Source organism: Anser anser (assembly GCF_964211835.1).
Source record: "Anser anser genome assembly, chromosome: 3".
NCBI lineage: Eukaryota > Metazoa > Chordata > Aves > Anseriformes > Anatidae > Anser > Anser anser.
In genome coordinates this window covers 76,997,923-77,286,280 of record NC_139722.1, presented here as the reverse complement: position 1 = coordinate 77,286,280, position 288,358 = coordinate 76,997,923, and the positions used below count along the sequence as shown (strand labels likewise).

Below are 288,358 nucleotides of genomic sequence, written 5' to 3'. Positions count from 1 at the left end.
GGACTTGTTAGTGTTAGGTCAGAGGTTGGACTAGGTGGTCTTGGAGGTCTCTTCCAGCCTAGACGATTCTGTGATTCTGTGATAACTTCCAGCTCTTTAAATGCCATGAATGTGCACCCACATTCTTTTAACGATGTATCAGAAGTAGGTCAAAGTTAAAGCTGATCTGAGTACTAAAAAAAAATAAAAAAATCTGCATTTATTTTTCAGTGGCCTACTTTAAATTTCTGACTTTGAATAAAAACAAACTCTTTACAAACTGTAGTAAATGAATAAGAAGAAAATCAGAACACCTTTCCTTAAAATTCAACTGTTAGGCTGTAGAATTTCAAGGGAAATGTGAGACAGTTCAAACTCAGTCACTTACCTCAACCAAAAGAAGTTTGCAGGCCCTGAGAAACTAATTTTGTGGGTTTTATTCAGACAGCTAAACTGGAAATCTAAGAGACTATTTAACTCCTCAAATCTGTTTTTGTGATAAAAGTTCAGACCTGAAAAATGGCCAGACCACAGGCTGTTTCTGTGAGGTGACCTGTGCATACAGGAGATAAAACTGGAAAAGAGATATCTGAGGAGTCTAGGAAGTGTGTTTAAAACATGAATATAAAATAAAATAATTCACTTTTTTTTTTTTAATGGCAGATAAATAATAAAAGCTTTTTTGTATATGGGCAGCATGGGATATGAGGCTTTTTTTTTTTTTTTATGTTATGTTTTGCCTGGGGACCTCTCACTTCTGGAGAAAAATCAAGGTTGTTATAGAAAATATGGAAGGAAAGAGAGTGATTGTTGTTAAAGCAATGATCCTTTTAATGATTTCTCTCTTAGCTGAAGTATTTTGATCTGTGCTTCATTTGTTCCAGTTTTGCACATAAAGAAGAAATCTGAGTTGGGATGTTGGGGGGTGAAATCACTGGAGTGAAAATAAAAATAGAATCTTTTGCAACTTTGCATGCTGACTTTTATTTTAGCAAGATGCCAGAAACAGTGGCTTCTGAAGACATTCCAGAAGAATGGCCTTTTAATTATCCTACTGTTATATTGCTCAGTTATGAATCTTTTTGACAGAATAAGTGCAAAAAGCTAAGAAAATACATTTATAATCTTTCCCTACTGTCTTCTCTCTTTTCCTTCTCTAAAGCACGTGTGGTTTTTTTTTGTTGTTGTTGTTATTTTTTTCTCCCACATTGGAATAATAAGCATTGGTATAATAATAAGGCGCACAGAATGGTTCACTAATGAGATGAGGGAGTTGAAGGCAAAGACTGCATCCAGCAGTAAGGGGTGCCTGTGAATTGAAATAGTGACTTGAAAGCAGGAGTAAGACTACTTGGTTGTTTTTCCTTTTTTAGTACAGATTCTCTTCTGCCTCCCGGCACAATTATTTCAGTGGGATTCAACTACCTGTGCAGGCTCTCTGGACAGAGTTTGTCATTGCATTGTAGAGCTTCTGAATGTCCCGCTCCAGAGGGAGAACAGCAGTGTGTGCATTGCAAGTACCACACAAGGACAAGGTAGTGCTCTTCCAAACTTCAACAGCAAATCCAGTGTGTGTCTAGAATATGGCCTTGCACACCCATGTAGGTCAGCTGTACAGGACAATTTTGTTGAACCAGAGTAGGAGAAACAGAGAGGATTGCACATGACCTGGTGTCTCCACCATGCTCACCTCAATTAGTCTTGTTTTACCTGCTCTGTATAACTGAGTGGTACCAGGGCAGAAGCTCCAGAGAGCTGTACTGGACTGACTTCAGTGAGGGGCTAGGTGTATTATGGCACCACAGCCAAAGATGAAGTTTAGGTTAATACACACATGTGCTTCCCATTTATTCCTCATGGGGGGGGACAAAATACCCTTAAACTCTTCTGCTAAGATTTTTTTTCATAGTATTACTCATGTTTGAGTTGTACAGACACACAGGCATTATATTTGTGGTCTGGACTACCGACTACAACATGAGCCATTGCAATCAGCTGAAAACTTCTTTGGAATTTTCTTCACATGGTTTATGTGTTTATTCCAACAATCAATTTAATTTTAAGCATTACAGTTGCTTTTGACAACCCCATTACCTCAATCAAAATTGCATCAGAGAGTGCTAGGATTATTTCAGACAGAATTAAAAAACTAAACAAACAAACAACAAAAAAAAACACACTCAAACAACAACAAACAGAAGGAAAACTCATATCTTATAAGCACTATTCACATTGATGAATTATTACTCTTGTTCTGGGAGTTACCTTTTAATTTTCTATCTCTTTACTCAGTAAAATATTAATCAAGCATATTCAAGTAATTATTACAACAAATAAATAAATAAACAAGTAGCATTTAAACCAAATATGGTGGCTTATCGCATTAGCAGAGGCTCCTCTGCATTTCATAAAGGGCAGAAGATTAAACATTAGTGTGTCTCATACAAATATATATTTTTTCCTTTCAGCTGGAACAGAACCATGTGTTTAGGGTTATATATATGTGTAGATTGAATGTGTGCAATTATATATAAAATGCTGATTTACCAAATGAATAAAGTATTCATTGATATGCAGCATATATATTTTTCACATTGCTGTAGATTTAACAAAAGATTAATTGCAACTCTAGCATTTTGCTTAATCAACCTGGATTTAGGAAAGAATCTGAAGAGGATATAACTAAATGTTTCTGTACCAATATTTAAAATATTTCTACAGCCACTTATACAAACTCTGCTGTAAGGATGGAGATCTGTCATATTATTGCTTGAATCTCTTTTGTTCAGTGAACTCCCTTGAACTTTAAATGCCTAATGACCTTACAAATATTTAAACACAAGCATGATCTTGACAGGGTTTGCCTGTATCCTGTCTTATGTGTCAGTATAATAAGAGAATAAAAAATAACCCCTTTCCCCCAAAATCTGAGCTTTAGACAAGTTGACATTGTTTTCCTCCAACACCAGAGATTTTTTCCTGTTTTGTTTTATGGTAAAAATCATTGTTTTCCTCTTTGCTTTCATAAGAATGGTTGGAATCAGTTAGTTCATCTCTGAAGCCAGAGATAGGCCGTTCATTTTATGTATTTATCAGCTTAGGACATATTTTTTTCCAGTTTGCTTGCCAGCAAATTTCATTCAAATTCATCAGTGAAATAGGTTACAAGTCAGTGAATAACTTTACAGATCCTGACCAGATTCTGTCCTTGCCTTAGATTCTGCCCTTGTCTCACAGATGGGATGTAGGAAATTTTAAAAAAAAAAAAAATTGTCTGAAGCAAAAACGTCTTTGTTAAAAAGAGAGGGTTTTTTTTTTTAATTTTTTTTTTTAAGTGTTCTGAAAGTCTGATGGGACCTGGAACACAGCCTGTTTCATCTTGTAACTTATACTGGATTCAGCTGGAGTTTTCTTCACATTTATATAAGATAAAAGCTTTGGCTCAGGAGTTGGACATTATAACGTTTGTAAGCTTTCAGGTTATTCTTCTCCAGGGAGTCCTTCACAAATCCCAGCCTTCAGTTTCTATTTTTGCCTTTGAGGTAATTTCTTTAAAGCTTATCAGTCCATGAAGTTCTGGATAAAGGTCATTATGCAAGACAATTTCTTCATCTTCAGCTTTTTTTTTTTTTTTTTTGCTTAACAAAATCTCCATTAAAGCTACTGTAAAGACTTCTATACACCTTCCCAAGTCCTGAGGCCTGATATTTTATCTTTTTCAATACGGAATTTATGGCAAATTATATGCCTGATAAAATTTAACATTTTTCAGCTTTTGCTTTAAAAGAATGTTCAAAGCACTGATAAACTTGACTAGCAGCTTAGGAAGTTTCTGTAGGTGCTAAAAGCCTAGAAATAAAGATGTAGTTTCTCCCTGATTTTCTTGTAAAAATAATTGTTAAAACTAGTTCTGATTTTGTTTCATGTACTTCTTTGGATCTTTCATGATGGACAATATTAGCTACTATTATTATTGAATAATAATAATCATGGAATCACAGAATGGTTTGGGTTGGAAGGGACCTTAAGAGTCATCATTTTCCAACCCTCTTGCCATGGACAAGAAGACCTTCCACTACACTATGTTGCTCGAAGTCCAATCTAACCTGGTCTTAAACGCTTCCCCACAGGGATGAGACATCCATATCTTCTCCGGGCAACCTGTTCCAGTGCTTCACCACCCTCTGAGTGAAGAATTTCTTCCTTATATCTAATCTAAATCTACCCATCTTTTAGTTTAGAACCATTACTCTTTGTGATAGTGTAGTGACTATTGCTACACTCCTTGGCAGAGTCCCTCTCCAGCTTTCTTGTAGGCCCCTTTTAAGTACTGGAAGGCTGCTATAAGGTCTCCCTGGAGCCTCCTCTTCTCCAGGGAGAGCCTACAGTCTCCATATAATATATTATATTCAAATAATAATAAAAGCCTCAGAAATATACAGAAAGACTTAAAAAAAAACAAACAAACAAAAAAAACTTTTCCTGAAATTCATTTAATTCTGTAGTCCCCATCTGTAGAGCAGGTTTTGACTGAATGTGGAGACATCAAGGGGAAAATTAAGGAAATAGCAAAAAATTAAGAAATAACTCATTCTTGTGATATTTTCATTTCAGTACCATGAAATACTGGAGAAGCAACCATATTTTTGAAAGTTTAGCAAGATCAAATCTCTGACTGTTTTGCAGTGTTTTCCTTACATGTAGTAGGTTCTTGCCCTGATGAAGAAAAGTAAAGCAAAGATATACTATAAATTGTAGTACCCTTCAGTCTTTTGGAGCTGCAATGTACTGAAACTAGGGTATTGCAAATATTACCTTGTCTTTGCATTGTGACTTGGGAACACCTAGCTGCAGCCTCCTGTTACCTATGAAGTGGTGGTCATCATGGTAACATGGAGCCACCATTGCATGGTGGAAGGACAAGAGACAGCACACATGCTGAAAGGAGAAATTCATACTGTATATAAGGGAAAACTTTCGTACCATGTGGATGGTAAGAAGTGGAGGAGGTTGCCCAAAGAGGCTGTATAGTCTCCATCCTTGGAGGTTTTCAAGACCTGACTTGCAACTGGCAACGCAACTGGCAAGACCCTAAACAACATACTCTAACCTCAGAGCTGACTGTGTTTTAAGCAGGGGTTTGGACTAGAGAAATTGTGAGGTCCTTTCTAACTCAAATTGGCCTATGATCCTACAAAGACAGGCCACAAGAAGAATTAACAGTCACCTAGTCCAGTCTGTTCCTTGGAAGGGCGCATGCAAGATCTTAAAAATACAAAATAAGTTAGATTCTTTTCTTATGGCCTAGAAACAGGTGATGACCAGTATATTAGTGGACAGCATACAAATCTCTTGCAATATGGATTACAACAGAGTTGAAATCAGAGAAAATAGTGCCTTCTGGCACCATTTCTTATTAGACTGCCCAGATCTCCAGATGCTTCACTCTTCCTTCACCCCTGCTCACCCCACTTCCCTTCCAGCTATGGTCCTTTCCATCAATCCCTGCCCAGAGCAGATTCCTTTCAGAAAAGAATTCCACTTCTGAATTCTGTTTACTTTCCTCTTATTTCAAATAATTGTAGCATTGTCTTTACTTCCATCAGTATTCTCCCCTAGGGGAATTTTTCTAGTCTTAACTCCCATACCAAATTCTTTCAAATAGCTTAAGGTTTAATGCAAAAAACCTGTTCATCAGCTTATGTTTCCAGCTACAGTTATTTCTAGACAGGGTGTTTAGGAAGTCTTATATCTCCCCTTGCAGATAATAAAGTTGTGGGTTTGACCTCCATGAAATATTCTTAGTGCCACTTCTGCTTTGCCTAGAACTGCCCTTGACTGATCCCTATGAGTTTATCTTGGAAAACACAAAGTTGTGTTTTACCTTTCTGAACCCCTACAGCTACTTCTCTGAAGTTCCAAGTGCTAAGAAAATCATCCTGACCTATTCAATTCAATATGCTTGTTGCTGGTGTTTCTGATTTATGAATCCTATTTTTATTGGACTTTTCATACTTTTTTCCTGACTTTCTCCAGCCTGTCTTTGTAGGAGCTGTTTGGTAGATACTTTTGCAATGAACAGGGATGGGGCCTTCTGCCCAGTGTTTTGCACCAGAATAAAATCAAGCAAAAACTTTAAATTAAAGTGTGACTAAGATTTATTCACTGAGCAAACTAGCAATTCGAGTAGCCTTGCACCACAGCCTATTTTCAGATCCCAGGTTTCCTTACATCAAATTTCAGGCAGATCTCTGAAATTGGATTGCTTTCTGCTGCTGTAAACTGGACAGAATAGATTTCAAACTAGTGTTCAAATAACCCCGAGTAATTTTGTATTTGTTTTTATGGGCCAAGCTTGTCAGCAAGCTTGAAGAAAAGAGATAAACAGCCCCTGTCAAGCACCACATTCCCTTTGGGTCATCAGACTCTCCTTTTTGTCTTTGAGCCTCAGCAAAAGCCAACAGCTTGAGATGACACAAACCAATATGATGTCAGGACAATTTTGCCCCAGCTACTGAAGTCTGATTACTTTCAGACGTTATTGAAGAAGCAAATTCCAAAATAACCTCTCATAAGCAACCAGTTAGCCTAGACTTTGCTTAAAATTCAGTCTGTACAGGTGCTGAAAATGCTGAAGGACTTCTAATATATTAGAGCCATCCTCTAGGTTTTAGGCTAAAATCTTCCCCATCCTTCAAGTCTCATGTTTCATGATAGTGAGTTGTTGGTACAATTCCATGGTTCAGAGTATTCCTACCTTCAGAGGGAGCAAAACACATGTATGTGCTTCAGTCCCTCTACGTAGCCATGAACCACTGCTCTTGTGTATGTGCAGGCCATCAATGTAGTTATTCCTGTTGCCAGCCAGGCATTGGTGTGCAGAGATGTCCTCTCTGAGGACACAGGAGGCACTAGTTGTCAGCACTACCTCAAAGTATACTTACTTGCAGCAAGTATATCTAGCTCTACTACACCCCAGCTCTGTTCTTCCCTTTTTCTTCACAGGGAAGAAGCAGATAACCTCCAAACAGACTTCAGCCCTTCAATCTGGGCAGCAAACTGCATCTCTACCTGTGTGGCTTAGAAATCTTTCCCACCTTCTCCACCATTTAGTGGCACTCACATTAGCAAACAGACTTTCAAATAAAGAAATTGTCAGAATAGTTGTCTTTCTTGCTTCCCCATACAGCACAGATTATATCCTTTCACACCACAGTTTCTGGATTCAAAAAATCTTTTTGATTCCTCATATTTGTGAGTCTAAAGATGTAAATGCACTGAAGTGAAATATCTGCTAAATGTTTTTAATGGGTAGGCTGTTAGTCCCTTCTACACATGTATGAATTCATTAACTTCCCATTAATGTCTTCCTTCTTGCAAATACTTAAAACTCAGTCTGCAGTACTTAGGAAGCAGATTAGAAACACTATTTGGCACCTGCGTCATGATCAGCCTATTGAAGAGTTATATATGTCAGTGTGAAGGTACACCTTGAAATGCAATGTAGTTCAGCCCTGAGCATATGGTAGAAATGGAAAGGAGAAAAAGCAATCTCATATATTTCCTGTGGAAGGAATCCCCTACTATTTGACTGCTGTAGAATGGAGAACATTCACTTGGGATAAACACTGTTCAATATGAAATACTTCTTAAATAATATTTACTCTGAATATTGCAGTGAGAAGCAGCTGAAGGAAAGAAAAGGTACTAGAAGAGGTAGGGCATATGATGCTTATTACAAAAATGACCACTTCAGGACTGCAGAAAAAGACCTGGGGCTCTTGGTGGACACCTGGGCACTGGCACAGGTTGACCAGAAATGTGTTGGAGTCTCTGTCCTTAGTGATCTTCAAAAAGTGTCTGGACACTGTTCTGGGCAACCATCTACAGGCGTCCATGCTTGAGCAGGGGGGCTGGACCAGATGATTTCCAGAGATCCCTTGTAACCTCAAACATTCTGTGATTCTGTAGTTAGTATCTGCAATTAGATTAAGTTGCAGTAAATGAATACTGTACTCAGAAACTCTTTGAGCTAAGAAATTACTTCTAGCTCAGGCATTGCTTTAACATGCAATATCTTTAATTTATCTATTATACAGATGTGACCAAAACAAGAATTGCCCCTCTGGTGACAGAAGAGCAATCTTTGTCTTGTTTTCCTTACTGCTCATATTACTCCATGTTGTGCCGTCAAAAACAGATGTGTTTTGCATCTGTCACTGAAAGCTAAGTTGAATAAAAATGAAATTCTTATAAATTTATCAAAGGAAAAAAGACCATTATTCCTGACTATTTCTCTGCAATCTGTTTAATTCTTTCTGTCCATGCATATCCATAAATCTGCACGGCGTATTGACAGCCAAATGTTTTCTGACCTGTACCAAACAATGTCAAATAAATTATAACTCTTTTGATGCACTACTTTACCAAAACTGAAGACAGGTGTTTCTCAGGTGACCTGACAGAATACCATTTCTTCCCAATTGCCATAAATAAAAGGCAAAGCTGTCACAAAGACTGTGCAAAGATATATCATTCCAACATTCCTGAAGATTTAACCCTTCTTGACCAGTCACAAATTGACCATCTGAGAGATACTCCTGGGTTCAATAATTAGGAAAAAAGATCCTGAATTTACTACTCTTCACTTTTCTCAATATTTAGATACTTCAAATTGAGGTATATAGAGGCATTCCTGTCTTTTCAGAAGCTACAGCTGTCAAATACAGACAGGTAGACAGACCTGCAGCAACACTTCAAATCTATGTAGAAGGTAAAATTTTACATCCTACTAGGCTCAATGAGAAGGTAAACAGGTAGAAAAGTATAGCCATTGTTACATGAGTAATGATCCAGAAGTCTTTCCTACTACAGGTTTTTCCTGAGTCAATGTGATATTTAGTATAATAAAAGCTCTAAGGGCTTGCACTTTGTATTGTTCTCTGTCGCATAAGCTAGGATCTACAAGTATTTTCCAAAAAGATAGTTTCACCCTCAGGCATGGGTTTTACATGTTAGCACAATCTATTTCTCAGCTTATCTGTGCTCATTACATACACATTTCTGGTAGTGTAGGTGCTCTCAATGGTGGGACAATACACTAAATTAATCCTAACTCTAATAAAAATGTTCATACATTTTGCAAAAATAAACTCTTACCCTATGATGGTGGAAAAAATGTTTCCAGAGACCACTGAAGTCATGGATTACCTCTTACTTCCACGGACTTCCAACTAGATGCAGCATACCCAAAATATTGAAGGAATATCACACCCTAAGAGACACTTTGGAGTGTTTATACTGAGCCTACAAGATTCTGCAACTCTTTGAAGGGTGAGTTCTGTATAAATAATCATAGAATAAAGACATGAGCAGGAAAATATATAATTATGTATCACCCAGGCAATTCAGTTTTAACAGTATACAAGGAACATGAGAAGCAGATTTCTGAGGAGTACCCAGATTTAGTGTTTAAGAGTCAGATGATAAAATTTGGTGAGTAGGGTAGCACCAGCTGGTGGAAAGGCAATGATTAGCTCCATTGATGACAACTAGAATACCATCTGCGATGGATCTTTCAGCTTTCCCAAGGTAAATTCCCAAGGTAAACAGGTGCATTGTTGAAATGTTAGATGCATATGACCAACATATAATTCCACCAAGGAAAACAAAGGTCCCTCCTCTCTGTGAAAGTATCAAAGTTCCCAAGGCCAACAGATGTTCATACTTTTCCTATTGGACATCAGTAAAGCTGCACCTATCCTGAGGGAAGGAAATGAAATAGCAACTGATCCCCAGACTGCCAAAAGAGATTCACATCTACAGTCCTCTTTGGTTACCCTGACCAAGGACTTACATGAAAGATGAAGCTGGGCATACCTGCATTTTTGTCAGACACATTTAAGAAGAGCCAATGCCCTCCTACACACTATCTGTAAGAACACTCACGAGTCGTTGGAATATCAAATCTTTTTGTACAGAAGGAAATTTAAGCTTCACATCTCTCAGCAATATAATCCAACTGTAGGGTACCAGCTTCCTCATCTGGAACTTGTTCTAGTTTGTATATATAAGTCTTTTGGCACAAGGACTTGAACTTCGCTGTCAGACATCTCAGACAAGTTTTCTAACTGCTGGGATACCACATTAGTAACTTGCTCTTATATAACTAACTGTATATTTATACATTTTACAGAAAAGTGGAACAGCTTCTGACATCTGGATGAGGGTGGACCACTCAACATACAGCAGCACCCAACAATTGAGAAAGTAAAAGATCTGGTTTCAAACCAAACAGAGGAAGAAAGAGGATCTTTTCCTTCTCAAACACATGTAAAGGCTCTGGGTAGGTGGTGAAACGGGGGAAACAAGAGAGATATCACCTTTACCTCCTTTGCCCTGGAAAGGTTTGTTCAGACTTCCAGTTTTACGCTAGGAGAAAGAGCACATCTGTGAACTCTGAGCAAATATTGGCACTTGTTTTTCATAGAGAGTGGAAGGGAGACTTTCAGCCTCATACTTACCCCCAGCTTTTCTTCCCGTCTATTTAGACACCTCCCCACTTACTGTGCTTCTTTTCAGCAATGTTATTGTGGAACACTTTGTTGCCCGTAAATTTTTAGGATAGCTGGGTGACTAAATGTATTGCAGTGACCAATAGTGTACAGATACCTAGATGTTAGGCACAGCTTTGGTGAGTTCAGTCCCATATTTTATTGTAGTCTTCCCTTACTAGTCCCTACTCAGACTGATGGACAGGTCTGTACTTTCTAGAACACACATATCCATTTTCTACACTGAGCTTTTAATAAGTAGCTAAAAATAACTGCATTTTTAGCAAGAGATGTAATAGACTTAGACCATGGAAAAGTTCTGAGCCCTGTAATCCCCCTTTTGAATTGAAACATGAGCGGTCATGAAGTGACATGCCACTCTGCTCCCCAGAAACACACAGCTTCAACGCAGGCACAAATGTCCTTGAAAAAATACCCTTAATGACTATGAAATGTCAATATTCACTGCCATCAGTATTAATGCCCTGCATTTAAAAATAAAAAGGCTATTTGGAGCAAATCATGTAGCCACAGGAAAAGGATTCTGCCTGTGTCTACCGGCTTTGAGATGCATTAGGCACGGAGGACAATTCACACATAGACAGAAGTACTCTGTTACTAGGTTTATCAGGTATTGTTCATGAAATAGGAGACTCCTTTATGGCTTGCTAGCAGTGAAGAAAAAATAGTCCAGGATTAGTTGCAACTGACTGGATATAAACCAGAACAGGCATAATAACAATAAAAACAACAACAACAACAAACCTTCCTTTTCAGTCCAAATGCTTGATTAGCTTCAGAAATACCTGCAGCTTTTCTGTCACCAGAGGGGGACAAAGAACCATAAAGCAGAAGACTTGCTTATGTTTTAATTTCCCTAAATCCACAAAACTTTCACTTCACTGTCCTGTTTTTGTCAAATTCTGACTCACATTCCTGCTCCTAAACAATCTATTTCTGTCATCTTTTCTGTCTTTGTATATCCTTCTTTTAACTGCTGCTAGTTACAGGGATATAGACTAATTTTCAGGAATGCACAAAGCCAATAAAATAAAATCTTCAGAAGGAATAGGAATTTGAGATTTCCCATTTTGTTCCCACTAACGCCATATGATATTCCTGACGATTTTTTCTTTCTAGATGGAAATAATGCTATCCAACTGCTCAAACAACTCACGCAAATTTTTGCCACGTTCACTAACATTTCTTGAAAATTTCAGGTATTGGCAAGAAAAGAACTAACATCATGAGGCAAAGAGTGCACGATGCTCTACTAGTATCTCTTGCAGAGTTTCAAGGAAAAGAAATTGTTATCAGAAAACCCTACTGATCCTGAAAATTATGAAAGAAAAGATCCTCATGCAGGAGAATATGAAGTGTATGTATTAATGTATGCCATGCAATTGTAATAGTCCCTGGGAGTACAGCTGGAAACTTACAGCTGTGCCCTTCAGGGAGGTATGCCTTAATTCCACACCACTAGGTGAAAATAACAACCACAGCATGGAACAATGCTTAGCACTTAATTTTTATTTTTTTATCTTTTTTTTTGGGGGGGGGGGTAAATATACAGGGTCCAGCTTTCCTCTCATTCTCATGTCCTCTTTTTCTAGGGAATGAAGCATACAGACAGAACACAGAACAAACGTTGAGCTTCTAGAGGACACAGGAGATGGCTCTGTGCAACCAAATAACCAAGGGTTTTTTGGCTCTTTGAAGCTTCTTATAGGAAAAGCTAGGGAAGGTGTTCCTCCCACTAAACAACAACAACAAAAACATATGTTTCTACTTTTCAGTAGATTAAAGCCTATGACTATCTTGTTTGGTATCATGCATGCATCAATTGAGGAGAATGACTGTCAAATTGTCTTTCTGTCTTAATATATATTTATCAGAAGAAAGGACAGCATCATCATCATGCCACCTGTTATCTTCAGACTTATATCAACTGTACTGCATAGCCTAGTATTTAGGATAATGCATCATGAATCATTTAGTATCTCTTTTATTTGTATGTCATTACCTAAAGTACACATATTAAATTCTCAGTGTTTTTCAGACTCTCAGAGATGCAATTTCATGCCTGACAACTTCATAAAATGTATTAGATATTTTCATTTCTTTTAAATTTAAACCAGAAATCTGGCTTCAGTGGATATTTCAACTGTTTTTTTAAATCTGTTCAAGCTTGTGACATTTGTAACTGTTCAGATGTTAACCCAAACCATTCACCCATTCACCTTGGTAACAGCATACTTTTGGTTTTTATGTACTGGGCTAGACATCAAAGACATGTTTTTATTGCAAAGGTTTTACTAGCCAAGTCTGGATTCATAACAGACCCCATTCAGCAACAGCTGAATTGTATAGACAGTTTTTGGGGGGAGATAAAAACAGGTAAACTGTGATCAATCACTTCCTAAATTGAAATCTTCCCTCCGTCTTTGTTCCCCCCACTCAGATTTTGGCTGGGGTGGTAAACTCTCTGGAAATAAATGCTTTATTTGTTGCACATCTTACCATAAGCAGCCTCAGTCTTTTATGTTTCTGTAGGAAGACCAATACATACACATGCACGCACAGCCTTAACTGTATTTTTCCAGTGAAGACACTCAGGGGTTCTATAGCTACCTTATCCAAAAAGAACGTACATAATGACGGACGCATCAAACAATTTATTTATTTATTTATTCATTCATTAAATTATAGAAACAATTTATATGGTATCTGCCATCTCAGAGCAATTTACAAATGATACTCATGAAAAAGTTACTCTACCCATCCCTGAAATGCTTCAATCTCTCAACTAGTGGTTAGATCTGAACAGTCAATTGTCACACAGCAGAAAGGAGATCAGTCGGGGTAGAATTTTGGCTGAAAATTAATGGACTTAGGAAACAGCATCTCATATGGAAACAAACAAACAACAACAAAATAACTGCTATGGGATCATTAAGCTCTCCATATGACAGAGGACTTTGGTAATGTCAAAGAAAACTGGTTGTACAGAAAGCTTCTTAGGACTTCATTATCTCCCACTGAAAGATGAGAGAGCAAATTTAGCCAGATTGTGAGAATACTTTGCCAAAGAATATCTGTAAGCCAAATATATGTCATGCCTTTAAGGTTAAAGGCAGGACACTAATGTACTTGAGAAGGCTGGCCATTTGTATATGGATCTGTTTTTACTTGCATGCATTTTCAGTGCAGCACACACAATTGTGAGCACACTCCCTTCTCAGATGATGATGCCCAATTACAATGTAGGCCAACATGCTGCAGTGCCTGCTCTGAAGTTTATGATGGAAGCTCTCATAGAAATACCTCTTCCAACATTTGGGTCTATCATTTGAGTATATCAAAGGAAAAATGAAAGCTGTACTCTCCCAGATAGAGCTGTTCAATATCTTTTTACTTTGTCATTGTTTTGGTGACTCAAGCTAGATCTAGGTTGTTTGCAGCACATCAGTGATTTGCTGAAGAACTGGGGAATTCTTTTTACTATTTTTCATCTATAAATTTAAAATTTACTACCAGCAGATTAAAGACAAACAACTATGTGCTTTTTTCACTCAGTGTTAGGGGAGATGCAGACTTATAGTGTGGACAAAAAATTCATTCAAGAGTCTGTCAAACCATTAAGAAGGTATACTCTGTAACTCCCTTCTCAGTTTTCCACCTCGCAGATGAGTAGCTTAATCACTGCTTTTTGGATGGTTAAGACACTTTCATCTGAAGCTAAAGCATGGTACACAACCATCTCAACTGCATTATAATTTGATGAAAAATGACAACATTGCCAAACAGACACTAGTAAGTGTCTAAACCCAAAGCATTTAACTACAATGGGCCTTTAATTTTGCTTCAAACCTGACTTTTCCCCCCAGTTTCACCCATTAGTAATTTTCCCAATGCTGAATTTTCCCACTAGCCTTCAGGCTCTGGGAAAGTATTCAAGAAAGAGAGGTGATAAGGGAAGAATGATTTGAGAATAAAATATCTGCAGCAGAAAGAAACGTAGCTGTGCTTCAGTGTGTACACTAGCTTTGGCTTTGAAGCAAACTCATTAGAGCAGGTTGACAGTCCAAATGACAAGTGAGGGAACTCCCCACAGGAACATTTCTCATGGTTAGAAACAGGGCAGCAGGTTAACCCTTTACTGAAGGATTAACTGTTCATCAGTTATGTGCTGACGTGTCTGAAAAACATTTGGCCCCTCTGTCTATGATTCACTTGAATTCTGCCAGCCCTTTATAACCCTGAAACGCCTAAGATTTCTGTCCTTTCAGATCTCTTCAGACATGACAGATGATTTGAGAAGTACTGTGGCACTAAGCTTCTCTATGGAATTTACTGTGGGTTTTGGTAGAATATCAGCTTGAAAAGTAAATTTTCTCTCAGTTTGTAAAATAGCTCAGTCTTACCTGTTCTACTGAAATCTGCTCTGAGGGACCACTTCTGAAAAAACATATCAGAGTAATCATGAACTAATGCACTTGAGAAGGAAGCCAACCAGTTGTATGCTGAATTCTGATACTGAGGGGAAAAAAAAGAATATTTAATTCTCTCTGATCTAAAGTGGTAGCAAAAAATAATGGAGAATGGAGATTATAGATCCCATTCCTCCTCATCCATGCCCTGAAGAAAAGACATATAGGAAAGGACTGCTATAGTATATCACTTTGGTCAGTTCTGAGTACTTAATAGTGGAGATCATTTTCTCTTTTTCTTTACTTCTCTAGTTTTATTTATTGGCATGCTTGCCTTTTACTTCTTGGTTGGGGTTTTCTTGTTTGTTTGGCTGCTTGGTTGATTGGTCTGAGGCTTTTTTGTTTTGTTTTGTTTTGTAACTTTCTTTTTAAAAGGTGAAATATGAGATAAAATATAGGAAATATGATTCAAATTATGAACTTTACCGAAAGTTATTTCCTATAAAGATTACAAAACAGTCAGTACCGTGAAAGACACAGGCCTTTCTCATTTATGAGGAGCTGGAACCTTTATAGCTCTGTATGCTGAAACAGAGCGTGGAGGAGATCAGACCAGAATTCATACTGGTCAAGGACTTTCTAAATAACACTAGCTTTTTAATCAGACAACTAGACTCCCTTTTCCCCCACGTCCTGAAAAATTACCTTACATTTTGCAGTGTCTAGAAATTACTCATATGAGCAGAACTGAGACAGACTAAATCTGATGAGCATGGTAACCAACTTGCTCAGAACCGATCACTTATTATCTGGTTTTGACTGACACTCTTGCAAGATTTCTCCGATCTAAATATTGTTAACAGTCAAATAAAATGTGTAGTGCAAGACAGGTAGTCGAGGCTCATCCTGTTGTTGCTTTAGGAGTGTAACAAGTTTCCTGGCAAGCTTACATTTGCTGGGTATGGGCCGTCAGTGTAAATATGGTTAATTTGAGGGATGCTGTTTCACTGGAAAGATAATTTTCTGCTCAAAATAAAACAACAACAACAACAAAAAGAGAGAGAGAGATTATTTGCTGAAGATGTTTTGTGAGTCATGCAAACATGCAGGTCTGCTGCTATCTAACAGGGTGGCCACTTCAGCAGAGATAACAAACTTTATCTGAACTCAAGCATGCTTGTTGATGAAGTGGTCAGTAAAGCTGTTAGGTGATATTTAAAACAGATTTAATACAAAAATAAAAGATTTTTTTTTATTATTATTATTTGGGTTGGAAACCTGAGAATGACTTCAAGCCAAAGACTCTCAGTTTCTTGGGATATTTAATTAGAACCATGAATATTCACAAGTATTTTCTGCTAATATTATCTCCAGATTCCCAGTGTATTAATTCACCAATTCAATTAAAATGCATGCACATTCTGATTTCAATATTATAGCTGCTAGAACATTGACCAGTTTTGTTTCATTGGTTGGCTTTGTGTGGAATTTTTTTGTTTGTTTGTTTTTGAAAGGGCAAAAATTAAACTATTTTCCACAATGCTTCTGCTCATCTCAATATTCAATATACTTCTTTTATAAGGAACCTGTGATAAATTTGTTTCAAGATATTCCCTCCTAGATTTACTGCCTTTCCAAGTGTGTAAATTAAAGAATGGGTGCAATAATCAAATATTTAAAAGATGTGTTCCTGCATGAGGAAAACCTTCTTTTGTTATAAATATGCTTAGCAAAGAGTAAAGACTCCTTCATTTTTACTGATGACAGGGAGAGGTATTGTTAACTATGCCTATATGAATTTGTATATATATAATATGTTAGGACGCAGATTTACAGCCATTTCTATCCCCTAAATTCTTTCATTCGATCTGTATAATGGATGATGCTTTGCTCCACAGTGATGGAAAGTAAGCTGAAGGAATACATTACCTATTCCTCTTGTCTGACTTCCATGCACAACACAACACTATATCAGAGCATTGAAAGATATGAGTCCTTCTTTGGTTGCTACAGATTTTGAGTAAAGACCTGGATAAGTAATAGAAACTTCTCTTAAATCTTCATCATCAACAGAATATTTATTCCTATTAAACCACTAGTACCTATACAACAATGTCATTCTCTTAATGAAGATGCCCTCCAATAGGCTAGAGTAGTATTGACTTGACTTAGTAGTTTCCATCCCACCCCCAACCCCCTTACCCAGTGCCCAAGCAGCTTTAACTATCTGCATTAAGATAAATTCCTCACAATTTGCAGTACAGTACCTCTACATAATGTTCCTTTCTTATATTTCTGCTTTAAGCAGCTAGGACTGGTTGTCATCAGAAACTGCTTTGTCTGTGCTGTGAACTTGAAGGTAGTGGTAGGATTTGGGCGCTCTTCCTTCTACTTGACCCTCTTAAAGGGATAACCAACCCTTGTTCTTTCCTGTTATTCCTTCCTTTTTCTTTCCTCTACGTTCCACTAGCAAGTGGACCTCCAAGTGAGTATAAAGGTTGAAGGAGTTACTTATACATGATCTGTCATTCTTCCCAGAAAGAGTTCTCCTGTGAATAGTGTACAATTCTGCTAATTAGTGTACAGTTTCTGCTAATATTAAAGTGTTATTAAAGTGTTATCAGTGCTATTACTGTCAGTGTACAGCTCTGCGAATATATTTTAATTCAACAAGAAGTCAGAGCCTCTATCACTTTTAAACGGTGAAGATTTCACTGGATTCCAGAAGTATTGAGGCCAGATATAGACTGAATTTTAAAATTATATGGTCGGTGCTCTAAATTTCACATTTATTCAGTCCTGTGCTACTCTAGATACTACCCTACATGTATCAAAGCATGTAGCTACAAATAAAAAGGGCAGTTTTTTATTTGACGCTGGATTACCCTTTTTTACATAAAAATTACACCGATCTTTCAGGTTCGTTTATTTTAATTGATGTGTTTTTTTATTCCTCCTACACACTTTATGACTTTTAAAAAGTTAATGCTAAACCTTTCTTATCAAAGACTCAAATTATTCCTGGTCTTCTGTTATTTCTTCACAGAATATCAGTTTTCTGTGTTACACTTCTTGTTCTTTACCCCTCACAAAATCTACACTATTCTGGCCATGTCAAGTTGCATAGATCTGGTGGTGTTTTGTTTGTTTGCTTCCATTTGCTTGTGCTTCTTGTTTTCATTTTTGTTTGTTTGTTTGTTTCCCTCCTCTCACCCCTTGAATAGATATAACTTTTTATTTTCTTTGTGACTGGTCCTGAAAATGGCTATATACCACAGGCTTCCTTTTAACCTTACATTTCTGGGGCTTTCCAAAAGGTACTTCAAAATCCAGTTTGCAATTCAACTCCAAAAACATACATCTACATCTTAAATTGCTTAGAAATCAGCTATACATGCTCTAGCCAGTGTTTATGCTAAGCCTTTTCTTTCTGTGTTTTGTTACTAGGAAGAAAATAAACATAAAGAAGTTATCTTAAAGTGATCTGCTGCAATTCATCAAAGTAGTCTTTTCTTGAAGGACTCTGTCATGAAAATCACAAACAGCTTCCGTGCACTAAACAACACCAAATGCTAGCCCTGAAGCTCTGAGGAATCATGGAAACAGTTCCTTAGTGCATTTCCCATTATTGATCCATATGAATTTTCATGCTCCCGATTTTGTATAATTCTCAGGTTGAAATAAACTCAGAGCATGCAATGTGAAACACAGCCAAGCATTCTGCTTCCCATAATTCCAGCTCAAAGTCATAACATTGCCCTGACTTTCCCTCAAAGCAATGTTCACAAAAGGCATGCAAGCATTGACCAACACCATGCTGTATTCCAAGTTTGTAATATGTTTTTGGTTTCATTATAAGTATTTTGTATATGTTTGGTTTTCTATATTAAAGTGTTTTGTGCAATCTTCAGAAGGGCTTGAATAGGGAAAGAAAAAATAAACTCTAGTATCAATAAGTCCACTACTTTATTTCTAGACTTTGGACCCTGAACTCACACTAGATCCATAGCTCAATTCATATATTGAGGAATAGTTGATCTTTTTTTTTTTTTGATCTTGCAGTTGATCTTTCAGGTTTTGCAGCAAGCATTGCACACCTCCTCCACAACAAATGAGCTTCTAGCACTATTCACATAATTATCTACCTCACAAGTGGTTCTGCATTGTCCTATCATTATAGCACTATCATTACAGCACTGAGCCCACAGCTGCCCAAGTATTCATTGCAGAAAAGGTCCAGAGAAAGAGTATCTTCCTCGTGGACTACGGTTTAAGGACCTCTTAAGATAAATTTTTATACTCAAACCATATGGATGTAGAAAGAGCAAAATCACCTTCTAGTTCAGAAATTTATAACCAAAAAGTTATTAGAGAGGCTGTTCCTTTCCTACAGTTTTAGCCAAGCTGCTTAACAGCTTGCAGCTGCACCTACAAGTATCCTAAAGAACTGAGAGCTACTTAGACTCTTTTTGCTGTATCTGCTGTTTGCAACACTTAGAAAACACATTAAAGACTATTTTCTTTGACGTATACCAGGAGCGTTCAGACTTTGGGTAAAGGGGATCTCTTTAGCCATGTTTACGAGCAACCCTACATTTCTGAGAGCAAATTAAAGAGGTTTGCTTGACCTCTTACTGGTTTTAAATGGATTGTTTCTCTTTTCAGTGGAGAGAATAGAGAAAGTCTCAGATAAAGCCTCACCCTGAGTCTGTTTAAGAAGCTATCATATCTCAGCTATTAGTTATAACTTTCCATGAAATGGTAGTGCTGGACTACAATATACTTGCAGGTTCACCAAAGTAAGATTAAGGTTAGGCCTTACCGATATATTTATGTGGATACCTTTGCTACTGTCATTTCTGTGAAATGTGAGTATGAGTACAGATCAGCATGAAAACCATGAACAGTAACTGCTTGTGAATTTTGTATTAGAATATCCAAGACTCATTACAGCATTCAGAAAATTACTACTGTTTTTTTGAAAAGGGAGGAGGAGGAGACAGAACAACTGTGATGCAGGAGGACCACAGAGGACCACAGGTAGCATTGTGGAACACAGTCATCACCCCTGTACTGGGGGTTTGTGGAGCTTTGAATGCATTTAGGAGCTGCTGCCTCTCAAGAAAGATGATTTTAGCAATCCTCACCCTAGAGCTAAGCACATGGGTCTTGCTAGAAAGTCACGGTCTAATTCTCTATCCTGTGCTGTCCTGCCATTTAAGTACTGACACACTGTTCAGCCAAGCTTTGCTGCATTTCTGCCTGCTGTGGAATGTAGATTCAACTGTTCAGGTGGAAAAGTGATACCGTGAGGTCTGACTGAAATTTGTCCCAGTGTTTTACTATTGATAAGTGGTGTCACAGGAGTGTGAAGTGGAGCTAGATGTAACTCTTATACACCTCTTCAGAACTGGAGGGGTGTTTGGGGCTAGATATCTCTAGCTATCTATTAGCTCTTCAGTATTTATTCAAGACAGAATTAATGACTCAAGGTTTTAAAACAAACTTTAGAAGAAGAAATTGGACTAAGACAAATAAGCAAATGTATTTAAAATTCCCAGAGTGAAGGTATTAAGGAGCAAAAGTTGCTGAGAAGGAAGTCTCTTTCTCCCAGCTGTGCATTCTCATGTCAGGTGAATTCACACTTTGGTTTGACTTTAAGTGATCATAAAACATCTTTAACATAAACAGTATATTTAACAAAGATAGAAGTGGTCTCATTAGAAGTGCAGTAGTTTCTCACACCTCATCTCATCTCAGGGAATGACTGGTAAGTTTTTGCAGTAGATGTGCTGCAGACACATTCCAACTCTCTGATGTCAGCAGCAGCAGCACCGAGAGCTTTGCTGTTGTATGGCACTGCTAATTTGCCGGGGCTTGTAAAACAGGGAATTAAACATACTTCAACAAGTGTGAATTATTCTCATCTGAAGAAAATCCTCTTGTAGTTTTATGTAAGAATTCTGTTGAATTATTTTTTTCTTGGTTCTCTTTGCATACATTAGGCTAGTTTTACTTCAGAGTTGTATAGGCAGTGATGCTATGCCTGTGTAGCTGAGAGAATTGAGTTTAGAAGATTTACCGTTTTTTTGCCAATTTTCCTCTAAGAAGTGACTTATTCAGTGGTTTGCACAGAACTGCAGACCAAGCTATATTCTGTTATGTTTTCAGATGAATTCTGCACGCACACTGAGACTAAGCGCTTTCAGATTTTTCACTATTCAGTTATGTAACCATGGTACTTTCACATGTAAATCTACAGTATATTTTAATGCTTCCTGTCAGTTCTCAAATGGTTATTTTTTTGATGAAGAAATCCCTATCTTGGTCTTCAGAGCTCTGGTTGTTCAAAGTTTTCTCCAGCCACTGTCCTCTTTTCTAATTATGTCAGGATTAGATGTCTTGTGGTCTTCTTTCAAGCTGTCCCTAAATAAACATCAGCCTCCATGGTCCAAACTGTCGATTGACTCCTTGTCAATCAATGCCTTTTCTCTCTTTCTGCCATGTTAGGTTTGTGAGCACTTCCAGTTCTTTTACACTACATTAAAACATGGAGTTTTCATCTTTACTTTTAGCATTTTGTTGTTTTCCATAAACTGCAGATGTTTCAAAGAAAGAGAATGAAATGAGGAAGGGAAAAAAAAAAACTGAAAACAAGCATACTTAAATTCATTCTTTTAACAATTTGGGATAAAAAGGAGGTAAGTAAACAGACAAAACTCTCAGAACCTAAGAAAATTTTGAGACAGGATCAACTTTCAACATTTCAATCATTTTTAATCTCAGATGTAAAGCAAAATCCACCTGAACTCCCAGACTTCAATCTGCAGACCCTACCCATCCAAGTCATGTTTTTCTAAAGGGTCCCAGTTCTTCAGAGATATGTTCCAGCAGGTTAAACCTTAGTTGATCCATTGCTAGCTTTCCAGTAAGCATGTTGTTTGAGCAAAACCTGCAGGAGTACTTCGATATTGAAGTTGATGTACAGTTTGTCTCAGACAGCATAGAATATCCCTTTTTTATTTTTTAAAAGAGAATACTGAGATGAAAAGCAATAAGTCTATTTGAACTCAAATCAACAAAAATTCTTATGCATGATCATAGAATATCCCAATGAAGCTATCCTTGTTGTGATTGCTTCCCTATGCCTGTTTTAGTGTGCAGTCTCATGGCAGAGGGAAGGGTTAATCTTAGACACTTCATGGTTAATAAGGAATGGGCAAGAAATGGGAACCATGTACCAGGACCATCCCCCTGCCTTGGGGCACTAGCTCCTCCTCACCCATTTGTGAGTGGAGAGAAGGGCAAAGAGGAATTGGAAGTGTCAGAAAGAGAAAGAGAGAGGGCATGAGTTTGGGAAGGTGTCTGAGGAGTGGTTCCCCTCCCTGAGGAGTGGCTGACCTGAATTTGTAAGATTCTAAGCCCTAGGCTTTCTGAGTTTGAGAATTAGTTTATTGTACCTGTAACCCAAATAAAACTAACCTACCATTGCAAGAGCTGACTTGCCTTCTCCCCCCCCTGGATTTCTGTTTGGCAAAAGATCTCACCTGCAAGTGCTTGAAGGTGCACTGCTGAGACCATGGAGAGTGTCTGGGATTCTCTAATGCCCCAAACCCACTCTGTGGGTACTCAAGAGCCCCAGATTTATCTTGCTGTAGGACTCAGGCAGGAAAGCCCCTCACTATCTGAGGATGAACGAACACTTGAGAAGCAGCCCAGCATCACACAGCAAGATCCTTAGCCACAAGGATAACTGATGATTTGAAGCTAGCGTTTTATTTCAGCCATCACTTTTCTCTTGTTTTTTGTGACTCCAGTCCCTACTGGCCAGACATAAAAATAAATTTTTTTGGCCCTGAAAAAATTGATGACATTCCTGTGAAAGCAGGTTGGTTGAAAGAAACACTATCAACTCCAAGAAATAAACATAAAAGTATTATTAAGAGAAAAATAGTCTTTAAGAGAAACAGGTTTAATGATTAACAGCTTTACTTTACCACAGACAGAATACTGCAGTGATATATGGAAACCCTCTGGGACTCTCAATTTTAACTAGATAATCCAGCCTGAATGTTAAAATACTGCTTTATCCTCTGCACATCACCTTTTGAACTACTCAGGCATTTTACTAATTGACCTCAAGAATAACGCTGGCCCAGATTGCCTGACATACATTGCTGCTGACTCCCAACAACAAAATAAAAATTTGGAGTTTTCTTTTCAGTTTTTGATTTGTTTTAAATTTGTCTTGGAGGAAACAAAGAACGAAAGGAAGAAAGAAGCTGAGAATTACTGTCTGTGTACCATAAATATTCCATTACTCTCAGTTGTGATATTGCACATTGTATTATGTATTTTCATAGTCACACAATTACCATTTATTCAGAAATTTATTTCAGAATCAAAGGAAATCTAGACATTTTAAATAGCATGAATTGTTATCAATTACAGAAGGTCTTTTATAGTTAAGGGAAAAAAACCCCATACTTGCTTGTATACCCACTTCTAGAATTAAGATTCTTACAATAAACAGATTCAAGCAGTGGTAGCTGTTAAAGAACCTTTACTCCTTGGTACTTCTTAGCATAGCTCTGTGAAGTTTTCCTTAACAGAAATGAAAGTTTATGAAGCTTCACATTTAAGTATCTTGAATCAGCACAAAATTATTCACAGGAGAGAGGCTGAAAAATTGCTGTCAATACTTATGAGAGCCACTATATGATTAAAGGAGGTTATCATGTTCCTGGAACAGGGAGATAAATGTGCTATCCCCCTCCTCCTAGGAGAGTGAGAATAAAACACTCCGGTTTATTCAGTTAAGCTAATTAGTTAAAGCCAGACAGTAAAATTAAGTCAGATGCCTTCTCCTGTGTATAGTTGTGGTTGACATTTGTATAGGTGAAGTTATTTACACTCCTAACACAACTGTGGACCCAAACTGGGCCAGGCACTCTACAGAGCAGAAGAGAGTCTGTGTCTCAATGAATTTGGAGGGGGGGGGGGGGGGGAGAGGGTGAAGGAACAGAAACAGCAAAGGTTAATGCCAATAACCATTATATTTTTGGTTCATAACTCAGGTGCAGAAGTCATCCCTTCTGCTTATATATGCACCCTGTTTTCAGGAATCCCTTATAACAACAAATCTAACAGAATTACCACCAAATTTCTTTACTTTTTTTTTTTTTTTTTTGGCTCTTCAAAATATATCCTCCAGAAGGAGGATATACAAGGAGGATATACGACGAGGATACAAATAAATTGGAACTACATGATGAAACCACAGCACATGGAGCCCAGCTGAGGGTTTGTGTCCATCAGAGTGGGTCATGGCTGAACAGGACTGGTCAGGCAGCAGGGCAGATGCCATACAGGGTTGGTCGGGATCACTAAGCCACAAAACACCCATTTTTCTGCAACCTATTATTGCCATCTGCTTTTCATCTTACTGATGATAAACAAAACATAACATGAAAAACGTAAGCTGGTTGGTGCTATTGCTAAATCTTTGTCACATTTAGACTTCCAGAGTTCACATCTTTGCCTGCAGCATTTTGGATGACTGCCTTCTAAACTACTGTCAAAATACTTCTTATGACCCTGCTTCCTATTTGTTTTTGTTTTTCTTCTGAACTCATTGGAGGAATACACTACCACTACACAGAAAAGCAGAGCAATAAGCGTGAGACTGTCAAAGCTGTCATGTACACAGTAGAACAAGTGCATATGGTCAACATGTGACCTGAAGATGTTTTATAAAGGTGCCAATTCATACTTTTCTCTGATGGCAGGGGAGTGATTAGTAACTCTGATATCTGACCGGTGTCTGATGTGAAAAAACAAGGATGTACCTAATGGCAAGTTGTCAGCAAAATAAACAGCCATCTATGTATGTACCCCTTATAAATACTGTCAAAAATGCCCAAAGAATTCAAGGAATGAGTTGATAAGTGTGTTGCTCTGACCCTTAGTCTTCAAGACTGATCCAGTACCAGGGCATTCAGCCCAGAAGTCTGCAATAGTCAATAGTTCCGATGTTAAGAGAAAAAAGAATCTATTTGATTTGTCCCTAATCCCACACAGCAGAGCTCAAAGATATGGAGGAGCTCTCTGCTTGTTTGGAAGATCTCTTACCTGTATGTATCCTACAGGGACAAGAAAATCCTGTCAGACTCAACCACAGCTAATTTAATCCTGCCTGGGAAGAGGCAGAGAGGTTATAAAGGAAAGGCATTTTCTCAATTTAATGACAATCAAGTACACTTGTGCCTGTGTAGAGCACAGCTGTTTGCTGCAGAGCACACTGATCCTCATAACCTTTTCACAGGTTGTATTTTAGAGTGTTTCTATTAGTATGCTGACAGCATCTGAGCCCTGGCTGCTATTTTGTGGCTTGCAGATTTATGTGCATGTGCCTGCACTGCAGCATGCCCTGCCATCCATGTTGCAGCTGAATTACTAACCTGTCAAACAGGAAGCCATCTGATTGCTAATCCTGGATATTTTAATCTTCTTTCTCCCATGTACTTCTTGTCTCTTGAAGGGTGCTCTTCTCAGAAGGTGATTCAAGCTGTGATCAGTGCTGTCTTCTTCAAAACACAGCAGCCCTCATCTTTGGTGTTTGTCCATTTATTCTTCATCTTCACTGAGAAGAAATGTGTTGCAAATTTGTGCTGGGCAGCTTCACTTTCTGATTCAAACCAAGTGTTCATGTTTCAAATGTCCCATGTCTAGGGTTGCATTTTCATTGATTGTACAAGGCACTGCAGAGGCAGTAGCCTCAACCTGTGGAGCTGTGTACTTTCCAGCTCCAGCTGCCCTGCCTGAAGAGGCTACTGCCCTTGGCTCCCTTTGTGGCCACTCAGTAATTCCTACTGTGGACTTCTGCTCTCTGTGATCTGCCTAGTGAGCTGCTTGTGTGAGTGCTTTCTGACATGCCTAAATCCAAAACAGGCTAGTCTATAACCCATGTCTCTATAAACACATCATCTTCTGTCTACAACAGGTTAAAGGATGCTGATGCAACAATATTACTTGAATTTGGGTGGTTGTAAAGGCACAAGGATAAGTAAAGATGGGTAGATTAATTCATCTGCTGACACAGTCAGTCCTGAGATAGTTCTTGTGCTCTTCAGAGGTCAGAAAGCTCTGTGGTTTAATAGTGATTTTTCTTGTTCATTTAAACTGACCTTTCGTCTTTTTGTGGGCAAAGATAAAGGAATCTGCTGCCTGGGTCATGTAATTAGAGGTGCATTTCTACACACAGTTGTGTGTCAGGTAATGTAATGCCTGCATGCTTGGTATGAAAAGCCTTCAGTATGTAGCTGTAGATGTATGGTTTCTAACAAAAATTGCCTGAGCCCCTTACTTTCTTTGTTAAACAATGCATTTATACTCTGCCATCAGCAGCCACATGGTATGACATCCTCTTTTCCATACTATGACCCTGCATGTCAGGTAAACCCAAGCTGCACAGCTTGATCAGTAGTCCCACCCAGAGCACAAAGAGGCTATAGCTCAGCAGTTGCAGTGTCTAAAGTGGTAGAGCTGAGAAGGAAATATGGGATATTTCCTCAGAGCTTGAGTCTTGATAAGCCTACTTGCAGATCCCGAGGTGGTTGTCTGACTTCTCTTCATGCACGGAAGAAAAATATCAGTGTTTTTCTGCATTGGTGCTTCAGGAGCCATCAAAATTTTAGATGCATTGAGATAAATAACGCACTGATAAAGACCATACTATGAGAAGCATAGAAAAAAAAAGTCCTTGTTTCTAAGGGTGCAGTTGCCCTTTTCAATTAGATACAGAAAAATCCTTTGTGTTACTGACAGACTGAGGAAAATCTTCCTATCTGGAGGTGTCTCAGTAGAAGCTCATAGGATAAATAGAAGCTATCTACCTTGGTATGTAAATATGGATTTACAGTAATGAAAAGCAGTATGTGTGGTTGCCTATGCCAGTGACACCTAACTTGAAGGATTCTTTTAAAGTATTAGGTGAAAGAAAAACTCTAATAGACATACATTTTGACCTGGCCAAAATACAGATCTTGAGAAATGTTACTAGATATCATTAGCAAAGAAAAAGTAGATTATGAACTAAGTTTCTGTTTCCAAACAGAGAACAGAGTTACTAATTCAGAGCAAACATTCTCACAGAAAGAGGGCAAAATGACTTCATGATCCAAGTCATGAAATTCTGATTCAGGCTTGAGTATTCAATGGCCAGAGAATTCAGATCAGTGATCTTTGTTATAGAGATACTAATATATACAAAACTTTGTCTGGTTGTACCTTAAAATATTGATATTATTTATGTTATAAAGGCTTGTTTCATCAGTTTTTGTTAGCAGCCAAAATATTTCATTTGATTTGGAAGGGCTTTGCATCAGATTCAAACACAAACAAACAAAAAAACAGGCATGAGGTTCCTTATATGATCTGTTTTTTGATCATCATAAACTTACATCTTACTGTGAGGGTTTTTGTTTGTTTGTTTTTTTGTTTTGTTTGCGTTTTTTTGTTTGTTTTGTGTTTTTTTTTTGGGGGGGTTGTCTTTCAGGTTCAGACTAGTTACTGGACATAATGTGATTAAAAAATAAGGTATTATTTTGCATTACTTAATCTGTCAAACTCTTTAATGTAATCTGAGCAACTACTTCTCAAAGTGAAAAGACTTTTTGTCTTTCAGTTAGAAGTTCAAAGTATGTAGAAGGATTTTAAACTTCTATACACCCTGTCAAATGCTAAATCAAATGGAATAACCTTATGTATACATTCTTTACAATCCTCAACAGCTTTCTGATCTCTTTCAGGATAAAGTCATAAAGCAAACAAAAGTTGCTTTCTCATCAGAGACACTTTCTAGTTTGAAGAGTTTCAACTCTGAATTCTTTTAAACACCTGTCTCCATCCTTCTGTAGTTATTTATACCTTGAAGGTAAAAACCTGGTTGTTGAAAGTTTCAAAGCAAACAACGAAATATTAGAGGACTGCAAATCCTCTTGTATGGTCTTATAGGATTAGGAAGTTGTATAGAAATATAAAATATGTTTCTGTTCATTTCTCTATTCAATTTATATATGCAGAAAGCAATTAATACAAATCTTTAATATTCTATTTTATTCTGTATGTAGCACTTCTATATGAAGAAAATACCCATATTTGCCTTCTGGCTCATGACAAGCTAGCTTTTAGAGCTTGCTCCATAAAGTCAGCTCATTCCCCAGTCATCTCAGACTAACATTTCTTCATTTTCCTCATCCACTTCTTGTACCATGTTATAAACTTGTACATTTCCATAAATGTTTATCTTTAGGGACCATTTTAGTATTTCATTTCTGTCTAGCTCAGGGGTAGCATGGCTTTCTCCACAAGTGAGGACAGAAGCACTGCTATTAGCAGTCTGTATCAGTAATCTTAATTTTGTTACTGGCAATAGAAGGAACAGCTCCTGCTGATGCATGTCTTCATTGGCTAAGGACAGCTCACAGGTGCGGTGCCCTGGTGTGCTCTAGGAGTACTGCCTTGTGGAGAGATGAAGGAAAAAAAAAAATGATGAGAAGATGTAGATAATTTTCATGACTGTCATGACAGAAGTGAGATGTTTTGATGACTGAGCACTCAGCTCTTAGAGGTCCATCCCCCATGGAACAGTTGCTTTCTTGCACTGCTGGTGCAGAAGATTCAGGGATCCCTCTACCTACCCAGCAGCTGGGGCTTTACACATTTACTCCCATTTTGGTGGCCCTACCACCTCTCCACTCTGTTCTGCTCTGCTTTGGTCATTGCACATGGTTTCAGCACGTGAAGAAATGACAATCTGATGGTACCCATAATGGAGTGACCTGCAAGGCTGCAAGGCTGCAGCAGGGCTACGGAGAGAGAACACCTCCAGACTACCTCTCTTTTCCTCAGCCACAAGACCATCTTAACCTCATAAAACATATATATTCTAGTTTAAGCTGTCTATATTTTCCTAAGTAATATTTAGAATATATGTGTTTTTCTTGTCCCCAGTGTTTTATTTGCAGATTTTAATGATTTTCAAGTCTGTGAATATAATGTGTGTATAAATATGACAATCAGCCCTGACTTCAGAATCATGACCAGTAATTTCATAATATTCTACATCAAATATTGAATTAATTTGGAATTAACATGGTACGTCTCACCAACATTTGGCTGCACAGTTGATGAAAGCTGGAGTCTTTCCCACACTGTGGGAGGTTTTGCTCTTTTGAAGTTCATTTCCATTCATATATCACCTGTGTTAAAATGTAAATGGCTTAAACATAATTCAAGCAGTGAATGTTGTATGATAGAAAAAGAAAAGCTGTTTCAATCATCATGAAACAGCAACCCTGTGAAACTGAAATGAAAGATTTCAACAGCCATGTCTTGTTACAGTATGTCAGCATCATGCAATGCCACTACTTCTGACATGTCTTCTTAAATAGTAGTGAAATAATACTGTCTCAAAAAAATTCATGAGCTCCTGAATCAATAGCAAGTTTAAAAAACAATCAGGCATAGTTTTTCTTATTTGAAAATGGTCTTTGGGGATTTTCAGTGAAGTTAATTGAATTTCATGAAAAAGATATTTCATCAAAATACATTTTTCTGAGAAAAACTAAAACTCGCAATACCACTATACTGACTAAGGTATAAGTTACTCAAAGAAAAGAATTATCAGCATGTAATTAAAAATGCCATCTCCAATGTAATCACAATTCTCAGCTTAATGCATCTTGTAATTTTCAAATATCTACATCCTTACCCAGGATAGTCTTAACCTTTTCCATGTGTCTTAGTTTGATGCGCTTTGGCAATGTAAAAATTGCCTTTTTTTAATTATTATTATTATTTTTAAAGAGTTTTGGGGGCAAAGTTGAAAACTTACTTTTGCTCAAATGCTGATTTTTATTCAAAAATGTCATCAAATTGGACTTTTTTTTTTTTTATATAGGCTTGTTGTGTTGTTTTATAGGTCGTTTTTGCTTTAGTCAGTATTGTTGAACTGGTTTATGTAACTCAGTAAAAGATTATTCATAGCTTTATTTGATTTACCAGAAAAATTATCAAAATGTTTCATATCGTGTGAAATAAATATATCATTACCTATCTTAACAATCTTTCAGTCACATAATATACGGTAAGGGCAACAATGTTATGAGCTTTGAGAGGTTTGCAGAATAATGACAATGTTCTGTATGTTTTGAAAGGTCCCTTTAGCCCTCTAGTTCTGGAAAATATAAAACAAAGAAAGAAAAAAGCCCATGATTTGTAGTACTAATATTTCATATTTCCACCATACAGAAACAAAAAGTGGTTTCCACAGGGAATGCCTCTGTTTTAACTAGAGAAATATAAACCTACGTGAGAAAAGTTGACAGAATTATATATATTAAAAAAAAAAGTACATTTAATAAATTTCAATATAGAAACTTTGCAGAGAAATTAAATCAGTCAAAGAATTATATTTATTGTGTTAAGTGTGGAAATAAACTACATTTGAAAATGCAAAAGACAGAGATTTTTATGCAACTGTAATTATTATGTTGCCATTTAAAAGTCAGTGCAACCTATAGCAGAAGCATAAAAGACCAGTATCTGGCTTATAGAAGTCATTTTGCATTCATTAAGTAAATTGGAAAGAGTAAACTGTTTTTCATATATGATATACATAACATGCATTTTCTATGAAATTTTATATATCTGGTCTCACAATTATGCATGGCCACGCATGCAAGTAATCATCAAAGTCATTGTCCCCTGCCTAATCCCAGAGGGGGAAACTGTGGAACTGTCAAGGGCAAGGCACTGCCCTTACAAGTAGCAGGGATGGTGGTCCAGTCATGAGAGCCAAAGGAGGGACACGGGAAATTAAGGCAGAAGTAGGGGGGTTACTGTTAACTACTGTTAACTACCATTAACTATTACTTTACATCATTAATAAGATGTGTTTGATTTGTGGGGTAAGAAAGCAAGACTTCTGGCATAGAATTCTCTTATCAGGCCTGAAACAGAAGCAGTAGTCTTCAAACCAAGAAGTACACTAAATAAAAGGAGGGTTGTCTGATGCTGCAGGTATCTCAGACAGACTTAATTTGTGGGTGGTTTTTATACTAGCAGAGTGAAGGACGTATGGAAACAAAAACTCTCATAAAGTAGAACGCCATCTTTGCAGATGTATCTCATTAGTTACAGGTACTGATAGCTGAAATTAATCAACTAGGATTAAAATTTTGAAATCAATCTTTTACCCAAACCTCAAGCCAAATGAGAATGGTGGTCACATTAGAGTAATTCCACTGACTTCAGTGGAACTATGCTGATTAACACAAGTTGATTTCTTGACCCTTGGGTCTTTTTTGTGTGTGTGTGTGTGTCTTTTTTTTGGGGGGGAAGGGGGGGAGGAGTAGGGAGTTTCATTTGCATTTCTCTTTGTAAGGGCTACTGAAATGTATATTCTGTGGATTTCAGTAACTTGTAGCAGACTTCTAACTAAGAAACCCTAAAATCATACAAGCAAACTTTCCATTGTCTTGCATGTCACATTGTCATATATGCTTATATAACATGAATAAAATATTATCATAAATAAGCATTAAATTCAAATCGTATCTAGTTTGTATGTTTATGTGTGAATATGTACAAAAGGAACCTAGATGAAAAACATTTCCTTTAAAAAAGTGTGAGTGAAAACACGGCCAATTCTAAGTACTTTTGGAGCTACAGTGTGTGCAGATGTCTGTGAACAGATGTCCAGAGGTTAAACCGGATGTGGACCCTTTGGGTATGGATGGCTGCTAATAGCAAAGTGATATGGTTGTGGTGAAGGCTTTTTCATCTGGCACGTGTAGGAGGCACTGGAGATACTAAAGAGACTTGGCAAGTGTAGCAAAAAAATCAGTGGTGGGGTGGATTGAAATAAACACCTAGCCTCAGCCACTTATGCTTTTAGGCTGACTAAATGTGATTATTTAGCTGAATTTGAAATATTGAACCTAAGCTAGTCAACTGGGTTCTCCCTGTGACCGAGGAGAAAAAAGCATTTTGTCAGGGTCCACCCATTTAAACATACAAAAGGCTAGATTCCATGAAATGACATGTAATTTTTTGGAAAGGTTTCTTTTTTTTTTTTTTTTAATTTGGTTCAAGTATCTTAGGAAAAAGAAGAGGGTCAAATCCTACAGTCCTTGAAATGACGCAGGCAAAATTCCCATTGAATTCAGGCAGGTTGAGGACAGACTGTGGGATCTGGTGAAAGTAACAGTCATTCAAGGAATTGTTACTGATGAAAATATTTGCAAACACCATCCCCATGGCTTGATTTATTTGTTTTTGCATATTGTAAATTGTAACCATAAGAATGAGAAACTTGCTGAGAAAAGAAAAGCAGTGTGATATTTTGCTTTGTAGACTCTTCTGAGCCCCTTGCAGATACAATGACCACTGACTTTCCCTTAGAATTCCTTTATTCATGAATTTATCTGACTGATTCCATTATTGGCAATATGAAAATTGGAAAGAAAAAAAAAAAAAAAGAAAAAAAAAGAGCTATAAACTGTAAGTTTATTAATATCCAAGATAACTTTTTCAAGCTGAATTATTCTGCCCTGTATCTGAAATAAAAGGCACTTGCAATCTTTAAAAATATTACTACAGGCTGGCCATTTTCATTAAGCTGAATTCACAATACACAAGATGCAAAGCATAGAAACACATTAAAATATATTTGCTAAACTATTCACCTGTTCCAAGAGATCAAGCCACTTCTCAAGCTTAAATTTTCGTTTGCACTCTCCTAAAAAAGAGATGCAGATATGGAAGTGACTGTTGTATCACTTCATGTGGGAATTCAGGAGTTGGTGTCAGAGATGAAAAATGCTCAGTTATGTATATCAACAGAGTTTTTTCACAGATTTAAGTGAGATTTATAAGAAAAAATAAGTTCTGGAGTTTCTATTTAATGCAGCTTTTTCAGATACAACATATCTTCATGCCTTTAACTACGTGACATTAGTCGCATTATTTAGATTACATATAGATTAGGAAAAATGTACAGTATTTTTTTTTCTCTCTCTCTCTCTCTCTTTTTTTTTTTTTTTTTAATTAAGTGTAAATAGTTGAATGGTACATATACAGGGAGTCATGACCAAATCATGACATCTTTTCCCAAAGCAATGTGACAGTTCACGGCTTTTAAAACATGGTGTAATTCTCTCAACATGAATATTTTTGGTGCTGTAATATCATTCTTTTTCATCAAAGCTCTGAAGATTTTGGCAGTTTGGAATCCCCAAAGTTCAATATATTTTCCAGTTTTGTTTGTGTATGTGTATTATTTAATGTGGGTTCACACACTCACTGAGTTCAACTTTGAGTTTCTGGGTTCGTGCAAACCCAAAAACTCTAAGCAATACTCAACCATAATCATGAGTTTTGTATGGTTTGGAACAAAACAGTAAACTTTCCATGCAATTTAAAGAGACAATTAACTTGACAGTCAGTCTATACTTTGTAAATTCAGCCTGAGTTCACTTGAAGGGTTCGCAAAACTTGGAAAATCTTTTTGACAAATCTGGGACAAATTGAGGATTATAAAGACAACTCAAAACATACCCGCCTCAAAAAAAAACAAATAATCCCTCCTGCGTTTCCTTTGCCCCCCAAAAGCCTCTGACAAACCAGTTGCTATAGAAAGATGGAAATTTCACATGGTTGTGAACTTCATAAAAAAATGAAAAAGGCTAAATTATTTTTGTGCTTTTTACAGTTTAATTGTTGCATCTGTCCTAAATTCAGCTTAAATAATTTTAATTTATATTAACTTACATTAAAAGAAATTCAGGCTTATAATTCAATGCTAATAAAATTCTATAAAATCTCTCAAGCAAACAAATGCGTCCATTTTTTTTTTTCCATGTCTGAAGGCACCTACCTACATTTGACCCTATTCAAGTCATTTTATATTTAAGTCCAGATCTCTGAATAATTACCCTAAGTTAAGGAAAAAAAAAAAAAAAAGGAAAGAAATATCCAGTCTTTCATTATTTACATACTTAATGTTGTTTGATTCAGAAACCACAAAATAAATATTTTCTTTTAAAAAATCTGTAAGTATCAAGCCATATATAGATACTCCACAAAACGATCAGTGTGCTCTCACCAAAAACAGATGCCTTGAAAACATTTGGCCTGTTTTTAAGAAAAACACTTAAATCATTTTTTGAGGTCTAGCCATCTACACATTCAAAGAGCAAGTGCTTTCAGAAGAAATACTTCTAAAATATGTATTTATATACATTTCATATGTCTGTATGAAATAGCAAGTCTTTTACTTAGTACTTAGAAAATCCACTGTAGTGCAGGTGTATAGGGCTTTCCAAAAAAGAATTTTTAACGAATTTTCCCAAATGGCCCCTTTTACAGTGAAATTCATTTTGCTGTTTGCAGTGTACCGGAAGCACAATGAATGCCTTCGAGTTCCCAGCTCCTTCCAAGAAACGAAATATCCCCAAAACCGCAGGTCTGGCCATGCCCACAGCCTCCTGTGGTAGGAAGGGGACATGAGGAGATGCCGGCAGTGCTCAATTTCACCTCAGGAGACGAGGCTGGGACTGTGCCAGAAAGAGGTCATCCCAAATTGCAGTTGATCCTTCCCCATCTGGGGAAGAAGCGGGGTTTGTTGCAGTGCTTGGCCAGCATAGCAGGTGCCAGAAAATAAAAATGTGTATATGCAAGCCCTCTGATTGGTAATTGTTTATCTGGGTCAGCTGCTAGATGAGGAGTCCAGACTTGGACTTGGCACCTGTCATTAGAGCAGCGTGAGTCTGTTCCATGCAGCTTTGCTCTTACTGGGAAAAAATACAATTCCAGTAATTTAACTGTGTTATTTTTTTTCTACCTCTGGCTTAGCTTTCCCTATTTTCCTTAGTTTTCCCTGTGCTAGGAGTACTCGCTGATCTACACTGGAATGTGTAATTTTTTTTTTATTATCTATTATGTTTGTTTTTGAGGTAGCCATTTCAGGTCACTTGTCACTAAGCTACAGCACAACCAACAGGCTCCTTATCCAGAAACACTCACTGTCTGAGTTAAGAAACAAGGGCAAAAATCACAACTAAGTAATTGTAAACAGATGAGGTGGGATCCATCCCTCCTTAATCTGACAGTTTAAAATTTAGATGTCTGGTCTAAACTAGTTCAGCCAGGGTCCTTCTTCCGTCAGAGGAGAGAGTTATACTTCTCAAGTGAACAGCTTAAACTCACTGTAAGTTGGGCATCTAAAATACAGGGTCCTTGTAAGATGTCTCTATCCATTTTCACAGGAAGCTGAAACGACTAACTGAAATTAGATGTGTCTTCTGTGTGAACCTAAGCCCACCTTTGGTATCTGCATCTAAGATGAACCTGGCACATTCAACATTGTTTAACTGGATGGTTTCTTAATAGCTCTGCAAGGGACAAATACTCATAGCTGGCTAACAGCAAGCAGCCCCCACCACACAGATTTTCAGCATATTTTCAATCACACATCTCCTCGGCTGTTGTGAAATATATGACTATACAACAGAGCAATTATAAAATGGCTTCCATGCACAAATACAAATGTGTAAAGAAGAGATGTTAAAAGGAAACACAAATGGATTCCTCATTAAATAATTAGAAGCAGATCATGCTACAGTGTTGTTTGGAAGGAATGTTTTTTCACTTGGTTCTATTGACGTATTGAGGCCCACAAAGCTCTTAAACATGGAAGAAGCTTCCTAACACATACTAAGTTTCAGAAAAGAAACAAATAATAATAAAAAATCTACTGCTGTTTCAACTGAGTACACTGTTCTTTTTCAGTATTTCTCCAAACTTAAATCAAATTATGAAGCATAAACAATACATTTTACATAAAAACCTAATGTGTATGCAGAATTATTTTTACTGTAAAAGGCACTGTGCCAGTACTTTCAGTGTAAGAATCAGAAGGTCTCTCATCTAGTTTTGTCAGCAAAAGTAGTTTTAAACATATATGAGGATTTAACCACATTAAGTTAAAACAGTCTTTGGCCCAACTGCACTAAAGTCAATGGAGATTATACTTCAGTTCCTTTATTCTCACACTTCTTTGATATTCCAGAGGATAGTTTATTCCTTAGATCTCCTCTTCTGGAAATCAAAATTGTATTTTACTGCTTCTCTCTCCAACATGACAGTACTGGATTGCCTTTTGTCAGCACTCAGTTATATGTGAGGCAGGACCCTGTGCAAGAGCCTTTGTCTATGGCTGATTTTGCCCAGTGTGTTTTATAAGTCTTTCATTCCTAAACATTACACAATTATGTACACTTAATTCCAGCCTTTGGGTAGAAGTCAAACGTGAGAGTTTCTGGTCAGAAAACAGGCGGGATGGTTTCCTGGCAACTTAATGCCATTTGGCTTTGTACTTAAAGTTCATAATATGTAAAAAGACTCTTCAGTAGTTTTAATTATGTTCTTAGCAAGGAAAAAAAAAAAAAAAACTTAAATACTTGGGTTAAATCCAGGAAGTGGACAGTTCTAGCAAATGTGCTATATAATCTCCCAAAAGAAGGTGAACAGTGGAACAGAACAGTGTAAGGAATATTATCATTTATTTGGACATGGTTCCTTACCAGAATTTGTGATGTGTTACATGAAGAGCCCAAACCGCACAGCACACACAGTCATTTGTAGAAAACTTTCCACTTCTTTGTGCTCTGAAATTAATGGTGGGCTGAATTCTCATGGATTTCAAAAGGAAGTGACAGCTGACCACAGATTTGGCACAGAGATCAGCTCTGTTTTTACATCAGGGGCCATTCTCTTCTAGAGGGCAAGTAAACAGTTTCACTGGCATGAATGGAAATGGACACAAGAATATCTGGGCTATCACTCAAAACTGATTATCTGTTAAGTGAGGATTGGAAAGAAGAAAGGCTATTTTCCTCATTGCTAATATGATTGTGTATTCTTATATAACTGAAAGGATTTCTTTGCACTAGGGAAAGACCATCCTGCAGACAACTTTCAAGCTAAGTGAGAAGAAAGACTAAAACAGAAAAACTGATTTTATTCCCCAGTGTCAGCTGCAATAGGAATGATGGCCAGTCAAAACTAAATTGTTTTATATTATGTATGACTCAGGTGAAGTCACCACCTCATTCTCCTCAAACAAGTTTGAAAAAGTCTTCTTCCTTGTTGACCACGAACTTCTCCAGCCTTTCCCCAAAATGAGAGTTTACTATGATCAGAAGATTATTATGAAACAGCAGTACCATGAGTATTTAAGTATCTTTAAGTGTTTTGTTAATATCAATCTAGTTAAAACAGTAGTTATTTGAAAATTATAAAGATAGGTGGCTATACTGAAACCTAAGATGGATACAGTTAATAAGCAATTAGCTGAACTGATATTAAAGTATTAACTCAATGTTTGTATCAACATTTTGTACTACGTAGATCTGCTTGTTTTAGGCTTTTCTGCCTCTTTTGGCAAGTCTGGTAATTGAGAATCTTTTAAGTAAAATCGGTAGCAGTAGTGACATTCCTAATTGTTTGACGTTTGTATTTGCAGACTCAGACATGGTCAGAAGATATACATGTTGGTCACTCATTTAGCAATTAATAGCAAAGGCAACTACCAAACATGAAGTTTGTATTTATTTTCTTATAGAATATACTGTTTCTTAAGGTCCAGATCCTGAAACCTTTATCTAGACAAATTGCTATATAAATTAAAGGTAATTTTGGTCTTGTTTTGCCAATAAGAAAAAACGAGAAGTTTATCTGGGACTTTTTAAGTGCGGTATTAAAACATAAATACATTGCAAGATGTAATCCTTCTATCTTGCTTTTAACCCAAATTTATACAGCAAAAAGTATTTCATGGTTTTGTAAGTATGTATGTGATTCAGTCTTAATAGCTTTTAAACTCACAGAATGACTTAATAGCTTGTAAACACACTTGCTGATTTCAGTCAATTTTGTCAGAAAAGTTTGTATCCTACCCAGAGACTAATGCAATCCTACAAGTTCTTTGAAATTGGTGTCTTTGTAAATATTTAAGGAATCATTAATTTAGCCAAGAGAGAGACAGGAGACAGAAGATATGATTCAAGCAATGATAGTGCCCCTCAAGATAGCATATAGATGTCAAATAGCTTGAATACTGCCGAAACTACTGGGGTTCATTTGAACTGTCATGTGTAAGTTGAAAACCAAGAGATGGCTTTAAATGGTCACTTCTTTGATCTTGAGGTTCTGACTTTACTGATGCCTGTTTCTCACTATCACATCTAGTGTCTATGGTTTGTTGTTCAAGCAGTGAGGCTTCTTAATACAGACTTCACCCAGCTCAGCAAACAGAGAAAAGTCAGCCCAGACCGAAAGGCTCCGCAGGCTGGGTGCTCTTATAACTGTGAGTATGATAATTTCATGCTAAGCATAAGGAAATTTTACTTCACCTATTTTTTGCTTGAAGACGTTTTCTCTTCTGGGAGCACAGGAGGAGACAACATAGAACAATGTCTCCTGGAAAAAAATCTCTATAACTGAGGTCGAATTTGCAGGCCTTACAGCTGCTAGGAACCATCAGATTCAAGCCATGTTCTTAAAACATGGTAGAAAAAGTCCTCTTCTTATACTACACAGTTTATACAACGTCCCTCCCCTCTTGTTTGTGTGATTCAGACTCGGTTGCTGCCTTTATGGGTGGCATATCCATGAATTCTGTGGGAAACAATCCCACGCAAGCAGAGGATAGACAAGATGACCTAGTACTTTTAGTGTTTTTTTTACTTCTAGCAGTGCTGGCTGACATCATTTGTGGTATGACTCTGAATTCCAGACTCTCGATATACGAGAAATAAATGACTGTACAAAATGTTTGGTGGACAAACCACAAAGGCTAACAGCAGCTAAAGACTGTCACCTTAGGATCCCTCTGTAGTACATGGAAAGAAAAAGGCACCTTTGGGGGTTTTTTGAAGTAAACAGGTGCCCTCTGAATGTGACATTGCCCTCAGGGAATGGATCTAGGGAGAAAAGCTTCCCAGGGCTAACATTAGGCTTTAATCATTGTTTTAAGTTCTTTCAAGACACGGGAATATTTTACTCCAAAGAAAACTAGGGTCATCTGACCTTCTAAAAACTGCTGGTTGAAGGACTGTGGGTGAGTGCAGCCAGAGTGCCCCGAAGTTAAAAGTGTGGCTCTCTGGCAGACAAATGCTTTATGTCCCATGGAAATTCCCAGAGCAGCATACAGAAATGTATTCATCATAAAAACCTGAAAAATAGATTTTTAAAAAGCAAATGGTTTAAAACTAGTTAGATATTTCATTCTTTAAAAGAAATAAACACTGAAACATGCTAATGCAGACTGACTTCATCAGTAGATTTTCTGGAGGATCAGGAAATGGTCATAACTCAGAAATTTCAATGTCCATTGTGACAATTCACTGCAGGAACTGTGAAGAGGTAGGGAATTACAGTCATCCCTAGTCTAACAGGACTCAGATAAGGAGCATCACATGTCATTAGACTGGCCAGCCTGGTGCCAGACAGCATCATCAATTATAACTTTCTAAAAAAGGCAATTGAGTTCAACCAAATGTTTTCATTGGTTCATGCACGCAAATTGTAATGCAATATTTAAGTCCCATTAGCATAACTTGGCAGACTCTGGGCAGTTCTGAATGAAACTCTTCATCACCATTCATTTTTTCATGACACCATGTAAGGTAGGTGTATCACTGCCTCAGCAAACATAAAGTCAGAGTTGCACAGAGGCACATGGCTCAGTGTTTCTCTCATGCACACACAGGCAAACTAGGTGTCACAATATTAAATCCAGTGGAGTAGTACATGTAAAAAAATTCCCCTCTTCTGTAGTGGGAGGAGGATCAAGCCTTGGATAAATGCTCCAATACATCTGAAACATGCAAACTAATTCACAGAGCTGTATCTGTGTATGTAGTCATCTGAATATGCTTACCATGTGCAGCTCTGTGCTGTCAGGGTGGGAAAGCTCAGGAGAATTAGCTGTGTTAAATGATTGCCATTCTTTCTTCCTTCTCAGCACATCTGAGCTTTTCAGAGTTACAAATAACAGCAGTAAAAGTCTTCCCTGTAATGAAAAATAAAATACTGTTTTGGAAGAAAAGTGACTAGTTTTTGTTTGGGTTTTGGATTTTATTTTATTTTATTTTATTTTATTTTATTTTATTTTATTTTATTTTATTTTATTTTATGGTCAAAAGTGTACTTCCTTTATTCCTTTTATCTAAATCCATCTCAAACACAAATCAGAGCAAAAGGAAACAAGAAAATGTATTTTACTATCTGCACATCTTTAGTCTTATATTTTGAATGTATTTCACTGTACTGTGGCCTGCTTGAACAAGTACTCTTCATTGTAAACACTTTTGATTGTTTATGCAAGCTAAATGTCAGACAGTGCTAAATGCAATTGCAACAAGAAATATACCAACTCAAAATAACAGCAGATGTATCTCAGGCAATATTAAAGGACTTTAAACTGCAACTGTATCCAAACCAAAAAATCTACATCAAAGATAGAAACACATGGTTAATCTGTCACATCTGTTTAGTTAAGTGATAGCCTTAATTACTTTTAGTCACCCATGACTCTCATGGACAGACTATTTTAAATTTAGATTCAGACATTTTTCCATTTCTCTAATTAGGATTTATTCATGTGTAAACAAGCTCAACACTGACTTACCCCACACATTTACATTTTTAACTGTGTGGCCTTGAAGAGAATATCTTGCATGTTTTATTCATATACGTACAGCCGGCCTCATCAACCCCCGTATAAATTGTAGCAATAACTCAATAGCTTGTTGACTAGTGATTATTATTTTTTTTTTCCATAGATAGGCTTCAAAAGGAATATCTGTAACTGAAACTTTGGTTTGCAGAACCATCTTTCCAGTAGATAGAGAGTTGTTCTTTCTCACGCATCTCTTCTTGTGAGTATCTGGGACAGAAATGTCTGGGTTATTTTTTCCCTCCCCCTCTTTTCCACATCGTACTAGTAATGGATGGAGCATGAAGAGATTTCAGCAGGCAAAAGAAACTTCCAAACAAAGTGTCCCATGTGACTGTGGCTGGCTGCTGACATAATAATCAGCATGAATTTCATTAAGGGTTACACATTTGTGGATATGGTCTTTTATTCAGCTATCTCCGGAATGATTTCTCTTAAGCAGAGAATAAAGCAGGCTGAGCACATTCCTCCAGGTTTAACCCTTAAACAATCTAGATTAGACACCAAATGATTATTTGGTGGAGTTAATGCTACCAAGAGTCCTTCAAGATAAACTTTTCCAGGACATGAAAAAGAGGTTTAATCATGCTGTCAGAGTTTCTCCCCTTATACTGTTATCTCAGTGCCCTTTGTTAGCAGGCAGAAAAGATTTTCATGAACATTCACATTTTCTAAGTGTCCCAGAAATGTGATTTACCATGTGCTCATGAGTGCCATTACTGAATTATAGAGGAAAGAATTAAAAAAATTAAATGATTGTCCTGTAAGCTCTTGGCTGTGTCAAGGACTCTAAGATATTCCCTTACAATGGTGAAAGCTGATGGAAGCATATTCATTAAGGCTGGTGCCACACCTCATATGGCACTTTGCAGTTATAGGCAAATGTTGTAAGCAAATAAGTCTGAACATTTTGTGGAATTTTTCTCATCTATTGTTATAAAAGTCAAAATCTTTTTACATTTGCTGTCACATTAGCTACATTTATCTACACATTTTCAGTATAATGGAGTATTATCTATAATATATACAGCATACCTATTGTAGAAACTGTACCATTACATGCTGTTTCAAGTAAACTAACAAATCATAATAAGAATGATTTTCCTGATAACGTGTTTAAAAGTTACTATAATAAAAGAACAAGAACAACAAAAGCTTTATCCCATGCTAAATAATATCTCCTCCTTTCTGTCTTTTGAATAGAACCTTACTTAAGGGCTACCTGTAACTGTAGTTTAAACAGGTGGCATCTGGTTGCTAGAGCCAAACATTATTTCAACACAATTAGAAGGGTTCAAATTTAATTACATTGACAATAACTGTATTATATGCAAGACAAACTGATATGAACAGATTGAGACAGTTTTCTTTATAAAACACCTATTTACACCTGTAATTCCTCTACTGTCACGAGACTTAGACCATGTCTGTAAAGCTGAAATTTACAATTTAAATTCAGCTACTACATTATTTTTTTAACTACTGCTAACAAATAATGTTTTCCACATCATCACCATCTGTTCATATAGCTCTTAAATCAGACCTAGGTCCATCAGCCTGTACTAAGCATTTTCAAATTCAGCTGTATATTTGCTGAATATACAGCTGAACTTGAACAGTCTACTAATATTGTGTCCTCTGAAACTCCACTGACTGAAGACAGTCATTTTAGTCAGACATTAGTTTATGAGTTAAGAACAAACCCAGGCTATAAGAAAAATATACATTAAATGTAACACGTGGTGGGCATTTTATCTGAGTACAATCCCTTTAAAGTTTGCTTAAGGAATGTAAATGAAGTGATAATATAAATCTTAATAGCTCTTCTCAAAGTATTACCAAAAAGCTCTTGGTAAGAGAAAGGAGAAGCAAAGACAGTTGTGGTTACCTTAGCATCATGATCTGTTATGCAAGAGCTTAGCAGAAAAAGTAGTTCAGGAGGGCTTCTGAAAACATACATTTTAAAAGGTGTTAGGAAAAATAAAAGAAGATAAAGCATTTAAAGATCTGAGGGTCATTAAAAGAAATGTCAGTAGGGTCTAACTCAAACATTTTACTTTTTGGCAAAGGAGAGGACAGAGGCCTTTCTCTTGACGTTGTGACAGAAGATTTTAAAGTAATTTATAAACTAGCTTAGCCCATATCAAACCAGGACTGCTTGCAAATTATAATCTTTGTACTCCACCAGAGTCTTTCTTAACCCAGGGAGAAAAGACTGCTTAGAAACAGCAAGCGGTCACAATATGCATTGCACCACAGAAGGAACAGAAAGCAAATACCTGGGTTTTGACTGGGGGGGGAAGTATGACCACATTATTGTCAGAAAATCACTTATCAAATATGAAAATAAATTTAAAAAAAAGAGGGGGGGGGCATTTAGATTTTTTATTTTTTTTTTCTGTCAGTCACAGCTAATACTGACCTCTTATTTCAAAACTAAAGAAAAATCCCTTTCTCCACCCTATGGCTATGACCAAACTCAACGTCCCTTTTAAGCAAAGAAGTCAAAGCTATGTTTTCTGGGGAATGATTAACAGACTTTATTTCACAGTGTCTTTTGGTGATCTGTGAACATTAACACAGGACATTTTTGCACATTAGCTCTCAGAAGACTGGTTCCTTCCACATGTTCCAACAGAGGTATGTGATGATCCTTTCAATCTTTCTGTGATTTTCCTGTGCATGTAAATTATTCCTCCATGTTTCTTCTTTCTCTGAAATGAGATTTATACTATGGGAGGGGATTTTTGGTTTTGGTCTCTTGTGGTTTTTTGTTGTTGGTGGTGGTTTTTTTGCTTATGTTAGGCCACAAGTCTGACTCCTCCAAAAGTGGCTCTGAGCATCTGGCTTGCTTTTCTACCATTTTTCTCCTGATCAAATCATCATGTATATAGGCCTGAGTGTACTCTATACAATCAAAAATGTGTTTCATTTTCTGGTGAATCACTGTGCCTGCCAAACACAATCCAAATGGCAGTCTGAGGAACAGTGTCTCCTAACAGGAACAGAGAACATGCAGAAATGTTTCCTTAAGGCACCTGCCAGAAACCTGCTGATGCAGCAAGTGTAGGAAAATATTTGGCACCAGTCATTTCTTGGGTAGTGAGAAATGTTGCCTTTATAGATATTTAATTTCTTTAGCCTGTCCATAAAAATGCATCAGTTTTTCTTTATATCATGACCAGTTAGTTTACCTACTCTGCTGATTCTTCTAGTCATTTTAATGACTTAAGTTTGCCTATTTATATTGCCTCTGCTTTAAAATATAAGAATGTTATACAAGGCAGGAGTCATGGGCTCCTAGTAAAGACTTTGCTGAAATCTTCCTTCGTACCTCACAGACATCCTGGCATTTATAATTGTTTTTTTTTTTTCCTGCCCCTTTCAGTGAGTGTACCTTTTGATACGATCATCAGATTAATGAATTAATGGACATCTGTTTCCTTAATAACTATCAGTGAAGACAAAACAAAATGCAAAATACCAAAGAATGGTTCTTTAGGTGACAACAGTCTATCCTAAACAGGCAGGACTTGTTAGCATAGTTACAGGCTGTGCAGCACTCCTGGCACGACCCACCTGGCTGGTTAAATACGCCAGTAGTGTCTGTCAGGCTCTGGTTGCCTACTGCACCTTCTAGAGAACACCTAACAGCAAACCTAGGCCAACACCTCCTCTCTCACCCACCCATTCAAATTCGTTGCCCATAATGCAGTGTGATAAGGGTGGCCTAGTGCAAAATGTCTTGAGTTACATTGGGTGAAATGTAGGTAGGGACAGTAGCAAATGATAGCATAACTGATATTTAGTTAATATCTCTCTGCAGATAAATTTAGTTTCACATAAGGAGAGAATCTGCATCTTCAGCTCATGGATGGGTATTGTTAGGATGTGTTTCTAATATGCTGCCACTTAAGGTCACAGATTGGTATGAAGAAAAGCACTAACAAAGGTTCAGAGGATTATCCATAGATCTGAATAAGAATGGCATTTGCAATTACTCAGGCTGGGACAAAAATCACAAGAACCATTACTCCTCATGCTTCGGGACATAATTGAGCAAGAGTTGGAGTCAGGAATAATTTTCCTCTATGACAGAGCATTGCACAATTTTGTGTTTGGGGTTTTTCTTTTTCTTTTTCATTTTTATTTGACTTCATTTCAGATGGCTGGCACCAGCTCAGTTGAAGACAGAAGGTCAGATTAGATGGTCCTCCAGTTAGCTGTGCAGCAATTATTATGTCCATACACTCATACAGTTGCTGTAACAATCCCAAGCTGTCTCAGGCGTCATGTGGGTGTTAATGGCTGCTTCTTCATTCTCTGTTTTCCATCTGGTTTGGATAGCCTGGAAATTAATACCAGTCAAGTCTGTGGCTGAATCCTGTACTAGCAAGTGGCAAAATAAGGAGATTATGGAAGTGCAGGAGGCTATTTAACAAATAAACATCTTCCACATCAGCATGTTTACCTTTGCCAGTATTCACTAATTAGCAAACATCCTCTATTAGGAAGATGACACCCCCCCCACCCCTCCCTGGAAAATAATAATAAAAATGTTTCAATGGCTTTAGCATCACTTGAGTTTCTGACTGTGAATAGATGTATTTCTATGATTAGCCCTCAGATGAAGTGCAAATCAGAATTTTCATGAACCACAAAATGGACAAAACAATGGGAATGATAGAAATGACAATTTAGACAAGAATGAGTGAATATCTTAAATATAACAGTTAGGAAGGTTCAGTTGTGCACTCTGCTTTTCTCAAAAGAAACCCTTGATACTTTTGGTTATTCAGCTAATTCAGTATACAACCTTCTGTGAGTTAGAGATGCAAATTCATCACAAGGTAATTTTACTAATATTGATAATGCACAGAAATCTGGAAAATAAGTAGAGAGATAAATAATTCAGTCTCCCCCGCGTATTTTCAAGTTTTGTAAAAGTGCATGGCTTTAGGATTTATATTGCCACTCTTTCTATTACAGGGGAGATACAGCCTATGCTGAACACTAGCAGAGTAGGGAAATTTTCAAATTCTGTCTAATTTCAGGATCATCTGTTGAACACCTCCTTTAGCCTAAGCCTGTCTTCTTTTCTGTCTAGTCTGAGCAGTAGCAACTGGACTCACTCATTGCCCAGTGTAAGTGCTGAAAACCTCAATGAAGTCAGAGAAAAGCTCTGTAATCATCTAGTATAACAGCTGCCGAGACAGTCTTCTCAGAGTTTATAGTTTCATTCTCTACTGTTGCTTAACTGTTTGGCTTTCATTCTGCTTCGTAGAGATAAAATTCAACTCTGTGTAGATGGTAGGATATCTCTAATAATAATAATAATAAAATGCCTCCAAAGCTATTTATTCTTTTTATAGAATATTTACACAGAGGATGACGTTGTTATTACTGAAGAGGTGAATTTTAACATCTATGAAATAGCTATAGCTATGCAGAATATACTTCCTGATGTCATAGTACCAGAGGTGAAAGGAATCTTATACTATGGAATGTTACTTACTGATAATTTTCTGAGTAACAAAGCAATTTTCCTGAGACAGAATACCATGACAAACTGTTTGTTGGTTTTTTTTTCCCCTTTTATTTGACTATTTCTTTCCAGTGGCTGTAGTGAACAGAAATGGAAGCAAAGAAATTCAAGGAAATTGCAAATACCATAGATAGTTCTGTCATAAATAAAGTCACTTTGCATTTACATAAGGCAGTTTGGTCAGAATATTTCCAGTAATGCTGTTGTTCATATCTGCAGGTTGAGGCTTAATTTATTTGCTATTCTTCATGTTTCCAGGTTTATGTATTTCAGAAGTAAATAGTTGATTGCTGGAAGAAACCAGTGGGAATTGAATTACAGTAACCTTTAACATACCTCACAGAAGACATTTAATATGCATTTTAAAATTATCTATGTTGTAAATTACAATATCCAAGTAAGCAAGCTGTAAAGAAGGACTGACCGGATGTGATAATGTTTAAATGATAAAATTATCCTCATTTCCTTCTGTGTATCCAATAAAGAGAAAAGAAAATTAGAGCAAGAAACCTCACTACTAAAATTTTGCCTTTTCTCCCTCCTCCTTTTTTTTTTTTTTTTTTCCTGCTATGGATATTCATGTCATCTGTTCTACATTAGATGCACACCTCTTATTATGTTCTCTAACCTGTTCTTTTGAGAGATAGAGGGAGATTGCAAAGGAATTGAGAAACAAAAAAGCACTTGGAGGGTCATGAAGTGAAAGATAGACACATCATAAATCAGAAATGATAAGAGGTTTTGGAGTTGTGGGAACACTGGCTCAATACATGCAAGATGGATTCTAACTGAAGTCTTGCTGTTTAATATCCACACTGTCTTCTGTAAAAAGTGGCATACCAAAGTCAAGACAAGCTAATACCCCACTGATTTTTTTTAGTTTTTCTTACACTTTGTCATTTACATATGTTGACTTTGAAGCACCATGCTGCATAAGCATCCACACTTTCCATAGTTCTTGATTTACCCTAAGAATATTTTATTGCCTCCATGTATTTTCTAATTGCAAACCCCATGTCTAAAGCTAAGTGGCATCTCCATATATGTATTCAACTTAGTTCTGGTGAATAACTAACTGCATTAAACTGTATCAACTGTTTTCATTTGATTTACCTATCACAGTCTTACATTAGTGTTGAAAAGGACTTAAGCAGCTTGTGCAAAAAGAAAACAAAACAAAACAACAACAACAAAAAAAGGTTTTCAAGGAGGAAGATTAAAAAAAAAATGTACTAACATATGTTCTCAAGCTTTTTAAAAAACTTCAAAGAAAGCAATTTAACCCAAGTCAGAGAGCACTATACTAATGCGTGAGTGCCAGTTTCTCGGATTGACCAAGCCCATGAATTAAAAAAAAAAAAAAAAAAAAAAAAAAAAAACAGGTTATTTCATCCAAACTTATAAAGTTTAACCATTTGAATCACGTTATTGATGCTAATTGGGACACTTCATAATTAATTTAAATAAATACATTATTTTACAAAGTCAGAGATACATTCTATGTGCAAATAACTAATCTAGTTTAACTCTTAAGATAAATAAAATAAAAAGGTAAACAAGTAGTAACAGAAAATAAACTAGTTATTTATTTTAATCAGTTCTAATTATTTGCAATATTGATTTAATTGGATAGGCAGTTAAAAATAATTATGCCATTTATGATGAAAATGTAATTTTTTTTTGTTTCCAACACTGAAATTAGTTTCTTGAAAATACTTTGTTTCTTTGAAGAAGCAACCTTATAGGGCTGGCATCATTTCTCTTCCTACTTTTGTTTTTTCTTAGTACCATAGTCCCCATAGGTTGCTCTTATTTAAAACTGGAACCAAGGCTCAGCTTCATAAATCTTCCAGTCTTATATTGCAACTCCTGATCATGGTATCCCATGCCAATCAAACTAGCTGTGAAAGTTCATCTGGCTTTAGCACTTGCAAAGCTTTTCTTTAGGATGTAGAACTTGTGATGTACTGTGTCCAGACAACTGTCCTTAGGGAAATTAGTGAAGAAATTTAAAATAATAATTTTAATATACACACATCTTTACACATCTACCTTCCTTCTTTTCCTAGATCAGTCTTTCTTACCTCACCTCTCTGTTATGTAGTTTGGCTTCTTCTTAGCCCAATGACCTGTATTTTGCATGTCAAAGAAAGCACCTAATTGTTAAAATCAGATAGCTCTTCTCCCTGGTGCCTTCAAGCCTGTTTGGACTGGTTTGAGTAGACCACTGATGACTGAGAGCTAGGGTACAAGTCAGCTGAGATGGTACTTTGCTTCCTGCGTGCCAATCCCTTCTTGAATTAATCCTAATGATAAAAAACATCCCAAACAGCAGCAACAAAAAAAATCACACAAACATATGGAGTAAATGATATTGCTAAATTAGAGGAAATTCAGAACTAACCCAATACACATAAACAAGATGTCTTTTGGAACATGATAAGTAAATAGAAAACCACTGTATGGAAATTATTCATGTGCCATTGAACAATAGCCCTGTTTGGAGTCAATAACTGATTTGAGAGTTATATTAGGACTCATTTAGATTACAGAAATTCAATCAATGAAAAAAAGGGAGAGTCTTCACAACAGAGATGCTTGGGCTTACTATGTCAGGAGGTCAGAGACATGTTTCAGGAGACCAATGCATTTCCCTGCTTAAACTAATACACATAAACGATGTTTAAAAATGGTTCAATTTAATTAACTCTGACTCTGAGTGTACATGTTTCTTCTTTACAAAAAAATATAGTGCAAGGTTGAAAAAAGTATGTAAAGACAATTTAATGAACTCTAGCCTGTACTTCACAGCTTGCTGTTGCTCTATGGTCATGTCCATGCTGAGCATTTTTAACTGTGTTGTCATTGAACAGCACTCCTACAGCTGCCCTGCTGGTAGCCACAGTGAAGACCTTGGTATCCACAAGGCAACAGGACTTTCATCACCTCTTCAGCTCATCCTGCTCAGACCAAGGCTAGAAGACATAGTGGGAAGGAAGGACAAAGACCAATGTCTTCATGACTTTTCCAGTATCTCCACCATTGCTTCTACAGGGAGTGCTGCATTTCTAAATTGGACAGAGAACTAAATGCAGAAAAAAGAAAAAAAAAAAGAAATACATATAATAGCTGTGTCATTTTCTGGACCTCTGAGCTGGTTCTATGTTAACAGTTACTGAACCAGAAAACATAGCCTCATTAGTACCGCACTGTTACCATAAGCCATCCTACAGTCAGGCATTTACACTGTACTGGAGCTAGAGCTTACATGTGCATATATATTTCTAGGCTTTGTAGAAGGTCACATCAGCAAACAAATCCAAATTTTGTGGCAGAGTCCTAACCTGCCTTGGTCTTAGCCAAACTCTTGACCTTGGCTGTATTTGTACAAAGAAACTGAGACACGGACTTATACTTTTTTTTTTTTTTTACTTTTCTTTTTCACTTTTTTTTTTTCTGCAAAATCCATGTAAGTAGGACAGAATAACCCACAATTTTGATGCAGAAAAGGAATTAGGTCCATTTATTTCTTGGCCTTAGCTCTTAGGAACAGTATGTAATGTAAAGAGGATGAAAATTGTATACATATTGATTCCGGGTTGTGCACAAGAGGAAAAAAAAAAATCAAAACTGTACTCTGTTTTACAACCAACTGGCACAAATTTCACAGTTTCCAAAAGTAATATAAGTTAGTGATGTATAAACATATTGAGAATAGTCTGTGCTCTGTTTATTTCTGGTAGAATGATGAAAACCATTGAGGGAAGCCAAGTATCTATCTTAGTCAGCCACACTGTGGTGAAATAATTGCAGCTTTGTTGATCCAACTCAATCCATCAGTCACGTGTACCATCCGGGTAATTAAGTATTTAACAACCTTTGTTCTTCTGCCACAAAAGACTATGGCAAAACAAATTTGGATCAGGCTGCCTTGGAACAGAACAGAAAACATTTTTATGATTATTTGCAAAAATGAATTCCTTATTTTTGCGAAACTCAATGAAGCAAGTATGTACTTCTGTGCCACTGCTGAAAATGCTGCACATAATTTTCCTCTGTTCAGCCACTCTGTTTTTTCTAAGTTGGCATTTTTAAGTGTGAATGTCTGTGTAAGGTCTCTTCCTGTCTGTTGCGTTGTGATTTTTAAAATATTGGAGTATGTAGGGTGGAGGTAAGAGGATTCCCTAAACAAGGATATCTATCAGACAGCAATATAGTCTAGTGAGAAAAGTGATGGAAACCCCAGTGTTGACTGTAAAACTCAAATGGGTATATGGCCAACAATATTTCAGTGGAGAGATCCTTCTTTCCAGGTGTATGGGCTAGATAACAAATTTTTCCTTTAGTGATATTATTACAATGAAATATTTCATAAGCTTCCATATGAAAATGTTCTTATTGAAAAGAGTTACTACAACCAAAACAGAAAAGCATTTTGTTTGTTTCTTTTATTATATTGTTAGTCTTTTTACTATTATTATTATTATTATTATTTTTGTCTAAACATTGAAGTGTTCAAAATATCCTTCACCACAGAAGAATTTTTCTGTGAAGAGATGGCCAAGCCGATTTATATATACTGGAAAACTGTGAGTAAAGGAATTAGGAAGAAGTTACAAATAGATTATGTGAAGCAAAGTCAGAAGGCTACAAAAGGTATAAATAAAATTAAAATAAATAAATAAAAGCTCTATAAAGTGAAAGGAAGATGGGAACCGGCTCCTTTGTAGAAGAGAACTATGAGCCCAACATTAAGAGTCTTGGGACAGCAAGCCTAGGGAAGATGAGAGCAAGCAACATCTGCAGGGGTGTAAAACTCAGGTTTACACCAGAAAATCTCAGCAATGCCAGTGAGGAAGCAATCCTGGGCAGCTGCTGCAGCTCATGCTGCCTAGGTGGGAGGCTGGGAAACAGAAATCACAGGGAAGATTTGAAACCACTTTTGACTTCAGTGGCATGGCCTGAAAGCTCCTTGCAGTACAGTACAGAAAGACACAACAGGGTTTGATGAAGCACAAGGGTGCAGGCTTGTGTTACTTGAAAAGTTTTGTTGAATACTATTGATATTGTAGTTTTTTTTGTCTGGACTGAGATAAAACACATTTTAGTAGCAAGACAGAAATTTCCCTCTTGTTTTTCGCTAGCATTGAACATGTGCTAATGGTTTGAACTGCAATGAGTCTCCTTATGCTTCATTTCCTTTAGAAATACATAGAAGAGTTAGCATGCAGAGTTAGGAATCTTGTGTCAGTTACCAATTCACTGCTGCTCTAGATGTTTCCCACTGACTGATTCCCCTAATATTCAGAAATAACCTGCAGTAACATAAGCCTTCTCCAGAATCTATGAGAGAAATGGAGGTACTTAGCACATTTCTTTTTTAAGCAAAGGGTGGGTAGAGAGGTCCTTCAGTTCTGATGCTCATACTCAGTGAAACACATATTTATCTCCATTTCCATTTCATGCAAAGAGAGTTAATTGCTCCACTCCTTTGTCCTGGACCACAGCCAAGGTCTGTTTCCCGGATTGCTCAATTATAATCATAGAATCATAGATTGGTTTGGGATGGAAAGGACCCTTAAGAATCATCTAGTTCCAAACCCTCTGTCATGGGCAAGGACACCTTCCACTAGACAAGGTTGCTCAAAGCCCTATCCAACCTGGTCTTCAACACTTTCAGGGATGTAGCATCCACAGTTTTTCTGGGCAACCTGTTCCAGTGCCATACCACCCTCTGAGTAAAGAATTTTTCCTTATATCTAATCTAAAACTCTTTTAGTTTAAAGCCACTACTCCTTGTCCTATCAGTACACTTAGTCCCTCCCCAGCTTTCTTGTAGGCCCCCTTTAGGTATTGAAAGGCTTGCTACAAGATGCCCCTTGGAAGGAAGGAGCCTTCTCTTCTGCAGGTTGAACAACCCCATCTCTGTCATCTTGTCTTCATAGGAAAGGTGCTTCAGCCCCCTGATCTTCCTCGTGGCCCTCCTCTCAACCCACTCCAACAGGTCCACATCCTCCTTATGCTGGGGGTCCCAGAGGTGAACGCAGCACTCCAGGTGAGGTCTCACAAGAGCAGAGTGGAGGGGAGAATCACCTCCCTTGGCCTGCTGGCCACGCTTCCTTTGATGCAGACCAGGATATGGTTGGTTTCTCGGCTGCAAGTGCACATTGCCAGCTCATGTCAAGATAATGCTGTTCTGTCTAAGAGCAAGACCAAGGACAATAGTACTAATATAAAGATACTGTATACTGTGGGAAAAAAATATGGAAAACACACTTAATTAGTACACTTCTAACATGCCGTGTCTAATATAGTGTATGTTGCAATATGGCACAATGTTAGTTCTCAGTTGTTATTTATATAAAACAGCCACTCTAAATGGTTATTTTTTTCTACTTCACCACATTTTCATATCCACTCCATATATTTTATTTATATAGATGGATGTATGTAGGCACTTACGTATTCCCATACTTTCAGCAGTTGACCAACATGTTATCAAATGACTAGTTATTTGAGGGATTTGAATTTATGACACTTACCACATACCCAGTTTTCAGAAAATGCTGAGCATCCAGTGTTTGGGGCTATGGAACAAAGTAATAAATTCAAGACTTAGAATTGCCAGTCACCTCAATGTAGCCATACAGTACCAAAACAAAGGTGGGTCTTTGTTGTTGGTGGTTTTGTTTTGTTTTGTTTTGTTTTGTTTTTGAGCATGAAATGGATATGTTCAGTTATATTTGAAAAAATCAGGGTGAGAAAAATGATGCTTATGAGGGATTCCTTACAAAGGACTGAAATTTAGAAAATGATTGGAACGTCTCTAACACAGTTAAGAAAGGAGTTTTTTGAAGGGCAGTTTTTTGTTTTCTGTTTGTTTGTTTGTTTGTTTTCACCGAGTGAATGTAGAAAGAAAAGCACTGACATATTGATTCACATATCCAGAGAGCAATCCTGTTGTGTATGCCATTGTTCTTTTCCAGATATATTTTCTTACTGGAGGAATAAATATCTGGGTTTAGGCTGGTACTTACACACGTGCAAAGAAGAGTTGCACACTATCTCTCTCCTGTCTTTGAAACAGGACTTTAAGTTGGTCTTAACCTTGTTGTGAACCCCTTTTCTGCAAGAAGTATTTTGTTTATGTGGTGTATCTTGGTAGGAAGACACAGTACATGCTTTTTGAAGATTTAAGTATGAATTTCTTTTTCTGGGAGAATTTGAAACAAATAAATCCCTTCCCTTCCCTTCCCTTCCCTTCCCTTCCCTTCCCTTCCCTTCCCTTCCCTTCCCTTCCCTTCCCTTCCCTTCCCTTCCCTTCCCTTCCCTTCCCTTCCCTTCCCTTCCCTTCCCTTCCCTTCCCTTCCCTTCCCTTCCCTTCCCTTCCCTTCCCTTCCCTTCCCTTCCCTTCCCTTCCCTTCCCTTCCCTTCCCTTCCCTTCCCTTCCCTTCCCTTCCCTTCCCTTCCCTTCCCTTCCCTGCCTTGCTTCTAGTTCTTTTAAAAATACCATATTAAAAACAAAAACAAATAATTGTAATTAAAAAAAATGGAGGCAAAGTATATCACGACTTCTCATTCTGGCTTTTTTTTTTTAATGTCTTCTGACTGGGAATATCTTTCCATGTATAGCAAGGATGTTAAACCCATGCCTGTATCTGTTCACATGTGGATCCTGGATCCCATCCCATCTCCACGAGAAGCCTGGAAAGTAGCAGGAGGTAAAGCCAAGGAGATGGCTGACTGGGTAGAGAAAATGACCACAGCTGAAAAGCCTCTGCAATGAAAGACAGAAGGGTCATGATTTAGACTGCTTATGTTTCATTTGTTCAGTGTTTTTTCCAGGCAGGTGAGCTCCTCCAGGCTCACAGACCCCCAGAGCCTTTCTGGCTCTTGAGGGCCTCAACTCAGGCTGAGTCATACCTCTCTACCAAACGGTCTTGGGGATTAGTCCAAGGGTTGAATAGCCACAGAGCTGGCCAAAGAGCATAAAAAGAAATAATTATTTCTAATAATGTACCTAGGGGTATACTTCTGATCCCTGGAATACCAGAAAAAAAAAATACCCAAGTTTTGTTCTCCTTTTATTGTATGTGTATCCTGGCAATAATTGTAGCATTGTGACTGCTTTGATGGCTGGATGGGGTATTATAACATATACAAGGTGGCCTTAAAAACTCTGCATGACTCTGCATTATGGTAACCATTAAAGAGCTGACAGTGCCTGTAGGAACAGACTGTACTAGGGCACAGGTTCCAGAAACCAGAGAGAAGAGTAGGCAAATGTGCTCATTCCTACACAATTTTAATTAACTGTTTTCAGTACTATCAATACTGGCAGTTTCAGTCACAGGCTTTCTGCTTTGGGTTTAATTTCTGTTCCACATATGTCATTGTGCTTGTATTAGGGAGTTGCAAACTACAAACAGAATTTCTTCAGGCAGCACTGCCAGTGCATTCAGGTAGCTTCCTCCACACTTTGCATCTAAAGCCAGCTTTTCTTTTCAGTTGCATAAGAAAAAAAAAAATCAGGAGAACCTTCATTTCTGTTTCTTTTCTTTCTGTCTGCAACAAAATACAGTGTAACCTGAGCGTCATTTTGGTGTTGCCACACATTCACCAGTGACATTTTCCCAGATTGTCCCCAGATTATGGTTCTCTGCTTTGCAGTAAATATTGTTTCCTTCATAATCACGGGAAGGTCTACGCGACATCAGGCCTGCTGGCACCAGATGGGATGTGCCTCTCTCAGAGAAAAGTGAGGATTTTTGCTCAGGAGTTGGCAGGGCTGATAGATAGGGCTTTAAACTAGAGTCAAAGGGGGGAAGGGGATAAAACCAGGCACGCCGGTGAAGAGCTAAGGGGTGGTGTGCTAGAATCAGAGGGACTGTGTGCTAGTGAGGCCCTCCGGTCATCTGCACAAGGTGCTGCATGTAGGGAGGCACATTTGAAGTGCTTCTACACAAACACATGCAGTATGAGGAATAAAATGGATGAGCTAGAAGTCTTGGCCACACAGCTACGACATCATCGGCATAAGCGAAACCTGGTGGGATGAGTCCTGTGGCTGGTGTGTTGCAATAGATGGGTACAGGCTCTTCAAGAGGGACAGGCAGGGTAGGCGAGGTGGCGGGGTGGCAATGTATGTGAAGCATGGGCTGGACTGTGTGGAACTTCAAGTTGGCGATGGCAAAGTTGAGAGCCCCTGGGTAAGGATTAAGGAACGAACAAATAAATAAAGGGGATGTCGTTGTGGGAGTCTATTACAGACCACCTGGCCAGGATGACAACGCCGATGAATTATTCTTTGCAAGGCTATTCTTTGCAACTAAGAGATGCCTCGAGATCAACTCCCCTTGTCCTTATGGGGGCTTTCAACTTGCCAGATGTCATCTGGGATCACCACACGGCTGACATGAGCAAGTCCAGGAGGTTCATAAAGCACCTAGATGATAACTTCTTGGTGCAGGTGCTAAGAGAGCCAACTAGGAAAGGTGCCCTTCTAGATCTGTTGCTGGAGAACAGAGAGGGTCTTGTGGGAGATGTTGCAATTGGCGGCTGTCTCGGTCATAGTGACCATGAAGTGGTTGAGTTTAGAATTTATGGTGACAGAAGGAAAACTGTCACCAAAACTTCAACCCTGGATATGGAGAAAGCAGACTTCAGGCTGCTCAGGGAACTAGTCAGCAAGGTCCCCTGGGAAACTGCTTTTGAAGGTTGCTTAAAGAACCTGTCTGACATTGCTTAGAGAGCTGGCTGACGTCATCGCGGGACCTCTCTCAATTATTTTTCAATGATCTTGGGAATCTGGAGAGGTCCCATTGGACTGGAAGCTGGCAAATGTGGTGCCAATTTTCAAGAAGGGTAAGAAAGAAGACCCTAGCAATTACAGGCCTGTCAGTCTCACGTCAGTGCCTGGTAAAATTATGGAGAGGATGATCCTTGAAGTTATTGAAGCGCACCTGGGGGACAATGCAGTCATTGGTCCCAGCCAACATGGGTTCATGAGGGGTAGGTCCTGCCTAACAAATTTGATTTCCTTTTATGATAAGATCGCCCATCTAGTCGATCAAGGGAAACCAGCTGATGTGATCTTTTTGGACTTCCACAAAGCTTTTGACACGGTTTTCCATAGGATCCTACTGGACAAAATGTCCAGCATACAGCTAAACAAAAACATCATACGATGGGTGAGCAATTGGCTGACGGGCAGGGCTCAAAGGGTTGTGGTAAATGGGGCCACATCTGGCTGGCAGATGGTCACTAGTGGGGTCCCCCAAGGCTCCATTTTAGGGCCAGTCCTCTTCAATGTTTTTATAAATGATTTGGATGTAGGACTAGAAGGTGTTTTGAGCAAATTTGCCAACGACACCAAACTTGGAGGAGTTGTGGACTCGGCTGAGGGTGGAAAGGCCTTGCAGAGAGATCTGGACAGATTGGAGAGCTGGGAGATCACCTACCACATGAAGTTTAGCAAAAGCAAGTGCCGGGTCCTGCACCTGGGACAGGGCAACCCTGGCTATACGTACAGGCTGGGCGACGAGACGCTGGAGAGCAGCCCCACAGAGAGGGATCTGGGGGTTGTGGTTGACAGCAAGTTGAATATGAGCCAGCAGTGTGCCCTGGCAGCCAGGAGGGCCAACCGTATCCTGGGGTGCATCAAGCACGGCATTGCTAGTCGGTCGAGGGAAGTGGTTGTCCCGCTCTACTCTGCGCTGGTGCGGCCTCACCTCGAGTACTGTGTGCAGTTCTGGGCACCACAGTACAAAAAGGACATTAAACTGTTGGAGAGTGTCCAGAGGAGGGCGACGAAGATGGTGAAGGGCCTAGAGGGGAAGACATATGAGGAGCGGCTCAGGTCACTTGGCCTGTTCAGCCTGGAGAAGAGGAGGCTGAGGGAGGACCTCATCACAGTCTACAACTTCCTCGTGAGTGGCAGGTGACCTATTCTCCGTTATCACCAGTGACAGGACCCATGGGAGCAGTGTTAAGCTGAGGCAGGGGAAGTTTAGGCTGGACATCAGGAAGAGGTTCTTCACCAAGAGGGTGGTCACACACTGGAACAGGCTCCCCAGTGAAGTAGTCACTGCATCAAGCCTGTCTGAATTTAAGAAGCGATTGGACTGTGCACTTAGTCACATGGTCTAAAATTTTGGCTAGACCTGTGCAGTACCAGGAGTTGGACTTGATGATCCTTATGGGTCCCTTCCAACTCGGGATATTCTAAGATTCTATGATTCTATGATAATTTGTGGCTACTGTTGCCCAAAGACATAATCATTTTCCAGTGACACAAAAGCTTTAAGGATGAGCATGTACAGTATGGGAAGAAAAGGTTATATTAAAAAAGGGAAGAAGATCTTTAGTTTGAGCCACATGATGAAATTGCTCAAGAAGCTATTAACAGAGTATCCTGAGAATACTATACCTTGCTCTAGCATATTCAATTTTATATAACTATACAATTCCAAGGTCAAGAAATTAGGAGAAAAATCTATTCTAATCTATTATTCTTGCAGTACTCAAAAAAAAAAAAAATGCCAATTCAAGCACCAAATACCTCATAGCTGCAAATAGAAAAAAATCCAAAATGGGTTTATAAGCTCAAAGCAATATTGAAAAGACCAGCTTGTACAAAAAAAAAAAAAAAAAAAAAAAGTATAAAAATATGAACAGTAATTGTGAATTTTTAAGAATATTTTCACTTGTTGGTCAAAAAAATGCAGTTTTATAACACAAAAGGAAGGTCACACATATTAGAAAAACAGCCTGACTGAGACTGAAAAATTAAAGCAGCTATTTAAAATAAATCTACCTATTGGAAAATGAGGTAAATTAGTAGAAATGAATGTAAAATAAAAATTAAGACTTAAAATTGATTAAGGAAACTAAAATTTGTAATGAACAAGGAGAACAATGCGATATTAAACCTTTTCTAGATGTCAGTGGGAGAATTGTTAACTGTAGTATGAAAAGGATAGACCTGTTCAGGAAATATGCTATCAGATAAAGTTGAATAGAATACTAAAAGGAGAATTTAAACACTTTTTTCATATTCACTACATGGGGGAAAAACTGAGGCTCTATTCATGCTTTATGGATATCATAAAAATATAGAGAGAGATAAATAAACATCCTGATGTGATTTTAAGAGGTTATCAAGTCCATTTCCTGACCCCAAAGTACCTTTGTCTTTTATGACAGCTGTTTGTCTAATCTGTTTTTACAGACCTCCAGCTCTAAAAGCTCTGCAGCCTACCTTGATAATCTATTCTATTGTTCTATGTTTTTTTGTCAAGTTGTTTCCCATCTAACCTTTCCAATATTTTACAGTTTTTGCTTCAGCGTAAGCCCACTGCTTATTATCCAATCCTCCACTGTCACTGAGAACAGTTTATGCCTCTCATCCTTGCAAAACCTTTTTATGTATATGAACACTGCTTTTATGCCGACTCCAGTCATTTATTTATTTTTTTTCCTTTGGCAAGACAAATTCAGTTATTTAACTCTGTCATCGTAGGTCATGTTTTCTAGACCTCTGATCATTTTCATCACTCTCTTTTGGATTAGCTCCAATTTCTTCATACCTTTCTTGAAGTGCACTGATCAAAATTGAGCTTCAGCTGAGGCTTTACCAGTGTTAAGTGGAGCAGAAGGATTATTTTATATGTCTTGTCTTGTTTATACATCCTACTGTGATGTTAGCCTTTTCCGCAACATCAGAACATTGATGACTTTTGTTCAAATTATGATTCACCCAAACCCCCAGATGAGCTTCCAAAAAATGATTGTCACCCTGTTTGTAGTTGTTTTTTGTTTGTTTGTTTTGTTCTGTTTTCCATCCTGTATTTGTGTGGCTGATTTTTTTTTTCTTATTCTTGTTACCACTGAATTTTATACAGTCTTTTTTAAAATTCATTCTTTTTTTTTTCCTAGACTATTTCTTCATTTCACTAAGATGCTTTTGATTTCTCTTCCTACCTTCTGCTCAGCTGTAAATATAATCAACATGTTTTCTCTTCCCTTCTACAGGTCAATAAGTCACAAAAATATTAAGCACACCAAGATGAAGAGCAGCATGGGACTGGATATGTCCTGTCACATACTGTGGACCATTGCAAACAACTGTCTAGAACTGCTATCCATCTGATTTTGCATATAGTTTATATTCAACAGAATATTTCCCAGGGATCCTCGTAAGATGGTCAAAAACTTCACAAAATGAAGATGTAGAACAACTCCTGTGCATTCTCTGTTCTCTTACTGTGTTACAGAAAGAAATTAGGGATGACTTGTTTTTTGGCCAACCCCTATTATTTCTGAGTCTGATGAAATATTTTCCACTTTGACAGAAGATACTAAACAAAAACTACTAAAACTTGACATTTCAACCAGTGAATAAAGGTTAAAGTGCATCCAAGACTTCAATAAGTGCTGTTTGGGTCTCTGTTTAGATTGTTAATATTATTTGCCAGTAAGTTTGGAAAGAGTAGGGACATTCCAATACAATACAAAAACACTAATGTCATGCCAGTATTCATAAAAGATAGGTAGGATAGGTATTACCAAACATTAGTTCTGGTCCAGCTAACTAAACAGCTGATGAAGGAGTTCATTATTAAAGATTAAGAAAATGTGATATAATAGAAGCCAATTAATATGTCCTTATGGAAAACCGTATTTTCACAAACTTATTTTGTATTTTAATGATAATAACATTTTGACTGATAAAAGTGGAAGAATCCATACAACACTGGTGAACCTTTTTAAAATACTTGACTTGTTAATGTGTTACACTTTATTTAAAATAAATAAATAAATGAAAATAAGAAATAAAATAAAATAAAATAAATAAAATAAAATAAAATAAAATCAATAAAATAAAATAAATAAAAAAATAGAAAACCAAAACAGAAAAGTAGTACAGTCATAAGTTAAATGTAATTGTTCACAGGAAATCATCCCTGAGTGGGTAAGTTTCTATGGTGTTCCAGAGAGGATAATCTGGCAATAAATTATTCTCCATGTGTATTGCTTTCCTGGAGAAGCATGTGAGGTCATTTCTGGTAAATTTTCTGGTGACAAAATGATGACTGGAATACTGATAAAGAAAGAGGGGGGTTGCCTTTAAGATGGGTGCAAGGAAACCTTAGAAGTTTTTAGATGCCACTTGTAATATATGTTTAAGAGAAAAGAAATGTATCTCAGAATTTTAAGATCATGGCAAATGTCTCATTAAGTCCAGACTTTGATCAGCCTGAAGCCACAGTGGGTAGCAGATCATACTGAAAGACTACAGCATGTTCCATAACTGCATGAAGAATGTATTAAACTGAAGTAAGGAGGTTTTTACATGTTTTAAAAGAATTCCTGGGTTTGTCACAGCTCTAGAAACATAGTGTCTGATTCTGTGCATTACAAGTTTGGTTAAAACATGGGCAAACATACTTTGTTAGAGTGTCAAGAATCTCTGTCTATTATTGCATAGAGGTAATTAAGAAATCACCCAATTGGAGCAAAATGTTTTAAAAAAACACACTTGTATATAGTGGTAGCTCTGCATAAATCTCGTTCTTTGAAAATTGTTTTCATGTTTCAGGTGTTAGAAATGGAAAAACAAAAAAAATGAAAACGTGTGAATACAAAATGTAAATATGTAAATACATAATTAGAGTGTCTGTACTAATGGAAAACTGTCCAAACTTTGCAAAAGTTTACAAAAATGGAAGGAAATGGAGAAAATGGAAAACTTTACATTTATATTCCCTAATTTTTTGTCTTTTAGTACACATAGATATAAAAAGAAATGCCTGACTTTTAATCTCTTCATATTGGAAAAAAGACTTTTTATTTTACCATTTTTCTCCACAATGCCTCTCCTTTTTTTCAATGAACTTTGATACAGTTTCTTAACGACTTTCTGATATTTTCTTTTACTTTTTGTATAAATTAATTGTCACTGATTTTTGTTTGCTTGTTTCTACAGTTTCTCAGACATGCCTGTAAAGAAAGGGAGAAAGCTGGCAAGACACAAGCTGATTTAATGTAGAATTTGTACATCATGAGCCAGAAATGTCACTAATACATGTCTTGCATGATCTCACACAGGGTGTGCAATCAATTGGAAGTTAATTTTTAAGTCTGCTGAGAAATGAACTCTGTGCCTACTGGGGGGGGGGAGGGGGGAAGTATAGGGATGAATGGTGATGGTATTTGTATTCAGCCAGTCAGCTCTTCCAGACAAGAACGAACAACGCCATCTCAACTGAAACCACAAATAGTGCAGCCCATTTGTTTCAATGCACCACAAGAAGTCACATAGAGAAGTATATTCTTCAGTAACAAAAATGAGCTTGCAGATTTTTCTAGCCTTTTGCAGACATAAACATTAGTCAATTTCAGAGATTTTCCTGTAATCTATCCTAATTATATTTGTACAGTATTTTTTCATCATTAGGAATGTGAACTTAAATGCATAGAGGACTTTTCTAACCTGCCAGTATTGAAACAAAACCACATTGATATACTGTGAGTGTTTTTTCTTTTGAATTCTGCTTCAGTGCTCTATTTATGAGAGATGTTTTTGTGAACTCTTACAACTTGCACAGGATTTTTGTTATTTATTGTAACTCTTTCCTTTTGATAATTCAGAACTGCATCAGTTGTCAATTTTTATGGCTTCCATCTCATCAGTTTTCTAAGACTTAATACACCCAAAAGATACTTCCCTCATTTACAGAGAGATTTAAAACTAATACATGAATTTTATTTTATTTTTTATTTTATTTTATTTTATTTTATTTTATTTATTTTATTTTATTTTATTTTATTTTATTTTATTTATTTTATTTTATTTTATTTTATTTTATTTTATTTTATTTTATTTATTTTATTTTATTTTATTTTATTTTATTTTATTTTATTTTATTTTATTTAAGAACTCCCAAAGGGCTGCTGCATTGTCTATAACTCTGGTAATGGGAGATATCATTGACTGATTAAACCAAAAGACCAACGATGCGTTTTCACAGTAGAGATAATCCATTTCTGGGAAGCATGAAAGAGGTATTAGGTTTTATTTTCATAGACAACTGAAAAGGAGATGAAAGGAAAATGCAGGGTTGGGCTGACTGACAAGATGACAGTATTTCCTATGCTGTTTGAATAGCATCTCATAGCTGTAGTGTTAATCCTGAGAGATGCCTCCAGTAATAAGCTCACAGTAGAGATGACAACAGAGTGCCAAATGCATACCTTAAGTCAGGCAAAACCTACTGAAGCTAGTTATTTTTTGTGTGTTTTTTTTCTTAACAGTTCATCATCCATTTAAAAACTGAAAACCATCAACACAGAAGCACTAGAGAAGAAAAAAGTGTTGATGGGAAATTTTTCATTAATCAGGAGTTACCCACTGGAGGATTTTTTGTTCTCTGTTTCTAGCTGCTTTTGTATGTATTCTATACAAAGTCTTCGTTTCTTATGATAATGGATAGCTCTTGAAGTTACCAAAGGACAGACCTAAACAAAGCTCCTTGTTGTTGCTCAACTATTTTCCATCTAGGCTTGCCAAAAACTATTTGGAAAATTCTTCTAGTTTTCCAGGTTGTATTCTTTCATATGCTACAAACATGAAGAAAAAAAAACATAAAGAAGTAACAACACAAAGACAACACAAAAGCTTTTGTTTATTTAATGAGGAACTGAATTTAGACAATAATGCTATGACAGTTATGTAGTGTGTCTTTAATACATGCCTATCCTGGTATATCCAATATACAGTGTACAATAAAGATTGCTAGTATGTTATAACATAGGTTGAAAAGTTAAATGCTAGAAAGCTAGGAAAAGGTAGTTTTACACATATCTACAGAACCTAATTCCCTTCACTTGCACATTGGAGGCACATAAACATGTGGCTATGTAATTAAGTCCAACATGTAATGAGTATGTCTACAGTGATAACGTTAACTTGACTGTGTTGGTTTGGGGGCATGGAGCCATACCTCGACATTATGCCTTAACGATATGTTAGTTGCAGTTTATTGCACTCTTTAGTGTTCTTCATTCAATTTAGCATTTTGCGATTCTCATTCTATTGCTGCTGCTCCTGCTGCTGCCTTAAAGCTTTGTAAAACACAATTCTGTTACTGTGCTGTGTTCTCCAGGAGTGGGAAATACATATATACACATATATATATATATAGTATTGGAAGCTCAAGCTCAGTCTTTACATAAAAAACTAGGTTAAAAAATGTGAGCAGTAAAAGGGAGATGGAGTGCTCTCTTGCTCCAGCAGCTTCCATCTCAGAGCTAGCTCACTACCCTTTGTCAGAAAGACTTCCCCCAAGTCTGGTGTCTATCAGACTCCAAAACTGACTAATGTGTCAGACAGCAGCTCATCCGTCAGTACAATGAGTTTATAACACATCCCCATCCTGTTAAGACCTTTCACTTGTCAGAATTTTTATTTTTATTTTTATTTATAGAACTGTTAGTTTTTAGTTAGAGAACTCTTTCCTGCTTTGCTAAGCTGTCACCTGGGCAAGATACTTAATTAAGAAAGAGGAAAAAGAGAGAAGGCAGATGGCAGATGCCTCCTACTGTTACTGCCATCCCCTTCTCCAGCTACTGCAAGCAGCACATTTGAATTTTTGCCGTTTACATAGCTTAAACATCACTCCCATTTGGTTTGTTCACTTTAGATTGCATATCATTATTCCTCTCCCCTCCCCTCCCCTCCTTTCCTCTTCTTTCCTGTCCTCTTTCTTTACTCTCCTCTTTACTCTCCTGTCTCCTAAATTATAAAAATAAAAATAAAATAAGACAAAGGTTGGACTTATAAATAAAGAAAGCATTTGCCTTTAGCTGTATGTCATTGCCCTTTTTTTTTCTGAAAGATTTTTTGTGAACTGAAGCAAACACTACATTTTGAAAAAGATCTCTTGCACCTACACGGAGGTCTAGATGGCTAAAACAAATTTGTCAACATGGTATTGTAAAGTGCATTCCTGGAAGCTGCTGGGCCCCTAATCCCATGATTTAAAAGTAGCTAATTGCAGGGATGAGAAGAGACCTGAATTAGACATTTTAATGTTGCAAGGTTTTAAATCACTACAATCTAAAGTCCAGCAACTCAAGAGAAAACGAATCATTCAACATAACATTTACTGCAATGAACTTAAATACTATCTATCAAAATGTTTCTGTTAAAATTTTTACTTTCCAGATAAAAAGTTAGCTTGTTAGCTTTTTTATGTGACAGATTTTATTTTATATTTTTTATTTTTTAATAATTGCATTTTTCAATAGTCTATCTTCCCCAAAGCAAAAAATTCATCCTAAAACTGTAAGGGATATGGGTTTCTATTGGATCAAATTCAATTTGCCAATAAGAGATGCTTACTTATTCAAAGAAAAAAGGGAATAGGAGAGGTAGGGTCAGCATGAAAAGCTGAAGAGGGGATTGAGGGGAGGGGAAAATACACACATCATCTGAAATAGAACAGGGCTCCTTCAGACGTTTCACAACACCTGAACCAAATTTTATAGTTTACAGAATTAGCAATATCAAACAGATGCCCAAGTAAATCCCCATATTTTATTACTTTTATGAACTTTTAGCCTGTATATTCAAAGTTTACAGAATACTGAAGTCTTCTATGATCCAATTTTGAAGTTTGAGATCATCCCTGATTATTTTCCTTTCCTTGCATTTGAGTACTCTGAGATTTTGGCTGGGAAAGAAGTGTTGAAATACCGTGACCAAAACTAAAATTGTGGTATTTTTGGACAGAGTGGAAACAGGAAAGATTAATAACCTTACAAAACAGCCTTTTTCTCTCAAGACTTCCAGCTTAATTTTGTAGTTCCAAGGAGCTATATCCTTTTCAGCCTGAAGATATACAACACGACTATTGAAAGGTTATTTCATGTAGCAGGCTAAAGCAATGGAGTTTTGTGTAGAACAATGCAAACATGTAGGTTCTTATATGCCAGGTAAATGTGGCTGTTGTATGCCAAAGCTCTGAGAGGTTACATTTCAGCTTTAATATGAGAGCAGATGCTACAGAGAAATATTCTGGGCTGCAAAAAGATGACCTGGTTTCACAGGGTTCTCAATGGAATGCCACAAGAAGATGAGATCTGCAGAAAATTTGCTTCCTCAAGATTAGGAGATGTTTGGGACTTCTTCTTCTGGAGCAATACTTATTTGTCCCAATTGGTTCTTTTAATTCCTGGGTCATGCCTGTACTATGCAACATTCCATTGTTGAAAGCCATCAGGAGCTATCTGAAAAAAAAAGTGAACTTGCTAGGACATAAGTATAAAAGTTTTCCTGAGTCCAGTCCTTCCCAAGATGTGCTGAAATCCACAGCTGTCATTCTAGTTTTCATACATTTCTCTTCTTCTTTTGGTTCCAACTTCTTGATTAGTTTTGTCCTTACAGAACTCAATTGAATAATTCAGCTGATATGTAGCCAGCCTTTTTGACCAGAGCAGTCTGGTTTGGCATGGCATGGCTTGATATGTTTTGACACATTTAAACAGACAAAAACTTGAAGATCTTCCTCTTCATATACAAAACCTTTTGGAAACAAAATGCTTTTACTTCTGGGCACATTTAGTGAAAGCCAAACACACAAGCTGAAAGAAAATTGAAGCACTGATCACAGAATGTGTTCTCTCCCTTCCCTGCTTATGTTGCCCCAGATAAAGAAGTTTGATTTCATCTTCCGTTGCTCTGTGATCAAGAAGAGGCATATTTTTGAACCAAGGCCTGTCATGTGCTTACAGAGTGCCTTTATCCTGGGCTGCTGAAGCTATTCCACTTAAATACAACATGAAGATGTTTTGCTTAGGTCTGCATGACTATGAGCAACTGCGTTCTGATTGTTAGGATATTCTCTGCTGTTAGGAAGACCCAGTTTGGAGTACCTGTTCCAGCCAATATCTGAAATTCTAAATTGGTTACTTTTAAAATTGCACATCCTTTTAAAACAGATTACTAACAATACTTTAATGCAATAAAAAAAATATAATAAAAAAAAGTTTACTTTTGCACGAAATTACTTTTATGGATCAAATACATTTCTTCTTATCCCAATTTCATCTGAAGACAGAACCTGCAGTAAAAGCCATCCAGTCTGCCATCTTAATGACTACTTTATTTACCTGGTGTACTGGATCTGGTTTCATACAACATGCCTGATGCCTGAAGTCACTGGAGAGCTTGCTCATGTGAAAATCGATGCAGTCTTACTGTGACTGGTAAGGAAGAGCTGCCTCAGGCTAAAGGACCCCAAGTGCCAAGTTATCAGCATGGTATTCCATGCTGGCAGGTGGCCCCAACTTGTTCCTTGTACCAAGATTCCTCCTTGCTACTCTACATTACTGAGTTAAATGCATATATAGCTGTATTTAATGCAGTGCAGCAGCTGCAACCATGAGTTGCCAATAGCATGAGACAACAGCTCTCTGCAGACCACTGCTGGTGAGTGGACCACAGTTTGGGAACCACTGAACTAGCCAATGTTTACAAAGGACTCTGAAGAGGTAATTGCTATGTAAGTGGTAAGGAATATTATTATATTTCTAGCTAGCAAAAAAAAAATATATATATATATAGAAATTATATGACATACAATACATCATACTACGGAAACAAGGAAAACCTTGGTTTTGGTTACAGTTTTGTGGAATCAGAAATGAAGGGGAGTCATATTGTGTTCAAATCTAACACAAAACTGGTAAAAGAACACATATGAAAATGTTTGAGGAAATAATATTTTTGAAAGGTACCAGGCCAATATTTGGATCCTACTGACCTGTCTTTTCTTCCAACAGCACAGGTCTTGGGGCATCCTCCATACCCACCTATACCATAGCTCTTGCAGAGAAAAGTAATGCTCAGGGAAACATGAATCTCTCTCTCATCATATGGCTGCTCCTTAGAGTGGAAACAGTGACAATCACATTCATAGGTATATACTGGTGAAGATATTTTTGCCAGTTAAGTTACTGACTTCTGGATTTCTGGTTGTTTTATTTAATTTCTCTTCCCAGAGGATCTCTGCACTGCTAGGCTTCACACCTCAACTCTCCCCTGAACTATGTAAAACAGGGATGCTCTACAATCCCTGTTTTGTAGAAAAGGAACTGCAACACAAAAATGAAGTCCAGATTTTCAAATAAGATTGGATATCTCATTCTTTGCTGGATTTCTGTGGGTCTTAGGTGCTTATATATCTCTAAAACTTGAGTGACAGACTGGGATCATACAGAAATCTACTGGGACCCCTTGAAATTGTTTCCAGCTTTCCAAAATCCAGATTGAACACTTTAAGTGGCAGGATATGTTCACTGTTCCAAGCTTCTGATCCTACAACATTCATATTTGTAAGCTTTTATTTGCAAGCAATAAAGACAAGGAAGTCATTGGTTTTGAAGGTTGACAGCCACAACTTTACTGTAATCACAGCACTCCATGCCCGTATTCTGTAAGGAATACATTAAAATGGCATGACCTGTGATGAAATGATTAGTGTTGGCTCTGTGGTGAACATACAGGGTGAGACCAGTAATGCTGGTTAAATGTTGTTTGCATATTGAACCCCTTCTTTAAGCCCCAGCCTCTAATAATATATCACAAGAAGGCAAGTCAGCATACATACAGTCTGATATTCAGTTACTTTGTGGGTGGTGTATGGTCTTGCTGAAAGTGTGTCCAATCCCACACAGGCAATACTATCTTTGCAAGTAGAGTCAGAATCTATTTGCAGATAAGGGCAGGAGCAGTAAAATGGTTTCAGGTTTTTATGGTTATTTAAATACCCAACAAAGAATCTGTAATCCCAGTCCTGCAATTGCACTCACATGAATGGAATTCAGTAATAATGCCTCATTCTTAAAGAATACTTTCCATCCTGAGTGGCTTTACAAATGGATATGCATATCTTTACCCTTTTTTACAAGCTGAGAAATCAATGCACACAGAGATGAAATAATACAAGCTGGAAAGCCAGCAATCAGATAGGGATAAATCCCAGGCAACGTGAATCTGATGTGCTCTTCAGTGAACTGGGGGAGCTTTGAAAATACATGCAGGAGTAAAGTCATGGCTTCTGCCTTCAAAGACACCAAAAATCCATCATACTTGAATTCATTTAATTCCTCACATCTCATACGGGCTCATTTATATCTTCAGGAATTGCTTTTCAATTAGCAGTTGTGAATGTATTTTACCTGATTTTTTCAAAATCTGCCTGTGGAAGAAAACATTTATAGTTAAAGAGACACTGAAAATGGAGAGACCTGAGCTATGCCTTCCCTTACTCTCAGTCCCTGATTCCATCCACATGTGAATAACTTCATAAATGAGGAGTCACAAGCACTTTATTGAGGCGTTTCATACTTCAAGCTAAGTCAATATATAAATGGGGAATATTATTCTTATGCTTACAACATCATTAAAGTATTTCTGAATTGACTCAGTAGGTTAGAGGGACAAGATTTATGGGAATTTGGAAGCTGTGCCCATTAATGCTTTGCAACTATTTGTGTGTAAAAAAACCCATCCATTATTAAGTACAAGGCAGAAGAGCAGGAATCATTTATTTGAATTACGTTGTGTTTCTAGTGTGTAGAGTAGATATGGCTTGTTTTGTCAGAGAGATGCTGAAGAGTCACTTCTGAAAACCATGTCCATCTCCATTCCTCCCCCATTCTCCCCATCCCAATGTTACTAGGATTTCTTCCAGTTGTCATTGTAATATCTGAGTGATCAATCTGCCTTAAAAAAAAAATCATAAAGTCTTGGCAAAGTTTTTCAGTGGGAGCTGTATGGCTCAAATTCCAAGGAAAATCTAAGGTCTTGCTAAAGTACTAAAATTACAATCTCTTCTAGGAGGGGGAAGCATTAGCTCTGACCCCTTTCCCATGAAACTGGAATCAGCTTTGTCTTGCACTTTTACAGTGCCATCCAGTCATCCCATGTCTCTTCTCTGCTCAGTACTACAGACACAATTTTTTTAGTGATGGACACCTTTCCATATCTGGCTGCATCTGCACTAGCTCCATGGGTCAACCTATCCCACTCAGAGCTGTAAGCTCATTCCACTTGTTTCAGTTCTCTTCCAGCCCTTCCCATTCCTCCTGCAACCAGCTGGAGGTTATTGCTACACCTAATCTGTCCCCAGAGCTGCTTGAAAAAAAGCTAGAAAAAAAAAAAATAAGAAAGAAAAATGAGCCAGTCTCTTAAGGAGATGTGAAAATGTTCTTTGCTAGTTGCTGACTGAAACAAGGCACAGGGCATTTACACTGCTGTCGGTAAAACTGAGGAGTAATTGACTGGAAGCAGCAGTGTGTGTATATATATATATATACGTATATAGTTTATGTATATATGTATGTTTCATATAGAAATACATAGTCATATATATACATATATAATATGTATATTACTGTTTTTTCAGTACACCAGACAGGAAAATCAGTCACAATAGAATTGTCTTTGCTTGATGAAAGGAAAAAAAAAAAAAAACGACTTGAAAGAGTTCTCAATTGCCAGGCTGAATGGAAAATCTTTTCATAAGACAACGCAAGTGGAAGTCCCCAAATAAAAGGGTATGTTGCCAGGAAAAACTACCTTTGAGCCAATGTAACAATGACAACAACGTGCAGAAACCAGTAAGAAAACAAATACAGATAGAATAAAAGAAAGGCTCTAGGGACTCAGAAAGAGTAAGGGTACAAATGGAACTGTCAAACTAAATGCTGTTTTATAAACCACTGAGATGAATAATACAAAGGTAAAATTTCTAAAAAACTGCAGATGTTTTAGCATCAGTTCATTAACCTCTCCTTCCACACACTGTTACGGAATTGAAGCTGGCCCCCTAAATAACATGAGTCTCTTCAGCTGCAGGGAGTATACTGAGAAGATACAGATAAAGAATAAAGCTGTGGTCAGAATTAACATCTCCTCTGTAGGCTGAAGGTAGTTTTTGTGTGGGAGATGTCAACCCAGTCACTTTGCAGAGACCTTCAAAAAAGGAGGGTTACCCGTGCTCAAAGCCCATGCCTGCTCAGAAGGAGCAGGGTCCATTGCAAAAGGGAGAAATTCCTATGAGTCCCACTGGGCTCATACCCAGCCAGACACCACAGAAGTCTCTCCACAGGCATTTGGGCTTTGGTCCCAGTGGGCTCTGGGGAACTGGTCTGGAAGCAAGGAAAAAAATAGCAATGTTGGCAAAGAAATTAAGAGGACCTCTTATGGTGTGCTCCCTTCTCCTCATAGGCTGCAGTTTGCAAGCATCCATACTGGCACGCTAACCTGAACAGCATGCTCAGGCCTGCAAGATCCTGTATGCTCTGGAGGGTGTATTTAAGCCTTTCCGTGCACGGACTATGGGTCTGGGCAAGGCAATTCTGACCTGTCCCCGCTATATTCATTTCTTTCTTTGTGCTGTGAAGTCTCCCTTTAGGGGTCACACAGAGGGTCAAAAGAAGTTCAGAAATATTGAGGGAATCTTGTGGAGGGACAGAAAGGCTCAAGAGGAAAATGTATTCCTTAGGCACTAGCCAGAGCCAGTGAAGACCAGCAGCTGTCACCTCTCCCCTGAGCTCCAGTAATGACTCTAGAATTTCCATCTTGTCTTCTCCATGATAAAGCAAACACCAGCTCTCACAGAAAATTCAGGAGAAAGACCCTATATTCTATATACCCTATAGGGTAGAATACAAAGTTTGGTATTCAAATTTAGCCTGAAGAATTGTATCCTTATCCGAAGCTTTTCAGAAGGATATAACCCTTTTGTGCCTGCACAAATGAACTGGAAATCTCATCATATGTTTTTTCATGAAAATGCCAGGGATTTTTGATCTTTTCAGTCCTGCAAATAACACTGTTTCCTCATAATACTGTGCCCTTGCATATACTGAATGCCTCCAAACCTCAACAGCTACTATTGGTTTGGGGCAAACTTCTTAGGGATGAGGGATGGAAAACGTTCAGTTTTCAACCTGAATTATCTCCCCACCAAATCCAAACTTTCCATGGCCTTCATGTGCCATTTGTTAAGCACAGCTTGCCTGTACCAATGCCCAGTACATCCAGATTATTGTTATTTTTTGTTTGCCTTTTTTTCCAGGTTTATATTCCTCCTCTTCTCTTAACCATACAAGCAGACTTTTCCTTTCATGTTTTGGCTGGCAAGTGATGTGGAAATCTTGCACATCCAGATGCTTTTAAGCAACCCTCCAGGACAGGTTGTTACTGCCACTAGTATTCAACTGCTAATGACAAGTACTATAGCGATGCCCGAGGGACAGTAATGTGACAGAAAACTCTGCTTCAGGAAGGTGCTTGACATTCTGGCCCCTGATGAATGCCTGTGTTTGTGCCCTCGTAGATCAAGGTCCTGCAGAATTCTGTGTTTTCCTTGGAGTCAGATTTAGGAGGGATGTCTGGCTCCTAGGCTGATCCAGGCTTGTTTTCCAAAGTTAACTTCATGTCATTTGGAATATATTATTCACAAAATCACTAGTCTGAGAGAAAGAGAGCCTGAGAATGATTAAATACTTTAAATAAAAGAAGACAAATAATGTGAGAAACTACCACTAGCCTAATTTTTACTGTCCATTACATTTCATGTTGGATGATTTAATTAATGAACTTGTCTGCAGCTAGTTCCATACAGAAAACATCATGTGTTTCATTATTTATATGCTCATTGGTGTGGTTTCTTTGTTTTGATTTTTTGTTTTGTTTAATTTTGTTCTGTACCCCCAGCTCATTGAAGGAGAAGCATGATGTTCAAAAGACTGTTTATATTAAAAAAAAAAAAACAACAACAAAGCAACAGACCCAAACCACAGTCCTGTGCTTGTCTATAGCTAACAGTTAATAACAGATAAATAGGGTCTAATAAAATAAAAGTCTCCATGGCCACTTGCCCAAAACACAGAGCAAGTTGGAGGTTTGGAAAAGCTGAGTTGTTTATTCCCTGGAGCACACCTCTGGAGCTAATACAGTCACTAAGGAAGGGAAGTCAAAGACCATGTTTTGTAAAGAAAGTCATCCCACAGGATTCCTGAATCAGTCAGGCAAAAGCAGAACTGACTACCAAGCATACTAACCAGTGGTTAAATTTCTGCTAAAGAAACTTTTATTCACTCTTAAGTTAAGAGGTATTTTCAGAAGTGACTAAGTGATGTCTCAACTGCAAAAAGGCAACCTGTTAAAACAAAGATGAAAAATAAGAAGAGTGAAATCTTCAGGCCTAGCTGTCTAATCTCTTCAGACCTGTCTTTTGAAAACAGCACAAAATTTTAAGAATAGATGCCTGTGAGTTTTAGAAATAGAAATATATAACCTGTGAGGCCTATATAAAGTCTGAGTACTGATTTAACTAAATCAGTCTAGAGCTTGTCTGTATAAGGAAAGTGAATAAAATAATTATTGTGTAATAATCTATTATGGAATCACTTCCATTAGAAATGCTATTCTGAAATAAAAATCTCTTTATTCCACCATCATTAGTATGCTGTTGAAGTGGTGGGTTCTGGTCACATTCCTCAGTGCCAATAAGCACTCAAAAACCTTACTTCAAAACGTTCAAGAGACGTGAATGGGGACAAGTGGCTTATTGTTGAAGGTCCACAGACAGATTACAAACATTATTCTTTATTTGCTTCTTAGCAGTTAATTTTCCATACAAGTATCAAGATAGTGAAAAAATGTGCAATTTTTTGAATAGCTGTGACTTCATGGAATTGTTATTGAGATAAAAATTTACACTTCTCCATCCTTAATACTAAGCCTAAATTGTTTCATTTCTAACTTATATAAAATCACAACAAACATGTCTCAGAGATGCATATCCATAACAGGGAACAGTTTATAGTGCTGTCTTCACCAACATAATTAAACTGGTTCTAAGCTGTTCTGGTTCTAATCAGGATGGTTGATGCTGTACTAGGAAATATGGGGTCTGTTCCTCTCACTGCTCCTGACTTGCTTTTGCCCATTCCACTGGCTTGTTCTTCTTTGGAGTTCTTCATATCTCAGTCTTCCCATTTTATAAAAATGTACTTTAGTTTATGAAACGATTTTAAATTGCAATAGGAAAAGTATTTCTTTAGGACAAGGTAGTCCATATTATAAAATCTCTTAGCAACAGTCTAGCCAAATGTCCTGAGAGTACTACCATTTTTTCTTATTATTACACATGGGTTTTGAGAGGGAGAAAATGCTTTCTAAGCTCTGCTTATCTCAGCATTTCTGTTTTAACGCTACCTTGAAACTGAACAAAGGTGGCTGTGAGCCCAGGGATAAGTGAAGCCAGACACGGACCATGGACAGTAGGTCAAGTCATGTCAAAGACCTGACAATTATAAATGCAGGAGAGAAGGAAGAGAACCTAGGGTGGTCTAAAATACTTTACAATCTAACCGTAGCATGTAATTGTCTCTGCAGTGTGAAACACGGTCCCATGTTCATGTCACTTCTATCCACGGTTTCCTGTTATTGACTTCTTTACAGGGATAGTTTCTGAATGGTGTAAACCACTGTAGAAATTGGAGAGGAAAGAAGAAAAAGGACATGCCCTTTCCTTCCCCTTCAGATGATATTTCCACTGTCATTTTATGGAGGTCCTGCCTTTCTGTTAATTCACTTTATTTTTCATCTATAGATGACAGGGAATAGATTTTCCCAAACAAAAATATGTAGAAATCATTACAGAGTTCTGCTGTGTAGAGCAGGGCCTATATTTTAAACTGGAAGGTCTAGGCTGTATACAAAAGAGAAACATCATGAGTTTAGGTTTCAGAACAAAGATATGCTCAGTAAGCTCTTGGTGTCCCAGTATTTCACTTGTCTTCTAAGTCATAAAAAAAAAAAAAAAATAGTTAAAAAGACCACTGCCATCTTTTGCATTGGAACCAGAACTACTTGGGGAAATGCAATAGATAAAATATAATTGTAGTAAAAGTTTGGAATATATTGTGCTGGAAAACTACCAGCTGAAGCCAAGAAGGCAAAATCTCAGAGGAAGAGAGAGAGGCATATCTTACGTCATATTCATTGTATCACAATAAAAAGCAACATTCAGAGACCAATGCAGTTAATCTAAGAGATATCACTTATCGATATAAGTAAGAAGAAAATATGCTTTGGACAAATAATACTAATATTGAGTCTACAGAAATCAACAGGAAGATTCTCATTGTCTTACAAGGGCTTGTATTTCATCCAAAGCAATATTCCGTATTTTCTGATGTGCAAAGCACTCAGGCATGCAAAGAATGCTGAATTAGCAGCCTGTCTTTTAGCTTTACAAAACTTATAGTTTTGCTGAAAGTAAGAGACAGGTAAAATGAGAGGAAATGGCAAGTTATTTGGGGGTAAGAATTAGGGACATGTAAGGAGAAGAGAAGGAAAAGTGGAAGAGGAACATTTAGTCAAGATTTATGACTATCCTATAGAGATAAGCAGCTCATGATAATGAAACAAACTGTCTGGAAATACACAAAATCTTCACTGGTAAGAGAAAAGTCAAATGTGTGTTCAAGTGATCTATTGCTGAAAGTGTTATAAGGCAATATCTACAGTGTCTGGTATTCATTGTTTTAAACCATTGTATCCATGGTGCTTCTTTAATAATGCCAGATTACAAAAATGTTGAAGTGGCTATGTCTAGAGCTACATCATGTTCTGTCTTTCAGTTGAGCCCAGTAGAAGCAAGCATTGCCATATAAGCAGTTATCCAGGCTCCAGATTAGAAGGTAAGGAGGGTGGTGGAAATTGTTGGGAGCTACATACAGAAAAAAAAGTGGAAATGTCCTCCAGTTTAAAATACAGAGTAGGATTGTTTCATCTGCAGGCATCAAAATGTAATTAGATATTTTCTAAGTCCTTTAGCTTCACATATTTCTTTAGCAGCTTATAAATACTAGCCTGTACATGTGGAGGCCAGGCTTGGGAAGGAGGAGTGAAATGAATGCACCTGAGTAATTCACAATAATCTTTAGGATCAGAGAGCTGCCTGTGGTGGAGATGACACAGTGCCCAAATCAGGGCATTCTTTCACTGCCTCTCTTACTGCCTTTCAGCCAGAGTTAAATTGGCTAGAATTACTAGACCAATTTTGAGTAAAGCCACTGTGCTGGCATGTTTTCCTTAATTCTGGATGGAAGTTTCCCAGAAAATTTCACTGATCCACACAAATTTGCAATACACAAAGGCCACATATTAAAATACCCTCTAAAAAGTTAAGATTGTGCAAAGGGGGAGAGGAAGAATAAAGATGAGACATACTCATTTGTCCTAAATGTATCTGTATCTGGGTGGGTGGGGTGTGGAGAGTGAAAAGCTGTCCAGAAAAGGCCAACTACAATTCAAATGACAAGTAAAACGACTCTAATTATAGCAGCTGTTGGGATGAACTAATAATTTCTGTCTTCCCTAAATTTTTCCCATCATTAGTATTGATGGTTCAGCTCCTCTGGTAAGAGCTCTGAAACAGATGTAATGTCAGGTTACTAAGTGTCTTAGAGGAAACAATAGCGAAGATGTTGAAGCTCCAGGCCCAGCTAGCGCTGCATCTACATTAGCACTCCAACAGTAGCACCATGATAGGAAAGGGAAAGAACTATTGGCACAAAAAACCCTTACCTTACATAAACCCTTCGAAAGTTCTGCAATAATGACATTTAGATGTGGTTCTGGAGACAAAGTCAGCAATGCCAGTCCTCGAACTGGACCAAATACCATTAGATGATAAGTTACAGAAGCTGGAGACTGGGGGTGGGACTATAAATTAGATAACCTTATTCACTTAGATAAATAACTTAGATAAATTAGATAACCTTATTCAAGAAGAAAAAAATCTCAGCGGCTTCCAAAAGTTAAACTCTAACAGTCTGAAATATTTGAAAATCAAACCAAATCAAATCAAATCAAATCATGGAGTGGTGGGAAAAGAGGCTAAGAGGGAGCATGAGCTCCATCCCCTTGCCCAGGTGAGAATCACAACTCTGTTGTCTACAGCAAATATAGTCTGCTCTTTAAGACCCCAAACACCTGCCTCTTCTGCAACCTTCTATAGTGCTTCACTGTCCCTGCTGTTGGAGAAGTTTTCATGGTGTCAACTCTGAATCTTTCCTGGTGCAGTTCAAACTCCTCATTTCTGTTCCTCTCCTCTGTAGAAAGCAAGAACATGCTTTCCTCTGCAGCAACCATTTTTTTATTTTTTTATTTTATTCTTTTAATTTGTATAAAGATCATTATAGTGCCTTCCCTCATTTTTTTTCTAGTTCCACAGGTACCAAATACACATAATTCTTTCAACCTGGAAGACAAGTTGCAATCAAACCACTTTCATTAAAGTGTGCTGTAAGTAATTTCAGGTACCACATTCTTATGACATGCTTTTTTTTTTTTTTTCGATTGTTTTACAATCCCTATACACAATTCCCAATTTTCCCTATAGAAAAGTAATACAAGAATAACAAACCCCCTCTCCTTGTAGTTTGAAAGACCCACATAGACCCACATAGAAAAATGACTAACTGATTATTCATTAAAAACAACAACAAAACAAAACAAAAAAATCAGTTCAGCTGACTCATTAAGTACTGTTGAGATGTTGAAATTAGGGGAAAACTCTTTAAAAGCTTTTTACATCATTTAATCGTTTCAAGTGGGCTTCAAAATATTGACTTCCCAGGTCTCTCATGCACAAGCCTGGACAGCTGTAGCCCTGTTGCCTCCAAGCCTGCCTGTGTTGCAATGGGCAGCCTGGTTGCTGCCAGACACAGCAGATGGAGGTATCCCTCCATTTCCTTTTGACAGTTCAAGCTAGAAATGCCCAGGGCAGTAGCATGAAATTTTGAACTTTTCAGTGGAACAGAGTCCCTGGGCCATGGGAAAGCCATGCTGCCACTGTGGTATTTAAACCGTCTGAGTCTCATACGCTACCCTGGCACCATATGAATTACTAAAATCTCCATTTCCGGCCTTTAAATGTCTAGTTTTCAAAACCTGTTTTCTCCCTCAAGGTCCATATGTACCAGCACAGCAGAACAAGTTTGCGTGGCTTTTTATACCATTTCATGATTGTATTTTAAGCATCCTCATTCTCAGGTCTTTTCAGACTACTTTTGATGTGAATATTCTGTTTTCCTTTCATAAACAACTCTGATTTGTCCCTTTACTATTTACCAGTATTTATCTGCCATACTACAAGCTGTCAAATGATAAAACAAATCCTAAAAACTCACAGAACAAATTCTGAAGTCTGTAGCATTTTAAAATAGATGTTAACAGGTAGTGGAAAAGTTGTATTAACATGACTAACTCTGTGCAAAAGGCTGTGACAGTTCCAACTTTACTGACTGCTGCAGAACAACTGGCCAAATATCTTTCAAGTCCTCCAGCTCCTGGTCCCATTAACCCAGTTGGCAGTCTGTTAACACAGCAGTCAGTTGAAGAACAGCTTTTGGCAAGTGCCAGTGCCTTTGCTACAGTCCAGTAATTGCACTTACCAGCTTTCAAAAAATGCTTGGCTTTATGAACAACTGCTTCATTATATGCCTATAATTACTTTATCTGACTTTGAGTTGAAATACATCTTCGCACACAGACTGTCATCTCACATGGCAGGTCAGAGCCCTACATCATAGAGAAGAGAGCTTTGTTTGGAGAAAGTGTTTTCCACTGTATTGTGCCCTGAGTGAGGTTACTTTGTAATAAAAGTGGTCAAGAAGAAGCACCACTGTTAATCTTCCCAGCCTCTATTACTATCTGAACTTTCACTGGACCTTCTGCAGGTAGCTGATAACTGCTGCTGGTTGGTTTCCTTGGTTAAACTCTTCCAGTTAAGCACACATGTCCCTGTTTGAAAGCTGAGGAAAAACAGTTAGGAAATCTTCTGTTTTTAGGGTTTTATGACCCTGATACCCTGGTCAAGACCATATCTGAAAACATCCAAAGTTCATTCTAAAGCTCAAACATGAGCCAAAAAAATGTTATAATAATAATAATCATCATCATCATCAGAGGTAACTGCCCATTTACAGTTAGTATCAAGATAGCATATTTCATAGTATTTTTGTTTCTGATGCAATGAAGGTTTTCATTTGGCCAGAATGGAAAACAAGTTTAAAATGAAGCAGAACAGAATATGCAGAGACTGTGAGGCCTAAAGGCCATGTTGTCTGACTAGGTTTATGTGTTTTCAACAACAAAATCTTGTCTTCTGGGAGAGTCACACAGGATTCATTTGAATACCACTGAAATAGAGAATATTCTACCGCCTTGAGTTCTACTGGGGCTGATCACTTATGAAAGCATGTCTTACTTCTTTGGGTCAGCACCTCAGGCAGCCCTGACCTTAGTACTTCCCCTTCCACACCTGGGCTCCCCCGGGCCCCCACCTCACCCTGCCCAAGTGACGCTGTAGGGGTGCTGAGCTCCAGCTACCCACCGCCCTGCCCGGCCACAGGCCTGACCCAGCCAGGCCCTCACATGGGCCCATATCCTGGCCCAGCCTGGCCCATCCTGGCTGGGCCTGGCCCAGCCCGGCCTGGCCCAGTCATGGCCAGTCCCCAGCCCCAGGGAGGTGCCCAGGGCTGAGGTGCCCCAGTGCCTCCTGCTGCCCTGCTCCTGGTGGGGCAGCAGGAAGGGCCCCGGCTGCAGGCCCTGCCCTAATGGACCCATGGGTATCCCCCATTGTCCATGCAGGGCCCTGACACTGGCAGATTCAAGAGTGATGTGGTACTGGGCATTTTGTCCCCAGAAGGACACCCCATGGTAGTTAAATTGCTTCTCTTTTGTTTGATTATCTAAGCATATTGCAGTGTTTACATTTTTCCTTGCAAGGTAATTTTATAAGCATTTGGTTCAAACACTTCTCTGTGCCCTTTCCAGTTCTGAACAGTCTTTTCAAAGATGTGAATATTCAAACAGCACCCCTGTTTTCCTACTGCATGCTTATCAGAAACATAGGTAATACTACCTCTCTGTTCTTCGCAGGAAAGAGACCAAAGGTCCTTTTGGACATAGCTTCACCCAGGGGCTCATACTTGCCTGTTTGACCATTAATAAATGTCCACCGTTTGACCATTAATAAATGTCCACCCTGATGTTTGCATATGCTAAGCAATGTGGTTTAAAAGACATATTGTTACTTTAAAAGGTGCATTTTGCTGTGGAAACAAGGTCTGAAGCTCTATTTTCAAGTCTCTTTTATTCCGATTATGCCTTTGTTAACTTTAATGGTGATGGCCTGGGGCTTCTAGACCTGGCAAACATGAACAGCTTTTCATCTTCATAAAAATGAGCTGAGATCGTTCACTGAGTTTTCCATTGTTTATCAGCCCCAGTAAATATTTGTGGGTGTCTCTATTCATAAACTATTTCGTATTTGCAAAGGACCCTTTTCCCAAAAAAAGAAAAAATGGGGGGAAATATCTGAAATGCCAGCGGTAACAGCAGCCAGTGCAGTGAATGCCAAGAGGACTTTAAGGTTCTCTGTGGTGGGTCTGTTGATTCTTCCAATCCCGTTCACATTGTCTTTTTTGTCTCAAGGACAACATTGCCAATTAAAACAAAGCATTTACCTTGCAGCTCTGTTTGCAAACAGGGTTGAGTGAAGTTTACTTCTGGAACAGTTTAAAGTAGCCAAGAAACAGACAGGCAATCCTGACTGTAGTAGATACTGTTTAAAGAAAGGCTCAGAATCAATTTTTCTTGGTCATGACCTTCACATTATGTAAAGGAGAGCTGAGATGTTTCAAAACATGCTCTTGTTTGGTATGGAGATTCCTGAGTAAACCATTCATACCCTTTCAGTTTCTGTGGAGATTTCAAAGTACTGTCGCTGCCTTTGCTGAGGAAGCACCCAAAGTGTCCCTCAAGTCTATGCTAAGGTCTTTCAGATACAAAGGGATCATAGAGTGAACAGAGCCAAAGTAAATAAATAGATAAATACATACATAAATAAATAAATGATAAAAAAAATTTACTCAAAGCTTTGATGCCCAATTTGGTCCAGAAACATAGTAAACATTTTATATATATATATATATAAATAAATAAATATATATATAAATTTATATAAATATTTATTATAAAATTTATTATAAATTATGTATATAAATATGTATATATATAATATTTTTAAATGTCTTTATGTGCCATTTTTGCTGTTTCATATGCTCTCATCATTACTGGCACTTCATAAAGTTCTGTACTTCAGACTGCAACCATCATCTGTACTGCATCCCTCTTATTGGCCAGAGAAGATCAAGGTACTAGAACTGGAGCACCTATGTAACAATAACTCTAAATCATATCTTGCTGGATTTTTTTTTCTTTTCTTTCTTTTAATAGGAAGTTCAATTTTCCTTGGAAAACAAATGATTTTTCCCCATCTGCTCCAGATCATTTTTCCTCAAAAATAGTTCTAACAGAACATTTTCAGCTAGCCTCCATGCTGCAAAAAACCTTATGCTTACACTTATGATTGTGCTTATGCTTATTTTTATTCTTTTCTAGGAAGTACAGCTAAACTTTGGGTAATTTTTTCCCCATTTCTCTTTCTTTTTTTTTTCCCTGTGAACATTTATGTGCCATTTCTTCTAATTTTTATTCTACCTTCTTACTTATAAGATGACACCACAAGAGTTCATGAAGCTCATTATTCTAGTCATTTTAACTCCTGGGTAGTCATTAAATTATTATTACTTAAATTTGTTTTAATTCATTTTAATAAAAAAGACTCTGATCCACACAGTAGATATTAACATAATACTGCTACCAACTACTTGGTAGTTCATGTAGTTGAGGTTTATAATATGGAATAAAAGGTCTTACATTCTTCCTTCTTATATTGTTCATGTTGAATTGAGCACAGTTTTACTTGGTGGAAGTGCTGTTTTCAATTTTCTTTTACTGAATAAGAAGAAGCAGGAGATGCATATGAAAAAAATATACACTCAGAGTATTGCAAGTTGCAGTTATTATTATATTAATGTATTATTATATTCATCAATTAATTATTGCAGAATTAACTTACTAGCTTGTGTGTTGTCCTTCTGTGCATACATGCATGTGACATGGATTTGTACAACAACACACATACTACTTCATGTAAATCTGTTTTTACCCACTGTGCAGACAACAGGACAGAGAAGAACTTAGTGAAAAAAAAATAAAAAATATGCATATGTAGGTTATATGCCTTATATAATGTATAAATATTTATATTTTAAAGCGCTGGTATGGTACTCAGAGGAATAGGGTTCTCTAGCACTCCCACAAATGTCCTGTTCAGCAAGGCTATAATAATGCTAGCATTTCAGGATGTCAGAGTAGCAGGTTGCATACCTACTTCAACCATGGTATTTCCTGGTTCTTGCAGTCTGTACGTGGTACTAATGCTTGACAATTTTGTGTGATTTGGAGGAAGGGTGAGAGGAGGGAGAGATATTGGGAGACAAAGTTTTGCCAATACATTGACAAATTCAGTAAATATGAAAAACCCAGAGTCCCACTGCAGGCCAGACTGGGAATAAAACACATGCATCTTAGTCATGTTGTCTCTTTTCTGTTTATGAGACAAATCTAAGTCTCACCTCTAGCTGCATACTCTGCCTACTTGGGAATATAAATTATTGTCACAGCTTATGTTGGCTTAATATGCATTGGTTGCTTATGATGAAAGGAGTCCTTTTAAAGAAGCCTAGGTAATTCTGTACTTCTGTTCTCCTACAATCTCTCTCCCAAGGTGATAATATCTGTAATAGAATAGTTGTCATTCTGAGCTTTTCATTACTTCCCTTGAGATAGCTGTTAATGCAAACAGCCAAAAACACGTAGCAAGAAACTACATTGCTGTTCTCCAAGAGATCCCAATTTACCAGCATGTGGTTCTCATTTGGAAAGATTGAGAAGGAGCAGTGTTCTCATAACAGCTCCAAACAAAAAACATTTACTTGAAACTAAAGAGTACAGTGAGAGGTGCTGTCCACAGGAATATTTTGTTTGTTTGTTTTGAAGCCAAACATGGTACAAAAAGATGCATTCATTTGCCAGCCTCATGACCTTACCATGACCTCTGTGAATTCAAGAAACACAACTGAGAATGGGAGCATTTGCATTAGTGCATCATGGGTATCAGGTTGAATCCATCTCCTGATTGAAAGTAAACGTATTTAAGGCTCTGAAATTTTAAAGCATTATTTAATATTTTCCAGGTTGCTGCCACATAGCAACATTAAAACTATACTAATCTTACTATCTTTCCTACAACCATGAAGTCACTTACAACTTCCCCTAGTGTGACATAACTACAAAATTAACTACAAAATAATAAAACACTTTACCATTTGAATATGATCGATCATTTCTATTTGACTTTACTAGTTATATGTGAAACATCAGCCATAATTCTGAAACCTGTGCAGCACTAGGAAGGAAGGAAAGAAGGAAGGAAGGAAGGAAGGAAGGAAGGAAGGAAGGAAGGAAGGAAGGAAGGAAGGAAGGAAGGAAGGAAGGAAGGAAGGAAGGAAGGAAGGAAGGAAAGCAACACCCTGTCTTGAATGATTTAACAAACTTTTCTTTTGAAAGAAAATTCAGTGAAATTTCCCCCAGTCGGCCCAAATGAGAATAAGAGAGTTTTAAAAAATCTTAATTTTCTCCTAAATGAGAAAATTGTTTCTTCTCTTACTTGTCTTCTTCCATTCTTCCAATTTTAATTTTGGTAATTTTCAGTTCTTGGATCATTCTAAAAAGGGAAGAATTTCAGCTTGCACAGAAATCAGAGGCTGAAGTGATCATGTTGTTATTTTGTTATTGTTGCTGATTCCTCACCTGATTAATCCAATTTTGCATTAGATTAGATTATTTCTTAGGACATAGCTTAAGATGGGGACAAAAAAGAGCTCCTAGAAGCCTTCCTGAAGATGACAAAGTGCAGATTCAAAGGTATCCCATGCCACTGAGATTATCTCATCAACCTCCCAGAGTCTAGCATGTAGACATTGGATTTAAAAAGATTTCAGGGGAGTTAGGCTCTGTGTTTGAATTAACTAAAACATACCTCTAAACACTACATAACAGCTGTGAAAGAAATAAATGACTATGAATATGAGCACATCCAGAATCTCACCCCTTGGATAGATTCAGTACAATATTTCTTGATCATCCAGGTCATTTCGCTCTTAAGGGTTGCTATAAACAGTGATTAACATGCTTATAAAACATGTTTTTATTACTGATTTTTCCCTCAGTGTCTCACTGAAATTTACGGTCATGATTTCATTATGTTTCTGACACTCCATGAGACAGTACACATGCAGTTATCCTCATGGCATACAGGAATGGCACCTTTGGACTTCTAGACAGGTACTCAGCAGAAGAATCAGGACAGAAGAAGGAAGAAGTATACATAGCTAATTAGAGTAATGATAAAAAATCAACCCTCTGCATAGGATCCACTGGGAGGTAGAATAGGATGGGGTGGGAGTGGCAGCAGGGATTTTTGCCAGATGTGAAAAGCAGAGAGAGGACAATACTGGCTCACTGCAGGATGCCTGTTTTCCTCCTACCAGTTTTGAATGACTGCCAGCAAAAGAGTATACTCAAGAATATCTCTCCCTCGAGTGCCTGTGTTCCTGACAAGTACTAAATACATGCAGAGGGGCTTGGCTATACCATCAAAATGTGAAGTAGAATTACTCAGAAAGCTTGAGCGTAATCTTTCTGCTAGCAAAGGGTTTTGTCCAACATTTATCATGAAAAATTGTCTAGTTATTTTGTTTTTAGGTTTCCAACAGAAAAACAAAATATCAAATCAAATCTCAAGGACTCCAAAAGTAAAGTGTTTTTTTTTTCTATTTCTTTTTTTATCATTTTCTTGCCCAGTAAATTAGGTATTTTTCTGTTATTTTTGCCCCACCTTTTATTTTATTTTATTCCCAAACGTGATTCTTCCTCTCTTTTGTTCTAATAGTGTTCTAATAGTTAAAACAGCAAAAAACAAAGTAATTCAACTGACAGTCAGAAAGACTTTTTACACTACCTCCACTCCCAAAAAACTTCAGATTAGAAAATAATGCTCCATTTTAGTATTTTTAATTTTTTAATCAGAGAAAAACATCTCCCTAAGGAGGCAATGTTCTGACTAGAACAAGAGGAGCCAGGTTGTCTGACACCTCCTAATATGTAAAGAGCCTGCACAGGCTATCGGTGCTGTTGAGCCATTGGGAGGGACTAAAAAAGTGACTGCAACCTTTTCCCTCTCTCACACTCCTGCCACCCATGGTGCAGCTAAGTTGGGCATCTTCAAAGAGAAAAGGTTCAGACAGAGGGACCATAAATCTATCTGAAACTGTTCTTGTGGCAGTAGATTGTTATCTTGCTGGCATGCCACTGGCTTTGGCTTTGTTTAACAGCTTGGCATTCTACAAAAAAAAAAAAAAAAAGGCCTTTAATTTAGATGCTAACTTTATGCCTTCAAGTTTGAATATTTTCATCCAAGACATTTAAAATGTAACAAGTTTTTTTTCACAGATCACATAATCAGATAGTAATAATAACAATACCACCTAATTGACTTTTCTTTTGGCTAGAACATATTTCTCTCATCTTAATGATTACTATAAAATATGTCAATTGTTACACAAGAAAGAACTTTATTATGACAATGGAGTTTTGTTCCTGCTTAGGTATGAAATTTGGTCTGACACAAGTTTGTGGAATAGAAGTCCAATGTTGTCCGAATCAAACAAAGCCTGCCATAACTTCATCTGAACAGTGTTTTCAAAATGGGTTTTATTCCTTTATTAACTGGGTTTTATTCCTTTGAGAGCAAACATGGAGCAATGGTTCCCTTGCACTCTGGATCTCTGTCTGGATCCCACTCCCAATAGATTTGATATCCGTGATTGCTATATCAAACCTGAGTCTTTCTGTAATTAAAAATATCAGGCTCTGTGCTATGTGCAAATAATAGTCCTTCAGTCCTGGGTCTCTGTTCCCCATATAAGTATATTGTGTCTTCATAACAACCTAACAATTCTTGGCAGATTGGTAATGGAAAAAAAAAAGGCAAAACAAAACAAAACAAAATGCTGTGCATGAATCCCTGTCTAAATGTGTCCTGGGAGAAAGTTCTGTTAGTTAAAAGAAAACACACAACAGGAAAAGATTGCTATCAGTATAATACCAACACAGCTGGCATCTCTTCTTCAAGAAAATGCTATGCTCTTTACATCACAAATGTAAACAAAGGTTAATACGAAAAGTTAATTTCTTGTATTTCCATTAAAAAAAAAAAATAATAATCTTAGAAAAATCCAAGCAAAGCAGGAACACATGAATCAGAGCAACTGTTCAACACAAGGTGTAGAAAGAAAGTATGGAGGTCTTGGAAAGAATCATTTTGTTCTTTGCTGTACTGTTTTGCTGTACTGTTTTCTCCATAGGCTGATTATTCTTTTAAAATAATTTTTGTGTGTTTACTGCTCCCTAAGCAAATCTATTTACAAGAATTAAGCAAACCTTGTACAAAATCTATTAATTAGAATTTGTCCAAGAATGAAGGTGATATTTTCTAGCTCCACTAAAATATTTAAATGTAATAAACATAGGCAGGTGGGGAGGAAGTTAAAGCGGACAAAAGAAAGCCAGGCTTCCATTTCATGGTGCCAGACTTTCAGGTAAATTCCATGTCTATTTATTCTTTGCCTCTGTACAGAACATAGGTATTCTTTTCACTGAATTCTGTTGAGGTGCTGCAGGGCTTAATTTGCTACAAAATGCATTCAGGTTTTCTGATGGTATTGCAGAGTGGCATGTATGAAACTTGCTTTAGAAATCCACATAAATACATACTCTCAGCTAACATGCACTCAACTGCATTAAGACTGAGCCAAAGTTGGGAGTGAGGTAGATCTACCTCTTGGCAGACTACAGGAAAGTTGCACCAGTCATGTCTGAATTTGGTCCACTGTGTGCATAGACCTTCAATACACTCGGCAAAGTGTATTACAGAATCTTAAGAACAGCACCTTGTGTATGGTGCACAAGGAACAGACCTACCCTTTCCATATTGGGAGATGCTGAGCCAGGCCATCAAATTGTATTTGGGGTTTGGCCATACCCATCTGACTCAGATAAACAGGGCTTGCTATGATTTACACATGGTTCTCCCTTTCTTCTTGGTCAAGTTTGTTGGTCTTCTCATACCCTTAAACATGGCAGCTTTGTGGAATAGGTTGTCCTAGTGTTCAGTGACAGAGTGAGGCTTGGAAAAGAAAAGAGAGACAAAAGATTTATTTATTTGTGGCGAGGAAACCCTCATTAGGCAATTCATGCAGTAAAGCTGGCTGTTTTTTTTTTTTTTTCCAAAGTGTTATAAAATACTTAACTTTGGAGCTGAAATTGACATGTGTTTGTCCAGGCAACAACTTGTGCCATAAGTCTCTTTGAAACTGCTTCTTCTGTCTAGCCTTCTTTCCTTCTCTAGCAAATTATGTTCTCAAATAGTCCTTAAAGAAGGGACAATCATAAAATGCAGAAACTGTCATTTAAGAGAAATGACTATTTCCTATAGAGAGGCTTTTCTCTCCACTGGAAATGAGATATTGCTAGAATGGATCCCAAGCATAGGATCTATTCTCACTGGTCATGGAGGGTTGATATTTCTCGTTACAAACTGAATTAGATACAGAGGTGTGATCAAGTACTCCAATTAAAAGTAAAGCAAACTTCGTTCAGTAGGAGGTAAATCACTGAAAGCCTTAGCTGAATAGCTCAGTTCTGCTGTCTTTAAGTGGGTAGAAGACCATGGATCATCTCAGGTGAAAATGTTCCTCTTGTCACCGGCACAATGTGTTTAGTTAAAACTATATTAACATTGGCTGAACATTTCCCAGAACTTAGCTCTTAGAATGTTTTAGAGTGAAGAGGGGGTGATCTCTAATATCTTGTCAACCTACTAGGAAAAGTAACTGGCAGCAGTGCTCTAGAAATGCTGTTATAGTTTATATGGTCATCGATTTTTCAGGTTTGTAGGAAAACAATCATTTCCACTAGCCTAAAAAGATGTGAGAAGAGACTCTTATCTCGAAGTGTTTACAGATTAACATACCAGAAATATACTTGGAAACTGCCTGAGAACAGCTGTAGCTGAAGCACAAAAATGCTACATACAGCCATCTCCCTGATGAGTTCATTCCATAATTAACACAAGCAAGATGAGATGGTAGATCTCACTCTCACTGAAACCAGTGATCAATCATTTTCTCTACTGAACAAGGCACTTAACACAAAATTAGGACATTCAGCCTGCAAACTGAAATTCAGTTTTCTACAGGGCCAGGCAGAAGTGCTATGTATAAAGCCTCATTAAATCCTTATGGATTCTCATGAGATTTAAGTTGTTCATATGCCTCCCATGAGTCCTGAAATCCTTGTCTCAGACAGAGAATCAGTCTGACTCTCCTGGGTGTAACACAGCATAACTTTACAGATATGAAAAAAAAAAAAAAAAAAAAAAAAGACGCCTCTAGGAAGCTAAAAAAAGTTAGGTATCTCATGCTCCTCATACATTTCTTTGTAGTACGACAGTGACAAAACAATGCTGCTGAGGTGGTTAAAGCCCCTCTAGGGTAAAGCACTGTGTCATGGCCTCATTGCTGCCATGGGAGGAAAATGGGATATTCTATCAAACTATTGGATGGACATAAGGATGTTCCTTCAAATGATGTATGTAGAAAGTACGCATCTAGGATACATCCATCCTTAGAGTTCCAGCACTGAAGATACACATAATACTGTCAGTTTCTTTATTGCAGGGGTAAAACAAACAAACAAACAAACAAAAGTCTTCAAAGTAACTGCAAAAATTTTGCAGATGTTGCATTAGACAAAGCCAGAAAGGAATGTTTTACTAACCTAAACTGTTCATCATGTATCAAGTGACATGGAAGAAAAAGAACAGAAAATGTAAATGTTCATTTTTTTCTTTTTTTTTGGAAAAGTAAGACATTGCATATTAATCTTGATTAGGAAAATATGCAAACACTTCACCAGGGTATGATTGCTCCTAACCAAAGACCAGTAAAAAAGGCGTGGTTTTTTTTTTTTTTTGGTCCTTAGAACAATATATTTCTTCCAGAGTTTCTAAAAAATTATAAACACCTCTGCAATTCTGACGTTTTAAAATAAGATCCTAAGGAGCTTGAAGAGAGACTGAATTCTGAAGAAATGCTGTGTTACTATTCCCCTACAGCACTAAAAACTGCAAGCCAGAATATAATGCCAAGCCCAGCTCTCATTTAATAGTCCTGTTTGAGAAATTATACTTAATATTAACAAATGAAACAATAATCTAAAACACAACAGACTTCTGGTTTCATTTTAGGCAATAAAAATCCTTTGTGAGCTAGTGATAGCGCATTTTATAGACAGTATGACAGCAGCGGGGGGACAGATGCTTCATCTGGAGGAAAGCTTTGAAAGATGCTATTATCAGCACTTTCTGGCTAGCTGAGCTTTGATATTTTGCAATAAAATCAATCAGTGAATGCGAGCCATGCTTTGGAACAAGGAATTCATATTTGTGTAGGTAGGCACCACAAGAGACCTGATTTTTTAAAAAGTACTAAATTATGTCTTTGGTAGAAATGGTTAGAAAACCTGAGCATCAGAGCAGTCTTTATATAGTTGTTTTACAATATCTAAGTTTGAAAATCTTTGTTCCTTCTTATGGACTGTTAGACAGGACTCCTAAGCAAGGGTGATTGATGTGTTATTTGTATTCATATAAATTTTGAACACTGTGGACAACTTCAGGATAAAGGAGTGAGGATCTTCAAGATATTGTTTACACAACTCTCTTAAAAGTTATATATTATTAATACCAGGAAATTCAATCACAGATGTCAAACCATCAGAAATCAGGACCTTCACAGAAATATTTTTTCTTTGAGTCTCTTTTCTGTACCTACCTTGTTCTATGTCTTGTCATATTTACATAATTAGCTTCATGAAACTTGTTTAAACTTCTCCATAAATGTCAGGACCTCTTTGCATTCCTGGGAAATGCATAAACAAATTAATGTGAGGTCTTGGGCAAGATTCCTACCTGGCCAAACATGGGTGAGTCAACCTCTAGGACCTCAACTGTTAAGTCTGTGGGCCCTGCCCAGAGTCTTTCTCTTAGCAAGTGCTTCAGTAAATTTCTGTTTGGTTTGCTGAGTTGCAGCAATAGGTAGCTCCCAATGGGGTCCTGCACAACCTTGACTGTTTATGGGCAGGGAACAAGGGACCAAGAGAAGTTTCTCTGGTTAACTCCATGTCTGTCAGTTAGTGGGTCCCATGTCAGTCTCTCAAACCTTTCATCACGACATATATTTACATATCATAGTTCAAGGGCAGACAAAATGAGAAGAAGCAACCCCCAAAATTCATGGTATCAGTTGAAACAAGAATGGCTAGTATCTTTTTTCCCCACTTCTGGCTTTTAACAAACAAGGGAAAAAGTGCCATTGGGCTTTGGTAGTAGCTGAGCGCACAAGATTGTGTGAATTTTTAATCTTCATTCACTGTAAAGAGAGGATAAAACATGAAATCTAAAGTAACATGCCTGAAAGTACGTGTTGGAGCCAATATTTCCCTCTGGAAAACAAACATCAGTAAAGTTTGTCAGATCTGTGTCCTACAAGTAAATCTTGCCTCTAATTAAAATTTATATTAAAAAGTTCATTTTAAACAAGTGGTATTAAAGGCACTTTCCCCTTCCTCCTCTATATTATACATGTCTGTTTTGAAATTCACAAGCTGTGAAAGCCAAGAAAGCATGTAATCCGTAGTCTGACCTCCTGCCACACGTATGTGCATAGACCCTCACTCAGTTACTACTGCTCCAGGTCCAGCAATCTGGCTGAGTCAGTGAATATCTTCAGGGAAACACCAATCTTGATTTAAAAAGTGAAATTCTGTCCCCACAGCAGGATATGGAAACTCACCCACAGATCTTACTGATGTAATTACTAACTGAATTTTTGACTGTGGCAGGCTTTTAGCAAATACAAAGAAGTACAAAGAAACCTGGTGATATATGCTTTGCACATCTCCATGTTGGGGATCTGCAGTGATGTTATTTGATGAAGTAGTTGCTCTCTAGACCTCTGAGTAACTCTTCATTTTATGTGACCACAGGTAGATTCAAAATAACATGCAGACTCTAAACTAGGCAATTGGCAGTACTGATACAAATACCAGAACACAAAACAGCAAATTTACCAGGCTACGGCATCAGATGATCTGCAAACTGGGAGATATCAGATTTTCCAATAGAGCTTGTGGCAGAATCAATTATTTTCCAAAGTACAAGGATGTGCATTAACAGATGAAAATAATTTGTACTGGATTCACGTCTGTATTATCCATATTACCAGTGTTTTCTGACTACACTGGTAGTTTACAATAATGAACTGAATCTGCTCATGGTCCATGTACTATTTCTGAGGAATCCACAAAAGGTTGTCAAGAAAGATCTATTGTCCCAGCTTGAATTGACTTCTTTGGAGAAAGCACCTTCTTCAAAAAAAAAAAAAAATCAACAACAACAACAACAAAACACCAGTCAACTAAATAACAACAATAACAAAAAGATTTACAAATTGAAAAAAGCTAGAAACTACTAATTTAGGAGTGTGTTATCCTGTTTTCTGCATTACCAAATTAATAGGACAATTGACTCCTGAAAGAGCACGCAAGCTGAGACAAATGGAAGAGAAAGAGTTGCAGATTTAACAAAGAAAAATATACACATAAAAGGATTATGAAAAAAAAAAAATAGTCTTTCCCCTAAGAACCTTACAATGAAATTAAATTTCATTCATTGCTTTTCTTTCCGTGAAGAATGGAACTACCTGAATCCATATCTGAATTACCAAACTGGTGAACTATTTGGAGTTGCTTGCTATAAAGTCATAAAAGTACAACATACCTTCACACCTGCTGGCAGAAGGATGTTGGACTGCAGCCAAAAGAATCCCATGTGTAGTGTTAGAAGTGTTGGATTTAACTATATTATGTCCCATGTTAAGTGGCCTTAGTGACCACAGTAGGTGGGGATTGCCCTGTGTGTGGAAATGTAGATTATTGCCTTAGCCGAGGGAAATAGATTAGCACTAAGGGTGTCAGTCTGCTGTCCAGAGTGATAGAATTGGCAGGTGTAACTTCTAACTTGCAAAGAAAATACATTTTCACTGCAATATCTCTGCTTCGTTTATCTTTTTGCATGTGTTGCTTGCATTCATAATCCTGTTTGAAAAAATTTCCAGTATTTTCTGCAGATTTAAGGTTTCACCCCAGTTCATGACCTGGGAAGTTACCTAGAATTTGCTGCTATATAGCTTGTATTTTATTCACTCCCAGACCACAAGAGGAAAATGTAACCAAACATGAATCTCCCCTGTGAGTTATCTGATTGTCAAGTGGATAAACAAACAAAACTTGCTTTGAGTCAACTGAGACATAAATTAATAATCCTTCATTTTGACTTTCTGGAAACATTTTTTTGCCTTGTGCTAGCAAACGCTCTTTGTCAAATCTGACCAAAACTTGTGCAAAACTTTTTTGGGGGGTGAGTTTGCTATTCACCACAAACTTCATGCCAACTTTAGTCCAGTCAAAAAGATTTTAGCAAGCCTTCAGTCTCTCCACTTTTGCTGAGAATTTCAATATGGTATCTGTTTTCAGGGTAAAAATAAATAAACACATAAATGAAAAGCTGAAAGATATATATATATATTAATATTTTCTTTTCTTCAGAATCAGTTCCAAAGGCTTTCTAGAGCATATGTAACCCAGCTTTGTGATGTAATCTGTAGATTTTCCATGCACCTGGAAACAGATGTATGTACAGACTGGACTGCCAACCATCTTCTTTTACTGGAAACGGGTTCTCAGAAGACTTGTACAAGGATGGTGAAACTCAGCTGGTATATAAGCAGTGCACATAACTTCTATGGCTCTATTTATCAGGACAGATTTTGTCCTGTATTAGAAACACCTAATCTGTTGATTGACCCTTTAACTTTGGATTATGCACTTGCTTCTCACTCAACTTTCTTAAGATCCTTCAATATGAAATGTACAATTTGCTGACTTTTCACAATACATGGATCAACATTTTTTCATTCTGATGATGGCCTAAACCATTACATCAGTACAGATGTCTGGATTACACATTAGATACTTTTATCCTAGCTTCACCTATGAGAGAAACATAAGATTAAACTTAAAAAAATATATTTGGCCTGTAAAACTAGCACTGCCTTGTTCTCAAAATCCCTACCTTGGATTCACATACTTTTCATTACTCAGAAAGTCAGCCAATAAGCCCAGATACATTGCTTTGTATCTGAGGCCAAGTATGCCCTAGTCTGAGGTCTTAGAGTGAATTAAAGTTGAAGTTATGGTTGCCCTAACTTACTGCTGGCAAACGACCATTTCTCCTCCCTGCTCATGGAAGCCAGTCCTTGCACACTTCTGCAATACAAAGTAGGTCCCATCTGTTTCATCTGTTTATTCATGCCAGTGCTTATTAAGCCTGACAGAAAGGCTGCAGTGAGCCTGGCACTGTTTGTGGGGATGGCTCATGCTGGGGCTTGTCTGGAGTCTCGCTCAGCAGCTGAGCCCACAAAGGTGTGTTCTAAAGTGATGGCACTGGAGCCCTGCTTTATAACGTACCCAAGCACCACATTTAAACCTGGTGTCTAGACGGCTGTGCATTTAGCCCATCTATAGCAGCATAGTCCTAACAGGTTTTTAAGACAAAGAGCGTGTCTACTCCACAGGGTATGGGGTATGACAGAGTAACACACTGCTTGCACCGTAGGATGAGGTGAGAAGGGAAATGGTAGCTTCACTTTGCAAACATGAGCTCAAAGCCTGCACCCATCACACTGTCAGCCCTTGCTTTCAGAGAACTGGGCATATTTGTATTTGTATTTCAGAGTACCTTAACTCACTACCTTTGAGAGCATCTGCATGTTAACTCTCACAGGAACACAACATGATAAATTGGTGCTTCCACATTCTCCTCTCAGATCTTCCTTACTCTTCAAATCTGCTTACTGCAGCTGATCTGGACACTGGTTCAGTGTTCCCAGTGAACCAGCACACAGCTGGTCTGCACAGAGTTTTAAAGAAAGGTAGAGATCTTTATGTGGTAACAGAAATCCTCCTGTGAGTTATGTTGCCTGCATAAACATAGGTTTTGCTATTAACCACAGCACTGAGTGTTTATAGGAGGCAATTCACAAAGGATATTATACAGAGGGCATTGTCTTCTCATGCAGAAACATCTGTATGCATCTTCCTGTAGCAAATGTAACATCACTTGATATTAAATGTTGCTCTTCAGAAAAACTGAGTTGAAAGTTCACCAGAAGGCAAGTTTAAGAATAGCACAAGAAGGCATTTTACAGGTTTCCACATGTAGGTTTGCCTTTACAATTCCACCTGGATCATTTGTATTCCACTCCTTGCTATCTTCAAACAAAGACTGTCAGCCACATCCAATTATCTCATAGTTCTGTGATATACTACAACCACATGGAGGTTAAGATGAAAACAGTCAACTCCCTTATATTTATGGCAGACACACAAGAAATGGGAACCTTCTTTTGTGAAATCATGTAGCATGACAAAACCACGTAGTAGATCAGCGCGAGCTGAATTTTGCTCCTAGAATTGTGTGTAAAAGATTATGAACATTAACAAACCCTGCAATATAATTACTTCACTGGCACAATGTCATTTTGCTTGTCCTAAATTAGATATATATTTTTTTTAATTTTATTTCACTGTTTTTTATTTTAAAATATCAGTTGAGAGATTTATGATAGGAGCTAAATATATTTTAAATGCATGAAAGACAAAACATGAAAACACCATCATCAAAGCACTATCACCAATATATTGATGCTGGAGGAGATGACCTGTTAGGTTTCTCTCAGTTGTGTTTTCTATTAGTTTAACAGCACTGTTCAATATAGACAACAATTGGTACAAGTGGGGTGTTTTGTGGTGTGAAAGACTTTTTGGAATCCCACAAGAATAAATAAATAAACAAATAAAAAGATACACTATCAGTTGCAATCAGCCAAGGCTGTGAATGTGCCCATTACTGGCTTCTCCCCTATGACAAGGCCTATATTTTCCATTTGGAAACTAATGCCAACTACAGCAAGAATTATAAGTGAAAATATCTCTCAAACTGAGTAGTAGCTGTTAGTTTCATTTCTATGGCTCATAATGACAAATTTCTTAAGCAAAATCCATCAGACATGATGTTGAAAATTAAAAGAAAAAAAAAGTTGGAAGTGAAAGGGAGAATGTGATGACTGAGTCCCTACGCTCCAGTACTCATTTATGTGTTTAGCTACTAGTCAGTGTTTGTCAATGCCACATTTGAAAAGTCGTTTCTGTTGTCAGAAGGCACAGTTTGCAATCTTAATTCTATTGTGGAAGAAAAGCAGACATTTTGACTCTCAGCTATAGCAATTCTTTCACTTAACATAAATAAATAAATAAATAAATAGAAGGAAATGAAGCTTCTGATGTACCACAAAAGTCAGCATATTGCCTGGCTGGGAAATGCTTAGAGAGGTGTTTTCTCAATGTTTCTGACTAAACAGCTGTGGCATTTGGACTGCATGAAACTTGCTCACACTGGTGCCTTGATCCCCGTTTCTCACTGTGAAGAGGACACTGAGCTCTGGGAAGTTGCATGTCATAGATTTCAGGAGATAAATTATTCTTTCTATTTCAAAAAGATAAAATATAGCAGAGGCTCTGGAGTCTAAAACACATTTCTTTCACACACACAGACCCTTGTGTGAACTCCAAGCAACTGGTGAATCAGTGCCAGTTGTCATTTTCTTGCATTTTGTGGCAGTACTGCCTGGCTTGATGTGAAAAGCTTCCAGGCAGAATTTGTTCTGAGAACATCAATATGGACTGGCTATGCTGCTTGCTGCAAGGATGTATGTTCTGGACAGTTAAGAAGTCTTTGGTCTTAAAGCAGTGCAGCAGGAACTGGTTTTAAGCCAGGATGGCTGGCAACCCTCAGGGTCAGCCTCTTCTTCTTCACCTGGTCCTTTCCCCGCATCCACCTATAAACTGTATGTCAGCGTGTAGCTGGGCCTCTCCTCTCTCCCAGCTGCCCAGGGTATGTCTGCTTGCTATTTGCATTAGGACAGCATATGATGAACATGCTCCTTTACCTTCTCTACGGCACCTCTGAAAATCTGAAATGTGAGGCACTTCCTGTCATTAGCTATTATTCAAGTCATTTTCCGGATGACTATTCAAGTCTAATGAAATCAAGCTGCTTGTCATCAGGTCATCATGACATTTGGTACCTTGAACATAGTTCCAGTCTGAACCTGTTATATTTTCCATAGACTCTAAAGTTCTCTTGAACATATTTCTTTCACTCTCTTTCTCTGTCTTTTTCCCTCTCACACACAGTTACAAACCTTCAGAGTAAAGATTAAAGATTTTGAGAAGTATTTATATAATTAGTTTTAGCCACCCCAAGAGTGAACATAAAGGCAACCACAAAAAAAGACAATGAGAAGCCAGCACTCTCTTGTAATCCTTTGCCATCAATGTGTTGATTAAAGAAAATGTTGAACTGTAGGGTATCAGCCAAGCCTGTAGAGGATCTATTGGTACAATGAACAAAATAAAATAAATAAATAAATAAATCTAATTACACTTTGCTTGCATCTTTACTGAATAAGAAATACAAAAGAAAATTTATCTTTGTTGTGGTTCAGATTTCCTCATCCTGCTCAAATCTGCTCTTAATTTAGAAATATGCTGGTTTCTGCTTTCACATTTTCTTTAAATGTTGCTTAGACTTCCTGGATCTAAAGAAAGCCTTAGGATTGGCCATGAAAACAAATGTCTCTTGGAACAAAGAACCCAAGCCACCAAGATACAGAGGACCAAATTCAGACCTTATGTATTGACAGAGAAGTGATCCAAGGGCAGACTGCACCTTTTTTCTAGGTCAGAAAGTGGATGTGCAGTGTCTGAGTGAGATGCTGTCTCCAGAAAGAGGAAAATTGTGTCCTTTTCACCTGTGCCCCCTTTGTTCTTTTTTCCTTCCAAGCAAGGTCCCTCACACTTTCTCTCTCCATGTCCATATCTTATGGGCAGTTCTGCTTTCTTCTGTCTCTAGCATTTCTATGCGTGCTTTGTTTTCTTTCTTCTTCCCTCTGTCATTTATCCCCTTTTACCTTCTCCTCACATTTCTACCAACTCTCTCTCTTTTCTTATTTGTTCATTCTCCTTGTCTGCTCCTCCTTCACTTCCACATGTGCCTTTAACACAGAGCTCTGGCCAACCTTGCAGTTTCCCTGTGGTATCTCCATTATGCTCCTTCCATTCCTTTTCTCTCTCTCTCCCTCTACTTCACTTTTTCTTCTCTCTCTCTTATTTTTAGTAGTCTTTTTTAAACTTCATACTCTTTCTTTGTCTTCCACTTCAGCACCTCATCCTTCATATATTTTGTCTTGCAAAATATTTATTGAACTCTATATAAAGCAGCAACAGTATGATTCTGGCTCTTGGGAGAACAGTGAGAGAGGGCCTATAGAATAAGGTTCTTCACTCAATGCTAAGAGTTTAACACAAAGAAATATGCTACAGACTGAGAGAAGCATACTTCCCATCTGCAGAGCATTAAGAAGCTGATGTGTGCAGAGGCTGCTTCATCATATGGTGCTGTAAAATAAAGAGGAATTCTTAGGTGGGAGTTAACTGAGCACATGCATTTGTTGAATGGGTGACAGGGTACTTGTCAAATACCCCTTAGCTTAGACTTACATTGACACCCCACAGTTGAACCATGATGTTCTGGATTGATCTTGATTGTTCTGGATGGATTTGATGGATTAAGAAGCAAGTAGTTAGGGTTTGTCATTCATGATACAGGGAAGGGGTTTTCAGCCCTTTATTTATTTATTTATTTTTTTCCTCAGTAGATTATAACCCACCAGGGTAATAAAATCTCAGCTATGGAGTAATATGCTGTAATTTACAGTTTCTGTCATTGTGTTTTTTCTTGTGTTCTTTGTTCTGGTTCTTAGTCCCATTGATGTCCCAGCCTGGGATTTCAGAAGACTGAATCCAAGCTGTGGGTTCAGGAAGACTACCTTGGGAGCTGCATGCTGACAGAACTAGAGCTGTTCCTCAGGTAGTAGTCAGAATGGGTTTTGGCAAGCATCAAGCTTTAGATGAATTGTCTCGTAAGTGACCGAGATATGCTAGGGTATTAATTTAGGTTTAAGTGTGTTTGCATTCAGTCCCACAGCAGACTTATTTTGCAAAGCAGGATAGTACCCTATATATTTCTGCAGGTCACTAATTCACACTGCCATGGCTTCACTGCTTCAACTGTGTTGTGCAGAGATAAACTGGGATAAATACCCTTACCCATATTACGATTTTCTTCTTCTGAGTGCCTAGAGTGCTAAATCCATCTTTAGGCTCTAAACCTGTTAAATGAAAATGTAGCATGTCTTCATGGTTTAATGAAAATAATGATCATTCACTACCTTTTTTTTCCTTTCCTGACTGACTGCCTAGAACAGACATAGGCATCTTCATGGATGGTCTTCAGGTACTGAGTGAGCTTTATGAATGTTTATAAACTGTTATTTCTGGTGTAATATACAGTTGCAGCCTTCTGCCTACAATCTCATAGACTGTGCTAATCTTTTATGAGTTATTTTCTTCATAAAGTACCCATTCCAGCTTGGAGTAGATTCTATGTCAATATGAAGTATTTTGTATTTGATAAGAAATAAGATATTCTTTGTACTGAATTGATGTCAAGAATAAAGAGAGACTCTAGGGAAAGGATGCCTCCAATGACTGTATTTTATGGAAATATTGTACAAATGCAGAGAACTGTTTCTCATTTTCCTGTCTTCCTTTCCAACAGGCATTGTGTTCCAGCAGCAACATTAGTAAGAGGACAAAGCATATGACAAAACAGGGAAGGTGAGTCAGAGGATAAAGCAAATGACAAAATAGGGAAGGTGAATGTAGAAAAGGCAAATGATTGCAGATATTTCTGTTGCTAAACCAGATGAAAAACAGGCTCCTCTCCATGTTACCCCCCACATTTGACATTCTAGAGAAATGTGTTTTTCTGAATGCTTTCCACATACGTTTTTGTTTAAAGAAAAAAATAACATGCAATATTTATGCTTCTTAAACAAAGGGCATATTTTCACTTATAAAATTTGAACTGGAATAATTAAATGGGACAAAGAGTACAGTTTGTATCAGTAATTTACTATAATCGTTCTAATGTTTCAGACATCAATAAATTTAGCTAGTTGCTATTTAACGTCAAAGTAATTACTCCAAAATGACATCAATTTGCCATCCCAAAGAAAACAAAAGTAATAAACCTTTCACTTTCGACATTAAAGACTCTTTCACACCAGTTTCTAATGTAAATCCTAGTTATACAATATGCTAATGTAAATATTTAAAAGGGAGAGTTAAATTATCTTTGCCAGGGAAGGTTTCTTAACCCCTATTAATCCATCTTTTATTACTACTATTAAATGAAACATTAACTAAATCTATCAAAGCTTGCACATACTTAAATATCTTTAATGAAGCAGCTTATATTTTTCTTCCTCCTTACAGCTTTCTAGTAATGCCTTCTTCTCCAGTGGCTTATGGCACTTATGAAGGTCAAAAACCTGGTCCCAGTGAGAAAAGTGTGAAGTGTAACACTTATATGCAGAGAAAATTTAGTTTAAGTCTTCTCCCTTATGCTCATATGAACTGATGGCTTTTTGCTCTCTTCTACCTTTATTATCTGAAATTATATTAGCAAGAAATATTGTAATTCCAAACACTCATATGTTGTTCAGTCCTACAAAATGAGGATCTGAAAGCTATACTGGAAGAAGAATGAGAATTCAGTGATTTTGGTAAAATTGGAACTATGAAGTTGGTCTACTTCTAGGGGTGAGAGCAGGATGAGAAAGTTATCCAAAGTGTTGACAAAACATGGAACATTTCTTACTGTGTGGCCTGTTGACTAATGGACATTGCAACAGACTGGACAAATCATTGAACTTATAGACATTTTACAAAGTTAATAGTCTTCTACTTACAACTTTATAAAAGCTCTAAATAAATCTGTTCAGCAACAGCTGGAACTAGAACAAATAATGGTCAATGAGAACCAGAACATACGTTGTGTTTTCAATAAGAACGGAATTAAAATTGCATCTGAATTGTTGCAATTCATTGAATAGGGGAAAAACTAGAACTAATTAATTACTGTGGAACTAAATAAACACTGGTACTCTGGTGTGAGCCTGAGGGCCTATACACATAGATTCCTTTTTGATATCAAGGCTATGCTTCGTTACAACTAGAAGAGCCAAGATTTCTCTGAGTTTCACTATCCTGTGTGTATAAAGGAGATATAGGAACCAAAAGAAAATTTACCAAGCTCTCAAAAGTGTTCCATTTAGGGATCAGAACTCTAAATAGAACTATGAGAACTAGGTATTGATTGTAGCAAAATAGTGTAACCACTAAAAATTGATATGGACCATAAACTATGTGACAATACCAAAACCTGTGCAAAGATGAAATACTTTGAGCTTCCATCACTGTTGAGTCATCAAATGACTCAATGTTGTAGAAGTCTTTGGATATCCAAGAGAATGCATATGGCATTTATTGTGATTTAATAAGCTCTTAAGGCTATTCTTTAAATAAGGAAGGCTAGTTAAAATTTGCCTCCCCACACACCTTTCCAGTTTAAATAGGCTGACACTTCAAATTCATGGACATAGCATTCATCTTCCATTCATACACATAGCAAAATATTTAATTGCACACATTTGTATTGTGTCCAAAGGCCACAGTGATAGATTTAGATGATTCTTACTAAATCTAAAATTACAAAATGCTGCTATTAACTATTCAGGTATTGAGTACTCCTCATGTTTTGCCTGTTGAGTATTCCTCATGTTCTGCCTCTCTCTGCTCATCATTTCCAGTCAGGTTGAAGGTGGCCCGGCAGTTTACAGTTACACTGAGGGGAAAAGTGCCACACTGCACTTCACTAAGAGGCAAAAGAACAAGCTGAAACTATATAGAGATGGCAGCAACAAAGAATCTGGCCTCAAAATCACTATTTTGAGAAAGTAGTGGTGTAACTAAGGCATGAATTTCAGGAGAAAATAAGGTATGAACCTAAGGAAAGAAGGCAGTAAGGGGTCAGGGAAAGAACAGAAGATAAGCGCAATATGAGGTCATGAGGTTTCTTGTAAACTTATTGCAATGGTGAAGTCACCATTGTATGTACCTGTTTCCAAAATTGTCCATGTCACAGAAGAAAAACCACTAGCATAGTTTGATAGCATACTGAGCTTTAATTTATAAAGAAGATTAAATTCAAAGCTTAACATTATAAAAGAATAACAAATACTTTTTAAAACAAAAATACAAGATAACACACGGTTCTAACTTGGTTCCTCCTGTTACCAAAGCTTAGAGTACACATTTTCTGGGGTACAATTCCAATGCATACAGTGTTTCCTATCACCTCAGCATATATCCATATGTTGAATTAAAATGAAACATTTTTATTTGCAACATAGCTTTTCCAGGTAAAAGCTTGAGCCAGGGTGCTATTATGATTAGCTAGTCACATGTCAGATCCCACACATTATTTAAACAAACCAAAATGAAATCACTGCTTGTTGCAACATTCCTTCTTTTCCATGTCAGTTCCTAGATGCCAGCAGTCCATCTACCACTGCATCGATCAATCCAGCTCCTTGTAACTCACAGCTGTTTAAGAGCTGAACCTTTATTTACTTGGGTCTCCTGCTCACATCCACAAGTTCTTATTCACCTCAGGCACACATACAAAAATGTTGGGAGCTGGGGGGGAAATGACAGAGAAGGTATGAAAACTTGTGAGAGCTTCTTTCAGACAGCAAGGAGAAACCCTCAGGCAGGGGTGATATGAGTAGCCCCTCCTTAAGGCAATGCTTTATAATTTGTTCAGCTTTACCTCTAGTGGACCCCGAGGCAAAGCAAAGAGTTGATGGGGACAGCCAGGTGTAGGAGAAGAAAAGGTTGACAAAACCTTTTAGCCTTCTCTGTCTCTTTAGAGTTAGATTTACAATTCTGACCTATATCAAATCTATGCTTTGTGCAGAATCATGCTGAACCAGACTACTATCCACCTTACTCATTCTTGGTTTGCTGTGTTAAAAAAAAAAAAAAAAAAAAAAAAAAAAAAAAAAAAAAGAGAGGGCGGGACAGAGAGAGAGAAAGACTACCACAACTTATATTGGCAGGCACCTCAAAAATGGATAAAAGGATACATTTTTGTACTAAAATCCTAACTGTAGAATAACTGTTTTGAATCGGTTAGTGGTTGCATTCTCATTGCATGATCTTTGGTAAGCATAATAATAAACACTAAATGAAGCAAAATATTGCCATTGGTGAAAAATCTGTTTAGTTAAAAACTGCGGAAACAAGTCAACAGCAATTTACACACTTCCCTCAGTTTTGGAAATCTGAAGCATCCAACATTGCTTGGACAAAATTGAGAATACAGTAGACTTTTCAGCGTAACTCTACTTAAATGACAGTATTGGTTAAGAAAAACAAGGTATACTATTGAAACCAAAATACATAGAATCAGGTTTCTTTGCTAATATTTGCCAAAGAACTATTAAAAAGAAAAAAAAAAAAAGAAAAAAAAACAGTTTAAATGCAAACTTTTACATCTCCAACATGTTTTACATATTTTAGACAACAAAAGAATGCACATACATTGTATGTGATAATTTTTCAAAACTAGCCATTACATTTTCACAGATTAAAAAAAGTCTGTTTAAATATTTCATTTCTACAAAGTGAATTTACATTTTAAGTACAAAGTGCAAATACTACAGTTGTTCTTATTGCCTTTTGGTGAGGAAATCTCCCACATGTCAAAGAGATCTGCCTTGGATCAGTAAGCTGTTCACCCTTGCTTCTTAGAAACTTGCTGAAAGACAGTTGGAAAAATTTTCATTAATGATGTCCTCAAATAATCAAGTATAAACATTTATCTCTTTGTATTTCAGCGGTATCCACATGCTACTGTCAGGACAAGAATTCTACACACACACACAGGAAATACAATGATCCTGCCTTGTAGTCCTTCATGGCATATATGAAGAGGGGTATGAGCAACATCTTTACCATTTCTTACCTGTAGCTGCTTTAAATTTATACATATCAAACACTCAGTTCTAGCAATTGCCTAGGCAAGTCCCTGGTGCAATATACCTTTCAATGGCATGTGATGCATACGGAATGGGCTGCTGGCCAAAGTCTTATGAACATTCTATAGTTTCCTTGTAAACTTTAGGCTAGGCTGCAAAAGATCCTTTGGGTCTCATTGACAGTATGTCAGTATGTATGTGTGTGTTTGTTGGACAGGGTGGAGCTGAGAAAGGGAAATACACGTGGCCACTGCCTCCGTTGGGTCAGATCCATCATGTACTTGACCTCATTTAGAACAACTGCTGGTGGTACATTAGTACATCTATATCTGCCTTCTTTCTGTAAGTTTCAATGTGTGTATACAACTACAGATGTGCCCATATATAAAAAAGTATTCAGCAATACATGCATAAGCACACACAAACATATATTAGAACTACTATAATGCACTAGTCAAAAATGAGCTTTTGAATGCCCACCTCCTGAGTGATACCAATCTGATCACTCCTTCTCAGATGAGTGGTTTCTTTTAACCAGCTTCCCAGTCCAATTCCTTTCTAATAACTTCCTTTCAAGTGAAAACTTTTGTGATGAAAGCCACCTTCTGCATTTGCAGCCTTGTATTGTTCAAGTATGAAACTGCCAACAGATGGTTTGCTGAGCCAGCCTTAATTCAAGGCTATCATTTGTCAGCAACAGCTTTTAAAATAATTGGTGCTGATTCAGCAAAATTATTGGACAATATTAAAAAAAAAATAGAAGCTCTAGGACACTTTTATTACAGATTCTGCAAGTCAGAATCAGATTACAAGAAAGGGGAGAGGGCTTGTCATGCTTCAAGTGTAATGCACGTGTGCCAGTAATTGCCATTATATAATTAAAATAACCCCTTTGAATGTTCTTGAGTTCCGACAGGATAATTATTTTCAGGCTGCTTTGTTTAAAGTGTAAGTGATTTGTGGAGGGAACTTGAAAAGTTAAGACCACAAACATTTGTTTAAACAAACAGAAACTTATCACATCCCTCAAGCTGTGAGAACATTTTATATTCCATCAAAGGTATGTTGGAGGTCTCTGGTAAAACCCACAACCAATGTTGAGCTTGCCTTAGGAAGTGTGAACCTAACATCAAACAAATCAGAGACAAAGCAAGTAACAAATTGGCTAGCAACAATGACAGGAAGGCTTCTTTGGCTTGTGGGGAGGTTCACCCTGGGTTCATTTTTTAACAAATTAATATAGCTTTCTGATAGATGGGAAGACATTGACCACAACTATGGTAATGAGGTATTTTTAACCAAATTCCTATTTTCCCAGATACAGGATTACCTGAGCTGATGTTATAATACCCTTATATGAATACCTTTAAAAACAATTCATCACTGGAACAGATTCCCCAGGAATGTAGTCACAGCACCAAGCTTGTCAGAGTTTAAGAAGCATTTGGACTGTGCTCTTAAGTTATATGGTCTGAATTTTTGGGTAGACCTGTATGGTGCCAGGAGTTGGACTGGATGATCCTTATGGGTCCCTTCCAACTTGGGATACTCTATGATTCTGTGATTCACTGATGTTTTTGTAGGCATTAACCATTTAATTTCTCTAAAGAATACAGAAGTGAGGCAAGAACAGTAAGAAGTTGATTCTCTTACTAAATGATTAAAATAATTGGCAGATTCACAAGTCCTTCTTCAGACACATGTAAAAGTATCACGAAGTTGTGCCCATGTTGTCCAGAAAAGTGAATCTTTGGGATTAATGATTACAAAAATAGAAATACAGACATAAGAAGATTTTTTTTGTTTTGTTTTTTAACTTTCTCCCTTGTCTTCCATTTGAACCTCTCCTTTTCAATGTCTAATTTACCTTGATTTAAAAATTCTACTTTTGTGCCTTTTTAGCTCTGAATGCCATGTGTAACCAAAACTCTATGAGTGAAAATACACTGGTGTTATTCAGAAGGGCAAGACAGAGTCTTTACAGAAAACTGATGCAAAAACAAATCATGGATTATGTTGTCAGGGCACTTGACATTTTATTTGTTGCAATCATTCTACAGACCAAACCAATTTTAGTTTTAACATACATCATCAGACTGATGCAAATCCTATGTTCTCCAGCATCATTTTACAGAGTCAGCAAAGGCATTTCAAAGTGACAGCTCTTTTCTTTCTACTAAGATCTTAAAAGGTATCTAAAACCACTATAGAACAATTCAGTGGTACTCACAGAATATATAGATTTTCATAGGGTATGGGAAATACATGGCTTCTTGCACAAAGAGTAATTTCAATCACTGTAAGTTTGCATCTATGGTATGACACAGGAAAGTTAACAGAATTCAGTTAAAGCAAAAGGTGAATGAAGATGCAGCACACTTTTTAAAAGTGTATGGGAATTCTGTCATTCAGGAATGCAGAAGACTTATATGAAGGCTCAGTTACAGTCATGTAATTATCACTAGCCTGGATGTCACTACACTTTACTAGGAACATCCACAGGCAGGTCTATTCCACTTTGCATTTTGGTACATTTACTCTGCACCTGTAGTTGACTGAATGACTTTTCTTAGATAAAAACAAAACCAAGATTTGTTAATTAGGATGCTGATCTATGTTTTCTTGTAGAATAGCAGACTAATGCATTCTGAAGCTGCAATGATACAGAAATGGAGATTTTGCTCTCCTCAATACTCACCTGCCTGCTGGATGAAGTGCTCTCAGTGTTGGTTTTAGGGGCTGCTAAAAGGGGGAAAAGAAAACATTGTAAACATGACTTGCAAGTTATATGTAGCATCCTAAGAACTGAAGCCCTCATTTTGAAAAAAAGCAATTTTTAGAGCAGGGTAACTGCACAGCTTTCAAATAAATGAGAAAATATTACACATCTTTAACTGAAACATCTCTCTCTCTCTCTCTTTTTTTTTTTTTCCCTTTCCTCAGTATCAGCATTGCTTCTTTCATATGAAAGCTGGATAACAGCATTTCTGACCAGCTAATACATGGCATTTGCTTTGGACAGACTGCACCTATTCAGTATTGAGTATTTCAAACTTATTAAATCTTTAGGAGTAAATATAGCCTATTATGCTTGTGGGAAAGAAGCATGTAAAAGCAAAGACTGTCTGGAAGTATTCACTTTACTTAAAGATATTGCACAGGAACAGCTCTAGCAGCCAAATATGTTGTTCACATTTAATCTGTAAAACAGCAAGGTTATTGCTGCTGGCTTTTAAGTTTCTGCTTAGTGTCAAAATCCAAGATGGTTCTCTAAAAGAAGAGAGAAATAATAAAAATAAAAATTGATAAAAATAAACCAGTTATATCAGTCTGCTGGTTCATTCAATTTCACAAGCAAACTTGGGAGGCTGGGGAAGAACTTACCCTCTTGGTTTTCTGTGTCAGTTTGCTAGTCAATCAAGCTGCATTCAGACAAAGACAAACTAAAGAGGACCTTAAAAAATGCTTCAGAAATTACCATTCCCTTAAGAATATATGTTTTGCAGCTCTCTGGCTTTTACATTGCTTCAAATGGTTCTCACAAGACACCTGGGTCTCACACAGAGTGACACAGTCACCTCCTTATCTCAGCTTTCATACCTCAGGTGACAGGGTCTCACCTATTCCTAGAAATATAACTCTAGCCCTAGGAAAGTGGTGATTGAATCCTTTTGTGCAAGTAAAAGGATTATCAGTAAGGAAATTTTAACTACTAAAGCAGGAGAGACAAAAAAAATACTGATATTCTAATAAAAGCTATTTTATGGTCTTGTCTTAAAAACATGTATTGTTAGGAAGGCAACCAAATGATCTAGTTTAGAAATGTTTTCCAACTGGATGCTCTTAGTGCAAAAGTATTTTTTCCTTCCCAAAACAAATATTCTTATATTTATGAGCTTTCTGGGGGAGAAGCACTCTTCTGCATAAGAATCATTATTACTTCAGCCAAATGTGTGTGATCTTCATATAATTTAATGTATTTTAAAACTTACTATTCTGAAACGGGTAGTTTATGGGAAGCAGGAGAATCCTATTTTTTTTTTAATTTTTTTTTTTCCCACTGGAATGGGCACTGGAAAAAATGGATCTTGGTTTGAATCTTGCTATAGCTTTCCTTTATGTCTTGGATCAATGATGTCAGACCCAATTTCACCTAGTATAAAAGCAAAGAGTGCTAGCTACAGCAGGATAAAATTGTTTTGAGGTGGATGTTAAAATATGAAGTGACTATAGTGGCCTCCGTTTTAAGACACTGGATTACCAAATAGTGTAAACGAAAAATAAAGTGTTACATTTCTTTTTTCCACATTTATAGCATAAAGACAACAATATTCAGCCACCCTCATATACAGTATTTTACCTTTGCATAAGTGAAAATTGCAAGGTATTATTATTAAGTCCACAAAATATCAGAAAAAAAAAATCTTGATTTCATATTTGTTTTGAGAGATCAATTTCTGTGAGACATGGACAATTTACTTTATTAGTGCAACATAGAGCTGTTCCTCTTTTCTGCAACATACCCTTTCTATACTTGAATATAACCATTTCCCACTTGCCATGCTCTTCATTTCCTATGACTCTTTTATTTTACTTTCCTGGCTTCATCTTAGGGTCCAAAGCAAACAGAACAATTTGCCCCCATTCATTTTCTACAGCTTCTTACAGCATGGAGTTACTGTATATGTTCTTCTATTGTTTACAAAATATTTTAGATTCTTCTTCTTTTTCAGGGATTGTGTGATTGAATTCTGCAAGGACCGTTATACACTGTAAATAATTGTTCCTCTTTCTATCAGTTTTGCAGCAAGGTAACTGGCTGTGTACCAGTAGTTGTCCCACCTGTTTGGTAGATGACCACATTCCTCACATCATCTCTAAACCACATTTGAGAAATAAGTCATTAGAAAGCTCAACAATGTTTTTGCCTCCCAGCAGGAATCCAGGAAAGCATGGGTGTGATACTTGCACTCATTCAGAACACATCACTATAATGACATTGAACAGGCATTTCAATAATGATATGATATCAATGGTATTGTATCCTCTTAGGTTTCCTGCTCTAAATGTAGAAGCATATATCGAACAAACAAGCATCTAATGGGCTGAAAAGCTTTTGTTTCTCAGAGCAAAGTGTTAATTTGCATACCCAGAAGCTGCTTTCCTGTCATCTACCCTAAGCAAAAGCTATAGGTTGAAAAATCTATACAAAAAGATAGAAAAGGTTCTTACTATGGCGTTTCTTTGTTTCTGCTTTACCTTCTTCTTTTGTTACTCCCAGGCAACCCATTAATTCTTGAACTGACAAGGACTTATCATTGTTCACATCACAGTATTCCACAAACTTTTTCACACATTTTTTGGGTTTTGATTTCTTTCTTAGGAACCTTTTAAATGGCTTGATTTCTTTCTTTCCAATGTCACCACTGGAATTTTTATCTAGTTGTTTGAAATACCAGTGGACTACTCTCTCTTCCAGAGTGTGATTTGGATCAGGTTCTGAAACCCTGAAACAGAAAATAGGTGTTAAGTCTTTATTCTGATACAGAAACCCCGGGTTATTCCTTTGCTTCTGAATAGTTAAAGCATTGTTAGATGTTTTGCTACATAAGCCTCTCTGCTTTTGGCTACTAGTTTCTTGCAGTGAATACTTCTCTTTTCAGTTTGGCCAACTGCATCCTAAATTTTATCCAAAGGGCTATAGTCTCCTTTTAGTTAATTCTCTTAAGCTGTATTGAGGTCAGCACAGTTCTCAGAACATTGCACCTTCTCCTTTCATTTCCTTAAACAAAGAAAACTGAAGAGAGAAATAAACGAAAGACAGACATGGCAGGAACATGAAAACATATAATATACATAACTGAAGTATGTCAACAGTCAACATCACCAAATACCTAGACTCAATTACAACCCATGATGGATGCTTTCAGATAAAACACCAAAATGTACTGAATTACAGGGTGAGCTATAATAATAAATGCCCCCTCCTTTCAGGTAGTAAGCACCTGACCTGCAGATGCCCAAAGTTTGCCAACACTTATGTATTTTTAATTATGCCTATGGATGTTGAAAGCATTTATTTGTTTTAGAAGCAAGTAGGCAAAACATAAATCAGGAAGGCAGCACATATTCATCAAGTAAAGGCTGACAAGAAAAACAAAGACCAAGGCACAGTTGCACCAGAAGCTACAGATAAATTTAAGTTGTGCTGCTGATGAGAACTCAGCCATCAGGTGTATCTCTATTTAGTGGACATATTCCACAGTGGTAACTTTGAAGTAAACTATCCTAGATAGATAGGTTCTTGGAAATTTACCCTTTGTGAAGGCAGGAGAAGAATTACTTCTCAAAGTTCTTAACAATTCATTCACCACTGCCAGAGTCCTTTTAAAGACAAAAAAAAAAAAAAAAAAGGATCTGAAACCCACCGGCTAGAAGACAATGATGGATCAGAGACTGCATGCACCATATCTGTGGACAGTGCATCCAAAACACTCGTCAGGAACTCATTCTTCTTGGCCCCTGGACAACCTAGAAAAAACAACAGATTTTTTTTTTATTGTCTCCTATTTTTATGACATTCAACTTCCAACAGTATTTCAAAGTTAGAGATAGATGCGATTCATGTACACAGAACTCCCATAAATGGTGGAAAAATTTAGAACCTAATTCAAAGAAAAACACCTAAATTCAGGCATATATCTGTATCATAGAGCAGGAATAGAAAAGCATCCCTTTGATGTCTAGCAAGGTGGTTTGTATACCTTGGAGTCCTCTCTTTCAGATGGGGCATTATTCTTACCTCTTTAAGATGCTTTATCCATGTTTTCACATTTTGAAAAGAGCAGCTTTGAAATAATAGAAGTTTGTCCATCACACAGACCATTTGAAACATTGACTAGAAACCCACAGCACAACACCTCTTTCAGATTTCCACCTTTGCTTCTCTGAACTACCATTGGTTTTCTCAACACACATTCTCTTACTGTATCATTTTTCTGATATTTAAAATGGCAGTCAACTCATTTCTTCTTTCGCTTTTCTCTAGGAATTAATTACCACTATACAGTACTTAGCAAAATAGGATGCTGTTAGATGGTTCTTTGGATCACACTGTGGGAACCTATGGTGATGCGAGATCATCCACATAATTACATTCCTTATGCTACAAAACTTTTGTCTGAAAGAAACTGACAGCGCATTTCATACACATAATACATTAGATAAATGTATACTGAAAGATCCACTCTTAGAGCAGTGCAGCTGGAGCAGATAAATCCATCTGACAAGAGAATGGTTGTTGACACATGGAGGTATGCTTATACAGCACACCTGCTTCCTCTCTTCTTCCCTATAGCCCTGAGCCAAACACCAGGTCTTCACCTAGCCCTGTAACAGCTGAGTTAAATTCTAATATGATCCATGAGCAGTGACACAGACATCACAAGCTTGAAGCTAGAGGCCACCATTCACAGCTGATTCTGTGCTGGAAGCCCACTTACCTACAGTTCTTCTTGGAAGTCAAAAAGGAAAATGCTCTGAAGGGTTGTGGGAAAGGAAGATAAGTTAATCAGAAGGTATTTATTATTTTGTTAAACTTCTCAGTGGCTTCTGGAGCAGGTAGTAGAATTATCTGTGCCTGAAAAGCCTCATCTTGCCCAGCAAATTATTTTTTAATACATCCCATGTTGATCCAAAGAAATGAACCTGTGTTATATTAGCCCTGAGCTGTGTTACAGTAAGAATAACTCAGCTATTATGCATAGCAGCAGCAGCACCCATTACATGTTATTGTCCAACACATTTATGAATTTATGAGTTCCCTATCTCTTATGAGTTTGCCTTCTGCACCAGGGATATTTTATTGAGTAACTATGAAAGGCATATGACAGGAATTCAGTGAAGCAAGTTCCACTGCACTAAAAGTACCCATCTGAAACCAGATGTCACTCTCCTAGAAATGTTCCTTTTCCTTTAGTCTTTAACCAGGATTTTGGTGTTTTTTGTTTTATTTTGTTTTCTTGTTTGTTTGTTGGTGTGCTTTTATTTCTGCTACAACTGGAGTGAAAAGGGAAAAAACCAACCAACCAAAACAAACAAAACAAAAACACACACACACAAAAAAACATAGCTATGATTACAATCCTAAATTTGAGTTCAGTGAGACAAGCTCTTGAGCTATCTCTGTCAGCTACAGAAATGATAAAGGTGGCAGGAGATTAATAGGGAGGGACAGAGGAGCGTATCAACAGGCTCCTGGCAGTATTCAGTACATAGTTCAGAAGTATACTCTTTTAGAACAAAGAGTTTTCTAGTAAGTAAGGTCAAACTAAGTTGTGCACTGTGATTTAAATGAAACCCTGTAACTTTGAAAGTCACAAAAGCCCTTCCACCCAGAGATGAGCAGACAGAGCCCAAACTGCTCCAATCCAGAAGGCACATCCAGCCACGCTGCATGGCAATGTGCCTGAATAAAGCAACCAAGTCTCTAAGTAATCTGTTGAGTTCAGCACTACATCTTGCCAGCACAGATTCTATGCTGGAGGACCAGAGCTGGTTCTCTTCAAAGCACAGGCAAAAATTGCTCTCTCCAAGGCTGCCCACGTAGAACTGTCATGAGTGATACAAGCTTCATCCATTTCTTGCTGGGGTTGTTACTGTCATAAAACAGAAGCCTGAATCCTACTCCAAACATGCGTTGTGAATTGATACAGGGCTCTTGGAAACTGCAGACAGTAATACCTCAGTGTATAACAATGCAGCACAATAAGGAGACAAGATAATTTGACTTTTGGTTTGTTTGTTTCTCTTTTCTTTTTGGGATATATGATAATGTTAATATCCAATTTGATTTAGGAGCACCATCTGACTTTTTCATGTCAGTTATTAGTGTATTCCTGAATCATCTGTAAGAAACAAAAAAGTTTGCTTTGGGTAGTTTCCACTGCTGTCCAGGGAGCTGCTGTGCATACATATGCTACAGATGTAGGGATCAAAATCATGATTTAGCTTAATATTTATGAGGTACAGTTAGGTAGGAGAAAGAATTAACTTTTCAATTCACAAGAAATCACAGGGGGAAAAAAATCCACAGTTTAAAGCCAATCTCTGACACTTTTTCCCAAGATTAAGAAAGGTTTCTAAATGTGCTTTGCATAAAGTTGCAATAGCAGCTGACAGTAACAGAAGTCTTCTCATAGAAAAGAAATCTTGCTGTTAAAACAAACATTATCTGTTGCTGTGGAACATTCTAAATTATAACTCTACTGCTTAACATAAAATGACACCCCACAAAATCCTCACCAGTTAAATACAGAGAAAATATTCAGTTTCTCCCAATTATAATTTTTGCTGATGTGTGGGCAATCACACAGCAATTTACCTCACAGTGAAATCTCTGTTCTTTGCAGGTGTTATTAACTCAAAATAATTCTCTGGAGGCTTCATGCTGAGCTTTAATTTTCAACAAACTTGCGGATGAAATGGCAAGACTAGGGGAGCTTTAGCTTGATTATAATGAATAATTCACTCTTAGTGGACTAAATAGAGAAAGGGAAAGCACAGTTTGTTATGAGAGCCTTATGTTTCTTACTATGGTTTAAGTGTTACAAATTTTTCTTGTGCAGCTGCTTGTCCTGTGTGGATTTGACAGCTTACATAAATAATAATTTTTTGTCAAAGTGTTGAAGTTGAAACCACATGGAGTTACCCTACAGGTTCAGAGATGTAGCACAAAATTGAGTGTTTGCTTTAAGGATAGTTTTACTCAGAGTAAACCTTAGACCAACAAATACATACCACAAATGGAGAGAATACACAAGCACCTCATTTCAACTACAGCATAAAGGCAATCAAAGAATCTTCATTATATTATTATATACCTCATATTTATATATACGTCTCCATAAACATATCTTACATTAATATGAATAATAGATTTTTGGAGTTAATCTGTGGATAGGTACCTGTAAACCTTCTGAAGTTGGAGGTTCCTGCTTGGTTGATAATAATCTATTACTGTCAATCTTGGAAGAATATCTTTTACTGAACATCTGAAGTTACAGCAAGAAACACATGTTCATTTTTTTTTAAATGTTCATACAATAGATAAGATTATTCATTTTAAAAGGGAGTTTACATTAATCTTCCTGCAACGGAGGAAACTCTCTTGAGTCGGTCACTAATGTAACTAAAAGTATGGCAACTTCTGACTACCAAATCTAAAATTCCCCTTTCACTTCCTCTTTGTTTATATGAAAATCAGACTTAGCAGTGTGCTCAAACACTGAAATATCTCTGTAGATTATAAATAAGTTTTGATCTGCCTGAAATCAGAATGAACAGAACTATTGATATTTCCTTTGCAGCTTGGACTCTACTGTAAGAGTGGTATAAGTAAAAACTGAATTTAACAAGATTTGTCAGTGCTAGTGGTTGTGCTTGGAAAGCAGAAAATGAAGGACAAATACTTTTTCTTGGACTCTTACACTATACAAATGTATATGTAAAGTTCATGACTTTATTTCTGTTGACCTATATAAATCACAAAAAGTTTGTGTTTGTCTCGTTATGCACAGGGCTCTCCTCATTTTATGGAGGACTTCCTGAGCTATGCCTGAGCCCCATTCCAGAAGGAAAAAATAAAAAATAAAAGCTTCCAAAGATGAGTCTGGGAACTGAAATTTGTAACTCTGCTGGAGACTAAAATCATGACCTCAACAGAGTCAGTGGTTTTATGGCTCATTACAGTTTTTCCCTTACTGCACCTCTGGGTAACCTCTCACAAACAGTAATTATCTCCCTCTTACTCTCTCTATCCTACAGGATTTGAGGACATCATCATTTCTCCTTGTTAACATCCCTCAGGTATTGGCTTTTTTTTAATTTTTTTTTTTATTTTCTCAAATACTCTTACACATTAAAAGAATTAAGTTAAACTCCGATCCATATTCTCCCGTATCTGTGCTTATCCAAATTTTGTGGTTCTTTTCTTCCAAATGTATTCTTTTGGCCTAGCAATGAGATATCACCTCTCCCTATATATTCAGCTTCTCTTAACCTTTCTTCTAATTTCTTCTTAAATTGTTCTGTGCTTCAGAGCGCCAAGACAAGGCCATTCTTATAACCTTAAGACTGACCAGAGATCTTGCTGATGGCAAGTCTTGAGGAAGAATCCAATATGTTTTTCCCTGTAGCACTGCAGTCAGGGTTTTTGTGTCCTGAACAGACCAGCACAAAAATAATAAAGGACAGAACGGATGTTAGCTGGAGGGGAGCTACAGGTCCGTTGCTTTGTAGCCACAGAGCTCTAAGTCTTACAGGGAAGAAGTATTATTTCTGGAAAAGTGCAGGTATCAGATTTCAATTCTCCATGTTTATTTATTAACTTTGTTTTTGTTACTATTTTAAAATGATCTTTCTGTTCAAATTTCAGGGGTGGGGAAACAGAAGAGTCAGCAAGGGATGCTCTTTCAGGGCCCTACCCTCTGATCCCAGACATTCATATCATACCAAAGTGCAGAGAGTGGGATTTGCTGAATTTAAGTCTATTGAAATGAAGTGTCTCACCCATAACCATTATCTAAGCTCGGTATAAAGGAACACATTCAACACAGCCAACTTCCTTAGACTTTTTCTTAGAACAGGATAGGTTAGGATCTCCCTCAAAATGTATCTCTTCTTCCCTACTGAGGAAGCCTAGACCACTAACCTATGCTCTCAGATAATGTAAAGCTGCTTGTGATGAATTCTGTATGTCTGTTTTGTAAGTTCATTTAGGCTCAAACTACTCTTATTTTCCAGGTAAATGTTGTGGAAAGAAGGGATAATGTTCATAACAGAAACATGTATGATCCTATAAACAGTTTTTGCAGGCAACTGAATAACAAAATTGAGCTAGGCTGATAGGAAAAGCAGCTCGTTCCATTTATTTCAGTTCTTTAAATATTATTATTAAACAAGGAAAATAAAATTAGAATGTCATAGCATAACACAGACAATGTGAAATGACTAACTTTTGACTACCACTTGTTAGTTTGATTATTCCTCTGTAAGAGTTTGAAAGGGATTTAAGAAGCAAATTTCTTGCTTCTAATTGTTCAGGGATTTCACTGTGAAAACAGGAAGAGATGAACTGTAATTCTCTCTAATGCCATGCAAAATACAAAGCAGAACTTGAGAAGGTCTGTGGATTTTATTTGCCTTTTTAAACATTATTTTGTGGACTCCTACCTTCCTAGTTTGACTAAGTCCAGGAAAAAGGTCTGAAAACTCAAATAAGGAGTTCTTGCTTCCTTTGCTGCTTATCTGGACACAAAGCAGCTGATGTTTTTATTAGGTAGTCGCTGCCTATACACTATCTATGCCAGTTTTAGAGGCCAAAGACATTTCAGTACGTTGAGGAAAATTTGAAATTATGAACATTTATGTTCAGCCTGAGCCAATGTAAACTCCTAACCTTTAGATGCTTGTCACCTTGCCACCAGAACATGATCTGCAATATAGCCATGTGGATCCAGTTCCAGTGTAAGAAACACAATGTATTTGGCCAAAGTGTTTGCACCATGACACAAGTCAATGAACCCACTGATTAGGACACAGACAGAAGAGCTTCAGGATTAGTAATGGGCACCCAAAAAGGTCAAGAAGCAAAAAAACAACTGGATCCAATTTTCAGAAAAGTTTGCCTTACAAATATGGTAATATTTCATGACTACCTGTCCCTGAGATATACAGATGGTATTTCTGACTGCAGTAACACTTTCTACTATAGCTTATTAAATTTAAATATTTTGAAATCCAGTTTTGTATAGTATGTTATGGCATCTGAATCTCCACGTTATCACTCTGAGAGTCTTAACAATTAACAACCAATATTACTCAGGGAGTCAAAATGCAATCTTTTTTAACAGAAATTTGCTACGTCTAATTTACTTGTATTTTCATTGTGCTGTTATGTTACCTCTCAGGAGATGGGTATAAATAACCATATTTAATTACCTCTATTTAAATATCCATTAAAAAGGAAAAGCTATTACAAAAGAAGTCTGTTGTTGCAATTATGGAAGTGACCTCACAAATAAGGTGCATGATTCTGGTCTCCTGCTGGAAAAATTGAACTATGGGGACTTGCTTAGTGGGGATGTTTTTCACATTACTTAATTAATCTAAGCAGCCTGCTCCTTGGAAATGTGCCTGAAAAACTGTCTTTTCTAGAAAACTTTCTGGATATCTCTTACTGAGACTGTTATCATTGGAGGCATCAGCTAAAAATCCCCAAAGTATTCATTCTCAACTAATGCCACAAGAAAGCTCTCTATTCAGATGCTAAGAGCATTAAAGTAAAATTAAAGCTACAGTCATTAAAGCAAAAAGATGAAGGAAATTCAGAGCTGAGTTAGAAATTCAGTCAGCCCAGAAGCACAAATTTATGAGAGCTATTTTTGAAGGGTCCCTGCCCACAGAGTGGTACCAGGTGTTCAGAGAAAAGCAAAGCTTTCATGCTACTCTGCGGTCCTTATTCTGTCATAACATGGGATGGATGGAGATGTAAAAGACAGCACTTCTTAAAAACACCATTCAACACCTCAAAGGGTCATACATACATGATAGGTGCACTTCTGAAACACTGCTTTGTTGTCTTTTTTTTTTTCTAAATCCAATTGTAGACATGATACAGAGCAACCCTACCTGTGGCTAACAAATGGGAAGTCCTAAAGATGCAGTGATGTGGTGTGTCTCTACCCTGGAGATGAAAGCAGTGGCAGAACCACCAATTATAACCATTTAACACTGCTACAGGGGCACCAAACATATTGTTGTAAAAGGAGACGGGGAAGGAGGTAACAGAAGGGAGGCAGAAGATCTAGATAGATTGCAAGCAGTCAGGTGAACTATCAGAATCTAACCCATGCTAGATTTTGCTTATACAGATACCTACAAGAACTGAACTTGAATTAGAAGTAAATTTTTCATCAATTTTATTTGATTATTTTTCTCCCTCACTTCCATAAATTGCAGATAAAAGAATTAGAAATTGGATTGCAAACACAGAGGGGAGCTGGGAATAAGGAGAGGCAGGGACGGCTATTTCTTGGATCATTAATTATATAATAAATTTTAACTCAGAATGAATTTTTACAGCAGTGATTAAAAGAGGTTTATAAAATGGAAATTCTGTAAGTAACTGAAGAGAAACGAGTCAGCAAGAAGCACTAAAGTATTACTTGAATGCTATGGAATGAACTAGTCCTTGGAAACCTGGCATCACAAAAATCTATCCATTTTCTTACGTAGTATTTAATTTGAGATTGGCAGTTGTTTCCTTCCTGGATACTCTCCATTAAACACGACAGACTTCCTCTGCAAATAACATTTCAAATCTCACTGCCTCATCCTTTGTTAAATAAAAAAGCTGTAAAATGACTAATACAAAAGCATAAATACATCCACACAATTGTTCATTATGAAACTTTTACAAGGTATGGTATTATGCAAGAATGAAACATCCTTAATTCCTGCTGAAGGAAGTGGGGATACTGTGACAAATTGCAGGCTCAGGCCTTAACAATTAGACTCTGTTCATTTAGTTTAAAAATGAAGATCCACTCCTAATTCACTGTTACCCAGCTCACTTCTCCAGGACTGAAAGAGAGCTCTTTACCTCTAGCAGGATTGCAAACAAACTTTCTTTGCAAGTTGGCATCTGTCTGGAATTGGATTCCCCAAGCCAAATATAATAGTGTCCCTCGTTAAACCACAATAAACTAATATTCAAGTAATGATGAGCTTGACTTTATCCCACCAAGAGCAGGGCAATTCGGAGTTAAAACCGATGCCATGCTTAATTTGCCATTTACAGTAAGCATTGAAGAAATGAACACATAGTGCTTGGTAGCAAAGATCCTGCAATGACAGAAGCACAATGGAGTAAATTAAAGATGGAGATGAATGTAATTATGGTTCTAAAGTGTCTGCCAGGAGGGATGCAATGCAGCTGACTTCATGTAAAATAGTTAACGGCCTTTGTTTTGATTACAAAGTGCCTTGGGTCATCTTACACCATGGAGATCCAATTACATGATAGCACTCCATTATGGATTATGAGGACAGTTTCCTCACTGGACCACTACACTGTATGCTAGTTTCATTGTGTACAGTGTGGTCTGTTTCCCTTGTGTGCTGCACGTCCTAGATTTGCTTGGGAACCTAGCTGCAGCCTTGTCAAAACCTGGATTTCATTATATTTTGTGCAGAAGCCCACTCTACAACCTTTAGCACAATGATAATCAGGTTGCCCAGAGTCAGTCATTTAGTATTAGCAAGTAATGTCCGATAAGGATGAAAGGAGAGGGTATTGAAAACTGAAAACCCTCTCAGGCTTACTAATTGTGGGACAAAGATATGGAGAAGTACTCTTCAACAGACAGAATTGTTCTGAAAAAAAAAAAAAATGACCCCACTTTATTCACAGGCTGACATGATAAGGACTGTTTGGAACTGATGTAACATTGAGCTTGGGTACACAAGTATAGGAACATGTGTCTTATTTCTGGAGCAGACTATGAAATCTCATTTGTTGACAACACAACAGCAACATAAAAAAGGGGTTCTCTGGCATCTTGCTATCTGCTGCTGCATAAATTCCGACAGATGGAAACAAGAAAAATGTGATTTCCAGACATGGATTTTGCAACAGCAAGTGCCTGCTTATGGGTGAATGGAACTGAAATAATGACTCTGATTATAATTCATTCACTCCACATTTCCATCCTAATGCTCCTGTGAATACTTCTTCGATATAAATGTGTGTACTCCAATATTGATGTAGTAAGTAGTGGTCATTTTCCATCTCAAGTGAATGAGAGTAAAGCACTCATTCAAAATCATGTCCGTGAACTTCATATGACTAGAGTAATTAAATCCTGTATAGATGACTACAAAAGGGTTCAAATGCTAAATTCTCATAAAAAATAAATTAAAAAAAAAAAAAGGAAGAAATACTACTGCTTGTTTAGAAATGGAATGCAGAAGATAAGGTAGGGAGAATAAAGATGTTTAAACCTTTAAAAATGCCTGGGATTAGATTAAGAAATTCGATATGTGTGTGTGTATTACGAGGACAAGATAAACAGCTAAAACCCATCCATTTCTGTCAACTGATATGAGCACAGTCACAGAGGGATTTGTGCCAGAGATCAACTACATGTGCCATTACAAAAAAAAAAAAAAAAAAATTAGGCCAGAACAATTTCTCTGTGTGAGAAGTTCAAAATTTAAGGGACTCAGAAGGATGTGAATATATAGAAAGGGCAGTGAAAGGAGGAGACAAGCACGGAAATTAGAGAGGACCAGGTAGAAAACCAAGGGAGAGAAGAGAGGCACAGAAAACAGTGGGGAAAATAGCCGCTTGAAGTTTCAGGTGAACTCTCACAGACAGCCTGTGCTCTGACACAGACACCCCCACTGCACTGATGCTGATAGAGGACAAATCCTCCTCCACCATTCTCCTCCAAACAAAACTGTGGGTCACTGAGACAGCTCTGGCTTTCCATGAGGATGCTTCTGGTGGTTTTGTTTTCCCTGCTCCTGCCAAAGCCATGTAGATAACGTGTCTGAATCTCTTTGCATCTTTAGCTGCATTTGCAGAGACAAAGGGGTTTTATATCTTCTTATTGCTTCTGGCTCCCTCAGTATGTGACCACAAAGTCTCTCTCTCTCTCTCTCGGCCTGGCCAGAAAACAACAATTCCATCATGTGGAAAGTGTCAGGATTGGGTAATTTGGATTTTATTCTGGTGCAGAATTAATTTTTTTTTTTTTTTAAAGAGCAAAACACCCTGTTCCATTGGCCAAATACCTTGCTGATGAGGGCACACAGCTGAGATGGGAGAGACTGAGGTTCAGCTCTCTGATCCAAACCAGACAGAGCAGGGGGTTGCTATTATCCCAGCGGAACACCCTAATCTCTGACACTAGGGAGTCAGGTTCAGTTCCCTGCTCTGTCTGGTTTGGATCAGTGAGTTGAACCTAGGTCCTCTCCTCCTCAGCTGAGTGCTCTAATCATCAAGCTATTGTGTCCACAGAAGGGTTCCTTTTGTTGTGAGCAAACTTCTCAGAACAAAGACTGTCAGAAACTAATTCTACTGCTACATTAAGACATTTTCTCCAGAAAAATAACAATAGCTTCAGACTGGACAGCATGTTCTTTAAGTTATGGCTTAATCCTGTGTGGTGTAGAGAAATGCAACAAACATCTTCCAAAAAACCTGGCAAGTAGGATAAGAGAGTGCTCTCACTAAATCAGATGAAAGCATAAGCTTAAAAACAAGCATGTGTTTCAGTGCTTTGCTGGATCAAAGCCCCTACACTTTACACACTGATGAGTTGAATTCTCAGTAATTTTTTTGCCTTGCACGTTTTGGACTCGTGATTTCTGCCTTACCAAACAGTAGAGGTGTGGGAACTGATAATTAAGCAGGACTTTTTCCTTCTGTAAGGCACTTTTTAAATGTTGGTTTTTTGTTGTTGTAGTCATTTTTGGTTTTGTTTGTTTGTTTGTTTGTTCGTCTTTCCCAGCATTACTTATTCACAAAAGAAGCCTGTTTGATATAGGAATTAATTAAGTCTGTTGGATTTTGTTTTCTATCTATAAATCCATTCTATTTAAAACTGATTATTTATCTTGTCTATTATTCAAGATAAATGTTACACTTAGGAGACATAAAGAGGGAAGAAAACACAACTTCTAGTGGGATAAAGTCAAATTCAGTGGAAAAAATATGGGAGCTGGAGAGAACCAAACATTCAGACATCAAGTAAAAGAACAAAAAAAAAAAGATCATTCATATAACCAAAATATAATATAGGGTACTTCACTGGTTAAATCTCAATTTGATAGGTATGCTTCCATTCAAAACACATAATCTTCATTTCAGATGTCTTTCCTTTTTCTTGTCATGAAATTTGTTCCATTCAATTTACTAAATTTTAAATGAAAGGGGAACTCGGGGTTCTTACAGAATACCTTCACAAACTTCACCAAACGTTATGATTAATGACATGGCTTAGTAAAGCATCTAGGATTATCTTGAATATTAAGTGCATCTTAGGTTGTTCTAATGTCTGTGGTCTGCTGGAGCAGGACTGATATGATTTAAGCACTTCATTGATGTATAAAGATAGAAATTTTTATCAAGACAAGAGAGGATAGGAGCTCCAAATTCAAGTTTTACAACAATTTTTGATGACCTTTTGTTTTTCTGTTTTCTGTTTTTATGCATAAAATAATGATTATGTTTAATCTCTCACATATTTGAGGGATTCTATTAATGCTGGCAATGTGTTCTGAAATGGTTATCAGGAAAAAAATCATCAAAAATGGAACTGTATGGCTCTCAGAATAGATTTTAAGAATGAATTGCAGGGTTTTGGTTTTTTTTGTCTTTTTTTTTTTTATGACAAGCATTTATCTGTAGACTCTACTGAGAATATAATGAGTATAGAATGTCCTCACTTTATCTTTCCTGTGTTAAAGCATTCTGGTTTATCTGTAAACAGAGATAAAACACAAACCAGGCAACTGGGGGTAGCCGGGTTGGGGAATGAATATTTTGCTATTAAAGAAAGGAGTTCAAATTTTGGTTAAATTACAGACAAACCCAATTAAATCCTACTTGTCCCCAGATTACATTTGCTACTAAGGGAAAGTGCTGAAGTTAAACAACTGAGTGGGAAAACTAATCTGTGAGGGAAAACTTGACTTGAGGCTACGTACAGGGACATTAATCCTTAATTTAATAAAAAATACATTTTCAGACAAATAAATAAATGCATTCATCAGTATTATGACTGAAAATAGGTTCGCTCATGAGTGTCATTTGACTATAAGAAATAAAAGGTACCCTTCTCTTTCTGTGCACTTGAACAATTTTGGAAGTTCATTGTAGAAGGAGGGAAAACCTCATCACCAAGACACTCACTGTGTCCCATAGTGAGCTGATTTGCTATATATCAGTCATATTTTTCTGAATTAAGAAAATAGCATCATATTACTGTTAGAATCAAATCTAGCATATCTATTTTCTTTTTTTCACCCTTGCTCCAGAACAACAAGTTTGATTTGGAATGAGGAGCCCAGGTTTAATAGACTTATTCATTTAATCATTTAATAGTTTTATGATAAGAAATGCATGCCTCTCTTCTCAGAAAAAAAAAAAAAAAAGAAGGTTTTGACCTGCTTCCAAGGGTGACTTTCCTTGGGCTAATTGCAAAGAATCAGAGCAGTGTGTATCTGCTCACATTACCCCTTCCCCCTCCAACCTTCCACATGAGGCGACTATCAAGCAAAGCCTGCCCACAAGATACCCCACAGCTAGAGATGAACGAGAGCTAGCAACAATAAAGCATTCACCCAAATGCTTAGCTAGGTCTGCAAGCTTAAAGCACAAGCAGCTGAGGAATTTGACAAAACAAGGTTTCACTGTAGAATAAACCGTACAGTTTTTACTCTCCCAGAAGATTCCTGCTTTTCCAAATAACCCTAGTTTCACTGAGCCACCTGCCTGTGTCAAGGAAATTAATGAACTTCAAAAGTAAAAACAACTCAAGATGAACAGTGACCCTGTTTTTCCAAACATCGGAGATGCCAGCACCACAGCAGTATGACTTCTTTTTTACCAAGTCATATAGGGAGCTGTAGATTAAAGCCTGATTTCTGGACCTTACATGTCCAGCCACTGCACTGTACATTAATCTCTTTCCTTGATTCACTTGCCAAGATTGTATGATATATGTCTTGAACCACAAGCTTGGCTCCAAGAGAACTGTGCACCCTTTTAATACAGGGGTCAAAAATGTATCTCAAGAAATTGATTTTTATAGGAACTTCAAATGAGTAGGTTTTTTTTTGTAATCCCTACTGAAAAACACATCTAGTGAACAAAATCCTACAGAGAAATCCTGCGCAGCTCATAGAAGTAATGAACTGGGCTTGTAAACATATGAGACACAGATGTTGTGGCTCAGTTTGCCTTGAATTTCTAATCATGAAGCACGAACAAGGGAGAAAGAAGAACAGTAGACAAAGGATGAAGTCAGCATTGTGTCAAAGTGGACAGTCAAAACAGAGAATGATTTCAAAGAGTTCATAGCAGGCTGGCATTTTAGTGCTTGAAAAAAAAAAAGCTCATAATTTCATGAAAAAAATATTTAAAAAAATAATTCAGGAAACAAAAGTAATTTCTTTTTATCAGAGACACTAGCTTCCTTTGATTCGGTAGGAACTGAACTAAGTTCAGTCAAAGAACAATTCACTTCATAATCTGACATTAGGATTGTATATCTAATATCAATTATTTTTATCCATGACTTTGTTTCAAATTGATACAGCAATATCAGTGACATCCAGAACATGAACTCTCTGTAGGTGCTGTTTATGTAGTTTAGATAACTTCAGCCTCTGCAGCCCAGCTGGCCTTCTAATTACACTAAAGTATGCTTTGCACAAGCAGATCTGAAAACTTGGATTCCACTAGATGATTAAGGAGGAAAAGAGATATTTACCAAAAGTTCTTAATTAACTAAGTGTCTTGGCTTGCTAGGAAAAAAAAAATATATATATATATATATATTGTATACAGAAAGTAGTCCTTTGAAATATATACAGAATAAGATACATCAACCATATTTTTTCAGAAGCAATCTTCCTGCCTTTTTATGAGAAAAGATGTCAAGACAGTTACAGTTGTAAGGGCTGGAAAGTTAAATTTTCTCCCATCCTAAGGTAGACTCCAGCTTGGTAATAGGTCTGCATGAGAAATCTGGAAGATAAGTATGAAAAGCTAATACAAAAAAAAAAAAAAAAAAAAAAGTGTGGCCCAATCAGCCATTTCAACAGCTGTATATGGTAAACTACCACTTAACACCTCCAAAATGATTGGAAATCATTGATAAATGGGAAGTGTGGATAGACCCAAGGTATCACACCATATATGTAGTGAACCTGACATCACCTGAAGCTGTCAAGGTCACTGACACAAAGACGAAATCCACCACAAGGAATGGGTCACACCACCACCTTTAGGCAAACAATGAAGGCAAATACATGTGCCTTTGGGAAACGTAGGCTGGCCCATACAATTAACTTCTGGTAAAGGAACAGTTTAAAACCCCTGCTAGGTCTCACAGCAGGAAAAGATTTAAAAAAAAAAATTTCATTCAGCACATCTTTCCCCCAACCCAGACTCATGCCTGAGCAAGCTGGCCTCTGCCACATTGAAGGAGCTAGCCAACACATCTCAGCACAGGGGTGCAGATGGCTGGTATCAGTCTGGCCTCATCCCCTGTAGCCCCTCCAGAGTCTGGCATCTGAGCCACCCCACTCTGAAGCGGGGAGCAGAAGTGGAGGAATGACCTCCATTCAGACTTCTGGAGAGCAGAAGAGAATGACACCCACAATCCAAGTCCCAGCACCACTCTCCAGCAAAAGTCAGGGTTCATGAGAGATCCATGGATTGTAACACTTGCACTTCTGGAAACCTGGCAACCCTTGCTACTGAACCTCATTTATTTCTTCCCTTCTGTGAAATAAAAAGTAATAAAAATACTAATGAAAATATCAGAGTTCTCCACTTCATATCGAGCTCTTTGTAGGGATTGGTAGATATTCTGTTCAGTTTGTTTATCACTGTCATTTATTCCACTTTAAACCCTGACTAGCCAAACAGGTCACAGTGAGAATTTTACAGTTTTCAATTCAAAGCCAGGAATTAGATGCAGATTTTGATCTATAGTATTATATATTATATATTAAATAAAATAAAAAAGCTTCTTTATAGCAACTGCCAAGCATACCAATAAACTACTGTTTACTAAGTCAATTACAAGCTATTTTCAAGCAGATATCTTTACAATCACCTGGATGATATCAGCTAATGTTAGAGGAACTATTAGCACTATATTCATCTACTTGTTTTTCTAATTCTTAATAAAATGACAATTAGCAAAGTAAAAAATCCTGGTAGCAAACCCACTAATTTCTTAAATTTGAATAGTACAGTTAACTTGAATGATGCTAAATAAAATTTTAATTTGTTTCTCTAAAGTACCTCACAACAAATAATGACAAGCAGCAAAAATAGCATGCAGCTTACAGAATTCAATTAGATTTAAATCAGTTCAATTCAATACATGAGAAAACTCTTCATTGAGCTGACTTCAATCTATGCACAAGTAGAACTTGTTTAAGACCTTTTCATAGGAAGGTGAGTTGCGAGGTGTAAGAGAATGTGTGTATGTACATGTGCATGTTAGTGTAAATACAGATTTAAATACAGGGCCATGTAATCTATCGTATAAAAGCTTTTAATCTGTGTAAATCAGAATCACATTATTGTGGAGTGGTGAAATTACAAGCACACATCACCCCAAAGAAATGCCAGTAGAAACTTTATAACCCAGTGCACATTCACAAATGCTGTGCAAGTCACGTGGCGTTTTTTTGTTTGTTTGTGGTGTTGTTTTTTGTTTGTTTTCAGAGACTCATAGGAATAACAGCAAAAGGCAAGTGAGATCATAGAACTGAATCCCAAATGCAATTTATCACTTAAATACAAAATGCAGTATATTCTTTTCACCACCACTTATATAATACATATAATACAGCTATATATACAAGTGAATGTGCCACTCAATAACTATGCCTAAATGGTGCTTTTTTTCTTCAGAGTTAGCTAATTTTTTTTTTCAAACTTCAGGCTTTGTTTTCTGTCAATAAATCTGCCTAGCTCTAGTAAACATTTTCTATTGTTACTGTGGGTGGCCATAAAACCTCCAAACTCTTTGCTTATTGGTGTTTTTAACCATTGTAAAGTTCACAGTGTAGAAGGTTCTATAGTGCTGAATAAATCATTTAAAAGTTTATGAATATTCACTCTGATTTGTAAATGATTTGGATTCAATAACCTTTGTGTTGCATTTGTTTTGCTGTGTTCCAAAGCTGATTTCAAGTTGGATCACTAATCAGCAAATCTGAATTATGTACTCACATTCAGATTCGTATGGGTGGATTCTGTGAATCTTCACTTCGGGAATAAGAATGGTACCCACGGACTGAAAAATCCTAACTTTCTACAGGTTCTAAGTGCCTGCATCTCATTTTGCAATCAGAGACTACATAGCATGTAGAATATCAAGGGTTATGGAACCAACCTAAACATTCATCCTACAAACTCTTATGGCTAGGCTTAACTTTACAACCACATGTAAAGGTTCCTTTGATTTTAATGGGACTAATCACAACAAGAATGTGAGTAAGCGTTTGCAGGATCAGGGTTAGGCAGGCCATGAATTGTATTTTAGGAATATTTACAGTGAATTGCTTGTGGATGACATACAGAGCAAGAGTTTTTACCAGAAGACATTTCTAGATAGCAAGCAAATTCACGAACTTCACAAGCATAAAGGGCAAAATTCGTGAATAATTTATTTCCCAAAATTATTCACGGATTTCTACCATATGCCAACATCAGGAATCTATGAACAGTAGCACTCCTGCTGAGCTATAGAGAAGCAAATTTCTGAATCTTGTGAAGCATTCTGAACTCTTTGAAAGAATTCCCAGATGTTTGTATGGAGTAATTTTGTTTCCTCCTCAAGGGCTCTCAGTTGTGGGAGCCTACAAGTTGTACAGAACACAAGCAATAACATTATATGTTATGAAACCACTGAGACAGTCTTGTATACATTGTAATCGTTATGAACTTCTACATCTCCTCACTGATTCCAACGAAATGCATTCTCTGCTGTCTAAATACCTGATGCAAAAAGGGCTCTGGTGAAAAGCCAGCTGGCTTAAGCAGAGTCAATGTGAAATAGAGGTGACGCATGTTGGCAGACTGAAGCACTTTGAGGAATTGGCAGGAACTTTCACTGCCTGTTCCATTGATGGCATCTGTCCACCCATTGTCCAAGTGGCTTTGCAATCAGCTGGACTGTAAAATTTCCAGGGATCATTTTGTTGTTCTTTGTTTGTATAGTGCCCAGAACACTGGGATCCCTGCACAAGGCATCCCTATAAAATACTGTGATACAAATAATTAACTATACTAAGCACATAGACTTCCCAAGCATTTTTCTGTTCTCAGGTTCTCCATATCAGTAGTGGCAGGTATGCCTTCTTTTATCTGTGGCTGTGAGAAGGCTTGCAGCACTTCCTTACCAAGATACAACACATATAGTCAATCATGTCTTTGTTCTCACATGACTCGGAGGACATAACCTTTGAACTTCAGTTGCAAACTCTGCTTAAGCTTGATATTTTGCTTTCTAAAGTAAAGTCAACCTCGGTGACAACATTCAACACTTATTTTGTCCCTTACACTGCTGACCAGTTCCACTGTCAGGAAAGCTCAAGACATGAGTTAGCATTCATGAATTCATTTCTAGTCTATGTCACAAGAATGAAGTGTGCTTTTTCTCAGTGTCCCATTCTGATACTTCAGGTAGTTTCAAGGATATATTTCGAGGGGAAAGACTATCAGCAACAAACTCTTTCTGGACAGGTGGGTTAACGTCAAAGCAATCTTCTTCCATTAGGACCTAGGTAGGTCCATGGATAATCTCCATCAGAGTGCATGCAACATGCAGATTTGTCCTAAATAAATCTTGTAATCACTAGATATTTGATGTACTGTTTTATTCTATGTAGTATGTTGGACTTCCTCTCACAAACTGTCACTGGTCTTCCCAGGCAAGCCATGCTGGTGTCTAGAAAACACGAACATTGAATATACTCTTTGTCGGAGACAGCCTTTTCCTCAAAAGCAAGTGAACAAAAAAGATTTATGCAGCAGGCTAAAATCTAAACATTTTCTTCAGAAAAAATATACATACTGATATGAGATCAGAGTATCAAAAGTTTTATCTTCATCTTGTTCATTTTCCTTGTCAAGTGAGATAAACTCATTGCTAGACACTTTCAATCATTACTCAGAAGCCAAAACTGATGTCATTTCTGTATTATACATCTGCATTATAAATTACACAAAACATTAGGAACTGGGAAGTCTTGTACTGGCTTAATACTTCACAAGCCCTAACCTCATAACTCTGCCTGGATTTCAGAAAGTCATGGTTTGATACAAAACACAAAATTACTAGGGTGGTTCATTATCAGTACAGGGTATTTGAAAAGTTTCTGGGAACTGAAAATCCCACCAAACTCACTGGGAACTAAGTACTTATTTTGTTTCAAAACTGGAACACTTCTCCAAGTGACTACATGCAAGGAATAAATGCCCGACCTTTGCTATCCCTTCTTGAAAATATAGCTGTAGATATACATCCATTCAGAAATGAAAATATTTATTTCTCCCTATCTTCAGATCAAGCATGAGAGCTGTTTCTGCCAGATAATCAAGGAGGACTTGTATCCAAAAATGAAAATAAGACAGTGCAAGACATCCATTTTACAGGGAACAGCCTTACAAATCAATAGCATGTTTTCATTCAGTATATACTCTATCAGATGGAAAAGGAGAAGGCCCATACTATGCCTCTTAAAGGAAATAATGTCTTATTATGTGATCCTACTCACTGTCATGATAAGGTTCAGGTGTCATTTTCCATTATGATTACAGCTCTGGCAGGCTAAAAGATTTTCACTTTTTCCGTTCAGTCATATGAGTTTTTTCCTGCCATCTGTCAGATTGCAAGATGATAACTGCAGGCATTCTGGTAGAAAACATTGAACTTCTACTACATCAATCTTCCCCTCTTCCTGTGTTGTTTTTTCTACTCCTCACCCAAGAACTGCAATCCAGTTGCCCCTAGTTATTATGAGATACCTCTTCCATGTCTTCACTGTACCAGAAACTATATCAAGATTTTGTTAATGCATTTCTTGAAGCTTAGTAGCTTTAGGAAGACAGTGTCAAAGTTTGTTTAATGAGGGCAAATATTTTAATCCCTTTCAGGTTCCAATGTGATCAAAGGTTCACTCTGGTTGTGCTAGGATTTTATACAGGGCACAGACAATACCTTAGTATCTATAGTCATGTATTTACAAGCAGCTGCTTTAAAAGGGTCTGAGGTATTTTCATTGTAAATTACGGACTTCTTTTAAAAGGCAAGAACTATCTTGACTTGACTCAGATATATTTTCTGCGAGTCCTTGCTAAAAGAAACAAAGCTGTTTGACATACACTGTTTACACTTTCAGATATTAGACTTGAATGGCTGCATCAAAATATTTTGTAAAAATATATTTGCTTCTTTGTCTCTTTGGTTTTAGAAAAAGGAAAAAAATAAAAAAATAATAATTAATGTAATGTTCAGTAGAAAAAAAAGGGCTCACAGCCCTTGATTCCAGAGCATCTCTGTTACCCAAGGGAGGGCTAAACACTGTGTGCTTTTAAGCACCTGATCACCGGTCAACAGAAATCTCTTGGAGTACAGAGCATTTATCCACGCACAGCAGCTTGGGAGTTTGTCAGCAGGAAGCAGGTCTGAGCAGTCTATATGAAGTGCAAGTTTAAGGAGAATGAAATTCAAGACCATCAGACTAAATTTGTTTCAGGAGGCCATTAGTCATTGCTCCCTCCCTTACCACCCCACTATATCCACAGTGTAGGTAAAATTCCAAATACTTCTGTTAACTGAGATAAAGGAATACCTGAAAGAAAAAAAAAATGTCGTTTTTCAAACAGGTGCTCTTATAACCTACTAGTATGTTTTAAACTTATTTCTGTGCTAAAAGTACTTGAGGGTGGAACAGCACGAGAAAGAAATGTTGCAGCATGATTTAATCCTAGCTAAATACTATCAACCACAGTACAGACAAAGCCAAATTGTATCTGACTGGAGAATAACACAACTGTTCGTTTTCATGAACTGCTCAGGTAAGGTGGGAATTACATTGTTTAATTTAAACTATCAAAGTATATTCAAATACTGATGTTGCTTATACATGTTCCCTCTACAGTCAATGGAGACTGGCATTTCCAGAAAGACATACAACCATAAAAAGATACAAATGGGACATCGAGACATAATTCTATTATAAGATAATATTATATATATATGAACTCATTGAATATTTTTATTTCAAAATCCCTAATCTTCTAGATATTATAAAAATGACCATTTGCTTGATGGGAAAGATTGAATGCTGTGTGGGTTTCTTTCCCCTCTTTGGTGTGATGACCACAAAGATAAGATAAATTTCCCTACTCTGTCTGCTGAGCGTGGTTTGACTAGTATTATATTCTGAGTTTCGTCCAGGAGGGCTGTATATTACATCTGCTTGTTAGAGGCTAATCTACTATGGCATTACCAAGTCTGTCCAAACTTTCACTGTCTTGCAAGATAACATTTCCTTTTAGGTATAAAATTCACTGTTCTGATTTTTGCTAATGGGTGGGCTCCTCCCTATAAACAGTTCAGAGATATCCATGCAAAATACACTGTGTGAAGGTAGAGAACTGCTAAATGTAAGCAGAGATTTATAGTGGTTAGAAATTTCTTAGTAAAAGACAAATAAAATATTAACCCTCTCTAAATTAGCTCTGAGTTAATACCATGATTTTTTTTTCCAGATGTTGCAACTGTACAGCTGTTGGGTGACAGCCCCCAAGGAAGCCAGTCAAACACAGAACATTCTCCCTCTCTGGAGGGACCCCTGGAGGTGTCCTGCTCCAGGGACTTTCTCATCTCCCACTGAAAGCAGGACCCAGTGGCACAGAGCAGCACAGCAGGCAAGGCCGCTGTACTTAACAAGGGATTTGGCTGGAAAAGGAGCATAGCAACAAGTGAGGCGAGAGACAGAATTTATATTCTTTGGCATAGCCTCCAGCATTTTTTTTAATGCTGAGAAGCGAATGAAGTCAGTGTTTATTAGTCCTAATATAGCCCTTTAAAATAAACATTAAATTATAAGTTAATATTAAATACAGCAATGAATGAAATGCTATTGCTGAGCCAGTAGCATCACCTTTAATTAGCCAGGTTTTCTCTCTTGCTAGCTGTGACACAGCTGTGTCTTTCACTGGTACTTTACTGGTAGCTCAAATGTTTCCACTGTAATTTTTTTGGACAAACTCGCAGATAACTGGAAGCTAAAGCTGCTCTTTAGTTATGTGTTTGAGTTTTTTAATTTTTTTCCATATACTAATATTTGTTTATTAATATTTTTTAAGTTGGGGGGAAGATATTCTTTTGTTAAGAAATAAATACAAATTGAGGCAAGAATAAAGAAATGTGAATAACTGTTACCAGACCATTGGTAATTAAAGACAGGATGGGGAGATGGACAGAAGGGAGTGTACAGGAAATAAATGTGATCTGCAGAGCCTAGAAAAATAACTCACAGGCCTTCTTTCCTCTGGAACAAAGCTGCCTACTGGGAGACTACAATATAATCATGTAGTCAAACAATAGGGTAATAATATTGAAGTTACTAAATCCAAAAGCCCAAGAAGACTGTTGTAGGTTAAAGAGACAGAATCCTCTGTGCTCTGCCGCTCTGAAGCTATTGCAGTGGTGTCTGGAAATACAGGACTAATTACTGCAGAACTCCCTCTTCACAAGGAGGTCTGACCAGTAGATGCACATAGTCATTAAAAAGTCCTGCCTTAGCCCAATGTCCTCCCCAAGCCACCACTAGTCATTGCTAAATAATTCTTTGTGTTAAACCATGGGCACCCGTACTCAGTCAGCACATGCAATACCAGTCTGTGCTTTGTACACCCCATCCCATCCATCAGGTGCCCTGGTGTTGTATGAACCTTACTGCTCTACAGTCACTCAGATCTCCTCTTTGACAACCACATCTTTGCCTGGTGAGCATCCCCCACAGATGTTGTCTCAGGCTTCCAGCACAGGATAACTATAATGGACCTTGATATGTGGAAAGGGTCGTTCATCGAGCTGTCACTGACCTATATGAAGCCTATGGTACTGGAAAGATATCCAGCCACTCCAGATAGCATAGGCTATCTTGAGTTGCAGGAGGAAGCTGGGCTTCCTCCTACAGCCCCATACCTTAGAGGACATGGCTACTGCTTTGGAAGAGGAAGTAGCCATTTCCCAGCATTATGGGAGCAGAGCTGGCCCTACAGCACCCCTCAGCATCTCCAAGTTAAGCGTCACCTCTCCCACCCTCACTGCAGGAGCAGCCAGGCTCCAGGCAGACCTTCATCCTTGCCATGTGGTTACTCAGTTCTGCCATCACCACTGTGGAGGTTTGCACCGGCTTTTCATTAACAATTCCTGATCATAGATACAGCATTTAACTAAGCAGGTCTTAGTATAGAGCCTTTTTGGCAAGTATCTCTTGGTAAATGAGGCTGTAAAGGGCTCAGCATGATAGCTACAGACTCATCCAAATCAGCCAGCAACTTCAAATATATTTTTTTTTAACTCATGGACTTCAGACTAGGCAACCCAGAGCTTTAATACCCAATAACAGAAAGGGATATTTTAAATATTAGCTCATCCAGACAAAAAGCTGGTTACATCATAAAAATATAATCTATTTAAATCACAGCTCAGTGGAGAAAGTTACATACCAACTGACCTAACAATTTGAAGCTCATGGGAAGGAAGGCGTATGTATATAATCCGTATTATAATCAGAAAAACTCAATTTTTAATTGATACTTTTAAAGACAAGCAAATTTTTAATCATTCAAACACCTAAGAATGTGTGGTAAGATAAGACTATTTTCTACTCGGTACCAGAACTAGACTCCACGGAGGAAGCAAAGAACAATGTGAAACTACAGTAAGCAAGATTAGGTAGACCAGTGACGGGTCCTCAACATTTTGGCCAGGAATCAGTCTGGTACCTTTCAAAATCTGAGGTGCTCAGCTCAGAGGCAGAGTAACTATAACAGTATAGTGAAACATATCTCAAAAGGAAAAGCAATTTAAGCCTCTATCACTTTCTTTTTTTAAACGATGCCTTTGAAGTATGTCACTTTATATGATAGCTGTTTGGCTGCGGGTCTTGCATCATCGTGGTTTGAGCATTTCCGATTAATTCTCTTTAACTTTGGAAAAAGAAGATGCAGAGCCAACAACCAAAAGCAAACTGTAATTATCCACACACAATTCAGCCATAATTTAAATCATGAGTTTTGCTCCACAAAGTATAAACTGTTCAGCGTCAGTGCTGAATATCCCATTGGAACAGTAAATAAAGCCATTACAATAGGGAGAAAATTGAGCAGTTAGAAAAACTGCCTTTCTCTTAACAAACACATGAATGTGAAATAAATGATATGAGTTAAATAGCTCTTATGCAAGATTTTTGGGAGCAAATGTTTAAATGCCAAAATTAAACTAAGTTTATGAAGATCCATAGGACAAAACAATAGCTGTGAACTGAGTCACTAGTAGGCTGTGAAACCAGAAAACACTGCGAATTCAACAAAACTGTATTTACCGAAGAGTTTTAAGGGATTTTTCTTGTTCATAAGTAAATTGATTGACTGTACAAGAGACATGCATCAAGGCATTTTAATTAAGTAAAATCTTAAGATTCATAGCATGCCTTTAACCACAGATCAACAGAGTACAAACACAGTGATCAGCAGACCTTAGGCCCTGGATGTAAAGCAGTTTTTTGGTTTGGGGTTGCAAGGAGGAAGGGAAGTGATCCATACTTTGTCCAATTTGAGAATTCAAAATCTGGCTCACAAAGGCTAAGCAAAGATGACAATTTTGTTAATTTGGACCCTTGTGCCACTGAATAAACTTCAACTATTAAGAACAGAAACCTTTCAGACACTTCTTAGTGCTATCAAAACCCCCAAATACTCATCTTTTTACAGAAATGCTGTAGGATCAAAAAATTTAATGTGAAACATCTGCAGTGAGGCTTTTTGGAGAGCTGCAAAATTACCAGGAAGGAAAAAATAAGAGTGAAATGCTCAGATTATTTCACCAGTAGAAATCTACAGAAACTTCAATGCAACTTCAATGCATTTCACTGGATTCTAGCTGGGTTAATTGAGAACAGCATCTCAGGAAAAGAAAATATGTAAAAGTGAAGAACTTTTTTTTTTTTTTTTAATAAAAAATGACGCTTTCAAGACTTTTAGTATATGGATTTACTGAGTCTGCACATTCGCCCAAGTCAGTAGATTGTAGTAGATTGTATTACAGTTGCAGTGTATATAGCGCTGTCATTTCCAATCTATAGTTTGCCCTCCCAAATTATCCTTTCATATAGAAAGTATCACAACTATAGGAACTTTAAAAAACATACTGCACTAAAGAAAACAAGAAATTTAAACAAACCAAAACGAAAGATAAACAAAATTAATGGTCTGACATAAAGCCACAAAACCATAGAAACCCAGTTAAGACTGAAAATCCAACTTGACATTGTGTCTCTCTCTCAAGCTAGTATGTCTTCTAGTCATTTGGATTTCTTTATTTTTGGTTCACAAAAAGATAACGGTATTTCAAATTAAAGAATGTTGTGCTGGCAAGATCACATTTCCCATAATACTTTTCAAAACTTTTCACTTACATTTCAAATGTCAGGTCTTGGTAACAAGAATAATTCCCAGGTTAACTAACAATACACTATAACTATACTAAGGGTTATCCAAACTATAACTATATATCCTTATATAACTATATAATGATTATCCAAAGTTTCTCTGGCCCTCACACACAATGGAGTTTAAAATAGATCTTTCTTGCATTTGATGCATACTTTTCCAGTAAGAAAAATATTTGCCCTTGAGGCAAATTAGCTGAGTGGTCTGTCACTCTCCCATTACACTATCATGTCTTATTCCCTTACACAGACATGTCCCTTTCTTCCAGGTTGTTTAAAACAGAGGCAAGACTGGCTTTATAAACACATAAATTACCCACTGTCTAAGGCAGTGGTCTCCAGAATGCTGTGTGCACTCCCCAGGGGCTTTGCAAAAGAATCCATTGGGGTGTAGGAAAAAAAAAAAAAAAAAAGTACCATTAATAAGTTTTTTTAATTGAAATTTTGTTTATTTCATCTTTATCTCATCCTTCTCTAATTTCTATTTTTGTATATGTTTTAATAATGTATTTAAATTTGGAGACCACTGATCTAAGGTCCCTCTAGGAGGGCTAGCAGGTATGAGAACTTCACTTCTTACAACCTAAGTGACCTCACAAGTATCTCTGTGATCAGGAACTGCCTTCTGCAAAGACTGGTCATGGTCAGGAGCCATCACCTTTGTAGCCTACACCACCATAAGACAGAGCAGAGTCATACCTTACTCATAAGTATGGGCTTCAAAACTCCTGGGTACAGAAACATCCATATACCTACATGCTGTCCATGGCACTCAGTAAAGAAAACACTGAAATATGTTACCTAGAATACACTTTAAGTGATACGAGTTTAAATGCCTGACTTCAATTCCCTCTGCCTAATTTTGTTGTGTACCTTGCTAATCTGAGGCAGACCTTAGTTTGGAATACCCAATCTACAGGGAAGCCATCTGCTCAACATGATCCAGGAATTTCAAAGTGTGATAGAATGACTAGATTAAGCAATGTATTACTTTTATGTTGTACATATTATTAATAATTTAGAAATAAATAGTAACATAAAATGTAACTCCCAGCATATGGAATCCCCTTGTGTTCCCTAGGACAGACCACCCCATGCACATGGGAAAGTCTTCTCACAGATAGTTTTACATGAAATTTGCATAAGGATTTTCCTTATTTTCTGGCAATATCCCACATCTTCTCTCCAACAAATACAATACGTTACTAAATTAAGCAGAGAAATTAAATAAACACCAGATGACCTAAAGTACAATTTTAAATTATTTAGAATTTTTTGCTCTGAAAAATTCATCAACTTCACTAAACTTATGTTTTTCTGAGATTATTCTCACCTATTAAAACTACAGAATACATATAACTCTTTCACTTACAAACCCAGACTGTATAGATACAGTTCTAAGAAGTGATATTTCTCCAGCTTCACTGAATTTGACCTACTACTACATATGAGTTTGTGAAAACACAGCAGCATCTACATCTTACTCCATCATCCTATAGACTTAGCTTTAACTAGCCTTCGCACGATATCCTTTTAAATGTTCTCAACCAGCTTCTGCAGAAAACTGATTTTCAGTTTAACACACCAGCCATTCAAAAGTCTGAAATAAAGCATTCAAGACTACAGATGAATATGTCAGCTCATCACGAGCTTCCATTTTACTGTATAACACAGTGGAGAACAGAAGGTCAAAATAGGAATGTTTGGAATCACTGTGAGAAAAGTAAAAAAACTTGTCCAGTGTGCAACTTTCACTGTACTCCTTTCTGGGTTCATTTTCATTATCTCAGAATAACTAGTTTCTGAGCAGAACTAAAACCACAAGTAACGTCAGAAAGATTCTTTGGCCTTAAAAAAAAAAAAAATACTAGAAATCTTATGGGAAGAATTATTATTATATAACTTCCAGCCCAATCTTACAGATACAGGTGGCTTGGATCATTCTTAAAAAAACATTAGATTAGCCTTCAATGTTAGATGTTTTATATTAAATTTCCCTCAGGATGTGAGGATATACTCACAGCTCAGTTTAAATCAGTAGGAATTTTGCCATGGATTCTAATGGGTCATTACATTCTGCAATTTTGCCTTAGCAAGGTATCAGTGTTTGCAAAAAACTGCATTGTGTTTTATTTGCAAATTTTTCCTAAAAATATTTGGCTTAACATGTAGTAAGTTCAAGTTTTCAGGTGGTATAAATTAGTGTAACTGCAGAACTACGCCAATTTAATCCACCTGAGGATGTATCAGTGTATCTTATCCTATTTAAGATCATTCAGACTAATAAAGTAATTGTTTCAAAATCTTTCTAGTTTTACACAGCAAGCAGTCACAGTGGTTTTACCCAGGGCTACTACATTTTTGTGGGTATAAGCTGCAAATCAAACAAACCCATCCTTTCAAAGATGTATTATTCCTTGAAAGTCGGTGCACGGTTAACCTACATACTTTATTCAGTCCTGGCACCACTCAACAATTACATGCTGTACTTAAATTTAGACAACACAAATGCAAATATGCCTTTGCAACACTGCTTACAGTAAAGAAACTTTGAGCAACAGTGGTTCGTTTCTATTAAAAAATGGAATTGCTTCAGCCATTAGTATGATTTTACCTGTTACTTGTTAACAACTAGCTATATCTGTGCAAGATCGTCTTTCCACGTCCTCTTTTCAAAATAACTACCTAAGGTAAACTCAATTTATTTTTACTTAATGTAGTGTTTGCATTTTATGATGATAAGAGAGAAATTTGTCAAGTGAGTGATGACATCTTGAGTATTTAATAGACTAGCTGAGAGAGAGAAAAGAGAAAACCTTAAGAGAGTGAAAGAACAATAAAAACCTCTAACACAGCTGCAACTGTGAAGCAAGCTCCTCCTTCCATTACTTCTATAGGTATGTACTTCATGCTGCTGCAGTGTAGAAGGAGGTTTTTCTAGATAGCTCCTAACTATTTAGGAAATGTTAGGAAATTTTGGTATTTGCCTTATTTTAAATTAATATAAAGCATTTGGAAGCCAAAGGTTATTTGAGGGTAAGCAATATACACTTTGGAGATAAAATCAGTGTCATAGATAAAATTTATGATATCTATTAGCTCACACTGCTGCAAAGGTTTATTGGACTAAAGCTCACATAGTGCAAAATACTGTAAGTGGAAAGAGATAATCAAAAGACCATTGCCTAACTTAACAAAAATGAAATGATCAGGAAGGAGCTTACAGCATGGAAAGTTCTTGTTAATTGCTTCCTCGGTAAAGCACCCTGACTCGGGTTAAATCTTTATTACTGTACTGCTTAAAAGCACTACTGGTTTGGATAAGTAGGTGTTTTAAAACTAGAAACTCTTCACTTTCCCATCCTGCCTCTAAGAATCAAATAAAATCAAATGCTTTTTCAGTATTATTTTTTTTTGAAAAGGTAGATGTGACCAGCAAGTGATATCTTTTACAGAACTAAGTGCCAAACTTGTTTCTTGAGTTTTCACTCTGTTATACCCTCTTCTGAGTCTATGTTCTTTTCACTCAGATAAAAGCACACATTAAATCAAGTAACTATACTAGCCTATAACTATGCAAGTACTGTTTTGACAGAAATTGTTGGAGATTACTAGAGTACATAGGAAGAAAGGCCTGATCTTATTTCCACAGAAATTAGTGGTCAGCTTTGCATTGGGTTTCATGGAGTTAGGACTGTAAAATACATCCCAAATTATCCCTGAAATACCTGCTAACTTCTCTGATGTTACAACAGCAGTAAGTAATTTCAGTAAGCAAGTATTGGCTGATGAAATGGTGGATAAAGATCATCAATCTGACTGTCAACAGAGGTGTTTTTACCATTAGATTTCACGTATCTGAGGATTTATGTGGCACACATGGCTCTCGCTGAACTCTGTGAGGAGCTAAAGAGCACAACTGCACGTCAAGCATGTTCAGGCTCTTATTTGCAAATGAAAAGAAATTGAGACAGTTTGAAAAGAGCTGTGAAATTCATTCTCCCAAGTTAATTTTTAGTGTAAAGCAGCTTTTCATCTCTTCGCGTATATATTCAGTATTTTAAGCAATAAGAAACAATGCAGAGCAAGTATCTCAGCCATGCCACTCTCCTTCCCAGTGTCTCTCTCAAACTGATCAAGAGCTACCTAAAACCTAACCAGAGTTTCTGCCCCATTACATGTCCTTTAGAAGACTTGCCTCACTGCTCTAATCATTGGAAAACACTTTACAATTTCCAGGTGACATATGTTCAGTGTAGTTTGTACCTATTTGTTCTTGTGCAAAGTTGTCACTGAGCAAAACAGTTCTGTTTGTCTTCCTCATGGTCTCAGAGGAACAATACCACCTCCTGACCTTGTCTTGTTTATCTAAAAAAAAGCAAATTCTTTGTTCTAGATAAAATCCAGAAAATAATAGTGTGTCTAAAATTGCATGAATATTTCCTTGTCTATCTAGACAGTCCTGTTCCTGTCTGTATGTCCCACCATGCCTAGATAGCTATGTTTTTGGGTCATGCTTGCCATTTTTAAATTGACAGCAATGGGATGGCTTATGGCTAATGCTATGACTGACTTATTTCTACATAGAACACAACATATAACTATATATGGTATAATAACACATCTTTCACATTTCTTACTTCTTTTCATATTATCACTTGTAATTACATTTGTTTCATGACAGAAAACATTAATGTCTGCTTCATTCAAGATGAATTTCAACACTAGTGGACATGTTTAGTTCAGAATTATTGCCTAGACATTTCTCTGGGTGGCTAAACTAAAATATTTCTCATGACACATACAATCTGCTGAAATCATTTGCTTGTTTCCAATTCATTACAATAGCTGACAGTGATTCATAATTTTCTCATAACGTGCAATATCACTAAAACCTACTAAACCTCATTCATATGCCTTAAAAGACCAGTTCAAAAAAGAATCAAATCTACTGACTTCTATATAGCTCAGCTACCCAGAAATAAGGTCTCCCACAGTCATAAAAGGTCGGAAAAAAAAATCATCTAATCGATAAATTGTGTTCCTACAACAGAGAAGAATAAAATTATATTTTTTCTGAAGTAAATTTAAGGGTTAGGTCTTGGAAAACTGCAAGTGGATACATTTTTTACATAGATCTGAAGATAAAGGCTGATTTCTGAAGGATTTTGCTGAGTTCTCTGGTATGACAACCGTAAGAAATAACGCCAGTAGCTGTGACTGCCTTTTAACCACTGAAAAAATTAGCCTTACTTTCTCTGACAACATCCTAAGACCCATATTTACACACACCATTCCAAAGCCAAAACCCTCAGTCAGTGGCAATTCAATGTAGCAATATCTAAAAGATAAACTGTTTAGATACAAGATAAGGAATTGCTTTATAAGTTATTGCAGTGACAAAACAAAGCACTGGAATGCATGAAATCAAATACATGTATTTCACTGACCTTGAAGCTGGCGTCCTTTGTACAAATCCTTTGTTTTGGTTGGGTTAGCTCTGGCACTGTTATCACACTTAGGTTGTTCATACCTAAAGAAGAAACAGGGAGAGAATAAAAACCAGCCATAGTTAACTTAATTAAGAACTAATTTATTTCCAATTTTGTAGTTCAAAATAAACTTGTGCCTTCTTTTTTTTCAAGGAAGAAACTGATTTCTTATTCAGAAGAGGCAATGCAAATTTATTTACCTGTTTTCCACTTCCCTCAAGGAAGCCAGGGCATGTTTATTTTCCTATGGTTGATACCAAACTGAGTAATTATTATCTACTCCAAAGTCTATTTTACGGGGAGGAAAACTGAGGAAGGAGAAAACTGGGGAGGGATTGCCATAAAATAATATATAATAAAAATATAATAATAGTAAAGATGAGTCTCTCCTCCCACCTGCAAGATCAAAAATGCTATAAGCAGCATAACAAATTTTGGCATCTGACACACTATTCATTCTGTGAATGTAAAACACCACAAAAGCAACTTCAAAACCACAGCAAGGCAGGTACTGTAGTTAGTTAATACTGCAGCACTAAATGCATTTACCTCTGTATCCTCTCCAAAGCAAATGTTAGTTTAAGTAAGAAGGGCTACCCATGAACAGCTAACATTTCAAACAAGAGGAAAAAACTGATAGGGATTCTGGAAGGATGTGAATTGGGCTGAAATAGTTTGAAATGGGTTGTGGAGAAGACTGATTCTTCACCTGCTACATGAGTATTCTGGTTCCTCTGTTCTTTCCATGATGTTTACTTAAAGTCAAATTGTTAGCCTGTAACAAGAAACCCTATGATATTTGTTCCTTCAAAAAATATTACTAACTGAACATCACTTGCAATATCATTCTTGCAAGACTGGGAGGCATGGGAACATCTACTGCTGAGTTTTTCTGTTTCTTAGAATCCCATTATTATTGCATGGTAGTTTTTCACTCAGTTTAACACAATCTGAGAGATGTTATTTTCTCATTCTCCTCAGTAGCTTGAAGGTGCAGAATTTAATGTACAGCATTTTAGAGAAATTTCAGGCCTAAGTTAAACACAGTAATATGATTTGTGTCCACATATATCCATGTGCATATACATACCTATTAATTGAATCTAGGTTCTTTCATACTTTATGTAACTTGTCATCTTTGAAATGCTCCTATTCTAGATTCCCCAAAATCATATTTACTGAGAGGCATACTAAAATGTCTAATCAAAATATACTAATGTGATTTTTTTGAACAAAATATTGTTTTTAAAAGTATTAGATGGTGGTTATGTCTTGGGGTTAGACCAGACTGCCCCTACAAACAATACAGAAGTGTTCAGATTTTAATTACCAGTCAGAATGAAAAGAAAACTTATCTTTATTTTTTCTTTGAATGCTTAATTTTTTTCCACTTCATCTGATGAAACTGCCCACTGCTCCAACTAATTTTAGCTGCTGCAAGAAGGTACAGTGTTTCACAAACATGAGAGAGCTACAGACACTTTTCTTTCCATAAAGAACAGTGGAAATAGAAGCTGCTTTGTTAGCATGGTTGGGATTTAGATACCTGATGGATGACCACTTCAATCAGCCAAGAAAAGAGTGAAAGGGAAATCTCTGAGCAATACTCACTAATGCAGTATCTGGCAACTGGCCTGGTCCCTGATTAATCTGATACCTGACTCTGCATTCCCCTTGTCCTCTTCCGTTATTACTGCTCCATGCCTACACTTTATTTCATCTCTCCTCTTCTACTATTTCAGCTTCTATTTTTTTAGATACAGATGTAGCTCACCATATATAAAATAAATCTATTAAATCCCAATACCTGCTAAAGTGCAGTAACGTAAAAAGTACACTTTTAGTTCTTTGAAGCAACTGAAGAAAGACAAAGTGAAATCATCAGAAATTTGCCATGCAGACACAGCCACACTAAGAACTGATAAGAAAAACACACTTTACTCAGTTTTCATTGGGAAAGAATGGGAAAGAGATTGAGTATCAGAATGGAGCACTGTCAGGTAAAAATAATGTAGTCAAGACGTACGATGGTCCTCTTTAGAATTTTAAAAGGCAAAAACTCCCTAGCACCAAGTGTGCATCTAGAGTCAGCAAGGGCTTATGACAGCTGCTTTATACCTCTGACCAGTCTGCTTGGAAGCACTGAGATTTACTGAGGCATGCATAGTAGCAGACAATCAAGGGTTTTGCAGGAAATTTCCACAGTGTGGGCAACCTCATAAAGTAGCTGATTTACTTTTTTTTTTTTTCTTTTTTTTTTTTTTTAAGTCTAGAGAATCTTGTGCAAGTTGATTGACAATTATTCTGCCTATGATCCTAGTTGCTCAAAAGTCACAGGTGAGAACAGAGACTCAGGACCCTGTTGAGTTAAAGGGCTGAGGGTCATGGTATGATGTCCAGAAAGTATTCGGAGCAAGCTGGTAGAGATCCTACTGGTACAACTTTCAGGAAAACAGTTGTTTGTATCCTTTGCATGTATTCCTTTTAGTCAAATGGATATTCCCTCTAGACATTCATAAAATCCAGCTTTATACCATATCATCACCTATTTCTTTTGAGTTTTACAGTTTTACATGTCCTAGAATGGTTCCTCATTCACATATCTCTATTTTAACTCTAGAATTATTATTTTTCTATTGAATATCTTCATTGACAAGTTATTTATGTTCACCTCACATCACAGGGCATTAGAAGGTCAATGAGTATTAATAACTTCCCTTCATTTTGTGGGTCTAATTTAACAGGACTACTTTTTATTGTGGTATTCATAGTCTGATTATATGACAAATTTCATCCTCATGAATGTTTTCAAAACAAACAACATGCAAAATGCCAAGCTGTTCTGGCAAGAGCTTCCCTGATCCGTGCATTCTTTCATTGTTGTCCCCTAGTGATTCAATCCAGATTTGCAGAACAAAGATTCCAGGATGCAATGCATCCATCTTTCCACCATGAGTACTATCAGATCCTGCAGTAGAGTTTTAATAGCTACTCATCTAATTTATTTTTTGCAATGGGAAGCTGGAAGATAGCATACACCACTTTGCATGAGCCCCTGAGACTTTAAACTAGGAAAGACTCACATGTTCATCTTTTCTATTTTATACAAATTAAAGAAAACTGCTTCTTTTTCATCATATTCTGATCCCTATTTCCCCCTGCTAGGGGAGAAAGTTTAATTTTATCAATACAGATATATTGAAAGGAACTTTTAAATAAAAAATAATTAATGGGATTCCAGCCCACATAGATCTTGCCTAGAAATGAGATCTAGACACTCCTCTTAAACTCCAGACAGGAATCCCACCTGCTTGTTTACCAGGACTGTAGAAGACAAAATTTACCACACATTCTTTTAGTATAAAACTCCTAAAATTAAGCACTCTGGTTACCCATGTAACTCAGCACTTGTGCTCAGAACTTCATAAACTCTCCATTGAGGACTTCCCATAAATCTGGCAAAGCTGAACAAATTAGAAATGATCAAGGCCACATCAGCTGATATTTTCAGTATAAGCCATCAGGCAGAGTATTCATCAAGCAAAAAGATTTGTGTCTAAATCATGAGATTGAATCCAACTTGCCAGTGTTCTAACTTTGAAGATAGGCAGCACAGTGAAAGAATCTCTGCCACCTCTTCTCCCTCAGCTGAGTTACTGTGTAGTTCCAGAATCATAGAATATCTGAGTTGGAAGGGACCCCCAGGGATCATCAAGTATGCATCCAGCAAGCCAAGTGAGGTGACCTTTCCCTTCTACTCACCATTGGTGAACCACATCTGGAGTGCTGGATCCAGATCTGGGACCTCCAGACAAGAGAGACAGACATACTGGCATGAGTCCAGGAAAGGACAATGAAAATGATCGAGACTGGAGCATTTTACACAAGAAGGAGAGTGGAGAGTCTGAGTGAGCCTGTTTAGAGACTGCTTAACCTGGAGAAGAGAAGGCTCAGCGAAGATCTTACCAATGTGTATCAAAATTTGATGTGGGGAAAATAAAGAAGCCTGAATCAGACTCTTCACAATGATCTCCAGTGAAAGGACAAGATGAAATGGACACTCCTAAGAACTGCAAAAATATTAGCAGAAGTCCTATTACTTCACCAGCACAAAAGGATGCTGAACTCAACTCAGAGAATGAGAACTAAGGCTCCGTAAAATGATCTAAATTATAGTTCAAAGAAGAATCACTAAAAACAAGAAACAGTAAACAAATGTAGGACTGGAGAACAGAGGAAGAGTAGAAATGAACCTCTGGAATCTCTGTACTTATCGTAGACTTTCTGGACCAAATTTATAATATTTAATTTTGACAACTTATCAATCTCAGCTTGCCAGAAACAGTAGGTCACTGGTAACTACTTTATGCTCATTTCATCTAGTACTGTAATTGGTATAGACTATGGTATAAACAGCTATCAGTAAATCAGCACTTGAAGAATATGTGAAAGCTGCTTCCCAAGAATATAATAAATTTCAGCAAGTGGCTTAAAATAGTTTTCATAAATATTAGGCAAATGATCAAAAATGTTTTTTACTTAAGCTTGAAAAGATTTGTGATTGCATCAAGATACCCATACTGCCCGCCAACTTTGTATGAGCTTCTATAACATTCCTACAAGGGCCAAACCTCAATAACCAGCCTAAATAACATCCTTTGGAATCTGATATTTGCCTTGCCTACATCTGCTCTATGTGGCTCACAATGCTTTACCATGCATCCGCCTCAGCCGACATGACTGAACTCCAAGCTTCTATTAATAACGCACTAAAATGATATTTCCTCTCTATGGGTTCCCAGGCAATTGTTCCATCAAAGCGAGTCATATGAAATAGTTGAGGAGGTTTCTGGAAAAATAACTGAACATTTCTGAGGCTGGATGTGGTTCCTGTCATAAACCATCTTACTTGGTTCTTCCATGTTCAGGCTAAGGGGTGTGAGGTTTCCTCTGGTCTGATTCATTATCTGCTTCAAATCTTGGCTTCCCAGCATAAAATAGAAAGAATGGAAAGTAAAAATATAAAATAAAGGATCTGGGGAGCATACTGCCCATGGCATTGCAGTGTATCAGTCTTTGGCCATCTGGACTTATGGCCAATGGATCTTAGAATTATTTCACTTCAATCTTTATAGTGGAATAAATCTACATGATATCATTCAAATAGCAATAGGAAACTACATGCTAGTACATGCATATTAAGGCATCTACTCACTGCAGGTTCGAGCACTGAACATGCATTCCCTTACCTTGTTGATGTACCAGGGATGGGACGTCCTGTATCCACGAGAACACACCAGCAGTAGCCTGTGGAAGGATGGCACTGCACTGGTTTGTAAAGGCCACCCTGAGCACACTCTGGAATGAACACATTGTCTTTCTGGGGTTGTTTAGCTTCCTCTAGAGCTGACTGAAGTTCTTGATCACATGATGATGCTTTTGGAAGGAAAAGAAAAAATACTAAATAAGCCATGTGGAAAAGGCCTACTGGAAATATTGAACAGTTTTTTAGTTTTTATAACTTCATTTATTTATATAAGGAATGTATTTGAAGAGGCTTGAGATAGCCCAAGTTGGTTTATGCTGTATACTTTTAGGACTTTTAGTTTGCTTTTCATGCACCTGCTTCATAATACGGTCATAAGACTATCCTGACACCCCAACTCCTACACTGGATATAATCTGTGAATAACCAAGTACTTTCTCTGCCATCTTAAAAAATTCTCCCCCACTCCACAGTTCCTAAACACTGATTCTTTTCAGAGGGAACAGTAAAAACCCAACTTCTTAGGATTCCTTATATATGAATTATTCATCTAGATATTCATCTAAATGTTTATTTTCTTTATATTTTGGAACAACATATTAATATAGTGAAAATTCTTCCACTTCCTTTCCTGGCGTTTCTGGTATTGATAATATATTATTTGCTCTGGAGGCCAAACACCCCAAAGAAAAAGTAATACATTTTTATCTCTGCCCTAACAGTATGTCTCAGATCTCTTCTGAATGCGGGAAAAGCACATATGTATAGATGTTCCTGGCCTTTACATGAAACTGAACCAGGAGGCAAAGAGCAGAAGCCCCAGGAACTGAGAGTGCAAGTCATTCCACATCAATCAGTAAAACACCTCTGCTGATGAATTTTGATCACTGTTAAGCTGGTATATGTGGCACTGTAGGAGATAATAAATTAGGTGATAGACTATTTACTCAAGCCGTTCTTTCTCCCAGATTTTTAAATTCAGTCTCCTATCATGTGAAATTTAGACGGTTAATAAAACAGCTTTTGTATAATTCCAAATTACTCTAGTGAAAAAAATTTAAATATTTGAAAAACTAAAATGTCCATAACAATAACCTCTCTACAAACAAACACATGAATGACAGGAAAATCTCAAGTTGCTGGAATTTCAATAAATAAGAAAATCTGTTCAGTTAAAACCAGCTTCTTGCAGATGTGGATGAGCAAATACAGTAAGACTTCTGATGCAGTGGAAAAGAAGATGGAAGTTAATCACCTTCATATTTTAAACAGCGCATGACTGCATCTATGCAATAGCCTGGTTTCCACAATATTGTATTTTATTCCAATATATGTAAAAATGTAAGTTAAAAGTTTAAAAAACAAGCTAACTTGATTACAAGACACTGAATTATTTAGTTAGTTAGTTAGTTCTTTAGTTGATATTTTATTATTATTTTGTTTCATATGGCAGGACAGCCAGACAAATTGATAAAATTTGCATGGTTTGTCTTTGTCTACCCCTGGACATAATGAGAGATTGAATAGATCTCAAAACACTAGTGTTTACATAATAAACTGTAATTAAAGAATCAGTATAGTGAGGAGAGAAAAGATCCTTTATTAAAGGCAAATAGTTAATTATTTACATGTTAAAACCTTCACAGAAATAGCTATAGTGTCACAAATTGGAAATCCATCACCAACATCCTGTTAGAGTAGCCAAAATAAATCATTTCCTCAGTAAATCTGGATTATGATTATTATTGACTTACAAAGTAGAACAACCCTGGAAAGCACATAACTTTTATCTTGGTTGATAACTTTTTATATTTTGTATATAATCAAGCAAAAGGGAGCAAAAAAAGTGAAACAGCTGTGGTGAGAGGGAGGAGGAAATCATTACTCCTCTTTAAAATCCAGTAAATTCTTTTCTCATTTACACTGATAAACCTTGGTATCATCCCATCAGCTCCTGTGACCTTTTCTCATTTTACATCTTTGGAAACTAGCAACAGAATCTGGCAGATGTACATATATTCTTATTAGTTCTTGCTAACCCACAGGAAAAATACATTCGGAGGTTGGACTCGATGATCTTGAGGTCTCTTCCAACCTAGAAATCTGTGATTTTCACCCTCTGAGATTTGTTTAAAAAATTTGGAGACTACATAGGCAGATCATCCAGATAAAGTGTAACAGAAAGCACAGAGACAGTGTGATGGAGAATTCCCAGTGCAAAAGCAGATAAGGACAGTTTCAGCTGTAAGTATGCACAATACCACCTAATTTATGGGCAACTCCAGTTTCTACTGATTGAAAAAACCAGAAAAGGATTGCTGATTCAAAACCACTGGAGTCATGGGCCACTGCGACAAACCTGCTTTGTGGTGATTCAGTAGCAGGTGTAACAGACCTAGATAAATGGACTTTATGCTCCTGACTGACTTCCCAAGGAGAGTTTTCAAGAAGCTACTGCTCAAGCTACAATTTTAGCACTAAAATAGAAGCATGAAGTCTTTTTTTTTTCTGGTTGTTTCTCTGATTCTAAGTCTCGAAGGTAGAGAGACACGGTAATATGGGACAGATTTCAGAGGCAGGTTGCGAAAGTGGCTTTATGGCTTTAAGAGGGACAGTGACAGTAACTGAAATGAAAGTTCTAAGATTAAAAAGGAATGTCCTTTGTGGCAGAAATCTTGGAAATAATAGACAAAAAGGCAGGATTCATACCAAATGCTAAGGGAAATGCCTTTTAATTTGGAAGACTCTAGTGATGAAAAAATATGCCTTTGAAGAGAAGCAACAGCACACACATTCAAGACCAAAAAACATATAGAGGAAGCTATGGTATTTCCAGGAAGGACTTCCCCTTCTTACAACATTTAGTTTCTTACCCTTCTCCTATAGATGGAAAATCATACCAAGAAGAGGAATTTATCAGTAGTCCTAAATTATTTTTCAGAAAAAATAAACCAGAAAAAAGGTAGATTATAACAGGCAAACTGGAAATAATATAAATTAGTGTGATGGACAGTAGGCCTGTCAGTTCTGTATGTGCCAAATGACAAATCTGCTAAATCCAGTTTGTTCATTTTATTCATCAAAAGTGCATAATAGTTTGTTATTTCTCTTCCTTACACAAAGGCAAACAATGTTCAGGTCAGCTATCAGGCAATCTGTTTACTGACTGATCAAGAAAGTTATTTCCTCAGATTTAATATTTTTGTATACTTTTAACACAACCATTTGTGCCACCACTACTATTTCCCTGTTTGTTTTCATGATGAGAATACTGTTCTTATATAAAGTACTGCAAAACTGTGTTTACCTATAATTCTGCTTGCTTTTTCCAGAAACAGAACATTAGTCCTTTGTGTAATTTCCTCTCTAAGGAACCATTCATTCCCTTTCAAACTTTTCTTTCTATTATTTACAACAGGAGCACTGGAAAGATTCAACTGTTGCCTTGTGATGGCTAAGAGCTCTTATCACAGAGCTACCATACTGTTGCAAATAATTGCCTTTGTAATGTCAGAAGAGTCATAGTCAACAAACATTCATTTCCCAGGAGAACCAGTGATAAATGTCATTAACTTAGAAAATGCCTGACAGTTTGTCCAAACAATCTGACAACAACTATGATCTGGAACTGTAACAGATGGATGCCAGAAGTTCATAAAATGAACAGTATGGAAAAGGATCTATGCTACAATAAAAACAGAATAAGTACAACAGTTATTAAAATACGTCAAACTTTCAATGCGCTATGCACTACCTTCCTCCCAGAAGCAGGAAAACACTGACACTCTAGCTTCTTCTTTTCACAGAATATGTTTACGCTCTTGTTCTTTCACTTAGTTACTTCAGTTCTGTCTTGACAGCAAAAAATAAATAAATAAAATAATCATCATCATCATCATCATCATCTTTGGATTTTTTCTGTGCTCGTTCATTCAATAGAATAGTTGGACATAGCTGAAAACTCCTTTCAAGATAGTCTACCATGTTCACCAGCCACGCTGTAGCTCACCTGGGATATTTTGTTGTAGGTTGATAAACCTTCCTACAGTTTCTATCCCAAACTATTTTATTCCAGGTTCATAAGCAGTAGTCATTCAACACACAAATTTCAATCATGTAACAAAATAGGTATATTTCACACAGTTTTACAAGACCACCTACTTACTTTGAAAAAGTCTTTTTTTGAAAGACAAAGTTAAACACTTGTTCACCACAAAGAACGAGTTTAAAAACCTGCTTCGAATATAATGTACGTCATATTGTTATTCCATTTCTTCCCTTTTTCCTTTAAACATTCATTTTCAAATATACTTTTCCTGTTCTGGTTCAAGATGCCTTCACAGTCCATTACAAATAACCAGTGGAAATGTTTCATCTTCTGTCAATTGGAAAGGTACTCCAGCTAATGAGAAACAATGTGGAGAAGTTTCATATTTTGTAATCCTGAATCAGTTCTTGTTGCTAACAAGCAATTCTCCCTGAAAAAAGGTCTGCATTTCAATGAATCAAGCTAATTTTCATGAACAGAAAAATACCTCAACAGTAGAAGGGTATAATGCTACAAACCATTATTTATGAGAGAATATGTTTATTACTCTCTGATGGGCTACTTAAAGTGTTTATTAATGTTTACTAGGTGGTATCCTAGAGGAGAAAAAGAGGTGGCTTTTCTGGGAAAGTCATCCTGAAAACAACTGCATACCTGTGCATTTGTCTGTAGCATATCTAAAACACCAAGCACCATATTATGTAAGTTATAATAATAAGTGTGTTAGTGTGGTAACAGGAGATGTTTTAGCCACTTGTTTCAGAAATTCTGTCAGTTGTTGGGCCGTGTCTTACCACAACTTCTCCCAACGTGTGGATTTTTCAAGATTAAAAATAATTCTGATATTTTTATTTTGCTTAAATGTGAATTGCTGTTTCTTCAGTGTGTTCTACAGAAACAAGCTGCCAAATCTGCAGAAAATTACAAAGGCGTCTGCTTACTACTTTAACATTTCCTGCCACTATATAAACATTTCCTTTCAATTTCCTTAACTCCACAATATCTGTATCACAAACAGAATCCATTCAAGAAAAAAAAAAATCTATTTTCAGTTGATTCCTTCTCTGTCCTTTTCTCATTATCATAATGGGGCATGAAAGGACAATTTAGACAGCCTGGTTTCCAGGTTTAAGGGATCTTTTATCAGACCTTGAGGCTCAGTGTACTCTACAGAAAACAAGTAATAAGAAACCTGTGAACAAAGATACTCTGAAAAGCGATACACATGCTCTAGAGGAGTGCAGTGTTTCTAAGAGGATACACAGATAGAATATATTTGTGTCCAAATTTCAGTATACAGAGCTTTAACTTCTGTGACTATTTCTGCTAATCAAAATGTTATCAAAATCATCAGTCTGTTCTACTTAATTTAGCCTAACTTAGGCACATTTTCAGAACACATCAAATATTGATTTATACAAGTTCTGTGCTAGTTTATTTCAAAATCATAATAATTAGTATGGCTAAATAGTTCTCCTATTAACTCCATGCAACTCTCCAACAAATTCACATCTCATGAGGATAAGAATTTAATTCTTTTGCTTAGTGTGAACCCTCTTACAGCCAGTGAACAGGCACAGAAGAAAATGATTACAATGTGTTTTTGTATTTTCAAATAGTGTTTTTTTAGTATTCAAGTTTCATTGAATAGATTTCCACTTACACTACACCAAATTGTATTTCCACATATGACCAAAACATTCACTTTAGAAAAGCAGTAGTGAGTGTGATGATTTCTATTCAAGCTAACTCCAATCTGCAGAAGAGATTTGACTGGATGCCATTGACTGGATGGCAGATTTAGAAAACAAAACAGCCTATCACAGCAGTTATTCTTACCTCTAGCAAACATGCATCCTCAGGGTAAACTAGCAGGTTGTTTACCTGTAGCTGACCAATTTCATCACTCAAAATCCCTGACACCTGGTTCTGCTATAAAGAGAACAGCAGCATCCAAGGAAGTCAATGAAGTATATTAGCTAATATAAATGACAGTGTCTAAACAACTTCACCCTAGTGAAAGAGAGGTAAGTTCCATGGCTTCATATTCTTTTGGGGTTTACAGCCTGCATTTAGACCTCCTCTAGCACAACAGATTCCCTCTGTGAAGAGGCACATGGGGTTTTATAATGGGGTTTAAGATGACAACTTCATAACCTTTAGGTATATAAAGTTATTTTTCTCATCCTTTATGGCCATGGTATGGACACCTCGCACTAATCTTTCTTAAGAAACACTGCTCCTATAAGAATTTATAAGAATTTTAATTTTTTGCCTGCCCTCTCTCGACTGTTTCAAATAAATTCATATCTAAGAGAAATCAAGTGCAACTCAGTGATACAAACAAATGGAGGATCAACTTTGCTCATGCTCCTAGTGTCTTACAGAGACTACTCGTAAACCTAAATCAAAAGGGAAATATGTCTGTGGCCCAATCTTCCCCCAGCAGAAACCCATGGAAAAATACCCACTAAATTCAGTGGACAATACATCAGGTCTCAGCTGAATATACTCCCATATACGTATGTTTCCAATTAAACCCAATATTTGCTCATGGACCAAGTACTGAGTGGAAGGAATAGGTAACATTAATATCCAATCAAACTTAGTCCCAACATCTAGATTGCAACCAAAACCTAAGACTACGGTATTAGTACTTATCTGGCGCCACATGTTTTGTTTTATGTTAGGTTCAGATACTCATCAGCATGAGGGTTCTCAAGGCCTGAAGAAAGCTGGCAACATTCCTTCCCATACTCATTCTTATTTGTGAAAACTTGTGGGAACCAAATATTTCAGGCCCCTTGTGTGTATTTGCAGACTACTCTTAATGTACTGTTGATCACTATTTTGCACTTTTGGAGTTTGAGTGGATGACTGTGGCCAAACACAAAGCCCATGGCTTCAACAAAGCTCTATAGATTAATTTATGTACTTCACTCCACCAAACAAAGCAGGATAAATCACCAACAGATGCTCTCATTTATCTATGTGGTTTCATATGCAAAGACAAGACACAGCAATAAATAAGGATGATCATCTGGAAATTCACTGAGTTCATAGAAACAAAAAGCCAAAACACAGAGAGCACCAGCCCCCATTTAGCTTTACCTGAAAAGGACACAGCCACAGTGACTCCAATCTACCTGTATACACCAGCATTATCTCCACGTTTACCCTGGGTCTGAGAACCTACGCGGTGCTATGTTAAACCAAGACTACACAAATTCTGGTTCTAGCAATAGGAAAAAATTTGGGTGCCCATAAGAAAAAGATGTCAGATTTAAATATGGTGACTTGCTCTTTAATCAAAGTCCAGACCCACATGTCTACTAAAACTTTTAACAGACCCCACAGTTTCTGGTTTAGGGAAGGTTTCTCACACACCTCTGCAATTCTGTATTTTTTTTCTTAAAATTTGAAACGCAGGGAGTGCTGTGAGAAAGGCTGTAACTACAATACTGTAAAAGAAAAAGAACCGTTTTGCCACAAAAGCCTGCTACTTTACTGTTTGGTTTGTTTGTTTAATTGTTTTAATTTTTAGTCCAACTTCTTGGTTAAAGAGATGAGAAATATTATGTAAGTATTCCAATTTATCCTGCCACAGAATTACAGTTCATTTAAATTACTCATTTTAATTATTCATTTACACCAATTTTTCTCCTTCACTGGGTTCTCACACTGCCATTGTACAAATTATAAGGGCCCAAACTAGCTACTTGTTTTCCAACAAAATGTAACTCTAAATTTTGGTATCCTTATTTACTTTGAATAAATCAGTAGTGTGAGATCTGTCCACTGAATTGATGAAAACTTACAGAGAAGTTAGTCTTCATCTACAAGTGTGACAGAATCTGGCTTTAAATACTTAAGTATTAGCATTTAATCCTCCTGTAGATAAATGACAGAGAAACATGAAGTCAGTATAAATTAGATTATAAATCTGAGTTCTTTCAGTGACGCATTTAGCAGTAGAGCCTAAACGTTATCCTGAACATCCTGAGTCAAATATTTATTATACCATCTATGAAACGTGAGAGAGCAGCGAACCAAGAGTAGCACATTTTTCTTAAAGCTTTAACAGCAGAGTGTAAAAATAATAGCAAATCTTTGCAAAGTAGATTGCTTTAGACAGACTTAAGCCAAGGATTTTTTATACCTTACACTCCACACTGGATTTTTGAGAGCATCCTTAACACAAATCAAAAAAACAAACAAACAAACAAAAAAACTCTTAAGCCAATGGCTATTCACGTGACACCAGGTTAGGAGGTAAGTTCCCTAAGCCCCTTTTGCTTAATGAGTTGAGGATGTACACTAAATTAGAAGACTGCACAGAGAATGGATTATCATCTCCAACTGCTTCTGCTTGACTTTGATGACTTGGCTTCCCCAACATGAAGGGAGACATGGCACAAAAGACTGCCCTGTTCTGCAAAGACATAACTGAAAGCAGCATTTGCAAACTAGGGTGAAACCTGATTTTCCTCTAAGCTGAGACATAAGGGAAATATCAGTTCCTATTATTGTTAGGTATGACTGCATCACACTGTCAAAGCACAGCAGCACCATAGCCTTCAAACTGCAAAACCAAACAAACCAAAAAGCCACCACCCAAAATTACAGCACATGAAAATCACTGACTTCTCAAAAACACAGTGGCTAGCTGGCCAGTCCACTATAGAAACCTGAAGGCTCATTCATTAAACAAAATTGCGCAAAGCTACCATTCTTCCTTTATGAGTATATTGACCAGCAAATGTTATTTTTCTGCCAGTGGAAAAATCTCTCATTTTTTAAGAAATATTTGAGGTGAAAACAAAGCTGGTTCACTTTTTCCATAGAGCTGTGAAAACAAAAGTCTTTGCCAGGTGTGCTGAGAGTAAGCACTTGTTTGAATAGCTCTATTAAAAATTACAAGACAAAATGTGTAAACTGGGTTGCCTAAATTCATGTTTTGGCACTTGAAAAAGCCAGCAGCTTACAGGAATATTTATCTATCAAATGCTTCCCCTCAGTGAAACAGGAGTGATTTCTGTTCACCATTTGGGAAACTGAGAAGCTTACATCAGTGCCTGGATATGACTTTGGGTACTAGACCTTAGGCACCTAAATAGTTCTAATTTCAGAGGTTTCCAGTGGCATTGCTGCCTGCAGTTTATGTCAGATTGCTGCCATTGATCCACACTGCTGATGCTGTTGGCACTGTGCAGTGTTTTCCAGCCCTATTAGCCTTATTGCCCAACTCCTGCCTGAGATGGCTGTGCTCCATCTATGCTCTGTTTTCTAAGTATCATTTTATTTCCAGCTCCCTTACAGACAATTACCCTGGACATATTATGGACAGTTACCCTGGAGCAACTATGTCATCTACCTGCACATGTGAAAAGCATTTGACACTGTCCCACACAACATCCTTGCCTCTAAATCGGAGAGGCATGGATTTGATGAATGGACCACTTGGTGGGTAAGGAATTGGAAGGATTGTCACACTCAGATCGTTGCAGTCAACAATTTGATATCAAAGTGAAGACCAGTGACAAGTAACATTCTTCAGAAGTTGGTACTGGGGCCAGTGTTGTTTAATATATTTGTCAGTGACATAGACAGTGGGATCAAGCGCACCCTCAGCAAGTTTGCCAATGACACCAAGCTGTGCAGTGTTGTTGATGTGCTGGAGGGAAGAGATGCCATCCAGAGGGACTTGGACAGGCTTGAGAGGTGGGGCCATGTGAACCTCATGGAGTTCAACAAGACCAAGTGCAAGGTCATGCACCTGGGTTGAGGCAATCCCAAGCACAAATAAAGGCTGGGTGGAAAATGGATTGAGAGCAGCTTTGAGGAGAGGGGCCTGGGGCTGTTAGCTGATGAGAAGCTTAACATGAACCAGCAATGTGTGCTTGCAGCCCAGAAAGCCAACTGTATCCTGGGCTGCATCAAGAGGAGTGCGGACAGCAGGTCGAGGGAGGTGATTCTCCCCCTCTGCTTTGCTCTCATGAGACCAAACTTGGAGTACTGCATTCAGCTCTGTGGCCTTCAGCATAAGAAGGACATGGACCCCAGTATAAGAAGGACATAGGACAAGGAGTAATGGGTTTATACTAAAAGAGGGTAGGTTTAGATCAGATATTCAGAAATTCTTTACTATGAGGGCGGTGAGGCACAGGCACAGGCTGCCCAGAGAAGCTGTGCATGCCCCATCTCTGGAAGTATTCAAGGATAGGGTGGATGGGGATTTGGGCAACCTGGCCTAGTGGGAGGTGTCCCATGGCAGGGGGAGTGGAACAAGGTGATCTTTAAGGGTCCTTTCCTACTCAAACCATTCTATGGCTCTACGAAATACTTACTCAAGATGTAAACAGCATCAACATAAGAATGAAGCAATCATCTTAAATCATGTTCTGTCATGCAGTGGTACATGACAGAAGTTATCTCCCCCTGTACTCCCAAGGCACCCAATTACTCAGGCAAATCCTGGAAAGGCATGAGAAAAGTCAGTATTTCTCTGGCAAGGTTTCTCCACAAAAAGAAAGGAGCATAACCCTAACCTGAGCTAGACCTCCCTAGAGCCCCCATTCATGGGGCTTGTCCTGTGCAGGCTCTTTATGAAAACAGGGCACCCTCTGCAACCTTCTCATGTACTCTGCAGCCTGCCTGTGTGTCCCCCCCATACTGTCTCATTTCATAGGCAGTGGAAGAAGGTTCAGTGACAAAGTACAGTGGGACTTTTGATCATTATATTCTCAGATTTCACTGCAAGAATCACAGGCTTCAGGGACATGAATCCTAGTCACTGCCACAGAAGCCAGGAGGAGCTGGGAGGACATTTGGCTGTTTTATGGCAATGTGGTCTGAGATGGACACATAAGAAAATATTCAAGTGTATTCAAAAATAAGATATTATTTTGCATTTAGTAGTTCTCCTCTGCATACCTCAGTGTATCTTACAAAAATGGTAAATATAATATGCACCTCTGCCTGTTTATAGCAGTTTGGATGGTCATTACAAAATGGTAAGGATTTGGGCACTCTGACACTGAGCAGAGATTAAACAAACTGTTCCAAAGGGAATTCTAACTTCTTGTGAGTGTTTCAGGGAGTGCTACTCTAACAGCCATAAAGCGAAAGTTTATGCTACTATCATTCCCACTGCCTCTTCTGTGGCTAAGTAGAATGATTCCAACCCTGGGTCTCTCAGGTACATACCCTTCAAACCTACTTCATCCCAGCATTTAAAAATTGTACGAATATTGTGAATATATTTACACCCTTAAAATGACAAATGAATCGAAAACTGGCCACTCTTATTCTGACTTGCTCTTCACTTTGTCAAAGAGATGTCAGGAAGCAGGTGGAAAATTAGCATGCATATTTACAGCTCATGTCTCTAATTAAAGGAACTGTGCTGTGCAATGAAAAGTCCTTGAATAGACCCAGAAGCAAATTCTGTAAAGTGCTATCATCTGTTGAGTCATGCTACTCCCAGAATGCATTAACTCTTATCCTCAGCATGAGATTAGACGAATAATGTGTACATGAACCCTATTCTAAAGGTAACTGCCTTGCTTTAACCTCACAAAAATCTGAATCTCATGTTAAACAAAATGCTGTACAGGTCTTGCTTTGACTCTCAGCACATTATATCTAAAGCACACTGTAGCATGTAGGAAGTCAGTATTCATAGCCGGAGAGGCACAGGATTCTGATAGAAGACTGCTAACTTATTTTGGCCAAATTTTATGTGCAAGAGGATGAGCCAAGGAAGAGTAAAAGCCAATAATACTAATAGTATTTCTTTCAGCTCCAGAAACTTTTTAATATAGTTTTATGTAGCTTTTATTTTTTTTTCTCCTCATATGGCTATGGTTAAAAAACTCAGCTTTGTGTTTTGGTTTCAAGAAGAAAGCCAAATCTTTGGCTTGGCTCTACCTTCAAACTTTGGAGAAAAACAAGGGGAATGTGAATTAAAGATAAAAATGCTAATTCCACCTCACTTTCATCTCTGTTTTCAAAATGAAATAGTTCTCTGAAGTTTACATAATGTTAAATATAGTGTGATTGTGAAACACCCTTATGCTTTTGAAGGATAGAAAACCCCCTAGCATATTGAAAATCCCAGGTCATGATTTCTGGTCCTATAAGCTGAAGTCATTCCACTGTACACAGGAGGGATCACCAACAGAAAAGTTGTATACACGGATCAATTTTAAAGGCTTCTTAAATGACATATAGTAGCAAAGTCAAAGGTTTTTTTGAACAAGTAAAATTAAAATTTTAAAGTGTGACTAATGATCCTTAATCCTTTACAAAACAGTGTCTTATGGTTACTTTAGGTGCTCAGAAAATCATTAGTTTTAAGTGTTCAATTTACCACAAAAATGATCCATATCAATGGAAAAAGCCTTACACAAATACTTCTCAACAATTTATTGTGTATGAGAATAAAAAGTTTCAGAAAGTGTTATTTTTTGGAATGTTTGCTTAGTATGTTTCCCACAAATATTGCCATCCCTTTCAGAACTATTCCACACACACACACTCATGCACATCTACCTCAGGCCTCATTTATTTTGGAGCTCTATATGACAAACAGAGAAAATCCAAAGGATTTGTTTTGGCAGAACTGTTCAAATAAAACAGATTCTAAATATTTAACTTTTCCAGATAACCAGCATCACAGGAAACAGCAATGTTGGCATTCAGTCACCTAATAAGGAAACGTTTTTATTATAGCTTATGTGAAGAAAGTTCTTCTGTTCTTTCTACATATTATATGCTTTGTTTTCTTTTTACTTTGTGAAGGTTAAAGGTTACTTGATGGCTTGAAAATAATGCAAAATGAAGCACAATGCATGATGCTCCCAGGAGGCTGTGAAGCTGTTGCAACTGGAGCTATTGCTGATTAAATCTGTCTACAAAGCACTCTGGGCCAAACCAATCAACCATTGGCATAATTAATGAAGTCCAAAAGGGCCTTTAGTGGGACTGTTTTCATCCATCAGGAGAAACAAACACATGCTAATGTGGAGTGGACAAGCCTGTGTGTTTACAAACCTGTTTGCCACGGGTCACTGTTGTGAATAACTATGGCAAATCCCACAGTAACTGGCACGTACTAGAAATTTTGCCTCATGCATGTAGGCTCATTTAAATAGGGATAACACAGGGGTGAGTTTTTATATAGGCTCTCTTTTACACCAAAGTCATGGTTATCCTTTTTGCTTGCCTGTGTTCTACATACATATTTATTGCAACCATACAATGGCAGGTACAGTTTGCAGAAAGACAGGGAGGAATCTCTGAAGTTTCCAATCAGTTGAAATGAAAAAGGGTGAAAACCCCATGGCATGATTTACATGATTGGAACAAAGAAAACAAAAAACATAACAAAAGGCAGGAAGTCTAGATGCAAAATTGAAACTGAGAAAAAGAAGTTAGGTTGTGTCTTTTCTTTTACTAAAATGCTACCATTTCCACTGGTCAGTGCATATTTTTCTTGATTTCCACCTCTTATACTATATTAGTCTGTAAAGCTCCTGATTGTATTCAATTGACCTGAACAAGACACTATCTCAAGCATATCTCTGCTGAAACCTTTGCTTCTGTTGGCACTGATCTGTCCAGACTACAGCAGCCCTCCCAGAAGCAGAGTCAGGGTTAGATACCCAGAGTCGCTGGCTAGCTGCCACGAATGTAAGCAATCAAGCCACGCCATCTCTGTGCAGTAGCTGACGTCAGATGCTTTCGCATACAATGCTTTGTAGGCTGCTCACGTCTCCCCAGTGACATCCTGAGGAAGTAAAATTGGCACAGAATATAGGCCAAGAATGTAGTAACACTGGTCATTCAGACTAACAGTGTTGATGTTCTGACACTACAGTGAGTTTTATTTGAAAAACAGAAGATTCCTTCCTAAAACAAACAAGCAACAAACAAATACCCTTACAGCCTTGATTATGGATAATGATGATTGTGGATAATGCTATAACAATAAGCACATACTCCACTAGCTTCAGGATCAAACACCTAGTTTCTCCCCCAGTTTGGCATCCTTCAGTATCCTGCAGTATGGATACCACAACTGAATAAGGTACTCCTGAAATGGTCTCTGACATCCTACCTAGATAGGTAATGACACTTTTCTATGTTTATTCCATCTAGGAGTCAAAGTATCTCTCCTATCCATTGCACTGCACTGTTCAGGTGGTTGCTTGTAAGACCTATCAACTTGTTTTTGACTGCAAACTCATAGCATGACCTACAGCCTTTATTCCATGGTATCCACTCCTGTCTTCAGTTGCAATAGTCAAAAAGAGAAGGTAGAAGAATAGAAAGATGAGAAGTCTGCTTTGGAGGAGAAGCCTAAAACAGCAGCATTTGAGATTGAAGAATGATGCCTGGGCAAAAATGGAGAAATTCACAGTGAAGACGTGGGTGGAATCTCTGCCTATGGCAGGGGGGTGGAGTTAGATGATCTTTAAGGTCCCTCCCAACCCAAGCCATCCTATGATCCTATGATTCTATGATTCAAGATCAGCTATTCACAGAAGAGAAAACAGACAGCAAAGAAAGGACTGGAAACAGAACAGTATATTCTGTTTGTTTAACCAATGGTGAGGATAATTAATTATGCTAGAGATAACAAAGACAATGAAAAAACTGCATAACATTCCAATAAAGATAGATACGAAAAACAACAAATTAAGCTTAAAGGTAGTACTCTGACCCACAAATTTTCTTACACAATTGTAATGGGGAAAAAAAGATCCTAGGCAAGGGATGTTCCATACAAAAGCGACACAGGCTCATTTTGAAAAGCATATTGAAAAGGTAACTGCACCACAACATCTTTGAGGCTAGCACTATTGTTACTTATGTGATATTATATACGCTGCATTGTCAGCAGACACAACAAACCATAAACATCACAAAGCCTTCTTAGATGCTTGTCACTACATGAAATCCATGAAGCTAAAGTCAAGCACCATCCCCTGATGATTAGAGACTCAGGAGCAATAGTGAGTCTCTGCACAACTAGACACTTACATGGCACCTCATCACACCATATTCTCCTTTGCAGATTTGCAAAGTTTTCTACATATCCCATGTGCTGGATAAATCACATACAACTAACATAACAATCTTCCATTCTTCTTTGTCTCCTTGCCACTAGTATGGTTAGAATTATTGACTATTGTTAACCTTGAGTCACCCTAGAAACATGGGACCAGACAGGACACAACAAGTTCTGACCCAGTTACCTCCACTCATGCTGATGTTAGCAGCAACTATGTGGTGTTGTTAACAGGATTAAAGACTTTTTTTAAAGAAAATCACAACGCCATTAACAAAGTCTTCTAAAAAATACGTCTGTTCCTGAATATTCAATACTCCTGAATAAGACTTCAATGTACCAAAATACATCACCTCGTCTACAGAGAATAAAGTTGTACAGCAAAGCAACAATGAGAAAATACTAAGCTTTGTTCACTCTTTCACCTGGCAATGCAAATGGACTATCTGAGCTCTTCTGCTGACAGCACATCCATTAATGTTGAGAGGATTCCAGCTATGCAATAGCAGCAGTATTGGGGTAGACCATCCTTTTATCAATGATCTGGCAGACAGATATATCACATACTAGCTACTAAATGAAATGAGCGGGCACTGTGTTTCCAAGACAGGGAATAAAAACATCAACAGTCCTGTACCACTAATGTCCCAGTTTGCGGGGGGGGAGGGGAATCTAGGCCTGATTCCTGATTCTCTTCTCTCCTCATCATGCTCCCAGTGGCATTGCCCATCTGGCTACAGTGGAGTCACTCCTATGTACACTTGTCTGAGTAAAAAGATGCTTCATGCCTGCTAAAACTAAAGCATATCCTCCTACAGTCATTTGCTATTATTATAATGAAATGTTTAGTTTAAGGGATGAACTACAGGATGTGTGACTACATTAGAAGTCACTGTTTCATATTTGGGATGTTGGTAGAGAAAGAGAAAAGTGACCTTTCAAACCACTGACATTTATACTGATATTTTTGGCTTTGCTGCTTCCCTGCTGAATCAACTCAAAGGCACTAAAAATAATGCCCTAAAAATGATTTTAAACTGTTTTTTTAAACCTGATTAGAAACTGCAAGAACACTAAGATCATAAGTCTCTTAAGCCAGGTGGGACTTGGCCTTTATTCAGCCAAACAGGAGAGCAATGAGAATAACAACTCTTTCTTTACCTTTTTCAGGCCTGTAAGGGCTATCAAGATTATGGCTTTAGCTATGGAGTCAGAGATTTGGAAAAAACAGACAGGAAATGTCCAAAATCAAAGTACTTATATATCTTCTCCCCAAACCAGTTATGTAAGTAAAGAAGCAGAAAGGGTCCCCACCTCCTTGCCAGCCAGACTAACTGGGCACGGTGCTTCTGTGAAAGCAGGGTGAACTGTATGATGACAAAGTGTGACGGACATGAACCTCTACAGCTAATCACACCCCTGCCTCTGTTAGCAGTCTGCATTGTAATGGAGTCTGTGGGTGGATTTATTAAATGACAGGGAAACATAATCAGACAGGATCCACCCTGTACATCAGTGGAAGTTTTCCTCAATCCAGATCTGAAGATTTGGCCTAGTGACTGAAGGGGAGCACTACAGACCCTCAACCTATTATTTGAACCTGAACAGGTCTTGCAACCTTGAACTAATTTCTACTTTCTTGCCAAAACTGTATCTCAGCTTCTGGGGGCCCAAGTGGATTTAATTTGACTTTATACTCCTCTGCTCCCAGATGAAACACCAATCAGTCTGATGCACTGCTCTAACTAGGTGCACTGGGAAACAATTCAAGGGTATTACGTGCCCTCCTGAACAACAACAAAAAGTCCTTTCTGCTCATCACAGGGGACAGAATATTATAGAAGATACTGTGCTAAAGGAACCTAACTACATATTAGCTTTATGGCTGCCTCAGTGCACATGGAGCCTAGGGTGAAAAAGTGAGGAGGGATGAAACCATGACTTCTAAAGTAGTCACATATACCATAGTTCATTCCTTGAACTAAACTGCTCAGTGTTTTAATAGCAAATGACCATAGGACAGGCTGGTTTGGTTTCAGTGGGGACAAAGCCTCTTTTCATTCACACCAATGCACATAATGAAACCACTGCAGTCAGAAGGGGAATGCCACTGGAAGCTTGATGAGGAGAGAGGAAAAAGTAACGAAGTCATCTATTCAGTTACCTTATTTGCTTGCGTAATATCACCAGCTCTTCCAGAAAAGACAAGAACCCCTACTTCCTTCTGGTAGGAAGAGAAAGCCTCTTGGTTTTGGTTCCAAATGTGTGTTGCAAAACAGGGACATGTCCAAATGGATTCAGATAATGGTTTGAAACATAAAGATTTGAGGACTTTATGTATTTATAATGCATTATAGTCCAACAAAAGCTACATTTAAGCAGTCATCAAAATAGAGGACAATAAAAGTTCTTCCATTTTGATAAGCTGTCTTTACTCACTGAAGGACGGTAAAAATGGTAAGTTTAAATAGCATTTAAATAACATTGAATCTCACTGGAAAACAATGGAACAAGGTAACTCACTGTTTAAGTGGTGATAACAATTTTTTCATATCTTGTTATGTTTCATTGTGACTGCCTGATTGAAAACCAGGTATTTGAATGAAAAGATGTTTTTTATGAAAAGCATTTGCTTTTCAAAAAAAAAAAAAAAAGTGATTTTCAATGAGAACAAAACAAAAGCAACAACCCAAAACAAAAAGTTGTTTCTTTGTGTGGAACTTTCCAGGGAACCACATTATCCAAGATGCCTATAACTCCTGTGAGGTATCTCTGCATCTTTTGTAAAGGGGAGATTGTTATATCCTGCATGTGTAGTAAGCCTGGAGAACCCAGCACCACCAAAAAAAAAAAGTAACAATAATAAAGGAAGTCATCAAGTTTCAAAATTACAGTTCCCAAAAAGCATTAAAATGAACATTTCAAAATCACAATTTTGGGTTTTGTGACAAAACTGTTCAGCTATTTCAAGGTATGCTTTTATTATTTGTTTGAATCTTCATCTTGTAAATACATTTTTTTTAGCTGAAATGTGCATCTTTTTATTAAAAAAAAAAAAAAAAAAAAAAAAGCTCCCTAAGAAGTCAGATTATTTCTAAAGAAGGCTGAGTTTTCAGCCAGTTTGGGATATTTAGCTTAGCCTTCTCTTTTCTCTTGTGTTTTGTAATGCACCAAGAGAATTTAAGATCTGAAATTTAATTTACAGCCTTAATCTTATTTAAACACAGTTTTATTTGTGGTTGAATGCAGATACTTGGCCTGCCGCTCTTAAACTAAAACAGGTATTAAAAATAGCTTAATGAAAAACAGTGGTCTGTCTCTTCAACCACTGCTTCTTCTCCAGTAACACAGAAATCTAGTGCATTATGGCAACAATAGCTAATGCTATTTCTCAGCAGTGCGGAGTACAGGAAAAACATGGTGTCTAGCATATATCTGGAACAGTCTATTAGAGAGAGGACAGAGCATGATAGACAGAGTGGAGTGAAGAGGGAAGCAAGCCAGTAGTAATACGATACTTGAGGTATATACAGCACCTTATAGATTAAAAGATCTCAAAGTAGTTTGATGTACTGTAATAATGCAATTTGACTGGAACAAGTTCTCTCATGCCAAATATGACCCTTGGTGTAGCTTTGCTTGGAAAGGAGACTTTATACCAGTCACAAACAGAAAAGCCATTGCATAAGGGCATGCTTGGGGAAAGGATCCATGGATGATGGCATCAACCTGGGACCTTAAGTGTCCGTAAAAGCAGATTCTGTAGACAAGTCTTGGACTGATGTAATAGCTGCATTGCAGATGCATGGCCAGCACACAGGTTTTAAGGTGAATTCTACTCCTCCCACAAAATTCCCTGTAGAAGTTGAATTTCTTTTTCTTTTATACCAAATGGAAAATGCTAGCATTAATGATGAAGCCTCACAAATTGTTTCAAGCATTATAAAAGGAAAAAGGCAATAATTTAGTTTGAAAATAATTAAGCAATTCATGAACTGTAGCACAAGCTGTCAATCTTTTCAGGAATTTTGTTCAGACATACTTGGCTTGGCAAATAAGAAAGTTGGAAGTTATACGTGATAAATGATCTCACTAAAAATCCCTCCAAATTTAAACCACTGTGACTGCCCTTAACTTGATCTACAAGGGAACATCTAGAAATGAATTTAGCCTGTCAGAAACATAGATGTCAGGAAAACTTGGCTACAACCGCCAGGGCTGATTCATGTTACATGGCTACCAGTCCTTCTATACGCAGTATTTCCATTAACAGCAGTTAGAGCTCTTTTGTACAGAACAGTCAGAACATACAGAATTGCATATTCACATAAGATATTAAAAAGCGTGTATCTTGTCGTGACTGTTTTGGGCTTTTTTAAAACATTTTTTACTCAATTAATGGTACAGTTAGCCATTTGACTGATCCATTTGGAAGAAAAATTGTTTTCCTCAGAATAGTCTAATCTGTTTTATAAAACCAGAACAATCCTGCCAGAATACCGGATAATTTTGATCAAAATTAAAAGTGAAACTTAAATTTTTGTTATTCTGTAAGGTTAGCATTTTCTAGAGGTTTTCATCTCACGGATGAACACATATGGAGTTTTTAGTTTTACAAAATGTGGTAGAGTTCCATAAGTATACTTAGAGCAATGGAATAACTTTCTTTACTTTCTGTATTCCAAACAGGGTTTCTTCTTGTTCAAGAGCATAAACACAAATTTACTAAAGTTTTGAAAAGATGAGTCTCAGGGCTCTCTGACTTTGCTCGCATCTCTTTCATTTGTTTTGTTTTGTTTTGATTTTTTGTTCTGTGTGTTTTGTGTTGATGTGGGGTTTTTTTGTTCATTTGTTTTTTTACCAGTTTAACCTCAGGAGTATTGGATTGGATTTCAGCAAAAAACAGGACAATTGTTTTGAAGCCATTTTGTAGGTTGAAATGCCTAATTCTATGTGCTCAACCTTGTCTCAAGAAAATGCAAGGGAATCAATAAAAAGTTGGCCTCCACCACACCAACAAAGGTATGCAAAGCTTACTGTCTGTGCCCATTGCTTCAAGGGTTGTTGACTGTGAGGAGGCAGGGAAGGGAAGGCATCTCTGCATGTAGCATGGACAGCATTTTCTCATAATTATATGATTATTGGGATGATGGAAAGCCTGGCATCTCTTACTGTTGACCCTTATGGACTTCTAGTTGCCTGAAAAATTTGGAAGCCACTTAAAGGCCTATCTTATACATATATTGCCCAGCAATCATAGCACAGCCAAAGTCAGATCCAGACTCTCTAGGCTGGAAGATTTATCCATTTCCCAGAAGGATTATGTCTTTAGATATGATCTAGTCCAGCATGTTTCTATGCATTAACATGATTTACTTTTTTTTATTCTTTTTTTTTTTTTTGCCTCTTTTGTTAAAATATAGACTGTTAGCCTGATGTCCAATATTGGATTTATGGAGCTTATTGATGTTTTTAGGATTATGCAAAGTGATGTCTGTGAAACTGTGGAAAGCTATGTGCAGGTGGGGGAGTCCATATCTGAAAAGTAAAGGAGAACTTCAGACATGACTGTTGTGTCATTTACTTTCTGCAGAAAGTAATATGGTATAATTAAAAATAGGGAAGATTAGTATCTTTTGGCATCAAATTTTAGCACACGCAGTAAAATAAAAATTACCAACCTTGCATAAAGCAGATTTATTTTTTTTTCACAGTGGGGGTCCAATAAAACCCTGGAACATCCAGAGCATAAAGAACATCAACTGGATGTAAAACAGAACTCTACTTGTTAATGGTTTAAGATGGGAGGATCTTTCCCTGCAGTGGGAGTAAAAAACTGAAAATGCCAGAACTTAATGTTTATAAAGGTTTTGAACTAATATGTAAAATTAAAATAAAGATAAACGAAAATGCTTGTAAAAAGGATTATTAAAGATATGACAGTACTATTATAAGTACGATCCAGCAGCCTAGAAATTAAGAATGTATTGTAATATACAAGCACTGTGGGGAGGTCTGGAGAAGTTTATCTTTTTGGAACAGGCTGAAAGAACAGAAAGAAAACAGTAATTTTCCTTTACCTTTTTTTCTTTTTCTTCTTGGAAAAATGAAGCAGAAGAGGAGGAAGAGGAGGAGGAAGAGGAAGAAGAAGAGGAAGAGGAGGAGGAGGAAGAAGAAGAAGAAGAAGAAGAAGAAGACTAAAAGAATTAAAAGAAGAAAAGAAAAAGAAGACAGAAAGAGAAAGAGAAAGAGAAAGAGAAAGAGAAAGAGAAAGAGAAAGAGAAAGAGAAAGAGAAAGAGAAAGAGAAAGAGAAAGAGAAAGAGAAAGAGAAAGAGAAAGAGAAAGAGAAAGAAAGAGAAAGAGAAAGAGAAAGAGAAAAGAGAAAGAGAAAGAGAAAGAGAAAGAGAAAGAGAAAGAGAGAGAGAGAGAGAGAGAGAGAGAGAGAGAGAGAGAGAGAGAAAGAGAAAGAGAAAGAGAAAGAGAAAGAGAAAGAGAAAGAGAAAGAGAAAAGAGAAAGAGAAAGAGAAAGAGAAAGAGAAAGAGAAAGAGAAAGAGAAAGAGAAAGAGAAAGAGAAAGAGAAAGAGAAAGAGAAAGAGAAAGAGAAAGAGAAAGAGAAAGAAAAAGAGAAAGAAAAAGAAAAGAAAAAGAAAAAGAAAAAGAAAAAGAAAAAGAAAAAGAAAAAGAAAAGAAAAAGAAAAAGAAAAAGAAAAAGAAAAAGAAAAAGAAAAAGAAAAAGAAAAAGAAAAGAAGGAGAAGGAGAAGGAGAAGGAGAAGGAGAAGGAGAAGGAGAAGGAGAAGGAGAAGGAGAAGGAGAAGGAGAAGGAGAAGGAGAAGGAGAAGGAGAAGGAGAAGGAGAAGAGAAGGAGAAGGAGAAGGAGAAGGAGAAGGAGAAGGAGAAGGAGAAGGAGAAGGAGAAGGAGAAGGAGAAGGAGAAGGAGAAGGAGAAGGAGAAGGAGAAGGAGAAGGAGAAGGAGAAGGAGAAGGAGAAGGAGAAGGAGAAGGAGAAGGAGAAGGAGAAGGAGAAGGAGAAGGAGAAGGAGAAGGAGAAGGAGAAGGAGAAGGAGAAGGAGAAGGAGAAGGAGAAGGAGAAGGAGAAGGAGAAGGAGAAGGAGAAGGAGAAGGAGAAGAAAAAGAAGAAAAAGAAGAAAAAGAATAGGAAGAAAGCAATCAAAATGAAACAGAGCAAAGGAGGACCTAAAGATGATGAAGAGGGTGAAGAACACTGTTTTCTCCTTTTGTAATTACTAAATCAAAACTAAGATTCATTAAAGACTGCTTCTGAAAAATAAGACAAAATTCACCATTAAGAACTATGTCTACCATTCACTGCTTGGCCCCAATGGTGTGGGCAATCATTAGTTCCAATGCCACCAGTTTTTCAGCTGCCAGGGAGTATCTTGAAACCATCTCCTAAAGAATTCTGTTCTGAAATTGTTTTGATTCTTGACAGAAAAGTAACAAAAAATGGAGGAGAAAAAAAAATAAAAGAGAACTACTTCCTAGTCTTCAAAATATTTAAAAATAAAACAGCATGGGATATAATGAGACGTGACAGTGTCTCTCATTTCTCTATCCCCAACAGTTTCTTAACAATGCCGTTTTTATAGTAAAATGCAAACCAAAAATTATAGCTCACTCCAAATAATTGTGTTCATTCAGGAACTCTAAAGGGAACGTTGAGTGAGTTAGCAACCAGAGACAATCCAGAGAGTCTGAGGAGGTTATAATACTGTTGGCCTGGAAGCTTCCAGTCTTCAGCTGTATCAAGTTTTCTTACTCAACATCGTCACACTTTTCTCACTTTTCTCTTTATGTTCCATGCACAACTTTTTGAAATAACAGGACAAACAACAAATATTCTACCAGCTGATGTCTTCCAACACCCACAAGTTTCACAAGACCTAAAAGCCAGGTGTGGGGCCATCACAAAACATTCAGATTTCATCTGTAGATGTCATGTAAAAAATGCCAGGGCCTTTTCTTGTGCAGGGAATTAACTCGCAGATGAGCCCAAGTTATAAAGTTCACATTAATACCTGGATGTCAACTTGTCCAAAATTTGGCAGAGACTGCCTTTGGGAATTAAACTCATCTGTAATGGACTGACCTCCCATTGTCAGAATTCCTGTGTGGCCTTACTAGCAAATTGATATGTTTGAAATCTTATTTAAAATCAATGGCTTTGCCTTCTGCTTACCTTTCATGGCTTGAATTTGGGTACTCTGGGCTCAATTCAACACCATTCCAGGTACTCTGCACTATCAAACCTACAAGCCAGAAGAGCACAGGCTTCCTTTTTTTTTTTTTTTTTTTATCTCCCAGCCCATGCGGATATCTCAGATAGTCTAGAACACATGAAAAGGCTTTAGATGCCTATGTTTTGGCATCTTATTCCCATGTTCTTCATTTCTCCAGCTACAGCTAATGTCTGTACTTACAATGCAGTTTGGGAATGTAAGTCCCATATTTGAGAGTGGCTGATACCTCACCAACTGTTGCAATGAAATGCTGTCCTTAAGACTGAAATTAGATGATAACAGGGAAGAAATTCTTTAATTCTGTGCTTTGCCATGAATGAACCACTCCCAATCAGGCTATTTTCCTATGCAAATCTACTTGATATATTAATTTAAACCCAATTTCTGAGTGTCCAGCACAGGTGTAAAGCATTCAGAGTGGTCATGGAGAATCTCAGTGATGCAGTGGTCATGTAGAATCCTAGAATCCTAGAATTATAGAATTATCGGAGTTGGAAGGGACCTTTAAAGATAATCTTGTCCAACCACTCTGCCATAGGCAGGGACATCTCTCAATACAGTATAACTCTTTGCTCATATCTGCATAGTTTGCTCTAAAGTCCTCACCTCCCCCTCCTTTAGTGCTGAATACAAGCAAATTTGAGAACATAATATTGGCCAGGCTACTGCACACCAGCACACTACTTGCTAGGAATCTCAACTGTAAAAAGGGAAGCAACAAACTTTTAAGACACCCTCTTCCCCCTCTTCCCTGTGTTCTTTTCTCTCTCTCTCTCTCTTTTTTTTTTTTTTTGTGATATCCTTTTGATCCTAACTGGATTCATATCTCAAATCTTCAGATTGCAAATTCAGCCTAATTCAAAATAGTTTTAGAAAACTTCTAACTAACTTGCAATACATTTTTAACCAGGAATGTGTAACGGATCTTATTTTTTTTCTTGCTAGCTCGCACATCTTCAACAGCACATAATTTCTGTTGAGTCAATATTAAGAGCAACATCTGGAAAATGCAACAATAAATGAGAATAAATACGAAGTCACTGAGTTGTTACTCATTTTCCTGTCTGTAAGTTACTCATTTTCCTATGCTGAGGGAGGAATGGCTATGAGAATTGATGTGATCGGGCACACACACAAACTCTTACACTAATTTCCACTGCAAGAAAATGCAGGCTTTTTTCATGCAGACTTTAACTTCAGGACCGAGTTTTGCCAGGATAGGCACATCCCAGAGACATTATCCAGGTTTGCTGTGTCATGAACATGAGCGCTAGAGTGTGGAACAAAATTTGTCTTTGTCACAAGAAGGTGACTTTCAGAGAATGATCAGTGCACATGGATCCCACTGGAACAATTGCCTTTGAGAAACAAAACAGCTAGCAAAACAGAAACCTCACTGGCAACCAACATAGTTTCCATGTGAGAAAACTCATATGTACAAGAGCTTTAAAGCAGTCTGATGAGGCGGCAATAAAAACTGTGTTCAAATATTAGAATGTCATTCTGTCAAATTAATCAAGTCTCACTGGCAGAGTTTGTAAACAGATTCAGACTGTACAGGCAGATAAATGCAACAGTTTGGGATGGAGACATATACCTAATTTGCTAGTTACATTAAACACTTCCAGGATTTTTATGTGTTCTATTTTATTATTTTAAGAATATCTTCACAGTAGACATTATACTATTTTCACTCGTATGTGCAGTCAGTCTATGCTACATTACTGTATGTGCAATCCATACATGTGATGTTTTGAAAATGAAACTCCTGTTGGATCAAGACCTCTTGAGCTAATTGATAATATCTTGTAATAGTTATTTTAATACCTTTGAAACTGATGGTCTATAGTAAATTGTGAGCAATAAAACAGTACTCTGCTGTGTTTAAAATTTTAAAAAGTTCCATGTTGCTTTCACATGTGCACAGCCAAAGCCAAAAATGAAGCTAGAGATGATTCTATGTTACTGTTAGGTCCCGATTCAGATGTAGTGTTGACACTCTTGAAGTCAATAAAGCCATAGTTTGAGGAGGAAATAAATTCTGATTTAGGATTTTTAGTTCTAGGTTTAAAAAAAAAAAAATCATAATCACATGACCCATTACTTTTTGCACAGATGTGTTAATTTTAACAGCTTGACTCTGTGCTGACCCTATTTTATGCTGGATCCTTTACAGCTTGTCCTCCAGCACCCGCTTAAAGATGATAAACATAAAGCTGGCACAAACACGTGCCAGCTTTATGCTAGCACGTCATATGATCACGTGTCTGTGCCTGATCCAGATGAAATGTGAATGACTGGTGAACTAGTAGCATGAAGACAGAGCATGAATGGTTGTGGAACCATGGTCTGGGAGTTCTGCCACAGACTGCCAGGGGTCCTAAATTTTTATCCACTGATTTCATGAGTTTAAAATTTATCACACAAATCAGAATCAAGTTCAGTGAAGTATAAAGAAATGTGACAATTTCTTCCTGTCTTCTATTTTGCTGGTCATACCAGATTATCAACAAAACAAATCTCAAATTTTTCAATCACTCTTTACAATGCTCATTAAATAAACTACACAGATAATCAATGAACACACACATCTTTAGTGCTAATAATGCCACATTATTAATTTTTTGAGGAAATAGCATATAAAATATTAATAAGAAGACAATAGAACCGAACAGTAAATACGTACGACTGTAATGCATCTTAGCCAATGATACATTACTTGACCCTGTCTCTTTTAATCTGAATTATATTATCATCAGAATCTTCTTAAGCACATATGTAAGCATATTCCAGATTATGGCTGAGTTTTTGCGTCCTGCATTTGCAAGATTTATGAAATTTTATACTGCCATTATTTATTCTCATTTGTGTGGTGGACAGATTTGTACTTAGAAATCATCCAGTACTTTAAGAATTTTCTAAGCACTAACATAATAGTGAGTTAAACTCACCCTATTTGTTTTCAATGGAAGAGATGCCACAACAAGCTATTAGAGAAACTATTAGAGAAACTACCACAACAAACTATTAGAGAAACTCCTTAGGAAACTGTATCCCCTGTTAGGTGATGGGAAAGTATCTGCATTGCCATTTACTGTCTTCCACCTACATTCTGGCTGCTCCTAGCCTTGAAGCTAAAGTAACTGACAACTGCTGAGTCCAAAATGTCTGTTTTCTCCAAATCCAAAGACCTTCTGTCCTCTGTTCTTTGCAAAATACAAAAGCTCCAAAAGCACACTACCTAGATTTTCAAATGATATTGTGGTGCTATATATAAACAATATGTAGTTCATCTGAATGTGGGTGTTATTTTTAACACCTTATTTTTAACACCTTAACACCTCCAGCTTATTTTTGCTAGCTGTTGCTATAATTCTTATTTTTGTCAATCTGATGTGGCAAAACCACAAATATCTTGTGTGAAATGGGTGAAGAAATGAGGAGTGTAGGATTAGAAAGAAGTCCAGAAATGAAACAATCTTGAAATACCTGCCAAGACAGAGCAGCATATGTATATACGTATAATATATTTTCCACAAATACTGTATTATTTTAGCAATATATACGTTTTCTAATTCTGAAAAGACGAAAAAGAAAAAAAAAATCAATATACATAAAGTTTTAAAACCGAGAAAGTCAGATGTTTCCAGCCAAATCCACCACTATAAACAGAGCTATTGTTATATGGCCCAACAATGATGTGGGTTTTTTTGTTTTTTTTGTGTGTGTGTTTTTTTTTTTCCAGGAGTAACATTTTGTCATCAAAATCTGATAGGCTAGATACCACTCTGTAAATGCCTTGACTAAGCAGCAAAGATCTGTTTCTCTGAACCAATAAATATAATATGCACCAGAAATCATTATACAGTATGGATATATAATCCAGTAATTTCATGCCCTTCATCTGTACATTTCCCAAATGTCATTTCTCTGTACTAAATTATTTTTGGCTGATTTAAATCAAATGGAAGCAATGAATAACTAATATAAAGTAGAATTTCCTGAGCCATTATTTTTTACCCTTCAAAAATTAAAATCTTACACTAATTTTATCGGTTCATTATAATTTATAGGTTAGTTATAGAGTTGCAAAACCGAACTACTCCAGATGAGTGCAATAAACACAATGTAGTCATCTGTGATTCTTAACACAAAAAAACATTCTCCTCGTAAAACTGATTTCTCAAGTCTAGACAAGTTTCTTTATGCCCATACCTTATGGACTGTGACATCTTAGGACATGTATTCAGATAAAAAAAAAAAATAGAAAAACTAAGAGCAATACAGACTAATGGAGGCAGCTTTAAGTAGGATATTTGCAGTTTGCATGAAATTTTTAGCATTATCATTTTACGTTGCTTATTTTTAACAGGCAGGGCCTGTGTTAATTGGACCGGAAGTTCTTTGAAAGCACTTGGATTACAATAGAAGAAAAAAGGAAGATTACCAATAAATTGGGTTTCATCTTTTGTTTTATAAACACATTACATCTGCAGATATAAATTTTCCTCATTTTTCTCAGACAAATACATTTAACAATCTTTCTTGTATATCCAAACCTAAATCAGAGCTTGCTAAGCAAACTGAGTACAGAAGACATCTGTATTTATTCCTTAGATTGAAGCCTAGGTATCTGAACGTGGTTAGTTTACAATCCACTGGATTCACTCAAGGGGTCCTTCCTATTCTACACACGTAGCAGCCCAGAACTCTTCTCTGTGGATGTTCCCCAAAGCCTTGGCACCACTCAGACAGGTAATAAGGAGAAAATCTAACCTAGTTTTTTCAAGACCTTAAAAGACCTGATTACAGAATATCAGTGAGGCTCAGCCATCAAAAAAACTTACATTGCCACATGACTCACTGTATATTTCTGACATCCAGGAGAGAGATACTGCCAAGCACAACTGATTAAGACATTGTTTTTAGCATCTAGATTCATCTGGCTTGATAATGTCACATTAAATATATAAGAGAAGTAATGGAAGAGACAGTGGTGAGCCCTTCTGGAGCACCAGGTATGCCTACAGACGAAAGCAAGTCTCGCTATGTAGTGTCAGCTGACTTCTGTGGTGTAGCATGTGCAAACACTCCTGAGATCCTACACTTCTTGTGAGCAAGTACTATTGTTAGCAAATCCAATACAGTCACGCTTTTGATGTTAATGGACCATATAGCTAGCAACCATAATACAGACAGACTACGCTACAGGTCTCTTCTTTTGTAAATATGTCCTTAGGTAGATTGGAGGTTACAAGTTCCCAGTAATAAAACCCACCTTTTCTTTGTTGTTTCCCTAACATTTTGTGCATGTGCACGTGTTTAAGCTTTCACTTCCTGCAGCAGCACTGCAAACTCAAGAACTCTTGCTTTAGATCTACCTAATACAACTAGCACTGTAAAAATGAAAGAAACACTCATGTAAGTTATATATTTCTAGGCAGATTTTACAAACAGAAATCCCAAAGGAATTCTGTTCTTGCTAAAACTGGCTAAGGAAATGACAGAATATATCCCCAGCATGGAAAGTGTTTGCTTTTCTTGTCTATAATCTGTTTACAATCCTTTCCCTAGCTGCCTATTGGAGCATCAAGGAGAGGGAAAAGTATTAATAACTATGGCTTTGTTGTTAAAAATAGCTTAATAAAGGAATATATAAACCTCCTAGTAAAAATGTCTTTCTTTCTTATGATGATTGTTTGATGTTTTACATCCATTGGGGCCTCAATTCAGTAAACTACTAAGCACAGTACTAAAGGTAAAGCACAGCTTCAATTTCCACTGGATTTGAAGTGTGCTTTTGGGTTATTTAGTGAGTAACGGTCTGTATCATTAATATTTCCTTTCAAACTAAACTTTTTTTCCAGAGAAAAAGAAACCGGGAAACTCAAGAAGTTTCTCTAAAGATTATTCCACTTAGAGAAGGGAACAGAGAGGAAGGCATCAAAACTCCTAGCCTACCAAAGCACTGAATGCATCTGAATATTTTAGAGGTTTCAGTCTTAAGACATTCGCCTGAGATTTCTTATCCAGTTTTCCATAGCTCAGTTCTGAAAAGTGGTGAAAAAGGTAAAGCTAAAATTTAACAATTATTTTAAAAGGCAACATAATTCATCCACATTAAACTGGCAATCAGTTTGTAAATAACAGATAATTTATGTAAGCAAAACACATATAACACCATACTTTCAAATTCGTTTTAACTGATAACTGGTTTCTGATGGGAGCTTTCTTCTTTTCAGATTTGCCTCCTAAGATTTAGCACAAAATGTATGTAACTTCCACTGTCTGTTTCCAAGAACCTTCTTGCTACACACCATCAAAAAAAAAAAAAAAAAAAAAAAAAGAACAATGAAGGAAAATACAAGTAGGTAATAAAAAGACAGATAATCAAAGAGGAAAATAAATATAAATATCAGATCCACTCACAGATGCATATAGTTGTGAGCCAGAGACTTTAGTGGAATAATGGCAATTTACACCCAGTAAATGTTGGCCAAAAATGTTTCCATACAAAAGGAATGCATGCCACATGAGCCTACAAAATCATCATGATGTAAATCATCAGTCACTACCGTATGATAAGAGTGGAAGCAGAATGGTTATTCAAACAACTTTCACTTAAATGGCTTCAGCTCTAACAAGGCTTAATGCATGTCTTCACGGGACCTCTGCAAAGTAAGGACACCACAGCTTCTTACCTGAGCTTTTATTGGTTTTGTTTTGTCTGCTCTTTACTTGCTCAGTCCATAATGTAGGATAACGAGAAGCTATATCTAGAAAAAAATACAACAGAAAAAAGTTTGTAAATGTTACATTTTTTTAAAAGTTACTAGCAGCTGAATAATACTAAGTCATCAGTATTAAAGACGTGGATTTTAAAAAGGGAAAGGGTATACTGATCTGTATTAGAACAGGTGAAATCTTTATTCATACAAAGGCATAAATAGTTCATTTCTTATTCCATTCAAACAAAGGTTTGAAATAAATATTTGTAGAATAAAATTATATTTAATCAGAATAAATATCTCCGCCCACCAAAAAAAAAAAATATCGAAAATGTGTAGTAACTTTAAATTAGATTCAGTGAGATTTACACTGAGTGGTAAGATAGTCACAGTATAGGACTACCACTGCATATGGGCTTTGAGCTTTCTATTTACAGAGCACCGAATTTTCCCAGATCCAAATACGCTTGTAAAAACACTAACCTTACATTGCTAGAAAATATGCTGAGGACAGAATTTATGCTTTTAACTTCCTTGTTTGGCCACACAGTTTTAATCTGAACTGTAGCTCAAGTTTAAAACCTGTCTGTACCCTGAGTATTCGCAATAAATTTGCTACTGTTAAGAGTCCATAGCTGAAGTGTAACCTCAAAACTACCCCCATGAAATTCATTGTTTTTAAGTTTTAAGACTTGACTGTGTCTTCTGTTTTTATCCTGAAAAAGGTACAGAAGTTTTCAATTTCTTGCAATTTCAGGAAGTCTGATCAGCCCCAACAGTTGTCCTAGTTCTAAGGTAGCATTTGATGCTGTGGTGTATGGTTCATATTGCATTCATTTCATATTGCGCTGTTAAAATTCCTGTCGATGCTTACCTTCTTCATCACCTTGAGGCTGAGTCTCCAGCGCAGGAGCTGAGACATCATCTGAATTCAGAATGGAAAAGATTTGCAAGGAGACTACAATTATGAGAGTAAGCTAAATAAGTGTACATACGTGATTGATGCTAATGATTTGCACATAGCCCCGGCCGGTAAACAAACAATAATTTAAGCATTATTAATATGTACTGCACAGCATAGACGTATTATGTCTGCACACTATAGATTATAAATGTATAGCTTTTAAGATTATGGCTGATGAATTAATTGCAGGGTCTTTGAAGAGGCATGAAGTGATCAAGTTGCTCCCCAGACAGTAGTTCTTCATTTTAATGATTCCTGTAGATTATAATTGAACAAATAAGCATTCATAAAAAAGAAATTCAGTAAATGCATCAAAGGGGTAAGTCCTGTGAAAGCAAAAGCAGTCTGAGATGGAAGTGGTAGCAGATATGTTGACACCTTAAAATAAAAGGAAAGTTTCTTTTAGCACAGCAGAATGTATTTAGCAGTCAAGATGATTTTATTAGCAAGATTCATAAAGAATCAGATTTTTTTTTTGCATTATCCTTATCCTTTAGTCAGCCATCTCCATCCATCCACAATCAACCATTACTGCAAAACAAGAGGGATGAAAATTTACAGAAATGATAAAAGAATGTGGATAATTTTAGTAAAACATAGTGGAAGCAGTGCTGGAAAAGAAAAATTCAGTATGAAAAAAATTCAAGTTAGCAATCTGTGAGAAAGATCCACCTTCACCTTATTATGTTTTTGTTATTTAAAATGATTTCAGATACTGAGTAAAAATGAGCTAGTACATCTTGTACTTATTTTCTAGCTGCTGTTTCCTGTAGAATGGAGCTAACTCCAAGTTACTCTGTGGTAAACAGCATCTTTCATGCAAGGGTTTTATGAAAATTTCTTGCAGTTTCACAACTGGATCTCAGACCAACATAGTTTCCAGGTTGTTTTTGTGGCATTTTCACAGAAGCTAGAAATAAAGGTAACTGTGAAGCTTTCTTTTGCACATAGAGGATTTGGAAGTATTGTGACCTTCCCCTTTGGAGGCCACAGACTAGTTCATAGCAAATACTCTGGAAAACTAGCCTGCATGCTTTCCACAAAAGCAAGGCAGCAGCAATAGAAACTTGTTTTCATTGCAAAATGTTTTAACCAAACCATAAGTAGACTTCTTTTAAGAATGTTCATTTTTCATGTCTATGCAATGATAGGATACTTTGCTCGAATAGCATGACAGACTGTCACTTCCCATTAGTTTTGCTAGCAATTTTGTGTTGTCCTCTGGGTGGTGGAATAAGACCATCAACTAATTTCAGAGAGGACATCAAATATCCCAGCATATTAAAAATCAAGACCTGCATTTAGATCATCAATCAGTATGTGATTCAAAAAAACTGACTTTTAGAATGTAACTTCAGGCTCTGCCACAAACTCAGTTTGGGGTTTAAATGACATTGTTCTATCATTGTCTTTCTGTTTGAGTTTGTGATGCATTTGTTCTTACATTAATAAGTGAAATACAGATATAATGCTGCAATTTTAACAATTATCAGCCCAATCAAAATTATCCTCTTGACAAACAACTCTGTTCATTTAAACAGCATTTACTACACAGCTTTTAAGACACAGTTTATTAATATGAATATATATTTTAAAGAAAAAAAAAAATCAGATACTTAGCAATTGAATCATAAAACTGGCCACAGGTCCTCCAAACAAAAAGAAAGAGGTTTTCTTTTGGTCTCCATCAAATCAAACATTTGGTATGGGATATCTGTATTAATCTAACTTCATTCCAAAACTGGAGGAACTACAACAGCTCCTGAACTACCCTTAATCTGAAAGAGGACTATGGCATTAATTTTCTGCTTGTGCTCTTTGAAAGTGTCTTCTCTTTTCATAAAAACCTTTTGTATTAAGTATGAAGAAACATGTAGATTTTTTTTTGTTCAAAATCCAATACACTGCCACAACTGCATTGCAGTACATCTTCATTTCAGATATTTCATACGTTAACTTCATAGGACTTCCTGGCCAGCACCTGCATACCACTACATATGTACATACATGTAAACAAACCATTCCATTATCAGAGTTCAATTAACAAGAACACAGTCCTGCAGTCAGCTAAGAAAAAGGGGCACAATCCCATCCCTAACACTTGTGCTTTTCAGATAGTCTGAATATTTTCTCTGGCTAGAGGTGGGAACTGTGGCACAGGGGAAAGATATGTTAAGAAGTATCCTTTAAGCTTTGTTGCTGTTTGAGTTAACATCCAAATTTGCAAACATGCAAACAGTGCTCCTGACATCCAAAATCTGTGACTGGAAATTTTCATTCAGTATTGGAATACCCCAAAAATATGAGCTGCACATCTCAAACAGATATGGCCCTCTATGTCATTCTCTCTGACTATGTGTGGAAGAAGAGAGTCTGTCTTCATCTTCAAAGAAGAGACTGCCTCAGGCTAAGTCTATACTGTATCTTGACAGTATAGTCATCAAGGCCACTCAAGTTTGGGGCACGTCTTCTGCAGCAGCAAGAATGTCATCTAGCTTGCTTGATGTGTTACAGTAACAGAACCCCAACCTGTGGCACCTCCAGTTAGTCCACAGCAACATGAAGAAGGACGATGGGCAGGAAGGGGTGCATGCTAAATTTATGGTTATTCCAAAAGCTACCTCTGTGCCCTAGCAAGATGAACTACAAAATATTTTTACTACATTGACTATGATCACAGATCTTTAACTCAGATAGCAGATCAAGTTCATTACTCTGTGATAGTCCTAAAGAGGTTGTGATATCTCTGACAATATTATTTCATTTAAAGCATAAGGCAGTGACTTGTTGGAAGGGTGGGGAGATGTTAGTAGTATCTGAGAAGAGCCAGGAACCACCTGGGAACCAGGACATCGGCCCTTTGCGCTGCAGGCTTGGACTGGAGAATAAAAACAAGGCATGAGTGAAATACAACTGTCGTTTTAGACACAAATATATGTGATGTAAAGGGAAACATCATCATTTAAGTTTCTTGTTCTAGGAGTGTCTATTCAGGCTTCAGCAACTCAGCCCTCACAGTCAAAAACAAGACAAACAAGCAAGAAAATTCCAAGACCCAGACAAGTTTTATATATGGGATAGTTCATATAGTTCAAAGCTGAAAATGAAAGGCCTGACCCAAAGCAAATTTTCCCAGAACATAATGGGCAACTTGAGGTTAGTGGAAACCACAGTTTGTCCGGGAAGACTTGAAGGAATAGTTTTCCACTGCTGATTCATGTACCTTGTCATTATTAGCCTTTAAAGAAGTACTGATTTTCGTAACCTAATGGCACATTAGTTTATTTAAATGTTCGGTGTATTACAAGGCTACAAAAGTTACTGTAAAACTTATATCAATTATGTTTACAGCAGAATAAACTGGATAGTCATTAACATTAGCACAAATTTGAGTAACTTCTTAAAAAATAATTTATCCCACTGTAACTGGCAGAAACATTTAGTGTGTTATTTTCAGCTGAATCTAAAATTCTTTTAAGTGTTTGGAGAGCATGAGCTCTAATTTTGCTTAAAGAACAGATACCTCTCTCATTTAAATCTACCGGCTATGTTGGAGTTGCATCAGATTTTGTCCTGCCATTGATGTACCCCCACTATGATCTATCTCTAAGAACAACAATCATCTGGCCATGAATGTAAGCCATCAGTTGAATTAATCACATTATAGAAAAAAGTGCTGGGTCCCAGATGACTCAAGCACTGGTTGCTATAGACATAAAGTGAGGACTACAGTTTCCAAGATTTTGGGACTGCAGAATGCTGGCTTTATCAAACAGACAGAATAATCTGTCCTCTAGGGCAAGAGAGCAGTATGGGAAAATAGCTCAGAGTATTGCTATGGGAAGCAAAGTTTTTTCCACCATTCACTGATAATTTAAACCTACAGAAAATCATGGTGGTTTATCCCACAGTATACACAGTATACTAAAATATAACATATTTTAGTTTCTATCTAAAGGCCATCTAAAATATTTACCTGTTTTTCCTGCACCTTCTCGTTGAGGCAGTTTCTCACTCACTGAACCTGCAATTGGAGAAAGAAATTATCCAGAAAACTATTATTTTCATTTTTAAAACCTTTTCTAAGAAACACAAATCAGCTTTAATGATTCATTTTTGTTTATTGTAGCAAAAAAAATCAGGAAATTCTTTCTTTGCAAACCAAGGATTTTAGCTTTGCCTGACTTCTGCATTTGTGTACCATCAATTTATTGTCAGGTGCTACTTCTCAGCCACCACAGGACCTGAAAAGAGATAACATTAAACACTACATAAACACAAGTGCAAGAACGTGTTCATGTGCTGCACACTCAAAGCATCACTTTCCCACCAACCTAGGAAGGCCAGGTCCTCCATGAGGTGCTTCTCCCCAGCACTACTCTGTTGAGGTTCCTTGTGAGGGACAACAGCCTTCCTACACAGTCTTGCCCATGCACCTCAGCGGCTCTGTGGAGCTTCTTCAGATTGAAAGCTGCCCCTTTCTGCTTTAAATACCTCATGCAAGGCCATCCAGAAACCTTATGCTGGTATGGAAATGTGTGTGTGTAGAGGAAGCCTTAAGAGCCTGAACCTGGTTTAGTTGCAGGAGACATCCTCAAAGCTGGGGCCCTTGGGAAAAGAGGCAGCGGTGGTGGGAAATGAGTGATCACGTCTGCAGGAAATGGATTTTAACAGCTTACTCTACCAGCATGAATACCAGCCCAACCAGCATCCAGTCTTGATTTAAAGTCATCAAGAAATGGAGAGTCCACTTATTTTCTTAGTAGTTTTTACAAGAGCTATTTGGCCTCAGCTTTTACAGCAGAAATAATGCCTTATTTCTCATTTATATCTGATTATCACAACAGTTTGTATGATTGTAATTCCTAGTCTCTTCTTGTCATCATATCCATCTCTCATGAATTTTATTGCATCACATTTGAATTACCAGAAATTCAATATACTTTGTAATGCATTGGCATTAATTCAGACAGGAAAAAAATGCCATTATCATCAAAGGAAGTATATCCAAAAGTGTTTGGGATAGCTTGCTCCAAGTGTACTGCAATACTAATCCCTATTGCTCACCATGAAGAGGAGGCAGATGCTTGCCTTTATGCTATCTGAAGCCTGAAGGTCTGAGCCTTTGGGTGCTTGAATTGAATTTCCTGAGAGCCAGCTTGAATTTGAGTAAGATGTTTCGGTTTTAGAAAGTACTGTGTATAAAACTACATTTTTTTTCTAATTACACTAAAGATCAGCAATCTATTCTTTCCTCAGATTTCATCCAGTTGCAATTAACTCTGTAGTTTCTCAATTTAATTTTTATGTACAGGAGTACAATTACAAAATCTCTTGAGATTTTATATCTCACTCTCATACACACTAAAATGATTTACAACAATTTGTGAGTACAAATGAATCTTGGCATGGGTGGGGTGTATGTGATGAACCCCTACCAATAGCCCCTTTGCACAACAGAGTGATGAGTAAAGCCTCACTTTGAGAACAGTGTTCTGTCTCTATGTAAATTCAACACCAGATTTGATTTTTTTTCCTGTTTTACTTTTATTTACCCTAAATTTTGAAGGAAAGATGATGGATGGAGGAAGATAGTGGCATTCACAAATGCTAACTTTATCATAGTGAAATTAGTTTCATTATGAAATTAGAACATTAGGAAAATTAGGTTCAGTGGGCAACAATTTTTGTAGTCTTAGGAAGTTAACAGCAATATTCGCAGAACTTCCTAAAAAGGGAAATCTGCACACTTCACATTTTTTTCACTTGGAATTTTCAATTTATATGTCAAAAACTATCTTTGTTCTAAGTTGGAGGTGGAGAGGTTATTGAGCTTATATTAATATTTTTCTGCCATTTTCTGAATGTATTTGAGCTTGAAGTACTGTGATGTGATAGGAGTTGCATTTGCAAATTTCAAGGAAATTATGTCTTCAATACTCACAACAAACATTCACATTTTCAGCCAGGCAAGAAATAGAACTAGCAACATCTAACTTTTGTAAAAGGCAATACAATCAGCTTCCAAGTTTTCAGTACATTGTAAACAACCAAATCACCATAAAAATACGTTTAAGGAAGGGGAGAGGGAAAGGAGGCGTATTAGACTCAGTAGCACTATTTTATCGAGAAGTTAGTACCAGTCTGGCCTGTGCATGATCACCCCCTCCATTTGCTTAACAATTGATCCACTAATGATTGTGATGATTCTTTTTCTTAAAGAAATTGCAGAAATATTCATGCCTCAGTTTATTGCAAAACCCAAAATTCAGCCCAGTTTCAGTCATACAATTTCTGAGGCACAATAAATCTTCCATGGAATGTAAAATTTGTGATTGGTTTGTGATTTTAGCATATACATTTTCTAGAGTTCTGATCATATGTGACTGGGCTTTAAGAGAGAAAAAGAGAAAGTGAATGACTACTTATTTAGCTTACATAATGATTTCCTCATCTCCTGCTAACAAATACTTGATATGTTATCACTTAATGCAAATAGCAGGAAACAGGAAAGTACATTTCTCATGCTGCTCTACATTTTACATACCTGTACATCTAACTGTGTATGTATAGAGAAAATACTACATATGGGGACAAAGAACTAGATAACTCAAGGATGGATAATTTTCCCAACTAACAAAAACAATACAATACAAACTAAAAAGTTCATTGCCTTCCCCAATATATTAATTTTCATCATATTATCTGATGATAATATTATACAGACAGGAAGAGTCCTGAATTTTTAAAGATACTTGATTTGGGCCTTAAAAGAAGATAATGGCATTTTAAATATGAAGTAGCGAAACTACCTCACAGAACAATAAAACATGTGGTCATACCTCTGCAATCCTACTGGCAGAAGTCCAGAAGAGTTAATATGTCGTAAAAACCCCACAGTAGGAAAACACTGTATTTTCCAGTGACAATTTAACACCTGCTTCTCAATTTCTGCCCCATTTCCCAGGACTCTGTGCCTATGGAATTTCTGCAGTTCCCTGCAGTGCTGATAACAGACACAGGGAGTTGTAAAAATGTCTTTTTTTATGTCTGGTGTTCTTTAGTGAAAGGATTGGAGGACATTCATCATTTTTAAGGAGCTTTCTTTTTAATGCTCTCATGGGAATGTGTTTGATTTACTCTCCTCACCACTGTTCCTGCAGCAGTGGAGATTATTTCCATGGAGTGGAATGGCATTTTGAGATTTATCATGTGTTTTTTAGCAGAACCAAGTGTTGGTGTGGGAATAACTGGACAGGATGGAAGAGGAGCTTTTCAGGTAAAGATGTAGTAGCTAAAGTGAAGGTTTTACATGAATCAGTTGGAGAGTCCTGCCTTTTTAATGCCATTATAGCCTTCATCCTTCCATACATTTTGTCTCTAGCATAAAAGACATCTTCGATAAGAGCAACTGGAACAGTAGAATGAGAACAAAATTTCAAACACATCCTGTAGATACTTAAAAAAAAATATGCATGCAATACTTTTCTATCCCAGGACCTAAGATAACTTTTATGCAGCTAACCAATATTAACAGTTAAATAAAATTAGACATTCATTGTTTGAATTTTTATCCAATATCACAATCATGGATAGTAAATGGAATTGGAAGCTGCCTGACCTAAATTTTATTTTGTATTTCCTCTATTAAAATCCAAGTTTTTCCAGGCTGCCATGCTCTTCTTTCCTATATACAGATATTCACCAAAGCCAAAGGTGGTTCTATTTGGAGAAATGAAATGCAAGATATTATCCCATAATTTAAGAACTGCACAGTTGTTCATATTTGTATTCAAACCATATCTGACATTACTGCATAACTAACCTGGAATTGAAAAGAATCACCGAACATTTTCATTAAAAAGAGATCTTTTCACACACTGTACAGAATCACATTTCCTGTGAGAAAATCTTTCCAAATGAATGTTCACAATTGATTCTACAATCATCTTGATTGTCTGTGTACATCCTAATCTAAAGGGAAAAGATCAAAAAAGTGATCCTGAGAGAAAAAAGGTTCGATACATTCAAACTGAGAAATATGCATAAATGTCTTTGAAATAGTTGCAGCATCATGCCTGCAGAATACACAGAAGTGAAAATGCATAAATGTGATGCTGTCAGGATACCACTGCTGCAAGAGATCTGCCTGTGGTATCAAGAAACAAGACAGTGCCTGCAAAGAGGCAAGTAACCACACAATCAGACTGAGTAGGAACTATAGTGTTGGAAGTAATGGCATCCCTGAAACACTAGTTAAGACAGGAGTACATCTACTCAGCTTCAGTATACCCACGAATATTTTGACCATAAATTCTGTGCATGGTGGAACTAAAGAGTAAGTATAAAAGGGGATCAAAAGTGATCTGGAAAACATCAACAGTCCTTCTGGGAAAAAAAAAAAGAAAAAAAAAACAGATGGCAATTTTGAACATATTCTGGGAAATGGAAGAGGGATGCAGGTGTGCTTGAGGCTTTCAGTCTACAACGTAAGAGCAAATTTTTGCCTTATTATACCACATAACTTTCTGGAATATCTGTAGCTGCCTTCTCTGCTGAATGAGATAGTTTCTCCAGACTCTTCATGACTGAGCTCTTAGCTACCACTACTGAAAAATCCCCTAGCACCTCAAATCTATTTCTGAACTCTGCTGTAGCTGGACTTCTTTCCTGAGGGACAAAGGAGAAGTGGTCAGCAGTGAAACATACAAGCAGTGATACAAGCAGGGTAGGAAATCTGCAGAGACAGTCCCAAAGGATCTAAGAACAACTGGAAAATTACCCATGATTTTCCATGGAGCAGAATAAGACTACATACTCACCTGGACCCTGGAACAGTCTATTGACCTCAGAACTACTAGACAGAAGTTGAATGCTACTATGACCTTCTCCTTAGCATTTCTAGAAAACTAACTTCCCTTCCCAGTCCTCCAAAATAAGCTGAAGCAATCTGGCAGTTTATCTACTAGGCACATGAAGACATTTGAGAGAAACTGGGGTTCGATTCCTGTAGATATAGGATAACTCTCACATCAATCTATTAACTAAACTGGAACTACATTGCAGCTTCTCCTTGATATTACCAAAAAAAAAAAAAAAAAAAAAAAAAGCGAATATACAGTAACTTAATCAGCAAAATTTTGAGCCAACAATAATGACACATGTTGTGACACAGCTGCCAAACAATTGTTGAAATTTCAGCATAAGCATAGCCCTTTTTTCACTGATGTCAGTGGAAGAAAAGAAAAGGAAGCTACAAAGCTTTGACACACATTGATATTGTAGAAGAAGCCCAGAGAAGCTGTGAATGCCCCATCCCCGGAGGTGTTCAAGGCCAGGCTGGATGGGGCCCTGGGCAACCTGGTCTTGAGGGTGGCAACCCTGCCCATGATAAAGGAGGTGGTACTACATGATCTTTAAGGTCCCTTCCAAAACAAATCATTCTATGATTCTACGAAGAAATGAGAGCACACTTTAAGAGAAGCCCTAGCTAAGGACATTCAAAACCACCACAAATCAATAGTATATTGGAACACATAAATACTATCCTAACCTGTGTCTTATAAAGACATGCTCAAGTTATGAACAGTAATTATATTGAAACAAATGCATGCTTTAATGTATTTTAAACCTTTTGAATATTTATGTTAATTTTCACAATTCACTGTCATGCCAGAGAGACTTTTCAGACTGGATCAAATGGATTAGTCAGAAAATTATTCTTTCTGGCTAAAGTTCACCTACAGGGAACATGCATGGAAGATTCTGCAAATCACTTAAACAAGACAGACCTTAAAAATGAATTAACTTTTTATAATCTTTGTTGAAACTTTCATAGTGGTATTTTCCCTCCTCCATGTACTTTTTAAAAATTTCATTACTGTGTTCAAACAATGGGAGTAGATCAGACCTGGTGAATTCCCTCAAAGATCTTAATCACTTCTTTCAGCTTCATTTATATTACAGTTAGCTTTTTTTTTTTAAGTTTTAAGTTATTCTTTCTACTCTCTGACAGAGAATGGTGCTGCAGCACAAGCAGAAATGCAATACATACAGCTCAAGTAATTTTTAGAGCTATTTCTGTCAAAAGGGTGCAATTATGCCAGCTTCAAGCAAGGTGAACAGCAATCCCGGCAACTGTCCATACACTGGGGATTCATCATCTTTATTATCAACGTAAATGAAATAAGGTCAAAAGCAAATTCCTGAAAAACATTGAAGCTAGTAATTGTCCTGCTAATGAAAGACAAGTGAGTTTGATTTGCCAATTAATTTCTAGAGACAATTATTCCATTATGTTCTTAGTGCTTTGTTTCATTTTTATTTCTTCTCTGGATTTGGCCAATCATGAGAGTTGCTGTGGGAGTTCTTTCACTGGACTATGTTACAAGTCAGTATTAATATTTTTGATTGGGAGTGTTTTTTTGTTTTGTTTTGTTTCTATATGCCAAATACTTAAAAAATCAAAAAGGCAAAGCCCTCTGGAATTTCTGAAACTCTGCAATGAGTTTACATGAGAGTTGCAACATAAAGAACTGCCTCTGCAAGTCAGTTGCATGGTTTCACACAGTGAATCATAACTATCATACAAATAACCACTGCAGAAAAACATTTCAGTAGCTAGATAATAATACAAATAAAGTAGACGGATCATAGAATTACAGAAAGATTTAGGTTGGCAGTGGCCTCAGAAGAACTCAAGCAGGGCTAGCTTAAAAGCTAGACCAACTTTTGTGCAGTTGAATTTTGCAAATCCCCAAGGAGGGAGAGTCCACTGCTTCCACAAGCACCTGTTCCTGTGCTGAACAACATATCTGGCGAAGATTTTTTTTTTCCTTAAGTCTACTCAGATGCCCCAACTAAACTCTAATATTCATAAGACAATGTCATAACCCAGTCAGCTGAACAAATCTTACCCGGGCACCGGGGAGTTTTGTGGGCCACGGCAGTTCCACTGATAGGACGACCATTGGGAGTGACACACCAGCAGTATCCAGTGTAACTGTGGCACTGAACCTGTCAGAAATGACATGAACCGCGTGCAGTCTGTCAGACATATGTCTATTATCCTGAAGCATTCATGACATGAGTACTGTGTCCAGCAAACTATATTGGCAAAACCTAGAATGACAAACCATAATGGACCTTAATCTCCATCATACACATGATTTTTTAGCATTATGAAGAGCTTCTTTCAAGCAAAGTGAGGTAGGTCCTTCAGAATCCAATGGAAGAGAAAACTATTGAAATATCCAGTTGTTTATATCCTGTTTCAGGAGAGTGAGGTGCAGGTGTTATGAAAACCTCACAACAAAATTCCTCAAGGGACACACAAACTATTCATGAAGCAAGCAATCTTGAGTTTTTTTCCACACAGAGAACATATTGTTCCACCCACTGAAAGTGCAGGACAGAATGCTTCTGCCAGCATTATTCATATCCCAAGCTGTCAGAAAGGAAACTCTTGGAATTCCTCTTAGAAATCAATTGCATTATATGTCCTGAGAGCCAATATCACTTCCCTCTTAAAACAAGAAGGATGGTCTTCTGCACAACTCCACAACTGAATTGCAGTACAGTGGCAGCAGAAGGCAACCTTGACCAGAATATACATCACAGGGTAACCACCTAGCTGTGCCCCTTCTGAATTCTATAAACTAACCTAATTAGCCTCAGATGATATACTTGTGCAGAAATTCAGCTGAGGATAGGGAAGAATCCTGTATGATTCATGCTATTAGCCTTAAGATATGGACTCTGGTCACAAGATTTCTGGTTTAGATCAGCAATAGATCAGAAATTCCAAACATTTTACCATCTGATGAGTATTCAGGGGGCTACAAGAATGACTCAGCTGCCTCAGCCTAGAAGAATAGGGAGTGTATCACATGAACAACAGTAATGTTTGGCTCTTTTGCTGGCCAACTCTGAAAAAAAAGAACAAGGACTCAGCTGGCACAAAACATGAATTTTCTTTCTATTTTTTAACATCATTGTTAGTACAAATTACATTTCATTTTGAAATCACATTTCATTATATTTGAAACACACGCATTCTAATTTTACAGACGTGCAAGATACTGAATTAAAAATTTTCAACCTGACTATATGTGCCATCATCATTGCATTCTGGAATAAACACTTGTTGAAATTCCTTTCGAGCTTGTTCTTGGGTGTACTTCCTTTCAGCCACACATCTGGAAACATCTAGAGAAAGGGAGAAGACAAGTCAGTTGGATGATGCAATGTAAAGAAAAGATAAACAATAACCTAAGGAGGGAGAGGGAGAAAGGAAGAAGGCTCTGAGGCCCATGTAAAGAGAACTGGAATTATAATCAGGGAAAATTTAACAGTAGTTGCATTATTTCTAGGAAACAAAGAAACAAAACCAGTGGAAGACAACAGTTTAGTGGCAATATTGTCTTAATTCACCTAACATAACAACATTTACTGCATATCATAAGTCAATCACTAGTATAATCATCTTCCTCCAACCTTTGACTGCCTGTCTAGCCTATGAGTCCTTTTGGTTTGCCCAAATGTGCTCAGCTGCCAAGCAAAGTAAACAAAACTGAAATTTTGCCACCTCAAAGGCAAGAGTGAAGCATGGAACAGAAGGACAGAACTAGGAGATGAGATGGAGAGATGCCTGGAGAGACGACTTTGCTGCTCCCTCTGCTGCCAGAAGGGCAGAAAGCCAAAAAAAAAAAAAAAAAAAAAAAGAAAAAAAAAAAAGGCTTCTTCAAACAATTTAACACAATAGCTGCCACTTCAGGCCTCACCTTATTGTTCCAGTGCAGGTGGCATCAGCAGTAAGACCAACTTTCCAATGCTTTGGGAAACACAAAGCAGGCAGCAGGAGTATAGGTACCACGTATTTCCTACTGTGAGTTTACACACCATTTACTTCAGTTAGGCAGTGAGCTCAGTGGTAACTAACTGACTATAGATGTGCTTACAAGGCTGGTAATTAACAAACAAACAAACACATACTGTACAACATAGAGGCTTGTTGGGCAGGTGATTCAATAATAATTTTGGACATAATTCATATTGTGCTAAAATTTATTGTAACAGCTTATGATTTAGACTTGGCACTAGTCAAGCCAGCCTACCACACAGGCCTTTTTTGTCCACTGTGTGGTTCATTGCGCCATCTCCTTCATTACCCGGTACTGGTCTCCATCCAAGACAAGGCAGTAAATTAGCCAGCTTTAATTCAGTAGTTTCTATTGTCTAAAATGCTATATTGTCTAATACAGATATTATATTTCAATTAGGCAACCAAAGGCTGAGAAAAGACACATAACATAAGCTTTTGTACCTTTTATTGTCTAAAGCCACTACAAATATTAGCATGTTGCTGATGCAGAGTCAATACTTCAGCATCTGCTTGAGCTAGGCAATTTCAAGACAAATGAGAATACCAGACAAGCTTAAGGAAGTATTAATGATTTCAAGATGTGATTGTAACATCTGAATTAGAATGATCTCAAGCATACAAACTGAGAAATTTACTGTTTCTGATCTCTACTTTGTTTAAAGATTGTTTGACAGTAACTGGCCAGTTCCCTTCTAGGAGGAAAAGTGCCCAGCAATTACCTATGAGACACAGGCATTGTGTTAATTAGTGAATGTCTGTAGAATTCCTGGAAAGTGACAGGAAAGGTTTTCTAGTGCATGCAAATTGCACATTAAACAGAATCTGAACAACGAGGAAACAACATTTTCCATTTCCCGATTAGATACCAGTGTATCTTGACATCATTTTGTAATCTAGCATTCCCCAGGAGTTACTCTGTCACATACAGGTGAAACAGCTAAGTTTCTTTTCCCTCAAGCACCCTTCCTGTGTTAGCATCATCTAGCCATGCCTGCATAGAGCCAGCACAGAAGCCTGGTGCAACTGCAAAAATCCCTTTTACAGGATGAATCCTTCAACCTTTCACTAGTCATCTCCACCAAGTTTTGGACAACTCATCTGGCAACTTTAACACACACAAAAAAAAAAAAATCCCTTCGTGTGCTAGACAATCTGGTTGGAAAGTGTAACATTATGGACAGAAACTAGTCCTCAGTATCTGTACCCTGAACACAGAACTGAGGCCCCTTAATTCTAATGTTCCTATTGTTTTCCCTTCTGGTCTTGGACTTGTGTGCATTACTTCTGTGGATTAGTTTATTCTTCTGTAAAGTAAGATTTTATTTATCTCTCAGGAGTGTTATGAGAGTTATACAGTTCATGTTGGTAAAGTGCCCAAAGTACAAGTTGTTTCACTCTGAAAAATTAAGTTTCAGTCTTAATTGATCTTAATCATATTATGTGGTTTCAGGAGAGAGAATCACAGTGATATACTGACACCTAAAACAGACATAAATGTTCAACCATCTAGAAATGTGAGAAAAATAATAAGGAAGTCAATTAATTTGTTCTCTGGTATTTCAACAACTTGTTTCATCAAGGAAAAAATTATAGTCAAAGTACAGTGCAGCTCAGGTAATATCTGTTAATGCATGCACTGGCAAAGTTTGTGGTAGAAAAGAAAAAAAATTAAAAAAAAAAAAGGAAAAGAAACATTGTAAGCAAGCTTTGGTGTTGTAAGCCTTATTCTGAGCATGGTTCGGTCATACAGTACTTAATAACATGTGGTTTTAATGTAGCTAGTATTTTAACTGAAAATAAATCACTTCTTTGTTGGACCTCTGTCCTCGTTTTTCTAGAATGACATGTGGTTTAAATGTCTGAAAGGAAAAGTGATATAAATTCCATCACATAAGGTCTCTGCAATAGTACCATCAGGGTTGTAAATTATCTCCAATATATGAATTATCCTAAAAACATGCCAAGGCAAAAGAGAAGTTCTCCAAAACTGTCCACCACTTGTTTCTAAACAGCTCGATGTTCTGAAACCCTCCTATTTGTGGATGATCTAATATGCTTTAAAATCAACAATGACCAAATTTAGGGGAATATAAAATTCAGGTTTGAAGTCTTGTGTTGTGTTGGAAACCATGGAAACATTTTAAAGCTGTTGGGCATTACTATGCTTCAAAATACCCAAAAATAAACCCAGGAGGAAGCTCTCTTATCAAGCTAAGCATCTGAAATTGTGTCTAGCCAAAATATTATTCCCAATTCTGCTTTTTTATTTCACCAAGGAATTACCATAGGGGAATATATATATGAGACATGGAGATGCAGTCCAAACCTGACAGAAGAAATGTAATAGGGTTGTCAAAATAAAAAGACATATAAAATATTTTTTCTCAGAATATTAATGAACATTAGGTTATTAATTCAGAGGAGCTAAATTCATTTCAAATAAAATATTACTGAAGCCAGAAGTTATGATAGTTATTTTGATGATACATTTGCAAGATTACAGCATCTGATTATCTGATTTTCTGTCCTTGTTGCAATATTTTCTGATTTCAACCAAAATTTTCCAATGGAAAGGAAAAATTCAAGACACTTAAGGGTTAGACATTTATGTAAAATAACAGGTGAAAAAAGGACAAGAAAATAATTTTTGCTGTGACCAGAAGTAAAAATGAAACATGAGCTCACATCAAAGCATCAGACAAGACAGATGTTAGGAGATCTTGCAGATCCTAAAAGGCAAAAGTCAGTGAGGCATGAGACCCTAATCCACAGGGAAACTAAACTGCCACTTGGCCATTGCTCACACTCTTTCAGCAAAGCCAAATCCAGGACTCACTGTGCAAAGTCCTATGAGTGCATCCGGCCAGTTCTTGTTGAAGATCCCCTCTGTGCCCCTCTCGCAAGTAATAATGAAAATGACTCATAAGCATATCAAAGTAGTAGGATAGGCAGAAGTGGCTTGTCAGAAGGAGGCTTATAGGAATACTGACATATATGGGGATCCCAGTGCAGTCTCTCACATAGAGATTCAACTTCCCTCTTTATCTAGAACTGGAATAATTCAGAACAGGATGGACTCTGATCTGCTTTGAAATAAAGACCAAGAATGAAAGGTGAGGGGGTTACTTGGTACATCTGTGCCGATTAACCAGCCCACAACTTTGGTTTCGGTCATCATGGAACCTGGCCAAAGCAGGCTGAACTCTTTCCAAGTAAATGGCATCACACTGGTGACAAACAACCTGAGAGCAGCGGGGTCTCTGAGTCTGCAAGGTGTTGGAAGGATGACAAGCACTGGGCAATGCTGTGCACCATTGGAACAAGAAAGACTCATTTCATTGTTGTTATAATGGATTTCTACCTCCAAAAAAAACAGAGAATGAAAAAGAAAACATTTTTCTCTTTAAATATGTTTTTGTTTAAACTTTTGGAATCATCTAATGGTAGAATTCCCCCGATCCTTTATTTATTTCCCTAGTGTAAGAATTAATATTGAAGCCAGCAGGCTCAAGCAGGAATGCAGTGTATGACATGGTGAAGAGACAGGTTCTAAGACCTGTAAAAAGCCTGCTGAAATGAGACATTATTTGCCTATATTCAGACAAGGGGAAAAACTAATTTTGCAGATATGTATGCCCAACTGTAATTTTGAATTATGTTAATGGCTAAGTTAGTGAGACTTTATCCTGTTACCTCCATGTACATAGGTCTTTACATCTCAGAAGCTTGCTGGAAAAAAAAAAAATCTCCTGGCATAGAAACTGAGCATGAAGATGTATGAGGTTACTTTAAATTAGCTCATTTGGACATTATTAGCTGGCAAACAGGGCTGACAGAAAGTTTTCATCTCAGAAGTGGCATCAGTAGGCAGCTGCAGCATCCAAAACCAGATTCTGGTATACATCAGGGCTAGGAACATAGGACTTTCTGAAATAACACTAAAGGTGATCCAAAATTGTAGTACCAGGGAAATTCTGAAAACAGAATTAGCATTACAAGCAGCACAAGATTGACTTGGAACCTATCTAATTTTATGTTTAATTTCCAACAGTATAGCACCTAAAACACTAAGCTTCAATAAATAAATGAATAAATAAATACAATCCCTCAATTTCAACTCTACTGGCTAACCCTTGAATAATATATCACATAGAGAGAAGTTTATTACTGCAGAGTAGAAGTTTATCTTTAAAACAATGACACAAAATCATCAAGGATGTAAACACCATCTCTAAAGTAACATTTAATACAACTGAATTTACAGCAACTTTGGGGCTCCATAGGGAGATCTAACACAGATTCTCTCATGGAAAAGTAAACAGCTTGCCAGAAGGATAGATAAATCTCCAGCAAAGATTTTGATTTAGCTCATCCAGTATTTCTTGGTTTCCTATATATTTCAGTAAGAATAAAAGTACCTTTCCCAATCGCAAAACACTGAAGCAGACATCACATACTTTCAAAGAGATTACTGTGTGTGACACAGGTTTGTTATGTATTTATGCATAAAATACACTCTACATTTTATTTAGTTATTTTATTATAGCTTGAATATGCCACTGAACAGTTCAGAAACATTTACTACTTTGTTAAAACTACTTATGAAGTGGTTAAAGTTAATTGTTTGAAGAAAATGTTTCCCTGAGGGCTTTCCACATATACTTAGCTGTTCCTATGGTATAGGGAAAGCTTTTCTAAAGTCACATAGATTTGAACAAACAGACCTAGTTTAGGCACTAATAATTTCAAATATCTCTTGATCTCCATAGGCTTCCCTTACTGCCCCTCCATTATGCCAGAATACCTATACACATACTTAAATTTAGAAATACACGGTGTCAAGCTGTTTAAAGTTAGCTATTCAGCTGAGCACTTTACTGGATTGTCCTAACAATTAACGAGCTTTTTTCTACCACGTTTCTTTCCCACTATAACCTTTTGCTAATTGGTAGAGATAGAATAAAAGTCAAATAACCTTAATTTGTATTTCATTTAGCACCATTTTTTTTTTATTCAGAGCACAGTTTGGTTTCTATGGCACAAACATAACATGAAAATTTTCTACAATATTTGACTTAAATCAATGCATATTCCAAAGAACTGATCATGCCTGTATTAACAAAGCATATAAATAGCAGTAATCTCTAGTGATTGGAAACATAACAAGCTATATGTGCACAAAGTTTCAGTTACAAAGATGCAGAGATTATTAGCCTCTTGGGTTGGAAAAGATGTCAGCACAGACATGTAGCCTGACACAGCCATAAAAAAAAAAGACTTGCCTTGTGACGAGGGCTAGCTGACTCTTTCACTATTTATTTTTATTGCTGCATTCTGGATTCAAACAAAACAGCAAAGCAATCTTGGCCTGCACTCTCCTCTATTGGCATCCAACAGTGGCAGGCAAGCAGTGTAGCATTTTTGTTGACTTTTTTTTTTTTTTAATTAATTTTCCAACTGCCCAGCGATTCAGATGGCTAAGCTTTAGGATAAAATAAGGAATGCCGTGCTGGAAATCTCCTCAGCACAATAATATTTCTCCTGATTTGCTAACAGTCACATTTGGAGAGATACACTCTGACTAGAACTGAATCAAATATTTGCAATAAAAACTGAAGCTACAGCTTTCTGATATTTTACATACCAAAGGCCAGACTAGGCTTTCTGAACAGAACGCTGACTTGATAAATACTTTCGATAAGGCTAATATGGGCCAATTTATAATTCTTGCATTGAAAATCTGAGACTTGCAACTATTTCTGGTTTCAAATCTTCAGTGCAGTACTATTGCTTTAGCACTACTTGTTTCTACTTCACTTGTTTTAAGATTTTCATTTTATATTTATTTAATTTTATATTTTAACAGAAAATTAAATTGAAATTACATGATCAGAAAAAGTAAACATTCACAAAATGAAAAAAAAAATATATGACTTTGCATTTTTTGTTCTAAAAGCATACCCTTTTTATGCCCAAGAATGCTCTTTTATGCTTTTTTTCTGTGCAGTCTGGTTTTGGCACATTCCGTTTTGAGAAATATAATCAAGAAAAAATTGAGTATTTTTATAAGAGATAAATTCCACCTCCAGCAAATTTTGGATAATATTTCAGCGCTTTTTGTCTTATTTTCCATGTGCCAGTAGACACATATAAAAAAGCAAAGGATATTCCACAAAAATATTCCACACATACTTAAAACTTTATCCACCCCATTTAAATACCTCCTAGAAAGCAGTATCAGAAGCCATCTCCTCCTGCTTTCAGTGACCACATAAATCATATCTTCTCTGTGTAGATACATTTTGTTCACCAAGATGCTGAGTATTTTTTCTTGAAATAACACTTCACTACAGTAGCTTGATACACAGCATAAATGAAGGCTCAGAAACAAGCTACAGTGAGGTTAGAGTTGAACAGGGTTTGTATTAGCAGGACTGCCAGCAGTGCAGTCTGGAAACTTGCAGTCATCCTACAGATTAAATGCAGTATTCACAGTGAGAAAATAGGTCTGGAAAAGGAGGAGACAGCTCCTAGCTAAAAGTATTTTGTGATAAAAATCTGCCCTATAACATTTTTTTTTCCCCAGGAAAGGGTTTATTTGGGAAAAAAAAAAAAAAGTACTGATACCACTTATACATTTTTTCCTCCTTTTTCCTCAAAAACATTAGGAAAAAAAAAAAAGGAGAAAAGGGAGAGCTGAGGAGAACAAGTGAAAACTGTTTTGCTTTCAGTCTGCAGACTGTGCAAGCTTTCACCATGTGTTCAGGTTTACTTTATAGATTGACACCTTGGTCCAGTCCCACTTTCACTGGAGGTAGGGAAAGAACTAAACCTAGTCACTGTGACTTTCTCTCTCCAAATGAAACACCTCAGGAGCACAGCCTGGCTCCCAAATGCAGCCCACAAGGCTTCCTTCCAGGCAGCAGGTGGGCTGGCTGAGCCACTGTCCCTGCCCACGCTGACCTAACAGACGTGCTTGGACACTACAAGCACACATCAAGCTCACACCTGGCTTGCAGGCAAACCTGAGCTGGAAGGGAGCCTCCAAGGGAATACAGGATTAGGTGCGCACTCAAAAACCATGTCCAGCATTCACAACCCAGTTCCTTAGCTATGAGGCAACAAGAATGTTTCCACAAAGGATGCTTACATTCATGTGTTATGGGACCAAGAATTATTTACAAGCCTAAAGCAACTGTGATCCTTTCTCTTCAAAATGGGAATATCATATCTGCATATTTATCCAAGGACAGAAATGTCCTTGGATATTTAATTCATACCAATTCATAACATTCAAAGATATCCTTAATTCATTCACCATACTAATAATTCAAATGAGTGAAACTTTGCATTATTGCTAAGAGCTCTGTTTTAATAAAACAGAAATGCTGGGTGTTTCTCTCCTCTAAGGAAAGCAAATAGTAAATAGTAAAATACATCTTTATGGGAAATTCCACTCATATTTTGATGTGTTCCAGTACTTTATGTGAATCATGAGAATGAAGATAGTACCTTTTGTTATGTCTATGGTAGTCCATAAAAGAATGGCATTTTTAAACAGCTAGGCTCTTTAAGATACCATAAATGAGTTAAGCTAAACATGAGCTATCTAGGGTTTCCAATGGAGAAAGAGGGTCTCCATAACTATAGAACAACAATAACACTGGTGTCTGTGACAGCTATCCTTGGTGCTCAGGAAGCAGCAAACACTTGTTGGGGCTACCTCTCTGCAAATGCTGAATGCATACCCTGTGTGCCAGCCAAACTAAATGCCATGCTACTCAGGAGTGAAATTATCATTCTGTGTAAAGCTATATAAATTCCTATTTTGAGTACGAGCCACTCAGACATGGGTCCGCAGGCCAGTTCAACAGTTTCCAGAAAACTCCGGTTGCTGCTACATGATGACAGCGTAGTAGGAAAATGTGATGCAAATTGGCAGTTGCAATTTTACAGTGAGCAACAATTTATATCAAACCTCTAGCCATTACAGAATTATTATTTGTTAAGTATTGGTAAAGAATCTAGAAATGTTATGGACAGCAAATCTAAGCTCCTTGGCTGGAATGTTTCAAGAAGTCTAGGTTAGGGCTAAAATATACTGGCAGGACTGCACATATAAACTTGTTTTTCCACTGATCACAACATGAGAATAGCAAATATTATTACTGACCTACTCACTTAATAGATTCAGAATATTGGTCTCGAATACCCCAATATAGTACATTCACTTAAAAACAAACAAAGGGAACAAGCTTTCATTACTGTTATTTATGGAAGAAGAAAAGAAAAAAAAAATGGAGGAGGAGTAGGAGGAGGAAAAAAGATATTGTGAGTCCATTATCCTGCAGTGCCCTTCAGGGCAAACTTAAGTTAAGCAGGAACTATCCTCAGCTAACTCTAAGAGTGACATTTCCATGGGAGATGGAGGCTTATTTGTTCAGGCAAAAAATTCTCAGTAGCCAAAATGAGAATGCCACAGACTTCTAAAATTCAGTCACAGGCATTGAACATACTTTTCAGCTGCCTCCTGACAAACTGCCTAAATCTCAGCACACATCCATGTAAATAACTTAAATGCCTGAAGTTCAAACTACCCAGATGAACTAAAGTGCTACCTCTTCCAATTCACCCTCACACCATCAGCAAAACTGCCAATTGACCTGCTGCTGGCAGCTAGTCACCATTTTTTGGTGATCCAAGAGAGAGAAAAACTGCGTTCACTCCACCAGACACTCCTGTTATAGATAGAGCTTGCTTTGAACAAGATGCAGTCAGCTAGCAGACTTCGTACACTTAAGACCTGAAGTTGCTGAGCTGGGAGGTGAAAGGCTGTGCAATGGAAACTGAGTTATTCAAAGTTTCTGAACTCTGAAAAACTCCATTGATCCCAAATCTTCCACTAACCTAGCTAGGACTAAAGTTTGTTGCCATTTAAAATAAGTAAATAAATAAAAATAAAAATCAGGGAAAAGAAGCACAGTTGTTTGTGGGGTTTTTTTTGGTTTTTTTTTTTGGGGGGGGGGGGGTAGCCTTCAGTCCCAGTCAACTCCACCCAGCATCATAATTTCAGGATTAAAAGTTAATACACATTATTTACTGTCATGGAAAACCACTTGAAAAGCCTAAAATTACTTGAAAACTGCTGCAGGAAAAATATGAGTTCACCTTTTTAAAGTTCGTGGGAAAAAAACTTATTCAGTTTTGGGAATACAAAGGGTAAAAAAAAAAAATTAAAAAAAAAAGTCTATTTATTTTAGCATAGAGGAAACTGACAGGAGTCTAGGAATTATTGAAGCATTCTCTCATTTTTTTTTTACCTATAAAGCAAAATTTTCATGACTTAATAGAAAATTTGAATATTCTTTGTACAATGCCATTCTATAGTGATGAGACTAGATTTTACAGAGTAATTCTAAACACGCGGGAAAAAGAGGATTTTTTAAAGGGAATATACAAAATACTCCATGAAAAACAAAATCTAAACAAACCCCCTGTTTCAGGTAGTCCCATATCATGACTTATGACATACATTCAGCCTTACATTTGTCAGATTAAGAAGGAAGTCCTCGCTGAGCAAAGTACACACTAATTATGCGTGTACTTGAGTACATGCAGTAGTTACCAGGACTACACCTCTGTGCACAGTCAGGTTTGTACTATCCATTCTGTGGCTCAAGGGACTTATTTCATATATGTCAGTCCCTAAACATCTGATGTGTTAATTCATTTCTGCCTGTATGCTGTCGATGGTCTGAACTGCACAGACTGTTTATGCAAAATTTGTCCAAACCAGTATGCTCTAAAACCTGAGAATTTTCAGAAGACAATATGAATTTTCATCCAAGGTTCTCTGAATTTTCACAAAGCCATAAATAACTTTGTTCCAAGCTGGTAAGTGGTATGGATAGATGAGTTGAGTTATAACCTCCTTGGAGTTGAGGTGGGTTCAGGAAGGCCTTACTTCACATCCCCTGTTTTCTTAACTGGGCAGTACTTCTTTCTTCAAAAAGAAAGTGGGAATTAAACAAAGCACAGCCTCAAAAGGACACTCAAACTCTAGCTGTAGCACAGTATGTGTTTGAGCACAAGCTAAAAATGCACATAGCTTGGGGGACTGCAAGTAGGGCATTACTATCTAACCTCAGGCTTTCAGGGATTTGTTAGTCACCAGAAAGCCAGCCTCAAAATAATATTGAATGAAAATGGTGAGAAAGATGAATACTTAAGCAGTATGAAAAGCATATCTAAGCAGTATGAAAACAAATCAAAACTTGAACTTTTGACATCCATCAGTGCCATAAGTCACTTAAATAGGATGAACATATTATTCTGCGTTGTCATTATCATAAGGCAAAACACATTTATAGTATCTATTTGTTATGATGCTTATTTGGCTTATTTTCCAATTTAAAAGATAAACCCAAGGAAAAGCAGTGCTAGGTCAGGCATAATAATACAAACCTCTGCCGGACATTCATGGAGATGAGGTAATCTGGACTCTTTCTCCTTCCTCCATCACATCCCTAGTCTGAAGAATTTTTCATGCCATGACAACCTCTCCTACACACCAGACACTGATAGGAGATAGAGGCAATAATAGTGTGTCACCTGAGCCCCACTGACTTCCTCCTCAAAGATCCAAGATGAATTTTTCTGCAAAGGCTACAAGGGGTCTCCAGAGCATACCTCTCCTATTTCTGACGGGAAAGCTGTTTTTAGTTGATATCTTCTGTGCTTCAGCTTCCACACAAGCAAAGCCTTCTGGGGTAACCCCTGCCATGTCACAAATCTTGTAAAATCTCCATTAACTATAAGACAGTAGCTACTGGTCCTACAGTGCTGGGCAAAACTCTGCTCATAATGGGCAGCTGCATCATTCAGGGATATAACTTAAAGGGGTTATTTTCTTTTTGCTGTTAGAACTCTTTTTTTTTTCTTTTCTTTTTATTTATTTATTTTTTTTTTCCAGAAATGGTTCTTCTGCATGTTTGGTTCTATTTTCAAGACTAAGAAATTTGTCTTGTACTTTTCACATGTGCTGACTAAAAGTATCGAAGGCTCAGCTTTGTAAGTTACCAAGCCTTCCTGTGTGACATCCAGAGCACTCCAGTCCCGTCCTCACCAGCAGTAGTGGAGGGAACAAGGCTAAGTGCTAAAGGACTCGTGTCCAAGGTTGTGCTAGCCATAGGAGTAGATCTACCCTGACATGTATCAGGGCAGTCCTGTAAAAACAGCTAGCTTAGTTCTCAGGCTGAATTGCCTTAAACCCTTAAAAGAAAGTGGTTCTGTGCATGTTGCCTGCTTGGGACTGTCCCTGGCCCATGCTAACTCCCAAGCCTTGTAGATAAAGTCTTGTGGAAAGCACTAGCTGGCCCATACTCAAAGTGCAGCAGGGATCTCTCGACCAGCTTACCGAAGCAGACAGTCATACTGTGTCCTGGCAATGTTTAATTTAGTAGTGTGGACATAGCCTCTGTGTCTTTCTGACTTGTTTAAAAGCAAGCACATTGCTCTCTCACTTCTTGTATAGCTTGTTTCTTGGGCTATGCAGGGCTAGATTTACTGTGAAGCATTTGTGTGTGTGGAGTGGATCGCAGTCACAGGTGATACTTTAACAGTCCCCCTAACACAAATAATATTTCTCAACTGTCAACATACATTTATTTATTAGATTCATAATCTTGTTGCACAGTAAACTTCTCTGTCAAGTAAGTGGCAAAACTCCAGAACTTCAGAGTTCAGATTTTGTTTGGAAAAGTATCCAAAAATGTGAATGTCCATCTGCAGTTTACACAGATTATTTGAACCCTTCAAAACTGTAAAAGCAGGCTGGAAATTTAGCAAGATTATAACTTATTTTAACTTTTCCAAGTTTAGCAACAGATTTCAGCACTGTCTGGAATCAAAAAAAAAAAAAAGTATTTTTGGATTGGAAAAAAAAAAGAAATATAAAAAACTTGGTAAGGACATCAAAGGAAGGAAGGAACAAATGAAGGAATGAAAGAAGGAATGAAGGAAGAAATGAATAAATGAAGAAAGAAATACACTATCAAAGCAGCCAGTTGTGATGCTTGTTTTGTCAAAGGTGAATTCTCTTTCAGAACTGCGGGGAAGGCTTATTCATTTTCAGGTTTGTTAAAGCTATTTCAGTCCCTGCTACAGCCATTGGAACTAGAAAGACAGCAGTGGAAGAAAAGAAAACATAAAGTTCTGCCACTGTTTTTTATCATTTAGCTTTAAGATCCAGGCCCTAAAAATTGTTTCCTTTGTAATTCCAAAGAATTACATGAGCTGATGACTTTGGCTGTGAACAAAACTTGAATTCAGAAGTATAAAGGAGAAAGGAAACAAGACATCTTTAAAGAAAACTATCCCTTTGTAATTTCAGCATTTAAATGATCAAAATCAAATAGGTCAGGCAAATGCTGAGAACCAGTGAGGAGGAGTAAAGATAGTCAATCCAAATATGGCTTTCAACAGAAAAAAAGATACATGTAGGGAGAAAGCAGGCATCAATCTAATTGTGGTTCAAGCTTCCTTTATCAATGTAAAATGAAATCCCAATTCTGAATGTATAAAAAAGAAATGATGGACTCAAAATTGTTTCAAAAGGTTTTGGGCATATATTGTGAGGATGTTTAGATTTGTGGTGAATAAACTTAACTGCACAAAAACCTGGTCACAACATTTTCAATTAATTTAAATTGTTCCTGGAAGCATTTCCTTTTCAGACAAGATTTCTGGGGGCTGAACAGAGATTTTTACCTGAAAAGAAGACAGGAGAAAGCAGATCTAAACTTAAGATGGCCCTTTCTGATCAGTGATGGATGAGAAGATTTAAAGTTGTGAATCCTGTAACAGGAAGCAGAGATGACTTCATCTCTTTTCTCCATTCATAACTCCACAGGCAAACATACATGTTTCTTTCACTAACATTAACAACTTCAAAACTTGATTCAAAACCAATTTTTCAATGTTTTATTTTTGTTGTTTTTTAGGGGGGCGGATGAACATTTCCAAAAGAATTTGTTTTCATTCCAACACAGAATGAAAACAAATACTGAAACCTTGAAAGTTGCCCTGGAATTGAACCATCATCTTTTGGTTAACCCTACTGAAACAACTCTTTGCTCAAGCATCACCTGCAACAACAAGCATCACCGTGCAAAAGCAACTGGCTCAAAAGGGGTCTTAATCTGAGGCCTTTCTAAGCTCTTGCAGGGAAATGTTTGATGAGACTATCAAAAGAAGCAATGTTAAGACTGAAACTGCTGCTAGGCCAGCAGATCATCTTTTTCTTCTGTAAAACTTGTTTGTTACAGCTTGAAATATTTCTGATGATTGCAGCCACAGGTAGAAATAAAAAAAAAAAAACACTTTAAAATTCGTTATTAGAAATATTTAAGCTGCCTAAGGTGTCTAATTCCAAGTCTACAATTATATTGACATGCTACATGTTAATTAAAAAAAAAAAAAAAAAAACAGCAAATGAGCACTTCTCCAAATTGTAGTTGTTGACTGCATAAAAAATGCCAGCATTGCTGGATACACTTTGGGTAAGGCGATTAAATGCATCCCTATGGAAAAAAAAAAAAAATCTTGCAGATGACATTATCAACATGGTAAGAAATAAAAACAGAAAGAAAAACACTTAGGAAAACTCATTCCTGCATAAGTGTATAATGCTCTAAACGCACAAAATGAACAAAAACAAAGCTTAAAATAATTCTCTCTGTTCATAAATGTAACAAAAACTTCGACTCAGGTAGCTTCATTATGTTATTCCTGTTCACATAAGTAAATGGATCCATCAGCTAATACAATGGCTTATTATGAAAGGGCTGAAGAATGAGCATAGTGTTTCATCTAGGCAGAAGATGAGACAGAATGTCTCTTTGAAACAGTCCTGATGCTTCAGAGGCTTTCTGGAGCTAATGGAGAGAGACGATGTGGAAAATTGCCTCCTAGAGGTTGAACCTGCGTGGTCCCTGAGGCTTTCTTCTCCCCTCCCACCTGCTCTTTTTGGACAGAGAGAAAGGGAAAGTAAATCTTTATGAGTGCTGCTATTCTTACATTTTAAAAAGAAGTTCATTGTGTTGGGAATCACCCTACACTTCAGTAGGGAATATGGCATGTTTCTCTTAGCATGTCAACTGAAATCTCTAGCACCAGCCTACTCTAAAGTGAAAAGATTAACCTGTGAATATTTTAAAATATTTTAAATTTTGGAACTGAAGCACTAGGGTTGCATGTTGCACAGCTTCTTCAAACAGAGTTCAGAAGTAAAAGAGTAGATGATTTAGCTAGAAGGCTCTAAGCATTACAAATGATTTAATTGAATTTCAGATTTACACCGTTTGAGGGTTTACACAACTTTCAGTTTTGTAGAAAAAAATCCCACAATTCTACAACTATGTTGGGGGGATTACATTCTGAAGCAAACCAAAACAACATCAACCAGTTAGATTTTTTTTTTTGAGATAATGATAACAGTTAGGAAACATACACTGAATTCATCTAACTCTAACTCAAAATACTAAACTGCAGAAGAAAAGAAATCTCATGAGACAACAATCTTGAGAGTTAGTCTGAGTCTGCCAATGAGATGGACCTTCAAGAACAAGGTCCTAACTATATAATTTCATTAATAGTCACTTATAGTGTAAATGGGTGAGGGAGTCATATTTTTGCTGATAGATTCATCTTCATGTAGCATATTTTTATAGAATTAACGGACAAATTTCAATCTACTTGCTTTCAGTCAGCTGTACAGCACTGCAAGTACAGCACTACTAGTTCTCAATATTCATTACATTTCAAAAGCTATTTAAAGTCTATTATTTTGCATTATGATCAAGGGAAACTATTGGAAAGCTTTGATTTGCTCACCTTTACAGTTGCCCCGGTAGGCAATTTCCAGCTGAGGGTCTTTACATTTTGCTCGTTGAAATTCACACCGAGACAAAAATGTTCTTCCATCAGATGCACAAAGGGATTTCTGAGGAGAACCTGCACAATCCAGGCTGCATTCTCTGTCTTTGTCTTGGTCCACTCTCAGAAACTAAAAAATATATATATATATATTAATGCTGTAGGAATGCTATTGTCGTGTGAAAACTGCTTCATGATCCCCTTCCCCAGGGAGCACATACAAATATTACTCAAAAATGAAAAGAAAGCTCTGTCTTTTTAGCCTATTCAAATAATAGTTGATTCAACATATGTGGGGTTGTTCAGTTTCTGCTATGAAGTGGTAGTGATTGCAACGTTTCTGTAATATGCAATAAATCCACTGTTGCAATTAGGAAATCTCTGAATTTCCTTCAACCATTGTGAAGCTGAAAACAGTGTCTTGGAGTCTTTAGAGTAAAAAATAGTGATGGCAGAAACATTCTTCAACAGAAAAATGAGACAGCAATGGCAACTTCTCTATTTTATTTGCCACAGATTAACTAGTCTACAATAACAAGCTGAAAAGTCTGTTCTAAAGATCCAAGTAAGACTTTTTTAAATCAATATACCCATAATATTTCCAACTACCTCAGTGCAAGAGGCCTAAAGAGAAAATAAGTAAGGTATGAGAATGATATGAAGCACCATATGAAATGCAACAGATCATTTATTCTTGAAATGCATACGTTCAAAATCTGGAGACTTCTCAAAAAAAAAAAAAAAAAAAAACAGAAATTTCAGACACATTTTATACATACATTTCTATGTATGCTTGCTTATACAAACACATGCCAAGACTGAATGGGGAAATGTAGATTGTATAGACACAATCGTGTCTTCCCCCACCATGGGCCAGCAGCAAAGACAAAACCTGAAACAGGCCATGTGCTACATGATGCATCACAACTCGTAATTGTATTGAAGTTGTTGCCTAGCAGCAAAAACTTCTTATTGCTGCTTTAAGCACCGTCCCAGGTCTGGCATGGATCACCCACAGCTTCAGTCACTCAAGGACGTCACTATCCGGGCACAAGTTGCCCATGGGCCACAGTCCATCAGGGGTGTCCCTGAGCCAGTCTGGGTAACCTGTGAACTACGGTTTTGGGGTGGGCTTTTTTTTGGACTGGCACAGAGCAATTCATGGTCTCCTCTCACACAGGAGAGCCCTGCAAGACCTCTGCTACTCAAATCCTGTTAGTTCTGCCCATTACACCACAGGTTCTCCCATTCTCAGAAACTAAATTTCATCTTCTCTAGAAGACAGTGAGTATAGGAATATATATATATAGGGATATATACTAGGAATTTCAGCAGACACTCCCCTTTCTAGTTCTGCCACAAAGCTACACTGAACCACAGGCATGACCAATGGAGCTTGGTGTCATCTTTGGAACTCTGAGAAGGAGGAGCTGCTCACCCTGAACCATGCTGCCAAAAACCTAATCAGTTCTGATGTTGCTTGCTGCATGCCAGTGATAGTATTTTATCTTCTAGCTCCCAAAAGGCTGGAACAAGCAAGGTGGTGAATCCACTTAGTCCTCAGATGAATTTCTCTATCATTTTTCTGTTTCTGAATAAGCACAAAGTTATGCAAGGCATATAGCTACCAGGAGATAATCATTCTCCCAAGCATCATGAGGTACAAGGTAATGGACCTAAGAAAAGGTCTTCATCCAGCTGAAAAAACATTTTCACTGCTGCTGTTTCACCATCATGAACCGCAGGTACAGAAAATTTTGAACTTTAGATTACAAAGTTTATTAGGAGGAAGATTTAAAAAAAAAAAAAAAAAGTGACAGAGTGGTATTTGAGCAGCAAAGAGCAGTACAAGGTAATAAATTCAGAAAGCCAGAAAACAGTTACTACATGTAGCTTCCCTGCATTTTATTAAAAAAAAAAAAATTATAAAGAGAGCCATAAATCTCCATAATTTTCACACTTAAACTTTGGTCTGTTTGCATTTCCTAGCACTTAATGTGAGGAAATACAGATGCCTTTCTGGAGAGTATGCTTGAAAATGGAGACACAATCTCAAAAGTATCACTTTAAAATAATAATAATCATATGGTTGGAATTGGACCAGAATTTTTTTATATTTTAGTGGCACAGTAACATAAAGATGAAAGCTTCCTTTTCCTGATACTTTTGAGCAATTCTTCATTTTTAACATTAATTAGCTTCAGAAGCAAATTACTCAGAAATTACACAGAAATCTCTAATCTTTCTTACTGGAATTTAGCTCTAGAGCTTCAGCAGTGGGAAAGAGATGTCCGTCTCCTCCCCCTACCCCCACCCCAATGCTATTTTGCAGATCCATTTTGCTGACAGGAATTTATAATTAGCTGAGCAGAGTGGGAAGACAGTTGTCTCTCTTTATGTGCAAAACGAGCAACAGTGAAGACAGTCTCCTGTGTCTCTGAACAATCTCCACATGATGGTGGTCTCCAGGGCCTGGCCAGGTGCCCTGATGAGCTGCAAGAGGCCCTGGTAAGGCCCTCCAAGCATCTCTCTCTTGCCTGTGTGAGTCAAGCTGTCAGAAGGGACAACCTTGGAACATCTGCAGGCCTCTAGCTTTAGGCCTAGTCAGGCCTGTGAAAAGGATTTGTCAAGACAAAAATAGACAACATGGGGCCTCTGGCACAGGAACTGAATCCAGCTCCCTGCTCTGCCTCAAATGTCCCTGGTAGATTTAGTGATGGTAAATCAAGCAATCTCCCTTTCCCTATTTTGTGAAGTAAGGATTTCTCCGTTTATAAGACTACCCCTTCCATCTCTTTAATGGCTAGGCACTTTGCCATCCCTAATTCATCCTCAGCAGCTTCCCTGTTGGGCAAAGAATTATTTTTCAAACACATAGGAAGGCTTAATGACCCACAAAATACCATGTGGTAGATCAGGAAACTGAACCCAGACCTTGGAAAAAAAAAAAAAAATCATACAGAGAAACAGCCTAGATTCTGTCCCATTTTTCTTCCAGACTTTCCTCATCCTTCCTGTTCTGAGTTGATGCAGGAGTTAAGATGGGTATGATCACAGTGGACAAACCACAGTAACACAGTGGACAGAAAATCCCCTTAATTGCCTGAGCAACAAAATCCACTCCCCTGAGAGCATGATAGTTCACAGATAAAGCTATATTTTAAAGGGCATTTATCCAAAGGGTTTTATTTAAGTATTTTATTATTTCAAAGCCTTAGAGGAGATTAGGGTAAATTATGGGTTCATGGATATTCAAGCAACCTGGAAAAGCAGAGGATGAAGACATACCCAGGAGACAAAACCACTTGAATAGCTTGCTGGTTAGCCAAACCTCAGTGGAGAATTTGGGCTGTACATTTAAACAATTTCCACCAAGCTAGTGTAACTAAGGGATTTAAGAGCAGGAAGGACAAAAAGGCAAGCAATTGCAAGAAAGATATAGCACATAAAAGAGCCTAGAAAGTGTACTTAAAAAAAAAAATACAATAAAAATTTTATGATTGGCATTTGGAAAATATTCCATTTTCATCTTTACTACAGCAGCATGTGATGATACAAGTTGAAACCAGTATTGCTTACTCACATGTGGCCAAAAGAATAGATAAATATGTCAAAGCTAATAAAAACACTGAAATAAGCAAAGGTTAGGAGAGTCCTCATGGGATTTGTTATATGTTTAAACAGAAACAAGCAGAGTTAGTGACACAGAAACCGGAATCATACTGATGTACATCTTAGGGCTGTACTTTACTGTGAAGACATTCCTTTAGCTTGAAGTAGGAGAGTTTAGAGAGAGAGAAAGACAATTCAAAATGTGAGTCAACGGACCTGAACGTTGCTCACCCTGAATATTGGCTCATCTATTTCTATATTTAAGTTCATTTAACAAACAAATCTGTTGTTGTAAAAACATATGATTCACAGAAAGACAAGCTTAAAGCAGTATTTTTGTTGCTTGCTGGTAGCAACTGAGATGAAGCCAACAATAGCTGATTGACCTGAGGTGGAACTATTCTGAACAACTGGCAAAAAATAGACAATTATGACTAAACCCTGTTAAAATGCAAACCACTTTCAATAGAGAGGTGTTCCTGTCCCTAACAGTGAAGAAACCAGCCTAGTCAAGTTTCAGAAATTGTTTTTAACAGCAAATTTGAGCTTATGCTACCAACTAATAGGCACGAGTCCTTAAGTGGAGTTGACATTTACTTGTCTTCTGCTTTATATTTTAGTATTATGAAATATTTTTATAGCCTCCAATTTATTTCAGTCTTTTCAATGCATTATATTTTATAACATCCAATTTTTAAATGGCCTACTATTCTACACTAGGCACTGTTTTAAATTCTCACACAGTATTTCTATGTAAAAGAAAGGACAGTAACAAGACCATATCAAAAGACTTCTTGATTAAATTTACCTCAGTTAATGAAACCAAAATTCATTAAAAGCTGCATGTACCCACTTGAAAGATATGAGCATGGATAAAATATTTTTTACAGTCATGTGTTTCAGGCACCGTGGAATTCCAGTATTTTCCTTCACTGTCACATACAGCAAAGGCTCTTAATACTGTTTGAAATGAGGTCCCCCTGTAGCACAAGTGGTCCCAGTGTCATTTCATCCTTCCATTACTAGAGTTTGGTAACACTAGAATTGTCAGATTATGAAGTTATTGGTACCAGAAACCTTGCTTATACTGGAGAAAATGATTTATACAGCTGTGTTTTCTGCTCTGCTTTAACTTCCAGCTTTGTTCTTGTCATTGGTCTCACATCTGGGCTGTGGACGATCAGGATGATTTTAAATTCAGCCACAAGCAACATGTTACAGTCCAGACCTTAAGAATAGGTTGTTTCCTTACGGTGCTGTTAAACCATTTATCAAGATAACATGTCCATAAAGTCATTCACTACCATGGCATAAAATGCATCTTCTTTTTACCTTACACTATCCACTTTTATGCAGGGATTTGGTTTCATTCCCTCTGGTCTACATCCTGCCTCCTTGTCATCTTTATGGCAAAAAAAAATATTTTCAGATGAAAATGAGTCACATGCAAATTTCTGCATTTCCAATGCACAGATCTGGGATGCCACCATCTACAGGGCAGAGCAACTAACCACTCTGCACTAGGCAGATCTTACAGTACACCATGAGAAAAACAATGCATGGCTGGAAAGTCAACATATATCTACATGTCCAAATGGTGATCCATCCATTCTGACAGTAGGTGCCTAACTGACAACAGGTACTTATACTGACAACAGTTTTTTGTTACGTTCTGTGGATCCTTTATAACTGATATATAGACTTCCCCCTGACCAAGTCAAAACTACTGCTTCACAATCTAATATGATTCTATGATTCCAAAATGAAGTTTAAATTCGCTTGGGAAAAAAAAAAAAAAAAAAACCACAGGAGAAGAGTATTTCATGCTGGGGGTCTGAGGCTGAAAAGTCCTGATAGACAAGCAGAAGAGAAAAGATGGATGCTAGTCATCACTGTTTTGCTTGGAATAGCGTAGTGCAGACTACAGCTTTGAAAGGCAATTTCTTTATCCCGCATCTGGTTACTGTAAGATGTTGAACAGAATGGTCTGACTTGCCTGCTGCTGGCATGGGAGGTCTGCAAACAAACTATGGCAGAGTGTGCTATAAAGTGTCTCTGTGCTTAGGGCTTTATGCTGTTGAAAAATGTGCTGATTTGCAGTGATTTATGTAGCCATGCTGTTCCTTTCTGATAGCTGCCTGAAGGACAGATGTGGAAACCTCCAAGCTAGGAATATTTTGTTCCCTCTGGGATCATCTACAATGGGAAAATGAGTTAGACAATAGTAATACATATGTATATATATATATACGTATGTGTATACACACACACCATTGTATATATCTACCCCCACATGCAGGCTATAATATGTAAAGTGATATTTGCATGTGTATTTCAGACAAAGGCAATGATGTTTAAATAGCAATATCACAGTCTGCCTTAGAGAGCACTTTAACCAGCTAGATTGCCTCAGTTAATCTGCTTTATTAAAAAACCACACATTTTTCAAGATTCTTTCATCACTCTTTTGCTAAAGAATGAAGCAGAAGGTACATTTACAGAACAAATCCTACCGTCACCCCAATGTTATGAAAAAGCATTCCATCGTAGTCGTGAAATCTATGGAAAACCTAAGTTCTCCTTATCCTTGAGTGGTTTGGGAGAGTACTAAATGGTACTTTCAAAACGACAACTCAGTTTAACTGCTGTACTCGGAGTATCTTTAATGGATTAGTTCATCTTGCACTGTCCCAGTGAAGCAATGCAGTCCTTCATGACTGTTCCAAGACAAAGCCCAGAGCTACCTACAGCAAACTGTGACCTTCTTTGTCCAGACATACAGGACATTACCACTGAGGTTAAGCTTGTATGGAAGAATTTATACAGAAAGGCATCACATATATGCCTTATCAGAGAATAACTCTGATGAGCTAGAATGTGCTCATCTCCTCTACTACACTAGGCAAGGAGATTTGCACTTGTAACAAAGAACCTCACCAAAATATCTCTGTGTCTATTCTCAACAGTAAAGGTTCTCAATGCAAAACAGAAACTTTCCATTATCTTCTACTACTAGACAAGTGAGCAGACTACTGATTTCAATTAGGCTATCTAAAAATGAACATTTGTTGCTTGAAATTTGTTTATCTGTTATATATCTATATTGTAATTAGAATATATATATATATTCAGTTACAATAATGCAGCACTCTACAAGGCAGCTAAATATCGCACAGCAAGCCAAGGTCATGATTTTGTAATGTGGAGCTAGTTGCATGGACTCCCATTTTCAGGAGTGAAGATAAATTTGATTTTTGGGGGGATAAGATTCGTCTGACTTAGGATAAGATGGATCATAGACTATAAATGTTTCTTACACTTTATGAACTGGAGAGTCTGTTCAACTAGCTCTCCTGTAAATGGCTGAAGTCCTTTGAGTCCTGTGAGATTAACCCAGACTGTAGTGCCAAAGGAAAAGCAAACGGGAAGAAACATACAAAACTCCAGGTTCCAGATGGTTAAAACCAAGGTGGGCTTTAGGTTTCAGAAAGAAATTTATCAAAGATGTCCAGGAGCTGCTTGTGGATCTGCAGAGAGCACACAGGAGGGACAACTTTCCCTAATGTCTGCTGAGACGTTGCTTTATTGCAAAGGAGTCTGTTAAACTCTTGAATGCAGATCCCCCACCTTGCCTCATTATATTTAATGTAATTTTTCACGTGTAACATATCACACCTCTTTCCATGTAAACTGTAGCAAGGATGGTTGGAAAAATAAATAAATAAATAAAATTATGCAATTTCACTGAGTGGGAAAGTGGATTTTTTTTTTTTATGTGCGTGCACGTTTTTGTTGGGTTGTTGTTTGTTGTTTTGAAAAGCACTTCTGGGTCTGTACCTAAAGTCAGGTCCAAATTACCTATCTGTTAGGACAGTGTTTTGCTTTACTCCCTGGTGCCTGGAGTGCAGTGGAGCTCTTGGAGACTCACTGCCATCTGTTGAATATGAAAACATGCTAAACTACAGTATCATTTTTTTTACAACCAGCACAGAAAAACGGTTGTTAAACAAGGTTGTGCTTTGATTGATATGTTTGGCTTTCACATGTAATTTTTTTTAATGTTTATTGCTTTAACAGGTATTTTGTTAAGTGAGCTCTACTGTGCTTTATTGATGGATGGATGGTGGGGCTGAATGTCAGCACATCCATCATTTTTTTCTGCTGTTGCTTCACAAATGACTAAAAAAGGCAAAGCATCTCAGTTCTGCATCCGTGTAAACTAGGAGTGACTGCTGAAATTAACTCAGAGTGACACAGGTTCTTTCCTGCTTTGAAGAAGGGATAGACATCCATTTATCCTACTTGCAATCCCAACTTTCACCATTAGCATATCAACAGAAAAGTCTCTCCCAATGGCTCACTGACTTAAAGAGAGCTCAGGTGAATTTGGTGGCTCTGTAATTAACAATATTTCTAATCTACTTTGAAGGAATTATTTTGGAGTTGTAGGGAAGTAGGGGACCACAACCAATTTAGAGAAGGGTTGGGAGAGGCAGAGAAAGTGAACTCTGCAAGGGGTTAAAAAGTCCCAGATGAGCAGATTTTTCTATTTATTATAGTTTTGATCAAATTTAACTGAATTGCTTTTGTCTGTAGAGGCTTAGAAGAAGGTACTGCAAAAGAGTTTTCTGTGCTGTTTAAGCATTCTTAGTATACCAGGAAACCCAATGAAACACTACAAGAAAGAAGGGTCCAGATCTTTATTTTTTTCCCCTCTCCATTTGGTTTTGTCTTGAAAAGAAACTTTAAGGTAGTGCAATCATACCCCTTGAAGGGCTATTCTCCTGAATAGCTTAATTCGAGGATCTGATTCCATCACTAGTAAGATAAACACACAGATTTCAATAGGAGTAGGCTTGGGTTCAAGAGTAGCTCTCAGTCCTGATGAACTATCCTTTTAGAAGGACCTTTCACTGTTTCATTTGAATGCTCCTTTAATACAGCCTTTGGAAACACAAAGCACTCCCTTCAAGTGAATCCTGCCAGACACTGCAAAGTCTAAGCATCAAAACCAACATTGGCATTGACCCCATACAGCTAAAAATGAACTAATGGTCTTAATTTTCAAGACATGATAAATATTGACAGTGACACTAAAACACCCATTATCTGACTACATTCATTCGCTTCCAAGATTGGGAGTCTTCCCTATTCCACTAAAACACTCACTTTTGCTAAGTGAGCCTAGTGTATTCACCATAGATTAAAACAGCCCACACATTTAATACTGCACATATTTACAAGTAATAAATGGGCACCACAGCAAGGACAAATGGACTGCAACTTTTTTTTTCCCAAAAATAGTTTACTTGGCTTTTCATAGATCAAAAAATCTTCCTGTTACTTTTAATTATTTTGAACTCCATTTTAAACAGTTGGTTTCTTTCATATTGCACCATCAAAAAAGTTAAAAGCTATCCAAACTTTGGGTAGGCCAGCCACACATCAGCTTGCTGTACGTATTGCCCAAAAATTGAAATGTAGATTGGGATGGAAAGCATGACTAAGATTTAAGTACAGCACTGAAAGCAGCACTGTTTAAAATGTGGTAAAGAAAAAAAGACAACACTTATCAGGAAAGTGGTGTCCTTTGTATGTATGTGCAACCACTAACCAGAAAGATCTTTCTTTTCATTTCTTCAGTAAATACATAGGTTTTGTTTCTTGTTTCCAGTGGCATTACTACCTTTGGTTTTGGAGTATTATCAGTAAAGTGTAGCGGTTCAACAGAGTTACATAACACCTACACATAAACAGACCTTGCGTTACCAGAGACAAAATGAACTGCCATAAATTTATACCAAAACTCAAACTACAATGGTCTCAGATTTGAAGGTATCCTATTCTGCGTGTATTGCAACCCGCTATTTTTTTGATGTGTCACGTGTCCAGTGTTCTGCATTTTTCCCAAGTCACTGGTAACTTTATGCCCTTCGTTCTTGTGGTATTGTTATTCATAATCTTTTCTTTGGCAAGTTGCTGTCATTTATAGTGTTTCTTGTCAGTTGCCAGAAGTCACACAGGGAGAAAATAAACAGCAAAACAGTGGGATGCATTGTCTATGTATTGAATTATCCTCTAGTTTACTTAAGCTTTTCATGAGTACTGACCCAGCTTTCAGAATATGAGTGGGTTAGCACAACCATCCAGTTAGCCAGTTTTTTTCACACACAACTAATCTGCCTGGTTGGTGTCTATAATAACCACAGCTAGGATTTGAGAAAACAGACACCTTTTACTTTTTCATCTGGTTCAAAGGCTGCTCATATGAAAAATATTTTGGCTTCTAAAATGTTGAAATGCTATTTTAAAATGCAAATAAAATCTGAGCCAGATCAACATTTCTATATTTGAGGATTTTATTTTAGGATTAAAGAATACCCCCACACACACCCTCAAAGTGTCTGAGGTAGCTTAAAACAATAAAACTATGAGCACCGTTCCATAACTCAAAATAAGAATCATTAGGCTGAATCTCTATCCTAACAGCCAGAAACTTCCTTGTTCACTGGTACAGCACATAGGGCATGCAAAACCCTGAAAATCAACTTCTAGATGCTCTCACATCGTCTTTTCCTAGGTGAGATATTGCTGTTCTTGTGCTATTGTTCCCTACAATCATGAAAGGGAGTCCCCCTTCCCAGCTTACCTCTGCTGTCTTCCCACCACATGCCCAGGAAGCTGCCAACTCTCCACGCCAGTCCAGTAGCAATTATACTGAGGGGTGTTGAAAAGACAAATTCATAAGAATCTGCTATCTTGATGATTAGCGCTTGGTACAGTTGGCAGAAGATGCATGGAAATTATGTCTGATCAGATGCCTTTCCTATTTAGACAAGTTCTCCCCTCTCCCCCCAAAATCACACCACTTCCTCATTTCATATGATTTATATCTTTCTCCCTGAGATCAAGAGAACAGCCTAATGAAGAACTAACTCCATTAGCTTCTGAAATGATTTACTGAAGGAATAGAGTGACACCCCCAACATCTAAAGTAAAACAGTACTGGACGTTGTGCTACAGACTGGTAAGGAACAATCTCTCTTTGTGGGGCGACAGAAAGGCTCTGCTAAACAGGGTTTTTCTACATCTGAGTTCCTATGCAACTCTATTTAATGCCTATCATGATCAGCAGGCAACTGGCCACTCTCCATATGGCTGGTTGCCTTCTCTTCCTGGGAAACTAAAGAACACAGAGGGCATCTCAGATGACGAAGACACAGTATGAGACAATATCACAATAGAGCATTTCTTTTTATAATTTAAATCAAGTAAGCAACTGATTCACGCAGTGCAGAAACTTGATAAGACATCAAAGGTCTGATCCCCGACCCATAAAGCTAACTTGCTGACAATAACTGCAGAGCTCTAACTCTCTTACATTTATCACTGCCACCAGTTTCTTCAGAACAAAGTATTTTGGGAGGAAGGCAAGCAGCTGAATCTGAGCAGCAGATTTTATTCTTGTTAAACTGTTGATCTTAAGAGAACACATTGCTAGATTCAAATACTGTCATCTTTGAAAGGAGAAATCATGCTAAAAGCAAACAGTTAAAGCACACATTTGGAATATACCAGGGTTTAACAAGCCAGACTAATGCGCAAAAACACTTTCTGCAAGGACAGAAGAACCTGGCTGTGGCTTTCTCAAACCCCTGGCTTTTTTACTTCCCCCCAGCTTTGGGGTTTTTACAGAACTCTTGCATGTTTGCTTGTGTATTGGGCAAAAACATTTTTTCCTTTAATTTAAAACATTGTTTTGCATGGAAAAAATGTCATTAAGAAGACATTATTTTCTAATTATTATGAGAACTTTTGGAAAAGAAAACACTCATATATAAAAAACAAAATCTTGTGTGTATCTAGATGGGGGGGGAGGGGGAAGGGGTGTCAAATCATGATCCAACACAGGCAATTTACCAGCAGAAGAAAAAAAAATTTCCAAGTTCTGAGTCACATTATAAGTAGCCTCTGCTTTCTTTGTAGCAGAATGCATTTCTCTTGCTGTTCTTTGTCTTTACACACGAGTTGGCCACTAGCTTCTAAATCTTTCCTAAAAGAATATTCAACAGTACCAGAGAAAGTTAAAGAATCCAGTGTTACTAGCAGTTCAGCCCATTAAGTCTCTTTCTATTGTGGATCCATGTGTGTGAGATTTCTCAATAGCAAAAGGAAGCGTTAGGGATGAGAAATCTGACTGAGGAGCATTTGCACTGGTTCCAGTTAAATTCAGTGAGCAAAGACCCCACCACATTAGGCATTGTACCTACAAAATCCCCACAGAAGCTGAAATGGCGTTCACACATATGGTACTGTGTGTGAAACACCAACAATAGAAGAGACTACTGTCCAGAAGTAAAAAATTAGTGCCGTTTCTGAACAAAGTGGAGCTGAGAACAGACAGAACAAGCTCATAGCTGTTGATTGGGTTGCTTCGATAAAAAAATATAAAATAATCACCTAAATCTTTTTTTCTTTTTTTTTTTGTTTTTTTTTTTTTTTAAAGATTTTTGAAATAGAACGCAGTCAAAACCAATTCTTACAGTCTCATTATACACTCAAGGAAGTTTAGACAGTCTTTGTACTAATGATAAGAAAAATCTTCCAACTACTTCAAAAATATGGCATACGAAAGAAACAGAGCTCTAGAGAACAGCTATTTCATTTTAATCAGATTTTCTCTCACCCTCCAAAGTGGAAGAACTGGGTTCCAGCTCTTACCAAGAATTGATCTAAACATCATATTTCTAAATACAAGGAAGAAGATTTCTGGAATCCAAAGTCTCTGAAGCAATGTTTTATATTTGTAGCTTCTAGTCATATTGGAAAAATTGCAGGAGCTTATCCTTTCAGATTATTTTTGGTGGGAGAATACTATTACTTCATGATACAGATATTGCTTCTAAGCAATGGAACTGTCCAACAAAGGAAAATAAAAGGAACAGGGGGGCACCTATGAAATATTTTACTATTTCACTGCAGAAAATAGCTGGCTGCTACAGTTTGGTATAGATTCTAGTATTTTGAATAATATTTAACAGAGTTCATCCCCTTCTAACAGGCATACCCATCCTACCAATTCCACATTCTCTTCCTTGCCTGTCTACATGTTGTCTTTCTTGGAGTCTGGGACCTGGCTCTTGCAAATTGTATTTTGTCTTCTGTTGCTGGTGAGATCAAGCATAGGCACAGCTGTTTCTCTGTTGTGTGGAAATCCAAGAGTAAGATGGCTAATTTCAATCAAATTTCATTGGCATGGGGGGAGGAAAAGAACAGAAGCAAAGAAAGAAAGAGAGAAAGCTTAATCTTACTTCCTGCACTCTATTAAGCAGAATTATAAACTGTCCACCCCAAGTTACTGATGGACAGTGCTTGACCACATTAAAAAGCAATCTTGATGAGTATGACAAATGTTATTTTAAACATATTCAGCTACGAATATGGCTTGAACTACTTGAACAAGGGTATTCTTCAGGGTCCTCGGCAAATGTAAATCATTTTTCAACTGTTCAGAAAACAGACGAACAAAGGTTTTGTGTGAATTCAATGTGCCCATATTTACTATTGGAGAGGTCTTCTAGTTAAGACGCAGGCCTGGGAAGCTAAAGAATTTGTCCCCCATCAGATCTAGCACAGATTGTCTTTAATACATTAATTAAGTTATTCTTCTGTATTTGCAGTCTACCACTTGACCTTTTGGTTATCATCTACTAGGCTGAGATATCCCTAGCCACATCTTACAGCAGCTGAGGGCCAGGCCTTTATTGTTTATTAAAGTCCCTTGAGGCCCATCACTAATGCGTTCTTATACCACAGCTCCAGCCACAACTTGCTCAAAGCAGCATCATTACTTGACTCTGACACATTTGCCATAGTTCTGCTGTCAACTGCCTGGACTCCGGCTCCCAATTAAGGAAGTACGTTCAGCTGTGAAGCTGTCTGACAGAAGGAGGTGCCAAAGTACCACAGACTGCTGATACAAATGACTCCAATTAACATTTGGCATTTTCCCATTATCAACAGAACCCATAGAAAATGAATTCTCAGAATTAAATACTTCTTTTGGATTCGCACATTTTAGAAAAACTTTAACTTTACAAAGTTAAAAATCTAAGTTCTCTGCAGCTTCAGTTAATGTTATTATGTTATTTTCATTATAAGAACATCTTGATTAATTAACCTATCTTCAAAACTTTCTCCTAAGAAGAGAAATTCCACTAGCAGCAGCTTACAGACAGCGAATTAAGTCAAAGAGAAAGTCTGTGGCAATGCTGGGAATTAAACCCAAGATTCTCAAAACTCATTCCTGTTTTTCAACCATGTGTCATCTTTCCAAATGTTCTTTCCTACAAAAAGATTTAGTCATGGCTGAAAAAGGCCTGTCTCATTAACGAAGTAAGGACTCAGTAAGAGAAACTGTATGAATCCTTCAAAACTGGCACGTATATTTACTTGTTAAAAACACTTGAGGACGTTCTGTAAATGAAATTGTGATCCTCTTTGTTTCCATTTAAAAAAAAAACTTTGTTGAAGGTCATTTTTAATGTGATTTGGATGATGTTCCAAGAGAAAAGCATGGGCTGAGCTGTTTGGCTTGCACGCCATTAAGTCTCTCTGTTTTGAAAAACAGTGTGGTACTGACTGGCGTTCGAGCTCTTTCAGGGCACACCCTGAATTCAAGGCCTCACACAATCCTCCTCCACTTCTGAGCTTAGAATATAGGAAAACAGTAACATTTAGTTTCTAAGAGCTATATACTGGCAAAGTTCCTTCTTAAAAGAACCACGTCTACCTAAAAATCAGGTAATATTTGGAGTCAGGACTCCACCATTCCTACCTGCAATGAACTGACTAAATCATAGACAAGCCATTTTACCTCTTGGCATTTCTTCAGTCAGCCCCCTACTCCACCCCTTCACACACACACACAACCCCCCCACACACACACCCCACCCCCCCCAAAAAAAAGACTATCATACTTGCCTGTCTTTCTAAAACATTTCATAAACCATGATTGAAGAATGGAATATAAGAGCAAAACATTATGTAAGTGCCAAAGCCACAAGATCAGCCTCTGAATGAGACCACAGACTTGACTTTCACTTTAGTTCTCTGGGGCTTATTAATTGCTGAGCACAGATTACGTGGATTTTCTATGATAGCTTAGCATAGTGTTTTATTTAGTTATTGGCGTTATATCTGTAGGAACACTTCGGTTTTCAGATACCTCTTGTGTGTAGCCATCAGACTTAGAAACTACGACAGCATTGTTAACATATCCATCAAAACACAGAATAGATCAAATAGATGTGATACCTTAACATTTCTATAGCACACTGTTACTCTTAAGGCAGATGTATATTTTCCACGGGTTTTCTCAGTGTTCCAGTCCTTGCATAATAACACTAATCTGTCCAAAAGCTATACCTTAGAGCTTCTAAACAGTAATACTGCAACTAAATTACAAGTTCACCTGAGAAAAACAGCAAGTACTCTGATCCAGGAAGTTCCTTAAATGGATTCCACACCCAAGTGTTTTATTTTTTTCTTTTCCCAGTTGGATATGTAGAAAGGATTATCACAGCAAGGAGTTGATACCATGATTTATCTGCTGCATACCATGCTTTTAATATCAGATAAACTAAATAACAGTGGAAAGTCTTGAACATTGAATATTCAAGATATATGTCTTTGTTAGTTGCTCTAAGAGGAATGCAGCTGTAAACTGGCTAAATTCTTTGCCCTCCTTGCACTACAAATTTTGTCAAGGAAACTGGACTCTGCTTGAAGTTGAGAACGTTTTGTTTCTGTAAAATATTGTTGAACCACAAGAGGATCCAAGCTAACTAAATATGGAGCAAGAGATGTTTTTGCAATCCAGTCCAAAACATTCTGTTACTGATTCATTGGTAATTTATGACTGGCTTGGATATAATCTTAACCAACCATCATTGGTTTTGGGAGGTGAAATGACATGAGTCAACTGAAATTAATATGATAAAGAACAGCTCACTCTTACTGCTTAAATCCAGTCAAAGCTCTGCTTCTTGCAAGTGTTCCAATCCTAGTCTTCAAGGCAAATACAGAGTTATAGCAAGCTCCATTTGTTGTACAATTCCTACTCCTCTAGCTCAAAACCATAATAGCCTTGTGCAGATGGAAACAAAAACATGTTTTCACAGGTACAGAACACCCTAAAAAATAACAGAAAAATGCAGTATTTTTTCCATATGGTAGCTGTATTGGATATACTGCTTCATAAGCAGTTGCTCCCCATTACCAAGCATTCTCCTTTCTTCCTCCCATTTCTAAGCCTAAAAATCTTGTCAAGAGATACTCCAAGCTCTTTTATATAACCCTGTGCAAGAGTCAAATGAAGGTCTTGCTCTTTGTCTGTAATAACGTTGCATCCAGAAAACATGAAAACTTAAACCCCAGAAGTAACAGAGGGCTATTTAAATTAGAGAAAAGTGTTATAAATAAATATAATTAGTGAATTCTAGGACTATATCTAACAGTCCCTGCAGAAATAGTATAGACAAATGTGAGTTTTTAAGCCAAATTCTGAACTACAGATAAAGGAGCAGGTAACTTGGTGCCTTCCAATAGAAAGGGGATGGATTCCTGTAGTTATCTACACTTAAACATTCAAAAAATTCCAGTAGAGAAAGTGAGTGATAAGTCTTAGGGAAACATGGTTCTCAGCAATGAACAGTCTTCTACTTTAAACCTTTACTCCCTAACTCAAATTGCCTTAGTTACCATTTTGAGGGAATATACATCTTTAACTAAGGACTGTAAAAGTGCCTACCTTTAAAAAGTTAGGGCCATATAAGTTACCCCCAGTCATTCTATAGGTCTTCTTTTACCTTTGAATCTTCCCCAGATCAGCTCTCATTCTGTTTGATATGTTAACTGAACACTTTAAATAAAGTTGTGTTCTGACCCCATAAACTAATATCCATTTCAATATGATCCATCCCTGATGAACTGCATATGATGGATATCAAAAAACTAAAACCAAAGCAGATTTGCTTTTTCTGTGATGTCTTTTTAAGCTGCTCTTATGAGATTGAAAGCTCAGCTGATAACTGCTACAGAGCTAGCCTACATTCTCTGAAGACTTTAACCAGACATGTATTTTATGGACACGACATTCCTCACAGGATTCACACTTTGCAAGGCTTTAAAATACTGCCATTCTCAAGGGGAGGCAGTCTATGACTGCTCATCCTTGCCTGCTTCAAACTTAATGACAACTTAAAAGGAAGCATCAAGATGTGTGTGTTCCTTAGCCAAGACCTAATACTTTGCTGAACAAGGGTGTGTAGGTCTAATTTTTTTGCACTATTTTATTACTGGCCCAGAGCTATCTGAGGTACCAGTCCCTTCTATCTGATAGAGCATGCAACATGAAGCTTCATGGGCCTCACTGTTTTCTCTCTTGCTCCCTTAGTGGATTACATTTTCATGCTAAGTGTTATTGAACAGTGTCTGGTAACTGCATAGATCTTACCCTTGATTCACCCTGTTTTATATTGTTCTTGGCTGGAACAGGCAAGAATGAACAACCCCTAATGAGAAGTCTGACCATCTTCCTCCAGGGGAATTGCAGCTGTACAGAGACCACATACTGTCTTTGGAAAATAAAAATCTGTGAGGCAGTTTCTTCTTGCTGGTGTAATATGGTGCAAGTCAGACCACTTTTACTAGGACAGATAAGCCAAGCATCCTCCTTTGATGAGAGAGGAAAGTAGCAATTGCATCCAAATAAAGACACAAGTAAAGGAATAGCAATGTATTTTCATCCAGTGGGAATATGAAAACACACAAAGATTAGTTTCAACGAGCCTGAAAAATGACACAAACATTCGATAAAAGAAGAATTTTGCAGCAATGCTTCCAGGAGTTCCTGCATCTGGCCAGGACAAGATATAGCACAAGAACAGCTACACTTCAGTCCAGAACAGGATATGCATACAAGAATATCGGGGGGGGGGGGGGGGGACGGGGGGGGGGGACAGGAAGGGAAGGAGGTAACACAAAAGCACAAGACTTTTGCAGGCTCCATCCAACCTCAAGAAAGCATGGGTTTCTTCACAGCTCAAGTTCTGTTGAAACCTTTATGTAATTCAATAGGGAAAGCTGGAGTGAAAAAACCAACACTTGATCCAGCTCTCTCTTTACCTAAAATACTTCTATGATGTTGGTACTTAATTGCTGATGCAGCCTTAAAGTTGAGATAAAAGGCACAATGACAAATCCTGTGCTATCAATAGGGTGCAGCAGAAATAGGAAGTGTGAAGACAAGGTACTGGTGGTAGAAGAGCATAGAAGAGACTGGTGAAGTGAAGGGAGGACAGCAAGCAGGATAAAAGGGCGCTGAGACTCACCTTGAAGGAAAGGTTGCAAATGACCATAGTAGAGAACTGCCATTCCTACTCCGTAATGTATTTTATTTGTTAGCATATCTGCAAGATGCTCATGTACGTGCAAAGGTTTGCAGACATGTTTCTCCCAAAGCTACTGCAAAGAATACATGCCCTTTTATATTATCATACAAAGGCATTCTATGGAAAGCCTAGACATTTCCTCACACATCATCCACTGGCACTGGTTGCACTGACTTTAGCTAAGTTCCTCCTGATTTACATCTGTGTAAAAGTAAGTCCAACATGTTCGTGGAAATACTCCACACAGCTGGGACAGTTTAGACACATGAAATAGATGTTAGCAACACCATGTGATTAAAGAAAAGCACAAACCACAGAGTTTAGATCTGAATCCAAATCCTCCTCAAGCTTGGGGTGTTTTAGATCCAAAATTTTGATTCCGACTCTTGTCTATATAAATTGTAGCAATTCATAATTTGCTGTGATTTAGACTAATACATTATACTGAACAGATCAGCACCTACTTTGGATTTTACAGGCTTTGTGGTAACTGGTAAAACAAGTTGTGGAACATGAACAGTAATGACTACTGGTCTAGAATAAAAGAGTGCCAACTCAAGTGCCAACTTGATGCTCCATTGAAATAACTTCCATTGTCCATGACTCAGATGTGAACATTAATTTGCTATATCAGCAAATATGTGATAATCAGAACTTAGTCCAGAGTTAAGCAGTAGAGTTACAGCAGTAGGAACACAAGCATTTCCAGCATGAAAAAAAAGTTATGGCTCCAAAAATATATTCTACCTAAGGGTTAGAACTCTATTTCTATGAAGATTATCCATCAAATTGCTCAAATTGTGGGGAACCAACTGCACTTTGTTAATGTCATTAACATTAGCAATCTGTCATGGTTTTGGCTGGGACTAAGTTAATTTTCTTCACAGAGGCTTTTATGGTGCTATGTTTTGGATTTTTGAAGAAAACAGCAGTGACAGCATGCTGATGTTTTAGTTGTTCAGAGCAGTGCTTACACGGAGCCAAAGACTTTTCAGCTTCTCACACTGCCCTGCCAGAGAGGAGGCTGGGGGGGCACCAGGAGCTGGGAGAGGACACAGCCAGGACAGCTGGCCCAACTGACCAAAGAAATGTCCCATACCATATATCACCATGCTCAGCAATAACAGCTGGGGGAAAGAAGGAGGAAGGGGAAATGTTGGGAGTCATGGTGTTTGTCTTCCCAAGAAACCAAGCCAAGCCCTGCTATCCTGGGAGTGGCTGAGAACCTGCCTGCAAATGGGAAGCAGTGAATTAATTCCTTGTTTTGCTTTGCTTGTGCGCCCAGCTTTTGCTTTACCTAGTAAACTGTCTTCATTCCCAACTCATGAGTTCTTGCACTTTTACCTTTCCAATTCTTTCTCCCATCCCACCTGGGGAGAGCAAGTGAGTGGCTGGGTGGTGCTGAGCTGCCTGCTAGGCTAAACCACAGCACAGTCTCAATTCCTTCCATAGAACAAGTCACTGATCAATTAAACATTAGAAAGCCAAACATATGTATTCTGAAAACACTTTAAATGCAAACAAGCTTCACAGATATTTTGCTTAATATTTTTTCTCATTCAACGTGTCTGCCTTAACATCCAGCAAAGGCAAAGATCCCATAACTTGAGGATGAAGTTAGAAAAACTCAAAACAGAAATTTCAGCTTTTAAAAAGAAAGGAAGTTAATCAGATGGATTTACACATTAGTATTAAAGAGGTCAGGAGTTACCCATCTATGAATATGTACATATTTAATGATTCCCTCGCTAATATCCTGATACACTTCTGAACTTGAAAGTATGCATTTTTAAATGTATATACCGAAATTGGTTGTATAAGAATTAAGCAAGTAATAAAATGAACTCATCTTCCTACTCTTGAGAATCAGTGTCCAAACCAAAATATTCCAGCTATGCAGTTAGTTGTGGGAAAGAGGTTTCTTTCCTAGAGTCTAGGCCGGGAATCCCAAGTTTGAGAAAGTGCTTTCCAATTAAGCTAAAGGTCCACTGACTCCAGACACAGATGTTTTCTCTCAGAGGTGGTATATGCTGCCAACCAAGCTGACAATTCAGAAATATCAGGACTATGCAAAATAAGTCTTCATTTCTCCTTTCACTCCAAGCTGTGATAATCCAGTCATTTGAAAATTTTTCATAGAAACTGTAGTCCTGCAACTTTGGATCCTGTTCTTCAGCAAGCAGTACTGAAGAATCACAGAATGGTTGAGGTTGGAAGGTACCCCTGGAGCACATCTGGTCCAAACCCCTTGCTCAAGCAGGGATACCCTGAGCAGGTTGCCCAGGATCGTGTTCAGGCAGCTTTTGAAAATCCCTAAGGATGGAGACTCCACAACATCTCTGAGCAACCTGTGCCAGTGCTCTGTCACCTGCACATTCAAGAAGTACTTCCTGATGTTCAGATGAAGCCTCCTCTGTTCCCATTTGTGCCCATTACTTTCTGTCCCAACATCATTCCTTCCTGTCCCATTCAGTACCACTGAAAATAAGCCTGTCTTCTTTGTGCCTTCCTGTCAGATATTTCATTTAATTCTGGTTTTTGGACTCAGTACCAAACCATTTTAATTACATCAGAATATATAGCCATTGCTTTTTCTTGCAAGTTACCTAATCAGCAGCACTGAAAATAACCCTCCAGACCTGAGCATTTTACCCTAGTAAGTTGACAGCCTCCCCTAACACTGTGCTATTGTCTCAGTGGAAATATAACTACCTAGCAGATACAGCTAGAGAGACTTGCAGCTTGTTTTACATTCACTTGACTAACTAAAGCATAAACTGTTAGCTAGATTGATCAGCATCTTCATGTAACGCACTCGTAGGGATAAACTAAAGATGAATAAACAACATGTTTTCAGGACTGGGTAGGTCAAAGACATTTACTTCCAAGATCAGAAGCTGCAGGTTTCCAGGTGAGATCAATGTCCAAGGTTTTTTGGCCCAACCAATAGCTGCTGGTTACACTCACAAGGGAAAACCACTAGCAACACACCCTGCACTCACTTCAAACCAGACTTGAACACAATGAATTATGCATCATTTCAGTTTAAGACTAAAGCCTTCTCTGAACTATAGATCTAGAGAGGCGTCCCCATCTACATTTGATTTCTATTAGCTGCCATGAAAATCTTCATTGCCACTACTGCTAAAAGCCAGATATCACCAGGATTTTTTTTTTTTTTTATGAACTATAAGCCTACCCAAGGAAGTTGTAAATTACTTAAATTACATTATGGCATTTCAGTTAGTATGGTTTAGGGCTGGAAATAGAATTTGTATCAAAAATATTCATCTTTGGGATTTTTTCTAGCAGCCTAAGAGACTAAGGAACAATTTACTACTTTATCCTGTGTTTTATCGTTTTTAGATTCTATTAATAGAAAAGCTCCATGGTCACAATCCTAGCATTTTTCTGAACTAGTGAATTCGATCCAGTTTACAGGAGTCACTAAGGTGCTGCTAACAATAGTGCCTTTATTCTGAAACAGGTAAGTTCTTCATGCGGTCAGGAGCCAGTTGGATGTAGGTGTCTTCTGTTACTAATGAATGAAAATACTGAAGAGGCTGATGAACGCTTCCAAGTACCCATTTATAATACAACCTTCAGTAGGGTTTATTCTCCCAATCCTAAAATAAGCAGAGACCAGAATGTGTTATCTTTCTTGAAGACCTCAGAAAAGGTACATGTTTCATCTTCAGACACCTTTGAATATTTTACATTTTTTCCTATGGCTAAAGTCCCTAATCAACATAGACCTTCCAGGATGTTTAAACTAACTTATTTTTATCCTTGAAGCTAAACAGTCTGAATGCTGATGAATAATTTAGGCACAAAGAATCACTGAGTAAATGCTGCCCATCATCTCTGATAAAAAGCAGTATCTCGCAGAAAGCAAAGTAATTTTTCCTAGTATTATATAATGTCCACAAACAACAGTTTTTATCACAGGAGACAAAGGGGGTGGGGAGAAAGCACTCAACAGAATTACCAAGAGTTCCTTTTGGGGAGATGTGCTGAAAATTCATTGATATTGGATGTCCTAGAGTACAACAAGGACCGCACGACTTAAACACAGAGCAGCAGCTTGAGCTAGGAATATTGGTTCTGTGTGCACAGCAATTTGTGGTGAACTCAAAGAAATATACACAGGAGATATAATGGCCTGAGCAGTAACTCTTCCTTTTTCATTGTTTCTGTTACATTGCTTTAGGGAGCATCTTTTCAACATTCTTGACATACTCCCCTCCCCACCATCCCCAGAAAGCAGGGTGAGATTTAGTCCTCCAACCACAAAGTTGTGGAACAAATCCCACACAGCACTAGTATGGGAAAATCCCCTCTTCTGAGTGCATACACAAAGCTTTGAGCATCAAAATTAGAATATAGCACGCAAGCTGGCACCAAGTGCATCCTGATGTCCTGCTTCATGTCCTTTTTCACCTCACTGTCATATTTTCCTGGTTGTCATTCAACTTAAGTGACACTATTACCTGCCTAACAAATTCTCTTCATCTCATCCTTCCCCCGATAGAGGAGTACTATGGGTGGTAGAGCTTTTTTCTCAGATCTAAACAAGAACTGTGAGGTTGAAGAATTTCAATTTCCTCTGGAACAAGACATGGAAAAATTTAGTCATTCCTGCCAGCTAGCCACAGGCTTCTGCTGCCTCTAGGCCAAAACAGCTTGAGAGGTGCATTTAGTTTGGTAGACTCCTTCCTAACAGGATGTTTCTCAACTATTCCCTCCAATTAATTCACATCTATCCTTCACTTCCCCCCAGCAGCATCTCAAGAGCTCCCTCCACCAGGTTAAGCTAGACCAAGCAACACAACTGGCCAGCATTCTGACACCTCCCCTACCATGCAGGACTTCACAGGCCTCTTCACAACAACACTTCCAGGAATTTGTTTCACAGCCTCACGCTTGAGAGTCTTACCTTACACATGTACAGAGCAAAGGCCTCAGGGTAGTTGTTCAACACAAACAAGGCAGGGCATGGCATTGGTTGCAATGGGTCTCCAGAGAGGGCATCCCAAGCAGCTCCGCCTCTGTGAGGCATTAAAAGCACAGGTAGGAGGGAGGCCTAGGACCTCATAAAACCTCACTGCATGGGAAGCCTTCGCTTTAGGTAAAGCAAAGCGAGGACAGTTCAAGCCATAGGCATGCTCTGATAGTCACTCAATACTTGTAGATTAATAGCAGCAAAAGGGCAGAGGCCACTTAAACTAACATTCTCCTCAGGGAGACCACTGCACAATAGAGGGCTAGAAAGACACTGGATAGCATCACCAGATGGAAGAGTTGAATTAGCCAGCCAAGATATCAGCCTATATTTTCAAGGCTCCCAAGGGATAGAAGCATTCTACTTTTTGTGACTCTCTGAACCCACTCCCTCTTGACGCCTTGAGATAAGTTAAAATTGTCTCCTGAATAACAGCTTGCTAGTGCTGTACAACGGAGTAAAGGCAGCACCTACAGAAGGCATACAAGGTACAGGAGGAGCAGGAGACTACTGTTAATGCTGCAGTACCCAGACTGCTTCCAGCCCTGGAGAACAGAAGGAAGACAGGCTCCTTTTCTAGTGGGAACACAGCCAGCAAGGCCTAGGAAAGCAAGCCTCACAGCTTTCCCAAGAGATATGTTTTCTTGGTTTTGCGGAAGGGCAGAATAAAGTACACATCAAGCTCAATCATGGCAAACAAACAACTAGAGCAAGAATATACCTCTGCAGTGCAGGCCAGGAAGCAGATAAAGATTTTAGTATTAGCAGCACCAAAGCTTCTGCAGAGCCTAAAACTGAGGTTTAAGGCTACCACCAACAACACAAGTGACTTTCAACAGATCTTCAAAAAGTAAAGAAGGTAACTGGATGGCAAGAAAGAGTCATACAGTGAGGTGTTTCTCGCCTCATGAGCTAGCAGCCTAAACAGCCTCTATCGTTAGCCACACTGTAAAATGCAACTAAGAATTAGGACTCTACACCATATTTAGGGAAACAAGCACAAAGAAATTAGCCTCATCCCTACACCATACCTCTACCATCATCTCTCCCAGGCCCATCCCAGGCTACTATATCAAACCTCCCCACCCCAGGCACCACCTGCTATACAGAGGCCAGGGGGAGGGCTAGCTAGTTGCACAGCTGCAACAGTTCTTCATCAGATGATACTGGTGTGAATGGGGAGAGGTTTTATTTCTTTCTTCTGCTATTAAATCCATATCATCACTCCATTCAACATGCTACTCAAAAACATGTGTTGACAAAAAGGTGTAGATCTAAATAAGTTATGTTAAAAAACAAGGTTGTTGAAATTAGATGTCAAAGTCTATACGACTTAAAGACAATCTCAGTGAAGAACTGGATGGATCACTCAGGATTAATGCATTTACTGTAAAGGCAGATATGACCCACTGATGTGCTTTTGCCTCCATGTATATTCTTACCAAGCAGCTCCTATATGAAGCCTTTAATCATTTCATGAGCTAATGCCTATCCCAGAAAAATACATCAAAGGAAGTCTATCAAATCAAAATCAAATCAAAAAGGAAAGTCAATCAAATCAAAGTATTTTATGCCCCCCTAAATGCTAGGTATCAAGGAAAATTTCCAATACAATTGTGAGATTTCTTCCCATCATTTTAACTTGATTTTAAGTTCATTCAAGTTGATTAAAAGATGAGCTATGAATGGAAATTCTGCAAATCTGTCTAATTTAGCATCTACCCTTATGGTGAGATATAACATTAATCCAAATTACTTTGCAAATGCTTTCAGTGCTAACCTTTCTCCTAAAGTCCAGAAAAAAAAGAATCCTGGTATGCTGAAAGATGAGTGCAAATGTAAAAATACCATTTTTTTCTAAAGCAAGAAGTAAAAAATGGGTAATAATTTCTTTTTGTCTTGCTTTGTTGGTGAAGTGTCTATTAGAGTTTTCTTGTTGTCTCAGAAAAGCTGATGCTGGCAAGCAATCTTTTGTTTCATAACTGCAGCTACAAAGCATGAAATTTGATCTTCCATCAACATGAGATAAGTTCTTGTGGTCCCAAAGCTATTTCTGACCAGACCTTTCAAGATAATAGAAACTGATCTCATTAAGACCCTTCTAGCCTGAACATCTGAAGGCAGTTCATATGTCTGTTAGATAACTGCAACTTGCTTATTCTGTTTAGTCATCTTCTGAAATTTGAAAACATTAAGTATATCTGATAATTATAAGCATAGTAACCTATGACATCTCTGCACTGCCCCGTGGAGAACTGTACTCCCACATTAGTGATGATGTAGGTGGGTATGTTTACTCAGTATTGCACGACTGAAAGCCAGAGTAGTTTGGGCACTGCACCATGATAACATAGTCATGCTGAGCTATGTGGTCTCTTACAAGCCAGGAGTGTTTGCACAATACTCAGCTCTGCACCACAGAAACACTCACAAAGCACCCATCCTGCTTCCTTCACCTTTATACATGTACACAGGCATGCACACAAACAGACAGGGACACAACCCGTCTGCAGCTTCTGACTCTGGCAACCCATTCTTGCTTTCCTAAGCTTGCAGTTCACATGCTTGCACTTAGTTTATATGGTGTAGAAAGCACACAACACAATGTGGAAAGTAATTTATTCATTTCCTGTTGTAACTTGCTCCAGTTCACACCAGAGGAAATTGTGGATGAGGGAACTGTGTCTGTATGCTGGCTATCATATCAGATATAGTAACGTGAGTGCTCAACAGTCTAGTAATTGTTGTCTTGCAAAAATAGTCAATATGATGTGGGAACCTAAAAAGACTATCTGTCTCCAGACATACTGTTTGATTAGCTGTAAGACCACTGGACACACACTGCTTCCACGGTCTGTCCAAGACAGTCCTCTGTGCAGATGTCTGCATTTTTTACAGCCTCGTACACTCACATTGTAGGGATTCATTTCCCCAGGTTTTCCCGTAAGTCTGCTCTTCGTTTTCATGCCCCAGGGAATGTTGAGATCCTTAGGTTTGGTATCCTGCTATCTTTGTGATTCTCCTCCAAGTGGAAAGTTTCACTCATGAATAACAAACCAGTTTCAGCATAATGAATATTACCAAATCACAGGTTTATTTTTGCAGTTGTCTGTGTATTTCATAGTAATTTAAAGCTGTCAAATGTGAAATGTACAATGCTATACAACGCCAACTAGAATGGTGAGGTGGTTTATTGAGGGTCCTTACACTGCCACTGACCAGCACTTTTTGTCCTGTAAAACTACAAAAAACAGCTTGTCCTCTGTTTGTCCTAAGTTGGTTTCTGGGTTGGTCAAAAATCTGGTTGCTGGGATTTTTCATTGGAAGAACTAGTTCATGGATTACACACCTATTTTTTAGGGTGCCTCCTGGATTTTAACACCTAAATGCCATGTTGGATCTTTGTGAAGGGGTCCTAAGAGCTCATGAAGGTTTGGCTGCTTGGGCTCAGCTAACTTCCCAGCTTGACATCAGCCCATCCCCAAGGAGGTACCTGGTGCCTGGGGCTGTAGCTCTCCTGCTACCCTCAGCTGCCCTGCACCTGGCCAGGGTGGTGGGACAGGCTCTGACTGTCCATGGGGAGCCCCCACTGCTCCTGCCTGCTGGTCCTTTTACAGGGCCTGACGCTTTCATGTAGACTGCTTGCCTTTAAAATCACATTTTTTTACCATATTAAGAGGTTTTTGGCAGCTGTGCTGGTGCAAGTAGAAAGGAATTGGTCCCCTGAGAGAGATGTGTAATGATTTGCTTTGGACTGAGGAAGGGGAAATCATTTTTAATTGGATAATATGAAGGAAAAAAAGCCTTACATGTGTTAATTTGTTGGACTTAAACATATTTAGACTGGGTTATAGGGATGTTTTGACATTGTGTAGTTAGGGTAATTAGAGAAGGCAGTTGTAAGATTGGATTATTTTGACACTGACGATTTTGATATTGGTAAGGTTACTGTGACACTAAGATAGTACAAGTGATATAAATTCTAAAGCAACTATTGTTGCTTTACCAATTAAACAAGCAACCTGGAAACTAGTTTACTATATAACACCAAATATTACTTTAAAAAAATACATAACTGCAATAGCTTGGGATTTTTCAAAGGCATGTATGGAGAATGGATTTTTGGAGACATCTCCAAAATCACATCTTTAAACATTTACAGATGGTCTTATGTGCCCTGCAAAGAAGATTGTCAGTATAGAACACATTTAAAAAAAAAAAAAAACCTGTGAACATGATTTTAGTCTATAAGATATTGTCTTGATGATCATTATAGGATGACATTTCAAGGCTGAAAAGTATTTTGCAAAATGTGAAAATCCTTGGACATTTTTGTCACTTTGTATTGGAGGCTACAGACTGATGAAGAGGGGACTTGACATACTGGTTTTTAAATGAACTGTATCTTGACATACACCAAACCCTTTATCAGAAGTGCTTATTCACATATTAAAAAATGGTAGAGGGACTCTCAAAAGAAGAAAGGGTAATCGCAAAAATAGGCAACACTGAGTACAACTGTATCATCTTCAGGACTGAAATAAGACGTTATGGCAGCTAACAACGAGCTACATCAGAGAAGCTGATGAGTTTTCAGATTTTGCAGTATACCATTCAGGTTAGAAGAGGTTCACAGAACCAGGTCATGAAACTTTTAAAACTCTATTAGCTCCAGTTTAGCTATGGTTACTGAAACACCTCAAAACCATACACATAACTAGAGTAACCTGTAACCTCTCCATGTTACACTACGCACGAAATACTAGAGCCGCCTGAGGTTTTTTCTGATTAAAACCCCCTTCTACTTGCTAGTTTTCCTGCACTTTTATCTTCTGCCAGCTCTTTTAGGAAACAAAACTTCTTTGCATTACTATACATTTCTAGAGTACAATATAATGACTGATTCTCCATCTCTTTAAGAATGCTATAAACCCATTATTTCAATAAAATCCACAAAGTTTATAGAAAAATTTCAAACAGAGGAGCTGTTTAAAAACTGTTCTCTTTAAAAATGCGGTGTTTCATAGGCAAATTGCCTTAAAAAAATAAATAAATAAAAAATTGCCCAAATTTCTCTGTTCCTTCCCTTTTTATGTCAATATAGTTTTTAATCACTTGTAGGTTTGCTTACATAATTCTTATCATGAAAGAAAACATTTAGCCATTCAGTTTATCAGATTGGCTAGCAGAGGTTTCATTTGTTTTATTATTGATAACAATTATTTTTAAATCTCAGATAGTAAAAAGCCATCTATCCATAAAAGAAGGAAACCAGTTAAAAAACAAAAAACAAACGAGACAATACATGCATATACATGACTTGGGCAAGAGGGGAGCATTTTCTCCAGACTGCCTGGAGCTAGATGGCTATCTTGTATATGATATTTATTAAAACATTCTTCTCTTGTGCTTTGCTTTTTTTTGATCCTTTGAATATATATGCACCTATTTTTGAATATATGTGACTCTTTTCTCCCTGTTTTCTTAGCCCATCTTACAGCCAATATCTTTTTGGCCTTTGACAAATGCTCTTTCAGTAGGTGAGGGAATCATCCTTTTCATGAACTCAGTTTCCACTGCCTCCTTAAGAATGATGCTTTGCAGAGGTAAATGACCAGGAACAACTGGTCAGCTCTTACTGTACCTCACGAGAGCTGTTTATTAGACTCAGACATCAACCAGAAAAGCGCCAGTGACCTACCGGTCACTGGGGAATAAAGCAGAAATATTTGCCCATTTTTTTAGAACCAAACCTGTCTCCTCCAGTTCTGAGGCATATTGTAAGCACACACACTGTCACCAATCTGGATATTACTAGAGCTTTAGAAATAGCTTCCAAGCCCTAACTTTCTAGGAGGAAGTGTCCCCAGAGAAATTCCCAAATGACCTACTGCATATTGTGGAACTGCACTTCTCCACTGGAAAGATCCACAACCCTCCTCAGGGTAAGGGAACGGTCCATAATGAATCTGAGTGCTGCTGATAAATTATCCCTAGGGTAACAAAGTACTGGATATGTATTTTATTGGGTGATGAGCAGGAGAAGGATAACATCTGGATTCACAGCCCATCAGGCTAAATCTGCCAACTGTTCGATTCACATTACAGTGTATTTGAACAACACCATAACAGTTAAATGGATTCCCATGGCACAGATCCTAATGCAATTTGGAAAACGAAATAGCAATAGTGCAATGGTGTTCACCTTTGACATGATAAGTGTGATGACGAAAAAAGTCTATCTGAGAGACAGCGTACAGTCAACAGCTGTTTGAGAAAGCAAAACAGTAAGCAGCAGAGATCTCTGAGCTTGAGAAAGCTTAAAACCCTGATCAATGTGCTTAAACAACAACACAAGTGACCCATACGCTGAAAGACCAGCCCTTCATTTTATAGCACCATTCACAGCTTCAAGTTAATGGACATGGGGGAGTACTGGCCACATTAACTGAAATAACAGTATTAACTAGTTTCATGCATCATACAGTTACTAAGACAGAGGCTGGCTGTTGAAAATACAAACTGTCATGCATGCTGTCAAATACAATCTGCAGAAGAAGTTTTAACACAATGCTCAAATGCTTCTGGACAACAATGCAGATTCTCAGCTAAGGCAGCACCAGGTAAGTACCTTGCTTGAGGGGAGCCTCACCTATGTGCCTTAATCAAGCTCAGGCAGGGTTCCAGGCCATGGGACAGCAGAACGCGGGGCTGATGGAAAGGAATCAGCTTTGGAAACACAGAGTATTATGAAACCAATGCACCCTGAATCTACTTGCCTATATAATGTAGTCAGGATGAATAGTAAGTATCTCAGCACTCCAAGTTCCCTGAACTTTTTTTAATGATTGAGTTGATGAACAACAACACACAAACATGGCCTTAGATCTAGTTTAATGGAGTTTTTTTGTGCAAATAATCACAGAATGGTTTGGGTTGGAAGGGACCTTAAAGATCATGTAATTCCAACCCTCCTGCTATGGGCAGGGACAGCTTCCAGTGGATCAGGTTGTGCAAAGCCCCATCCAACCTGGCCTTGAACATTTCCAGGGATGGGGAATCCACAATTTCTCTGGGAAACTTGTTCCAATGCCTCACCACCCTCATAGTAAAAAATTTCTTCCTAATATTTAATCTAAAACTACCTACCCTCTTTTAGTTTAAAACCATTACTTCTGGTCCTATCATTACTCCTTGTCCTATTACATAAGGCATGTGACTGATGTAATATGAAACCATTAGAGATTGTCTTATAATTTGTTTGTAAGGAAAGAACTTGATAAAAATGACTCCACTGCATTTATACCCCATTTTATTCAGGAACAAGCATAGCTCTTTTTTTTTTTTTTCCTTATTTATTAAAAATAATAATAATAATAATAAATAGGAAGACCGGAGCTTTTACACTTCTGGTGTGAGAGTACAGCTTCCCATTTTGTTGCCCCTGAGTACTGCCTCTTCCAGGTTCTACTCACCTGTTCCATTTCACTTGAAACGATGACAGCACCTCCTTCAGATATTTCCAACCTTTGGCCCCCAGAACTGTTTTTGGAGCATGGATACAGCATGTCATACTAAAATTTAAGAACAGTTGTTTCCAAAAAGATTCTTCCCATGATGCCAAGATCAAACCATGATTTTCACCAAAAACACTGGACTTGTGATAATGTCCTGTAAAGTCCTGTGATAATGGTTCTGTCAGATGCGGGATTTAGCCCCAGCTTGTCAAGAGACTTAGCTATATTTGCCTTGTGGAGTGAAAGAGAATATTTTAATAAGTTTAATTTCACAAATTAGTGTTTTCCCACTGCTTCAGTGGAACTGTAAGTTCTACAGTCACGTGCATTTGTTAATGATATGTAAAAAACATGGACATTAAAACAAAACTGACTTGAGAGACTAAATACAAGTAGCTGGATACCAACAACAGAGTGCAGGGAGATGTGATTTTGTTCCACTCCTCTGCACAGTGTATGTCCAGTGGTATCACTCTGCTGATCACCTTCTACCTGTACGTACAAAGGCTGACAACATGTTCCTGTTTTACTCAAGGGATGTGGGCACGAACAGCCCCACCACCCAGACATGTACTGACAGAGATTTTATCGCACCTCTGAAGCTTCACACACAAACATGCTCATTGACAGTATCAGTTTCAGGTATTGCAACCATCTCCAGTTTCCTCTGGACATTTCTGCCCTTGTATGGGAGGTCCAGAGTCAAGTTTATTCTCTCTCATTCCTTTCAGGGGAGCAAATAAATTTTCCCTTGTTCGCAGAGTCAAGAGGATTAGTACAAGTCCAACTTTGCCCAAGCTCCCACTGGACTCAGGAGGATCTAGTGGAGAAGTTTGGTCATGTCCACTGTAAAGATTTGGAATATTTGAATTGCCATCATACAAACCCTCTGGCACTCATGTACAGCTGCACCTGCAGCTCCTCTATCCATGTCACGATCAGAAAGCTCCTAACTTCTATGGAGTGCCTGTCTCTTTTCAAGTCACATGAGGGTGTACAAGAGCAAACTGAGATTCCAGAGGGACAGGACAGAAGCTGCAATTGTGACCCCCTCTTAACTGTAGCATGATGAGGCAGAATCATTTCTGATCTCTCAAAACAGCATACCAGGGCAAACCGTCTCATTTCCCCTCATCCACACACTTCCCCATGGTTTGAACTGTTTTGCAGACACCTGGCACACATCCCAAAGCTTTTTTAAACAATGCTTGTTAAAAGGGCAGGACTCAGAACGTGTGTGTATGACACATGCAGCCCTCAGGCTGTTTTACAGTCACAAAGAACTGATACAAAATTAAGTAATCAGTCACAATTATACTTTGTTAACATCTAAATGGCACTCCCCTAAACTGCAGTGTCCTAGCAAAACCAGAAGCATTAAAAAAAAAAAAAAAAGCAAAGTTTTAAAAGGTGTTGATGTATATTCAAACGAAATATCAGGCATAGAAAATAGAAATCAGCTATTTCTGCCTCTCTCAGACACACATGCACACCTGCTTTGCTGTTGCTGACAGTAGATAGCTGCAGGGCTCTTCCTGAGAGACATCCTGCATACCACAAAATAGCTGTAGAATATGAACTGTGACCCCTTTCAGCTTTGATAGACTTGTCATTTCTCTCAAGTTTTTCCATCCATCATACACACTCGTTCTAATGCTTAACTGTGTCATTTATACAGAAATCCCTTGAGGGAATTTCATTCCATCTCTGACACCGGCTTAATTGCTGTCAGCTGGAACTAATGAGTTTTTACATGTGATTAGTCTTATTTGTAACCACCTAATTTCAATGAACACTTTTGGTTGCTCCTCACTTGTATTAAATGTGTGTGATTTCCTGACATAGTTGTAAAATGCATCCCACTTTGGAGTTTCCTCAGCCCCAGGTGTGAGGAGAAGGTTCAGGACAGGAACTTTAAAGAAATGATTTACTTTGATGTCAAGGAGAAAAACTGTGCAACTTTTTTATTGCTCATGTAATAATTAGCAATTCGAGCAGTAAAAGCTCCCTCTGTTCTCTCATAGTTTAGGGTGATAGTCAAGGAAGCTACTAACATAAAACCAGTGATTACCTGCAGCGATTCCTGAAGTGGACCTGATACGAGATTTGAAGGAAGAAGTTCTTCTTTTCAGTTTACAAATAACTCCACAAATTTATCAGCTACCTAATACAGATGACCTGCAGCATCTCCAGAAAAGTCAAAGCCTAACAAGTTTAGAAATCGTGTCAAATGAAAGCTAATACTACACTCCTGTGTACCCTCCCCTTGCTTAGACCAAAACAATCAAATAAAAAAGTGTCAGATCAAGCTGCTCAGATCAAATTGAATAAACTTCAGGGGGACAAAAGAAAAAAAAAAAAAAAGAAATTTTGGTTATTTACCCCTATAGAACTTTAGGCCCTTTTTGGGGTTTTCCAATAACCCTTGAAAAGCAAAAGGAAGAAAAACTTTCTATGGGATTATATAAAGACCACCTCTCCATACACATATATAACTGACATGGATAGTCTTAAGATATGAGATCGCTATCTAGGGAATTTATTGCAGTGGATGGATAACATTTTGAAGCCCCAAGCACCTTGCAGGAAGAAGATCAGTGCTCCTTGATAACACTTGACACCTCCTTGAGACTGTCAAGAGAGCCTTTGGGCCAGATTTCCGAAAGGGTTCTTGATGCTACTAGTGTAGAAGATGAGAACACTGTCACCACCTGGGGTGGCAGCAAGAGCAGCTCTCAGCTCTTTGGTTTGCGTCCACAGGATGGACATATCTTGCCAGCCCCATCTTCTTTTCTCTCTCAAGAATAGGTAGGAAGGGGTAATAGTCAGTGGAGCTCCCAGCACCGTGCTGAGCTACATGTAGAAGTAGGAAGGGGCATCCAGGCGCTCCCTTTATTCTTTGTGGACAGACCTGGCTGCATGGGTTTGGGCCTTTCTTTCCATTAGTTGAGAAAGTTTTGCACCATGAAAGGAAACGCATACCACAGCTTGAGAACCCCAGCTTTAGGGCTGCGATAAGGTTGAAACACTAAGCTCTCACAAGTCAGGAAATACCACGCAGATGACACTAGGCCCGTTGCAATATGCAGATCCCCTTTGGCCAGCAGCATGACAAGACTAGGGAATAGACCCTTTGGTCATGTATTCCCTCAGTGGTGAATTATTGCTCCAGTTCTTTCCAAAGTTAGATGCAGTTCAAAATAAAAACCAGGAAAGTAATCAGTCTGCATACTACCCAAAGAATGTAAAGAATTGGACTGTGGCCACCTCTGCCTGATTAACTCCTCTATTTGTATACCCTCCATTACTTGTGTTCAATCTTGTCTGTAAGCAGGTATCATTCAAGATTTATTTATTATAATAATGGTAGACCAAGTGGGCCAGCCAAAAATGAGGCTTTTCTTCCTGAAACATGTTACGAACCCTCAGAGCTTAAGGTCTATAACTAGGCAATGCATGCTTACACTGGGGAAGAAGATGTACTAAGGAAGAAATGTCAAGAGTATGGGGAAGGAGAAGGTTGGATCAAAATATCCACAGGATAGAGACAGCACAGTCAAAACAACAGGTCACAAAGATGTCAGCTTTGTGCTCTTCTGAGCTTGCTCCTACCTGCAGGATCTCTGCTAGCTTTTCCTTTGGATTTACCCCAATGTTACATGTATTGTGACTGCAGTTTTCTCACTATTTACTTTAACAAACCAGCACTGCTGTGTCTGCTGTGTGTTTCTCACCAGCCACCTGGATGCATAAAGCAATCTCTGCCAGTGGCATTCATGCCATTTCATCTTGGTGTCAGATCTGGTTTTCTCATCTAGTAGGAAATACTCTGATCTGGCTCTCTCATTACCTTGTATCTCTCCTGATTTTGTGTCTAGTGAATGTAAACCACTAACATTTCAGAACTGCAGCACTGCATACCCATTTTACACCGTAGAAAATGACTGCACTAAGTGCACACAAATAGACATTTGAGTTCTCTGCTTTTTGCCCTCTTCCCTTCATAAAGAAATCAATTATCTATGCATGAATATTGCCTTGTAATTTTATTGTAAACTAATGAAAGTCCATCACCAGACAGTGACAGAACTTTTGCTTTGGGAGTCATTCAGCACCTGGAAAGGAGAAACTTAAACAGAAGAGCAATTTACCAAATGAACACTCCTTTCAAAAAATCTTTCCCTTTCTCTCAGAAATGTAATTTATGATGCCTTTCAAGGAGGAAACATGATGGAAAGATAAAACCTCCTGTACAAAGTTCAGATTTGCAACTGAATCCACTCAGGCTGAAATCCATCAAAAATTTGACATGCCTGAAAACTGCCTTCCCAGGAGCATGCACTCTGAAACATAATCCTATTAAATACAGTGTGGAAAATAAGTTGTCCACTTTATTTTATCTTGCTCACCAGAATTCCTGTAACTAAATGCTGCAAGAAGAAATCATATGGATACATGTAATGAAATGAACAGGACATATGTTTTCCACAGGCTGAAATCCTTCTGGAGTCCCACAGTAAAGGGCAACATATAGGCATGTTTCCCCACTTGTTCACACCAGCCTACTTCAAGCTCCCACCAATGCTAATGAGTAACTAATGGCATGGGAAGGCAAGCCACCAAGACCTGAATTCTACTTTTTAATGTTTTTTGTTGAGGTTTTTGTCATTTGATGGCCTGCCTGATGGGCAGCAGAGTAAGAATTGCTGCAAAAATTAAGTTCTCCATATTTTAACCCCCCTTCCTAACTTAGGCAACTGGCTGGAGAAATAAGGGTTCCTACTACCGTCAGCCCCTCCCAGAAGTGCCGGAGCAGGCCCTGCTGCTCTTTCACTCCCTCCTGTGGTGGATCCCGAAAGTGTCATAGAAGAAGACAGGTGAGCGCTCTGCCCCTGACGATACTGTAAAAGGGATGCCACCGGGCTGTATCTGCAATGGAGTGGACATGAGAAAGATGTGTATAGAACCACCCTCTGGTTTTTATCTTAAGTTTCTTAAGTCTTTGATGTCTGCTTCCAAAAAGTCATCCATTCAACAGACCTGAGACAATTCACTAAACAAACATAAGTTCAAGCAGAGTCTTCTGTAGTTTCTTTGATGGTGGTCTTTTTCATACCTTTTTCATTCCCTCTTGTGGGGAAAAGGGTACCTTTAGAACTTGTGCTATCCACTGCTACAAGGTAGTGTACTTGGTACCAGGTTTCACTTATTTATTTCATTTATCTGATAGAAATGACTTTAAAAAGCAACATATGTCACAGTGCTTTTTCACTCTAACAGGAACATTAGTCCACAGGATAGCTACTCTCTGGCCTTGAACAGTGCTACACAGTACTATTGATATAAAAAAGTGGCACACAGTGACAGCAGTATTTGACAAATACAACTTTGCAGAGCCCTCACTTATCCATTACTGTGGATGCTAAAGGGAATGCGAACTAATAAAAACAATGCGATTAAATACATTGAGTAATTCTTCACCTAAGTAGATGGCCATGAGGACAAATGCACTAACTTGGACAACTGAGCCAGAGCCACTGTGGAAGCCATATTCCTCATGTCCTTACAACGCCTGCCTGCCTCTGATGGTAACTCTCCTTTTAAGAGTGCTTGGTCCACCTCCTGGTTCCAAATAGGAATTCAGTGTGTTTGGATGCCTGTACAAAGTCAGGAGCAAGGCAAGTACACTGCAGCCAGCATTTCATGCACCTATCAGCTCATCGAAAGGCGATTCTCTCATTTTAACAGCACCACCTTTCTGGTATGCTGCCACCTCCGTATTCCCCCTCTGTATTCTCCAAAAGGGGTCCCTGACCCTAACTCTACCACCAACAGAAAGATGCCACTACCAGTGGCACTACCTGCTGCCATTAAAAATAGCAGCACCTGGCAAAGAAAAAGGTTTGGGAATCCATTCTCTAGATCACATGATCTAGATCCCAGGCAGATCACAAACTTTCTGCTCTCAGATACTTTAGAAGAGCTGGTCTGGTTTAACAGTGTTTCTGTTCACATGGTCATATTATGGTTAAAATATATTAAATAGCTTGTATATCCACCAGAATTTCACCCTCCCTTCTCCCACTCCTTCAAACCACCAATGAGACTCGGTGGCAGACTCTTTTACTCAGACTAAACTCCATTACTCCTCCATTTTACTCAGGATAAGAGCAGGAGAAAGATAATGAAACTGAGTCATTGCCTTCCCTCCCTGACATCCACACATGCCCACAATCTGCAGGTTTTCTCCACCCCACAGCTTGCTGTGTGGATTACAGTGAGTCCATCCTGCTTATCATTAAAATGACTTTATATTTGCCATTACTTTCATTTTGAAAAATGTACTGACCTCTCCTGACGACTTATGCTGCTTATTCACTCACAGTATCTTACTTGAATACCGAACAAAGGTCAGAGTAGTGACAAACATACGAGAAATCTTACCCCAAATGTGAACAATTTATAGTAGCAATTGTATCCCTAAAATCTGGAAAATACAACATGCAGCCATGGCATAAATAAAGAAAGCGCATTCCAGAGCAATGGATTTCTTTTTCTTTGTTTTCATGTAAGTAATCTTTAGGTGCTCTAGGATAGAGAGTTGAAGATTTATAGCACATGTATGACAGCTAATTTGTATACAGTTTGAAAATGAACACCTAAAAGTCAGGAAAGTATACTATTACATCCTCAGAACAAATTTAAGGTAACACAAAAGTGTTACTTGGTGCCTCAGAAGATGACAGAATAGGCAACCTGAAGTAAATGATGGAAAAAAAAAAAGCTAGGTTTTGGATAGGTATGAGGTAAACATTCTTGAGCGAGTTTTCTAGCAACACACTGAGAAAGCCAGGGAGAGAGCTGGACTGGATCTCCTTCAGGAAATGTTTTCTCTCTCCATCCTGACAAAAAGTCTAGGATATATTCTCTATTAGCCTGGATTTTCAGCAGCTGATGAAATGCTTACTGGTCATTTCTGAAAACTAATAAATTAGAATGGGGAAAAAATTCACTGAAGGGCAGTTACTAACTCATCACAGATTCACAGATTCACAGATTTCTCTAGGTTGGAAGAGACCTCAAGATCATCGAGTCCAACCTCCGACCTAACACTAAGTACTCCACTAAACCATATCGCTAAGCTCTACATCTAAACGTCTTTTAAAGACCTCCAGGGATGGTGACTCCACCACCTCCCTGGGCAGCCCGTTCCAATGCTTAATAACCCTTTCGGTAAAGAAGTACTTCCTAACATCCAACCTAAAACTCCCCTGTCGCAACTTTAGCCCATTCCCCCTCGTCCTGTCACCAGGCACGTGGGAGAATAGACCAACCCCCACCTCTCTACAGCCTCCTTTCAGGTAACTGTAGAGAGCGATGAGGTCGCCCCTGAGCCTCCTCTTCTCCAGGCTGAACAAGCCCAGCTCCCTCAGCCGCTCCTCGTAAGACTTGTTCTCCAGACCCCTCACCAGCTTGGTCGCCCTTCTCTGGACTCGCTCGAGCACGTCCATGTCCTTCCTGTAGCGAGGGGCCCAGAACTGAACACAGTACTCGAGGTGCGGCCTCACCAGAGCCGAGTACAGGGGCACAATCACTTCCCTCGACCTGCTGGCCACACTGCTTCTTATACAGGCCAGGATGCCGTTGGCCTTCTTGGCCACCTGAGCACACTGCTGGCTCATATTCAGCCGACTATCCACCAATACTCCCAGGTCCTTCTCGGCCAGGCAGCTTTCCAGCCACTCATCTCCCAGCCTGTAGCTCTGCTTGGGGTTGTTGCAGCCCAGGTGCAGGACCCGGCACTTGGCCTTGTTGAACTTCATGCAGTTGACCTCAGCCCATCGCTCCAGCCTATCCAAAGCCTATCACAGCAATTTCTTTTGCCAAGACCAGCTAAAACTTCAGTTCGCAAGACTAACTCCACATAAACTTATTTCCCTTGGTCCATGTTAAGGAATGATGCTGTGTTAATGTTACTTTTTTGAAGAACATTCATAATTTGGTACAGTCATATTAAGAAACCGTCTGCTACCGAGTGTTCCCACACCAATTGAAATCCCAGTCAATATACTTTTGGGCAGTTTTCACCTCCCTGTAACCAAAGTTTTAATTTTTGCATCCTATGCACACCACTGCACTACATCAATGGCTTCAATTCAGACCTGTGTAGATAAGGCAACTAGACAAAAATCAAAAAATGCAGGGAAAAAATGCAGTCATTTATGCTGTACCAGATCTTGTCTGCTCAGTCAACATTATTTTCCTGAAGACAATTACCAAGTATTGGTTATGGCCAATATTTTGCTGTGTCTTAAGTTATCTTTCTTTTTCCTTTGGTACCAATTATTCTGTGTAACATCAGCATACTGTAAATTGTATTTTTTTTCCTGATGAATTTCCTCTTTTCAGGCTCCCAGCTGGAATTTCACTGGAAAGTATCTTATCTACCACAGTAGATAAAAATGAAGGCAGTGAGTATAGATTAATACCCAGAATTTGGTACAGAAATGTCAACAGAAGCATGTCCTGGGAGAGTGCACAGGGCCATTGAGATCAGAATGACTGGCATCATCAGAATTTGATTGTAGAATACAGTAGAGAGGAAGAGGAGGGAAGGGCGGTATTTGTATAGTCAAAAACAATTCTGGCATTCTTTCTGAAGAAAGCATTCCAGCTTTGCACTGTCAAATGGCCTTCATTGGGAACCTGGTATCTGAACTTTATAAAAATCTACCTCCAAACATAACAATGAATCAACCTGAAGCATTTCCTTCGCAGAAAATTTAGAAACATTTGGGGTTTGATCCTAACAAAAACAAACATTTGGAAATGTCTGAGTCCTTTGCGAAATGTAACCCCGCAGCTTCCCCAAGGTCGTAGGAATTTGTTCAGATAAAAACGCCACTCCTGAACCAAACTCAAACCTGCATTTGCCGTTCAAAAATAGATTTTTGATCTCAACTCTTTCTTACTCAGTTTTTAATTTTCAGGCGCCTCTGCCCTTCCCGGTCTCAGGCCCGACAGGAAATGGAAGTACCAAAATACCGTGAAAATGGCTGTGCCTGTGGTAAGTCTGGTCTGGCTGAAGAAGTGGAAACACTAGCAAAGTCCTGAGCAAGCCAGATCTTGAAAAGACTTGTAGCCTGATTTCCAAACCAACACGGTTCAGATAGGTTTTGGATAGCAGCTAAAACTTTGGAGGCTTCTCAGAATGAACCAAACCCTGGGGTTTGCCGGCTCTCAAGGAATAGTCATGGCCGTTCTTCAATGTATTCAGAGGGCAACAGGGGAAGAACGAAAACATCACAACTGGCCTAAGTATGCATGATTTACCTCAGTTTCCTCTGTCGTGCTCTTCCTTCCCTACCCATAATCACTTCTACTCTTCAGTTTTAGCTTTAAAGTCTTAAGGGTGTGCAGTCGACCTGCCATCTCCATTATGTATTTCACATAATAAGGTATGGTGAATGTTGGCTGCATGCAGAAATATGACTTTTAACTTCTGATCAAAAGTTTTGCTGGCTCTTTCAATAATAACCCTCACAGGTTTTGTTTTTGTTTCTTTAATGAGAAGTGTCTTGAGAGAGAGGTTATTGCTAGGAAGCATTGTTGAAAGCGTTTTATTTTCAGTGCTGATGTACCCTTGGTTGTACCAATGCCCATTTGCAGTAACAATGCTATTAGGATCTGGAGCCACTTACAGTTTTATTTATGGTCTTGGTTTTTGAATCACAATTAGAGTAACTTTTCCAAATGTTTGGGTTTGCAGGCGCCATCCAAATGGGTCCTTAACTTGGAAAACTTTGATTGTGTTTAGCTTCCATTTACTGAACTACCTTAGTGGTCCATCTTACACTGGTGAGTGTTGTGGAAGCTATCCAGGGCATTAAATGCTATTGAATACTCACAAAGCATGTGCCAAGGGAGAAAAAGAAAACAATTGTTCCCTGAAATATTCAGCTTCTGATGAAAGGAACTTTTAACAGGCAGAGGTGTTCATTTCAAGAAGCGATTTCAAGCAAACTTTCTTCCTTTGTAAGATCTAAGATCAATATTATATTCAGAAGGACACATGGTTCAGCAAGGCTTTGAAAGCATAAAATTAAATAGTTTGTGGTATGTTACAAGTCATCAAGATTTTAAAATAAGAAACACTTGTGTCCTACTGTTTGTACAAGCACATGCACACACACAACACTGCAACTGAGATAAAAGCTAGGCTGATGGTTCCAAAAATACAGCGTAACAATGCCAAAGTAAGTGTGGTGATAAGTGCCGTGATCTTAAACTTACTTAATCTAGGAACAGACTGAGCTTTCTTCAAAACACTGTGTTTCAAAACAAAAGTACCTATAACCTCAAGATCTGACTGTTCCCCTAAGATAATATGCCGGTAAGGCTCTGTTCTCACCAGTTTCATACGTCCAGAAAGCACAGTTGCATATTGCAGAGCAGAATAAAAACACAGCATTGTGAAAGCGTTCCAACAATGTGCTACAGGAATTGCAGATTATTACCTGACTTTCCATAAACAAGGTAAAAGGACAAGGTTACTTAAGATATTTTGTGGAAAGTAAGAATGTTTTACATTAGTATTTGACACAAGGGGAGGAAAAACCAGGAGCAGCCAAATTGGCTACAGTCCCTCCAGATCTCACTGTTTCTTATGAGACAGCTTTCAGCCTACCTTCCCAAAATGAAAGCCACTGTTCTGTTGCCAATGTTTGTTTATTTGAAATAACAGTAAATATAATACAGAATAATGGTGTCCTCCCCCATCCATCCCTGTGGCTCAGTTAGTAATACAGAATTGGAATATCATGTTTCCCCTCACTTTCCCTATTATTCCAATATGCTTCTACTCAGGAGACAAACGTCCAGGAGCAACTTTAGCAAAGAGTATATTTTGACCACAAGAGGCCAAGATTGCTACAAATTCAAAGTAGATTTGGGCTACATCTAAGTTAGTGAACCCACGAAAACTTCAAAACTCTTGGACCCTGGTGCACATCCTGACTTCTCAATAAAGATCCAGGTGTGCAACAGCTGATCCCTCATGTTTCTCCTCTGCCCTGGCATACAGATGGGGACTGTTCTGGCTGGGTCCACATTTTGGACAGAGAGGAAAAAGTTACAACACAAGTTACAACTCATTTTAGATGTAGCTGTGAGAACCTGAGAACACTAGACCACCCGGTGCATTTCAGCTACGTGCGGACTACTTGGATGCCAGATACTGATCTGATGGTTATTACCAAGGTTGTAGGAAGCCATCTGCTCATCAGTCTCTGTGGACCTGCAGTCACATTTGACCATTAAGCAATCAGAAATCTGTTGGAATTCTTAAGTTTTGTGAAAACTCTGTAATTCTTGCTGTTGGACTATTGCAAATCTTTCAACATCTGAAAAACACATATTCAGAGGTGGTTGTGGGTTTTTCTGCCTGAGGGAAATTGAATGTAAAAATGTTATTCCTAATTAGACAAGCATACAGCTCTATACACTGCTGAAAGTCTTGTCCGAAAGTAATACTTGCTCCACTTCTGGAGCTAGCAAGGATGTCAAGTTAAAACAGCCCAGAAATTTGTTCAGAAACATTAAAAACAGCTGGTGCCTCCCTTGCTGCCCATACTGAATTTTACTATCACAACATTGCTAAGGTTCACCTTATGGCAGATTTACCACTGTGGTTAAGGAGCCTATGTTCATGCTATTATTACCACCACCTGGCAAGCTGCATGTCCCACTGACAGTGTGATACCATCGGGGACCTGCACACTCTCCCCTGTGATCATCCTGCAGTTTTCATGAAACTCAGGTCCATGGTAAGATATGTTCTGTCCCCATGGCTTCTGGTTATTCTTAAAAACATCAGTCTGTCTTTGTTATTCTTCCAAGCACAAATTAAAGGAAAAACTTCATCTGATGTGTAGGAAAAAAAAAATGGTAGTTTTCTGTCATAACACAAGAGCAGAGCAGGTGAAAAATAAGTCATACATTTCCTTGGTGTTTCACAGCCTGAGATTTTTTTGGTGGTGGTGGTTGTGGTGGTGGGGTTTTCTTGTTGTTATAATTGTGCAGATATTATCCACAAATATTTGGGAAAGGTACATGTGAGAAGGGGTTGTGCAGTCTGTACATTTTGCTATAAGCGAAATGACTGCAGGAGTAAAGAATGATTTAGTGTCATGGTATTTGTTGCTGTTACAGTGATGTTGGTTTTGTTTTGTTTAAATAGGGAAGTACACTCATAGCAGAAATAAACCTGCCTCATGCAACCAGAACTCAGAGTTTAGTCTTGTGGGAAGAAGTAAAAAGTATGTGTGCATGAGTGTGTATGCATTGTTTTCTTACCATGGGTCTCTGACAGCTCATTATCCATTTTATGTAAGGATTTCTAATGTACTCGTATGTGCCACCATCTCTGTAAGATGAGCACAGACTGCAGAAAAACTAGCATGGGCTGACCACAGCCCAGCAGTGACACATCCAGCCACCTCTACCAAAACGTTCGGGTTTAACGAGACTGAAAGCTTAAAGCCTCCAGTGTCATTGCCCTTTCAGTAGAAGAGGGTGGGGATTCCACCAGGATTTACTTTTCTAATCACAGCTCATAAAGATGCATACTGTTGTAAGGTGCAGAAATGAACAATACACATTCTGGGTGGGTGAGAGAACAGAGAGGCTTCAGACATCTCCCAGCGTTAGCTGAAGTCAAATACATCCACACGAGTTTATGCCATTTAATTTTTAAAGGGTTTTCCTAAGTGCTCTTGGCCAGATTTTTATTCCCTCAGTTTTAGAAAGGCAGGCAACCATTCATAAACACCAGTTACGTTCGGCAGTGATTGATATGCATCTGTTAAAAGGCTTTGGCATCATTTGATCCTTGTATCATTTTAAGATGATATAGCAGTCATAATCACTCCTATTTTACATTTGGATTATTTTTGTTAGCATCTCTAGTTTACTTCCATGCTAACATTCAGAATTTGTGTACATACTGAAGAAAGAATATAACATGTAATCTCTTGCAAATTCCTTTTACATATTTGTGAAAGTGAACTCGGAATTAAATTACGATGCCAACCTGTTAACTGAATAGTACATCACCTGACAGTCTGTGGGTGCTTCAAACAAGGTTCTTAAAAAGCAAAAGATCAAAAATCACTTGACTTTATCTGTCCTGCACTTGCAAATGTCACACGCTATAAAATTCATGGGGCAAACTCATTCCTTTAAGGTTTTCAATTAGCAGCTTCTAATCTACAAATCATTTCAAAAAAAAAAAAAAAAAAAAAAAAACTAGATGAGAAGGCAAAACTTCTCCTGAAGAATTTCAGGTATGAACAGCTCAGCCGTCCCCCACCACCGTTTCTCCTTGAGCTGTCCCTAACCACCACCACCAAAGGAAAGACAAGAAAAGAGAAAGAAAGAAAAGAGCGCTCAGTATTTTACATAATTTTTCTGAAAGAGCGAGACAAAAATAGGGTCTATGTCACTTTGCAACTGCCTGTAACTTCAGCTTAATAAACTCCGAGGGGCACAGCCCTCACCCAAACACTTAAAAACAGCTTGAAAGGGGTGCTCGTTGCCCGTTATGTTTACTCAAGCACTTGTTTAAAAACACATTTAAGGAAAATGTTTTTATTTCTCCAGATTGCATTAATTATAGCTTTGCAAACACTGCGAGCTCTGCGACAAGGCTGAACCGAGCTATTAGCTGCAAACCTCAGGTCTTGGCTGGAGAAGTGGTTATGGCTTATTTAGCAAGCCTAATGAATTGGCTCGCCCAGCTCCGCGCAGAGCTCCATGTTTAGCACCGCGGAGCCCGGAATAGCCCGAGCCTCACGCCGCTTTGGAAGCAAAAATAAAAAGAGAAATCTCTCGACCCAAGGCGGTCCTCGCTGCAGCGTTATTCCCCGGGGGGGGGGGGGGGGGGGGGGGGGGGGGGTGGGGAATCAAAAGCAGCAACGCGGGCATCAGCCACCAGCTTCGCCCGGGGGCTCTGCGGAGACCCGAGGCGAGGCTCCGGGGTCCCGCCGCGGGCCGGGCCGGGGGCAGCAGCCCCCCGCCGCCCTCAGGTGCGCCCCGGGGCCGGCACCCCGCGGCGGGGCGGCCTTACCGTGAGGGCGGACAGCTTCTGGGCCGGCACGGCGGGGAGCAGCTCCGGCAGCAGCAGCAGCAGCGGCACCCACATCCTGAGCGGCGGCGGCAGGGACTGGGGCACCCTCCCGGGGACGTCGCTCCCCGGTTCTGCTCCCTTCTCAGTCGTTCTTTTTTTTTTTTTTTTTTCTCTTTCTTTTTTTAGCCCGCACCCCTTGAAGTTTGGCTTGGGGTGCACGGCGGAGCGCCGGCAGTTCCGCCCTTTCTCCGTGTCCGGCGGCGCTCGGAGATGTTCCCCAGCCTCGCCCCCCTCCGCCGCCTAGCTCCGGGGGTCGCCTCCTTTCCTCGCCAGCCCCTTCTCCCCCCCTCGGCGGGGGAAGAGGGAGGAAAAGCCGGGGAGGGAAGGGAAGGGAGGACCCTCTCACCCCACCCCACCCCACCGCTGTCCGCCGCCGGCGGGGGGCCGCGGGAAGGCAGAGCCGCAGCCGCGGAGCCGGGCGCTGGGCGACCTCGCCTCGCCGCTCCTTCCCTTCCCCTCTTATCCTCCCCCCTGCCCGGCCCGGCCTCCGCTTTCCCCTCCCAGACCCGCAGCTCCCCGCCGATTAACCCTCCCCGAGGCTCCCGGGGGACTCCGGATCGCCCCCCTTCCCTCCCTTCCCCTCCCCTCCCCTCCCCGCGGGGCTCATCCCAGTCCCCCTCCGCCTCCTCCTGCACCACCGCGTACAAACGCAGGCAGCCGCGGCCCCCCGAGCCCCATGCACCCCACTTTGCTGGATGGGGCAGCAAAAGCCGGGGGCAGCGGGATGTGGGATGGGGTCTGGGGGCTGCCCGGGGAAAGGGCAGGGCTCGCAGGGGGCCAGGGACAGCCGGGAGCTGCTGCAGGTTGCCGCGGGGCTGCCGCTCCGCATGCGGTAAAGCGCCAGGTGAACCCTCCCTCCCGCCGGCTTTGCGCTTTTCTCGCTGATGTTTCGGGAAGCAAACGGAGGAGTTTTTTTATTTCCCCACGGTGAACCGCCGGAGGATCTCCTCTCCCCGGAGCGCCGGAAAGAAGCCCTTCTAAGTGCATGTTTGCCAATGGAGCAGCCCCCCGCTCCTCCTCTAAGCCCCACGGCTCCCTGCCAGCCCGCAGAGATCCCCGCGGTTCAGAGGGTCCGAAGCGACCAGAGCTTTTTTATTCTTCGGGTTGTGCTCGTCCGGGGGATAGGACCCAAGCCTGAAAGGGCTTTTGGGGAGGCTGCGAGGCAGCACGCACCCAAGTGACAATTCCCCAGATGCGACCTCGGTGGCTGGGCACACCCTGGCTGCCAGGGCTGGGCATGGAGCACGCTCCCCGGAGCGGCAGCTTGATGCCCAGAGATGCAGGGAGAAGTGGAAATTAATTTAAGACAGATTTGGGTGCCCTGCTTGGGACAGCCACTGCTGACTTCTCCGGATCCTGCAATGTTCAGAGCATGCAGCCAACAACCCAGCCATAGTTTCTCCAGGTCTCAACTGGGCGTCTAAAGTAGTAAAAATTTGGAGAAGCCCCTTTTCAAAAGTTTCATTTTAAACAGCTTGATTATCAACACAAAGTATGTGTACACATGTCTGTGTGTGCTCATAACATCTCCTCAACTTTCCAAATGGGAAAAAGGAAAGATGAGAAAGCTATCATAGGCATTGTCCGGGTCAGAGCATGTTTAGGACCCTTCACTCCACCACACAGATCCCCATCAGTCTTCAGCTAGCAGCATCCCTCATGGAGATAGCAGATTGCCATTTGCTGCAGTGGGCAGAGTGGGATATTTTTGCCAGCAAGGACTCTACAGCCATTTCCTCCTAGCTGGGAGGTGGAGAACCTTTGAAATGTCGATGTGCCCATCAGAACCAGAAGGAGCCTTTATTCTTATGACCATGCCTCCAGCCATCCATGCTTGTGTCCCCTCCAGCTATACCCTGTGCAAGTGTTACCTCTTTCATACCTCAGAGTTATTCTGTGTGGACCTAGTCCCACTCCCCTGTTATCAAACCTCTCGTTGCCATGTCATTGCAGTCATCATCTTCCCAGTCCTCTTCCTTCCTTCTCCACCAGTCCATCCCAGTCTGTCTCCCTGTCCCAGCCCAGGCCTCCTTCATCACCAAGCAGCCCTGCAGCCCCGTGGCTGCCATCCCATCTGCCGTGATCTTTGGAGCTTGCTAACCCCACAGCCCCTTCGTCTTCAGTTCAGGGTCCTTCTGTGCACTGCTGCTGTTCAGCCAGGCAAAGGCAATATGCAGCAGTCAGTCCCTCAACTAAACGGCACAGCAGTTTGGATTTGGCATTGCAGGAAAAATCCAAGCTCAGAATAGATGAGAAATTTATCTAGTAAAAACAAGCTGCAGGTTTTTTAGGGTTTATGACTTCATCAAATTTGAGTGGATTTCCAGAGGTGACAGTAGCCAAGAGGCCAAAATGAGAAGTCTGAAGTCCAGAAACCGATGGCATTATGGTTTCAAAATAAAGACCCCTTGCCAAAATATGCATTATTATTTTGTCTACTGTCATTTCCCCAGCTTCTTTTGAGAAAGAGATTTGACTATTTGGCCTAAAATTTCTTCTTTCCTTTCTTTGCCCCCCCATCCCAGAAGATAATTCAGCCCATCGAAAATATGTTTAAAGGAAAATGTGAGACCAAGTGATAAAAATACTGTCAAGGATTAAGCAACTGAAAATAGTATTTTATAATGGGAAAGGCAGAGTGATTTTAACAGGCAGAGCTACCAGCCACCACCATGGTGGTAAGAAAACTACCTGCCTCCAAGAACTTGCGGTCAGATTAGATAAGAGTATAAAAATGGAAATAAATGTTATTCCTTGTTAAAAGTGGGGGAAGGACTATAAGACAGGCACATCAGTATTCTTCACAGGTGTTGTTCTCCCATTTAAAAAGGGGTCATATCTCCAGAAGAATGCATGGGTCCCCTTTCCATGGATGTCACTGAAGGAAATCTTTGTTTTCCACTTCTTGCTCTAGTTTGTCAGTGGTGGTTTTATCCTGAGCACAGCCTTCTCCCACAGCCTGATGTGTTCTGAGTCATGTGTTATGGTGAATTTTGACCCAGCCACCTCCTCATCCATGCCAGCACCACGTCCAGACTTGATCTGTGCTACATTAGGAATTGTACCCAAGTTTTCTGAAGTCCTATGTGGGTTCTTTCATAATAAGACCCAAATTTTCTCCTCTTTCCTCAGTCTCTCCAGAACTGTGTGCTCAGGAAGTTGTAGAAAGCAAATCAAGTTGCTTAAATGAGTGAGCCTCACAAAGCAATCCTGTACAGTTTTACAGCAATGGTTAGAAATATACAGGAAACACTTGGTACAACTTACCGGAGCATGAGAGCTTTCCTCTAATACCTTTAATTAGGTCAGAAAATGCAAAAGGAAATTATACCTCATCTACAGAATTGTTCAGGCTGCTTTAAAATCCTGTATATAGTTGACCATTCTGTATTAAATTCAACAGCAATGTTCTAGTAAGGATATTGGAAATTCTAACTTTGATAAAGGAAGAACTGTCTGGCTCCTAAGTATCAAGACTACAGAAAGTAAATCCCCTTAAGTAAGTTTCAGTGCAGCGCTTGTGCCTGCAGGGATGGGCCACTAGATCCAAGCAGAGCTGTGTTACTTGGCTGGGGTACGTAAGGGCTCAGGAGTCTGCTTCCCATTGCAGGATCACTTGGTGTTTGGCAGAAGATAACGCGATTCTTAGAAAGATTTTTTTTCTCTTATGGGTCCCTGGCACCAGCTTTGAAAGAATTAGCAGGCAAACTCTGCACTCTCACCTGCTTTTCAAATGTTCTGCTTTTCAAGCAGCAAATATATTTTGCAGCCAGTTTGAAGTATACCAAATGTTTGATTCTTTTTTAAAGTTTGGAAAAGTAACGGGGGATAATATTAAAATTAAAGCAAGTAGTTCTTGTAATACTTAGAGAATATACATGCGCCTATAAACATGCAAACAAGAATAGAACAGTTATTTCTATTCTGTATAGCTATGGCATACCTTTTTCTCCTAGGTTTTTACATTACAGAATCACAGAATCATCTAGGTTGGAAGAGACCTCCAAGATCACCTAGTCCAACCTCTGACCTAACACTAACAAGTCCTCCACTAAACCATATGAGCATCATAAAGTCCAGGTCAGTGACAGAGACTTACAGGAACTGCAGAAGCACAAATAATAACAAAAAAGGGGCAATTCACTTTTTTTTTTTTTTTTTGTAAAGTATTATCACTTAGCTTCTTATAAACAAAGGTACTTAATCAAAACCAGCTGACATCAATGGAAAGTCTCCCATGATTTTAATATGGATATAAATGAAAAGCCCACAAACAGCGACCCCAGATTCTAGCCCTACGATATTTAGGGAATCATTACACTGTATTCACAGGGAGTCATACTTGACATACAATTGTTCAAAAAAAAAAAAAAAGAGAGAGATGTATGTCTAGTTTAAAGGAATAATAAAACTCTCTGATGCTTTACTTCTTTGTGTTTGCTGTGAGTAGTAGGGAAGATGGAGTCCCAGAGTTAAGTAGGATGTTGTGAATCTTCTTAATCTAAAAGAATAAAAAAGATTTATTCATTTCATTATTTTTTAAAGTGGAAAATTACCTTTGTAAACTATAACATGAAATTTGTTTTAACACAGCTATGAGCAAACAGCTTATGACTGAGCTGTGCTCTGTGCCACATGAAATGTACAGTGGAATTTTTAAGTGTTTATAGGAACCAGGAGCTGAGATCCTGTTTTTGAGAGCTACATAGGTGAGCCAAACCCTAATCCCAAAACACCAAGGCCCACGCATTATGTGATCATTAAAAATAAAGCCATGAAACCAGCCTTTTAAAAAGGGGACAGAATGTAGGAGTAAAGTCAAAATTGTGAGTGGGTAGGAGGAACGGGCCCACGTGTGACTGGTTTTGCTTGGGAAACACAGATAGCTTTGAAAAGTGCCATCCTTAGGTGAGATCTTCCAGTATTAGCATGTTGCATTTTTCATGATTAGAGCTTACAGTGTGGGATTTATCACACTTTAATGAGCAGTCAGTATGAGGAAAATGACTTAATCCTTCAAGGCAATAACAACACACACACAAAATCATGCTCTGCATCTTGTAGGGTGAGAGCAGAGCAGAGCTAGTACATTCCCCACCTCTCAGAGCCACAGTTCTGCCATGTTTCTCCCAGCTAAGCATGCTCTTCAGGCTTTTCTGAAGGAGGTTGGCTGTTGTAATGCAGACAGAGGCATTGCTGCTGACTCACTCACCTTACATTAAATCATCCCTCATGGCCCTTTGGCCAGAAGTGCTCCCCTTTCACCCAAATGTAGACCTTGGGATGGTAAGGTTGGGATCAAAAGCAAACCCTGAAAAAACAGCTCGCTCCTGTGTTAGATGAACACCTGGGATGGCAAAAAGAATGTGAGTGCTGATAGAGGGAAGAACAAAAAAATAGCCTTTTGGAAATGGTGCTGACAAACAGTCTGGTGTCTGATCATCTGGAAACAACCACGGGATTCTGCACAGTTCTCAGAGTCTTGGAAACAAACCATAGTTTGGAGGCTGTCAGAGAGAGGAGCTCTGTCTGGGGAGGGATATATATATCCACAATGCTTATAACTAGATTTACACCAAGAGTGAAAATCATACAGAAAAAAAAAAAAAAGGGTATTACATGAAGTGATATACTGATGGTAAAATGCCTTCCTGAGTGCTAGTGAATATCTGAAGCAACACAGGATGCAGTAGAAAAATGCGTAAGTCATAAAATAGATTTGAAATCATTGGGCACACAAATAAATGCACTTATCTCATATTATTCCCCTTCCTTGACCAGACTTATTTTGCTGGCTGTACCTGTTGGCTGTATGGCTCAGCATTTAGCAGAGGAAGTTCTTTCCACTCACAGATAGAAATGAAGGAATGAACAGTTTGAATTAGAAGATTTAAGAAGTCTTCCTATCGGGAATATCCTGGACAGCTGTCAGAGATATGCTACTTCACCATCCCATATGCACTGCTTCTCAGGACAGGAAGAGTTCTACTGTGGGGATAGATGGAAATGCTTTCACAGGAAAAGTGTGATATTTTAGCGGTGGAAATTTCATACAGTCCTAAAAGTGGAATAAAAAGCTAGGTAAAGTGCATGAGTATTTCTTATTTCCAGTCCCCAGCACTGACATTTGTATTGTGTACCAGCTTGCTATTTCAGATTTGGAAACCCATAGTAACCCAAAAACCATTATGTTCGCCAGCCTCTCCCTCAGCCCAGTGTAAAGCAAGCTTTGTGGTCCCAAGCCAGTCTCCTGTGGGCACAAGGTGTTTGTGAAGCCTTCACCACAGCGAGCAGCCTCAGCCCAGGCACCAAAGCCTAAGTCGGCCCAGTGCCAGAGCCACACTGTCACCACTGACAGAGATCAGCCCAGGGCAAGATGGTGGCGAAACCGCCTCAGAGCGCTGGGAAGCCTCCCTGCCCCTTCCTGCACCCTCCCATCTGTACATAAACACGGGCTTCAGACTCCAGGCCTGCATACTGTTGCACGTTGCTCAAAGATTAATGCCTTTTAAGAAAGCAGGAAGTAGGAAGCAAAGAGGCCGAGGCTAGCTCCTCCTCATCCCACCTCCACTTCCTTCCTACCTCGTCCTCATAACAGGCACACGGGGCTGAAAAACTTCTGTGCTAAATGGGAAAACGTAGCTTATGGCTACAAACAACACTCTCATTTGCAGGGGTGAAATGATGGAAACATGATCAAGAGGGTGGGGAGGACCCTACAATCAGTGGAGAGCAGGAATGTCTGCACCACAGGCCTGTGGTCTTACCGGGACATCCCCATAAGGCCTGCGAGGCAGCTGGTCCGCAGCGCATAGCCTCAGACAGGTCTTGGGTGCCTTCAGGGGGTAGTGGCACACTGCAATCTATATAAGAGTGGCCATGCTTGACCTATTCAAGCTCTTTGCAGTGGGTGACGGGGACTTTTAGTCCATTAAGAGTCATATTTTCTTAACTGTCAGAACGAGGACAAAACTGACAAGCAAAGAGAGAAGCTCAGTTAAGCCTTCAAGAAAAATACCACCGTTTGTCAAGAATGCTTGTTTCATTTCTTTTTTATGATTTTTCCATGGCTGTTTTTACCCAGCTGGTAAGAACAGGTACATTTTCATAGAATGGCGGCAGCAAAACAACAGGTTATCATGGCAGTGGATATGGCTCCATTTCTGCTTTTAATCAGTTCTTTCCGTTTGGATTTACTTGGTGTTTCAGAGGCTGTGATTTTCATGGGCTTCACATTGCCTCACAAAGAGCTACTTGGCTGCACCTTCTATAACCAGTTTGTTACCTTTGCTGACTACTAAACCAATTAACAATTATGCGTTTTGGAGAACATGTTGATAAGTGCCAAGGTTTCTTCAAAACCCTTAAAAAATCCTGTAACGTAATGTCAAGAACTCATTTGGGCATGTGTTGCTTTACCACTTTAGAGAAAGCACAATATTATTATATTTTTTTTTAAAGCAAGGCAAAAAGCAGAAGGTTTTATGGGTTTTGGCAGACTGGTCTTTGTTGCTAGCATTTCCCCTTAGGCTGAGTTAGTGGTAAGCTGCTGGCTGCCCCTGTCTCTGAGGCATGCAGAGGTAAAGAGGGTGGCAAAGAGACAAATTTACAGCAAGCACTAAGTACAAAGACATTGTGAACAATTGAATAAGGACCTGTCTGCTTAGACAAACAACTTGCCCAGGGTTTTTCAGCTGACGCTGACATGAGGCAAAAAGTTCGTTTCTCAGAGCTGAGGAAAACCTTTCTTTCTGGTTGTGGTTTTAAATCTCTGACAGGCTCCATAAACATTAATCCATAAGGTGTTTAAAATTTTGTGCCTTAGCGAAGATTTGTGCGGGTTCTGTGGTTTGTATTTATTTCTATGGAGTGACTGTGGAATAAGAAGAAAGACTCTTGCTTTTGTAGTGTAAACACTGCCCCACTTGAGAGACAGAGATATGAATTACGCTAAATATTTAGTAAATGATTGGTTTCCACTGGGAGAATAAAGTATTTTGCATTGGAAGACATACAGAAAAAAAAGCAGGAGAAAAATTCAGTAGTTTCATAACTATTTTTCTACAAAAAAAATGTGAAACGCTATCTGTAACTGGCACTTTGTAACCCTTAGGTCATTTGGCCTTTCCTGAGCTCACAACAAGAGCTGATCAGAAATTCTTCAGGCAAATATGACCGTGCATGTGCTTCTGTCAGAAAACAGCCAATATTTAAAAGCTGTGCTCTTCGCAGAGGCGTATCAGCTGCAAAAACATCTTCCTTGGTAAAGACTTCTTGGGCCCAAACACAGGCTTCTGCTGAAAATCAGATAGAGTTCTGCCTTTGAGGCTAGCTGAAAGGCTGGTGTTTGAGCCGTCCTGAGGCACATTAGACCCTGCTTCCAGCTCCTGTTTTGCCTGACTGACTCCCAGCTCTTCCACCTTCCATCATAATCACCAGTTTATCAAACTGTCCTGTAGCAGCTCTGATGGATGAGTATAGAGGGACAGAGTAAGCTTTTGGTAGGCAGTAGTGCCAGGGCTGAAGAAATGTTTATGCCAGGTGAACGTCCAAAGCAGCTGGCCAATGTGGAGTCTCTGCTTGGTTTCTCAGGAAAAGGTTTTTCTGGTATTCTCTCAGAAAAAAAAAAAAAAAATCCTTGCAGCTATGTTGGTTAAAAACGCTCAGGTTGCCAGGATGTGTTATTTCATCCTTGGAAGCAGTGTACTGCTGGGAGTTGCACCACCCCTTGGGGGTTTATTGATATAAAAATTCCAGCATAGACATACTTGCAAACTCTTCCTAGCATAAGCTATGCCTGTGGAAAAAAAAAAAAGGGGGGGGGGGTGGGGGGGGTGGTATTTGAGAACATTTGGCATTAACAATTTTTTTTTTTTTGCACATTTTTACAGAAACATGGGATAAACAGTAAAAATAAGCTAGGCTAACAAGTTCTGTGCCTAAGCAAATATTATAGGGTACTTTGTTAAACTGCGGCTGGCACTGCAGTTAGAGAAGAAAAACAAACAACAGTGTTACTTTTCTTTGAGATTTGTCGCTGGTCAACACTATTAACTGCAACTAAAATCAAAATGTCATCTTAATAATAAAGCGATGCCCCTTAATTCCTGTAAATCATATTGAATTCAGTTACATTCCTCTGGTGCAACTGAGAGCAGAATTTGACCAAAAAAATATTAGCACTGCTCTTTTTCTCACAGGTTTTGCATATTTCATGTAGAGATGTCTACCTAAATATCAAATAGCTGATCATCTGCCACCTTGGCAGCCAGCATAGATCCCAAGAACAGACTTGATGTGATTTATCTCAGTACTGCAAATCAGAGGGAAAATATGCAAAGACAGTCTGAAGAGAGCAACGGAGAGCAGTCTACCTTTCCAGGTGTGATTACAACATGTCTGGACTCTGCAAATGTCCCCTGGGCAGCTTGCCTCTGGTGGAGTGCCTGAGAAACCACATCTGTCCCATGGTTTGCTACATCAGTGCCTAATTCACACCATTAGGACAGCTCCAGAGAGCAAGCTTCTGCATGCAGCCAGGGCAGTGACTAGAAATACCAGCTGTCCTTGATCCATCATTTGTGCCCCAGACATTATGAAACTATTCCTTTTTCTCCCCTACTCAGCTCTAAGCTATTGCTTTTTCTCTACTGTGCCTTCCTCTGATAGAGAGGCAGGACTTGGCTTTTCTCTCCAAGATGCCTTACTACTGCAGGTGCCATTACAAATATTTTATTAGTTCATTTCAGAAACACAGTGAAAGAATTTGAGGTAGAACTGAACACTGCTGTACAAATGCTCTGGAAGGTATGTCCAGTTTGGCACTGAGCTTAGTCATCCCAGCTGGCAGAAGAGTAGAAAGTCCTTTTCTCTCTCAAAGATGAAATCTGTATGTCTGCCAACTCCCTGTAATTACAAGCCCCAAAGAGTGTCTACTCCAGTGTAACTAGATATCTACAAGCTTTGGCATTTCATGTATCAATTACCACTTAGTGCTACATCACCAGACCAGGATGGGAATTTCCTTTGTGGGGAGACCTCTTTTATTAATAAAAGACAAATCACATTCATTCTGCAACATCAAGCTCAGCTGGCTCATTTCTTTTCTGTCCCCCAATACACAACTCCAGTTGAATGCTCCTGGGGAGTATCCATTCTCTGGCCTGTCTCCTTGCTCTCATTTAATTCTGCCTTCAGCACACACAGTCAGCCTTTTTTTTTCTCTATGCAGCAAATTCCCATTCCAAAAAAATAAAGTTCCTTTCTGAACAGCCTGCTAAGGTCATTACAGGTTGAAACAAGGTTCAGGCTCCTGGGATCTGCCATGCCTTTCCATAACTACCACCTCCACAAAGTCACACCCAACCATATAGTCACAACCACTGCACGTGGCAGTGAGATTTCAGGGGGCTCCTGAATCAGTATAAAATTTGCAAAACCTGCTGAGAAGCTGTTAAACACTCAGATGGCTAACCAATGCTGAACACTGTCCTGTCTGTACCATACAGCAGGTGGCAACTAAAATGGCTTTAAACTGGAGTTTCATTGACATAGATGTACAAATTGCATCAGAAAAGTGATTCACCAGGTATTATGGAAGAAGTTGGTCTTTCAGGGGCCCTTATGGAAGAGTCCTTTGCTCAGAGGCTCGTATAATGCAGATCATTACTGCCCTTCATTCATTCACCTTCCTCCATTCCCTCCACTATCAGGTGTGAATACACTGCTGGGAAGACAAATCTTTTCCTACCTGTGATTGAAATGTTATCACAGAAGATTGAGAGAGAGGAAGCCTATGAAGAACATTTTGCCAGGAGCCTTGTCTCCAGGAGCAGCCACTGAACCTTATAGAAGAGCCTCTCTAGGGGCTCATGTAATACTGTTGGAGCAGTGACTGCTGCAGTCCATGGAAATACTTTTTGTTGTTGTTGTTGTTGTTTACCTGGTGGGTAGAAACACTGTGGAGTAAAGAATTTCTGGAGAAAGGATGAAGGAGAAAGAGATACACCTGCCTGGTGTTAGAAAATAGGCTGTCTGCCTCAGTCCCTGCATACTCGGGGGCCTTTGTTCAGCACCTGTTCTTTAAGTTTTCTCCCAATATGAAGCTAAAGGAGAGAAAAGTTATGAAACAAATATAAGAGGAGAACTGAGTCTGAGCAGAGGTTCTTTCCCCAAATATTGCCACTGGTAAGACACTGAAGCTGTTCAGTGAGCAACAGAACTTGTTTGCCTCTGGCTTCAGTTCTGCAGCTGAAAAACCCCATGGCTTTGAGCTTCAACCACAGCTGTCCCTGCTGTTGGTATGTTCACCATGGGTCTCACCTCTTTACTGTCTCTGGTGTCTGCTGGTGACACTTACAGGGCTTTTAGAACCATAATCACTTCAAGCCTCTAGCTCTCTGTCAGCTTGTGCTGGAATTAGCCAGCGGAGCTCAGAAGAGATTGAAAGGGCTCTGAAATACAGTGATATTAGATAAAACTTGCTTCCTTATGAACAACCTAGAAATTATATTCAAATAAGCCATATGTATGGAGAAACAGCCTTCATGTGTTTGCCACTCGCCAGTTAGAAAGCTCTCTGTGCAGTGATTTATAGTTTATTGCTAACCACACTCTCATTGAGACTCAATATTATTTCACACCAGAAGGTTTTTGCAGACTTTGAAAACATTTGGTTTCGGTCTGATGGGACTTCTGAATCTTTCAGGGGGTTGCTGGATTTGTTTTTTGTTCCTTTGGTTTAGAATTACAATCTGCATCCTTTCCCTTAACCTCCCTCATCACTTGTTCTCATTATTTATGAAAATATGGATATTATTTTCCATGCTTATAAACATTTCTTATTTTTATGAACCATAATCAGGAAGGATTTATCTGGCATTTGAGGAGTCAGTCTAGGTGGGGTTTGGGACTCTGTTTGTACTGGAGCCTGAGGTCCACAGCTAATTTTGAACAGTTGAAAAATTAGAAGGAAAGTGCAGCTAAAGTTTCAGCTGGTTTGTTTATTGAAGCAATCACAGATAGGCTCAAAAACCTAGTATGGCAAATCTTTTACTTCCTTTGACTACTCAAAGACTTAATCTTGTTCACGCATAGCGTCAGTGTCTGTCCATAAGGTTACCTATGTGGAATTGCCCAAGAAAAGAAAAGGCATAGAAAGTACATGTTAGCAGCCTAGAATATGGCAGGAAATAGAGCTGTAAGCATCTATATCATTCTATTTGGATTGTGCATTGCAAATCAATGTAATTTGCACACTGATGGGGTTTCCTTAGGACACAACCATGTGTGAAAATGGTTACATTTGGCTAAATGCAATTATCCTTTAACTGCTAAGCCCCTGATCCCAAAACCCTAAAGCCAAAATAATGTCACAAGATAATTGCTTTTATTATGAAAACAGGGATACAGGGATATTTTTTAAAGGTTGAAGATAAACACTGAATAGAATAAGAAGGAAGCTTTCTTTCAGGGAAACTTTCACCACTAGTTTCATCACTGGAATAAGTATTGTAATGTTACTTCTTTAACACATAAAAGTATTTCACTTTTTACAATATTTGTAGCCCAGTCAGTCAATCATAATAATCCACCACAAAGCTTCTCCTGGCAAGAGCTGGCAAAAATAACAATTATTCTCAGAAGCATACATTTTATATAAAGTATATTTCATATTCAGTGATAAAACTAAAAAACACGACTGTTTTGAAATTACTTTTTGTTGTTGTTGTTATTTCAAACCAAGAATCCCCCAGGAAATTTCAGTGGAATTGAAAAATTCCCAGCAAAATGTTTGATTTGGTCAAAAAGCTTCTTCAAGATTAGATGAAAGTATTTCAGGCAGTTCTACTGTAGACTCCAAATTGTGTCTTTAATCCAATAAAAACCTCCATTTAATGAAAGCCATCTGCAAGTCATATCGTTGTTACTCCTCACCCCATTCTTATTGTTGCTTGAAGCATCTTTCTCTTGGCAGTGTCAGCCCGTGGCCACCGGTTTCCAGCAGAAGCCTGGTAGTTCAAGCATCAGTCCGGCAATTAGGACGTCGTGGTTCTTGCTGCCTCTCGCATTCACTCGTGCTGCACGGCTGAGCCAGTGGTGATCACTGTGCTGCTCATTTTGCCCATCTGATAAGAGGATACTCTATCTGCCTGCCAGGTGTGTTGTAGGAACACAGCACTTAATGTTTGCAAAGAGCTGCTGCGGAACTTGAATACAAGTCCTGCAGAAGGGCAAAGTTTCATAATGGAGTTGCAGCAGATACTCAGTAACCATACCTGATGCTTCTCCAGCCTAAAATATTTTATTCAGGCTTCAATGAAATTAAATGCTGGGTAAACTAGCTTGAGAAATCTGTCTTTGCTCCCACCCCTATGCTATGTCTCACAGCCCACTTGTGCTAGGACCTTTTGATGGGATCACACTGTACTTATAAGTACATTGACCTGAATGAGAAATGATGTTGGTCAGGCAAGACTTATTTTTAGCTAGATAAGTTTCCTGCTCTGGTTTCAGCATCTGCCAGAAAAATTAATAGTGGCACAACTGACAGGGCAATGAATTGCAGTACACAGGCAGTCCTTAAACTATTATCAGCAAACCGCATCACTGAACAGCATCACAAACAAGCTCCCTCTCTGATTTAAGTGGTTCACAGTAGTACCTCCCTGCACGCTAAGAAAATGCATGAAAGATGGGAGAAAGGAATTGTAGTGTTTCTCTCTGCAGAGCTGGGGACTCCGAAACACAGAGAGCAAATGACTCACCAAAAGTGAATCAGACACTAGTTGGAGAGCAAATATGAATGCAAGTGTCTTGTATCTCAATCAGAAAGCCCATTTTCTTCCTCTCTTGCATTTTAGATAGCTTTCCAACTGTTTTCACTCTTTCCACGTCTAAAACATAGCTTTGACTCAGTTCTGATTGAAATTTCCTGTAACTGAGATGCTGCAGGTAGCCTAGCGAAGACTGGGGAGCAAGCTGCAGTTTTACAAAATGGGGGAGTTGTGTATGGCACAGGAGTTCAGGAGCTAAACCGGGGCAGTTTGCTTGGAAAATAGTTCATTTTTGTATGCACTTTGTAGGAGCCTTTGAAATAATTATCACCATATATGTTGCTGTTATTACAACATGCTCATATTAAAAACAAACTATGAGAAGAGTATAGAGCAGACTCCTGGTGAGAATGTCGTTATTGTGGCAGTTTGTGAAGGCAGCTTCAGATGTGTCCCTGAGGGTCACTCTGGATGAGTGAGGATGTGGGCTACATGCCTGACTGTCACAGTACTTTTTAAAGATCCTTCTCCAAGCATCTAGGAAAAGTTCTTCAGTTGCTGGAGATCTGAAGGGATGGACCTTATCTTTCAGTTTCCTGTGTTCCGTTCCTTTCCTTTCCTTTCCTTTCCTTTCCTTTCCTTTCCTTTCCTTTCCTTTCCTTTCCTTTCCTTTCCTTTCCTTTCCTTTCCTTTCCTTTCCTTTCCTTTCCTTTCCTTTCCTTTCCTTTCCTTTCCTTTCCTTTCCTTTCCTTTCCTTTCCTTTCCTTTCCTTTCCTTTCCTTTCCTTTCCTTTCCTTTCCTTTCCTTTCCTTTCCTTTCCTTTCCTTTCCTTTCCTTTCCTTTTTCTTTTCTCAATAATTGTTGTTTTTGAATATATATTTTATTTTTTCTTTTAATTCTGTAGATGTCCAAATTTTTGAAGAGGTGACTCTAGGGTCACTTTTGTGTGTTTTAGTCATTATGCATAGTCGTCTCCCTCTCAGCAGCATTTTCCAAGAGTTTTTGAAACAGAGAAGGACTGGAGTGGCAGTATCATAAAGCAACTCCCCTATTTTTCCTTTATCCCATCCCCCAACTGAAAACAATTACAGAGAGGCAAATGCCAAATCCTTCATCATCACTACAACATGCTGTTGAGCAGGAGGCGTACCTCTTCTTGGGAAGGGGAGTGTTTTGCCTCGACATCAAAATGACAGCTCTAATTACCCCATACATTTGTGATTTGCTTTGGAAACTTATTTTGACGCACGCAGAGCTAGAAATTGGAATAGCTTAAGGGAGAAAGGAAACCTGTCACAGATGTGAGTGGCAGAGCAAGAACAAAAGATTGTGAGTTTCTTCTCTGCCACCACAGCTCTCTGGGTTGCCATCTTTTTACACAGCAAACCAGGAAAGAAAAATTCCTGAAAGCAAAGCTTTGTCGTATCAACAGTGATAACATCTGACAAACGGTACAGATCTTCCCCCCTCCTTTCTCCTCTCTTTTGCAAAGGTTGGGGCTAGGCCAACGATAGAGTAGCAGGTCATTGACCTATTAGCCTCTGCGATCGTTTTACCCCAGGCCCTGAATGATGTCTGCAGACAGGCCCATTGGGAAAGAGAGGCACTAAGGTCACCACCTCCCCACTTCCTTTTCACTGCTATCTCTGCAGCAGCTTCTCCGGGCTTGACTTCTGCATGAGTAATTGATGTGTTGAAAGTTAAGCATGTGCTTAAGTGCTTTGCTGGAGTGGGGCCAGCATGTGCAGCACCTGGCAAGGTCTAGTCCCGGGCACAGGAGGGGCCAGATCAGAGCAGCTGTCTGTATCTCCTCGTGGAGCTGCTGAGAAGGACACTCCCTGGGCTTGAAAACCTTCTTCACCTTGGGCTTCTCCCTGCCAGTGCAGCCCAGGGAGCTGTATGCTACCCATAAATGTCTGCAGAAATCCAAACCCTTTTAAAATGTAAAATGATAGCTGATTTCCTCTCTGATTTCCTAAAGAAATGAGGCGTGTATCATGGTCGGCATATGCTTGGGTTGTGTCTCACCACTCCTCCTGCCTCTCTGTTTTGAATCTATTAGTCAATCTGATAGAGGAATAACAATCTCCAAGAAAATTAAGATCCTCCAGATTTCTTTAAAGTAGATGACTAGAAAGACATGCTAAGACAAAGGTCCAAAGGATTCTCCAAGTGCTGCAATCTCAGAAGCATCTTCAATGATCAGACATGTTAATTGAGTAGCCAGGCAGTATTAGCAATAGTGTTTACAGAATGACTTCTAGGTCCTGCTTGTCTTTAATCTGAGCACGTCCTATATTGACCTGATTCTATGTGCTGGGATTTCTGGGAAAGAAAGCTAAAAAAACGTTACCTCCTCACTACCCCAAGTTTGCAAGAATTGGAAACACTGACCAAGAACAATGAGAGAGAGAGCAGCATGTCTGAGCCTAGGGTAGAGAGCATGTATGGTGGATCTCTTGCTCCTTTAATGTCTCAGAGTAAAAAGACAAATAATGGCATGGTCCTATTCTAGACAGCAGGGAATACAACACCCGGAGAGGGATGTGCTTGGGTTATAAGTAAGGTTATAACTGTCCAGTGTCCTGTAAGTGTTATAGGACATATAGTACTACACAGCAATCAATAAGATAGGGGAAAAAATAAAAAAGTAATAAAAAAGAAAAAACGGGAACATTCCCAAACACACTCCATACAGCTGTTCACTAAAGGCATAAAACTACCTAAAATCATGACTGTGAAATGGTTAAACCAGCAGTCATAGTCACTAACCTATAGTCAGAGATTTTTGAAAGGTACTACTGGTATCAATAAGCAACGCAAAACAAAAGGAAAATAAAAGGTAAGTTCTTTCCATTTGACCAGCCCTCAGAAGTACTGTGCAAACTGGGGTAGCTTTTTGCATTATGCTAATCAAAGACCTTTTCTGAGTTTGAGTGAGAGTTATATACATATTTTGTTTTAAGGAAACAAACCAACTAGAAGAGTTCTTTAAGTTCTTATTTCAGAAAATTTAACATACCTTAAGTGATATGTTCACGTGCTCTTCTAGCAAGGTGAAAAACACAAAAGGAATAGCGGAAAGACTGAAGTTACTTCTCCTGTAAAGAACTGAAAGCACCATCACTGATCTTTAAATTAAGGAAACTGGTACACAACACAAAAACATTGCTGTTTCTGAAAAGAAAGAGAGAGAGAATATTTTCAACCTCTGTGAACAGCTCAAATGCAAACTTAGTCGAAAGAAGTTTGAAGAAGACTTCCAAAAGAAGAAGTTTTTAGAAGTTACTCAAAACTGACAGTCAAGTACTTACTATTGTTCTTGGATCATTCCGTGTTAGGGAGAATGATGGCTTTGCCCACCTTACAACTTACATGTAGGATTTCTGTGGAAGTACAGGAACCACAAATATTGCAAATGGTAAATGAAGCGTCTCAAAGGAGAAGCTCTGGCAAGTTCAAGAGACAGCATAGTGAGATTCAATGCCTCTGCTGTCTCACGTGGAACAGTACATTACAGGTGCCCTTCCTCCTACAGCTAACAACAGTGTTACAATGTTTAGATATATTTATGTGGAAGGCCAAGTGCAAGGTTTGAAGGGCCTGGAGAACTCCAGGTGCTCCTGAAGACACCGACTGCTGTCCAAGAGCCACTACTGTGCTTCAGCATGTATGTAATATTATCTCTTCCAGACAACGTAGATTCAACCACTTGGTCTGTGAGAAGACAGGAGAAAAGCTTCCATTTTCTGTGGTTTGCTGAACACAAAGCACGCTTGAATTAAACTAACCTGTAGCTGTTGATTTTAACTTTAATTGTGGATGTACTGAAATGAGCAGCTATTTCTCTTCAAAGGGAGGCAGAAGTGGAAGAAAACACAATAGTATTTGCTTTTAATTGTACTTTTAAATTCCTTGACTATGTACATAAGCCTGGTTCAGCCTCTGGATTCATGGCTAGGAGTCAAGGGAGGCAGAAGTCTAATGTAGATACGGACTTGATCCAAAGTCCAGTGAAGTCAATGGCAGCACTTTCACTGACCGTGGTGAATTTTAAATCATGTTGCATAACTATAAATATGAAGATTCACTTGAAGTTGACACAGGAAAATACATGTGAAATTAGTAAATGCAAAAGGAGTTGAAACAAAATCGTGTTATTACTGCATGAAATATTAATAGGAACTTGTATTTTTTGAAGCAATGCTTTTTTTTTTGTTTTTTTTTGCCTTTTTTTTTTTCTATTTTTTCCCTCTGCATTGTGCTGCTCTGCAGAGCACACATGGCACACTGCTGTGATTATGTGTCCTAAGCTTCTGGTACCACTCACTGACTGATAAAGAGGTCAGACGGGGAGTCGGGGTGATGATAGTGGAAAGAAATGTTCCAGAAGAAGTCTTACAAAGGGCTGTGAACTGTGGAAATCCACTCTCTCACTGTCACCAACTATTAGCAGGACCATTAATAACACAATGTCCGGTGTATAGGTGCATTAGCTGATGTCTTGCTCTAGCAGTGCACATTCAGCATGAAGGATGGATGGGTGTCTTTATACTAAAGGATCACAATAACCCTGTGATAACTTCCCCCTTACCTTCATTCTGACTTGAAGGGAAAAGAAATACATCACACAGTTTTTTTGAAGCAATCATTCCTGAGAGGTTTTTTTAAAAGTCTTCCATGCTTATGGCAACTGCTGTACCCAGTGATTTTAACACTTCTGCTTCCAAAGCTAACATACCGAGTGTCCTCTATTTAGGGGCTTGTAAATACTTGTTATTAGGTTCCTTTGGTTTGACACTGAGTCATCTGATATCATTTCCACTCTCGACTGGGTGATTTGTGTCCCTGCAGGAATTCTATAAATTGCACTTGTGCATGCAGTGGTCACTTCCCAACATGGCGGTGATATTTGACCCCAAGAATTACAAACAGGCCAATTTCCAGCTTTACAGCAGAACACCCACTTTAGAGATATTCAAGCTTAAATCTTGTGAATTGACAACACTACAAGAGTCTAATATGTTGACTTGGGTAGAAAATTATTATCAAATTCCAGTGAACCCATAAAATATTTTTATTTATTATTTATTATGGTTCAAAATTCAATGTATACTCAGTTCAGAGGTGATAATCCATTCTCTAGCCAAAAGAGGTAGCTTTTTATAGTCTTTATAATTTCTTTCTTTTAATGGCTTTTAAAAGGTTCTAATCAGAAATATGATTCCCTTATAAGGTACTTGAATGAAAAGAAAAAAATCATTTGGCCTCTAGAAAGAAAAAGAAATAAGAAAGTTGGAATGAGGCAATGATAAAATGCATTTTTATTTTTTTTTTTTGTTAAAATACAGAGATGTCTTTTATACTTCTTTGTACATCTAGTGAACTCAACAGAAAACCGGTCCGTCTTTAAAGAACTCATGGCATTCCTGTTTCTTTCCTACAGATTATAGTGCTGATAACCTGAGTTGAAATATGAATCTCAAATTAAATATTTGAGGATAAATTACATTTCTATGAGCAATTAAAATTAGATTTTCTTCTTTGTGGGCATATACAAATTCATGAATCTATTTAAAATTCCAGAAGATCAGAATTGAAAAAATAGTCCAAGAATCTTCTATAACTGCAAGGAAATATATATGCTTATGCCATTTTCTATTTCCCTTTGACGTTTCAGTCTTGCCTTAAACACTGAAGCGATTGCATTTCAGTGGCATGAATGCCCAGAGAAAAGGAATTTGTAAAGTTAGCTGAATGTTCTCCCATAAGCCTTACAATTACAATTACAAAAAATGCATGTGTGACAATTCTTGCAGGAAATGCTTTCTTGTTTATCAAACCAGACAGCAGAAATGATAACATGTGATGCCTATGTCACAACCAGGCTCAAATTTTGCAGATAAGCAATTTATGTAATAAAAATTTTGAAGTATATTCAGGAGAAAGTATCAGGGTGATTTTTTTTTTTTTTTTGGGGGGGGGAGAGAGGGGAATTATCTGAGAATTGTAAATGATGTTCACAGCAATACATACTTTATATCTTGAACTGTTAGCAAGGATCTAAAAACACTGAGTGTCAGAGGAAACACTGAACACTTAGGAATATTTATGGAGCCCTTCCATCATGCATATATATGCATGCCTTGGACACATGTGAAATCTTATTGTCACTGTAGTTTCAATCTATTATAAACACTAGGGATATCATGTTCAGCCACATCAGAGCACAGAGTTGGCCTCTCTTAACCTCTCCCTGCAGCTCTCCTCACAGAGCACCATAGCAAGACAAGACAGACTCTGAATGACCAAAAGCAGAGGAAGCCTAATGTAGAGCATGTACAACAAATAAAGCCTTGTTGGCTCTCAGGGAGGACCAAGATTTGAAGATGGGAGAGCTAAAACTTCCTGTTATTTTTTCTTTAGATGAGTCTTATTTGGACTACACCCCTTGACCAAGCTCCTCAGAAGAAACTTGCCATGTGTTGCTGAGAATGGATCCAAATAAGCAAGACAAAGATAGAGGTCTGGTGACCCGATGGGTAGAGAACAAAAAGACAGGGATATGCCTCTTCATCATGGAAAGCCACAGAGATGAATGTGTTGAATTTGCAATTTTAATCCCCCTGAATTTTAGCTTGAATGGATAATACTGATGACAGTCTCTTTTCTTGGGAAAGTTAGCATGACAGTCTCTGCTCATTTCTTCTTTTAGAGAAGCCAGAAGAGAACTATGTCTCTTTCTATGTCTCTTTCATGCCAATTTTGCAGGGTCTTCTCTTCTCAGCTGCTGTGCTAGATGTTGTTGAAAAGGCATAAGGTTAAATACCCTACCATGTACAGTGTATGACAGTGCTCAAGTGATGGCTGGCTGTGGGCTAGAAAGAGAATATGCTTTTAGGAATGACATCTGGATTACTAATTTATGGCCAAAAAGAAGCTGCATATTTTGATTTGCCACATGATTTGCCTACCTAATAATAAATAAATAAATAAAAATTAAAATTAAAAATAAATAATTAAAAAAAAAAAAAAAAGAGAGAGAAATTTCTGCTGAGCTCCAAGCTCAAGGAAAGAAGACAAATATTTTCCCTCTTATCCCGGAAGAGAAGTAGGCATTGTCTTTCTGTATGCTCTCCTTAGCCTTTGCTATTCACCCTTTGGTTCCTAAGCTTATTATAAAAGCTCGGTTCCTCTTCTGAAATTACCGTTTTATGCCCTCTGTTTGTCTGGGCCTATGACATAGCAGAGGTCCTTTGTCGTTGACTTGCAAGCTGGCCAGATTGAAACCAAACCACAGCTTCTGCCTTTCTAAAGCTGCTAGCTCAGGCTCTCTGGCTTGCAGAGCTGCTATTAAATAACTGTTCTTTGGGAAGTTGCTAGTCCAGTATCAGTGGCTGGGAAAAAAACAAAACAGAATAACAGCAAGTCCTGTGGTTGTGGAATGACATCACATGTGTTAGTGTCATGCTGGGCATGTTGAGTGGCAGCTGTGTTTCTCTTTGGGATCTTTCTTTGGCAGTCATGCACTGATGTGCTATTGGAAAAAGGATTGTTCAAGAGAAGTCTGTGGGAGTGATGCTAATGAGTGATTCAGCAGGACTCAGACATTTATAGAGTTGGCCCTGATGAAGAAGAATCTTGTTTTATGAGAGAAGAAAAAACAAAAAAGTCCATGAAGTTTATGGGAAGTACATTAATGTGCCCAGATGAAGGAATATAAACTGAGAAGAGAGAAAGTGTAGGACAGAAGCCAGAAGAAAGGAAGGTGATGGGATGGTATCTAACGTAACAACAGCATGAGGACTGACATAGAAACAGTGAACTTTGCTACGAGTGAGTCAGTCAGAAGAAAGCAGTGTATCCATACTCTATAGTAATGAAGTCAGAAGGAGAATTCAGCAAAATTCTCTGTTTCAAATTTTCAAGTTGTTTGTGAGACATTCTGTTTACTTAGGGAACTGGACCTTGAATGTAGGCATTGGCAAACTACAGCACAAATGTCTTCAAAACTTCTCCAAAATATTGTTTTAAGGTAAATTCACATTAACCATACACTCTTCTCTCTTAGTAATTATGTACACATCTGTTAAATCCTAAGAAAATAATAATAATAATAATAATTTACTGTTCACCTCAGCTCACCTTTAAATGGATTTTTTTTTCCACAGCATCAAGGAAAAGACATCATCTAATACCAGCTGCTTGTCAAACATCTTGTTATTTGTGCTTGTGAATAATTGCCTGTCATCTGCCAGCTTACCTCAGTTATGGTCTGGACACCTACAGAGTTGATAGATTGTCCTGTTGGCAGCCCATGTGGCATGTAACTGCCTCTCATCAGGCTTGATCGAGGAGATCTGCATTTATCAGTCTGCAGCTCTTTAACCTGCTAACACCCATTTTTAACAGGATAACTTTGTGCTTGAAGTGACTGGGTGAAAACAGATGATGTTTCTAAACTGAACTACAGCAAATTCAGAAGGCCACCATGAGGTCACATTCTTTCCTTAGGGTGCTTTGATCCTACTACAACATCTTTGAATTCACTGTTTTTTCTCCTCTGCAAAAGTGTAGACCAGAATCGCAACTTCTCTGCCTTTTCTCTCTAACATAACCTATGAACTTAGGAATTAGAAATGGAAAAGACTTTCAGGATCATTGCATAGCTGTGGTGGGAAGAGACCTGTGGATGTCTCTAGTCAAGCCCCCCTGCTCAAAGCAGGGTCAAGAGCAGCTCTCTCACGGCCTTGAATCTGTATCCTTTCCTTGTAAGTGCATAATCAACAACCCAGTCTTTAGAGCTTCACCTGTGCCAAGTAACCTTTGTGAATGTGTATAATCCACCCCTTTCAGTGAAAATTACTCCTGGCAGTGGGTGATTGAAGAGTGCAGCTTTGAGCTCACTGCTGGCAGAAGGCATGGCAGACACCAGACTACCTCCAGAGCCACCTCTCTTTCTTTGCAGAAGGTCAGCAGGGATATTCTTTTTATCTGTCATTCTTAGCAGAGACATTTCAGCATGTGTCACGAACTCATTGGCAGGAGCTTTGTATACCTGTGAATTTCATTTCCTTGATCGGCTTGCCAGTATCCCAACCTGTTGATTTTCTGGGCAGGATGTGTGGCTCATCTGTTTTCTCAGGCCCTTGCCTAAGAACATGGTGGTGAACATGTCTAGTTTATCCTGGAGGGGACTCTGCACTGAGCTGACACAGATCAACAAGACATCTGTTTTATTTGCAAATTTCTAATGGTAGCCAAAGGCTGTCTGGACACATTTAATAAATAAAAAAGCAAATAAAAAGCCACTACATTTCATTTGAACTTAATTGGCATAGGAGGATCTCACAAGGGAGCTATGTAAGGTTTTATGGGCGGTTATTTTGACAGAAGCCATCATTTGTTAAAAGACTGAAAAAAAGAGAAATAATAATAAAAAGAAAAAAAAATGCCAGAACTTTGTTTCTCATTCACACTGCTCTTCTAAATTACAAATCAGCAAATGATGAAATCCAGACATGAAGGGATACAAGTATTCATTGGCTCTGAATATAAATTTGTACTTTTACTTGTCATTTTCATTTTTTCAACTCTCAATGTCTGCAATTATTTCAGAACACATTTAGATTGAAAGAGTGGAGAAGATAAGGATACTTAGGTTATAGAGGGAAAAGAATAAGGAAAAAAGGTTAAGAAAGTTTAAGAAAGATGAGTGAACAAAGAAACGAGGTGTTAGAGAGGTATGGATAATTTCTCAATAGGCTTGTTTGTGCTTTAGTATGCTCTGCACTTACATATCAGTGCTCTCGAATCCACCATATCCCACTTATCTTGAATCATGTGAAATCTGGTATCTAAAATTGATGCTGAGTAGGGAAATAGCATTGAGCAGCTTCAGTCCAGCAAACCTTTTCGATATGGGGGTCATCAGCTGAAATAAGATGGGGACTCTGCCACTGTGTACTGAAAAGTTCATCCTGGAATAGATTCCAATTTGCAGTACACATCATCCATTCACCTTCTAATAAAACATGCTGTCCACATGCAATTTTTTACATTTATATTTGTATTTACCTCTATATTTATGATATTGTTGTCTTTTTCTTTAATTTCTCAGACATAATCAAAAACTACTTTTACTTCAAAAGAAATAAAATAAAATAAAATAAATAAAATAATAAAATAAAATAAAATAAAATAAAATAAAATAAAATAAAATAAAATAAAATAAAATAAAATAATAAAATAAAATAAAATAAAATAAAATAAAATAAAATAAAATAAAATAAAATAAAATAAAATAAAATAAAATAAAATAAAATAATAAAGACTTTTTCCCTGGCAATTCCTGGGGTGCCTGTGATGATGCCTTTCCCTTGGACTGCACTGACACCTAGTGTTCATATCCTTAAAGCAAGACTAGCCTGTGGTTTTCATTTGTGAGTTTTTGAATATTTTCTCATCAGTACACAACGCCAAATAGTGATGCCAAGATCGTTAATGTAGTCACACCACAATGTTTATAGTGTTTTGGAGTTCCTTTAATGCAAACATTTGTGTGAAAGTCTGTTTTGGCAGTGCGGGGCCGGGGCAACAGGAGCTTTGTCACACACCCATGATGTTCCCATGTCTCAGCTGAGAAAAAAAAAAAAAAAAAAAAGGCATCATCTGGGTTCCTGGCTTAAGGATGCTTTCCAACCAGCATTGCCCAGGTCTAGCCTTGCAATTAGTTGTATAAAGAGCTGAATGAAGGTCTCATAATGGCCAACATATTTCAAAGACTGCAGCACCTAAAGGAGTATCCAAGCTAATAGCATGAAATGAAGTATTTGGAGTATCTCTAATGCAGTTTATAATGTAGATTATGAGGCAGTAGCTCCAGTGTGTCACCAGTGCTCAGACCATTTGCTCACCTTCCTAATGCTGTGAGAAGGGCAGGCGCATACATACTAGTTCACAACCAAAACAGGGCGCATGCTGGAGCCAGGCTTTTCAGGAGGGATTTTTTGCCCCGTGCCTTGACCACTAGCTCCATCTCTCAGCCAGCTGTTGATGGTACCATTTTCTGGTGGTAGCACTGAGTAGGACACAGAGAGCTGTTGGCTCAAAGGAAGCAAAAGTGATACTAAGCCAGATGGCCATCTCTGACCATGATTAGCCTCATAGAAATTGCCTTTTTCAGAAAAAAAAAAATCTAAAAGGGATTTCAGCTTTCATTCTCAACAATAGTGATGCTTCTAATTCCAGTGGTTGTTCAGATAAGCTAAAAATGTATTTTAAGTGTATCATACAGAATCAAAAACTGGAAGGCAAAAGAGATGGATACACTTTTATTTAAAAAAAAAAAAAAAAAAGAACACAGCCTTTAAGACAATCTCATTCTTTTTGAAGACTGAGTAATAAATTACACGAATTTATGATTTGTGTGCTTAGAATTGACAATTGCTATTTAACATCTATGAGAAGAAAATCTGATAAGGGACATGTTCCTCTACTCATTTTATTGCTCTAAAGCACAACAGTACTTCATAAGCATGAACTGTTGTTTGTAGTCTCATCCAAATTAGAAACAGTAGTTCCACAAGATGGTACTAAGGAAAATAAGAGATGGACAGGTTTACTGTTCTAGTGGCTTGGGTTCTGCTTCCCTCTGGGGTATAGAATGTTTTTGTTTCTCAAGGGCTAATTGCTTATCTTTTCTGTGCCAATCTTCCTACCCATAAACTGAGGATAATAGTGCACCCATGCTGTGAAGTTAATTACATGTAACAATATTTACAGAGCTCCATGAAATCTTCTTTGAGCACCACAGATGTTTGAATTTCTGTAGAACGCATTGCACATTTTCATATAGTTGGCTGTGCTCCTTTAGATTGTCATGCTTTGGCCTCAAAGGACTTTGAGCTGTGGCAAGGAACTGTCACACAGAACGTCTGGAGATGAAAAACAACATCCATGATGTTCTTTATCAGCTCTTGGCTGAACAGGCAGTACAAATGGCAGGCTCCAGCTATGAGGAGACAGCTGCCAGCCTCTGAGGGTACAAGTCTGACTTGTAGGAAACTGGTCTCACCCTCCTGTATTGGGTTTACATGGCAAGAGTTTGGTAGCAGGGGGGCTGCAGGGGTGGCCTCAGTGAAAAGAATCCAGAAACTGCCCCATGTCAGATTAGAACCAGCTCCAGCCGGCTCCAACAGGGACTCGCTGCTGGCCAGAGCTGAGCCAGGGAGCGACGCTCGGTGGGCCTCTGGGAGAGCAGAGTTAAGGAAGGGAAAACAAAAATTACTGCGCTACGGCAGCTATGAGAGGTAAGTGAGACATGTGAGAAAAAGGCCCTGCAGACCCCAGGACCTTCTGCAGAAGAAGGGCAGGAGGTGCTCCAGGCACGCAGCAGCAGTTCCCCTGCGGCCCGTGGAGAGGCCCCTGGTGGAGCAGGCTGTCCCCCTGCAGCCCATGGGTCCCACACGGAGCAGATCTCCACGCTGCAGCCCGTGGAGGAGCCCCCGGTGGAGCAGGTGGATGTGGCCTGGAGGAGGCTGCGGCCCTTGGAGAGCCCCCGCAGGAGCAGACCCCGGGCCGGAGCTGCAGCCCGTGGAGAGGAGCCCACGCAGGAGCAGGGGTCTGGGGGGAGCTGCCGCCCGTGGGGGACCTGTGCTGGAGCAGTTTGCTCCTGGGGGATGGATGGACCCTGTGGTACAGAGGCATGTGGGAGCAGTTCTTGAAGAGCTGCTGCCTGTGGGCAACCCGCACAGGCTCAGTTTGGTAAGGACGGCATGCCGTGGGAGGGACCCCACGGGGAGCAGGGGCAGAGAGTGACCATGAGGGAGCGGCGGAGACAATGCGTTAGGGACTGACCACAGCCCCCATTCCCCGTTCCTCTGCACCACTCGGGGGGAGGACATAGAAGAGGGTGGATGGGGGGAAGGTGTTTATAGTTTGCTTTTAGTTTCTCACTGCTCTGGTCTGTCAGTAATAGGCAATAAATTAATTAATCTCACTGCACTGAGTCTGGTTTGTCCATGGTGATAATTGGTGAGATCTCCATCTCCTTATCTCAAGTCTTGAACCCTTTCCATCATACTTTCTCCCCCTTTTCCTTTGAGGAGGACTGAGAGTGGTTGTGGTGGAGTTCAGCTGCCCAGCAGGGTAAAACCACCACACCACTAAGCAAACACGTGTTTTAGGTGCTTCAGAGTTATAAAGCACTGCATTTTCTGTCACTTAATGCTTTACAAGACAATCAAATGTGGCCACGATTTTTCATCACATATACCCTGCAGTATGAAACTGAAAAAATGAGACCCATCATGGCTGATATTTTATGTTTTCCATTGCTACAACAGAATCAGTCTTTCTTAGTGATAATAATAGCACAGAAGAGAGTCCTCACATTTCTTTTGGCACAGGAAATCCTACCCACATGTTGCACTGCAGTGCAGAAGACAATGGGAGAACATATCCAAAAGACTCTCCAACATTTCTTTTTGCAGAGTACCCAAAAGAGTGACTAGCTATGCTGTCTGTTCACAGCTGTTTTGGAGAAAAAAAAAATGTGAATAAAGGTTATACTAAATACTTAGTGAGATTAGTAAAAATAATGCAATCTGCTACACTTGACAAACTTCAAAGGGAAAATGTACTCTTTTTTTTGGGGGGGAAGGATATTTAAAGCTTCTTGGTTGTTTATCAAGATGTATTTAACAAGTCGTTTCATAGTCAGGTGATTATTCGACATGGAACTCTATTTATCATGCCACTTTTTATATTCTGCATTTTTAACATTTGTACGGATTAACATTGCACTACATAAAGAACAAAACTTATGTTCACTTCAGGAGGTACCATCTGGTTTGCATTTGGTCAGGAGGAGGAGGCCCAGTCTCAGTGCAGCAGTACCAAGGGAGCTGCAGAAGCAGGTCAGGCGATGCCTCCCCATATGCACAAACCCACTGGCCCCAGCAGCCTCACCCAAAACGCAGCTCACACCTGGGCCGGCAGGGCTCTGCGTCCCCACTCCTTCTAGCCTGGATTTGAACAGCACTTAATAATTTTTGCCCTCTGGTGTCCCTTTTGAAACATTGCAGCAAATGATTTAAGAAATGGGAATGTTTCTTAAAAGCATTGACAGCTGCACATGGTTATTTTGCTACTGCTGGAGTATACTGAAGGCAAAGCCTTACTGAAATCAAGGTGTAACAGTTTATTAAAGGATCTGGAGGCTACGGTAAATGCCTCTGCCTCTGCCTTTATGAAAGCAATGTAGATCCCTGAGACACAAATGAGTAGTCTGTTGGCAGAGTAGAAATGGGAGTCATATCTGCTTGATTCACTATTGCCTGGCTGAGCGGCAGGCTGACCAGGCTAACCATTTTAATGGGCTGATTTCCCCAGCATGCTTTTGCCCCCATCACTGTCAGTGGTGGTGGGAGCTGTATATACTCAGCATAGCTAAAATATCTTTTGCTTTTCTGTTTTGTCTACCATAAGAAAGTCTTAAAAGTAAGCATTTAAAAAGTATTTAGTAGGAAATTCTGTTTTTGTTACAGGATTTCTTGTGACAGACTTTTTAAAAAACAAAGACTCTGGAGAGGATATATTTCCCTATGTGTTTACAATAACTTGTATAACTCTCCTGTTTAGTTTAGGGTACTCTTAGTTTCATCTCTATCAGATTCTATGAACACTTTCTATGTTCTGTCAGTACCATCAGCTTTTAAAACTGGGATAAAACAAAAATGCCATAGTCTAAATATTCCATCTTTTTCTGCTAATAAATGGATTTATTAGTACCATAAGTGCTCTCAGCTAACAAGCTGACATAGTTATAGCACCAACAAAATGAAACCTACCTGGAAAAAATGAAGAGATAACATGAGGTATTTTAAACACTGGTATTAAAATAATATCTCAGTCCTTCTAAGTAGAGACTATGTAGTGTGGTTTCTTCCTATCTTTGGGATTGCACTGTGGGATTGCACAACAGGTTAAAACAGTGATGTGGTGTTAGGAGAGACTTCCCAGGCCCTTGACTCCAGCTAGGAGTCACACTACCATAGTACCACACAAATATTCATCCAGGTGACACCTTCAGCTGCTTAAAACTAAGCTAGCTCCAGCACAAGCGGTCCTTTGCTGAACACCATTCAGTGATGTCCAGGGAGATATATGTCCTGGGGCAAGTTATCTTGCCCACTGCAAAGCAATGCTATAGCGGCAGAGATTTTCTGTATCTGATGCAGGGATCAAGTCTTTCCTCTCAGAATATGCTGCCTGTAAATCCTTATGCCCCCTCTTAGCTACAAGTGTAGGCACACATGACGAGCAGGCTTTCAGTGGTTGTATAAAGTGCCCCTAGAGCAGACTGAAGCACAGAACTGCAATGTCTGACAAAACACATGCAGTTGGAAATACACTAGATGTTTTCAAAGACAATTTACCAGAGGTAGTTTTGCAGTGGTGCAAAAACTGCCTGTTTCAAAACAAAGTTTCTTGAGGTAATATGTTCCAGCTGATTCTTCAGCCAGGTTTACTTGTCTCTGACTGACTGTTTGCTCCACGCATGTGTGCACATATATTACACAGGCTGAACGTTGACTTCCCCTGATGTACTATGCATCTGGGAGCCATCATTGACCATCTGCTGAAACCTGAAGGATATTTCACCTGTTCCCTTCTTCCTCCTAAGATGGCAGAAAACTTGGCAAGAACATTTCTAGTGGTAAACTGAAAATATCTTAGTGGCTGCTGGTGAAACAGTGACTCTGTGTTGCTGTAGGACAGGACCATACTGCCCAACAAGTTGAGAATAAGCACACGAATGGTAAGATTTGCTCTGAGTGATTTGTTTTCAGAGATTAATTGCAGCAAAAGACACACAGGAACGTGGAAAACAAGGATGTATAGGGGGTGTAGCCCTAACGTGTATGTATACGGGGGTGTAGCCTTTATTGCTAGAGTTTAGAGTTCCTCTAAATTCCTGGAGTTCTACCCTCTTATACATGTGAGTCCTGACTGCTTTCTCTGTCAGCTCAGCAGTTTAAACCCACTCACTTCAGAATTGATCGTTCCTAATGGGATGAAGACAGAGAGAGCACAGTGCTGCTACAGAGCAGTTTGGCACACTCCATCCCCATCTTCATCACCTCTCCAGAATCTCAAGTGGGAGCACAGTTGCTGGAGCCCCAGTGGAGACTAAAAGGTGATTCAACCCATCTAAAATCAGACTCAACCTTTCTCACTCAGAGGGATTTATTGCTTTTCAAGAACTGTAGAGAAGGCTTAGGATGCTGCCCCCAGTGCAGGTTACTCAGACAATCTTTAACTGGGATGAAACTGGGACTCGCATGTGGAAGTGCCCAGCACCTCTCAGCATGCCAGATGAGGAGCAGCTGAAGAAATGTGCTCACAAACATCTGTATATAAAATGTAGGCAGGCATTCATAATGTCATAGAGTTAAATGGCTTTTAAATTGCATTTCTACGGGAAGTCAGTAAACTGAGGTTCAGGGAAGATAGGCTGTTAGAAATTAGCATTTCTTTCTGTTTCCCTGAATCATTTTGCACAGAATGCAGCGAATTAAGCTGTGCTATATTAACCAACATATATACACTATTTTGTACACCATTAGCATTCAAATGCCTTCCCAACGGTGTCTTAGCCTCCTGCCAACTTTTCCCCTTAGGCAACCAGAAGACCCTGCTTCCCAGGTTAGCATATTTCTCCTCAGAGCAATGCCAAGAATTCCAAGCTGGGTTGCAATCACCAAAAGAGATGTTTTGAGCCATTTAGCTGCAAGAAATTCTGAGGTGAAGAAAGCATTTTAAAAGTGACAGGATAAAAATAAAATTTTAGTAAAACCAAGATTGTTCTTTCGGGCTTGTGTAGGCAGACCAGTATTAGCAAGTATTTTATTGTACTGAATGATATTCTGGAGAGTCAACATTATATACTCTAGCTTTGCAAAAGGTTTGTAAAAATGATTAGCATTTTCAGCTGTTTCCATCTGGAGAGGCCCAGATGGAGACTCATAAAGAGCCTTCATATTCCAAAAGTGCTGAGTATGAGGGAAAGATGAGATCTGACTGTGAAGTTCAAACAAGCTGCCCATAGTTTCAAGAAGCCCCAGGGCTCAGAGTCTGTTAAGACAGAAGAGTTCTTGGACATGTCTGGAAGCACAGTTTGGGTGTCTAGGGACCTTTAAGACATAATGGAGTCATTTCACCTCCGGTGTTAGGCAGCACCTGAGCAGTGGTTTACAGGATGAAAAATGTTACATTTGTGTATTTTAATACTTGCTTAAACTCAATTTAAGATATTAAATCCTTCATGTCCTATAAGTCATATACAGCTTCTTCTGAAAACAAACATAAACTTCATGGAGTTAATGGAATTCGTCACCAGCAGATAAAAATCCAAGTGATTTTTTTTAATATTAACTTTGTGTCATATTTATCAGCAAGGAAAATCATAAGATTTCAACTCATTCTGCTGCACTTAGAGAAGATAAACCATCTGCTTAGCCTTGGTGAGGAAACCTAAGATTAACATCATGAGGAGTGTGCAATCAGTACTGATCAGCTGACATGCTATGATTTACATCTTTTAAGATACGGCCCATTTTCCACATAAATAAGTGGTGAATGACTTATTTTCAAATGAGACGTCCTCAGAGTCTCAGGAAAGAATGGGTACCCCCAGAAGGTAATATACCAAGACAGAGTTCTAACAAAAGACTAATGAAATTCCTACTGGAAGAAATCTCTTTGTGGACTAGGAAGACACCTAGACCACTGGCTTAACCTAAATACCTAACTTTTAGGTAGCTGAACTGAGGTAACCTGAATACTACCTTATATCATTCTGTAAATACATACACAAGTTTTTTGCTATATACCATGAGATCTCTAAACATAATTCTGATAGATATTATCAGTACCAAGAGCTAGGATAGTTTTTTTCTACAGCTACCTACAAAGAAATATCATCTCACCTTTCCAGGAAAAAAAAAAAAAAAAAGTGTTTTGGGGTTTCTTTGGATGTCTCTTTCATAGCTTTGAAACTGGCTATCTTCGCAGCTGAAGAGATTGAATCTCTCCATCACTCAAGGAGACCCAGGTAATTCATCTATCTTCTTCATTCCCAGCATCTGATATAGAAATTGCATAGAATTATATTTTCTCTGTACTGTTGCCAGAGATACAACAGTGCTTCTATAGGCTTTAAAGTTTTCCCTGAGTAGGCTTGCTGTGAAAAGTCTTTGTGTCCTAGCTCCACTGAGGAAATCTAAGAGGTGGAATAGGTAGGAAAGCAGTGTGCAGAGATTCCTCCTCATGCAAGGCTATTTTTCCCATACAAAACGATACACATAGGCCCTACTGCACTCCCACTAGCTTCCAGGCGATGCTAACGGGTTCACTGACACAGCTTCTGAGTCCATATTTGTAAGAGTGAGTGTGCTGGGAAGATATGGTATCATGAGCAGAAAGAGCATGTCCCGGGTAACTAGCCCTAGTGGACAGAGAGATACTGAGCTAAGGAAGCAGACTGTCTAATAGCAGGGTAGCAGTTCCTACATGCCTATCTATTTCAGACACTTTGAAGAAGACGCTCCAAAGACATTTTTCATCTGAAGACCAGTTGGAGACTGGTCTCATAGACGTCTCAACAAAGCTGAAATTACATTCCTGCGTTTCACCACAGCAGGGGTTTGGTGTTTCTAATCATCATTTTCCCAGCTGAGTAGTGGCTGAGCTTCTGAACTTCCAGTTCCTATCTGACTTGCTTCTTTGCCTCCCATCTGAATGCGGAGTGATAGATAAAATCAGACCAGAGGCCTCGCAACTTTGACAGGATTTGCTTTCGGAGTTGGGTACCAACTACCCAACCATTTTAGTGACAGAAAGCCTTAGAAACTCATCATCTTGGACACTTAGACATCTGAAACCTTGGGTAGCCCAAGGCACAGGAAACTCTATTCTTGGGATGCCAAAAAGCCTCAGAAGCTCAAGTGAATGTGTACCTTTCATGGCCTCTAAAAAAAAAAAAAATGTTATTTAAAATCAGTGTATTTCAGTTCAGGAAAATTAAGATTGCCAATGAAAAGAGCTCTACCCCGCCTAAACTATTATGTATGTGGTTGGTATCACATTTACACTAGCTAAGCTCCTCAACTAAACTGTGTACTTTGTGATATGTGGAAATAATCTGACAGTGTGTGAAGGACTTACTTTTCAAATGTAAGCAGTAGTTAAATATTTTGGCCTAATATATAATATATAACATTTCATGTTACTGCAATGCAGTTTTCAATTCAATTTATAGAATTTATATGTTACAGTTAACTCCTCAGTTCGGTCCTGGGCAGTTTAAATTCCATGACAACATATTGGGCCTTTTTTTTTTTTTTTAATTTTGAATCTATTCATTCATGGCCAACATTGTCCAGACAACTTAAGAACAAAAGCAAACCTCTAAGAGCTGTCCTGATTTTGCTGAAGACTGGAGATTTACACCTCTGTGCAGACATGTGAACTTTGGCTGCTGGGGATCATTATGGAGAGCACTGGATGCATGCCTTGTTCATACAAACTGCTTGTGTTTGTGAAGCCTAGCTCCTTTAGCACATTTTTCTTCACAGCTGGCAGAATTCCTCCTGTGCAAAAGGATTGCACTAGAACTATTTCATATCCAAACTCATTTTTTAGTCTTTCAAAATATATTTCAATGGATATGGTAAGAGATTCTGACACAATGTTTTCCAAGAAGAAAAGGGCTTTTTGACTGAATAGAAAATTTTATGCAAAATATTACAGTTCTTTTCCAAAACTGGGTTTTGGTATTTCAGGTTTCAGTAAAACCCAGCAACCATATTGCATAAACATACAGCTAAAATAACAGTCTTTTAATTCCACTTGCAGGATCAGCAATTTCCTTACCATTTCTATCTTGAAGACTCATTGAATTGATCTTAAGGGATCATTATGACCTGTTATACATAATTTCAATGATACACTGACTGAAAGGTGAAATATGTTTTACTTTAAATAGCATTAACCTCAGCTCCTTTGATTCCTCATGCCTTATTGACTTTAGACATTCATCACTGAAATACTTGTTTCATTCAACTGCAGAGTCAAGAGAATTCCCATGCCACTGCGAAGGAGAAAAAAAGTATTCAGCAATAGTGAAAGTAAAGGTGCATTATGTTAAGCAGAAAGCATTTCTTTTTCACCACTACCTTCCTTTCATGACTTTAGGTTTATATTTAACAGGGACCTCGACTGTGAATCAATGACAAAGAGACAGAAGAGCACTGAAGCATAATCTCTGAGCATTCACCTGGGGTGAATAACAAAATTTTGAATTGTTTCCAGCTCCTTAGCTGCAGTTAGTTTTCTTTACTGACTATGGCAGAATAAGATGGAAGAAGGATTTTATATATAGCAGGGGGATACTCAGAGAGTTTTATTAGATTTAAATTTTGGAAGGTTTTGATTCTGCAAGTGTTTTGGCGTGCATGTATGTGGTTATTAAAGCCATTTATATCTGTAAGTACACGTTCTGTCAGAACCTTTGATATCTCTCTTTTTGAAAATAATATGAGCTTTTTCATAACAGTCTTTCTCACTGACACATTATGCCTTTTTCTCCTCCAAAAAATACGAGTCAACAATTTTGCCACTCCATGTTACAAAGGATTAATACTCAGCATGTTTCGCATTTGAAATGTTTTGCAAATAGCAACAACCTAGCTTCAAAATTGAGAATAGGTATGTTCTCCATATTACAAGCAAAGAAAATAAATGAAACTGTCCAACTCATAAACCAGTTTTAACTGGTCATTTTTTTCCTTTTGATATCACATATTTAATGTCCTTTTACTGAACCATACACAGCTAGCATTTCTTCTCCCAATATAAGCAAGTCTTCACGCAATTGCACCAGTGTGATTGCTATGTTATGCTTTGTGCAGATTATAAAAAAGTATGTCAGCAATAAATAAAAGCTAGACAACACTGCCCAACAAGATGTCTCAGGACTATGTCCAGCCTATCCTGATGTTTCAGTCCAGCCTTCCCTGCTTCTTGATAGAAAAGGTATACATTCATTATTTGTCAAATTATGAATGAGTTTCTAGCTAGGAAAAAAAAAAAAATATCATCACCAGATCAGGGGCTAAAGTTCCCTTTACAGAAACATGCCCAGTTCCCCTCCTCACCCTCAGGCTAAGAGGCTATCTAGCAGATCTACAACTGCCCAGCACAGTTGCCTCTCTCCAGGTATCAGGCAGAGGGATGCTGTCTGTCAGTGCACGCACAGTGTGTTGTGTCAGCCCTTTTCCCTTTCAATGGTGGGGCAATGTTGCCAGTTTGCCTTTCTGTGCCTGCTCTGTTCTATGTGAAGGAGAGCCCTGAGCTGGGAAAGCTGTCTGGAGTGTGCATGACCCAGCAGGCAGGGAGCCTGCAGTGGGTAAAAATTCTAGGAGATGCCTGAAAGCACCAGCAAATGACCAAGCCAAGCTACTGAATCAACAGAAAAATTGTTTCTTACAGACCCAGAAGCACTGGGGTTGAGGTTGCACAAGACAGCTGGGACAATCCAACAGCTTGCTGCCACCAAAAGCAAGTATTTTATGTGCTGCTTCAAAAAGCTGTGAGTGTCAGTCAAGCTCTAGTTGAGCTAGGGCAAAAGGGTCAGACAAGTACAGTCAGAACAAAGAAGTAAGCCTAGCCTTTGGGGCAACCACTAGCTCAAATTTCTTAGGAATATTCAGGCTGTGATGAGCCTGCTGCAACCTAAAAGCCACTAAATGTTGCTGGACTGAGACAAAAAAAAATGCGAGAAGAAAGGTCATTTGCTTAAAAGGTCTGTCATATTACTCTGTTCTCGCTCAGAAGAACCTCAGTTTCTGTATTTTAAAAGTTGATTGTCCTCGTTTAGCTAAACGTAAACACAGCCTTTAGAAGTTCACAGCCTTCTGTGTGATTCTGATGTGTTCGCTGTACTGGAAAGATCCAGGCTGGTTCACCTCTAAGCTTTGGACAACACAAGGTCCTTTGACAGATCATAAAATCATAGAATCACAGAATGGTTAAGACTGAAAGAAATCTTAAAGATCATCCAGTTCTAACCCCCTGCCATGGACAGGGATGCCACCCACAAGTTGAGATGGCCCAAAGCCCCATCCAACCTGGCCTTGAACACCTCCAGGGATGGGGAATCCAACAAAAAAAAAAAAAAAAAAAAAAAAAAAAACCACAGATCCTGAGGTGCCATCTTTTCAGCGTTTGTTTCCCCATTTCTGGTCAGGCTTTCCCCTTGTGGACAGTTTCCTTGCAGACACTGAAATGCACACTGCTTTATCCTATCTAGCTGGCTTTTCATGTTAACACCTCAGGAAATAGTAAAGAATGTATTAAAGAGTAGAAAAAAGTGTTGCTGATCCAAAATAATTTTGCTAGGAGACTTGTCTCTTCATCCATGGAAGCCCAGACTTAGGTGAAGTCCTGTTCTTTTGGGAATAAAAACCTACAAACCCAGAATCATCAGGTTCAACAAACGTCTCTTTGTACAGGGCGATTTCACATTTTGCAGAGAAGTTCGGAAAATCTGGCTGAGAAATGGCCTGTGAATGGCTGCCCATCCATGCTGAATCTTCACCATTTCTCATTGCTCCTGTCAGAGATGCATGAGTCCATCGGGGCAGGGTATCAGGGAAGGCAGGGAGCGACTCCAGCAGTCTATCTCCCTCTCGCACTGCCTGATACTCCTCCACCCGCTCACCTCCCGCAGCTCTGCAGCTAGGAGGAGCTATGGCTGGGAGGCGGCATCGGTTGTGGTGGGTGGAAAGCTCAGAGAGGCTGCAGCCTTCTGCTGGGTGGGTGCCATTGCTCCCTGGTCTAGCTGGCCAAGCCTCAGCACCCATCTGCACAACCTGCCGCACTGTAACCCGGCTGCTCATGCTCCCCAGAGGCTGATTTGGACACATTGGGGAGGCTGCTGCTGCCCCTGGACCCACTGAAGCCTCTCCCACTGCTTTTGCGAGGGCTGCCAGCTCATGGCAGCTCTGGCTGCTCCCTGGATTTTCCTCAATCCAGGAAACACATCTGTGCGCCACAGTCCCCCACTCCACTGCAGAACGTGCCTAGAACAACTGGACACCAAATCTAGACATCATTTCTTCTCCCTGCAGCCCCTGCCTCTGTTTGCCTGTATCTGCTGGAACCAGAAAAAAGAGTGCCCAAGGCCCACTGTAGGCTGTCAGCACTTCTGGGAGTGAAGTGTCCTTAGGGGGTTGTGTGCGATAAATAAAATGCAAGCCAGGCTTATGGCTGATGGCTATGGGCCATCACACACTGCTGGACTGCAGCACTGGACTCCTCATCAAGAAAGGAAAAATGAAACATTCCAGGAAAAATTGTGAGAACCACATCATGGTTCCTGCTTTCAGAGGATTTCTAGGCAGATTTCTGGGCTGCTAAAAGCCCTTAGACTACAAAACAAACAAACAAAACCAGATCTTGTGGTGCCATCTTTTCAGCATGTTTCCCCATTTCTGGTCAGGCTTTCCCCTTGTGGAACTCCTTGCAGACACTGAAATTGCATGCTGCTTTCTCTTATCTAGCTGACTTTTCCTGTTAGCACCTCAGGAAATAGTAAAGGACATGTATTAAAGAGTAGACAAAAGTGCTACTGATCCAAAATCATGGTGCTAGGAGTCTTCACTCTTTTCATTCATGGAAGCCCAGACTTAGATGAAGCCCTATTCTTTTGGGAAAGAAAACCTACAAACCCAGAAGCATCAGGTTCAAATATGTCTCTTTGTACAGGGCGATTTCACATGGGCAGCTTTTGCAGAGAAGTTCAGAAAATCTGACTGAGAAGTGGCCTATGAATGGCCACCCATCCAAGCTGAATCTTCACCACTTCTCATCGCTCCTGTCAGGGACACAAGGGTCCATCGGGGCACGGCCCCGCAGGCAGGGCCTGTCACAATGCTCCACCAGGAGCAGGGCATTGGGGGCGCCTGGGCGGCCCCAGCACCAGGCACCTCCCTGGGGACAGGGACAGGCCGAGGCCTGGCCAGGACATGGTCACACAAGTGGGCCCAGCTCGGTGGGGTGGCACTGTGGGGAGCACGAGCCGAGCCCCGCTGCAGCCTTGCTGGGGCAGGGGCTGACAGGGCCCCAGGGGTGACATGGCGCCTGGGGCCTAGGCATGGTGGGGGAGCCCCGGGGGTGTGGGCAGGGACAGGCAGGGCTTTGACAGGGCCTTGATAATTCCCTAGTCTTGTTAATTATATTCTTGGACACTGGTTGTTCCGTTTTTACTCTTAGTTTGGTCTGAGAGTTCTGCTGATAAATGTTTGGGAATACGGCAGAGAAATCCCAATGAACTGAATTCCTTTTGCCAGAAGGAGTGGCTGTTTCCTCTCTACCGTATAGATTTTGTGTTTTTCCAAAAGAGTGGTTGTGACAAGATGTCATGCAGCATGTTTGACACAGCTGTAGGAAGGACATTTGCACCAGCCAGGAGGAGGGTGTGGAAACCAAGACTACGCAACACAAATGTAGTTGTTGTAGAACATGCACAGCTTTAATTAGTTTAGCTATGGGGCCATTGTGGGCCTCTTTGCCCCAGGCCTTCCAGTCAAGTGTCATGGTTCTTCCCACTTGCCTGTGTCCCAAGTGTGGGCAAAACACTGGAAAACATGTGGTTGTTCATTACGTAAGAGTTCAGGTCCGTAAGACCTCCAGAATTCTCACCCTGCAGCAAAGTGAGGACTTTGGCAAAGTGTCAGAGGCCTTTCTGGCCTTGCAGAACAAATGTCAGCACCATGGAAGTCCTGGTGTGTCTAAACCCAGGTGGTCATGCATTCCTCCTTGGACTTGCACCCAAATACAGGAGTTTTCTGACAGTACCGTTTTTTCCCTGGATGGCCTCTCCAAACAGCATGTGGTAGGGCTACATGAGGGCTGGTGAACAGGACAGGGCAGGACGGAGAAACAGAATTTTCTGGTGCATGGCCACTTAGGTCCACCTCTACCCAAGACCACGTTGAGAAGGCTTCTGAAGGCCTCCGAGAAGGGAGACTCCACAGCCTGTCTGGGCAACCTGTGCCAGTGCTCATTCACCCACACAGTAAAGAAGTGCTTCCTGATGTTTAGATGGAATATCCTGTATTTCAGTTTGTAGCCATTGCCTCTTGTCCTGACATGCAGGGATGCACAGAGAGACACATCAAAAGGTTGCGAGTGCCCCAAACCGTATACTGAGTCTTCAGTCATTTCAGAGAAACACAGTGTGGCTGTCAAGGTGCCTTCTTTTATGCCTCTAGGTAGCCTTGCAAGCACACACCTGCTCTACTAAGACCATCCATCTACACTGCACAGATGCTGGGAGAGGAGGGGATGATGATGGGTCTGCAGAGCATGCAGAGTGCCGGGAGTCTTGGAGCAGCGGCCTTGGGCATCCCATGCTCCTGGAGGTGCACAAGGGGTTCTTCCTTTGGCCATGTGGCCTGTGTGAATGCAGAGAGTTGTGTTACAAACACATAGGCCCGTCTGCAAGGAGAAGATGGCCACTACCAGCCCCGCCTGCTGGCACTTTAAGATGTCAGCAAGATGTCACCAAGCCCCTGATGATGCCATAAAGAGCTCAGCGGACTTAAGGCATTTGCATAGCCCCCACAAGCATAGTGCCTTCTGGTGCTGGTGCTGGCAGTGCTGGTGCTAGTACTAGTGGTGCTGCTGTTGGCACTGGTGGTGGTGGCACTGGTGGTGGTGGCATTGGTGCTGCTGGTACTGGTGCTACTGGTGGTGGTGGTATTTCTGCTGCTGCTGGAGGTTCAGCCAGTGGCAGTGACCTGGGCCCCACTGCTCCCTGGGGCTTAGTTCCTCTGTTGGCCGCCTGCGC

At 38.4% G+C, this 288,358-nt stretch overlaps 1 protein-coding gene and 1 long non-coding RNA gene across 7 annotated transcripts; both read right to left on the bottom strand.

Moving 5' to 3' along the window:
* Positions 1 to 100,804: 100,804 nt before the first annotated feature.
* On the bottom strand, positions 100,805 to 249,121 carry SMOC2 (SPARC related modular calcium binding 2). Of its 6 annotated transcripts, none has more exons than XM_083830720.1 (13): positions 248,606 to 249,121; positions 203,855 to 204,026; positions 188,180 to 188,286; positions 186,996 to 187,095; positions 180,056 to 180,103; positions 175,990 to 176,073; positions 175,089 to 175,163; positions 144,989 to 145,175; positions 139,698 to 139,780; positions 109,110 to 109,212; positions 107,941 to 108,188; positions 105,380 to 105,423; positions 100,805 to 102,461 (listed from the first exon to the last, which is right to left on the bottom strand). In XM_083830720.1, exons 1-13 carry the CDS (start codon positions 248,678 to 248,680, stop codon positions 102,438 to 102,440), a joined length of 1,350 nt encoding a protein of 449 aa, XP_083686846.1. In that variant the 5' UTR covers positions 248,681 to 249,121; the 3' UTR covers positions 100,805 to 102,437. The 6 variants fall into 6 exon arrangements, with proteins under 6 accessions (XP_083686846.1, XP_083686847.1, XP_083686845.1 ...); XM_083830721.1 differs by having other exon boundaries at positions 105,380 to 105,420; XM_083830719.1 differs by having other exon boundaries at positions 105,380 to 105,420; positions 107,914 to 108,188; positions 248,606 to 249,120.
* Positions 222,583 to 248,342, bottom strand: LOC310896299. The gene is made up of 3 exons (XR_014581367.1): positions 227,685 to 248,342; positions 226,898 to 227,009; positions 222,583 to 225,587 (listed from the first exon to the last, which is right to left on the bottom strand). It is a non-coding gene; the product is annotated as an uncharacterized lncRNA (long non-coding RNA).
* Positions 249,122 to 288,358: the final 39,237 nt, after the last annotated feature.

Bases quoted from the DNA above. Each gene is read 5' to 3' on its own strand.
- SMOC2 (XM_083830718.1), bottom strand. From the start codon at position 248,680: ATGTGGGTGCCGCTGCTGCTGCTGCTGCCGGAGCTGCTCCCCGCCGTG. The intron at 188,287-203,854 runs GTGAGCAAATCA...CCCTTTCTCTAG, and splicing joins CTACCGGGGCAACTGTAAAG to ATGTTTCCAGATGTGTGGCT. The intron at 109,213-139,697 runs GTCAGTGAAATA...TGTTTTTTCTAG, and splicing joins CAAAGGACGCCAGCTTCAAG to GTTGTCCAGGGGCCAAGAAG.